We start from the raw sequence: 288,358 nt of genomic DNA, 5'->3' as shown, positions 1-288,358 counted from the left end.
TCCAGGGCCGAAGGCACGGCGGGGTACACGGACCCTAGGTCGGGGAGAAGCTTTAGGCAACCCGGCAATTCACCTGAGGAGAGCGGTGCCCTTATGGACTGTTCCCACTAGCTCCAGAATCAGGGAACTAGTGTAGCGCCCTGGAAAACAAGGTAGTTGTACATGTAGGCCCCCGCATAACACCCATCCCACGAAGGGTTAAATCAGCTGACCTGAAACCCTAGTCACCCCCTTCAGGGAAGGATGGACACACCAGTGGGCGGGACCAGGTGGATAGGGAACGCCCACCTAGGGGTCTGGAGAGCCCGGGGCGGGAAAAAAGAGTCAGATTAGTTGAAGGTGAAGTTTGGAGTGGAGGTGCCAGCTGACAGGTGCCAGGGTCGGAACCCTGACACCTTGGCTAGGTGGCAGACGGTAGCCAGAGTCTGCAGGAGATGGGAAGACGGCTGCCAGAGATCCGAGGTGGACCGGGACAGGGTTGGAGCCCGCCAGTACCGACACCGGAGAACCGACCCGGAAACCGTGTGCACACAGGGGGTACTTGGACCTTGAAGCCAGGACCGGCACCGACGGCCTAGCTAATTAACCAATTGAGGGCAGGATTTTAGGTCCTGTCCCAACCTAAGTCCCGAAAAGTAGACAACCACCCACAGAGAGGGATAGGGCCACCGCCAAGGCCCGTAGATCCCAAGGGTCAGCGTCAGACGGGCACGGCTTCCAACCAAAGGACCGGGAGTGGACTCCCGTGTTTCAAACCGGGAAGTCCTACCTACAACAAACTGAGTGCAGAGGAGAGAGACTTTCGTTATGTGCGCACGTTGCGTACAGTCACTGCAGAAATTTCTGCAGCGATCTGAAGAGCACATGTGCGCTTTAAATCGCTGCAGAAATGTCCGTAGTGAAAAAAAAAAAAAGCCGATTCCATGCGCTCTGCTTGCAGCTCCTGCCATAGACAGAGCAGGAGCTGCCGGCAAAGCGCACGGAAGAAGTGACATGTCACTTCCTAGAACGCAGCGCTTCGGCAGTAGCCGAAGCGCTGCGCTCTAAAACGCCACGTGCGCACGGCCCCTGCACAATCTCCATAGACTGTGCAGGGGACGCAGGACGCATGCCGTTACGCTGCGCTACAAAGCGCAGCGTAAGTGCATGTATTTACGCAACGTGCGCACATAGCCTTTGACTACCAACCCGGTTGTGGGATCAGATACACCCGTCTGCGGCAGCCAGCCACCATCACCTTGGTTTACCACAGGACTTGTGTGCTTTATTTGACCGTGAGTAACATCCCTGGCATGGCCGGGTGCGCCGGGCCCTGCACTCACCATCCTCAACATAGAGACACTGGGCCCCGGGACATCCATCCCTGCCCACAGAGGGGTTAACATCCAGCTGCCAGCCCAACGTCCCCGGGACCCCTGCAACGGCAGCGGTGGTGCTACATCTCACCACACACCATGGGTGGCGTCACAGACATTTTACAACCAATCCCGTATAAATACGTCCCCTTTTCATTCGACGTGTCCGCGCGAGCCATACCGTAGATCCTGATCTGAGCAGCACCGGCTGCTGGCACGGGGGCGGCACACTAGCGCAATGAGGGGGATAGGGCCTTCCACATATGCAGCCCACAAGATCCCAAGCGTGAGCCCTGAGAGCAGGTTCCCACACTTAGCCATAATGGGGAGCGGGGCCCGACAAGTTCCAAACTACTGGGCCACTTCAGTAAATCTCAACTTTGTGCCAGGAGGCAGGTCACAGTACACCAGGCAGCACTGCAAGTGATGGGACCCGGAGCTCCCCGAGAGAGGCAGAGGCACCAGAGACTTGGTTTACCCGGTTGTCAGCGTCTGCTTATTGGCTGAGTGAGTACATGAGTGGTCTCCCCGTCCTGGCACCCAGTACAACCTTCCAGAGCCCTGGGATCTACCCCTACCCCTGGAGGGGAACAACACCTGGCTGCCCCATTCCATCACTCCGGATACTCCCAATAACGGCAGCAGCAGTGCCTCAATTACCGCATACCACGGGTAGCGTCACGAACTACCATTCCCTTGTGTCAGGTTTCCGGGTTTTCCAGTCCTCTTTTGAAAGAGCTTGCCCTTGGTTAACATGGAGTTTTATGTTCTGTTGCCCTACTTCCTGTCCAGCTGCTTAAAAGGCCGCCTCTAAGCCTAGTCCAGTGCCTGAGTATACTGCTTGCTGTGTGCTCCTGCTTTGCTGCTGCTGCTGCTGCTGCTGCTGCTGCTGCTGCTGCTGCTGCTGCTGCTGCTGCTGCTGCTGCTGCTGCTGCTGCTGCTTGATTACCTTTGGATCCTCCTGAAAATCGACCGACTCTGGACCATACCCGGTTTCTTCAAACTGTGCCCGGACTCCGTCTGCCGTCTTTGGTCAGCACGTCTGCCCGGTTTCTTCCGGTTCATAACCATTCTGGACTTTCATCCCGTACGGACACTTCTGGACTTTACCGCTTGCCCCTTGTGTCCCGGCTGCGGCGCATTTAGGCCTTCCGGGGTTGATTGCCGGACAGTCCCTGTATAGGGGTTCGCTCTGGTGGTCTCCCTGGGGGAGTCCGGTGCGTGGCCCCGGGAATCCCCTTCGCTCCGTTTCGGAAAGGTATTTTCATGTGTTTGTTATACTGTGTATTTCCGTTGTGTATCTACCGTGGTTACATATCATAAACATCTTGTACCACAAACTCGTCTCTGGCTGTCATTGCCCTAACGCTATCGAAATCCTCAAAACATACAATAGTATTACACCTTGTAAATATCCCCCTTTAACTTTAGAGTGTGGCCCCTGAGCCCCCGGGTTCGGAGACCCTCGAGCCACGAACGGACATTGCTCACGGATCCGAGCGGTTCGATCCGCTGTTGGGGCGGCACACCCTACACGTCATTGGACGTAAAAAGGTCAAGACAGTGTCCTTAAAATGGCACCAAGGGGTATGAATCAAAAATGTCCTCCAATTCCACCCTGGTTTGCCTACTTTTGGGAGGCATGCATAAAACCCACTCTGCATATCCCCAAATTCCAAAAAATTGGGACAGCCTTAGCAAATTTCGGACTATGAAGTTAGCCCAAAAAAATGGGGTCTTAAAGGGGTCTCAGCCTCATCTAAATTGAATGGAGCACACATGACTGCTGCCCCCCATTAAACTAATTTGCCATCATTATTCAAGCTTTCTGCTTGCTGTCAGTGATTTGGAACATTTTTGTATATTATCAAAAGTTTAAAGCCGGCACATGAGGTGAATCATAATAGCACTGGGACTGGGTAGAAAGCTGTCTTGTAACAACACACTGTGCTGGGACTTGCAGTTCTCTCATGAATGGGAAATAGAGAAGAGTTTCTGTAGCTTTGGTAAATACATTATTTTTCTAGCTGTTTCAATGGTCTACTATACAGTGTAGGAATGTGGTAAAATGTGGTAAAACCTACAGTGCCATACAGTTGGATACTTGGATAAAATATGGTGGATACTCTAGGCCCTGTTGCATAGCACTCAGTCAGCTTACATGTTTTTGTTACCATTGTGGTAAAGAGAAAGTTAAATGCGGATTGGTTTGACTGCTGTGGTAAAATGAATGCTGAATGTTGATTGGTTTGACTGCTGTGGTAAAATGAATGCTGATTGGGTTTACTGCTGTGGTAAAATGAATGCTGATTGGTTTGACTGCTGTGGTAAAATAAAAGCTGAATTGTGATTGGTTTAGCTGCTGTGGTAACATTAATGATGATTCGTTTGACTGCTGTGGTGAAAAGAAAGCTGATTGGTTGCTATGAGTACCACACAGGCCCCTTTCTCTGAGGCAGTGCTTGTGTCACACTTGATTCAATGGCTTCTTGTGTGTTTCTCAGTACAGTCTGACTCATATATAGATAAATATGAAGCCCATTGTGCCAGGCCACTGTTAGTGTGGCTATGGCTAATGTCATTGAATGTAATGATGGGCGCAATGGTCGTTTGCTGCACAAAATGGCGGACGGTGCGTAAATGTGACCTCACGTATACCTGTACCAATAAGCAACAACAAAAAAAAACAACTCAACAGTATAATTGCCACCATAGCTTATATAGTAATGGCTAAGAAGCAGCAAGCAGAGCTAAAGGGGTCTCCACCCAAATCTAAGCCCCTAAATACCAGCTGTTAACCATTTAAATGCCGCTGTAAATGTCGTAGATGGCGACGGGCTCCCATCGACCCCCTGTGGCACGATGGTGGGGCATCAATGGGTTATCATAACAGCTAGGAACTTGCTAAATTATTAAGCCTCCGCCATCTTAGTACTTCTATGGAGCTCAGACCTCGAATTCGCAATATACTGTATTAAACTGTCTACATCCATTTAATTCAGAAAACGAAAAATCTAGCACATTCATTACCCATCTTATTAACATTTGTTTGCGCTAAAACTAAATTTATGATTGCGACTATTCACGATTTACGCATTGTGGTCGCCAACATTATGAAATCCATTCCAAGGACCATGTACTGGTCGTATCTAAGCCTAGGATGTGTGATACTGTCTGTGTAGGCAGCATACTTAATCCTACGAGTTGTAATACTGTCTGTGTAAGCAGTGTATCTAATCCTATCCAGTGTGATACTGTCCGTGTAGGCTGTGTATCTAATCCTATCAGGTGTGCTACTGTCTGTGTAGGCTGTGTATCTAATCCTACCAGGTGTGCTACTGTCTGTGTAGGCTGTGTATCTAATCCTACCAGGTGTAATACTGTCCGTGTAAGCAGTGTATCTAATCCTACCAGGTATGATACTGTCCATGTAGGCTGTGTATCTGTCGCGGGCGGGGAGGACGCCGTCGCTGCTGCGCTCTTGCTAACGCTCGGGTCCGCGGCTGCTCGGTGGCTCGAGCGGTGGGCCGGATCCGGGGACTCGAGCGGCGCTCCCCGCCCGTGAGTGAAAGGGGTGGTTGGTTTGGGGGATTTAGTCCGTGACGCCACCCACTGGTCGTGGTGAAGATGGGCACCACCGCTGCTGGTGACGGGGATCCCGGGAGCGATGGTAGGGAGCAGCAGAGATGTTGTTTTCCCCCTCCATGGGTAGGGGTCGGTGGTCCCGGAGCCCGGGGATGTGACGGGGAGGCAGGGTTGGTGAGGTGCAGGGACAGCGCGGCGCGGTGCCGGATGGCACGGATGTACTCACTCAGCAAGAAAGGTACAAAGTCCTCGGTAAACCAAACGGCTGGATGGACGGGTCCCGCAGCCAGCTGCAGTGTCTCTCCCCAGACAGGTGATGGCGGCTGTCTTTCCCTGCACCTTGATGTTCTTCTGCTGACTACTATGGATTCCCACCGGTAGTCCGCTCCCCGGTGTATGGGTACCGGAGGAGCCCGTTTGCCCGCAGACGCTGGCCCTTGGGTCTCTAGCCTTAGGCGGTAGCTGTATACCCTCACGGTGTTGGCGGTTGCCTTCAATCGGGACTTTTGCTGTTGTGAAACCCCTGGGGTTCCAGTCACATTCGGATCTGACTATTGTCTGCGGCTCCAAACCTGGTCGGGGTCCGATGGCCCTGCCTGTGTGTGCTGGCTTCACTTCGCTCCCCGGTCGGTACCGGCGGGCCGTCACCCGTCCCCGATCCTACGGTTCCGCGTTGCTCCACCACTCCTGCAGACGGCCACTACCGTCTGCCAACCTTGCTGTCCGTGCCCGGGCCACAACCCAGGCACCCAAGTGCTCACTCCTCACTCCTCAACTGTTCTCCTAAACTTTACTTGCACTGTTCCCGCCTCCAGGACTGTGAACTCCTCGGTGGGTGGAGCCAACCGCTTAGCCCCGCCCCACCTGGTGTGGACATCAGACACTGGAGAGAGGCAACAAGGGTTTTTGTTTAGCTGTTGTCCCTGTCTGATGGGGGGTGGGGTGTTTGTATGTTATCTGTGACGACCTGGCTAGGCCAGGGCGCCACATATCTAATCCTACCAGGTGTAATACTGTCCATGTAAGCAGTGTATCTAATCCTATCCAGTGTGATACTGTCCGTGTAGGCTGTGTATCTAAACCTACCAGGTGTGATACTGTCCATGTAGGCAGCGTATCTAATCCTACAAGGTGTGATACTGTCCGTGTAGGTAGTGTATCCAATCCCACCAGGTGTAATACTGTCCAGGTAGGCAGTGCATCTAATCCTACCAGGTGTGATACTGTCAGCCATCAATCCTGTGCGTTTTTGTTAAGGTTTTTTTTGCATTGTCTTTTTTTTTTCTCTTCCTTTTTTCCAAGAGCCATAACTTCTTTATACTTCCATGCCCATGAGGAATTGTTATTCACAGGACGACTTTTAGTTTTGAATGACAAAATAATGTCCTGAAATACATCCAAAACAGGTAAAAAAAAAATGCAATTAGACATTGTTTTTTTTGTGGTGGGGGTGTTTTTTACTGCATTTTTTGCTTTAAAAAATGAACTAGTAATCTGATTTACCATGTCAATCCAATTTTAGTGATACCCAACATTTAGAGTTTTTTTTAAAAACAAAATATTTTAGTGGCTTAATAAAAAAATATATACACCATATTTTTTTTACTTTTTGGAGCTGTGTGTGGGTTTATTTCTTTTCGTTTTTTTTCATGTCAAGTTGTAGTTTTTATTGCCATCCTTATGGCAAAAATTTGACATTTTAATAGCTTTATACAAGAGGAGCCGCAACCGAAAAAAGTTTTGATTTTTGTTTTTTCTTCACGCTTTTTACCTTATGGGTTTAATAATGTAATATCGGACTTTTACAGATGTAGAGATACTGAATATGCAAACAAAAATGTCACATTTTTTGATGGGGAAATAAGGGACGAATATTTTTTTTTTAGTACTTTTCACCTTATTTTTTTAGTTTGCAGCTGCTACTATATAAAATATAGCGAAGTCAGTGAAGCTCCAGAATGGTAGCGACCTGGCAAAACCAAAATTAAATTGCAGGGGGCCGCGGTGGACACCACACCAGGAATCGCGTGACTTAAAATCCGCTGTCGGACATTTAAGTGACTGTATTGCATTGAAAAGAGGGTTCAATACAACTCTATGGGGTGAAAAATGACAGAAAATCCGAAATCTCCTACTCACGATGACGTTGTACTCATGCTTGATATCATATGCAATCCCGTAGACTTACATCACGCACGATACGGCACTGCGTTCCGTAATAACTTATTATTTTCGGCCATGATACATGGACCTTGAGCAATACAAAGCTTACTACCGTATCTCACCTAGTTGCAGTATGATGTCCAGGACTCGGCCATTAGTCAAACTAACCCAAACTGCACCATTTTTTTTATGTCACACCATCAAAATAAAGTGATATATTTTTGTTTTTCTTTAAAGTGTATCTAAGCATCTCATAGCGTTATGTGTAATACACTATTCTGTGTCCCTTCCTGACTGATCGTGCGGGGTTGTCCACCTAGATCCATCAAGGTTGAACTTTTTTTTTCTTCAATGTATGTATGCATGATTAAAAACATATTCCTTTCAGAAACAGCGCCACCCCTGATCATAGATTTTGTGCGGTATTGCAGCTAAGCTCCTTTCACTTTCAGCAGCTGAGTTGCAATGCCAGATAGAACCTTTGGTCAGGAGTGGCGCTGTTTATGAAATAAAGAAGCCATGTTTTTCTAATCCATTATAACTAACACCTTTCCAATTTTTGTTGTTTGTCCCATTCCCTTCAACCAAAATTATGAAAATTGATTTGTGTTGCCAGTAATTTTTTACTTTTCTGTCCATGGAGGTGCATGAGAGCTAGAAATTTTAAAAGAGACGCCTTTTTGATCGAAAACATTAAATTCTGGTTACAACTCCATAGTGGCCATTCACAGGAACTGCAGCTCAGCTCCCAATTAAGTAAATGGAAACCTTGTACATTAGGGTACATTTAGCATACATGCTATAAAAAAAATAAAAAATGGTAAAAAAAACCACATCAAAACACACAATCGTATGTCAGCAATTTTATTTTTTGGGGGTGGGGAGCAATAATGACAGGACCACCTGCAGCCAGTCATATTTATTCTAACTTACATTGGAAGTAGGCAGAAATTATAGGGTAAATTTATGCTTGCTCCTGTTTCAGACAAGTGTAGTCATACTGTATCTAAGCTAGTCATGTGATAATGTCTCAGCAAACCACACAGCCCTATACTTCCCAGTCACTGAATACGGTAATAAACTGTGCATTGTGAGGAGTATCTAAACTTGAACACTTTCCACTAAGTGGCACTTAAAGAAAACATGCCACCAGGTGAAAAGTGTCCAAATTTGGCACTAATTTTATTCTCTCTCTCCTTCCCTGAATATTCAGGTTTTTGAATTTTTAAAATCCGCCCTATAGTTCAAGAAATATGGGCTTTTTTGGGTTAGCACTCCTTTTATGGTTGTTACTATTGGGTGTGGCCTACAGACACACCCCAGAGGATCATGTAAGCCACACCCCTTTGTGAAGGTCATACAAAGTAGTTCAAAATAAAAAGGTCCATATCTCTGGAACCATATGATAAATTAAAAAAAAATAAAATGCAGAATACTCAGAGTAACTGTGAGAAAATTATAAGACCAAAAACTGGCCACTTTAGATCTAGAGATAGGTCCCCTTTAAATGACACATTCTGATGCTACATATAAATCAACAATCTTTTTTTTTTTCTCTCTTGCTCAGTGTTGAGTTTTTTTAATTAACTACTTGCTTCTCTTTATCCACAGTGAATTAGAATATTCTTGGTGCAGTTTTTTAAAGTACGTGTCCACATGAGCCCATGACACATTGGAATGAGTCAGGCCCGGGAAGTATTCATTGTTGTGTTCGCTCATATTCCCGCAGGCCTGGAATATGATCAGGAAGGTCATTTCCTGCAATGCTGCGTTCACCCAGGATAACAAATCTGTGTAAACCAAAGTCATCAGGATTTACTGGCCTGTTGTAAATTAATGCTGCCATTCATAGCTCCTCATCCTTGTGTAATAGGTCCATAACACCGCTGATTACGAGAAATTGGTTCCCTTCGTGCCAAAACCAATTTTTTGTTTTTGCACTTTCGTTTTTATGTCCCCTTTTCCAGGGGTTTGCAATATGAGGGCTCGCTTTTTGCAGAACAAATTGTAGTTTTCAATGATACCATTCAAGTTACCATAAAATTTACTGAATAAAGTGAAAACAATATACAAGTGGGGTGAAATGTTGCTTAAAAAAACCCTCTATTCCACCATTGTATTTTTTGGGTTAGTTAACAAAAAAAATAAAAAATAAAACTTTGAGGAGCCATTTTCAAAGACCTATATTCATTTTTTTTTATTTGCATGTCTATGGAGCTACGCAATTTTTTTTGTGTGTTTAATACTATGTTGCAACAGTTGAATCATTTTTAACAGAGGTATGGCTACTGAAAAAAACAATAATTTAGTTTTTTTTCTTTTTTTATGTTTATGACACGCCCACCAGGGCCGTGGGGCACTCGGAACCGAGCCGGTTCTGTTGGGAGGTCAAGGCTGCAGGGCCTGACTCCATGACCCTGGCGATGTCGTCTAAATGAGGGATAATTACAGGGGATGAGTCGTGACGCCACCTGTGGTATTCGGCAATGTATAGCCGACACTGCTGGGTGGGACCGCTGGCCAACACTGCTGGGTGGGACCGCTGGGGCAGATGGTGATGCAGCAATGATGGTACAACTCCCCACAGGTGGAGGGGGCCCCAGGGCAACCATTATATTCTATGATGGAGGAATTAAAGGGAACCTGTCATCAGAAATTTCGCCCAAAAGCTAAAAGATTCCCCCTCTGCAGCTCCTGGGCTGCATTCTAGGAAGGTCCCTGTTATTATTGTGCCCCATGTGAGACCAAAATAAAGCCTTTATAAAGTTCTACCTTTTTGTATGCAGCTTCTGTAAATCCGTCACGGGGGCGGGCTCTCTGCCGTCCGTTATTCTGCCTCCTGGTCCTGTATGCCGCCCCCCATCGCTCCTTTCCATATCTGATGCACCGCCCACTGCTCCAGCCATCCCCGCGCATGCCCAGTGCCAGTCTCACAGGACTGAGCAGTTTGACCGCTGGTGACGTGTGCGCAGGCAAGTGATTATGGACGGGACTGTGACTGTTATCAGCAAGTACCCGGCCATAATCTCGTGAGCGCGCAAACCTAACCAGCGGTCACACTGTGCTCAGGATTTATGCTAGACTGTATGGGCTGCTTCCAGGTATGACGTCCCTTTGTCATGTGATAGTATTTCGAACACGCCCCTATCACATGACAAAGGGACGTCATACCTGGAAGCAGCCCATACAGTCTAGCATAAATCCTGAGCACAGTGTGAATGCTGGTGAGGTTTGCGCGCTCAAGAGATTATGGCCGGGTACTTGCTGATAACAGTCACAGTCCCGTCCATAATCACTTGCCTGCGCACACGTCACCAGCGGTCAAACTGCTCAGTCCTGTGAGACTGGCACTGGGCATGCGCGGGGATGGCTGGAGCAGTGGGCGGTGAATCAGATATGGAAAGGAGCGATGGGGGGCGGCATACAGGACCAGGAGGCAGAATAACGGACGGCAGAGAGCCCGCCCCCGTGACGGATTTACAGAAGCTGCATACAAAAAGGTAGCACTTTATAAAGGCTTTATTTTGGTCTCACATGGGGCACAATAATAACAGGGACCTTCCTAGAATGCAGCCCAGGAGCTGCAGAGGGGGAATCTTTTAGCTTTTGGGCGAAATTTCTGATGACAGGTTCCCTTTAATGTTGGGGTGCAGGACCGAAGATGCAGCTAATAACTGGACAACACAGGGACTGTAGTTTCCTTTACCTTTTTACTTGGTAGTGGATGGTGCAGGCCAGGGAAACTAGTTCAGATGGCAACAGAGGTCCAGGCAGCCTGGAGGCAATTGGGGATCCACCCAGCCAGGTGGGTTCAGAGGCCTTCCTTCTGCGCTGTCCTGTGTAGGTCCCTGCTGCTTAAAGCTATGCTGTGGCCCTCTTCCTGGTATTGGTACTGTTTCTCACTCGTATGGCAGGTGGCGCGAGCCTTTTACGTGTGCCGCTCTTCTGGTAGCGACTCCGGGCTCTACTATGCTGCTGTGCCCCGGTCGTTTTGTGTGGCCAGAAGACATGCAGTTTCCTGCCCTCCGGGTTCAGCTGCCGGGCCTTCAGTACCTGGACAACCAAGGACTCCGGCGTCCTGTTCCTAGCGCTCTGCTCTGGGGCGAGCTCTGTTCCTGCTCCCCAGGCTCTTTCTCCTGAGACTGTCTGCTTGATTCTGCTCTGCTCTCCTCTTCCCTGTTTCTGACCCATCCCCCCAGGCCAGAATATATAGGGAAGCTCCCCTTAAATGGGTTCTTGAGCTCCCCCTTCTGGTCTGGAGTCAGGAAAGTGTGGACTGCTGGTGCTTCCTTGCGTGGGGGATCCGCTTCTTGCTTCCAGTTATAACAATACCCCCTTTGAGGAGGGCAACGCTACTGTGGCAACCACACCACTGGGGTGCCACATTTATTTAATGGCTTGCTTTTTATATGTTTATTTTATTTAACTTGGATATATGACTTTTTTTTTACTGGTTTTTTTAGTCCTCATTTAGGGACTTGAGATTGAGTTTGTACACCTGTACTATATACTTATATACTTTGGCACTGTAGTATATATATACTGTATATATAGACTATTTATATTATTTATATACTATATAGACTATCTTGTAAATATACCACAGTCTCCTGATGGCAGTCGTACAATAGGGTTATGGGTGCCCAGGCACGATGTCATCACTTAAATGCCACTGTCAGAGATTGATAGCAGCGATCGGAGTTAACTCAGGTTTCTGCTGTTAGCAGCAGATGCCGTCTGTATAATGCAGCCAGCACCAGCCAGTTTGCAACAGGACCACATTTTCCAGATATATATGTGTTCTGGAGGTGGGATCTACATCCATTACACATTTTCGGGGGCATATCTTTTGGGTATACCATAAATGCTGAAGATGGGAATAGCCCTTTATAGTAATACCATATAAAAGATGCCACATGTGGCTTTAACACTGACCCAAATGGTCTTAATTATCATGCTATACACAACTCCAAAACAGACATCTGATCCTTCCTAACTCAATTCCAGGAATCATTACAAGCTCCGAAAGTATCATTTTAACCCGTTATCATCTTTCATTCTTAATTTAAGATACTTTTTAAAAAAAACAAACAACAAATATACACTTATTGGGGACCTCTGCTGTTCCCAACCCTGGCAAATGTTGATGAGGGCAAGACTTTGGCACAGGAAGTCTTGTTTAAAAGAGTATTTCAGGATTTTTAATTGATGGATTATTCTTACAATCTGCGAAGGTCCAACCTCTAGGACACTTCACAGTTTGTCCAGTCACATTGGTACAGCTCAGCTGGTAAGATGGATTTTCTAACTTGTAGGTCAGAGTGAGCAGCACGGAACCAAAGCGATGCAGCAGATCAGGGCTTGCTGGACTGCACATGGATCAACAAAAAGCAGTACAGCAAAGTTGGCAGAAAAGCAGCTGCATGAGCCAAGCTAAAAGCAGTAGATGCAGCTAAATCCAGCTGTGTGGATAATACAGGAACTGCAGAGATGTATATGCAATTGCTATTTTTCTAGCTAAGTGTGGGTACACACATGACCCTGGAAGTGTAGATTCCGGCCAAAATTAGGCACACACCCCTTTTCCAATTCCCCCTTATCTGCTAATAACCACTCAGACACCAATTTATCTTTGGATAATTTTGGCCATAGCAGCCATTTATTAAACAAATACATAACATGTAAAATTTTGCATTGTGGTAAGGTCCTTGAAGCTAAAACCCTGGTGATTCCCATAACCAAGCCATATAACCAAATTGCTCCCAGCCGTTACCCACACTGGCTCAGGAGCACCAAAGTGTAAGGGTTATTCCTTCATTAACCACCAAAAACACCCACGGGGGCCCCGACATACCCCGTCGGGATCCCCCAAAAATCACCAGGTGACCAACCATTCTGCCAATGAGGGGATCCATACCCGGATGGGTTCCCCGAACCAATTTAGAACCAACTTCAAGGACCCACCAAAAACCTGCCACCAGGCCACTACGACCCGATAAACTTCCATATCGCCTCCCACAAAACTTGCAGCCCATTGCGAACTCAAAGTCTTTAGGGAGGGCGGGTGGGACTCTCACTGGTGTCCCAGAGCGGGAAAAGTGCCGCTCCTCCCCCAGCTTCACCTTTTTACTATACCCTGACTTACTCCCCCTCCCCTACCCGTGACATCATGACCTCCACTCCAATCAGTGTCATGCTGGCCTCCACACATGCCCGGGGGGAGGGGGGGGTCAGTGCTCCGGCCATTCTTGACACTGGAATTGTAGATTCCGGCCAAAATTAGGCACACACCCCTTTTCCAATTCCCCCTTATCTGCTAATAACCACTCAGACACCAATTTATCTTTGGATAATTTTGGCCATAGCAGCCATTTATTAAACAAATACATAACATGTAAAATTTTGCATTGTGGTAAGGTCCTTGAAGCTAAAACCCTGGTGATTCCCATAACCAAGCCATATAACCAAATTGCTCCCAGCCGTTACCCACACTGGCTCAGGAGCACCAAAGTGTAAGGGTTATTCCTTCATTAACCACCAAAAACACCCACGGGGGCCCCGACATACCCCGTCGGGATCCCCCAAAAATCACCAGGTGACCAACCATTCTGCCAATGAGGGGATCCATACCCGGATGGGTTCCCCGAACCAATTTAGAACCAACTTCAAGGACCCACCAAAAACCTGCCACAACGAGGGCACCTTGATAACCTTCAAGTGCCTGAGACCCCCCCTCAATAGCAAAGCTCGCTCAATACCTCCCTGCAATCCAAGTGCCCACAATCAATCCGTACTGCATTCAAATGCACCCCATCCGCCTACCAAAATTCGTCATCCTCTCGCTCCAGCTCAAAAAGCCGAGCTGCGACTCCCACGTTGCAGCCCCCAAATTTTTTGATATAACCCTATTAACTTTCACCCGCACCTTATTCAGCTTCTCCACAGACCATGCTTTCCGCCCAAACCCTTCTTGGAACAATGTCCCACCACACAATTATCACGCCTGGAAAAGACACCCATAACCGCAACAAGTCATGCTTAGTATCTTTATCAAAGTCCGAGAAAGCCGCTCACCCAAATAGGTCCCTCGACGCGTAAAACCAAAATGTCAGGGGGCCTGCCCAAATGAGCATAGTTATGCACCCCCTGCCACACCGTATTCCACCCCATACCCCTGATTCCAACCCATCCGACAGGAGCCCTATCCCTCCGACAAAATTTAGCTGTCTCCTGTTCCTTCTCGTATCCGCTCTCTGTGTTCCCCAGCACACATTAGAATGGCCCAAGATCCAGACCAGGCTGGAAAAACGGGGGGGGGGGGGGTGTCTGAAAAACAAAGCACTAACAAAATTACCAAGTAGCTCCAATACCACCCCAAAGAATGACACCCCCCCCCACCATCAGAACCAGTCTTCCGATCAATTGCCCCTGAAACATTGCGAACCCACGACTTACAACGCTGAGACTTCCATCAACCAATCTGTTTAACTGTCTTAGCAGGGAGACCTCACCCAGAGGTTTCCACTGCCGTCCCAAGACGAAAAGAATGCAACGCAAACCTCGCCCACCAGACCCAATGATTTCAAACATGCCCACAAAACACTAATGAACTAATATCTGGACAAAAAGACCCGTCCTCGAGACATAACAATGGGCCATCCTGACTCGGGTGGACCTTTGCAAAGCTCAAAACGCACTGCCAATGGCACATACCTGATGCCATAACCTTCCCTAAACGAACCCGCCTGCCCCCACTTTATCCATTTTTGATTTCTGGATCCAAAATTCGATCCCCATGCTCCAAAAATAGGACGTCACTATTACCCAAGCCCCCGGGGCACGTCACCCTGGGAAATACCAATTCGCCAATACACCAAGCCCCGAAAAACCGCCAACGAAAAGCCAACCGCAACAATGATACCTTAATTCCCTACCCAAACATTCCAATAAGCTAAATCACACAGGCCGTCTACCTATGGCCCCTATGCACACCCTTCCACGCCTGAACTACCCAAAAATTTGTTCCCAATCCTGTACACCTCGCAACCAGAAACCAAATGCCAACCCTGTAATCAAATGACTCAACTTCGTGGAAGACCAACCTGTTATCGCCACTCCCCCGATTTCCCAGGAACAGTCCTAACTGGGAATCCTCATTCATCATGCCACCACCCAACCACCACTCCCAGGAACCCATGTGGCCTAATACGCCGCCCACGTGGTACCAGTCAAACTGCCTGAATCCGTGGTCTTGCTGCTTGAAGACCATGCTCCAAAGCTGCGCAGGGGACTACAAGCTGCTGCCGTCCGCCACTACCGCAAAATCCCGGAAACAATCTCACTGAAACAGGAAAGGAAATCCGCTATTAGGTCCTCTATACCTGGTACCTGAGCTGCTGTGACCCGTATTAATTTCCCAACAAATAAAAACCAACCGCCGCAACACCCGAACAACTTGGGTAAAATATGCCGAGCCGTTATTAATCACTAGCACCACCCCCATATTGTCCCAGTTGAACCGGATCTACTTATTCCACAACTGGTCACTCCCCAAATGGAGTGCGACCATCATCGGAAAAAATTTCCAATAGCGACACATTCCTTGTCAACCCCTCCGCCATCCAACTTTCTGGTCACCAATCCGCACATCACTGACCCTGAAAAAAGGCCCCGAAACCTGAGTCACCCGCAGCATCCGTAAACAATTCCAATTTGAAATTAACCACTACCTCATCCTTAAGCAACGAACCACCATTGTCCTGCTCCCCAAAAAATTCTCCCCAAACCAACAAGGCCGCTCAATGTTCCTCCGACAAACTTATGTAGGGGTGAAGAGCAAGCACTCCAGCTGTCACGCAAGCTAGCCGACGTGAAAACTCGGCCCATTGACCTTACCCGACACGCAAAATTAAGTTTCCCCCAATAGCGATTGAACCTCCTTTAATTGTAACTTCCTCACCCGGCATGCCCTTGCTACCTCAACCTTAAGCGTGGCAACCTGTCGTCAGGAAGCCGAACCTCCCAAATCACTGAGTCAATTACAATGGCCATAAACTAAATACAGGTATTTGGCCGAACAGTTCTTCCCCAGTTGCCAAAGGCACCCCAAAGCCTCTCGCTATCCATTCCATTGCTGCTAGAATTCTTGTGCCTGTGCCGAAACAGCCAATCCCACACACCGACAATTCATCCCTGTAAGGTACCAGTGATGCCAAACCAGAAACATCACGCCCCCCCCCATTCTAAAAAAGAACAAAAGGTTTCAACACATGTGCACGATACTGCACTACCCATTGGCAAGCAGGGGTCTCCAAAACAATTTCCCTTCCAAAAACAAACTAATAACGAACACAATTTTGGATGAACTGGTAAGAGCCGGACAGCTGCCTCAATATCCATCTATTGCCATCAACATACCCCTCCCACAACTCTTTACCTACTTTGTAGCCTCATCAAACGACGTATACAACACCTAACGAAGCTCAGCCAGTATACCATCATTCGCTGACCTACCCCTGGGATGAGACAAATGGTGGATTAGCCGAACTTTACCTGGCTCCTCCTTGGGCCCCCCCCCCCGAATGACGAAACCACAAAATAAGAAAAGGTAGGGGGGTGACTAACTGTGCCCCCCATTCTCCCCAACGCCACCTCCTTTCCTAACTTTCCACCTACCAGCGCCAAATGCTGATACACCGAGGGAGATTCCTGGTTGTCCCTGGAACTTCAAAAACAGGGGAAGGAATCCTGAAACCCTCCCCAAAACCCAACCTCAAACCTCAGCTTTGGCCCTAACAGGATCCCTATTTAGGTACGGCAGCATCGCAACTAAGCTCACCGGTGTCTGACCCTTGGACATCCCATGGGATGCTCCGTTACAATAGGTGCGGAGATGTCCAAACAACGACAAGTGGCACTGACTTGCCTTCCCCCTCATTAACTTACCAACACGAACTTGACTTCCAGGACCCTGTCTGTCCGTACTGACCACCGGCACCCCAGCTTCCTGACCGGCCGGGGAACCCTGCCCCGCCCTGAAATGACTGCCCATATCTGGCTGCCGCCATCACCCGCAACCACAAGCCTATATCCTTCTGATCCCATCTTATGGATGGACGGTCGCCATCCTCTGATGACACTGCTCCTCATAACGGATCCAGGTCTACCCCCCATAAATCCTATAGGCCTCACCAATCGAGCCCATATAGCAAAACCACTGAAAACTATTCTCTGGCGCCTGTCGCCAATTACTCTTGCCCAAACTGCAACGCCTTAAACCTATTAGCATAAGTCTGAGGAATCAAGCGCCATCGCCACTTCTCCACATTTTCCTTCTTGCTATCGTCTTTTCCCCCTTTGTCAAAATAAATTTTTGCCACCTCCTTACTCCTTTCAGTCTGAACTGCCACTAATGCTGGGGAAGAGACACTCCCAACTGGACTCACTAGCCGCAATGACGGACAAATTAACCCAAGCCGCCACTGGCGCCGGGGTTTTCCTGGCCCCTAATCCGGGCCCGCAACTGGCGAACGCAACTTCAATTCTGACAACTCCCCACTCAACGCATTCCCCCTAACACCCGCTGGCACCCCCAAACCGAACCCCAGCTGACCCGTCACCCCCCCTTCACTGTGTACCTAAACAGCATGAGAAGACAAACAAAACATGTAATCATACTCACCAGGCTGCACAAAGGTATAACCTCGCCAGCCGGACCACCTGTATCCTGACGTCCCTCCTGCCGATCTAGCATGACTTGGCTCCTCCCATCCGACTCTGCTCCATTGCTGTTTTAGCCGCGCGGCCCGAGGCCCCGCCGGCCGCATATCCTGGACATGACGATCAGTAGCGCCGACCAACAGGGGGAGCTGCATAGTATCCTCAGGGCTCTCCAAGCACGGCCCCCCCTGCTCCGCTCCATGTGGCCCCTCTCCCAGACAGGGCCTCTGTAGCCGCAGGCCCTGAATGCCAGGCCCGATGTAGTTCCGACCGCAGCCGCCTGGCTCCGCCCACCTCACAGGGATCCATCCGGGATACTATCGCTGCAGGGAGGAGAGGCTCAGGGCGCTCGGCCGGTACATCACCAGAGCGCCCCGCCGCACCGCTGACGTCACTCGCCGACAAGGCAGCAGCAGGCCCCGCCCCCAACTCCAGCGTAGGCCTGCCGACTGCCGCCGGGCCCAGCCGCCCGTCTGAATTCCTCCCAGGCCGGGGCCTGCCGGACCTCGCAGCTCGCGGCGTCCGGCCTGGAGGGTCCCCGGAGGGGGCTTCTGTGGCGACGCTGGGCCCTGGGAGTCAGGTCAGGTGACCGCCTCTCTGCCAGTCCAGACCTCCGGGGGCGCCGCTGTCGCAGGGGTGCCGTCCCTGCCCCCCCCCCCCCCGGACTCCCACCGAAGATCCTTGCTATCAGGCTCTGCAGCCACCTGGGGGGATGGTCCCAGCAGCAGCTCTCAGCCGCTCCAGGAGCTGATCCCCGGCGTCCATAGCAGGTACAGGGATGGGGACTCTCACTGGTGTCCCAGAGCGGGAAAAGTGCCGCTCCTCCCCCAGCTTCACCTTTTTACTATACCCTGACTTACTCCCCCTCCCCTACCCGTGACATCATGACCTCCACTCCAATCAGTGTCATGCTGGCCTCCACACATGCCCGGGGGGAGGGGGAGGTCAGTGCTCCGGCCATTCTGGAATTGCAATTATATATGGGCAAACTGGTATCTTGCTTACGGAGGTGCAGTTACACACAGGAATAGCTGAGACATGTTGAAAACTGGTATCTTGCTTACAGAGGTGCAGTTACACACAGGAATAGCTGATACATATTGAGAAACTGGTATATTGCTTACACACAGGAGTTACACACAGGAATAGAAGAGATATACAAATAAACTGGTACCTTGCCTGCAGAGGTGTGGTTACTCACAGAAATAAGACATATAAGCAATCTGGTATCTTACTTACAGGGGTGCAGTTACATACAGGAATTAGAGATTCATAGGCATACTGGTATCTTGCTTGCAAGCTGCAGTTAGACACATGAATACCAAATATATATATTGGCAAATTTGTATCTTGCTTACATAGGTGTGGTTAAACACAAGAATTCCAGAACTACAGTATATAGTCAAATCATTATCTTGCTTACCAGTTGCAGTTACACACAGGAATACCAGTGATATATAGTAAAAATTGTATCTTGCTTACAGGGATGTAGTTACACACAGGGATAGAAGCGATATACAGACAAACTGGTATCTTGCCTGCAGAGGTGTGGTCACTCACAAGAATAGCTGAGTCATATAGGCAAACTGGTATCTTGCTTATAGAGGTGAAGTTACACACAGCAGTGGCAGAGTTATGTAGCCAAAATGGTATCTTGCTTACAGGAATGTAGTTACACACAGGGATAACTGCAATATACAGAGAATATGGGGAAACTGGTATCTTGCTTACAGAGGCGCAGCTACACACAGGAATAGCAGAGACATATAGGCAAAATTGTATCTTGCTTACAGGGATGCAGATACACACAGGGATAGCAGTGATATACAGACAAACTTGTATCTTGCCTGAGGAGGTGTGGTCATTCACAAGAATAGTAGAGATGTATAGGCAAACTGATATCTTGCTTACAGAGGTGCAGTTACACATAGAAATGGCAAAGATATTTATGCAAACTGGTATTTTTCCTGCAGAAATGTGGTTACATATTGGAACATCAGAGTAGCAGATGTGGACAGCATGAGGATATTTGGGGCCTACGTAAACATTATTACTTTTCAGTCCGAGATTGTATCTGGAAAATCGGGACACTCCTGAAAAATTCAGGACTCCTTGAAGCTTTTAATATTGTGGACATCCTTGGTACTGCTGCTCAGTACTAGAGTTGAGCGCGGTTCGTGGTTCGTGGTTCTCCAGTTCGCGGCTCGAGTGATTTTGGGGCATGTTCTAGATCGAACTAGAACTCGAGCTTTTTGCAAAAGCTCGACAGTTCTAGAAACGTTCGAGAACGGTTCTAGCAGCCAAAAAACAGCTAAATCCTAGCTTGGTTTCTGCTGTAATAGTGTAAGTCACTCTGTGAATCAAACTACTATCACATTTCAGTGTATAGTGTGCGTGAACAGCGCCTTCAGATCACTGCTGTTTCTATAATGGCGATCGCCATTTTTTTTTTTTTTTTCTTGTCTTCCTTCCCTAAGCGCGCGCGTCTTGTGGGGCGGGCCAGCATGTCAGCCAATCACAGACACACACACACCTAAGTGGACTTTGAGCCAGAGAAGCAACGGCATGTGTGATAGGATCTGCATGTCACATGTCCCTGCATTATAAAACCGGACATTTTCTTCACGAACGCCATTATCTGCCTTCTGCGTCTTTGGTGTCAGACATCAGTGTCGCAGCTCCGTCCTCCTGACTCCTATAGCCGATACAGCTGTATGCGCTGCATACACAGCGTTAGACAGCTTAGGGAGAGCACATTCTAGCAGTCCTTTTAAGGGCTCAAAGCGGCAGGGTCAGAGAGCCATAAGTGACAGGTCCTGCAAACAGCAACAGCGTCTGTGTAGCCCAGGTCAGGGATTTCCTACCTGCATTTCACCATTAGGAGGGAATAGAAAGGCAGGCTTCCATTCCTCTACCCAGAGCACCACAATCCTGCCACTGTACCCTCTTGTCCTCTGCACACTCCAACTCATTCTAAGTAAGCCATTATACTAGCAAACATTCAGTGTACCTAGTGGCATCCTAAACGTGGCTATTGTACTTTGCTATAGTCCCACTAGTGCAAAGACATTAGCAGAGCACATCTGCCTGCATTGCACACTCCAAGTTTTTTAAACTAAGCAATTTTACTAGCAAACACTCAGTGTACCTAGTGGCATCCTATACGTGGCTATTGGACTTTGCTATAGTCCCACTAGTGCAAAGACATTTGCAGAGCACGTCTGCCTGCATTGCACACTACAACTTTTTTAAACTAAGCAATTTTACTAGCAAACACTCAGTGTACCTAGTGGCATCCTATACGTGGCTATTGGACTTTGCTATAGTCCCACTAGTGCAAAGACATTTGCAGAGCACGTCTGCCTGCATTGCACACTACAACTTTTTTAAACTAAGCAATTTTACTAGCAAACACTCAGTGTACCTAGTGGCATCCTATACGTGGCTATTGGACTTTGCTATAGTCCCACTAGTGCCAAGACATTTGCAGAGCGCATCTGCCTGCGTTGCACACTCCAACTAATTATAACGAAGCCATTATACTAGCAAACACTCAGTGTACCTAGTGGCATCCTATACGTGGCTATTGGACTTTGCTATAGTCCCACTAGTGCAAAGACATTAGCAGAGCACATCTGCCTGCATTGCACACTCCAAGTTTTTTAAACTAAGCAATTTTACTAGCAAACACTCAGTGTACCTAGTGGCATCCTATACGTGGCTATTGGACTTTGCTATAGTCCCACTAGTGCAAAGACATTTGCAGAGCACGTCTGCCTGCATTGCACACTACAACTTTTTTAAACTAAGCAATTTTACTAGCAAACACTCAGTGTACCTAGTGGCATCCTATACGTGGCTATTGGACTTTGCTATAGTCCCACTAGTGCCAAGACATTTGCAGAGCGCATCTGCCTGCGTTGCACACTCCAACTAATTATAACGAAGCCATTATACTAGCAAACACTCAGTGTACCTAGTGGCATCCTATACGTGGCTATTGTACTTTTGTCAATTCACAGTATTGGAACGTTATTTGCAGGACATCTGCCTGCCTTGCACACTCAAACTTTTTTAAACTCAGCCATTATACTAGCAAACACTCACTGTACCTAGTTGTATCCTAAACATGGCTATTGTACTTTTGTCAATTCACAGTATTGGAACGTTATTTGCAGGACATCTGCCTGCCTTGCACACTCAAACTTTTTTAAACTCAGCCATTATACTAGCAAACACTCACTGTACCTAGTTGTATCCTAAACGTGGCTATTGTACTTTTGTCAATTCACACTACTGCAAATCTATGTGCAGCACCTCTGCATGACAACCTCGTGCTCTGTTTTTAATAAGCTATAATGATAGCACAAAATACTGCCATTTTGTGGCATCATAGAACTGGCTGTTGTATTCCATTAGTGCCCCACTGGTGACAAGCTATTTCTAGCACCTCTACATCACACCCTCATGCACATTTTGCTACGCTAATGTTATATCAAACTCATGGAATTCATTGCTGCATTTCATAATTCGGAGGCATAGAAAGTCAGGCTTCCTTTAGCTTTTCCTTCTGTTCATAGACAGCATCTCCAAGACAAATTTCCCCTCCACGTCTAAGTGTGGAGAGGCAGCTAGTGCGCATGCGTGTGCCGATGTACCCCAGCTGCAGCATAATTACAGTGTTTCGCCTAGTGAGTATGCTCAGCCTGACTGTGCCATTCCTGACGCTAAGTTTTCATTTCGGGATACAGCGCATGCTCCCACACTAAGTGTGAAAAGCCTCTTTGCACAGGTGCTTGCATTCCGTGCCAGGTATAAGTCCTGTTTTGGGCATAGACACCATGCTAAAGCTGATAGTCTTTTTTCAGAGACTGTATTTCATGCTACTGAGCATGCTCAGGCACTTCCTGCATCAGAGACTAGGTCCGGTAATGAACTCTTTGGCCCTGGCCCTGATGTGGGGGTCCCATATAGACCACAGGGCATCAGGTGTCCTCCCAAATGGCTTGCAGAGGCCCACACCTATGACTTGTCACCGCATTATTGATGCTCAGACGATGACTGGTGAGGTGTTTGGGTCATGGCAGCCATGAGGTCATCATTGAAGTTGCGTTTCCAAATAGGACGCTAGTTATGCCACTCATGACGTGTCACTCTACTTTTGTCTCCAGGAGGTGCATTGTGGTTCACCCTGGTTTGGGGCGGACCCAGGTTATAAAAGGGGCTGGAGCCAACAAGGAGGTGCGCAGTCTTCTATTATGCTCCGAAAGAGCACACCTCCATGTGTTGAACCCATTGCGGCTTTAGGCCAGAGGTAGGCAGGGATCGGGTGGTGGATGCAGGCCACCACCACAGTTGGTAACGCAGAACGGTTAAGACCAGCTCCTGTCCTAACAGTCCTGCTTGTGCAGCCCAGTGGCATTAACAGGCCTGCTGCTGCTGATGCGCCTGCTGTCCACAGGTGTGGCCCCTACGCACACAGTCAGCGTACTCAATGGCCCCTGTGTTGTTAACAGGGAGTTCCTGGGCTGGGTGGGCATGTGGACCCTGTGACGCTAACAGGGCTCACAGTCTCCAGATCCGAATGGCGTCTAACTCGGTTCAGGCTACTATTAGTTTCATAGCCACACAGCTCTGTATCCTCCACCAAACCTTCAAGTTGCCAACCTCTCCTTTTCCAACTGGGAGCACGGTGGACACTGACTGCTGATGGGGATATATACCTTTCTCTTTCTTTTCTTATTAATTTTCGTTATATAGCGGTCACAGATTATATACCACGTTATCCAAATCTGCCAGTCCCACTGTAACAGATGTTGTTTCTTCAGCAAATGTTACAGTTGCTTAACCACCAAATCCACGGACCAAAACTTTTTTCCCCTTTCCAACACACCTGTTCCCCTTTCCAACAGCATCTGTCCTTTTTCAACTCATTTTGGGATATGACCAAAAGTGCAACTGTGCAGGGACACCGTACTCAACGCCATCTCAGCACAGCAGCCATCCCTCGGTCCCTCCGATGTGGACAAGTAAAAGACCATTTCCTCCTATCCATGACAAAGCGTTGAGATTCACTCTGTGCAGCACTGGTGTTTAGTGGACAAGTAGATCTAAGATTGCGTACCACATTCTGCAGATACTCCTGTATACGTGCGTCTATTTCTATGGCAGGAATTAGTTCGCCAAATTTTGTCTTGTACCGGGGATCTAACAGTGTGGCAACCCAGTATTCAGGATTAGTTCAAATTCATACAATCCGAGGGTCATGTAGGTAGTGCAGCAAGAAGGCGCTCATGTGTCTTGTGCATCCAGGAGGACCAAGTCCTTGGTGTGTTGGTGGCAGAGAGGTGAGAATCGTGCATCCTTCCTCTGCCCTCTCCCCCCAACCTCGCACAACCGAAATGTGAGCAAGCTCTCACTCATCTGCTGAGTCTTCCATGCCCATCGCCAGTTCGTCCTCCATTTCTTCATGGGCTCCTGCACTTTCATCAACACTTTTTGCTGATACTATGCGCCCTTGTTAATCCCTCTCCCTCACCATGACTGCCGCATAGGTGCCGCTGACCATCTGGAACTCGTAGATCTTGTTATCCCTTCCGCATATGACTCCTCCTGTACTTCCTCCCCTTCCTCTTGTCCCAACACCTGACTCCGAATAATAATTACAGTGTGCTCCATCATGTAGATGACCAGAATTGTCACGCTGAGAATGACATTGCCAGTGCTAAACATCTTCGTCGACATTTCAAAACTGTGTAGCAGGGTGCATAGGTCCTTGATCTGACACCACTCCAGCAGCGTGATCTGCACCACCTCTGGATCAAGTTATCCCAGGCTATATGTCTTACCGTATTTCAGCAGGGCTCTGCGGTGCTGCCACACACGCTGCAACATGTGCAGATTCCAATTCCTGCGTGTCGAAACATCGCATTTACGGCGTTTAACTGCCAGACCCTAAGACTTCCGGAGTGATGAAAGTTGTTGAGCTGCTGTGTGCGCACGATGGAAGTGAGCACATAGCGAGCGTGCCCACTGCACAAGGCCATGTAGGCCGTGATGGTGTTTTAAAAATTGCTGGCGAATTCGGTTCAACACGTGAGCCCTAAAAGGCACGTGTGTCACATTGCCCTGAGGATGGCCCGCAGCCAGGTTTGCATCATTGCCGCACACGGCTGTTAAGTCACCAACGGAGTCCGCTCCGTCAATTTGTACTCCGGTCGCCAGGTGACAACGTGTTCCTTTCATGAATAGTGCTGATGATGGGAGAGTAGTCGATGCCAGCGGCGCAGGTGGACGCAGGTTATGCTCACCCACTGGGCTGCATTACCTTGACAGATGCAGAATCTCTGGCTGAATGTAGCTGGTGGGTATCTCACAGATGAAATACCATCATTCAGCTACAACCAATGGGAAGACACCACACCCTTTTTTATGCCCATCCTGTCTGCAGACCACTGCCAGACATAGCTATGAACCTCTGGTTAATTTTACCCCCAGTTCAGTTTTATGATTTTGTGTGCTTGTTACCTGACTACTTTTCCTGCTTGCTGTTTATGTACCTTGTTGGCCGATACGCATTTCACCTCTGCTTGTTTTCTGATTCTTTCCTGGCCGTCCCATTCTGTTCCTGTTCCTCAATTAATGTTTTGACCCTGCCTGACTACTATTCTCTGTAATAGCGGTGTGACTCACATTTCCCATACATTTCAAAGTAAAACTTTGACCGCCTGATGGCATTGAGCTCTGCTGCCAGCATAGTAAGGAGGTGTGTGGTAGTCCTTGTGCGCAGTTGCAATGAAGGGTGGCCTGACCACACAGGGTTTGCGCCAAGGTGGAGGACCCACACGAGGTTGAAGAGGCAGAAGCAGTGTATTAACTTCTACATACAGAACAAGGATTGAAACAACTCGTGGGGACGGCAAGACTTGTACAGCAGACCCTTCTCCATCTCTCACCATAGTTTGCCAGTGCCCAGTCAGTGACATGTAATGACCCTGTCTATGCTTACTGGTCCAAGTATCTGTGTTGAAATGCACCCTGTCGCACACAGATTTTCTCAAGGAAGTGGTGATGTTGTGTGCGACATGCTGGTGTAGCGCGGGCATGCTTTTCTTGGAGAAGCAGTGGTGATTGGGCATCTGGTACTGGGGCACAGCGACAGACATAAGGTCTGTAAAATCCTGTGTGTCCACTACGCGTAAAGGCAGCATTTCGGTAGCCAACAGCTTACAGAGGGATAGAGTCAACCACTTAGCTTTGTCATGGGTCGCAGTAAGTGGCCTTTTATTTGACCACATCTGAGGGACAGAGATCTGGCTGCTGTCTGTAGACGGTGTTGAGTAGGGTGTCCCTGGAAAAATGCAGGTTTGTGAAAAAAGTGCAGGCGGACACATGATGTTGCCTTCATCTTGCCTTCAGATCTGTTCATCTTGTATCATTTTTAAAAAACACAGCAAGCAAGGGTTACTCCAAGCGGAGTCTACCTTTTTTCCCCAAATTGGGCACACAGACACCCCATCAGTGGCAGGACTTGTGCCCTAGTTGCAAACAGGATGTTTTGATTTGCATCAAGCACATTCCAAATCCACAAGCATTTTCTCTCCCCAGGATGACACAGGGGTAGTAAATTCCTTCTGGATCCATGACTTGTTCATTTTGATGAACGTCAGTCTGTCCACATTGTCACTGGACAGACGCGTGCGCTTATCTGTCAGCACACACCCAGCAGCACTGAAGACACGTTCAGAGACAACGCTGGCAGCTGGACACGACAAAATCTTCAAGGTGTAACTGGAGAGCTCTTGACATTTTTCTAGATTTGAAGCACAAAAGGAGCAAGGCTCCATTTGCAAAGTCATTGCATCGATGTTCATTTGGAGATACTCCTGTATCATCCTCTCCAGCCGTTGACTATGTGACACACTTGATGTCTCTGGTGGCCTTGCAAAGGAGGGTCTAAAAAAATTATGAAAAGATTCCATAAAATTGCTGTTACCAGCACCAGATACGGTCCTACTGGTACGGGTAGACTGTTGAAGATGACGAGGCCGTCCCATGTTTGTCAAGTTACAACTGGGAGAATCACTCCCTTCACCTGCACGGTTGTTTGGTGGAAAAGCCGAGCTAAGATCGAGTAACAGCTTCTGCTGATACTCCTGCATACGTGCGTCCCTTTCTATGGGTGGAATTATGTCACAAAATTTGGACTTGTCCCGGGGATCTAATAGTGTGGCAAGCCAGTAGTCATCATCACTTCTAATTTTGACAATACGAGGGTCATGTTGGAGGTAGTGCAACAAGAAGGCACTCATGTGTCTTGCGCAGCCATGCGGACCAAGTCCACGCTGTGTTTGTGGCATAGAGGTGCTAACCGTTCTTTCTTCCTCTGTCATCTCCCCCCAACCTCTTTCAACTTAAATTTGACCAAGGTCCCCCTCATCAGCTGAGTCTTCCATGTCCATGGACAGTTCGTCCTCCATATCTTCATGTCCTCCTGCACCTTCCTCAACATCTCGCCTGCTACCATGCGCCCTTGTTGATCCCTGTCCCCCATGGTCCCATGCCTGCCGCGTTGGTGATGATGAACGTCTGGACCTTGGTGATGTTGTTGTGTCTTGCGCATATGAATCCTCCTGTAGTTCCTCCCCTTCCTGTTGTCCCACCCCCTGACTCCGAATAGTGTTTAGCGTGTGCTCCAGCATGTAAATGACTGTAATCGTCATGCTGATAATGGCATTGTCAGCGCTAAACATATTCGTCGCCATGTCGAAACTGTGCAGAAGGGTGCATAGGTCCGTGATCTGAGATCACTCCATCAGGGTGATCTGCCCCACCTCTGCATCTCGTTGGCCCAGGCTATACGTCATGACATATTGCACCAGGGCTCTGCGGTGCTGCCACAGTCGCTGTAACATGTGGAGAGTTGAATTCCAGCGTGTCGCCACATCGCATTTCAGGCGATGAACCGGCAGGCCGAAAGACTTCTGGAGCGATGCAAGTCGCTCAGCTGCGGCGCTTGAACGGCGGAAGTGAGCACTGCAGACAGTTTCCGTGCCCTGGTCAGAAGGCCATCTAGGCCGGGATAGTGTGTTAAAAATTGCTGGACAACAAGGTTCAACACGTGAGCCATACAAGGCACGTGTGTCACCTTGCCCAGGCGAAGGGCCGCACCCAGGTTTGCAGCATTGTCGCACACGGCCTTACCAGGCTGCAGGTTGAGTGGAGACAACCATTTATTAAACTCGGACCGCAGAGCTGACCACAACTCCTCAGCTGTGTGACTCTTATTCCCAAGACATGTCAAGCTAAAGACTGCCTGATGCCGTTGCGCTCTGCTGCCAGCATAGTAATGAGGGGTGCGTGATTCCTTCTGCGCAGTGAGAACGCTGGTGGCCTGACCAGGCAGGCTTGGGGCGGAGGTGGAGGACCCAGATGAGGTGGAGGATGCAGAAGCAGTGGCGGAACTTGGACAGACAGAGGATTGACACACAAGTCGTGGGGACGGCAAGACTTGTGCAGCAGACCCTTCACCATCTATCACCATAGTTACCCAGTGCCCAGTCAGCGACATGTAACGTCCCTGTCCATGCTTACTGGTCCAAGTATCGGTGCTGAAATTCACCCGTTCACACACAGAGTTTCTCAAGGAAGCGGTGATATTGTGTGCGACATGCTGGTGTAGCGCGGGCACACCTTTCTTAGAGAAGTAGTGGCGACTAGGCATCTGGTACTGGGGCACAGCGACAGATATAAGGTCTCTAAAATCCTGTGTGTCCACTAGGCGGAAAGGCAGCATTTCTGTAGCCAACAGCTTACAGAGGGATAGAGTCAACCTCTTCGCTTTGTCATGGGTCGAAGGAAGTGGCCTTTTATTTGACCACATCTGAGGGACAGAGATCTGGCTGCTGTGTGTAGACGGTGTTGAGTAGGGTGTCCCTGGAAAAATGCAGCTTTGGGAGGAAAGTGCAGGCGGAGACATGATGTTGCCTTCATCCAAAGTTGGTGCTATCGATGTCTGAGAGAGCTGTACACACTCACTTGTTTCCCCTTCCAAACCAACTGACGACCTACCAAGCAAACTGCCTGTTGCGGTTACAGTGGTGGAAGTTGTGGGTGGAAAAACAGGTGTGACAGCTGTCCCCACAGTCCTAGAAGATGACGAGCGCGCGGATGCCCTGGAAGGGGCAGGCGGTGGATGGTTGGCTCCGCTAGGCCGCATTGCAGCACGGTGAGCTTCCCACCAGGCCATATGATATTTATTCATGTGACGATTCATGGAAGAAGTTGTCAAACTGCTGAGGTTTTGACCTCTACTAAGATAACCATGGCAAATGTTACAGATCACATAATTTGGCCGATCTTTTTTTATGTCAAAAAAGGACCAGGCTAGGCAAGGCTTAGAGGCCATGCGACCTGTTGATCCACCCCGAATAATGCTCAGAGGCAGAGTGGTGGCTGAGGATGCAGTTGTAGACGTGCTACCAGTGCTCCGACTGTGTCCAGGAAGGCGCCAGGTTACTTCGACGTCGGTTGCATCCTCCTCCACCGCCTCTATTGACCTCCTCGAGTGTCTGACTGTGGGTTGACAGTAGGTGGGATCTAGAACTTCATCATCAATTGTTGTGTTTGCACTCCCCTCCCCCTCAGACCGAGTTTCTTCTTGCCCTGACCGAATATTTAAGTTGTCATCCCAATCGGGTATCTGCGTCTCATCTTCATCAGTATGTTCCTCATTGCCTATAACCACAGTTGTTGGAAAGGCAGCATTTTGGTAGCCAACAGTTTGCATTTTATGAAAGTCAACCTCCAAGCCATGTCATGCCCTTCTAAAAGCATGTATAACACAGCGAGGGGACTCCAACCACAGTCTCCCTCGTTGCCACTCACTGGGCCACACACACCCCACTTGACTGGCATCGGTTGAGCCCCCTTTTGAAAAAGAAAAAGATGCTTTGCATGAAGCACTCTCAAAAATACGCGTGCCTTTCCCGTCCCCTGGCTGACCCCGGGGAAGAAAAGTCCTCTGAGAGCCATGACTTGTTCATCTTGGTTCTTTTAGAAACACAGCGAGGGGACTCCAACCACAGTCTCCCTCGTTGCCACTCACTGGGCCACACACACCCCACTTGACTGGCATCGGTTGAGCCCCCTTTTGAAAAAGAAAAAGATGCTTTGCATGAAGCACTCTCAAAAATACGCGTGCCTTTCCCGTCCCCTGGCTGACCCCGGGGAAGAAAAGTCCTCTGAGAGCCATGACTTGTTCATCTTGGTTCTTTTAGAAACACAGCGAGGGGACTCCAACCACAGTCTCCCTCGTTGCCACTCACTGGGCCACACACACCCCACTTGACTGGCATCGGTTGAGCCCCCTTTTGAAAAAGAAAAAGATGCTTTGCATGAAGCACTCTCAAAAATACGCGTGCCTTTCCCGTCCCCTGGCTGACCCCGGGGAAGAAAAGTCCTCTGAGAGCCATGACTTGTTCATCTTGGTTCTTTTAGAAACACAGCGAGGGGACTCCAACCACAGTCTCCCTCGTTGCCACTCACTGGGCCACACACACCCCACTTGACTGGCATCGGTTGAGCCCCCTTTTGAAAAAGAAAAAGATGCTTTGCATGAAGCACTCTCAAAAATACGCGTGCCTTTCCCGTCCCCTGGCTGACCCCGGGAAAGAAAAGTCCTCTGAGAGCCATGACTTGTTCATCTTGGTTCTTTTAGAAACACAGCGAGGGGACTCCAACCACAGTCTCCCTCGTTGCCACTCACTGGGCCACACACACCCCACTTGACTGGCATCGGTTGAGCCCCCTTTTGAAAAAGAAAAAGATGCTTTGCATGAAGCACTCTCAAAAATACGCGTGCCTTTCCCGTCCCCTGGCTGACCCCGGGGAAGAAAAGTCCTCTGAGAGCCATGACTTGTTCATCTTGGTTCTTTTAGAAACACAGCGAGGGGACTCCAACCACAGTCTCCCTCGTTGCCACTCACTGGGCCACACACACCCCACTTGACTGGCATCGGTTGAGCCCCCTTTTGAAAAAGAAAAAGATGCTTTGCATGAAGCACTCTCAAAAATACGCGTGCCTTTCCCGTCCCCTGGCTGACCCCGGGGAAGAAAAGTCCTCTGAGAGCCATGACTTGTTCATCTTGGTTCTTTTAGAAACACAGCGAGGGGACTCCAACCACAGTCTCCCTCGTTGCCACTCACTGGGCCACACACACCCCACTTGACTGGCATCGGTTGAGCCCCCTTTTGAAAAAGAAAAAGATGCTTTGCATGAAGCACTCTCAAAAATACGCGTGCCTTTCCCGTCCCCTGGCTGACCCCGGGGAAGAAAAGTCCTCTGAGAGCCATGACTTGTTCATCTTGGTTCTTTTAGAAACACAGCGAGGGGACTCCAACCACAGTCTCCCTCGTTGCCACTCACTGGGCCACACACACCCCACTTGACTGGCATCGGTTGAGCCCCCTTTTGAAAAAGAAAAAGATGCTTTGCATGAAGCACTCTCAAAAATACGCGTGCCTTTCCCGTCCCCTGGCTGACCCCGGGGAAGAAAAGTCCTCTGAGAGCCATGACTTGTTCATCTTGGTTCTTTTAGAAACACAGCGAGGGGACTCCAACCACAGTCTCCCTCGTTGCCACTCACTGGGCCACACACACCCCACTTGACTGGCATCGGTTGAGCCCCCTTTTGAAAAAGAAAAAGATGCTTTGCATGAAGCACTCTCAAAAATACGCGTGCCTTTCCCGTCCCCTGGCTGACCCCGGGGAAGAAAAGTCCTCTGAGAGCCATGTCCACATTGTCAGTGGACAGACACGTGTGCTTATCTGCCAGCAGACCCACAGCAGCACTGAAGACAGGTTCCGAGAGAACGCTGGCTGCAGGACACGACAAGATCCCCAAGACGTACGTGGCGAGCTCAGGCAATTTATCAAGATTGGAAGCCAAGAATGAGCAGGGCTCAAGTTGCACAATAATGGCATGTTTCCTTGCATATACTCATATATCTGTGTGTCCTCCTCTTTTTCCTTGTCCAGCTCTTTTGTTTTCGCATGAGTATATGTCCTTGTCACTTTCCCATGTGTTGTGAGTTGTTTGTGACCTTTTGGACACCTTTGAGGGTGTTTTCTAGGTGTTTTTCTGTGTTTGTGATTGCCTGCCATTGTTTCCTATGCAGTTCGAGTTCGGTTCGTCGAACGTTCGACGAACCGAACTCGAACGGGAGGTCCGTTCGGCGAACCAACCTCGAGCCGAACCGCGACCGGTTCGCTCATCTCTACTCAGTACACGTGGACTCTTCTTGTTTCCAATGAGTCTGGAATGTCACCTTTGGAGAAATGTTTTTTTTTTACATCTATCTGCAACTATTTTGAGCTAAAAATCATTTTAGCATTTGGACTCCAATAAAAATGTTGCACTGTTTTACTTTTACAGGCTTTTTATTTTGCTGCAGATTTAACCTTAATGTGGTCTGTGCTCATAAATCAGCTGAGAGGAACTCAGAAAAAGACACATAAGAGTAAAGAAAGCAGTAAGATGGTCAAAATGAGCTCACTGATGGATTCTCAGTTAACTCATTCTGCAACGATCAGAGGCTATAGAAGAAAAACGGTAAAATATGTTTAATCAAACAATTGTAAAAATGATTTTGAGACTAAAACACATGTTTTTTGGTAAAAAAAAGAAAAGGGAACTTGTCCTCAAAGGTGAACAACCCCTTTAAGAGAAAAAAAACTGTAAATGACTATCTGCTTTAGTGACTGTCACATTCCCTAGGCAAATTTCAATTTTTTTACCTCCCATTGTTATAAATGTATTTTCCTCTTTCGCTCGCTGACTTTACCGGTTCTGTCTCATCTGGATGTTATTAGTGTGACTAATAGTAGTAATTACAGGCACATCACCTCCTATAGCCTATAGGGAAGACCATGATATTAAAATCTCTCTGCCGACAAGTCAGCTGTCTCCGAGGTGCGTATATTAAATGTAAACTTCTTAATGATTTTTCATTTATTTTATAGACGTAATTTTTCACATGAACTTAAAAAAGGCAATGATTACAATTTTCAAGCCATTTGAGTAAAGCTGAATATATTTTAATTCCGTATAGTGAATAATCATTATTGTTAGCGAATTGGACTGATTATAAAATATAGCGATATAAAACTGCTGATATAACCTGGGCATCTCCTGTATATAATTATATATGTACAGCCGGTATAACCTGGGCATCTCCTGTATATAATTATATATGTACAGCTGGTATAACCTGGGCATCTCCTGTATATAATTATATATGTACAGCCGGTATAACCTGGGCATCTCCTGTATATAATTATATATGTACAGCCGGTATAACCTGGGCATCTCCTGTATATAATTATATATGTACAGCTGGTATAACCTGGGCATCTCCTGTATATAATTATATATGTACAGCCGTTATAACCTGGGCATCTCCTGTATATAATTATATATGTACAGCTGGTATAACCTGGGTATCTCCTGTATGTAAAATAACCTGGGCATCTCCTGTATATAATTATATATGTACAGCAGGTATAACCTGGGTCTCCTGTATATAATTATATATGTACAGCTGGTATAACCTGGGCATCTCCTGTATATAATTATATATGTACAGCTGGTATAACCTGGGCATCTCCTGTATATAATTATATATGTACAGCTGGTATAACCTGGCATCTCCTGTATATAATTATATATCTACAGCTGGTATAACCTGGGCATCTCCTGTATATAATTATATATGTACAGCCGGTATAACCTGGGCATCTCCTGTATATAATTATATATGTACAGCCGCTATAACCTGGGCATCTCCTGTATATAATTATATATCTGTACAGCTGGTATAACCTGGCCATCTCCTGTATATAATTATATATGTACAGCCGGTATAACCTGGGCATCTCCTGTATATAATTATATATGTACAGCTGGTATAACCTGGCCATCTCCTGTATATAATTATATATGTACAGCTGGTATAACCTGGGCATCTCCTGTAAATAATTATATATGTACAGCTGGTATAACTTTGGCATCTCCTGTATATAATTATATATGTACAGCTGGTATAACCTGGGCATCTCCTGTATATAATTATATATGTACAGCCGGTATAACCTGGGTATCTCCTGTATATAATTATATATGTACAGATGGTATAACCTGGGCATCTCCTGTAAATAATTATATATGTACAGCTGGTATAACTTGGGCATCTCCTGTATATAATTATATATGTACAGCTGGTATAACCTGGGCATCTCCTGTATATAATTATATATGTACAGCCGGTATAACCTGGGTATCTCCTGTATATAATTATATATGTACAGCTGGTATAACCTGGACATCTCCTGTATATAATTATATATGTACAGCCGCTATAACCTGGGCATCTCCTGTATATAATTATATATCTGTACAGCTGGTATAACCTGGGCATCTCCTGTATATAATTATATATGTACAGCTGGTATAACCTGGCCATCTCCTGTATATAATTATATATGTACAGCCGATATAACCTGGCCATCTCCTGTATATAATTATATATGTACAGCTGGTATAACCTGGGCATCTCCTGTATATAATTATATATGTACAGCTGGTATAACCTGGGTATCTCCTGTATATAATTATATGTGTACAGCTGGTATAACCTGGACATCTCCTGTATATAATTATATATGTACAGCTGGTATAACCTGGGCATCTCCTGTATATAATTATATATGTACAGCTGGTATAACCTGGACATCTCCTGTATATAATTATATATGTACAGCTGGTATAACCTGGGTATCTTCTGTATATAATTATATATGCACAGCTGGTATAACCTGGGCATCTCCTGTATATAATTATATATGTACAGCTGGTATAACCTGGGCATCTCCTGTATATAATTATACATGTACAGCTGGTATAACCTGGACATCTCCTGTATATAGTTATATATGTACAGCTGGTATAACCTGGGCATCTCCTGTATATAATTATATATGTACAGCTGGTATAACCTGGGCATCTCCTGTATATAATTATATATGTACAGCTGATATAACCTGGGCATCTCCTGTATATAATTATAATGTACAGCTGATATAACCTGGGCATCTCCTGTATATAATTATAATGTACAGCTGGTATAACCTGGGCATCTCTTGTATATAATTATATATGTACAGCTGATATAACCTGGGCATCTCCTGTATATATTTATATATGTACAGCTGGTATAACCTGGGTATCTCCTGTATATAATTATATATGTACAGCTGGTATAACCTGGGCATCTCCTGTATATAATTATATATGTACAGCCGATATAACCTGGATATCTCCTGTATATAATTATATATGTATAGCTGGTATAACCTGGGCATCTCCTGTATATAATTATATATGTACAGCTGGTATAACCTGGGCATCTCCTGTATATAATTATAATGTACAGCTGGTATAACCTGGGCATCTCTTGTATATAATTATATATGTACAGCTGATATAACCTGGGCATCTCCTGTATATATTTATATATGTACAGCTGGTATAACCTGGGCATCTCCTGTATATAATTATATATGTACAGCTGGTATAACCTGGGCATCTCCTGTATATAATTATATATGTACAGCTGATATAACCTGGGCATCTCCTGTATATATTTATGTATGTACAGCTGGTATAACCTGGGTATCTCCTGTATATAATTATATATGTACAGCTGGTATAACCTGGGCATCTCCTGTATATAATTATATATGTACAGCCGATATAACCTGGATATCTCCTGTATATAATTATATATGTATAGCTGGTATAACCTGGGCATCTCCTGTATATAATTATATATGTACAGCTGGTATAACCTGGGCATCTCCTGTATATAATTATATATGTACAGCTGATATAACCTGGGCATCTCCTGTATATAATTATAATGTACAGCTGATATAACCTGGGCATCTCCTGTATATAATTATAATGTACAGCTGGTATAACCTGGGCATCTCTTGTATATAATTATATATGTACAGCTGATATAACCTGGGCATCTCCTGTATATATTTATATATGTACAGCTGGTATAACCTGGGTATCTCCTGTATATAATTATATATGTACAGCTGGTATAACCTGGGCATCTCCTGTATATAATTATATATGTACAGCCGATATAACCTGGATATCTCCTGTATATAATTATATATGTATAGCTGGTATAACCTGGGCATCTCCTGTATATAATTATATATGTACAGCTGGTATAACCTGGGCATCTCCTGTATATAATTATAATGTACAGCTGGTATAACCTGGGCATCTCTTGTATATAATTATATATGTACAGCTGATATAACCTGGGCATCTCCTGTATATATTTATATATGTACAGCTGGTATAACCTGGGCATCTCCTGTATATAATTATATATGTACAGCTGGTATAATCTGGGCATCTCCTGTATATAATTATATATGTACAGCCGATATAACCTGGATATCTCCTGTATATAATTATATATGTATAGCTGGTATAACCTGGGCATCTCCTGTATATAATTATATATGTACAGCTGGTATAACCTGGGCATCTCCTGTATATAATTATAATGTACAGCTGGTATAACCTGGGCATCTCCTGTATATAATTATATATGTACAGCTGGTATAACCTGGGCATCTCCTGTATATATTTATATATGTACAGCCGGTATAACCTGGGTATCTCCTGTATATAATTATATATGTACAGCTGGTATAACCTGGGCATCCCCTGTATATCATTATATATGTACAGCTGGTATAACCTGGGCATCTCCTGTATATAATTATATATGTATAGCTGGTATATCCTGGGCATCTCCTGTATATAATTATATATGTACAGCTGGTATAACCTGGGCATCTCCTGTATATAATTATATATGTACAGCTGGTATAACCTGGGCATCTCCTGTATATAATTATAGATGTACAGCTGGTATAACCTGGGTATCTTCTGTATATAATTACCGTATATATGTACAGCCGGTATAACATGGGCTTCTTCCATACATAATTTTCCGGGACTTTTTAGTAAACTTGTCTTATGGCTTTGTGACCTCTCTGTGTAATGTATTAATGACCTGCGATATTATAAGACATCTCCTTCTCTCTTCCTTCCATAGCCTGAGGCCAGACTTGACAATGCTTCTTGCTGCCAGCGTCTCAGCCTGTACCCGGGGTCCAGCTTACGTGCTGTGTGGCAGCAGAGGTTTAGAGGACGTGGCAACACTGCCAACGCAGGCTGTAAATTCCCGCCGTGACGTGCTCACCCAGTCTTCTTCATTCATAACTCATCGGGGGCGAGAGGTAATTTACCCAAGAGAGCATTTAGATGGGAACATGAACAAGTAATTTACTGCACTCCTTAAAGATGGCACCAAATTACTTATTTATGGGATATTTCTGACGGATGGAATATTTAATAATTTATCCCGGGAAGTATTGAGCCAGGGTCACCAGTAAATAATTCACTTATTATAAACTACAAAAATCCTTTTGTTTTTCACTAAATTACCTTTTATACAAGCAGTTAGGATCACGGACTTGTGCCCATATTTCTTTTTTACTCTTTCCACATGTGACACTAGAAGTAAATTGATTCCATTTGTCTTAAAGGGAACTTGTCAGCTGCCCTGGCCCCAATAAACCGTCATCATCTCTCTACTCCACACCTATTTATGCATTCAAGACAGCCCCTTCTTGTGTTTGTGTGGTATCTGTATACTTTTAACCCTAGAACGCATACCTGGGGCCTCGCAGGCCTGCTAGGTTACTTGTTTTCTATTGTAGGTTTCTATGGTTGCGCGTTCTAGGGTTAATATCGAGTTTTATTCTGCGCATGCGTTTCAGGGCTAATCCAGCTTGGAAAAATTAATCCGGACTAGCCAGCATGGGCTTAATTGACATGGTTTTCACGTGCAAATCTCCCATATGTGTGCAACATTATGCATCCTTGAGCATGCTCAGTGTGTCGCCAAGCAGGGGAGCATACACCCGGTAAAACACCGTGCATCTGCGCATGCCCAAAGACAAATAATGTCATATACATGTTTGAAATTCACAAGGGGCCAACAGTTATGTCGATCTTGACATGATTTGTAAGAACAATATTAGCGCCGGCCACTTGTAGTGAACATCACAGTCAGTCTTTTACAAATCTTGCGTATGCTAGGAGGTAGGTAGAACACCGTACTCATCTGCACATGCCCATGGTGACAGAATGTCATGAGCATGCGCAAGATTTGCAAGGGACCAATGGTGATTTTGATTTTGCAAATCATACCAAGCCCCTTTGACACAATTTGCCAGAATGACATTACCGCAAGTCACCTTACAAATCTAGTGCAAGTGCAACACATCTTGCATCCCTAGACATGCGCACTGTGCCAATGAACAAGGGGGTGATAACCCGGTTTCACTGCATATTGCCAGGGAGGTAGACTATTGTGCACATCTGTGCATTCCCAGAGTTTTGCATGTTGTGTAAAGAGGAGCATAATATGATTTGCAAGATAGGCACTTGCAAATCTTGTACAGATGCTTGACATTCTGTCTCTCTGGCCATATGCAGATGCGCACAGTGTTCTACCACCTTGGTAATGGACAATAAAACCAAGTTTATGCTCCCCTGCTTCATGAGCGAACTGTGCATGCCGAGGGAGGCAGAAGATTGGGCGCATGCGCGAGATTAGCAAGGTAACGGCTGTGACGTCTCATTTACAAATCATGTCAATCAAGCATAGAGGGTTTTTCTTCCAGGATGGAAGGCTGCACTAGTCCAGGTTAGTCAACTCCGCACCAGACTAGTCCTGAGATTTTTGTATAATGCGATCACAGGATAAACCTTGATTTTACATTATATACCATAGATATCGTACAAACACAGGAATAAGGTTGTAAAAATGCAGAAATAGGGTGAAGTAGAGAGATTATACCTTCATGGACCTCCTGAGCTCTTTTACCTTCATCTTCCACTCCGCTTTGGACATCAAACAACCGCAGTGGGTGTGTTGGTAGAGCCCTTTTGCCCGCAGACGCTGGCCCGTGGGGTCTCGATGCCTTGGCGGTGGCTTTCTACCCCTATCGTTGGGCTGTCGTCTTCAGTCGGGTCTTAGGTAGGAAAATAACTAAAGTCTAGTCGTCCTCAATCAGTGGATTCGACTCGGTCCAGTGGTTTCTGGGCCTCGTACTGGGTCTGAGTACCCCTCCTGGTGCTCCGGTTTCCAATCGGTTCCCCGGTTCGGTACCGGCGGCCCACTACCCAGTCCTGGTCTTTTACGGTTACACCAGCTGTAATCCCAGCTCCTGCAGGCGGCCACTACCGTCTGCCTCCTTGCCATGGTACCAGGGCTACGACCCCGGCACCGGTCAGTGTTGACGCTGCAGACATGACACTTCAGGCCTACTGCACTTGTACTTGACTCCAAACTGACTCAACTCCACCCTTACACTGTTTCCTGTCTCAGGCTCTCCGGACTCCTAGGTGGGCGTGGCCAACTGCCTGACCCCGCCACCCTGGTGTGACCATTGAACACTGAGAGAGGTGACAAGGGTTTTGTAGGTTGGCTGCTGTCACCTTATTAAGGGGGGAGCTGTTTGTGTAAGGGCCTACCTGGCTAGTCCAGGGCGTCACATTCTCCCTTGGTTTAATGCAGACCGTCCGCGGGCTGCCCGTCCACCACCGGTTTATTTTTGTTGCATTTAACTGAAAGAAATAGATAAAACATATTTACAAGCATAATAAACTTTGTACAATTCAAGTATATTTTTAAATCTTCCCTTGCGGGAGGCACATTCTTTAACCGTTGCATTATAAAAACATTTTTATTAATAACGGGAACGGGACTGGGTCTTTCTGCTTGCCCACCCAAACAAACCTAGCCTTGATGCTGCCCCTAAGAAACGAGCAGCACCCCTTTTCCCCACTCCAGGAACGGGCCCAGGTTTTGCTTCACGGCATGGGTACAGTTTTCCACACTCGGTTGTCTCTCAGGGTCCCCACGTCCAGGGGACCCCCGGACCCGGAGGATCGACACCGGTTACAGTGGTGACGGGGCTTCGGCCCTCACTTTCCCGCAGGCCCATCTTCCAGTCTGCCTCTCTGGAGGTTGTGAAACGGGGTAGGTCGGTCCAGGAATTATTCACAAGCCAAAAAGTTTTTGGGTGGCCTGCAACTTCTCAGCCATGTTCATTTTAAAACGGGGCAAAACAAAGTCCCAACGGGGACGGGCAGTATGGTCCCAATGGGGACTTTTCAACTTGGTAGCCGGGATCCGCTACCTTTTTCAACAGTCCATTCTCAACCGTGGGGCTCCAGTACCACCTTCACATGTTGCACTGCTCTGGACCCCGGTGGTAGCTTGCTGCAGGTGATCTCTCTCCACATACATGCGGGCATGCACATCTGCTTTACACCTTTTTCTGGCAGCGATCTCCCTGCACAGCTGCTGTCACTGCTGCTCCCAATACAGAGCGCCAGCTTCCTGCTCCGAGTCAGCCTGTGTGGGGTACGTGCCCAGCCAGAGCCCCTCCATGCCGGCTACGACCGGCGCCTTCGTTAATGAGGGACCCCGCTGTGACGTGGCCTGCTCTGCCGCCTGGTAGCTACATCCCTGCCGTTCCTCAGCCGAGGCCGGGTGTCTGGGAGCGGTCAACGTGACTTGCGGTGCTAGCTTCTGGTCGAGGATCGCCTCCGTTGCGGCTGGGCGGACTGCCGGAGCCGTCATCATCTGGAGCGCGGCTTCCTCTGCGATCGCTGGTGCGTCCAAGTCGGGACGAGGTACTTTCTGGACGCAGGTGCGACGTGGGGCCGGTATAGGTGTCGGAGGGATGACGGGCTGACTACTGGCGTCTTCCGCAGGCGGATCTTTGCGGGCTGGTAGAACGGGCTCCACTGCCGATGTTGATGACAGCGGACCGAGCGGGGGAGCAGCAGCACCCGTTACGGGCGGCGAGGGAGGCAATATAGAGGGCAGGGGCAGACCGGGTCCCTCCGCCGCATCGGCCAGTCCCTCGGGGACATAGGGGCGTGGGTTGCTTACCTGCTCCTCCAAGGTTGCCTCCATTTCGCGTGCCCGTACGGCCGCAGCCGGTTCCTCTATCTTGGCCATCCACCGCTCCATCAGGGAATCAACCTGGGCCTGGATCCTTCGACACATCCTTCCGCGTTGGTGTTCAGGAACGGGTTTCGGCAGAGTCCTGGCGTCCCTGCACTTCTCAGCGTCAGCTACATGCCACAGATCTTCACCTGCTCCCCCTTGGTCTTTTCGGGGCACTCTGCTTTCTTTCTGCTCAGCTTCACTTCTTGGCTGCACCGCTCTGTTCTCAGGGGGCGGGGCTTCACTTTCACGCCTTTTTCCTTGGAGAAGACAGCTTGGGCGGGAAACTTCGCGCCACAGGACAGTGACAAGATAGCGGATTCTGAAATTTTTTAACGGCACTCCGCTGACGATAACTTCAAGGCGCACTTCCACAGGCAAGTGGATGGGTTCGATCCTGTTCGTGATGCCAGAAGAGTCGATGTGTACCGCCCCAGGGCTCGGCCGGCTGCCGAGCCGCTCGGATCCGTGCTCGTCGGTGGGTGGCTCGAGTTCCTCACGGACCCGGGGGTCACGTCGCTCTGAAAGGGTGCTGGCGCTACGTGAGGGGTAGTGTTCGGTTGGGATGTTCATGGCCGGGGCTGCGGTAGTTTGGGGAATTAAGTTTGTGACGCCACCCACGGGTTGTGGTGAATGGATGGACACCACCGCTGCCATTGACTAGGCTCCCGGGGACGGTGTTGCGCAGCTTGGTGTTGACCCCTCCGTGGGTAGGGGGAGGATGGTCCTGGGGGCCCGAGGGAGGTGCCGAGGCGAGGGAATGGAGGCGTGCTGGCGTGTCGGTGCGGTGCGCGGCCCAACGGCACTGTTGTACTCACTATTACAGACACGCTAGAGTCTCTGGTAAACCAAACAAGATGGTGGACGGTGCCCGCAGCTGGCTGCGCTTTTCCGCTTTTCAGGTTGGTGGTTTCCGCCTTTCTCCTGCACCTCACTTTTGGTAGAAATGATGACTCCTATGCCTGAGCAACGGTAGTCCTCTCCCCAGCCTTGTGTGTGCCGGTAGAGCCCGTTTGCCCGCAAACGCTCGCCCGTGGGGTCTCGATGCCTGGGCGGTGGCTTTCTACCCCTATTGTTGGGCTGTCGTCTTCAGTCGGGTCTTAGGTGGGAAAGGACCTAAAGTCCAGTCCTCAATCAGTGGATTCGACTCAGTCCAGTGGTTTCTGGGCCTCGTACTGGGTCTGAGTACCCCTCCTGGTGCTCTGGTTTTTAATCGGTTCCCCGGTTCAGTACCGGCGGCCCACTACCCGGTCCTGGTCCCTTACGGTTCCACTGTCTGTAATCCCAGCTCCTGCAGGCGGCCATCACCATCTGCCTCCTTGCCACGGTACCAAGGCTACGACCCCGGCACCTGACAGTGTTGACGCTGCAGACCTGACACTTCAGGCCTGCTGCACTTGAACTTGACTCCAAACTGACTCAACTCCACCCTCCCACTGTTTCCTGTCTCAGGCTCTCCGGACTCCTAGGTGGGCGTGGACAACCACCTGACCCCGCCCCCCTGGTGTGACCATTGAATACTGAGAGAGGTGACAAGGGTTTTGTAGGTTGGCTGCTTTCACCTTATTAAGGGGGGGAGGTGTTTGTGTAAGGGCCTACCTGTGACTACCTGGCTAGTCCAGGGCGTTACAGTTACACCTTTGTGAGTTTCCTGAGCTGCTATGGCTTCCTCTACTCCACCATACTTTTCAGGCTGCATTCAGTCTTCCCATAGGTAAATAATTTTTAGCTGTTGTGCCCCCTTAATGCGTTTCCCAAGCTGCTTTGGATTCCTCTCCTCCCCAGACACTTTTTTTAACTAGTGCACTGGCTACAAACATGTGAAACGCAATAGTTACAGTCTGTCTAAAATTTCTTTCTCTGGGAAGCTTCTCCAGGTATGATGCCCTCTTCCAAAAGTTACACCGTCATGGGCTTCCTGACTGAGCTTCTATGTCTTCTTCTGCTCCAACCAACCCCTTTTCCTCTGCTGTACACAACCATACTTCTCTGGGTTCTTCCAGTCTGCCCCTGAGAAATGGCTTTCCAGTTATGGTGCCCTCTCCTGTAGGTTACGGAGCTGTCTTGGGTTCTTTTCCTCCACTGTGCCAACAACACACAAGCTGTGTTTGCCAACCACAACGATCTAGATTGTTACGGTCTTCCCTAATTTTTTTTTCCCTGGGAAACTGTTTTCAGTTATGGCATGTGTTCTGTTGGTTTCACCTTTGTTGGCCTCCTCTCCTCTACTGACCTCTTTTTCTTCACTGCATCAACTACACACAAGTAGTGTGTGCCAATCATAGTTCTCTAAGTTCTTACAGTCTGACTCAAATCTCTTCCCCCGATAAATTTTTCCTCCACCAACCCATTTTCCATCACTGTATTAACCCCACACATGTGGAGTATCACGCTAGGTACGGAGAAGTGAAAAAGCGAGCGGCAAAAGGTAAGGGAAGGGGTGCCCTGTGTCTAGAGAATGGAGAGATGGGGACCTCTGACCAAGCCTACTCCTGGTCCCTGGGGTCCCTCACCACCCTAGATAGGTTCCGCACCTATGCGCCGAGTCGGATATCTGACCTTAGGTATCCCTTGTGCCGGACCCTAAATAGGGAACGGGTAGGATGAGCTCTTCGTGAACCCCACTACATACTAGAGACGACACACGAGAGAAAAATCAGGAACTAAGTATCCACACATGACTCAGGTAGAAGTTTAGCAAGCTTCAGCAATGATATTACAGATGAGAGCAAGCCATCTGCTTGCAACCAGAGTTGGAATGAACTGAATGATATCACCAGCACCAGTCCAGGGTAAAAGGGAGTATTTAAACACCAAGAGAATACTGGTGATCAGCAGCTGGGTGGAAGGCGAGCTCCTGCTGGGTCCAAAACGGGGGAGAGATGAAAATCCAGCAGGAAAGCTACCTATACCAATGAATACTGACAGCAGGAACAATAGAAAGTCAGGGAGCATTCTGCGCAGCCAAACGCTGTGACCTTCTATTGCCAGGAACATCATGACTGTGCATCAACCATGCCGATCTTGACTCTTTCTCCTCCCCAACTCTCTTCCCCTGGGAATCAGGCCTTTTTCTGTCTTTTACACCTTCACTTCTTGATTTCTTCTCTTTCACCAACACCTTTTCCTCCAATGTCTTTTCTACAAACAAGCGTATAGCCAACTTGGACGTTCTGGGCACTTCTGGTCACAGCTCTTTTGTGACTTCTTCTCACACTGTAAAATAGAAACTATCCCCTTCTTTTACTTCTCCTGTGGCCGTGGGTCAATGCCCCTTCCGGTAACATAATTTGCACCAGAGCTTTTTTTTTATAAATGCATTATATATTATAATTGCAGATCCACATGCAAAATAAATTTGCTGAGGTTACTCCCCGAAGCGAGGAGATATACATATTTTTTCCTTTCCATGTCACATTGTTATTTTCCTACAGAATTGCTCTGGATGTGTGATCCTCGGTGGCGTTGAGGCAGCCATGTGCTAAGAACCTTGCAGAAGGTAGAAATGACAAGACCAACAGCTGCCGGAACATTTATGCCTGGGAATCCTGCCTGCATTTTATGCATCTCATCCGCGCACATAATGCCTCTTGACTGCTTACATTAACGCCCATCTGCTTGCATGGCACAGTGCCACACAAAGTCCACTAGTGCCTGGTACGGTGGCACAAGACCCAGCGGGTACCAGCTTTCTGAGTGTGACAGCTAATGGGGATTACTACCTCAAACAGAGCTGATGAATGAGCCTCGTGTCAGTGTGTGTTTTCCCTCCGCGAGACGCGACGCTGGGCAACTGCTAGTCCTGGGGGCGCTAATCTATTACAAAATGGCAGATATATTAACTAGCTCCATGCTGCGGAGAAAAACAATTCCCCCTTCTGCGGTAAATTTACGTCAAGTGCAACAGGACTAATGAACCTCGGCAGCTGCCACATCTGGTCTAGGTCTCGGCAGCAAAAGGGTTCGGGTAATCTCAGATCCATTCACTTCGGAATTATCTTAAACCCCTTTTTATACGACACGGAAAAGCCATTTGGCAGGATCTAAACTCGGTGCCGAGGAAAAAAATTTGCATCTGAAGGAGCCGCACTGTCGACGTGGGCGGACGACAGCCTGTGTCGTAGGGTTCAGCACCGCCCATCCAGTCCGCAGCGACAGCTTCCAAAAAGTGACATGCTGCAAATTGTGAAATCTGTGAATAATTCTGGATGAAAGAAAAAGATAAAATGAAGATCATTTATCATCTGAAAGGATCGGGATAAATAGAAAATCCATACAATCCATAAAACACATCTCAATAGGAAAAATATTCGCAGTAACATTCCTCCGAAGACGGATTCTCAGATATTCCGCATTATTGAGCGGTCCCAGAAAAACATATAGGAGAAAGGAAAAATGTTATCAGTGCTATCCACAACTAAGAAGATATCAATGATCCCAGCTCCATACACTGCCTAGTGGCCATATTTGGGAACTGCAGCTAAGCTCCTATTGAAGGGTATGGCAGATGCAGTACCCCTAATGGCCACTACGCGGTGTACAGAGCTATGGTATCATGGTTGGAAGATGAGTTATTTGTGATCTTTGCTAGAAAAAAAAATAGAATTTAATGATCGCACTAAGCTCTTCGATAGGACTCATCTTTTTTTTCATAGAGGATAGATAACTGCAAGCCAAAAACTCACAGGCAACAGGACAAAATACGGGCCCACCGAATAAAGTGATGGTCCACAATGCAGCAGACAGTATATTTCCAGAATGAGAGCTAAATAATAGGCTGAAATTGTACCTAAAAAGGTAAAAACAAACATTTTTATTATTTTTTAGAATAATATGACCACAAGGTGGCACTGTTTTATTGATTTTTTTTCTGAAATCATCCTGTCAAGTTTGAAAAAAAAGGGGTTTGTCATTGTCACACAAAGTTTTGCACAAACTTTGCTGACTGTCAAGGCAGTGTTGCCCACTATTCAGATTGCAGATTCTCTGACACTCCAGCGGATGGTTTCTCTGTTGTCTGGGATCACCAGGGGCAGACTGGGGCGCCGACCTGCTGTGTGCTGATTCATAGGCAAGCTAGTAAGAGGTAATCTCTGCTGGTCTGCTTGCTCCTTTGGTCACATGTTGTGGGGTGGCCTATCACATCTGCTCCCCCTCCTATTTATGCTGTCTGAAACCTTCCACCCCTGACAGCTATAGTTTGTCTATGTTGAATCGTGAGGCATGGTGTCCCAAATTTACTGGTGAAAGTTGTGCTCATTCCTTTGTAAAGTTGTGGACTTTACACCTGTTGTTTTGTAGCTTCCTTCCTGCTCTTGTGTTTCCTCCTGAATCTCTTGTTGTCTTTACCCATGTGTGTGAATGTTGTGTCACAGTTTGGGTTTTCCCTTGTCTGTCTTTTTCTGTGGGTTTTATCACACTCCTGTCCCGTCCCTCCCTGGGAGTAAGGGGATGGGGACTCAGATCGCAACTGGTCAGGAGCAGGGCCAGGAAACTAACTCAGACCTCTCCACCATCAGCAGTATCCCTGAGGTTAGGGATAATATAGGGCCTCCTAGCTGGAGGGACAGTTTAGTAGCCCCGGATCCACAGAGACAGTTTAGTAGCCACAGTTCCACACTTATGCCATAGTCATCATGACAGCCATACAGAAACTACACATTAGGAGGTGTACCGCCCCCGTGCCAGCGGCCGAGCAGCTCGGATCTGGAACCGCGGTGGCTCGAGGGGTCTCTGGACCCGGGGGTTCGTGCGGACACTCGAGTTTGAAAAGGGAAGTATGTACAGGGGAGTTAGAAGTTCGTGATACCACCCACTGTGCGTGGTAAAATGGTGTACCACCGCTGCTGTTGGTGGGGGAGCCCGGTGGCGGTGGTATAGCAGCAAGGTGTTTTAACCCCTCTGTGGGTAGGGGGAATTGTGCTCCGGGGCCCATTGGAATGTTGCTGATTGGGGTGCCGTTTGGTAGAGGAAAAGGAGCTTTTCAGCATATGTACCGCCCTGAGAGGGGCCCGGACGCTCCGCAGCTCGGGCCGAGCCGCTCAAGGTCCGGGCTCGGATTATCGGTGGCACGAGCGCCTCCGGACCGGGGGCCTGGTCGCTCTGTTAAGGGGAGGCAGTGGGGTGGTGGTGTGGGACAAGGTTCGCAGCTGGGGGCCGCGTTGTCGTTGTACGGGTGGTGACGCCACCCACGGGTCGTGGTGAAGGGATGCACCACCGCTGCGGCTGGAGTGAAGGGGGCTCCCGAGATCGGTGTTGAAGGCGCAGCCTGGATGTCGGCCCCTCTGTGGGTAGGGGCGGTGTGTCCCGGGGCCCGGTGGGGACTGGCGACGGTGTTTTTGTCAGGGTGCAGGGTGCCGTGCTGCGGTGCAGTGTCGTGCCCGGATGGCACTGGTGTACTCACGATTAATTCACACTCAGAGTCACTGGTAAACCAAAGTTCGGGTCTGGTCGGGTCCCGCAGCCGGCTGCTTGTGTCCCTTGTGAGGCTGATGGTGGCCCCTTTCCCTTGCACCTCTTGTTTGACTGTTGGCTCCCCTGCCTGGACAGTGGTAGCCCGCTCCCCGGCGTTTTAGCTGCCGGAGGAGCCCTCGGTTGCCCGCAGGCGCTGGCCCGTCGGATGTTTGGCCCTTGGCGGTGACTCTCACCCGGTATCGGTGGGCTTTTGCCTTCTTTTGGGACTTTGGGTGAGGATGAACCCTTGAGGTCCAGACTACAATCAGTTAATTTGCCTAAACTCAGTGGCTTCTAAGCTAGGACGGGGTCTGAGTACCCGGTTTCTGGTGCTCCGGTCAACGGTTGACTCCCCGGTTCAGGGCCGGCGAGCTCCAACCCTGGCCCGATCCCTACGGTTCCGCCGGTTGCTGTACCGGTACTCCTGCAGGCGGCCACCACCGTCTGCCTGCCTGACGTTACGGGGCTCAAACCCGGGTCCCTCACTGCTTTACTCCTTCACTTCACTTCATCTAACCACTCACTGTCACTCTCTGACTAAAACTCCAACTGACTGTATTTCCTGCCTCAGGACAGTAGTCTCCTCGGTGGGCATGCCTTACTGGCCCTGAGGGAAGCATCAGGTCTCCCTTTCGGGTGACGGGTGTGTCCTCTCAAGGGATGGGGGTGTGTGTGTAATGTGGTAGGTGTTGTTACCTGTGACCCCTGGGGTCCAGGGCGTCACACATACTCACTCAGTCCAGGAATAATGAGACTGACAGCTTGTAAACCAGAATTCTGAGCACCACTGCAGCCTGGAGGGAGCACGCTGGGATCCGTGTCCTTGGTGTTGCTGTTAGCCTGTGGCCTTTTCCGTGGCACCTTCTCACTATTGGACCCTCAAGCTTGAAACTTTTCGGGTCCCGCTCACCCGTATGGCTAACGGAGTGAGCTTGTGTCGCGGGCGGAGGAGGGGACGCTGCGCTCTCCCACTGCTCGGGTCCGGCCGCTGCTGCCGCTGCTCGGTGGTGGCTCGAGCGGTGGGCCGGATTCCGGGGACTCGAGCGGCGTTCCTCGCCCGTGAGTGAAAAGGGGATTTGATTGGATGGTGGGGATTTGGTGATTGTCCGTGACGCCACCCACGGTTGTGGTGAAGTTAGTGACACCACCGCTGCTCTGGACGGGGATCCCGGGAGCGGTGACAGGGAGCAGCTTTGATGTTAGTTCTCCCCTCCGTGGGTAGGGGGGTTGGTTGTCCCGGGGCCCGATGATTGGGTAGGGATGGATGGCAGGCGGGTTACGGGGCCTGGTGAGGTGCAGGGTCGCAAGGGCAGCGCTGTGCCGCACGGCACGGTGGTACTCACTCAGCCAATGATGAGGACACAGTTCTCGGTAAAACACACGGCTGGATGGACGGTTCCCACAGACGGCTGCGGTGTTGTTTCTCCCGGCAGGTTGATGGTGACTGCCTTTCCCTGTACCTATGTACTGTAAACGGTTCCAATGGGTTCCCACCGGTAACCCGCTCCCCAGCTTGGATGGGAGCTGAAGGAGCCCCTTTTGCCCGCAGCCTCTGGCCCTGGGAACGGTAGCCTTGGCGGTGGCTGTGTTTCCCTCTCACGGTTGGACGGTTGCCTTCTGTCGGGACTTGGCTGCTGGGAAACCCAGGAGGTTCCCTTCGCTGACGGATTTGGCAAATTCACGGCGACTCCTAGCCTTGCCGGGGTCCGTGAGCCCCTGCCAGATGGTGCTGACTTCTCTTTGTGTACCGGTCCGGTATCGCCGGGCCACCGCCCGTCCACGGTCCTTACGGTAGACTCCGATAGGCCACTCCTGCAGACGGTCACCACCGTCTGCCAACCTTGCTGATCCGTCCGGGCCACACACCCGGACCAACTTCAGGCTTCTCTACTGCCACTTCACTCCTCTCACTTTCACTTGCAAACTGATCTCATCTCATCTGCCCTACTTTTCCCGCCTCCAGGACTGTGAACTCCTCGGTGGGCGGGGCCAACCGCCTGGCCCACCCCCCTGGTGTGGACATCAGCCCCTGGAGGAAGGCAACAAGGGTTTTGTCTGACATCGGTGTGCCTGACCGGGAGTGTGGGGTGTGTAGGTGTTGTTCTCTGTGGCCCCTGGCTTGTCCAGGGCGCCACACTTTCTCTCAGGGTTCATGTGTAGGATTTATTTGGGCTGTATTTGGGAAAGTCCTATCCCCTCGTTGCGCTAGTACCCCGATTTTGGAGTGGGTTGGGGCTGAATCTTGAAGTCTTCACCCCCGTCGTGTAAATTACTGGGACACGTGAAGCTACTTCCCGGCCTAGTGTCCACGTACCCCGTCGTGCCCTGGCCCCTGCCCGGTGATGGCTCAAGGCCGCTGGCTGCTCTTCTCGGCAGACCGTGCCCCTTGATGCTATCCCCTGCGACCGGGGTTCCAGCTCCTACCAGGCCCAGACCAACGTCTGCCACCTAGTAGACTCTAGGAGCCCAGCTCCTAACCTGAGACCTCTCCTCTTGAGAGTCACCACACCACTCTCTTCACTTTGTCACTTTCCCCTTAACAACCCCCCATCTGGGCAGCCCTATTCCCTTCAGGCCCCCCAATGGTGTGTCTGGTGGGTTTAGTGTAAAGTGTTTCTTGGATTTTGACTGGCTAAGCTGTTAGCAACACCAAAGGACCAGGATCCGTAACCAAGAAGGATGCGGTTACTGTGCAGAAGGGCAGATTGCACAATACCCTGTGACGTCCTGATAGGCCAGGGCGTCACATTTATATTAATTTGTATCGACAAATGTCAACATCTCCACCTAGAGGTAGAGGGGTAGTATGACATCTCAGATTGGCAGTGTTTTCAGCTGGACAGAATATAAAAAAATCATTGTGACCTCTTTTCATAACCCCGAAGTTCTCCCAAATCTTACTTTTATGAGTCTTCAGCATTAAATTTCCTTTTAGCCTGGACTATTAGAACTCCATCCCGTGACTGCCCTCTAGAGGAAGGGAAGTGATAGCGCAAGTGATCATTTTTTTTGCCCTCTTACTATTTCAATTAACCCACATGCATTATGAATCCTCACATTAAGGTGCAAGTTACATGAATGATTTATCACTCTCTATGACGTAATTGAGAAAATGTGAAATTGCCATAGACTACAATGCAGGTAGTACAGTTGTGGATTCAGATTATTTTATAATACGCTCATCCATCTAAAGTAAGACTCTGCACATGGCCTTAATTTAAAAAAATATACCGTTTTGTGTATAAAGCTAATATGCAGCGTTAAGGCCCTGTCACACACAGAGATAAATCTGCGGCAGATCTGTGGTTGCAGTGAAATTGTGGACAATCAGTGGCAGGTTTGTGACTGTGTACAAATGGAACAATATGTTTATGATTTCACTGCAACCACAGATCTGCCAAAGATTTATCTGTGTGTGTGACGGGGCCTTTATATGTCTCCATTGTACAAACAAATCCTGTGTGTATAGGTTGGTCCGCAGTGAGGATTCCTCCCACAATAGAAGTACTATAGTCATGGAATGATTACTCCACCCTTATGGGAGGTTGGTACACTAAGAAGAAAATGTATCCAGGCACCAAACTTTGATGTCTCCCATAAACAGCACACGTATATATGAGGGATTCCGGCTCTCCTGTCTCTACGTCACTCATCTTCCAAAGCCGCAGCAGCATGGAGGACATCAACAATACTGAGTAGTGTAGCTGTGAATCCAGCTCTGGGGTTAGATTAATAACTTACTAGACAGTAGTAGCGTGGATGTAATTACAGTAAATCCAGTACTGAACAGTGTAGCTGTGAATCCTACTCTGGGATGATATTAACCACTTCCTAGAAAGCAGCAGCATGGAGGGCATTAAACAACAGTACCATACAGTTTCTGTGAATCCTGCCTGTTTGTAGTTGTGTTCTGAAGCAGCAATAGTATGGAGTAAATCACACAGCAGTAATGTGTATTTTAGCTGTGAATCAAGCTCTGGGGTGATATTTAACACATACTAGAATTCCACAGCATGGAGTCAATCAAATGCAATATTGAGCAGTGAATCTGTGAATCCTACTCCGGAATGATACTAGCCACTTACTAGAAAGCAGCAGCATGATGGACATTATACAACAGTACTGTACAGTGTATTTGTGAATCTTTCCTCTTTGTAGTTCGTTTTCTGAAGCAATAACAATATGGAGTAAATCATACAGTAGTAATCTGTAGTGTGGGTGTGAATCCAGCTTCACTTACTAGAATTCAGTATCATGGAGGTAATTAAATACAGTATTGAGCAGTGTAGCTGTGAATCCTACTCTGGGATGACATTTGCCACTTACTTGAAAGCAGCACCTTGGAGGACATTAAACAACAGTACTGTACAATGTAGTTGTGAATCCAGCTCTTATGTTAAATAACCTACTTGCAAGAATGCAGCAACATGAAGGACATTATACAATAGTACTGTACAAAGTAACTGTGAATGCAGCTCTGGGGTGAAATTAACCATTAACTAGAAAGCAGCAGCATGAAGGACATTAAACAATAGTACTATACAGTTTATTTGTGAATCCTGCCTTTTTGTAGTTCATGTTCTGAAGCAGTAACAATATGAAATAAATCATACAGCAGTACAGAGTAGTGTAGCTGTAAATCTACCTCTCAGTGAGATTAATCACTTAATTAAATTCTGCAGTATGGAGCTAATTAAATATAGTACTAAACAGTGTAGCTGCGAATCCTACTCTGGGATGATATTAACCACATACTAGAAATAGGCAGCATGTAGGACATTATACAACAGCAGGGGCTTAACAACTGCAGTCGCAGAGGCTGCCACTGCGACCGGGCCCGGGGGTGCAGGGGGCTCTCTGGCCCCAGCCACTGATGCAGATGGATATGTGTCTGCGGGAATGCATCCAGCTGAAATACATCGCAGCACTGAGACCTCTCAGGTCCCTGCACTGCAATGTGCCAGCCTGCCGATTAAGGCCATGAATATTCACTGCTCCCCATGCACACAATCCTGGGCATGGTGAGCAGAGAATATGCTGACAGCTGCCGGTGCTGTAAGTGGTCGCTCATGACACTGACGTCATGCACTGTGCCGCTTATACGCTTGTCAGTTGCCGGCATGCCAGGTCACAGGAGGACGCTGGGGGAGCACAGGGTAGGTGAGTACAATTGTTTATTATCATTATTTATTTATTTTTTTTACTATGTGCGGTGGGGAGCTTTATACCAGTATGGAGGGCTATATACCAGGATGCTGGGCTATATAGCATGATGGGGGCTATATACCAGGATAAGGTGGCTATATACCAGGATGAGGTGGCTACATAACAGGATGAGATGACTATCAACCAGGATGAGGTGGCTATATACCAGGATGAGGGGGCTATATACCAGGATGAGGGGGCTATATTCAAGGATGAAGTAGCTATATACCAGGAGGAGGTGGCTATATACCAGGATGAGGTGACTATATACAGTACCAAGATGAGGTGACTATATACCAGGATGAGATAACTATATACCAGGATGAGGTGGCTATATACCAGGATGAGGTGGCTATATACCAGGATGAGGTGACTATATACCAGGATGAGGGGGGCTTTATACCAGGATGGAGGCTATATATCAGGATGGGGACATGCTTAGGACATATACCAGGATGGGGCTATATACCAGCATGGGGACATGATGGAGCCATATAAACCATGATGCAGGCAAATATACCAGGATGGGGCCATATATACCAGACTATATCCATAATGGGGTCATACACCAGGATGGGCCCATGATATGGACATATTTACCAGGATGGGGACATATTTACCAGGGAGTGGCCCAGGATGGGGGACATTAGTACAGGATGGGGAACATTACTACACAATGAAGGGACAGGGGGACAACTTGTATGTATTAATAAGATTTAGAATGGTACAATGGCCCATACATGTGACGAACATACGGGGGGCGGAGGGCCCAGGCTCAAACTCTGCATTGTGGCCCATCAGATTCTAGTTACACCACTGTACAACAGTACTGTCCAATACAGCTGTGAATTCAGCCCTAGGACGATATTAACTTCTTACTAGAAAGCAGCATGGAGGACATTAAATAACAGTACTGTACAATGCAGTTGTAAAATCAACTCTGGAGTGAGATTAACCTCTTACTAGAAAGCAGCAGCATGGAGGACATTAAACAACAGTATTGAGTAACATAGCTGTGAATCAAACTATGTGGTGAGATAAACCACTTGCAAGAATGCAGGTGCATGAAGGACATTATATAGCAGAACTGTACAATATAGCTGTAAGTACAGCTCTGGGGGAAGATACACCACTTGCAAGAATGCCTCAGCAGGATGGAGGACATTATACGGCAGTACTGTACAGTGTATCTGTGAGTCCTGCCTCTTTTTAGCTTGTGTTCAGAAGCAGCAGCAACATGGAGGACATCATCACACATCAGTACTGTGTAGTATAGCTGTGAATCCTGCCTCTTTTTAGCTTGTGTTCAGAAGCAACAGGAACATGGAGGACATCATACATCAATACTGTGTAGTGTAGCTGTGAATCCTGCCTCTTTTTAGCTTGTGTTCAGAAGCAGCAGGAACATGGAGGTCATCATACATCAATACTGTGTAGTGTAGCTGTGAATCCTGCCTCTTTTTAGCTTGTGTTCAGAAGCAGCAGCAACATGGAGGACATCATCACACATCAGTACTGTGTAGTGTAGCTGTGAATCCTGCCTCTTTTAGCTTGTGTTCACAAGCAGCAGCAACATGGAGGACATCACACATCAGTACTGTGTAGTGTAGCTGTGAACCCCAGCTCTGTATGAGATTATGTACATATTTGAAAGCAGCAGCATGGAGAACATTATACAACAGTACTGTACAGTGTAGTTGTGGATTCAGCTCTGGGGTGAACTAAACCACTTGCAAGAAAGCAGCAGCATGGAGGATATTATACAGCAGTATTGAGCAGTGTAGCTGTGAATCATGGGAACAATCAATCACTTACAATAAAGCAGAAGTACTACCTGTCTCTTTTCCTCTTTCACTTTGTTTTTCCCTTCTTTTTGGTTCCCCTTCTTCTTGGTTTTCCCTTCTTCGTGGTTTTCCTCTTCTCTAATGACGTCAATAGGCAGCTGCACTCAGGAGGCAGGGCAAAGAAAAAGTGGCATATAAGTGGAGAAAAAAAAGGATATGTTTCTTGATAGCAGAGAATTACAAGATAATGGCAAAGATGATGTTGATTTTTTTTTTCCAGGAAAATGTAATCGAGCTGCAAAGGATTCCATGTCGCTAATGTATAGGACTCACATGTGATTTTTAGGGTACGCGGTATCAGGGGCTCATGGGATATAGAAAATTAATGGGGTGTCACTCAGCTCCCTGATTAGGAAAAAGAAACAACCGCGAAACTTTATTTCTGTATGATTTGATAGGATTTCTTTCTTTGTATTCCCCTGGTGTCGTCCTCACATCTCAGGCAGTAATTCACCATTTGCCAGCGCCAGCAGAATTTCCCCGTGTTGTAATTTGTTTTTCCGAGTGGCGCTGGGGAGAGGTGGGGGGATTCTCCAGATGGGAATGGAGGGGGTCGTAGTGATAAAACCTGCAGGAGGACCATAGCTCTGACCCAACGGGGGAAACATAAACATCTTGTATACCCCACAAACCACGTCGCTTCCCCCCCATGTGACGGGCACCGCACCGTACGCTGGAGGCTTACAGAAACTCTTCATTAACAACGCATTTAGCATCGCTAGTAATAACACGAACCGTAATGAATTCACTTAGAAATCCCGCTGATGATGTCTTATGGCTTTGGAGAAGAATTCCACTTTAATCCAGCAATCTCTAATGCATCATTAACACAGCGGGGCCCGCGTCAGCCACAGCACCAGAGAAAACAGCGCAAAGAAAGTTTGAAGCCTGATTAACTCTTTCCCAAACAATTAAAAGCTGAGTGACAACACGGACGACACGTTTTTTTTTATATATATATTTTTTCTTACGCTATTTACAAGGTTAACAATTTCCCTCTTCTAAATCTGACACCCACTTACTATCAATTACAAATGTTATCGAGCGTCGTCTTTTCCTTACTTGTAAATCCAATTGTTTCTTTTAATGTTTCGCTGAGAAATAATGAGTCGTTGTGAGTCTGCCGCCATCGCCGGCTCTCATTGACTATTGATCTGGAACGCGATAACGTGTTAAGTAAAACGTCTTTTTATAAACGTCGCCATTGTGAACATAATAACAGATTGTATTTCTTCGAGCGCTGGAAAGGAAATCTCAGTGTTATATACGCCGGTTCTCTGATGTTGCAGGATAATACAAAGTGTGGTGTATTAAATATAGCACTTAAAGGGGTTGTCCATATTATGGCACTGGCTTTTATTGATAATAGTGGGTAATTTTTAAATGTTAAAGAGGACCTTTCACTTACTCCAAAAATTTAGTTAAATACCTTGCAAAAATCCCTGAGCGTCTTTGATTCTGCTACTCTTTTCAGTTTTGCGCCATTGCAGAGATATTCACATTTGTTTCTTCTGGAGCACAGTATGTGAAATCTCTGCTTGCAGGCCAACTTGGAGTTTTTTTCGGAGTCTTCCTTGGGGGAGTGTGCTATCACCCCTCCATTCCAGATGCTGCCAATCACAGTTCAGCAGTTGACCACTGCAATTGGCAACATCAACGAGGGATGTGTTGTGAATGTCATCCGAGTGGGTGCTGGTGTGGAGCTCCCTCTGGTGGCCAGGAATGGTAATAAAACGGAGTTTGAATCTGTGATTCAGACAGGTGAATGAATTAATTGGGAATCCAGGAAATCCTATTGCAGATGAGCCTAGTTTATTTAGGAGGGCATTGTGTGCCTGGCGGTCACCGGTGATAAATCTTCCTGCCTGCTTATGAAGATGGCTGGGAGTTTTTCCTTCTGTATTTCCCATTTATTTGGTGCATGAATCTACTCCAGATACGTTTACTGTTTCTGTGCTTAATTGCTGGATTTGCACTTAAGCGTGTTTCTGCAAATTCCATTTGGTTCTGTGTTTGGTTTCTTGTATGGGAGGGTCTGTCTTTCTGCTTTTGTGAGCAGGGCAGTCCCTCCAGCATGAAAGGGAGCTTGCTGGTCAGTTTTGAATTATTTGCACTTAGAATATTACTTGTTCTGTGATTTTGTTTCTTCCCATTATATCTGCAGTTCTGTTTAAAGTGTCAAACACAAGAGTACCTGATATAGTGAGGGAGAGTCAGTGTGGTCTCAGTATTTTTTATTATCAGGAGATTGGTATTTTTTGCAGGGTTTTTTGCTTCCCGCAATCAGTTATCTGTCCTGTCCTATCTAGTAAGTCATGCCTCACCTTTGCTGATCTATATTTTCTATCTGTATATTGTGATTTCTTACATCACCGTTGTTTACATGTTGGGGGCTTGCTATTCCTTTGGGGATTGCTCCGAGGCAAGTTAGGATTCCTCATTTCTATTTTTGAGGTAGCAAGTTTCTCAGGCAGTGACTAGGTGTCTAGGTGTGTTAGGAACATCCCACTGCTACTTCTAGTGTTGTCCGATAGATAGGGGATTGCGGTCAGCTCAGTTTCCAACTACTCTTGTGGTTTTGTTTTTTCCTTATTAATGGGATTTTTTGTGATCGTCCACAGTTACCAGCTCATAACAGGGATGGGTTAAAGCACACTCCCACAGAAGACTCTGAGGACACGCCTAGTAGGACTAAAAGCAGAGATTTCACATACTGCGCTTCAGAAGAAACATATGTCCTAAAAAGGAAAGGAAATCTAAAGTAGTCCCAATGGCCAGTGTTAAAATTGTAAGTTTACTTTTTTTGAATACAGATCATGATATAAAATAAAGAAATAAATCAAAAGAATACAAATAATAAAAACATAATAAAAGCAATATGTAATTTTTATGATGACACATTTCTTTTGAACCATAAGCATATCAACCAAGCCAGAGTCTTCTCAGATTTACACTCTGATTGCAACTCTATGGCCCGATTTATTATTATATTTGTACATTTTTGGTATAGTTTGTGTCACACTGTATTTAGCTCTGAACTTGAAGAGTGTCATTATTACTGGGGAACTGGCAGATTAGGATATGATGGTATATATCCCACTCGCCAGTCGGGGTCCACAGTGCTCCAGGTTACAAAGGAGCTACTGGCAACCCAAAGGTTAGGCGGCGAATATAGAGTTGGGTGGCTCTGAAATAACACTGGAGACCTGGGAACTGGTCACGTGTGTAGGGACACGTCAGACCGGATGACAACCCAGTTAGCGTTTCGGTGTACCTGTGGCGCTACACCGACAACGTGTGCAGGGAACACGTCAGGCCGGGTGGTGTCCAGGTAGCCTTGACCGGAAGACCGCCGGAAAAGCGCCCTGTCGGCCAAATGTGTACGACACGTCAGACCGAGCGGTCCCCCGATTAGCGTTTCTGGCCACCAGGGCTCTCAACTGGCCACGTGTGTACAGGACACGTCAGGCCAGGTGGTCACACCGGTAGCGTTGACTGGGAAGACGATATGAAGAGAACAGGTTCCACACACCCAGCCCAGGAACTCTCAGTTAACGCCACAGAGGTACTGGGGTATGCTGTCCGTGCACGAAGGGGGCACAACCGGACAGGTGGCGAAGCAGCCCAGTTAACTCCACTGGGCTGCACTAGCAGGACTGGACAGTAGGGCAGAAGCGCGGCGCCTGACCCTATCGTGCCCAGCCACAGATGTCTTGACGTGAATGGCACCGGACGCCTATCCCTACCTTACTGCTTCCAATGAAACTGGCTGTAGCCGCAATGGGCTCTATACATGGAGGTGTGCTAGTGATGTGTCGGTCGTGAACCATCCGACACAAAGATCCGGCTCCCTGCTGTGACTGACAGGAGCCGGATCCCCAGTGAGAGCCACTAAAATCTCTAAACGGCTCTTTTCGCCTCTGAAACCCCGCCCACCCGCGGTTAAACTCCACCTACTGAAAAATCGAAGTGGTCCCTTGTAAGTGGGCGGGATTTAACCACGGGTGGACGGGGTTTTGGCAGCGTTATTATATTCTTTAATATGTGTTCACCTGGGGTGAACACATATTTAATAAGGAGCCGAGAACGATCTGAAAGATCCGGCTCTTTTTGGTGAGCGGAGCCATGGGAACTGGATCACCAAAAAGAGCCGGACTGCCCATCACTAAGGTGTGCTCACAACAAGCATATGAGAAGACTGCACACCTCCATGTTGTCTCCAGCCCCTTTTATAACCTGGGTCCTCCCCAACCCCAGGGTGGACGACAATGACACCTCCAAGGTCCAATAGCGGAGTGCCACGTCATCAGTGACATCACCAGCGGCCTATCCGGAACCGCCACATCACTGATGACCTCATGGCAGCCACACCCCAAACACTTCACCAGTCATCGTCTGACGACCAATGGTGAGGTGCCGTGTCATAGGGGCGGGCCTCCGCGAGCCAGTCCAGAGTGGCCACATCATCAGGGTACCTGATGTGTGCCGGCCTATCAGGGCCTGCCACCTCATGGACATGCCCAGTGAGGTCCTTAACAGACCTAGCTTCTGATGCACTAAGTGCCTGAGCATGCTCAGTAGCCTGAACAACAGTCTCAGAAATCAGACTATCTGCCTGAACATGCTCAGTAGGCACAACACAGGACTTAGACACGGCACAATGTCCAAGTACCTGTGCAAAGAGGCTTTTCGCACTAAGTGTAGGAGCATGCTCAGTAGCCTGAACTGAGGACTTAGCCTCAGAAATGGCACTATCAGGCTGAGCATGCTCACTAGGCGAAACACTGGACTTAGGCTCTGGCTGGGGTAAATCGGCGCGCGCATGCGTACTAGCCGCCTCTCCACACTTAGACGTGGAGGAGGAAGCAGCCAGCTGGACGACCCGAGGCACGGATAAAAGTGGCAGCCGATGCCAACCATAGCAGGCTGCTTGCGGCTATGACGGCACCGATTCGTAACAGTCATGGCAGCATCTGACGCTGTACACACGGCAGAGTCTGACACTCAACACTATGCCTCTTTTTGTGCTTCTGAGTCACACAGACAGGCTCAGGCGTCGACTAGCTGTGTTCTCATTAGTAATCGGACTTGCAGGAGTTCATTTCTGCTAGCCTACTGGTTACCTCTTGGGTCACATGTTGTTGGAGATTTATCACAATCACTCCCCACCTTTTTAAGTAAGATGATGGAGCCTGTTTTCCCATGCCGACTTCAGCTTTTGCTAAACCGTTGTATAACAGTCCTGCTAGTGATTGTATACCTTTGTCAGTGTAGTTGTTGTGGAGTTCTCCCTTTGTCTTTTTGTTTCCTCTGTGCTTTTATTTTGCTCCTTAGCTCTTTTTGCCTTATGCCTCTATGTGTGTGTGCTGTGAGATAGAGATTTAGTTTCCCCTGTTTGTCTACTTCTATTGGCTTTATCATTCTTTCTCTTTCAGTTGTGTCTGAGCTAGTGGGTGGGGACTAACTGGTATGATGTCTCCCATACAATGCACACACAGACATGAGGGATTCCTGCTCTTCTATCTATGTAACACATGTTCAAAAGCAGCAGCTTTAATCGTATGTCTCTACCTCTTTCTCTGCTTCCCCCCCCTCTCTCTCCATAGGCTACAATAGGTGGTGCCCATGCTCCTGAACAAGGGAAATAAAACCTTCTGAGTATGTCTGTGTCTCTCTCTGCTCCTCTTTTCTCCTAATTGGAGTTCATTGGGCTGCTGTACAGTAGCTTGCTCTCTCGGTAAAATGTCTATCTTCTTGATCAAGGACTATAAAAAATCATCTCCGTTTCTGTGTCTTTCTCATCTCCTCCTTCCTCCTCCTCCTCCATAGATTTTATTAGGCAGCTGTAACCTGATGCCCCAGTAAACTGTCCATTGTCTTGATCAAGCCTCTCCTTCTTCATAGACATCATTAGGCAACTATAGTCTTGTCCCTCAGTAACGGTCAATCTTTTTGATCAAGGATTTTAAAAAACATATGCATATGTCTGTATCTCAGCTTCTCCTTCCCTAAAGTTCATTAGGCAGCTGTAACCTGATCCCTCAGTAAATTGTCCATCTTTTTGATTAAGGATTTTAAAAACCATCTGTATGTGTCTGTTCCTCTTTAAGATCTTCCTTGGTGTCCTCCTCCATAGACTTCATTAGTCAGCTGTAACCTGATCCCTCAGTAAACCGTCCATCTTCTTGATCAGTGATAATAAAAACCATTAGCATGTGTCTGTTCCTCTTTCAGATCTTCCTTCCTGTCCTCCTGCATAGACTTCATTAGGCAGCTGTAACCTGATCCCTCAGTAAACCATCCATCTTCTTGATCAATGATGATAAAAACCATTAGCATGTGTCTGTTCCTCTTTCAGATCTTCCTTCCTGTCCTCCTGCATAGACTTCATTAGGCAGCTGTAACCTGATCCCTCAGTAAACAGTCCATATTTTTGTTCAAGGATTATTAAAAACCAAAAACCATGTGCATTTGTCTGTTCCTCCTTCAGCTCCTCCTTCCTTCTTCCCCATAGACCTAATTAGGTAACCTGATCACTCAGTAAACTGCACATACCCTTGATTAAGATTTATAGAAAACATCTGCACCTCTCTTTGTTTCTCCATCGTCAATCCCGCTCCATCGACTTCAAAAAGCAGCAGTAGCCTGTTTCCTCAGTGAGTTGTTTTCACCAAGACGGATTTTAGCTGTTTTTTAAAATGAAGGAAGTGGAAGAAAGGAATAGAGAAGTGGCTCATAAGTGGAGAAAAAAAAATTAATCATATTTCTCTAATAAGATATGTTTCCTTTATTGACTTATGGAAAATGTGTAAGAAAAACAATGGTGACCATGCCACAGCTATACTCACCCATGACCACTCATCTTATTTTCAAAGTGCAGATTTTTTTATTGTTCAACCCCCCGACCCCTCAGTTTTCTTGCATTGGCCAATAAACAAGATTTTTTTCTAGGCATGAGCAATCCTGGTGATAAGATTTAGCATTTCTGCTGCTGTCTAAATGGAGCCATGCCAGGGTGGCAAGGGGTTAATATCTTTCTCTCTATTATCTTCCTCCGTATCCCCATCAACAGACGAAAAATATCATCTGATGGAGCAGACGAGGGCCATACAGGCTGCATAAGTATGAGCGATTGCAGTCAGCCCTGACAGATTACCCTGCAATATAATAGAGGCGACAGGCTCATTAGGTATTAATGCGGATGCGATGCGTTATTCCGCAGAAATTAATTGAACGCATTAGTTAATGCTTATTTATTGCAACATTATCATGCGGGATCAGTACGCCAGACCGTGGTAATTCCTCCATAACCATCATTTGTGTCACATTTCAAACAGCCCTCGTTAAATATATGCCGCCTGCAGAAAGCTTTAATCTCCTGTCATTAGAAGACAGGCAATTTGGTGGCGTTCAGGGATATGGCGCCTGTGAAGCTGACACTTTGTTATACGGAGGTGTGGGATAGGGGTCAGTGGAAATGTAAGAGGGAAAAAAAACCCCTCTTTTCATCATATTTACCCAAAATGGCTGAGATGCCAGTGATCTAAATATAGAAGGTGAGGAAATAATCATTTCGGCGCTGGGCTTCGTTTGCCCCTTCACCTCTCAATTCCTTTGTAACACGTTTGATTAAAAGGAGAACACGCCGAGCAATTATCCATCCAACGGCGGCACAGATTGGTGCTTACAGACCTTATGTTATGTGATTGTTACTACTGGTACTGATACGTTGCTCAATGCATGTGGAAAAAAACAACAAGTTTGTACATTTGAGGGAGACTTATTATGAGATATAATATTTCTTCGATAAATGTAATTATGGAAGGTGATGTACTTCCTATCGAATGATATTAGCGTTTCTTCGTTTTGGCCTAAGGGCATGTTCTCACACAGCAGAAACATGCCCTTATGGGTCATATATACAATTAAACTTGTTTTTTGGGGTTTTAGGTCTTGGTGTTTAAAAGTGACCTACTGTGAGGTCAGGTTTTGTCCCTATTTTATTCCCGCTATTCCCCCAAGCATTCCGATATTTGTTTTTTTCAAATCCGCCATATTGATCCAGAGATACGGGCTTTTTTTAGTGTTGATATATATGATCTTTGTTTCAGGATCCTCAGGGGATGTGTCTTTAGAATGCGCTGCATGATTACCCTGTCAGCCACACCTGTTGTGAATAGCATCAGAGATGGTGCTGTTCCCGAGAGTGGGCTCCCTCTGGTGGCTAGTGTTGGTACTGAGTCTGATTCTGCATCTGTCGCTCAGACAGGTACAGGAGATGATTGCTGTTCCAGGAAGCCTATGGAGTCCAGCCTGGGGGAATAAAGGAAGGCAGTTTCTGTCTAGCCTTTGCCGGTGATAATTGTTTCTGCTTCATGAGAAAATGTCCTGAATTTTGTTCTCCATGTTTGAGTCTTTTGCCTTTCCCTGTAGGTTCCGTTTTTGCATTTTTTCTGCTCCTTTTTGGATTCTCCAGGAATGATTTCTGCAGTGTTTTTTGTTCCTTTGCATCGGTTTTGTTTCCATGTCATCCTGGTCTGCAGCTATGCCTGATAAGTATTTTTGTTTTTTCCTTCTGAGATTTAATTAGTTCTCATGCACCTTTTTGTTTCTTGCATGTGAATAAGAGCTCTCCTTGCACTTTGTTTGGAAGACGATTTATTCTTAACAAGAAAGGGAGTTTTGCTCCCAGTCTGATCTGGAGTTTGTATTTTTCTATCTCATGTAGTTTTTTGTAGTAAAGATCGTTTCTATTATATTTCCATTTCTATTTAAATGTATTTGCACAAGAGTTCCTGATATAGTGGGAGGAAAGATTGTGTGATTCTTTAAAGGAATTTTTGATTATCAGGTGTTGGTATTTTTTTAGGGTTTTTACTGGCTGCAAACAGTAATCTGTCCTATCCTGTTGTATCTAGCTAGCAGGGCCTCACTTTGCTTAACCCTATACTTTCCATCTGTGTGTTATTTTTTTTCTTATATCAACGTCGTTATATGTTGGGGGCTTGTCTCTTTCCTTTGGGGCTATTCTGAGGCAAGTCAAGATTCCTCATTTCAATTTTTGAGGTTAATTAGTTCTCCGGCGGTGACGAGGCATCTACGTTGGTTAGGAACACTCCACTGCTACTTCTAGTTGTGTTTGTGCAGTTAGTGGATTGCAGCCAGCTAAGTTTCCAATTACTCTTGTGCATTATCTTCCATCATTTTTGGGGTTTTTTTGCAAGATCTTTTGCAGTCTCCTGACCATAACACACACCCCCTTAGTAGATTCCATAAAAATTAGTGCTAAATAAAAAGGCCCATATCTCTGGAACTCTACAGCGGATTTCTAAATAAACAGAACATGTAATACTCAGGGGAGCAACGGGACAAGTCATCTTTAAGAATCGTCTTTTATTTCTTGGGGACCTTTAGACCTGACTCAGAGAGTATTTCACACACACACATATATATATATATATATATACATACACTCACAGAAAGATAAACATATGTGTGTGTATATATACTGTATATACAGTATATGTAGCACCCAGGGATATGGGGTACTCGGTTCCGGGCAGTGTCTCTATTGGGAATGTCACGGTGGTGGCCGTTACCCGGTTCCGTGCCCTGGGCCCTTTTTGTAATGGGGATATTTATAGGGGAGAATATGTGTAACACCTGCCTGGATCCACAGACTCAGATGGGCTGTAAAGGGGAGGCTAGAGGGAAGCCACTCACCAAGTAGGACCCCCAGAACACTGAAACCCTTTAACCCCTATACAGGGATTTGGAGTTACACCGGGAACTGGAGATCACTACCTGTGGAAGGCTGCAGTCCGATGAGAGTAGTAGTCAGGCAGGGTCAAACCAGGAATTGCGGAACAGGGACAGAATCGGCAGGCAGTGACGTAGTCAGTAAATGTGCTGTGATAGGAGAGAAAGAGGCGCAATAGGGTCTTACCCGGTTTACAGGGTGAAAAAGGAAAAAAAGCAATGCACTCACCTGGCAGGGTTGTGCCAGTCACAACCCCTTTGCAGACGTGGATGAGCGCTTAGGTGGTTCAGCAGCGGCCCCGTTACAGAGCAAATTTTCAGCGTGAAAAAACTGGGGAAAAACTTTTTTTTTGCCGCGCTAAGAGACCACGAGCATGAATATAACAATTCTTTTCCCTGAGGAAGGAGGCAGATGAGTCTCCGAAACGCGTTGGAATGACCTAAATAAAAGAACAAATTGTTATATTCATGCTCGTGGTCTCTTAGCGCGGCAAAAAACCCGTTTTTCCCCAGTTTTTTCACGCTGAAAATTTGTAGTCAGTAAACGTAGCAGAGGTCAGATCCGGGTCGGGCAGCAAGGTACAAAAACAGTAGGCAGAAGGGTAGTCAAAACACGCAGAAGTCAACACACAGGAATCACCAAACAGAATAGGATGTAACAGGAGCCAGGAAAATCAGAACTATATCTGGCAGTAATCATGTGACAGGAGGGGAAATAAGAAGGGTGTGGTGTCTTCCCATTGGCTGTAGCTGAACGCTGGCAACTTCAGCTGGAAGACACATGCCACCCACAGTCAGCCAGCGGTACTGCAGATCCCAAGCTAACCCAGCCCAGTGGATGATCGGAGCCTGCGCCCACTGGTGCCGCTGGCATCGACTTCTCTCCCATCACCAGCACCATCCATGGCAGGAACACGGCGTCGCCTGCCGATCGGAGCAGAAGTCGCTGGAGCAGACTCCGGCGGTGACGTAACAGTACCCCCTCCCTCCACGAGGGGCCTCCGGACCCTCAAAATCCGGCTTCCCAGGAAATTGGAGGTGAAACCGTCGCACCAGACCCCTAGCATGAACATCGCTTGCAGGGACCCATGACCTCTCCTCGGGGCCGTAACCCCTCCAATGCACCAAATACTGTACCGCCCCTCTGACAATACGGGAATCAAGTATTCTCTGTACCTCATACTCCAAGTTACCTTCCACCAAAACAGGAGGAGGGTCACTGACTGGGTGAATGGTTGACACGATATAACTTGAGGAGGGACTTATGGAACACATTCGATATCTTGAAGGATGGGGGGAGTTGCAGGCGGAAAGCTGTGGGATTAATTACCTCGATTATCTCGTAAGGTCAATAAATCTCGGACCCAGCTTAGCAGAAGGGACCTTGAGTTTAATATTCTGTGTGGATAACCATACCTTGTCCCCAACTCCAAGGCTAGGGCCCTTGGAACGTCTCTTATTAGCAGAGGAGGCTTGACCAACCTTTGCCTTCTTCAGGTTCTCTTTTACCTCAGACCAGATAGCCTTTAATTTGTCCACAGTTGAGTCAGCCTCAGGAGTATCCCCCACAGCGGAAGAAAAAGAACCAAAATGTGGATGCAACCCTAAATTGCAGAAAAAGGGGTAGTCTTGATGGATTCCTAATACTGATTATTGATAGCGAACTCAGCTAGCGGCAGATATTCCACCCAGTCAGACTGACTGTCAGACACATAACACCGGAGATATTGTTCAAGGGTTTGATTGGAACGTTCGGTCTGACCATTGGTCTCTGGGTGGTAGGCAGATGAAAAAGATAGCTCTATATGGATCTTTTTACAAAACGCCCTCCAGAATTTTGAGACGAACTGTGTTCCTCGGTCAGAAACAATATTTTCCGGAACCCCGTGTAACCGCACAATATGCCTAATAAACAACTTGCTAAGAGTTTCAGAATTGGGTAATCCGGACAGAGGAACAAAATGACACTGTTTGCTGAATCTATCCACTACTACCCAGATACAAGTCTTCCCTTCTGAGGGTGGAAGGTCAGTGATGAAGTCCATGGAGAGATGTGTCCAAGGGCTTACTGGAGTAGGTAGGGACTGGAGAAATCCGGCAGGGCGGGTACGGAATGTCTTGGCTCGAGCACAAGTTTCACAAGCCAGTACATATTCCTTACAATCTTTCGCTACGGTTGGCCAGCAAAAATGCCTGGTTACTAATCGGAGGGTATTGCCGATACCAGGGTGACCTGCCAGCACAGAATTGTGGGATTCCTGGAGTACCCGTAGGCGCAATGAGGGGGCGACAAACAGTTTATGGACAGGGGTGGTTTCAGGAGCTTGGTCTTGGGTATTATGGACCTCTTCTATCAAATCTAAGGAAACCGATGACATAATAATGCATTTAGCTAGAATATGCACTGGTTCAGAGTCTTCGGACTGAGAGGGACAGAAGCTACGGGAAAGTGCATCAGCTCTGGTGTTCTTGGTACCGGGCCGGAATATTACCACAAAATCAAATCTGGAGAAGAACAATGCCCACCTAGCTTGCCTAGGATTGAGTCTCTTAGCAGATTCCAGATAAGTGAGGTCCTTATGGTCTGTGATGACTGTGACTTTATGTTTGGCGCCTTCGAGGAAGTGGCGCCATTCCTCGAAGGCCCATTTAATAGCCAACAGGTCACGATTACCAATGTCATAATTTCTCTCTGTGGGAGAAAACTTGCGGGAAAAGAAGGCACAAGGACGAAGCTGAGTGAGAGACGGAGTACCTTGTGATAGCACCGCTCCCATTCCAACCTCGGATGCATCGACTTCCACAATAAACGGACGCATAAGGTCAGGCTGAACCAGAATCTGGTCTGAGGAGAAACATCCTTTTAATTTTGAGAAGGCATGGATCGCCTCTGGCTTCCAATTAACCACATCAGCCCCCTTTTTAGTCAAATCAGTGAGGGGTTTGGCAATTTTGGAAAATCTCTAATGAATTTGCGATAATAATTAGTGAATCCAAGGAAACGCTGCAAGGCTTTCAGAGACTTGGGTTGCACCCACTCCTTAATCGGTTGAAGCTTAGAGGGATCCATGCGGAAGCCTTCTGCAGACAATATATAACCCAGGAAATTAACCTCTGCCTCAAAAAAAACACATTTCTCATATTTAGCAAATAGGGAGTTCTCCCTGAGTCTCTGGAGTACAGTGCATACATGTTGGACATGTGACGTAGCATCAGGAGAATAAATCAGGATGTCATCCAGATAGACCACCACATATTGACCACAAATATCTCTGAAAATGCCATTTACAAAGTTATGAAACACCGCCGGCGCATTACTCAATCCAAAAGGCATTACTAGGTACTCATAATGTCCCTCTGAAGTATTAAATGCAGTTTTCCACTCATCCCCTTCTCTGATACGGATAAGGTTATATGCTCCCCTAAGATCAAGCTTGGTGAACCACCGGGCTCCTATGAGCTGGTTAAACAGATCGGGGATGAGTGGCAGAGGGTACTGATTCTTTACAGTAATAGCATTCAGTTCACGGTAGTCAATACAAAGTCTGAGGCCACCATCTTTCTTATCAACAAAAAAGAATCCAGCGCCGACTGGTGACCTGGATGGTCTGATGAACCCTCTCTGCAGACTGTCTGCTATATAATCTTTCATGGCCTGATGCTCCGGACCAGAAAGATTATACATTTTACCCTTGGGGAGTCGGGAATTGGGGACCAAATCTATGGGACAGTCATAATCTCTTGTGCGGAGGTAATTTTTCAGATTCAGATACAGAAAACACATCCGCAAATTCCCTGAATGCATGAGGTATGAAGATAGGTTCAGCTCTAGTCAGGTTCACAGATAAAGACATACACGTCTCCTGACACTCAGGGCTCCATAGCACAATCTCACCCTGATGCCAGTCTATGACGGGGTTATGCTTACGCAGCCAAGGCATGCCCAATACCACTGCTGACATCAGGTTCTCAAGAACAAAAAATGACGCAGATTCTACATGCAGAGCACCAACAAGCATGGAGATCTCTGGAGTTACAAAAGTAACCACACCCTGGGTGAGAGGTGTACTATCGATAGCAGATATTCTAATAGGTGCATTTAACCTGAGCAAAGTCAAACCCAGCTCTTTTGCTACAATAGTGTCTATAAAATTAGCAGCAGAGCCACAATCAACAAAGGCCTGCAGCCATACAGATTTTCCCTGGTGAGACAATGAGACAGGTAACATTAACCTCATAGGGTCTGCAGGAAGTACCTGGGCACCTGAGCGGGTATCCTGGGGTCCGCTCAGGTGGTGCTGCTGCCTTGGAAGCGATTGCCTCTCTGATCCAGGCACTCCACCACGTGATCTGCTCCCTTGTAGTCGATGGGACTCTGGACATGCTGAGGTAGGTACTGCAGCGGGGGCTTGGACCTGAGCAGACCTGAGGTCCTGCACTTGCTGTGTCAGTCCATGTACAAGCCCAGAAAGGGTGTGCACCACAGCATGGAGAGAATCCATTATTTTTGTTTTTCTCTCCTGGCTAGATGGCCAGATATAATGTAATGCCTGCCTGGATCCACAGACTCAGATGGGCTGTAAAGGGGAGGCTAGAGGGAAGCCACTCACCAATAGGACACCCAGAACCCTGAGACCCTTTAACCCCTATACAGGGATTTGGAATTACACCGGGAACTGGAGATCACTACCTGTGGAAGGCTGCAGTCCGATGAGAGTAGTAGTCAGGCAGGGTCAAACCAGGAATTGTGGAACAGGGACAGAATCGGCAGGCAGTGACGTAGTCAGTAAACATAGCAGAGGTCAGATCCGGGTCGGGCAGCAAGGTACAAAAACAGTAGGCAGAAGGGTAGTCAAAACACGCAGAAGTCAACACACAGGAATCACCAAACAGAATAGGACGTAACAGGAGCCAGGAAAATCAGAACTATATCTGGCAGTGATCATGTGACAGGAGGGGAAATAAGAAGGGTGTGGTGTCTTCCCATTGGCTGTAGCTGAAGGCTGGCAACTTCAGCTGGAAGACACATGCCACCCACAGTCAACCAGCGGTACTGCAGATCCCAAGCTAACCCAGCCCAGTGGATGATCGGAGCCTGCGCCCACTGGTGCCGCTGGCATCGACTTCTCTCCCATCACCAGCACCATCCACGGCAGGAACACGGTGTCGCCTGCCGTTCGGAGCAGAAGTCGCTGGAGCAGACTCCGGCGGTGACGTAACAATATGATAATGTTCACATGTGACACCACTTGCGGTCTTGCGGTTAAGTGTAGGGAGCCGCCACTGCAGAATGTCTCTACTGGGGCTGGTGGTATTGGCAGCTAGAATGGTAGATCCTCCGCAAGTAGGGTTTTGCCCCAGAGGGTGTATGGTGCAGTGGGTGTCGGAAGAAGGTAGTCCACACAGGTGTTCAGTGCAACTGGTTTACTCACTTTCTGATTATGTTAACTGGTGGCCCGAGGCCGGCTGGTTTCGCCTCCAGGTTCCCTTCGTCCCAGTGCCAGTTTGGTTCTCTGGTACCTTCTTCCCCTGCACTTGTCTCTGCTAAGTGGGTCCCCGTGGTATAGAACAACTGGGGGTACCCGTTCTGTGGTTTGTCCACTTCTGTACGCCTGACGGTAGCGTGAACCCTGTGGGGTTGGAGTCTCTGATCCTGTCCCCGGTTCTGCCTTTGCTATAATGAGTCTTCGAATTCTTTAGGGTCAGCAAGGTCCTTGATGGTCCCCTTGCTGTGCAGGTATTAACAGGTCGGCTTGAATCTCTTTCCTGTCCTAGCGTCCTGTACCCGGTCAGTACGTAGTTCCAGGAGTACTCCACTGTACTCCAACGGCAACCACTTCTCCTGGGTACAAGGTCACCGTCAACCCAAGTCAGTTACTTTGCTTCCACCTTCACTCCTCAACTGTCTCACACTTTCTGACTGCTCTCCACAGTCTGCCCCTCCCACCTGGTCAACTAGTGGACTGGAGTGGCTCCACCTCTAGGCGGCCATCCATTGGTCCCACCCTAGCTAAGTACCACTGTATGGGGGATTGTTGGGGAAAACTGGGATTACCTTGGTCTTTGTTGGTACCGGCACTGGGGTTCTGGGTCCCTAAGGGGGTAGGCCCTGCATCCTTGTGGGGATGCAGAACCTTGTAGCACCCTGATGGTTTCAGGGGCGCTATATATATGTATATATATATATATATATATATATATATATATATATATATATATATATACATACAGTGCCTACAAGTAGTATTCAACCCCCTGCAGATTTAGCAGGTTTGATAAGATGCAAATAAGTTAGAGCCTGCAAACTTCAAACAGCCAACAAGTTATGTTGCTCAGTTAAATTTTAATAAATTTTCAACATAAAAGTGTGGGTCAATTATTATTCAACCCCTAGGTTTAATATTTTGTGGAATAACCCTTGTTTGCAATTACATTTAATAATCGTCTTTTATAAGACCTGATCAGGCCGGCACGGGTCTCTGGCGTTATCTTGACCCACTCCTCCATGCAGATCTTCTCCAAGTTATCTAGGTTCTTTGGGTGTCTCATGTGGACTTTAATCTTGAGCTCCTTCCACAAGTTTTCAATTGGGTTAAGGTCAGGAGACTGACTAGGCCACTGCAACACCTTGATTTTTTCCCTCTTGAACCAGGCCTTGGTTTTCTTGGCTGTGTGCTTTGGGTCGTTGTCTTGTTGGAAGATGAAATGACGACCCATCTTAAGATCCTTGATGGAGGAGCGGAGGTTCTTGGCCAAAAATCTCCAGGTAGGCCGTGCTATCCATCTTCCCATGGATGCGGACCAGATGGCCAGGCCCCTTGGCTGAGACACAGCCCCACAGCATGATGCTGCCACCACCATGCTTGACTGTAGGGATGGTATTCTTGGGGTCGTATGCAGTGCTATCCAGTCTCCAAACGTCACGTGTGTGGTTGGCACCAAAGATCTTGATCTTGGTCTCATCAGACCAGAGAACCTTGAACCAGTCTGTCTCAGAGTCCTCCAAGTGATCATGAGCAAACTGTAGACGAGCCTTGACATGACGCTTTGAAAGTAAAGGTACCTTACGGGCTCGTCTGGAACGGAGACCATTGCGGTGGAGTACATTACTTATGGTATTGACTGAAACCAATGTCCCCACTGCCATGAGATCTTCCCGGAGCTCCTTCCTTGTTGTCCTTGGGTTAGCCTTGACTCTTCGGACAAGCCTGGCCTCGGCAGGGGTGGAAACGTTCAAAGGCTGTCCAGGCCGTGGAAGGCTAACAGTAGTTCCATAAGCCTTCCACTTCCGGATGATGCTCCCAACAGTGGAGACAGGTAGGCCCAACTCCTTGGAAAGGGTTTTGTACCCCTTGCCAGCCTTGTGACCCTCCACGATCTTGTCTCTGATGGCCTTGGAATGCTCCTTTGTCTTTCCCATGTTGACCATGTATGAGTGCTGTTCACAAGTTTGGGGAGGGTCTTAATTAGTCAGAAAAGGCTGGAAAAAGAGATATTTAATCCAAACATGTGAAGCTCATTGTTCTTTGTGGCTTAAATACTTCTTAATATTTTAGGGGAACCAAACAGAATTCTTGTGGTTTGAGGGGTTGAATAATAAATGACCCTCTGAATAAACTTTTCACAATTTAAAAATAAAAAAAGAAATAACATTCTTTTTTGCTGCATTTCACACTTCCAGGCTGATCTACAGTCCAAATGTCACAATGCCAAGTTAATTCCGAATGTGTAAACCTGCTAAATCTGCAGGGGGTTGAATACTACTTGTAGGCACTGTATATATATATATATATATATATATATATATATATATATATGGATTTTTTTAAGGAGGAGGATTCTGAATTTCCAACTTTCAGTACAAGGCATAGCCATGGGTTCTGCAAAATTCTACGGTGCAGCAATGCTAGTAGCCTGTCGAGAAGGCCGAGTAGAGTAAGATGTGGATTAGCCCTATAAACGGGGTAAAATAATCTCATTAATGTCACTTTTACAAATGTCCTCCGTTTTGGGGCATTTTGTCTTTTTCTCAACTACAGGGCTCCGGCAGAAGAGGAAGAGACAGCGGCGCTGATGTGTCCTGACAGTGAGGTGACACCCTCCATCAATCAGGGCCTCATCCTGGTGACTGCTCCCTCCTGGCTCCTTTCTACTTGTAGATCCTGACGATTTCTGCCACTTGCCAAAATGGATGGGACCTCTCTGGGGGCCGGCAGGAGAGATGTCTGGGTTAATCTGTCCAGCATTCTCGCACTTCCATTCCTTGCTTGTCACTGGATATTGAGAAGTTCCCTCATACATAAGCCGGGGGGATAGATGGCTATTAAGAGCGGCCTGGTCAGCCATGCATCTGGCAGACATGAGCCCGCGCGGAGGCCCGCAGCATCTATTATATATGAAGAGGAGAAAAGGGGGGTCTAGGTATAGAGAGATATGTACAAGCTGCAACAAGCGATCAGGGGATTTATCTATTGACATTCCTACCATTTAAAGTGCGACTCAATGAGGAAAAATTAAAAAAAAAAAAAGGTCCATTCTCCGTTTTTATTTGATTAGAAATTGTAGAACTGCTCATCCTGATCTTTCTGATGCATGAATGAACTTTGGATCTAGCCCAAATGCGATCAAGTGGGGCAATCAAAGGCAAAGGCGTCTGTTCCAATGCTCATCGACCCCCATTCGTTACCATTGAGGTGCAGGGTCCTACTGAAGACCCCCATCACCTCCATCTTTAAACTACCACAAAGTCCAGCCTTGGATGGGTAATTTTTACTACATACAACAATACTACGGTATATACTAATGGAACCATCACAGGTCCAGGGAGACCAAAAGCATAAACAGAAACAGAAAGAAATGAAATAAATAAAAACAATAATAAATACTTTTGTATTCAAATATATATCCAATATATACCAAAAGTTTGGACACACCTTCTCATTCAAAGAGTTTTCTTTATTTTCATGACAAATTGTAGATTCACATTGAAGGCATCAAAACTATGAATTAACACATGTGGAATGAAATACTTAACATAAAAGTGTGAAACAACTGAAAATATGTCTTATATTCTAGGTTCTTCACAGCAGCCACATTTTGCATTGATTACTGCTTTGCACACTCTTAGCATTCTCTTGATTAGCTTCAAGAGGTAGTCACCGGAAATGGTTTTCACTTCACAGGTGTGCCCTGTCAGGTTTAATAAGTGGGATTTCTTGCCTTATAAATGGGGTTGGGACCATCAGTTGTGTTGTGCAGACGTCTGGTGGATACACAGCTGATAGTCCTACTGAATAGACTGATAGTATTCGTATTATGGCAATAAAATAGCAGCTAAGTAATAAAAAACTAGTGGCCATCAATACTTTAAGAAATGAAGGTCAGTCAGTCCAAAAAATTGGGAAAACTTTGAAAGTGTCCCCAAGTGCAGTGGCAAAAACCATCAAACGCTACAAAGAAACTGGCTCACATGAGGACCGCTCCAGGAAAGGAAGACCAAGAGTCACCTCTGCTGCGGAGGATAAGTTTATCCGAGTCACCAGCCTCAGAAATCGCAGGTTAACAGCAGCTTAAATTAGAGACCACACAGAGTTCTAGCAGCAGACACATCTCTAGAACAACTGTTATGAGGAGACTTTGTGCAGCAGGCCTTCATGGTAAAATAGCTGCTAGGAAACCACTGCTAAGGACAGGCAACAAGCAGAAGAGACTTGTTTGGGCTAAAGAACACAAGGAATGGACATTAGACCAGTGGAAATCTGTGCTTTGGTCTGATGAATCCAAATTTGAGATCTTTGGATCCAACCACCGTGTCTTTGTGCGATGCAGAAAAGGTGAATGGATGGACTCTACATGGCTGGTTCCCACCGTGAAGCATGGAGGAGGAGGTATGATGGTGTGGGCATAATTTGTTGGTGACACTGTTGGAGATTTATTCAAAATTGAAGGCATACTGAACCAGCATAGCAGCGGCGTGCTCTTCCATCCGGTTTGCATTTAGTTGGACCATCATTTATTTTTTCAAGAGGACAATGACCCCAAACACACCTCCAGGCTCTGTAAGGGCTATTTGACTAAGAAGGAGAGTGATGGGGTGCTACGCCAGATGACCTGGCCTCCACAGTCACCAGACCTGAACCCAATCGAGATGGTTTGGGGGGAGCTGGACCGCAGAGTGAAGGCAAAAGGGCCAACAAGTGCAAAGCATCTGTGGGAACTCCTTCAAGTCTGTTGGAAAACCATTTCCGGTGACTACCTCTTGAAGCTCATCAAGAGAATGCCAAGAGTGTGCAAAGCAGTAATCAAAGCAAAAGGTGGCTACTTTGAAGAACCTAGAATATAAGACATATTTTCAGTTGTTTCACACTTTTTTGTTGAGTATTTCATTCCACATGTGTTAATTCATAGTTTTGATGCCTTAAATGTGAATCTACAATTTTCAGAGTCATGAAAATAAAGAAAACTCTTTGAATGAGAAGGTGTGTCCAAACGTTTGGTCTATACTGTATATATATATATATATATATATATATATATACCATATATATATATTTGGTGGGGGAATTGTTTTTACTAAATTTAAAAAAAATGTGTATATATATATATGCACATTTTTAAAATTTATGTAAATAAAAAAAATATTGAAAAATATTATTTAAATATTTATTTATATTTACTTAAAAATATTTATTGATATTATGATCAATAATTATAATAATTCTTCTTTTTACTTTTATAAATTGTGCAAAATAATAAATAAAAAAATATATAAAAAATGTATATATAGATATATATCTATATATCTATATCTATATATATATATATATATATACACATACACACACAGTGTACAGATATATATATATATATATATATATATATATATATATATATATATATATATATATATATATATATACACATTTTCTTATTTATTTTATTTTTCTTTATTTATTTTAACTTTTTTGGTCCTTCTAGGTCTGAGATGGTTTCGGCACTTGTTCTATGTATTGCAATACTATTGTATTTACATAACAGATTAAAACAGTTTCATACTGAATGAAAAATAAAAAAAATTCAGTATCGCTGCAAAATCTAAAAATCAAAATATGAAAATATAAATTAATTAACCCGTACAGTAAACTTTAAAGTCAGAATGTCGGCTCCATACTGCGAACAGAACTGGACGGGTCCTCACTATTCTTTCTGCTGCTGCAGTAACAATTTTTTTTTCTATTACATGCTGACCCCTGCTGGAAAATAATGATATTGGAGTCTGTAATTTAGGGACTTTTACTAATACTTTGGCTTCCTCTGGTGGATAGATGTAAACCTTGCTCATATTTGCTGACTCTCCTGAAACACACAGTAAAAAGGGGTGCTCTCAAAGAGTCAGAATATTTTCTCTACAAAAAACGTGGACATCCAGATGCATGTGTAAAGGGTAGGAATGGTCTTTTTGCCCACCACTTGATTAACCACTCTCTGTTTTCTCTCATTGGGGCTCTTCAAATTAGTTTCCCTCTCCTTGGTGGTCTCCATATTAGTGCCCTTTCCCCCTTAGTGCCGCTGCCCAAGATAACCCTCACCCTCCTTCCTTTTTAGAGTTCTCGCTCCAGGCTCATCTCTGGTGCCCCTGATCCAGGTTTCCCTCTGCTTTTGCCCCATTCCAGGTATTTCCTTCTCTTGTAGGGCTCTAAAAAACGGGCATGTGGTTTGTTGGCTTTGAGATTCCTGGAAGGTTTCTTCTTGTTGCCTAAAAAGTTAGCATGTGTGGCCTAAGCTTCCAATTTTATTCTTCAAAGCCACAGCACCAACATTTGGAATGGACCCCCATACCTTGTTACATTTCTCGTTCTCTTGCCATATTTCGGGGACAGGAATTTGAGAAGTGTTTGATTGGGCTCTCTCTGATATTGGGGCAACAAGCACAAGAAATGTTCAAAACGTGTGGTACCCTCTTCCATCTCTTCCAGTAGGACAGGAGGCCTTCCTTTACTTACCAAGAATCCTCTGGACATTTGGCACAGGACAGCGGTTCTGTACATATGTATATGGAATATAACCTTGGCTGGGGTAGTTTGTAGAGATGAGCAAAAATAATCCACACTAGAATCCTCTTCTGCTTGGTCATGCTTGACATTATGCCAGGTTGACTATTCAGAAGAGATACCAGCAGGTACAATGTGTTTTGTAGGGCTCTTATCTGGTAGCCACGGGCTACCGACCTGAACCAAGATCCTGTAAATCTATGTGCTCAAGTCTAGTTTGAATGATCAGTCCAGGCGGCGGATGTGACCATAGAGTAGTTTGGCCGAGTCTTTGCTGAGCCAGCTAACGATACCAGCCTATGATGGATTCCACTCCGGCCAGACGGAGATCAATGAAGACCAGTACGAGTCGTCCCATTTGTCAAACAGTCACCGGCTCCCCAGGCGCAGGTTAGAGCAGAAAAAAATGACTCAGTGCCTAACGGTATTGGTTCCTGCGGCTCCCTGTGGACACAGAGTAAGATGTATGGGCAGAGGAGGCAGGTAGCGTAATTGACAGTGGCCATTAGGCATCATTAGGATGGAAGCTATAACCTCTTCCAAAATTCACTAATAAGGGGGAAAAAACCCTCTGTAGAACATCTCCTCCTTTACAGGAAATATATTCTCTTAATCGGACAGCGTAATAATCTCTGATCATGTGCTATATTATCCAGGCAATATGGATTTTCTCAGAACAAGACCTAGGGGAGCGCTAAACCTTTATAGGACATTATTTTATTGCTTCCTACTCCGAAAATAAATTGCTCGGTCAAAATGTACTATTTCCACCAGTTCCATGATTTTCAGCCATGTCTTTGGATCATCATTTTTGTGCTTCTCTGTAATCACTTCTATGCCTCTCAGCCACAAACCACTATCATTTCCATGCATATCAGCCATGTTCCTAATATAAAGTCTGGGTTTTTCAATGTCTCATGTCATGCCTTTTAGTCATATCCTTATTTCATTTCTATGCCTCTCAGCTATGTGTCTGTTTAATTTCAATCTTTTTTTCTATACTCCTCTTTAAGCTCTTATATCGTGATCATGTCCATGTGGTTAGAGAACCTTTCACTTGCCATAAATATGTAATTTTTACCTGGTGTTAATGTCACTGTTCTTTTGAATGCGGAGATGTTATTCTCTTCTTCCTGTGCCTTTCTATTCCTGAGATATGGCCCCCTCTTCCCAATGTATAAATGTTGTCTGGTTAACAAAGTGGGTGTGGCGCACAACAGTTCTTTGTGGGCGTATACTTGAGGAACAAGCCCACTTGGTTCACAAGTCTAGATTTCTGTAATGACTGTCTGAAACAAGAGACTCAGACTGGCTGTCATGGACAGGCTAGAGCAGTGATGGTGAACCTATGGCACGCGTGCCAGGAGGGGCATGCAGAGCCCATTCTGCTGGCACGCGTGCTGTCGCCTGATCCTGCCGCTTTGAACTGCTGGTGCGGTCGCGGTTGGAGCGGAGGGACATTTCTCCTCGCTCTGACACTCCTCCTCTCCTAGGCCGCAGGTCTGTTGCCTAGGAGATGGAGGATCGTCAGTAAGCGGTGCCGGCGTAATGACATCTTCTGGCCGCGTGGGAACTGAGGACCCAACGGCGCGCAGCGGTGGAGCGGGTGCCGGAAGGTGAGTTGTATGTTGTGTTTTGTTTTTTTTATAACTTGTGTGCGGCTGTGTCAAGGTGGGGATGGGGGGGCCAGTGCCAGCATAGGGGGGAGAACATACATGCCAGCATGGGGGGGAACATACATGCCAGCATGGGGGGGGGACGTACATGCCAGCATGGGGGGGAACATACATGCCAGCATGGGGGGGGAACATACATGCCAGCATGGGGGGGAACATACATGCCAGCATGGGGGGGAACATACATGCCAGCATGGGGGGGGAACATACATGCCAGCATGGGGGGGAACATACATGTCAGCATGGGGGGGAACATACATGCCAGCATGGGGGGAACATACATGTCAGCATGGGGGGGAACATACATGTCAGCATGGGGGGAATATACATGTCTGCATGGGGGGAACATACATGCCAGCATGGGGGGAACATACATGCCAGCATGGGGAAGCATACATGTCAGCATGGGGGGAATATACATGCCAGCATGGGGAAACATACATGCCAGCATGGGGGAAACATGCATGCCAGCATGGGGAAACATACATGTCAGCATGGGGGGGGCCCATACTTGCCAGCATGGGGAAATATACATGCCAGCATGGGGGAAACATACATGCCAGCATAGGGAAACATACATGCCAGCATAGGGAAACATACATGCCAGCATGGGGAAACATACATGCCAGCATGGGGAAACATACATGTCAGCATGGCAGGGCCCATACATGCAAGCATGGGGGGGCCCATACATGCCAGCATGGGGGAATCATGCATGCCAGCATGGGGGAAACATGTATGCCAGGATGGGGAAAACATACATGCCAGGATGGAGGAAACATGCATGCCAGGATGGAGGAAACATGCATGCCAGGATGGAGGAAACATGCATGCCAGGATGGGGAATGCCCCCTGCTGAAGAGAAAACTGCAAAGGTAAAATTAAAATCAATTATTTACATAATAGGATTGGTTGGCACTTCGGAAAAAAATTGGGTTTAGGGCTACAGTTTGGGCACTCAGGTTCACCATGACTGGGCTAGAGGAAAGCCACTCACAAAGGAGGACACCGAGAAACCTGAAACCCTTTAACCCCTATAAAGGGATTTGGAATTACTGCAGGGCCTCGGAGATCACTACCTGTGGAAGGCTTCAGTCCAGAGGAGAGTAATAGTCAGGCAGGGTCAAACCAGGAGATGAAGAACAGGGACAAAATCAGGAGACAAGGATGTATTCAGAAAACTAGGCAGAGGTCAAATCCAGATCTGGCAGCGAGGTACAAAAACGGCTGGCAGGAGAGTAGTCAGAGAACAGGCAGATGTCAAAACACAGGGATCAATATTCAGAGCAGATCGGGAACCAGAAAGCAGGAATACAAAACTATCTCTGGCAGTGACCAGCAGACAGGATGAAGAATTAGTAGGGTGTGGTGTCTTCCCATTGGTTGTAGCTGAATGGTGGTAACTTCGGCTGGAAAACACACGCCACCTACAGTCAGCCAGTGGTACTGCAGGTCCCAGGTAACCCAGATTAGTGGATGAGCGGAGCCTGCGCCCACCAGACCCACTGGCACTGACTCCTCTCCCATCACCAACACTGTCCACAGCGGGAACACGGCACCACCTGGTTGTGGAAGCAGAAGTCGCAGGAGCGGACTCTGGTGGGAACGTGACAATTTTCATATAGGGAAAAGAGGGCCATATCAGAAACGCAGAGGCGTAGGTACAAACGAAAAACATTGCCGAGTTCAGGAGAACAGTGGCATTCACACCTGATAAAAAAAGCATTTTTGACATGATTATGTCAAATGACAAGTCTTCTTTAACCCCTTCACGACCATGGACGGATATATCCGTCATGGAGCGTGTCCCGTTAAGCCCCGCCCCTGCCGCGGGCAGGCGGCAGCGGTCGGCACACATATCAGCTATTTTCAACAGCTGACGTGTGCCTGCTAGCCGCGGGTGGAATCGCTTCCACCCACGGCCATTAACCCCTTAAATCTCGCTGCCAAAGTCTGGCAGCAAGATCTAAATGCGCGTGGCCATGTTTTTTACTTACCGCCGCCCCCACCGGAAGTCACGTGCGTGATCACGTGACTTTAGGTGGTTGCCATCGTAGCACAGGGTCATGTGATGACGCCTGCAGCTATAAAGTTTCACTTTCGTTTTCCCTCGGCCGCGAGCAGAGAGAAAAAGAAAGTGACTGAATCTGCTGTTTACAGCTGTGTATCTGTGATCAGCAGATAGATAAGAGCGATCGGATTGCTGATCGCTATAGCCCCCTAGGGGGACTAGTAAAATAATAAAAAAAAAATAAAAAAAGTTTTAAAAAATAAAAAAAAAACCTAAAAGTTCAAATCACCCCCCTATCCTCCCATTAAAAAATAAAGGGTTAAAAAATAAATAAAAATACACATATTTGGTATCGTCGCGTTCAGAAATGCCCGATATATCAAAATATAAAATCAATTAATCTGATTGGTAAACGGCGCAGTGGCAAAAAAATTCCAAACGCCAAAATTACGTTTTTTGGTCGCCGCAAGTTTTACGCAAACTGCAATAACAGGCGATCAAAACGTAGCATCTGCGCAAAAATGTTACCATTAGAAACGACAGCTCGAGACGCAAAAAATAAGCCGTCACTGAGCCATAGATCCCAAAAAATGAGAACGCTGCGTGTTTTGGAAAATGGCGCAAATCGTGCGCCACTTTTATTGGACAAACTTGTGAATTTTTTTAACCCCTTAGATACAAGTAAACCTATACATGTTTGGTGTCTACAAACTCGCACCAACCTCAGGCATCATACCCACACATCAGTTTTACCATATAGTGAACACCGTGAATAAAACATCCCAAAAACTATTGTGCCATCACAATTTTTTTGCAGTTTTTCCACACTTGGAATTTTTTTGCTGTTTTCCAGTACACCATATGGTAAAACTTATGGTTTAATTTAAAAGTACAACTTGTCCCGCAAAAAACAAGCCCTCATATGGCAAGATTGACGGAAAAATTAAAAAGTCACGGCTCTCGGAAGAAGGGGAGCAAAAAACAAAAACGCAAAAATGGAAAGTGCCCCGGGGCTGAAGGGGTTAAAGGGGTTGAATCACTGGTACATGCAATATTAGATCTACTGCAAAGGTAATAATATATATTTGCAATTTGATTCACTATAAAAGCACTTGGATAAATATAATATTACAAATTATTGATACTAAATTCTGTGATGGGGTATTGATCTAGTCTGACTGATGTATGTAGTATTGGGAAGGACTTTTTCCCTAATATAAGTAAATTAGCATCTGCCTTCTTCTGACTCAACGTGCTGATGGACCTTAAACTATGAATTTACATAGTTTCAAGGGGAAAAAACGATCCAGTCAAGCGCTATGACATTCTTTCAGATATTATGGCGCCGCCAGGTCTTTAAAAAATATGGCGATGCGCATGACCTCCTAATAAGCTTTGCTGTAATTGGAGGATCACTATACAGAGATCTGGTTGTAGAAAGCTACTGTGCATGTGCATCCACCAACACTATGCTCATTAGGTGCCCATTGTTAGGCCCTTTGACAACCAGGTAGCACCATGCTATATAAGTAAGTGCCCTAAAACTACATTGGATCTTTCTTTACACCGAAGGTTCTGGCTGTGAGAACTCTTCCCTCCATGCAGCTTAATACCTTGGATGCTGCAGTCAATATTGACTTCAGCATCTAAGCAGTTAGACCAAGGAGGGAGAGGCTTCTGTCACCTTATTGGTTCCTCTTGCACTCTCGCAACCAGTTTGTGTGGTTTCAAGGGGTTGCCAAAAAACTAATGAAGGCCTTCAGATCTACAATATTTGTCCTTCTGTGGTGATCTAAATCTTGTGGAGAAAAATCCAATGAGCCTGATTCTTCCTCTGATATCTGCCATTGGGGATTGAATTCATCTGGAGAAACTTTGTTGTTGTTGTTGTTGTAGTTCCTCTCCCTGAGTCATCTCTAGATAACTTATTTGTTTACTTCCCTCTGTGTGTATTCCCTGTGTATTCTGTAGAGCTTGGTGAGGTTGCCTAAGCGCTCATACCATCGGCTCCCTACCTAGGCCTATTTCAGGGTCAGCCAGGGCCAGGAATCCTGCTTGGCGCATAGGAGGGGAACCTATCTATCTAGGGAGGTGAGGGATGCCAGGGACCAGCGGTAGGTTTGGTCAGGGGTCACCATCTCCCCCTTCCCTAGACGCAGGATTTCTCTTCCCTTTCACCGTTCGCTTGGTACTTCCACGTACCTAGCGTGACATCATCCTAGAAATTGTGGATTACCTGATATTACATTATTGTGTATGAGCACTTTTATTCTAGAATACACAACTTAGAGCATTGTGCTTAAGAGTCATCTTTCACCAGGCGGCTGAAAATTGAAAAATGCTGCTCAAAACTTTTCATAACCGCCTCCACCCTTCCTGTAGAGCGATGAGACTAGAAATTTGCATATAATATAGAAAACTAAACCTGATAGCCCCCACACATGTCTTCCTACTTTTTTGCTTTGTGCAGGCTCTGATTTAGGGTGACCTTGTTGTCCGTAACTTTCTTTCCCAAACAAAAAGTGTAGCAGTTTGTAAGACGGTTTGCTTGTATTGCTTTAATATTTGCTTTGTATATATACTCTGTAAGTGATGTATGAACACATGTTGTGCCTTCACAGGTTCTTCACCTCAATGTCAAAGGTTGCATGGACTGACGAGCTGCAGTTGTCAGTAGCACCAGTAGCTTCTCACGGCAGCTGACTGCAGATGTCAGTATCACATACTAATAAGGAATAACGTTTGGAACACCATTCTAAGTCTGAACTGGGTGCAAAAACCTATCTCCCCATAGTATCACATACTAAACATAATGTTGACATGAGAATATCCCCAAACCAATGATTATGTAACATAGTCACTTGCCGATCTAAAGCATCTCCAAATTTGACAGCATTGTTTCTAAAAAAAAAATGAGACTGTTGCTAAATCTGGCATTAGCGTAGGCTAACTTGGGCGCCAGGATGCAGTGACGTGAGTATGGTTGGTCAATTTGTGGTAGCTGGAGACCCTGTTGGGATTTATATAACCCATCAGTAGAGGCTAAAGGGCCCGTTACATGCTACGATATATCAAACGATATGTCGTCGGGGGCACGTCGTTAGTGACGCACATTCGGCATCGTTTGACACATCGTAGCATGTGACAGCTAAGAGCGACTGTGAACGAGCAAAAATACTCACCTTATCGTTGCTCGTTGACACGTCGCTCATTTTCAAAATATCAAACGTCCTTCTGCGTGCCGATTGTTCATTGTTCCCGAGGCAGCACACGTCGCTCCGTATGACACCCCGGGAACGATGAACTGCAGCTTACCTGCGTCCCGCCGGCAATGCGGAAGGAAGGAGGTGGGCGGGATGTTACGTCCCGCTCATCTCCGCCCCTCCGCTTCTATTGGGCGGCCGCTGTGTGACGTCGCTGTGACGCCGATTGTCCCTCCCCCTTCAGGAAGAGGATGTTCGCCGCCCACAGCAAGGTCGTTTGGAAGGTAAGTACGTGTGACGGGGGTTACCGACTTTGTGCGACTCGGGCAACAATTTCCCCTTGTTGCACATGCGATCGCACAATAAATCGCTGCGTGTAAAGCAGCCTTAACCAACTTGGATACAGAGGAATCCCAAAAAGTCAGTTTGCAAATAAAAAAATTCCTATTAAAAATACACTTTATCGAATATGCATTAAAATTAGATTATCACTAACATATCATTGAGTGGTCTACCCCTTGGAGTGGACAAAATTAATTATCAGTGGGTCAACCAGTAGTTGTGAGTAGGGTGAGAGCAAGCATATGCCCTGTGCTAAGGACTTGCCCAAACTTGCCGCAGAGGTCGGCACCCTCACTCACAGTTGTCTTTCCCTCCTGATCCCTAAGAACTCCCTAGATAACAGAATGATAGTGCAAAAAAGTGAAAAATACCACAACAAGGATATGTACAATACAAAGTAGAAGCTGCCACGGTTGTATGTTATGATATATATTATTTCATGCCCAAAATCTACAGATAATCATAGGTTAAGCAAAATGCATATGACAATAATAGTTATACAGGGCGTGGTTCCAAACCACTGATTATGGACAAAAAATACAAGGATGTCAACAATTGTTAGAAATATGGGTATATACCGGAATTGTGCCAAATGTAAATGTACAAATATACTAATGAAGGTTACATCCCTAAATAGTGAACACCTCACCAGATCAGCATAGGTAAACTATAGTTGGCATTAATGGAAGAGTTTAGCCGCATATACAGTACAGACCAAAAGTTTGGACACACCTTCTCATTCAAAGAGTTTTCTTTATTTTCATGACTCTGAAAATTGTAGATTCACATTGTAGGCATCAAAACTATGAATTAACACATGTGGAATGAAATACTTAACAAAAAAGTGTGAAACAACTGAAAATATGTCTTATATTTTAGGTTCTTCAAAGTAGCCACCTTTTGCTTTGATTACTGCTTTGCACACTTTTGGCATTCTCTTGATGAGCTTCAAGAGGTAGTCACCGGGAATGGTCTTCCAACAGTCATGAACGAGTTCCCAGAGATGCTTACCACTTGTTGGCCCTTTTGCCTTCACTCTGCGTTCCAGCTCACCCCAAACCATCTCGATTGGGTTCAGGTCTGGTGACTGTGGAGGCCAGGTCATCTGGCATAGCACCCCATCACTCTCCTTCTTAGTCAAATAGCCCTTACACAGCCTGGAGGTGTGTTTGGGGTCATGGTCCTGTTGAAAAATAAATGATGGTCCAACTAAATGCAAACCGGATGGAATAGCATGCCACTGCAAGATTTTGTGGTAGCCATGCTGGTTCAGGATGCCTTCAATTTTGAATAAATCCTCAACAATGTCACCAGAAAAGCACCCCCACACCATCACACCTCTTCCTCCATGATTCACAGTGGGAACCAGGCATGTAGAGTCCATCCGTTCACCTTTTCTGCGTTGCACAAAGACACGGTGGTTGGATCCAAAGATCTCAAATTTGGACTCATCAGACCAAAGCACAGATTTCCACTGGTCTAATGTCCATTCCTTGTGTTCTTTAGCCCAAACAAGTCTCTTCTGCTTGTTGCCTGTCCTTAGCAGTGGTTTCCTAGCAGCTATTTTACCATGAAGGCTTGCTGCACAAAATCTCCTCCTAACAGTTGTTCTAAAGATATGTCTGCTGTTAGAACTCTGTGTGGCCTGGTCTCTAATCTGAGCTGCTGTTAACCTACGATTTCTAAGGGTGGTGACTCGGATAAACTTATCCTCCGCAGCAGAGGTGACTCTTGGCCTTTCTTTCCTGAGGCGGTCCTCATGTCAGACAGTTTCTTTGTAGCGTTTGATGGTTTTTGCCACTGCACTTTGGTACACTTTCAAAGTTTTCCCAATTTTTCGGACTGACTGACCTGCATTTCTTAAAGTGATGATGGCCACTCGTCTTTCTTTACTTAGCTAGTATTTTCTTGCCATAATGCAAATTCTAACAGTCTATTCAGTAGGACTATCAGCTGTGTATCCACCAGACTTCTGCACAACACAACTGATGGTCCCAACCCCATTTATAAGGCAAGAAATCCCACTTAATAAACCTGACAGGGCACACCTGTGAAGTGAGAACCATTTCCGGTGACTACCTCTTGAAGCTCACCAAGAGAATGCCAAGAGTGGGCAAAGCAGTAATAAAAGCAAAAGGTGACTACTTTGAAGAACCTAGAATATAAGACATATTTTAGGTTGTTTCACACTTTTTGTTAAGTATTTCATTCCACATGTGCTAATTCATAGTTTTGATGCCTTCAATGTGAATCTACAGTTTTCAGAGTAATGAAAATAAAGAAAACTCTTTGAATGAGAATAAGGAGGTGTGTCCAAACGTTTGGTCTGTACTGTATATAGTAGGGGAGTGAATGTGACTGGCTTGCCTACAGCATCTGATCAAAGAGATTAACAAGCAGCCCAGCAGAGATTAACTCTTTCTAACCTGTCTAAAGCTGGGTTCACACTAAACGACAGCGACAACGACGTCGCTGTTACGTCACCATTTTCTGTGACGTACCGTGTTTCCCCGAAAGTAAGACAGTGTCTTACATTCTTTTTACCCCCAAAAGTGCCACTATGTCTTACTTTCGGGGTATGTCTTATATTGGAAAAAATCCCACAGCAATCGCAGCAAGTCTCCATGCAATGTACCGTATGGGGACTTGCCGCGATTGCGCCTTAAGTGTACCGCAAGTTAAGGAAACTTAACCACCAGCGGCTGCACATGAGGGCACTGAGGCTGCGTGATTTTGTATGTTGTCCATGGTCCTGATGGACCACGGACAACATTACTGCAACATTTCAACATTTCTCGGTAGCCGAGCGTTCAGCTGAGCACCCGACCGCCGGCATGTGTCAGCTCTCAGCTGAACGCTCAGCCGCCGGCATGTCAGTGCGTTCAGCTGAGCGCCAGACCGCCGGCATGTGTCAGCTCTCAGCTGAGCGCTAAGCCGCCGGCATGTCAGGGCGCTCAGCTGAGCGCCCGACCGCCGGCATGTGTCAGCTCTCAGCTGAGCGCTTTGCCGCCGGCATGTCAGGGCGCTCAGCTGAGCGCTTTGCCGCCGGCATGTCAGGGCTCTCAGCTGAGAGCTGTCACATGCCGGCGGCATGTCAGGGTGCTCAGCTGAGCGCTCGGCCGCCGGCATGTTAGGGCGCTCAGCTGAGCGCTTTGCCGCCGGCATGTCAGGGCTCTCAGCTGAGAGCTGTCACATGCCGGCGGCATGTCAGGGCACTCAGCTGAGCGCTCGGCCGCCGGCAAGTCAGGGCGCTCAGCTGAGCGCTTTGCTGCCGGCATGTCAGGGCTCTCAGCTGAGCGCTTTGCCGCCGGCATGTCAGGGCTCTCAGCTGAGAGCTGTCACATGCCGGCGGCATATCAGGGCGCTCAGCTGAGCGCTCGGCCGTCGGCAAGTCAGGGCGCTCAGCTGAGCGCTTTGCCGCCGGCATGACAGGGCTCTCAGCTGAGAGCTGTCACATGCCGCCGGCATGTCAGGGCTCTCAGCTGAGCGCTCGGCCGCCGGCATGTTAGGGCGCTCAGCTGAGCGCTTTGCCGCCGGCAAGTCAGGGCGCTCAGCTGAGAGCTGTCACATGCCGGCGGCATGTCAGGGCTCTCAGCTGAGCGCTCGGCCGCTATAACTGTACTGTAAAGAAGAAAATAAATAAATAAATAAAATTTTTACTACGTCTTACTTTCGGGGTACGTCTTACATTAGCCGACCCCCCCAAAACCCCCACTACGTCTTACTATCGAGGGTGTCTTACTATCGGGGAAACACGGTAGCAGCGACCTTGTAAGTCGCTGTTATGATCGCTGCTTAGCTGTCAAACACAGCAGCCGAAGCAGCAATCATAACGACAGTGCTGCAACATGTGCAGAGAGCAGGGAGCCGCGCACACTGAGCGCTGGCTCCCTGCTCTTCTAGCTATAGTACACATTGGGTTAATTACACGATGTGTACTGCAGCTACATGTGCAGAGAGCAGGGAGCCGGCACTGGCAGCAAGAGCGGCGGAGGCTGGTAACGAAGGTAAATATCGGGTAACCACCTTGGTTACCCGATGTTTACCTTGGTTACAGCTTACCGCAGCTGCCAGATGCCGGCTCCTGCTCCCTGCTCGCTTCATTTCGTCGCTCTCTCGCTGTCACACACAGCGAAGTGTGCGTCACAGCGGGAGAGCGACGACCAAAAAATTAAGCTGGACATTCAGCAACGAGCGGCGACCTCACAGCAGGGGCCAGGTCGTTGCTGGATGTCACACACAGCGACAGCGACGGGACGTCGCTGCAACGTCACAGAAAATGGTGACGTAGCAGCGACGTCGTTGTCGTTGTCGCTGTGTGTGACACCACCTTTAGTCTATGGGTTGACGCCCGCCATCTCCATGCCTGATCACAGACATCAGAGAAGTTAACGGGCAGAGTGTCAGAATCTGTAGCTTCCACAGATCCTGACGCAGCCATGACACTTGGCGATGCCTGTAAAAAACTCATTGTGACAAGAGCAGGACAAAGACACAATGCAAATTTGATGCTCAAAATACAACTTTGGTCTTCCTAAATGGATTACTAAACCTTCTGATTGGTTCTAGCACAATTTTGCAATCATGTATCAATTGTATTTTTGCCAAATATCCTAAAATGTTTGGGAGATTTCCGAAAAAAGGGAGACCTCCTAAAATAGCAGAAGTGTTTGCACAAACTTCCGAGTACCGCAGAAGCCACCCTGAACCTTACGGAAATCCATACTCCTAATGCTGACTAATTACATGAGATGTCTGTCAGCCGAGCGTATGTTTTGTAGATCGTTATCCCTCCTGGGATGATATACAGTATATGAATATGAAGCTTCTGAAAACAAAAGGATAGGCCATTAAAATTTCAACAGTCTGACCCTTCTTGACATAATCTCTTTGGGAACGTTTAGTGGCACCCATACATATCTAATAGTTGCCGAAATCGATGGGTTTAGCCAACTATCTTCCAATGTGTATGGGGGTCTTTACCATAGTGCCAGAATGTTTTGTCCAGAAGTTCAAATGCACATTCAGTGGTTGGAATGGGGACATTAAAAGGGAAAGTCATGTTAAAGGTTATCGATGTGCTCACCAAATTACCTTGTCTTCTTAAGGGGAATTTGTTTTTAAAAAAAATTGGCAAATGTAGTCTAGAATTGGCTTTATTTGCACCATTCTCTTGTTTACAATTTTGTACAAACCTAGTTAAAGTTTGATTAGAAGATTTCAGCAACTTGCTTTTGTTTTCTTTACGCCAGATTCTCTTTGTGAGGAAATGCGCCCAATCTTCTCTGCCATACCTAGCTGTCGGCAGAGGAGCACGCTAAGCTGAAACAGAGCTGTAGCATCTGGGACGTTACACAGCCATTACGTCAGCGGTTGAAGAAGACGCCAAGAATTCCCAGGATGATGACCAGCAGAATGTTACACTTCGTCGACTGGACCCCACATGTGTGGCATTCTGCTGTAAGAAAAAAAAAATCACAAAAACATCCGCTAAGTAAGTGGCCAAGAGTATTGCCCAGTTCGGGGAAGTACAATTTTTGTGCATGGAAACATCTCTTAATGGTTTTCTTGGGAATCACATTTTTGCTGCCCATTTACCGTGTCTAATTTTGCACCCTTCCCGATCCACTTACCGCTCACTTGTAGTTTGAAGGTTCTATGGATAGTCGGCCCATTAGTGTATATTTCAGCTTCGTAAATCCCATTGTCGTCTTCAGTCAGATTACTCAACCTTAAAGAAAAACTGGGCTGTTGGGAAGCCACCCGGTTGAGAAACCTGCTGTTGATGACTTTAAATTGTTCTGGCTTGTCAATGGCCAACATTTTCTTGTTGTGGTTCCAAAATATACTGGTTATGTCAGTATTCTTTGATATGTTGACGTGGAACAAGATGGAGCCACCAAATTTTGCTGACAGTGTAGGTCTGTCTAGGAAGACACCTGAAAACCAAATTTAGAAAGAGAGAGATTTTGATTTTCAGACAAATACTAAAATATATTAAGAACATTTAAAGATGGGTTCACATCAGGGGTTTTTTTGTGAATCAAATTTTATTCATTTGAAAAAGGCATCTCCAAATCATGAAACATTTATGTACATCTATAAACAATTACCAAGGAGAGAAACAGTACTCCCCTAGAATTTCAACAGATATTAGACAACTTCCACATAAACAGTACTAAATTTGCAGAGCTTTATACAATAACCAGATTATTAGACAAAGAAAAAACAAAAAAAAGAGAAGGGGAAGAAAAGAAGAACAGAAGGGAAAGTGTAGATAGAGAGGTAAAGGGAGAAGAAAAAAAGGGAAAGAAGTAGAGTCTCGTCCGGATGACCACCCCAATCCAAGACAACACAAGACATTCTGAAAAAGAGTTCTACTGACAAGAGGAGAGTCAAGCTATCCGACCTCTGAGTTCAGCCATTCAACCATGTCCGGGGAGGGTTCACATCAGGTTTGTCTGCAAGCTTTATCTGAATCTCTGAAAAACAAGAAATAGAAATGACCCTGTTGGTGCCACTGAATCCAGTTAGGCAACTGGAGTCCAAGACCTGAAATTTTAGACTCTATTCAAGTGTCCATCTGTTCATCCAGATATTTTAGTGTGGCGCCCTGGCCTAGCCAGGTCGTCACAGATAACACACAAACACCCCCACCCCCATTAGACAGGGACACCAGCCAAACACAAAACCCTTGTTGCCTCCCTCCAGTGTCTGATGTCCACACCAGGTGGGGCGGAGCCAAGCGGTTGGCCCCACCCACCGAGGAGTTCACAGGCCTGGAGGCGGGAAAAGTTTCAGTTTAGTCCAGGAGGTGGAAGTGTGAGGAGTAAACACTTGGGTGTCTGGGTTTGTGGCCCAGGTACTGACAGCAACTAACAACCAAAGACCTGATAGAAGGCAACCGCCCACACCGTGAGGGTATACAGCTACCGCCTAAGGCTAGAGACCCAAGGGCCAGCGCCTGCGGGCAAACGGGCTCCTCCGGCATCCATACACCGGGGAACGGACTACCGTTGGGGATCCATAGTAGTCAAACGAGAACATCAAAGTGCAGGGAAAGACAGCCGCCATCACCTGTCTGGGGAGAGACACTGCAGCCAGCTGCGGGACCCGTCCATCCAGCCGTTTGGTTTACCGAGGACTTTGTGCATCTCTTACTGAGTGAGTACACCCGTGCCATCCGGCACCGCGCCGCGCTGTCCCTGCAACCCTGCACCTCACCAACCCAGCCTCCCCGTCACATCACCGGGCCCCGGGACCACCGACCCCTACCCACGTAGGGGGAAAACAACATCCCAGCTGCTCCCTACCATCGCTCCCGGGATCCCTGTTACCAGCAGCGGTGGTGCCCATCTTCACCAGGACCCGTGGGTGGCATCATGGACTAAATCCCCCAAACCAACCACCCCTTTCACTCACGGGCAAGGAGAGCCGCTCGAGTCCCCGGATCCGTCCCACCGCTCGAGCCACCGAGCAACCACAGCAGCGCCAGACCCGAGCGTTAGCGAGAGCGCAGCAGCAGCGGCATCCTCCCCGCCCGCGACATTAGCGCCTTAGACTATGGTCTTGTGTTCAGCTGAAAAAGATGAGACTTTGAAGTAGCTCCGACTGGATCACTTCTGAAGTTTGTTTTTCAGTTATTCAGAAAGAATCTCCTAACAGAGTCATGAAGGTGGGCTGGCAAAGATGATGTGAATGCGGCCTAAGAGTAGGGTGACAAAAAAGTGTATTATTGGAGCGGAGGATCCTTAGGTTGAGAATCTAGTCATTTAAGCGCTAGACAAGTACACGACGCCTGCGCAGATTGGCTTCCAGTTTTCTCTTTTGCATGGTGAGGCACATCTCTTTACCAGAGAGCTTGACCATTAGCGACCATTAGACCATTAGAGATCATTAGGAGTGCCTGCCTGACAACGATGGGGAAAAGAGGAGGCAGTGGCTCTGTTGCAGCCAAGCTGGAATGGCAGAACAAGATGGCTACAGTGGGTGTAATAGGAGGGCACAGAATCGTTTGGTGGAATTAGAACTGGCTTGCAAGGGTTTGGTTCTAGAATTAATGCAAATCGACTCTCAGCCCTCAGCCCATTGTCATCTGTGTCTGCCAAAAGGGAATCCTGAGAGCCGCTCCTTAGCTCTGGGGATGCATGGTCCTTCTTTTGAATTGTGGTCCTGGCACAACGTTATCGTTTTGTAATGATGCTGTAGCATCAGAAGAGCTGTAACAAAAGTTGATTGAGTTGTGAGATTTGATGGTGCTGTCCCTGGAAGAGTGGTTTTCCCACACAGTACACCATGTACGCTGCCATTGCTTGTAAGAGATGATTGATGCGGGGTGCCGAGTGTCGGACCCCCACCAATCTGATATAATAGTAGTGAGAATCCCCTTTAACCCCAACCAGGAGGATTTTAAGGAAATCCTGGTTGGAAAAGACACCATCCACGTGTCCTGCTAGGTACGGGGAAGCAGGAAGCACCAAGCAAACGGCGAAAGGGAAGGGAAACCCTGTGTCTAGGGAAAGGGAAGATGGTGACCCCTGATCGAATCTACTGCTGGTCCCTGGAGTATCTCACCACCCTAGATAGTTTCCTCACCTATGTGCCGAGTAGAATACCTGACCCTAGGTATCCCTAATGTTGGATCCTAAATAGGGAACGGATGGGATGCGCTCTTCGTCAAACCCACTAAACAGTGTAAATGAGAGTAGGAATACACAGGGGGGGGGACATCAACTACTTATCTACAGCTGACACAGGTAGAAGTTCAGCAAAGCTTCAGCAACGATACTACAGAGGAGAGGAAGCCACATGCTTGCAACCAAGGCTTGAATTAATTGAAAAATATCACCTATACCAGTCCAGGGAAGGAAGCGGTATTTAACCACCAAGGGAATACTGACACTCAACAGCTGGGTGGAAGGCGAGCTCCTGCTGGGTCCAAAAGGGAGAGAGATGAATCCAGCAGCAAAGCTTCCTATACCAATGAGTTCTAACAGCAGGAACAATGAAAGGTCAGGGAGCATTCTGTGCAGCCAAACGCTGTGACCTTCTATAACCAGAAACCACATGACTGTCTGTCACCCGTGATACCATGATCATCAATGACCAGGAGTCTCAGTCAACATCTGGCTATTGATCCTGTTGGAGTCAACTTCTGCAGTGTGTACGCCACCTCTATAACTGTTGAACCTACCCTGGATGAAGGTTTGGCAGGAAGTTTTAGATACAATTTTTTCTTTTTGAATACATGGGGTCAGTGCGGCTGGTGAAATGATGTCTACCGGAGGTTCTCTCTAAATCCATCATCTGCACATTGATACTTTACAAGAAAGCCTCATCTCCATTGTGTGGATGATGGCGTAGCTCTGTTTATAAGTCCTGTCCGAGAACAATACACGTTTTCCCTGAATCTGACTTCAAAGAAGCGTTGGAATTGGTTTTTCAGCTGCAGTTTCAAAGCAAAAAAACACAAGTGCAGATTTGTCTTTGTACATGCTGAGGATTATGGCCATAGACACACATCATGGTCATTTAAAGCCAACAAAAAGAATTACGGTAGGAATCTGCATAACTCGCAGTTTCCTGATACAATAGGGTTTTTTTTGCAATGTAATTCTTATAATAGCCCTACACACCGGAAAGGAATTTGCACTACTTCCAAAAAAAAACAAAACAAAAAACTAGAAAAAAAATGGCGATGTTGACCACAGGTGCCGATACTTACCCAATGGTTGTTTATCTGGCACTGTTTCGAAAATTCAGCTTTGATTCGTTACAAAGGAAAAAAAGCATTGCAAATTTTATTTCAGATTAATTAGGGATTATTTCTAAAAAAAAAACCCCTGTGGGCTTGGTCTAGAGGAAATCACATGATGTCCCAGGTGGTTTAGAGGCTTCATGCACAAAATGATGAGATATAACTACTCGACCGTGCAGATTCTTATTTTCCATCCTCTCTGTCATAAAATTGTCATGTTTTTATAAAGGGCTAAAATAATATTCTTACCTCAAAGTTGATAATTGTGGCTTTTGATGCAGCAGACTGGCATTGAGTGCTATGAACATCATCTGCCACTTTTCTACTCATTTTATTAATTTCTAGATATTCTGTACTGTATCTCCAACATCAGAAATTCATGTCATCTGTGAATATGAATAAAGTGCCTTGATGTCCATCTTCTGCAACATTTATAAATCTGTAGAAATCCTTTGGGTAATTAAAGGATATCTGACAGCACAAAATGACTGTTCAAACCAAGCACAGGTGCTTGGTACACCCTTGAAGCAGCCAAACAATTCTTTTCTGTTTTCCACCCATCTCCAACCTTCTCTATTTTGATTGACAGCTCTGTCCTTACACTAGGGGTGAAGGTAAATGGAAAACAAGTAGGAGGAAACTGCTCGCCTATGATGCTAGTGCACTAAACTGCTTGGTTTGAACAGTCATTTTGAGCTGATAGACTAAAGGCCGCTTTACACGCTGCGATATCGGTACCGATATCGCTAGCGTGGGTACCCGCCCCCATCTGTTGTGCGACATGGGCAAATCGCTGCCCGTGCCGCACAACATCGCCCAGACCCGTCATACATACTTACCTGCCCGGCGACGTCGCTGTGACCGGCGAACTGCCTCCTTTCTAAGGGGGCGGTTCGTTCAGCGTCACAGCGACGTCACAGCTGCGTCACTGAACCGCCGCCCAATAGAAGCGGAGGGGCGTAGATGAGCGGAACGTAACATCCCGCCCACCTCCTTCCCTCCGCATAGCGGCCGGGAGGCAGGTAAGGAGAGGTTCCTCGTTCCTGCGGTGTCACGCGGAGCGATGTGTGCTGCCGCAGGAACGAGGAACAACTTCGTTACTGCTGCAGGAACGATTTTTGAGAATGGACCCCCATGTCACCAATGAGCGATTTTGTACGTTTTTGCAATGATGCAAAATCGCTCATAGGTGTCACACGCAACGGCATCGCTAATGCGGCCGGATGTGCGTCACAAATTCCGTGACCCCAACGAGTTCGCATTAGCGATGTCGCAGCGTGTAAAGCCCACTTAACTTTAACTTTCGACATTTGTCTTTGGACAATTTCTTTTTGATACATTGATCACTACGTCTGTCACCTTTGGCTCTTAAGGCTGCTTTACATGTGTCAATTTCTCGTACGATCGCATTTGCAATCGCACCCGCCCCCATCGTTTGTGCGGCACGGGTAATTTCTTGCCCGTGTCGCACAATGTTGTAACCCCCGTCACACGTACTTACCTTCCAAACGACCTCTCTGTGGGCGGCGAACATCCACTTCCTGAAGGGGGAGGGACGTTCGGCGTCACAGAGACGTCACACAGCGGCCGGCCAATAGAAGTGGAGGGGTGGAGATGAGCGGGACGTAAACATCCCACCCGCCTCTTTCCTTCCACATTGCCGGCGGGACGCAGGTAAGCTGCAGTTCATCGTTGCCGGGGTGTCACACGGAGCGATGTGTGCTGCCTCGGGAACAATGAACAACAGGACGTGCGATTTTTAGAAAATGAGCGACGTGTCAGCGATGAACGAGAAGGTGAGTATTTCTGCTCATTCATAGCTGTCACACGCTACGATATCACTAACGATGCCGGATGTGTGTCACTTACTACGTGACATCTCGTTAGATATATGGTAGCGTGTAAAGCCCGCTTTAGTTTTATTCTGTATCAGTTGAAATTGATGTACTGTGTATGCCCTGTTTGGACATGCTGGGTCTTTTTTTGTCTCCAGTAGTTGGGCTTTATTGAAGGGAATCTCAAATGACCTTGGATGTGGTTTAAGCAAGACTATTCCTATTAACCAAAATGGACACTATTAAGAGCTCCTCATCTTTCATGTCCCCTAATTTCAGCCCATAAATGAGAATCTGGATACCAGGGCTCAGTCTTCTGATGAAGCTTCCTGACACCAGGAAACCTTCAATGAGCGCTGCCCACTGGGATGTCTCAGGAGGCTTCTGGGGCTCCTAGAAGATTTGACAACTCTTCCAGGATTTTGGGACGTTTCCCCTTTTCCAAAGCTGTCCCAGAAAGGTTGGCAAGTCTGTGTTATCCTACTTTGGATGAATAAAAACCACCAAAACCTAAAATATCATCTGTCATTTCTAGGTAGTAAGGAGGCCTCTGGTAAAGAATGACTACTACTTTAGGCAGAAGTGAGACTGCGAAGATGCCATAAATGTCTATTTAACATTACCTTTCCCATTTCTACGAAATGTATGCATGATCGGCAAAAGCAAAAAGGAAAGACCAAGTGTTTTTAGAATTCATAGCTTGGAAACGTTTCCTCCCCCCAGTGGAGGTTCACCAGGGAGCCGGGACCCAAAATGGACTGGCAAAGATCCAGATAGTATGTCCAGATAGTACGAAATGATAACAACATTTGATACTATCTGGACCTTTGCCGATCCAGTTTGGTTCCCGATCTCCTGATGAACCTCAACCGGGAGGGGAAATGCATCGACGCATACTTGTAACCTTGATCTCAACATTTGTTTTTCTTGCCAATTATACACACATTTCGATTTAATCATACAAATGTTCTTATCCCCTCTTTTTGGAAATATTTAATGACTACCCCTTAAAATATTTGATTTTATTTTTACCAAGGGATTTTTTGTTTTTATTGAATCCCCCTGAGAATCATGATTTGTGTTAGTACTTAGCCCAAAGTAGACACTTAATGACTTTATCCTTATCTAGTCTTCTATTGACGTCTTAGTTGCCAAGTTTTGAAGTCAAGTGGAGGATTCAATGGTTTTTGAAGTCACATCATCTCTACTCCCCAATTGAAGAAATCTCCTGAAATTTCTCATTTCGAGAGAGGATGGCATTGATTAGATTCATTTGGGACTGGAGATTTTTTAAGTCTTCAGGAAGTCCAGTAGGTCTCTCCGTATTCCAGAAGCTCCCCAGATAACCCAGGACTGGAGAGTAGAAGTTAACAAACCGTTGCGTAAAAAAAGACATTAGTAAGAGCAAGCAAAAATTGGAGCTTACGATAGATGTTGATTTTTGCAAGAAAACCTGCTTCCACCACTAAAAATTTTAAGGAATTTTCCAGTCTCCTGTGAAAGTACCAGTCCTGCTAGTTCTCTGAAAACTAAATATCCAAGTTGTAAATTGCACTTACCCCATGCCGGTATCAGAAAAAGAAGGAGCAGCACCATCCCCTGAGTTACTCTGCAGCGATCCTCTCTCCTCTAGTGTCCTGGAAAGAAAGAAATCTTACTACTTCTGATAAAAAGCAGGAAAACCCCAAAGTTTCCTGCATGGCTGATGTCCAGATCCAACTCTCCAGGGAACAGACAAATTCACTCTGGCTTTTACAGAATGGGAAGAAACGTACACCCGACTCTACTTTATAATATTCATCCTGCAAAAGGAAGCTTTTACCATAGGACAAGGTGTTGGAAAACTTATAAATTTTGATACCTCAACCCCTCCCGTGTTCAACAAGGACCTATCACTTCTGAGAAAAACCTTCGGGTTTTATTACAGGATGCAACCCCTTCCTAAGACTTTTAATTGTGATTGTGGCCTTTGTCAGACTGTAATGTAATATGGGCACCTAGGGAATGGCGCGAAATAATGGTAAATGGAAGACATAAGAAAGGGGTTGTCCAATGCCAATTTTTTTTTTTTAAGGCATGGATGATTATAAAATCATAAAAAGAAGCAATCTCGTCTTCTAGTACAGAATGCTTCGTAGGTTTGCATTGGCTCCAAAAGTGTTGTCTGCCCTGTTCATAAGTCACAGATTGTTGCTGCCTATGATTGGCTGCAGCGGTCAGGTTAATAGATGAAATACCCAGTGATGCGCTCTTCTGGTCACCTGACCACTACAGCCAGTCACCAGTTGCAGCGGTCCCCTGACTTCTGACGTCACTTCCGGAGCTGGCACATATCTTCGGAGTGGCGGTACACTTACATCCTCATACGGAACATAGGTTTTACCTTAGATTAGGTTTCTCGCTCTTCTTCCACACTTTTTGCATCTTCTTCTTTTTGGGGCATATTTATTCATCTGCCAATTCTGCAGCGTCAACATTTGTAGTCCTGGTAAAAGGGAAGATCTGTCATGTCGGCGTATACAGACACTCAGCATGCTGCACAATACACGGGTAACAATGGGGATGGTATAAAAGAAAGGCCCTGGTGATATTGAGAGAAGAGAGGGAACACCTCCTGCAACTCACCTGAATCAGTAACCTAAGCTCCCTAATGTCCCTAAATGGATCCTTCTCTCCCTCAACATCACACGCCTAGTCCATAAACTCACCCTGGCTAGTGAGAAAGCCAGTGAGAACACTAGTCTCACCACTGCAATTATACAACACAAGGTAAGGGAACCAGACAAAGGAAAAATAATCACAAAAAGGAAAACACTCCAATACAGCTAAACAGCACAGCTGCAATTGTCATGACTCCTGAGCTTCTTCCAGAGACTAGCTCCTAAATGGTGAGCATAAGAATGAGATTATATTACCAGGTTGAGATGTAAGACTTTTTATAGAGAAGAGGAGTACTGTACATAGTACATACCGGAGGAGTACATAGGAAAGAGTCTTTAACCCCTACAGCATCAAAAGAAAGTAGATTCAGTCAAACACAAGCAGCAGACCTGCGTTTAATAAGGCATTGTGAATGACCTTCTGGTCCCAGACTTGCCAGGGGTCTCCCCAGAGTGGGACATGCTCATGACAAGATCGCTCTCCTTCAGCACATTTGTGCTGAAGATGGAATTTCTTCCATTAGCCCTTTTGGTGAGTCTTCATACTTCTATAGCCACAGATCTTTTGGCTCTCCAGTTTCACATACAGAGCATTTTACTGATTGTTCCCATATCACAGATTTAAGAAAACCTATCACCTGGAAAACTTCATGACTTTGCTGCCTCATTTTTTTTCTCTACAATAAAGGTACGTTCTCTTGTATTTAGGTTGGTGTCCCTTATTTGGAGGTTGAAGCTTTCTACTCCTATGTGTCAGTGCTTGTCGTGGTGGCTCGAAATATGTAGCAAGTATTACTCATCCCTACTTCTAGTTAGCTATTATGCAGGCACGTCTGCTGAACTCCACAACCATGTCTCCATCTGTTTTGCTTAGTATGGGTCTCTACTAGTGGAAAACGGTAACTTCTTAGGCCGGAGTCACACTTGCGAGAGACTCGCGCGAGTCTCGTATCACATCACCCGGCATGGCCACGCACTCTCCTGACAGGAGCGGATCGGCTGTATGTATTTCTATGCAGCTGAGACACTCCTGTTCGGAGAGTGTGCGGCCATGACGGGTGATGCGCTGCAAGACTCGCGCGAGTCTCTCGCAAGTGTGACTCCGGACTTATCGCGTGAGTAACACTATTGGGGTGCTGATGTGTTTATGGTGCTAACCCAACGCCGTTATGTTCCTCATTTATGTCACCTGTGCAAGAATTCAGATCCTAATGACCCCTCAAACCTCCACTTATAGATTTTGTCTCACAATATTGCAGAATGGAGCAGAGGACAATCGCTACAAAAACAGCAATACTCCCACTACCTAATTATTTTTTTCCACCAGCCAAGAAGAATATATGGGTTTGTGAGATTTTACTTTTCTTCACCTTGAATGATAGGCTGGTTGCTTCACTTCAGTGGTTTTTTAAAAAAAAGTTTCCGTTTACAGAATTTTAGCTGAGCGGTGCACTTTACAGCATTACCTCTGTGGATCTGTACGAAGCTGCGTCTGAAGCATGGCTGTGTTTCTGTTTGTGGTGTTTTGTATGTTTTTTTGCCATTTTGGTAAGTTTTGATTTTTTTTTTTACACTTCTGCTATTGTGTATGATAAGCTAAGGGTTCCCTGTGTATATGTACTTTGAGTTGGCTTTGTCCATTTGGGATTGCATGGTACCTTTTAATATTAATTGTATATTACTAGTGTTATGTCCACATTGTACATCACTGCTGTGAGATTTCTTATGGAAGGCACTAGTAGATAGACACCATATATTGGTATTATTTGTGCACTGATTTGGTTTGTCATCAATTCCCAAGCAACAAGTCTCTCTATGATATGATTACTCAGATTTTAAGCAGAATTTATACTAAAATTAGGGAACAAAAGGCAATGTTTGGCCAGGGGTCTGTCTGACAGTCTGGTTGCTAGGGATTCACTGCCTAACAACTGCATTTTTATCTATTTTCTCGAGAAATCTCAACTAATATGTCACTCGAAGATAACAAAGATCTTTGGCTGAATTACTGCTTAAATGAAAAGAGAGAAGGAAAGACTTAATGTGAGGTCTGTCCGACAGTCTGGTTGTTAGTGATTCGCAGCCTAACAACTACATTTTTAAAGGGAACCTGTCACCAGTTTTTTGCCCTATAAGCTGCGGCCACCACCACAGGGCTCTTATATACAGCATTCTAACATGCTGTATATAAGAGCCCAGGCCGCTGTGTAGAACATAAAAAACACTTTATAATACTCACCTAACCCGGTCAGTGCGGTGGATATGACTCAAATGGGCTTCTTCGTCCTCCAGTGCCGGCGCCTCCTCTTTCGGCCATCATTGTCCTCCTTCTTAAGCCTGTGTGCATGACACGTCTATGTCATACACAGTCACTGGTCCTGCGCATGCGCACTACAATACTTTGATCTGCCCTGTTCAGGACTTAAATGCCGGCGAGTGTGTATGATGTTGGACGCGTCATGCACCGCGGCTTCAGAAGATGGAGGACAAAGATGGCCGAAAGAGGAGGCCCGGGACCGGAGGACGAACACGCCCATTTGAGCCACATCCACTGCAGCGATCGGTTTAGGTGAGTATTATAAAGTGTTTTTTATGTTCTACACAGTGGCCTGGGCTCTTATATACAGCATGTTAGAATGCTGTATATAAGAGACCAGTTTATAGGGCAAAAGAAATGGTGACAGGTTCCCTTTAATTGTTTTCTCAGAAAATTCCTAGCAACAAGTCTCTTGAAGATAATTCAGATATTCAGCAGAAGTGGTACTAAAATGAGAAGAGGAAAGGGAAGGCTTGATCAGAGGTCTGTCTGACATTCTGGTTGCTAGGAATTCACAGCCTAAGAAACAACTTTTTTTATTTGGTTTGACAGCAAATCCCTAGCAACAAGTCTCTCAAAGGTCATTCAGATCTTCAGCAGAATTGCTGCCAAAATGAGAAGAGAAAAGGGAAGGCTTGGTGTCACACAAATATGTCACACGAGGCGACAAACTACAACACAAAGGATACATCAGGGACACTTTAACAATGGTGGGCCCTAGTGCTTGTGAGAAGATGGGACACCTCCTTCACTCACCTGCAGCTGTAAACTACACTCTTAGCCAGTCCCCATACAGGTTCCACACCTGTCGCCGAACAGGATACCTGAAATGCTGGTAGACCCTGTAATAGCCCTGGCTAGTGAACTGGCAGGTGAGGAACGCTAGCCCCACCGCTGCACTAATAAAACACCAAGGGAAGGAAACACAGGCAGGGGAAACTCAATAACAGACAGCTGCATTCAGCCTCCATAGCAACTTGCAGAGAGGGCTCCACTACCTCCTTCCACCTCCAGGTCAAACATCAAAATGAGAAAGAGAATAACTGGCACCCTCTACAGGGAGCAGAGGGTATATATAGGGACTGGGAGTGGTCCAAACCAGAAACAACTGGGAAGGTGATGCAATGCTTCCTGGCAAAGAATACAGACATTAACCCTCTCCTCGCCAAAGGAAAGGGAATACATTTAATCTGCAGAGTCTTAAAGCAAAGAGACTCTGACCCAGAATCTGTCACTAGTCTTTACAACAGAGAGATGAAAGTGACACTTGGCCAGAGGTCTGTCTGACAGTCTGGTTGCTAGGGATTCACTGCCTAACAACTGCATTTTTATTTGGTTTCTGACAAAATTCCAAGTAAAAAGTCTTTCTAGGGTTTACTTAGATTTTAAGCATTATTGCTACCAAAATGAAGGAAGAGACAATTAGGCTTGACCAGAGGTCTGCCTGACAGTCTGGTTGCTAGAGACAGTAAGCCTAACAACTGCACTTTTATTTGGTTTGCTAGTAAATCCCTATCCCCATGTGAGCAATGCAACGTATGGGTATCGCACATGGAAATTTGGGACCTCAGTTCTTGAAAATGGTGGGCGTCCCAATAATCCGACCCTCAGCAATCACATATTTACCACCCTTTCCATAGGTCTGAGTCTGACACTGCGCATTTTTCTTCTTATGAAGGTGGCTCCAATCTTTGTGGAAATACAAAGATGATATTGAACGGGACCCTTGGAAATTCATTGGTTCTATACAAATTAAATTCGAATCCAAATTATGCAATGCTATACCTAAAATACACAAATTACACATCAAAGAAGAAATTACTGGAACACAATTTTGATTCCTCCAAAGAAGACCACCAAAGTAATCTCAACAGTAATTACCAGTTTAAAAAAATCGATTCATCAGTCGTGATCCAGAAATTACAGAATGACGATGAGAGAGATTATGAGCTCACGGTCGAAAAGAAAGATGAATTCGAGGACGTTTGTCACATTGAGGTCAAAGTCTATGGTGAGTCTCGTCTTCCTTTTCTTATCCAATAATTAATTTTTTTTAATGTTGCCTACTTTCTTAAAAGGAAGTTGTCACTAGTATTGGGACTACTTAACCGCCAGTGTGGGGTTTACTGATTCAAATGTGCCAAAAATCAGGCGTTGGGTACTAAATTGATTTACAGTATGTCACAGAGATGACTCCAGCAGAATCATACGCATGCACAGAAAAAAGCAGGGACAGTACAACTTTCTTCATGGTGCATGCACAGTGAGGTGAGGTGTACTACTCTCTTCATCTGCAAAAGATGCATGTTATCAAATGCACATGCGCTCCTCTCCCAGGTCAAGTATGTAGATACAACTGAATTCAAGGAAAAGAGTATCAGGTGCATAGCATGTGTTCTTGATCGGCATTGGTGGCTGGGTTTAAATGATACTTATAATTTGCAAAAAAAGGTTTTTATATATTACATGTGTGGCGCCCTGGACTAGCCAGGTCGTCACAGATAACACACAAACACCCCCACCCCCACTAGACAGTAACACCAGCCAAACAAAACCCTTGTTGCCTCCCTCCAGTGTCTGATGTCCACACCAGGTGGGGCGGAGCCAAGCGGTTGGCCCCACCCACCAAGGAGTTCACAGGCCTGGAGGCGGGAAAAGTGACAGTTTAATCCAGGAGGTGGAAGTGAGAGGAGTAAACACTTGGGTGTCTGGGTTTGTGGCCCAGGCACTGACAGCAAGGTTGGCAGACGGTGGTGGCCGTCTTCAGGAGTGGTGAAGCAACGCGGAACCGTAGGACCGGGGTCGGGCGTTGGCCCGCCGGTACCGACCGGGGAGCGAAGTGAAGCCAGCACACACAGGCAGGGCCAACGGACCCCGACCAGGCTTGGAGCCGCCGACAATAGTCAAATCCGAATGTGACCGGAACCCCAGGGGTTTCCTAACAACCAAAGACCCGATAGAAGGCAACCGCCCACACCGTGAGGGTATACAGCTACCGCCTAAGGCTAGAGACCTAAGGGCCAGCGCCTGCGGGCAAACGTGCTCCTCCGGCATCCATACACCGGGGAGCGGACTACCGTTGGGGATCCATAGTAGTCAAACAAGTACATCAAGGTTCAGGGAAAGACAGCCGCCATCACCTATCCGGGAAGAGACACTGCAGCCGGCTGCGGGACCCGTCCATCCAGCCGTTTGGTTTACCGAGGACTTTGTGCATCTCTTACTGAGTGAGTACACCCATGCCATCCGGCACCGCGCCGCGCTGTCCCTGCAACCCTGCACCTCACCAACCCAGCCTCCCCGTCACATCACCGGGCCCCGGGACCACCGACCCCTACCCACGGAGGGGGAAAACAACATCTCAGCTGCTCCCTACCATCGCTCCCGGGATCCCCGTCACCAGCAGCGGTGGTGCCCATCTTCACCACGACCCGTGGGTGGCGTCACGGACTAAATTCCCCAAACCAACCACCACTTTCACTCACGGGTGAGGAGCGCCGCTCAAGTCCCCGGATCCGGCCCACCGCTCGAGCCACCAAGCAGCAGCAGCTGCAGCAGCACCGGACCCGAGCGTTAGCGAGCACGCAGCAGCGGCGGCGTCCTCCCCGCCCGCGACACATGGGCTGCAAAGTGTTGATGATCAGTGGAGGTCCGGGTCCCAGACTCCTTCCAGAGGCTCAAAACATCCATGTGAAGTGTCCACCTCTTTCAGGACTGGGGGTATACAGGCTCCTTAGAAAATCTCCAAGACCAACATATGGACCCATAGACTTGTTATGGAGCTCACTTCTGCAGAAGCCACGCACTTCAGATCAGTATTTGGAGCAATCCATGGAGATCTTGAAACGTGGACCTTTGTTGATCAGGAGCACTTTGCAACCCATATAAACTTTTTGAAAATTTTTCTAACTCCCAGTTCTAATGTTGGAAAGTACAAGCTACGTGCCATTTGGAAAATTTACGGGCACACTGTCTCTTTGGCAAAACGGATGAGACAATTACTCTGGCGCATTAGACCACATGCAGCCTGTGTGCACACAGACTAAAATTCCCCGGGTCCAAAAAACTTAAGGTTTTGTAGGGTCCAGTGATTCCCGTTAGAGCCTAAAATGGCATGAATGGATCCGACAACTTTATTCCTACTGTCTTGTTTCAAGTAACTGTAGACGTCAGATAGGGAACATTTTATAGAACATTGCAAATCCTACAAAAAATATACATATATATTTGCAGAATACTTACTATCTTAATATGTTTTTTATGGAAACAGAACAGATCTCCAGTTTGACAGTGGTTGTAACAGAGGATTCCCAGAATAACACCTGTAGGGTCATCATGAAGTGTCTGATGCAGACCGGAACGAATGTGACTTTTAGCTGGATGAGAGATGAGGAGATCCTGAGTAATGACGGTAGCACTTTAGAGATCAGCATCACCAAACAGAACGCTAACAGCACCTTCCAGTGCACTGCCAAAAATCCTGTAAGCGAGAAGTCAAGCCAATATATACTATCATCTGCCTGCAACCCAGATCACGGTAAGACCAAAAGAAAATATGTATAAGGGGAAAAGAAAGAGGAGTCCGGTAGCCTTGTACTTTAGATACCTACCTTTAAAATTGCATATTGGAGTAGGAGTTATTACAGGCGCTGTGTACAAGTCATTACAGAAACACATAGTCTCTTAGGTGTGGCAATGTTAGTGTGGCCAGTGGAGGTATTATAATATTTGTAGGAATAAATAAATATATATATATATATATATATATATATATATATATATATATATATACATTTATCACTTTTCAATTCTGGGAATCTTTGTATGTAGGGGTGATAGAAAGCAACTATGAGGAACATATACAGTATATACAATATATGTAGGGGTGTTAGAAAGTGGCTATGAGGAACATATATATGTAGGTGTGTTAGAGAGTGGCAATGAAGAACATATATATGTAGGGGTGATAGAAAGTGATAATGAGGAAGATATATATGTGGGGTTGATAAAAAGTGGCAATTAGGAAGATATATATGTAGGGGTGATAAAAAGTGTCAATGAGTAAGATATATATGTGAGGGTGATAGAAAGTGGCAGTGAGGAAGATATATGTAGGGATGATAGAAAGTGTCAATGAGGAAGATATATATGTAGGGGTGATAAAAAGTGTCAATGAGTAAGATATATATGTGAGGGTGATAGAAAGTGGCAGTGAGGAAGATATATGTAGGGGTGATAGAAAGTGGCAATGAGGAAGATATATATGTACGGGTGATAGAAAGTGGCAATGAGTAAGATATATATGTGAGGGTGATAGAAAGTGGCAGTGAGGAAGATATATGTAGGAGTGATAGAAAGTGACAATGAGGAAGATATATATGTACGGGTGATAGAAAGTGGCAATGAGTAAGATATATATGTGAGGGTGATAGAAAGTGGCAGTGAGGAAGATATATGTAGGAGTGATAGAAAGTGACAATGAGGAAGATATATATGTACGGGTGATAGAAAGTGGCAATGAGGAAGATATATATGTAGGGGTGATAGAACATGACAATGAGGAAGATATATATGTAGGGGTGATAGAAAGTGATAATGAGGAAGATATATATGTGGGGGTGATAAAAAGTGGCAATGAGGAAGATATATATGTAGGGGTGATAAAAAGTGTCAATGAGTAAGATATATATGTGAGGGTGATAGAAAGTGGCAGTGAGGAAGATATATGTAGGGATGATAGAAAGTGGCAATGAGGAAGATATATATGTAGGGGTGATAGAAAGTGGCAGTGAGGAAGATATATGTAGGAATGATAGAAAGTGGCAATGAGGAAGATATAGATGTAGGGGTGATAGAAAGTGGCAATGAGGAAGATATATGTAGGGGTGATAGAACATGACAATGAGGAAGATATATATGTAGGGGTGATAGAAAGTCGCAATGAGGAAGACATATATGTAGGGGTGATAGAAAGTGGCAATGAGGAAGATATATATGTAGGGGTGATAGAAAGTGGCAGTGAGGAAGATATATGTAGGAATGATAGAAAGTGGCAATGAGGAAGATATATATGTAGGGGTGATAGAAAGTGGCAGTGAGGAAGATATATATGTAGGGGTGATAGAAAGTGGCAATGAGGAAGATATATGTAGGGGTGATAGAAAGTGGCAATGAGGAAGATATATGTAGGGGTGATAGAAAGTGGCAATGAGGAAGATATATGTAGGGGTGATGGAAAGTGGCAATGAGGAAGATATATATGTAGGGGTGATAGAAAGTGGCAATGAGGAAGATATATATGTAGGGGAGATGGAAAGTGGCAATGAGGAAGATATATATGTAGGGGAGATGGAAAGTGGCAATGAGGAAGATATATATGTAGGGGTGATAGAAAGTGACAATGAGGAAGATATATATCTAGGGGTGATGGAAAGTGGCAATGAGGAAGATATATATGTAGGGGTGATAGAAAGTGGCAATGAGGAAGATATATATGTAGGGGAGATGGAAAGTGGCAATGAGGAAGATATATATGTAGGGGTGATAGAACATGACAATGAGGAAGATATATATCTAGGGGTGATGGAAAGTGGCAATGAGGAAGATATATATGTAGGGGTGATAGAAAGTGGCAATGAGGAAGATATATATGTAGGGGTGATAGAAAGTGGCAATGAGGAAGATATATGTAGGGGTGATAGAAAGTGGCAATGAGGAACAAACATACAGTCATGGCCAAAAGTGTTGGCATCCTTGAAATTTTGTCATGCACATGATTATTTCCTTTGTGTGTATTAGAACAACATAGAAAGAACAGTCAAAAAAGGCAAATTAGATATAATTTCACACAAAAGTCCAAAATGAAAATCACACCTGAAACCAGATAACAAGGGGATAAGTTGACTCAATCTTTGCATTGTGTATGCCACACTGAGCATGGAGACCAGAAAGAGGAGAAGAGAACTGTCTGAGGACTTGAGAACCAAAATTGTTGAAAAATATGAACAATCTCAAGGTTAGAAGCCCATCTCTAGAGATCTTGATGTTTCTTTATCCATGGTGCACAACATAATAAAGATGTTACAACCCATGGCAGTGTAGGTAATCTACTTGGTGTGGCCAGCAGAGAAACATTGATGAAAGGCTGCAACTCAGGATAGTCCGAATGGTAGATAAGCAGCCCCAATCAAGATCCAAAGAGATTCAAGCTGTCCTGCAGACTCAGAGTTTATCAGTGTCAGTGCAAACTATCAGTCCACATCTGAATGAAATGAAATGCTATGGAGGAGACCCAGGAGGATCCCACTGCCAAAACAAGAGGCATAAAAAAGCTACACTGCTATTTGGCAGTTTTCCAAAATATACGTGAGTAACGAATATCCATCTGGGAAAGTGTCTTGTGAACAGATGGGACCAATATATAGCTGTTTGGTAAAGCACATCATTCTAGTGTTTACCAAAAAAAGAAGGAGGCTACAAAGAAACGAACACAGTACCTACAGTCACACATGGCAGAGGTTCAGAGATGTTTTGAGGTTATTTTGCTGCCTCTTGCACAGGGTGCCTTGACTGTGTGCAAGACATCATTAAATCTGAAGATTACCAAAGGATTTTGGGTGGCAATGTAGTGCCCAGTGTCAGAAAGCTGGGTGTGCGTCCTAGGTCATGAGTCTTCCAGCAGGAGAATAACCCTAAACATACTTCAAGAAACACACAGAAATGTATGGAAACAAAGCGCAGGGGAGTTCTGAAGTGGCAGCAATGAGTCCGGATCTAAGTCCCATTGACACCTGTGGAGAGATTGTAAAATTGCTGTTGGACGAAGACGCCTTCAAATATGAGAGACCTGGAGCAGTTTATAAAGAAGAGTCCAAAATTACAAGTGAGAGGAAGACGAGGCTTGTGGATGGTTATAGGAAGCAATTGATTAACGGTATTTATTCCAAAGAGTGTGCAACCAAATATTAAGCTGAAGGTGCCAACAATTTTGTCCGTTGTATTTTTGGGGGTTTTATGTGATATTATATCCAATTTGACTTTTTTCTCATTTTTTTGTTTTGTTCCAACACACACAAAGGAAATAAACGTGTATAACAAAATATGTGTAATTGTAATAATTTTCTGGGAGGAATACTTAATTTTCTGAAACAATTTCAAGGGTGCAAACACTTTCGGCCATAACTGTAAATTATGTAGGAGGTGATAGAAACTAGGTATAATGACATGTAACCAAAAACCTGTGCTGGAGATGTTTGGTTGCATGCTGAGGACGTCCTGTGACTTGAGAAAGATGCCTCCATTAATGCATTTCTTTTTCTTTTCCCTTCCGTAGGTACCAGTTATTCTTCGTTATTACTTTATATTTTGGTTCCGATATTGATCAGTGTTACAGTAATTGTGGTGATAGTTTTGATAATGAAAAAATGCAAAAGGGGTAAGTGGGACATGATGGCTCTCCGCCTGCTATTTCTGTTCACTTATTGTTTAGTGAAAATGTCCAAATATCTTACTTGAAAATATGTTCTTGTTCAGAGCAAAATGTTTAACAAGTGGGTGGTTTTTTTTTATATACCTATATAATGATAGGCATGTCCTCAAAACCATTCGGTCATCTACAAAGTAGCCCACAAAGTAGACCACCAGCCCCTGAACCAGTATCAGAACAAACCAATGAAGTTACCCACACATTGTACTCCACAGTCCAGAAACCTCAGGTATGTAGACTATGCTAAAAGTTTTTGTCCCCTAGATGTCTCCAATAATCTCACATTGGTCACAGATTTAACCAAAATATGTTGAAGCAATTGGTGTTGAGCAAAAACATTTGTTTGGAATCAACGTCAGTACTCTATGGCACCCGGACCAGGACAATTTTCTTGAGCAGCACTGAAATGCTGGCATCCTTGGCACCTCTTGTTATTACTAGGCCACCAAGACGTCATGACATCCCATGAAGCCTACTGGAACGCCGACATCTCGGGCACCTCTTGTGATTACTAGGCTACCATGACATCATATGAGGTCCACACGAATATTGGCATCTTGGGCACCTCTTGTGATTACTAGACCACCATGACGTCATGACATCCCATGAGGCCTACTGGAACGCTGGCATCTCAGGCACCTTTTGCGATTACTAGGTTACCATGAAATCACATGAGGTCTACTCAAATATTGGCATCTTGGGCCCCTCTTGTGATTACTAGGCCGCCATGAAGGCATGACATGAGATGAGGCCTACTAAAATGCTGGCATTAAGGGCATCTCTTGTGATTACTAGGCCACCATGAAGTCATGACATCACATGAGGCCTACTAAAATGCCGGCATTAAGGGCATCTCTTGTGATTACTAGGCCCTAGAGATGAGCAGAATTCTTTGCGTAATCCCAACAGTCCAGGTCAGTGTTCTCATAAATGTCTAGTCATTAAGATCTCTTGTGACAATATGATGTGACTGGCAGGTCCTAGTAATCAGATGAAGCACCCAGGATGCAGACATTCAAGTGCAGACTTAGGAAGTTTGAAACCCAGCATCCTGGGCCCGTCTAATGATTCATAGGCCACTGCAACGTGATAATGTCGTGGGGACCTAGTAATTACAACCGGAATTTAGGATGCCGACATTCAAGTAGGACTCGTTAGACATCATGGCTTAATAAGGGCCTAGTAATCACTAGAGACATCCATTATGCTGGCATTTGAGTAAGCCTCATCTGTTGTCATAAGATGGGGGCCTAGTAACCACAAGAGGCATTCAAGATGCTAGCATTCGAGTGCCAGACAAGAAAGTTCAAAAGATATCATCCCAGGCCTCAAGCGGTGTGATGATGTTGTGAGGGCCTGGTAATGACAAGAGACACCCAAGATGCCAAATTACCATGCCCTTGCAACATCCTAGTCACTAGGCCTCACTCTATATAAGAGGTCATAGCTAGGGTGTAGTAGTCACAAGAGGCTTCTAGTATGTCATCAGTCGAGTAGTTCTCATGTGACGTTGCGGGGGCCTAGTAATCAGGAATGGCATCCAGCATGTCAGCCATGGAAATTCGACATCTGACATCCTGGGTGCCTTTTGTGACTACCAGGCCCTCGCAACATCATTTCTAGGCCTCACATTGTACAAGGTCATCGCTATAGTCTAGTAGTCACAAGAAATGCCCAGGAAGCCGATTTTCGACTCATTGGCTAAGGAAGTTTGTAAATATTTATTGTTATAAATTCATGTAATAAATTGTTTTACTCCACTCTAAAATATTGGAAAAAGTGACCCCCACAGTTGAGATAGGAGCTTCTTGCATCTTGTATATTTTTTGATGCTTAGAGGGGAGTTCCAGCTCTGGGATACGCGCATACATAGAACAAAAGAAGTGAGAGGTGGCTGTGCATGCGCCAAAGGAAACTGTCCTGATTTCTTAATCTCGGCTTCTCTATTTTCTCTCACATTTTTAAGATTCGACATGTATACGAAGCTGCATCCAATAGCCAGCCTTTTTCATCGGTGTATGAATTGGCCGGTCCTTGCAGAGATGATGCTCAATCACAGACTATACGCAACGAAGAGACCAGAGTGTGTAAGTAAAATACTATCTTGGTATTATATAATGGCTGCCATGTGTCAGGCAAATCCCCAATGTGACTACCAGTCCAGTACAAGCTATGCTCTGCAGACAGGAAGTCAGTCTACGACTTCCTGTAAAGTACAGGATGACATTATCATCTGTGAAAACCATTCTGATCTATCATTTATATAAAGAGGCTCTGCCCCTCTGAAAAGAGCCATCATGAGAAATGTAAGATGGCAGACAGCCCAAATATCAATGAAAACAGGTGACTTGATAAATCCTAAAATTCTTGTTGTATTTAGCCACCACTAGGGGGAGCTCACTGCATATGGAACAATACAGTTAGTATTACCTATACCAGGACTCTCACAGTTACTTCTTGTAGTGACTCTCCACTTTATATAGAGACCAATTCCAGACTCCCCCCATTAAGAAAGTGGCTGGTCTGATGGATTAACAGGAACCCCACATGCCGTGACAACTATATTTCCACTTCGGACTTATGATCTCCGTCGAGACAGCATCTTGAGTCTCTACATTACTGATTCAGTGATTGTTATTCACTTGGGGAATATTATTTTCCGTACTGTAAGAACTGACGGAGGTGGCTTCAAAGCTTAGAATCAGGAAATAAGACATCAGCCACATCCTCCGACTTTCAAAACACGTCTCCTACTACAATACAACCTGCATTATACACCGTGGAGGTGAATGGCTCCACCGGCACAAGCACTAGAAGCAATTGTCTCCATTGCTGGCAGGGGAGGAATCACCGGGCGCAGGCTGCTGCAGGATAGTTTCCATTTGTTTTCTTTGAATGTGAGTCAAATTCTGTACTCTTCATAAATTCACTAGTGATGTACACCGAGGAGCCATAACATTAAAACCACAGAGACGCAACGTGAATAATAATAATTTATAATAATAATTTTTATTTCTATAGCGCCAACATATTCCGCAGCGCTTTACAATTCAAAGGGGACATGTATGAGACAATACAAAATAACAAAATTAAGCAACCAAAAGGACTGAGGGCCCTGCTCGTAAGCTTACAGTCTATGAGGAAATATAACGTTATTCAGTGACAATGGCGTCTGTCAGGACTGGGGTATGTTATGCAGGGGGTGATCTTTCAGTTCTTGTTGGAAGCAGTAAAATAGGCAAATATAAGGATCTGACAAGGGCCAACATGTGATATTTAGATGACTGGATCACAACATCTGCAAAGCAACGCGTCTTGTGGGGTTTTCCCAGTGTACGACAGGTCTTGTGGGATGTTCCTGGTACACGGCAATTTTTATGGGGTGTTCCCGGTTTACAGCAGGTCTTGTGGGGTGTTCCCGGTATACAGCAGGTCTTGTGGGGTGTTCCCGGTATACAGCAGGTCTTGTGGGGTGTTCCCGGTATACAGCAGGTCTTGTGGGGTGTTCCCGGTATATGGCAGGTCTTGTGGGGTGTTCCTGGGATATAACAGGTCTTGCAGGGTGTTCCCGGTATGCAGCAGGTCTTGTGGGGTGTTCTCAGTATACAACAGGTCTTGTGGAGTGTTCCCGGTATACACCAGGTCTCGTGGGGACTTATTGGTATATGGCAGGTGCTGCGAAGTGTTCCCTGTGTATGGATGGCCTTTTGGGATGTTCCTTGTATACAGAAAGTCTTGTGGGATATTCCTGGTATACGGCAAGTCTTGTGGGGTGTACTTGGTATACAGAAAGTCTTTTGGGGTGTTCCTGGTATATGGCAGGTCCTGTGAGGTGTTCCCAGTGTACAGCAGGTCTTAGGGAGTGTTACTGGTATACAGCAGGCCTTGTGGAGTGTTTCAAGTATATGGCTTGAATTGTAGGGTGTTCCCAGTATACAGCAGGTCTTGTAGGGTGTTCCCGGTATAAAGCAGGTCTTTTGAGGTGTTTCCAGTATACCGCAGGTTTTGTGGGGTGTTTTCGGTATACTTCAGGTCTTGGTGGGTGTTTCTGGTATGCGGTTGATTTTGCAGGGTGTTCCTGATATGCGATAAGTCTTGTGGGGTGTTCTCGGTTTACAGTGGTTAGTACATACCAGTGAACCCGCAACAAAGTCGTGGGCCTCCAAGGTTCAGTGATGTGTTGGGAGTCAAGATGCCAGTCTGGTCAGATCATATAGAAGAGTCTGTCCCACAAACTACTGATAATTATATGGGGCTGTCTAACCGGTCAGTGTGCCCATACATGTCCACTACCAAAAGTTCCTACAATGGACACGTAATCATCAGAACTGGATCATGAAGCAAAGGAAGAAGGCGGTGTGGTTCCATGAGTGGTCCTCTGTTCTGAAGGACCTGCAATATTTTCTAGTTCTCCCAACTGCTGACCACAAGGGATCTAAGCACCTCCATCCCCCAGCAGTTTAATATTAGAGTTGCCCTTTACATCACTAGCCTCTGTTCGATAGTAATCTTTGGATGTTTTCTTTTACTATTTCAGAGAAATTAAACATCAGCAGATTCTCCAAAAAATGAGCCTAAGGACTAACGGTACTACTAAAAAAAAATCTGAGAAAATGGACACTGGGTTCTCCCTAAGAACTGATGAGTGAAGAAAAAAAAAACTTGATACTGTTCACTTTTTTATGCATTTTCTGACTTTTTATATTTAATTTATTGTGGAAGAAATAATAAAAATAATATTTACAACTATTATTTGAAGAGGGGAAAATGGAGTTCAACTTTACGTTCAGAGGAAATTATTGCTTCTAGATTATGTCCTCGGATTTGCTCAACATAATTAGACGCATTGGTAATAACTTAAGTAGTCATCTAATCACTGGGATCTGCTGACAACAGAAAGTAGACAATTCCTTGAATAGTATGGTGAGACGTTTCCTGTGCTGTATTACTATATTACTAAGCCATCCTTTATTAAGTACTAGCTTGTGATCACTTACTATGGTTTATGTTATAATTTTGCATAAAGTGTTTAAAAAATCCTATATATAAACGAGTTCCTGTGCGGTTACATGTTGTGTGTTACTCATCATGATCACAGATGTTCCTGTATGTATGAGCTTTATTGGTGGATGTAAAAGTTTCCCTTTTACTTTTTGCACTTGTGTTTTTTTATAGCTAAATAATCATATACCGTAATAATAGTATACAGTTGTACTCAAACGTTTACATACCCCGGCAGATTTGTTGCTTTCTTGGCCTTTTTTTCAGAGAATATGAATGATGATAACACAAAATCTTTTTTCCACTCATGGTTAGTGCCTGGGTGAAGCCATTTATTGTCAAACTACTGTGTTTTCTATTTTTTAAATCATAATGAAAACCAAAAACATCCAAATGATCCTGATCAGTTCACATACCCCAGTCCTTAATACCGTGGATTGCCCCTTCTAACATCAGTGGCAGCTTGAAGTCTTTTGTGGTAGTTGTCGATGAGGCTCTTTATTTTCTCAGATGGTAAAGCTGCCCATTCTTCTTGGCAAAAAGCCTCCAGTTCCTGTAAATTCCTGGGCTTTCTCGCATGAACTGCGCGCTTGAGTTCTCCCCAGAGTGGTTCAATGATATTGAGGTCAGGAGACTGAGATGGCAACTCCAGAACCTTCACTTTGTTCTGCTGTAGCCAATGACAGGTCGACTTGGCCTTGTGTTTTGGATCGTTGTCATGTTGGAATGTCCAAGTACATCTCATGAGCAGCTTCCGGGCTGATGTGTGCAAATTTGCCTCTAGTATTTGCTGATAACGTACTGCATTCATCTTTCCTTCAACTTTGCCAAGTTTGCTGTGCCTTTGTAGCTCACACATTCCATTATCAGCGAGCCACATCCATGCTTTACAGTAGGAATGGTGTTCATTTCATCATAAGCCTTGTTGACACCTCTCCAAATGTAACGTTTATGGTTGTGGCAAAAAAGTTCAATTTTGGTCTCATCACTCCAAATTACCTTGTTCCTGAAGTTTGGAGGCTTGTCTCTGTGCTGTTTGGTGTATTGTAGGTGTGTTACGGGGGGCTGTCTGATAATAAAACCTAAAGGAATGTCAGACAGTCAGGGTCCACCGTGCAAAGACTCTGCTGCAGACTATGGCAGAGGATAAGGGGTATATAAGTGTGCCACTGTAAATAATAATAGCACAAGTGCAGAGTGCAATACCTCTGTTAAACTCACAGAGGAATATAATTAGAAAATAAAGCAATTCCTCCCTTACTTAGAGGGTGTGTGGAATGGTCTCTGTTAAAGATCACAGAGACAAAAGCAGTGAGTGGGAAATGGCACCTACCTAGGTCCGTTCCTCTAGTGGTGCCAGGAGACGGACAGCAGCGTAAGCCGCACAAAGCTCCTACCTGCGTTCGCTCCACTAGTGTGCGAGGACATGAACCACTAGATATGGCACCTGCCTACGTCCGCTCTTCTAGTGGTGCAAAAGAGACGGACAGCAGCGTAAGCCGCACAAAGCTCCTACCTGCGTTCGCTCCACTAGTGTGCGAGGACACGAACCACTAGATATGGCACCTGCCTAGGTCCGCTCTTCTAGTGGTGCAAAAGAGACGGACAGCAGCATAAGCCGCACAAAGCTCCTACCTCTGTTCGCTCCCCTAGTGTGCGAGGATACGAACAACTGCCAGACGCAGTATAAGGAACGTTACCCTAGCGGCAACGTCCACCTACGAGTAGAATCACAAGGCCCAGCCGGACCATGTGCCTCAGGCACCTGCCTATGTCCGCTCCACTAAGAGGTAAGAATACGGACTGCAGCCGAAGCTGTAAGGTATAAGAACGCTACCCTGCCGGTAGCGCTCACCTAACATAGACAGAGAGATGCCTAGAGGGACGTGCACAGGGCGTCTACCATCATGTGTGTCGCCCTGGGCAAGCCAGGGGACACAGGTCACACACCACCACACCCTACATCCCAGGTAGGAACATCTAAGCTAACCAAAAATCCTTGTTGCCTTCCTCCAGAGGCTGATGATTCACACCAGGGGGTGGGCCAGGCGGTTGGCTCCGCCCACCGAGGAGATCACAGCTCTGGAGGCGGGAGAAACCAGGCAGATAAGCTAGGGGAGTGAAGGAGTAAACAGCTAAGTGAAAGTGAAGGAAGAAAAGTAGTAAAGGAGGAAAGCAAGAGTGGCGACAGAATAGAAAGAGTGTGCAAAGCCTGAAGAGTCCAGCTAAGTGCAGGGCAGGTCAGCAAGGTCAGCAACAGCGGTGACTGTCTGGAGGGGGACCGTTTGGAAGTTCCTGGAAGGACCCCGTAGGCTGTGTGCCCGGTGGTCTGGAGCAGTGTTCCGAAGGACAGTCAGCACCAGGGCAGGGGCCTCTCGGACCCCGGCAAGGCTTGGAGTCGCCGTAATTTGCCGAATCCGTCAGTGAAGGGGACGTAGATCCCCCAACAACCAAGACCCGAGTGAAGGCAACAGCCCAACCTGTACAACAGAGACACCGCCACCGCCAGGGCACCAGTTTCTGAGGGCCAGCGCCTGCGGGCAAAGAGTAGAGCTCCTCCGGCCCAGCTTGAAGCCGGGGAGCGGGTTACCGGTGGGGACCCATCGCAACCATCAAGTACACAAAGGTGCAAGGAAGAGGGACATCACCGTCACCTACTGGGAGAGCAATTGCAGCCGTCCGTGGGACCGTCTTACCAGCCGTTTGGTTTACCGTAAAAACTGTGTCAACGTCTCAGGCTGAGTGAGTACCACAGTGCCGCAAGGCACAGCGCTGCCCCCCGCGTCCCTGCGCCCACCAGGCCCTGCACCTCCCAAGCCATCACCGGGGCCCCGGGATCACCAACCCCTACCCACGGAGGGGCAACACAACACCTGGCTGCTACGCATCACCATCCCCGGGATCCCCGTATAGAGCAGCGGTGGTGAAATCACCACAACCGTGGGTGGCGTCACGGACAATAAACAATCCCCACACCCAACAACCCCCTTTCACTCACGGGCGAGGAGTGCCGCTCGAGAAACCCCCGGGATCCGGCCCACCGCTCGAGCCACCACTGAGCAGCAGCCGCCGGACCCGAGCAGAAGGGGTGAGCGTAGTGTGCTGACACCCTCCTCCCCGCCCGCGACAACTTGGCGTCACGAACAGGATCTTACCGCTCTGCCGTTTGGTAGAGGTGCGCCTTGTTACCGCCGGAGGTATCCGGCAGAAAAATTTCAGAAGCCGCCATCTTTGGCGCGAAAAGTTCCCGCTCGAGCGTCTTCTCGAGCAGTAGAGGCGCGAAGGCCAAAACCCCGCCCTGAGAGAGGAGGGGCCGGAAAGAGCTAAGGGGGACGCGATGGCGGCTGGACGCATGTAGTTGCAGCTATAAAAGCAGGGACGCCAGGACTCTGCAGACCTACTGGGTTCCTGGAAAGCACAACTGCCGAGATGTCCGCCCCACCTAGTTCTGCAGGGACTACCGAGCCGGTGTCTGGAACAGCAGCATGGTTGAGAGCCCGGGCGGCGGGAATCTGCCGTCGCTATCAGAGTCGGATCGGCGGGCTGATGGAGCAGTGGGCCGCGGAGGTGGAGGCCCTAGTTGCTGTGGCGCGAGTGTATGGAGTGGAGGCCGTGATGGAGGAGCTGGAGAATGACCCACGCCCCTGTGTCCCCGAGGGACCGGTCGCTGCGGCTGAGGGACCCGGTCTACCCCTGGCTCCTGTGTTACCTCCGTCCTGTTCGCTCGCGCGCTGCACCGCACCTGGCCCGTCGGATGTACACCCCTCTGTAACTGCGGCGGGGGCAGAAGATAGCGACTCCGGGCCTGACACCGGGCCTGTGTCAGAAGAAGAGGAGGGGGTCGTTGCTCTGCCTGGCATGGAGGCCACTTATGTTCCCCGAACCGGAGGCAACGGGTATCGGGCGGCCCTTCCACGCCGTGCTTGCTACGCACTGGAGGGGCTGGTGCCCGTGTCCTTCCACTCCAAACCGGGTGAGGAGGATGAAGACATCGAGTAGGGCAGCGGATGCCCGTAGCACCGTCCCCGTTGGGACCAACAGCTTGTTTGTTTAAAAGAGAATGATAAGTGAAATTACCGAAGAAGTTACCTGATTTTCTGTTTGATTGAACCGGCTGGAGCCGGCACCGTTGTCCCCATGGGGACAGTTTAAAAAGTTATTTTGCATGGGAACTATCCATGGACAAGCCCGTGAACTTGCAGGGCACCCACAAACGTTAAGTGGCTTGTAAATACGTTGTTTGCAGTTACCGTTTTCCGCAATGCCGCCTCCGGAGAGGCAGGTTGGAGGGAGGGCCCTCAGCAGAGCAGGCTGGGGCCCAGCCACCAAAGGAACCGGTGGCTACCCTCTGGAGGGAAGGACAGATCCCGCTCGGGTACCGTGTGCTGGACTGTGGGTCAAGGGGTGCTGCCTGGGCTTTAGGGGCAGCATCAGGGCCAGGTTACTTGGGTGGGAGAGAGCGGAAACCGTAACCGTAAACCGTTGCAACGTTAAAGAAATGTGCCTCCCGTTTGGGAAGAGTTATTAAAAATGTAAATATGTTGATTATTATGTTATCTTTTACAGAAAAATAAATCCGGTGTTGGACGGTAGCCCGCGGACGGTCTGCATTTTGCTAAGGGGGAATGTGTCGCCCTGGGCAAGCCAGGGGACACAGGTCACACACCACCACTCCCTACATCTGTCAGGGCCAGGCGGTCGGGCAGACCCAGGAGGTGGATCCACTGGGCCGAACTCTAAGATGGTGGTAAGGAGTCCGGTAGCTGAAGCACTATGGGCAGTAGAACAGTCCGTGCCAGTGAGTGTAATGAAGAAGTCCCTGGGACCACGGAGTCACAGATGGTAGTCCGGGTGACGTAGCTCAGGTTCGGAAGCCGAGGTGATGTCAGGCGGGGTCCGGAACCTTTGGAGCGAGATGACGGGTCACCGCAGGGATCCGAGATGGTACGGACTGTCAGATGGCAGACGGACAGCGTGCGGGGTTCGGGATTCAGCAGGACCGGATGGCGAGGCAGGATCAGCTCTAGAAGAGAGATACGTGAGTATGGCAAGAAGATACCAGGAGACCTGACTCCTAGCTTGGAAAACACGAAGATCAGGCCCCGCCCTCTTGGACAATACACCCCTTAATACCCTGTACCTGTTTAGCCTCATTTCCTGTTAATGGACGCTGGCCCTTTAAGAAAGGGTCAGTGACCGCGCGCGCGCCCTAATGCGCATGCGCGCAGCCCGGGTGCCAGAAGCCAGGGAAGGAGGCTGAGAAGAGGACGCAGGGGAGCCGGCCAGGGCCTGGGAAGCCGTCGGACGCCGCGATCGGAGACCAGGAGGCCTGGGGAGGACGGGCACCGGAGCCAAGGACCCGGGGAGCGTGGCAGGTGAGCCGGGGAGCGGGGCTGAGGACCCGGGGAGCGGAGCAGAAGACCCGGGGAGGGGAGCCCAGGACCCGGGGAGCGTGACAGTACCCCCCCCCCACGCCCCCCTCCCCGCAACCGGGACATGAAGGCACGGATCAGAGGAGTGCCCACGTTCTCCCTGGGCTCCCAGGACCTATCCTCAGGACCATACCCCTCCCAGTCCACCAGGAAGAACTGTCGGCCTCGAACAGTCTTCATGGCCACGATATCCCTTACCGCATAGATGTCGTCATCGGCAATAGGTGGAGGAGCCGGACTGGCAGCAGCGGAGAAGGGACCAAAGACAACCGGCTTGAGCAGGGAGACGTGGAATGAGTTGGGTATCCTCATCGTGGCCGGGAGCTGTAGCTTGTAGGAGACCTCATTGATCTTGCAGAGGACCTTAAACGGCCCGATGTAGCGAGGGCCCAGCTTGTAGGAAGGTATCTTCAATCGGATGTACTGGGAAGCAAGCCAGACCAGGTCACCAGGAGAGAAACACGGAGGGTCCAGACGCCTCTTGTCAGCGTGTTTCTTCATCCGCTGGGAAGCGCGTCCAAGGGACGCCTTGACAGAGTCCCAAATGGTAGCGAAGTCACGGGCTACAGTATCAGCCGCAGGGACATCCGAAGAAGGGGATATAGGCAATGGAACGGAGGGCTGAAGTCCGTAAACGACATGGAATGGAGATTTGGAGGACGACTCACTGATGTGGTGGTTATGTGAGAATTCAGCCCAAGGCAGAAGCGTGGACCAGTCGTCATGATGGGCGTTGACGTAGTGACGTAAGAAGGATGTCAAGATTTGATTGACCCTCTCCACTTGGCCATTAGACTGAGGATGGTATGCGGAAGAAAAGTCCAGAGTTACTCCCAGATGTTTGCAGAGCGCCCTCCAGAAGCGGGAGGTGAACTGAGTTCCTCTGTCGGACACGATGTGGGATGGAAAGCCATGCAAGCGGAAGATGTGATGGATATAGGCTTCCGCGAGTTCCTGAGCAGAGGGCAGTCCAGCCATGGGGATGAAGTGAGCCATTTTGGAGAACCGGTCCACCACGACCCATATGACTGTGTGTCCAGAGGATAATGGCAAGTCCGTAATAAAATCCATCGCTATGTGTTGCCACGGAACTGAGGGTATAGGCAGAGGCAGAAGACGGCCATAGGGCAGGTGTTTGGGCGTCTTGTTCCTGGCACAAGAGGAGCAAGCAGAGACGAAAGCAGCGACGTCCGTGCGAAGGGATGGCCACCAGTAATGGCGTACAATCGCACCCCATGTCCTCTTCTGGCCTGCATGACCGGCTGTTTTTGAGGCATGACCCCAGTGTAACACTTTTTGCCTGTCAGTCTCAGAGACATAGGTCTTTCCGGGCGGTATCTGGGCCAGGGTGACAGGGGCCACCGAAATGATCTTGCTAGGAGAGATGATGGGTTGGGTAGTCTCTTCCTCCTGCTCCATGGGCATGAAAGACCTAGACAAGGCATCAGCGCGTACGTTCTTGTCCGCGGGTCGGAAATGGAGCTGGAAGTCAAACCTGGCAAAGAATAGGGACCACCTGGCTTGCCGTGGGTTCAGTCGCTGAGCGGACCGCAGGTATTCCAGGTTCTTGTGGTCCGTGTAGATAATCACGGGGTACACTGCTCCTTCCAGGAGGTAGCGCCACTCCTCCAGAGCCAGTTTGACCGCCAATAGTTCTCGGTCACCGATGGTGTAATTACGTTCCGGCGCTGAGAAGCTCTTGGAGAAGAAACCGCACGTCACCATCTTGCCGGAGGAGGACTTCTGCATGAGCACTGCTCCGGCTCCCGAGGAGGAGGCATCCACCTCCAAGGTGAACTGGCGGTTTAACTCCGGACGGTGGAGTACAGGAGCGGAGGCAAATGCTCGCTTCAGTGAGCAAAACGCGGCGTCGGCCGCAGGTGACCAGTCCTTTGGATTAGCCTCCTTTTTGGTCAAAGCGGAGAGAGGAGCAGTCAGGGCAGAGAAGTGAGGGATAAACTGGCGGTAGTAGTTGGCGAATCCCAGGAACCGTTGGATTGCCTTCAGTCCAGAAGGGGGAGGCCAGTTGAGTATGGAGGAGACCTTCTTTGGATCCATCTGCAGTCCAGTGCCCGAGATGATGTATCCCAGGAAAGGGAGAGAAGACTGCTCAAAGACACACTTCTCATATTTGGCGTAGAGACGATTCTCTCTCAGTCTTTGTAAAACCAGCTGTACGTTCTCTCTGTGGGTCTGGAGGTCCGGAGAGAAGATAAGGATGTCATCCAGATAAACTACTACACAGATGTAGAGGAGGTCCCGGAATATGTCGTTCACCAATTCTTGGAAGACTGCTGGTGCGTTACACAGGCCGAAGGGCATCACGCAGTATTCATAATGCCCATCGCGAGTATTAAACGCGGTCTTCCATTCGTCCCCAGAGCGGATACGAACTAGGTTGTAGGCACCCCGAAGATCCAGCTTGGTGAACACACGGGCTCCTCTGAGCCGGTCGAACAATTCGGGGATGAGCGGCAGAGGGTACTTGTTTTTGACGGTGATCTGATTCAGACCCCGGTAGTCGATGCATGGGCGTAGGTCACCCTCTTTCTTCTTAACGAAGAAGAAGCCTGCTCCCGCAGGAGAGGAGGATCTCCGGATGAATCCCTTTGCCAGGCTTTCTGTGATGTAGGTGGACATGGCCCTGGTTTCGGCTGGAGACAACGGATATATCCGTCCTCGAGGCGGTGTTGTTCCTGGGAGCAGGTCGATGGCACAATCGTAGGGACGGTGTGGCGGAAGTACCTCAGACTCCTTCTTGTCAAAGACGTCTGCGAAGGACCAATAGGCCGAGGGCAGTTCCGGCAGGTTCTCTGGAACCGGAGGTCGTCGGATGGGTTGTATGGACTTCAGACACTTCTCATGACAAGCAGGACCCCATCGGGTGATTTCGCCAGTACCCCAGCTGACTGATGGTTCGTGTGTCCGCAACCAGGGAAGTCCCAGCAGGATCTGGTGGGACATGTGTGGGAGGACGTAGAGAGCGATGTTCTCGGTGTGCAGGGCACCGATACGCAGTTCGACCGGACTGGTGACCCAGGAGATGGTATCAGAGAGGGGTCTCCCATCCACAGAGGCAATCACTAGGGGCTTCTCGAGTGGAGTAACAGGCAGCTGGTACTTGTCCACCGTGGCCTGCTGGATGAAATTGCCTGCTGCTCCCGAGTCGAGGTATGCCTCAGCCGTGAAGCGCGTCTCTCCCGTTGACACTTGCACAGTCCACATAACCGGGTCTGAGAGAGTCCCAGCACCTAGGGTGGCCTCTCCTACCAACCCTAGGCTTTGGAGTTTCCCGGCCTTTCCGGACAGGAACGCAGGAGGTGTGTGTCCTCTCCGCAGTAAAAGCAGAGACCCTTGGCGAGCCGCTCTGCTCGACGTTGTTCAGACTGTCGTACTCGGTCGATCTGCATGGGCTCGTGGACGGGAATCCCAGCTGTTGATGACTGAGATACGGAGGGCTTCCGTGGAGGAGAGGAATGCCGTACCGGACGTCTCTCACGAGACAGCTCTTTGGAGCGCTCCTGAAAACGAATGTCCACTCGAGTTGCTAGGGCAATCAGGGCATCTAGGGTGGAGGGCACGTCACGACCCGCCAACTCATCTTTGATGCGACTCGAGAGTCCTTCCCAGAAGGCGGCTGTTAGGGCCTCATTATTCCACCCGAGTTCTGAAGCCAAAGTGCGGAAACGGATGGCGTATTGGCCCACCGTCAGTGTTCCTTGACGTAAGCGGAGGAGGGATGAAGCAGACGCAGAGGCGCGTCCCGGCTCGTCAAAGGTGCTGCGAAAGGCCTGCAGGAACTCTTGAAGATCCTTGGTCATAGGGTCCTCCTTCTCCCACAACGGATTCATCCACGCCAGTGCCTCGCCCTCCAGGTGAGACATGATGAAGGCGACCTTGGCTTGGTCGGAGGCAAACAGATGTGGCAGCTGCGTGAAATGGAGGGAGCATTGGTTTATAAACCCCCTGCAGGACTTGGGATCTCCGGCGTACCGGGGTGGTGAGGCCAAACGCAGTCTGGAAGCATCCGAAGAAGCAGCCACGGGAGCGGGGGATGTGGCTTGACTAGTGGCGGCTTGGGATGTCGAAGACGTGACTGCCGCTTGTAGCGTGGTCAGGCGGGTGTCCACGGAAGTCATAAAGTTCAGCATGCGGGTCTGAACTTCACGCTGGCGTTGGAGTTCCTCTTGCAAGGCTGCTAGTGCTGCAGCGGGATCCATGGCCTGATCTTACTGTCAGGGCCAGGCGGTCGGGCAGACCCAGGAGGTGGATCCACTGGGCCGAACTCTAAGATGGTGGTAAGGAGTCCGGTAGCTGAAGCACTATGGGCAGTAGAACAGTCCGTGCCAGTGAGTGTAATGAAGAAGTCCCTGGGACCACGGAGTCACAGATGGTAGTCCGGGTGACGTAGCTCAGGTTCGGAAGCCGAGGTGATGTCAGGCGGGGTCCGGAACCTTTGGAGCGAGATGACGGGTCACCGCAGGGATCCGAGATGGTACGGACTGTCAGATGGCAGACGGACAGCGTGCGGGGTTCGGGATTCAGCAGGACCGGATGGCGAGGCAGGATCAGCTCTAGAAGAGAGATACGTGAGTATGGCAAGAAGATACCAGGAGACCTGACTCCTAGCTTGGAAAACACGAAGATCAGGCCCCGCCCTCTTGGACAATACACCCCTTAATACCCTGTACCTGTTTAGCCTCATTTCCTGTTAATGGACGCTGGCCCTTTAAGAAAGGGTCAGTGACCGCGCGCGCGCCCTAATGCGCATGCGCGCAGCCCGGGTGCCAGAAGCCAGGGAAGGAGGCTGAGAAGAGGACGCAGGGGAGCCGGCCAGGGCCTGGGAAGCCGTCGGACGCCGCGATCGGAGACCAGGAGGCCTGGGGAGGACGGGCACCGGAGCCAAGGACCCGGGGAGCGTGGCAGGTGAGCCGGGGAGCGGGGCTGAGGACCCGGGGAGCGGAGCAGAAGACCCGGGGAGGGGAGCCCAGGACCCGGGGAGCGTGACAACATCCCAGGTAGGAACATCTAAGCTAACCAAAAATCCTTGTTGCCTTCCTCCAGAGGCTGATGATTCACACCAGGGGGTGGGCCAGGCGGTTGGCTCCGCCCACCGAGGAGATCACAGCTCTGGAGGCGGGAGAAACCAGGCAGATAAGCTAGGGGAGTGAAGGAGTAAACAGCTAAGTGAAAGTGAAGGAAGAAAAGTAGTAAAGGAGGAAAGCAAGAGTGGCGACAGAACAGAAAGAGTGTGCAAAGCCTGAAGAGTCCAGCTAAGTGCAGGGCAGGTCAGCAAGGTCAGCAACGGCGGTGACTGTCTGGAGGGGGACCGTTTGGAAGTTCCTGGAAGGACCCCGTAGGCTGTGTGCCCGGTGGTCTGGAGCAGTGTTCCGAAGGACAGTCAGCACCAGGGCAGGGGCCTCTCGGACCCCGGCAAGGCTTGGAGTCGCCGTAATTTGCCGAATCCGTCAGTGAAGGGGACGTAGATCCCCCAACAACCAAGACCCGAGTGAAGGCAACAGCCCAACCTGTACAACAGAGACACCGCCACCGCCAGGGCACCAGTTTCTGAGGGCCAGCGCCTGCAGGCAAAGAGTAGAGCTCCTCCGACCCAGCTTGAAGCCGGGGAGCGGGTTACCGGTGGGGACCCATCGCAACCATCAAGTACACAAAGGTGCAAGGAAGAGGGACATCACCGTCACCTACTGGGAGAGCAATTGCAGCCGTCCGTGGGACCGTCTTACCAGCCGTTTGGTTTACCGTAAAAACTGTGTCAACGTCTCAGGCTGAGTGAGTACCACAGTGCCGCAAGGCACAGCGCTGCCCCCGCGTCCCTGCGCCCACCAGGCCCTGCACCTCCCAAGCCATCACCGGGCCCCGGGATCACCAACCCCTACCCACGGAGGGGCAACACAACACCTGGCTGCTCCGCATCACCATCCCCGGGACCCCCGTATAGAGCAGCGGTGGTGAAATCACCACAACCGTGGGTGGCGTCACGGACAATAAACAATCCCCACACCCAACAACCCCCTTTCACTCACGGGCGAGGAGTGCCGCTCGAGAAACCCCCGGGATTCGGCCCACCGCTCGAGCCACCACTGAGCAGCGACCGCCGGACCCGAGCAGGAGGGGGTGAGCGTAGTGTGCTGACACCCTCCTCCCCGCCCGCGACACATGCATGAACCAAGAGGACTGAGCGCCGGGTGGCGTGCGTCAGGGTCTTATATAGACTCTGTGCCTCATCCAAGATGGAGGACACTAGAGCCAATCCGCTGCCAGAATGACAGCAATGACGTCACGCTGGCCTATCACCGAGCAAAGCGTCACAAGCACGTGACCAGCGACCAATCGGCATAGAAGGTGTCAGAGACATGTGATCACGTGTCACAAGCACATGACCAGTGGCCAATCAGCTTAGAAGGTGTCAGAGACATGTGACCTCGTGTCAGCGATGATGTCACCCGCACATGTGCAATGGCTCCAAGATAGGACTTATTCTCCAGCGCTTGCACATGTGCAGTAGCAAGAAATCCGGACATAGTCTCCAGAGCCACAGCAACCGTAACAGTACCTCCCCCTCAAGGACCCCCCTCCCGGCGACGCAGGTAATCGGCAACTAAGTCGGGAGCATGGACAGCCTCCTCAGGCTCCGAAGAGCGATGTTCCGGGCCATAGCCCTCCCAATCTATCAAGAAGAACCTGCGCCCTCTAACCATCTTAGAACCAACTATGGCTCATACCTCATAGCTGGAGCGAGAGGAATCAGAGGCAGGAGAGTGCACTTCACGAGCGTGAGGTAAAATAGCCGGCTTTAGCAGTGAAACATGGAATTTGTCATGGATCCTAAGATGGACGGGTAACTTCAATTGGTAGACTACAGGATTTACCTGTCGAAGAACCTCATAAGGACCCAGGAAGCGAGGAGCAAATTTGACAGCTCACTCTAAGTTTCACGTGTTTTGCAGAGAGCCACACAAAATCCCCTGGAGAAAAGACAGGAGCCGGGCGACGAAACCAATCGGACACCGTCTTCATACGGTCCTTAGCTGCTTGGATCGACTCTTGAGTCCGATCCCAAACCTCTCTGGCATTAGTTGCCCAGTCGGTCACAAGAGGAGAAGGTGCAGCAGCGGGAAACGGTACCGGTACCCTAGGGTGTTGCCCATTATTGAGTACGAATGGTGTCTGCCCAGTGGCCTCAGCCAGCGAATTGTTAAGGGCAAATTCTGCCCAGGGTAGGAGGGAGGACCAGTTATCGTGGTTCTCAGCAACAAAGTGTCGAAGGTATATAATCATGGCTTGATTGGTATGCTCAACCAAACCATTGGTCTCCGGATGGTATGCCGAAGAGAGATTCAACTCAATTTGCAGAAGGCTACAAAGATCTCGCCAGAAACGGGAAGCAAATTGCGGGCCTCTATCACAAATGATACGATCTGGCATCCCGTGAAGCCTAAAGACATGCTTGAGGAATAGTTTGGCTAGTACCCTGGAAGACGGGATTCTCGATAACGGTACGAGATGAACCCTCCAGGAGAAATGGTCCGTAATGACCCACACAAATCTATGTCCCTGTGAACACGGAAGATCACCCAAAAAGTCCATGCCTACCACCTCCCATGGTCTATCTGGCACTGGTAAAGGATGCAAGAGCCCAGCCGGTCTCTGCCGTAATGGACGGTTGCGAGCACACGAGTAGCAGGAACCGACATATCTCTTGACGTGGCTGGCTAAGTGTGGCCACCAATACCACCTCTCCAGTAACTCTCGTGTCCGCCTAATACCAAAATGCCCACCCACCTTTGAGGTGTGGGCCCACGACAGTATATCATTTTGTCGATCAGGTGGCACAAAGGTCTTGCCCGGTGGGATTTGGTCTAACGTCACAGGGGAGAGCGTATGAAAAACCCTGGAGGGAAGGATAATACGAGGTTCGTCAATCTCTTCCTGGGTAGAAACCATAGAGCGAGACAGAGCATCTGCCTTGTTATTCTTACTCCCAGACAGATAGTTGATGGAGAAGTGAAAGCGGGAGAAAAACAAGGACCAGCGGGCTTGGCGAGGATTCAGACGCTGAGAGGTTTGTAAGTACGTCAGATTCTTATGGTCTGTATAGACCTGGAAAGGATGGTTCGCTCCTTCCAGCAAGTGACGCCACTCCTCCAAGGCTAATCTCAGGGCGAGCAGTTCCCTATCCCCAATGGTATAGTTTCTCTCTGCCGGTGAAAAGGTTTTAGCAAAGAAGAAACACGGCCTTTTTCTACCTGCACCATTCTTTTGATACAAGACCGCACCAGCACCCACTGAAGAGGCATCAACCTCCAAGAGGAAGGGCTTATTCTCATCGGGTCTTTGAAGAACGGGAGCAGTTGAAAAGTGTCTTTTTACTGCCTCAAAAGCCTGGGATGTCTCAGTAGACCAGACTTTTGGATTAGCACCTTTCTTAGTCAAGGCCACCAAAGGGGCCACCAAAGTAGAGAAATAGGGTATGAACTGCCTGTAATAATTTATGAATCCTAAGAAGCGTTGCACCGCCTTCAAGGAATGAGGTTCGGACCATTCCAGGACAGCAGAGAGCTTCGCAGGATCCATGGCCAGACCCTCTTGTGAGATAATGTAGCCCAAAAAAGGCAAGGATGACTGCTCAAATACACATTTTTCGAGTTTAGCAAACAAAGAGTGCTCCCCATAAACGGGAAAGGACACGAACGACATCCTGACGATGAGTCTCCAGATCAGGAGAAAAAATCAGGATGTCGTCCAGATACACCACGACGGAGGATAACAGTAAATCCCTGAACACATTGTTTACGAAGTCCTGAAATACTACGGGTGCATTACATAAACCAAAAGGCATGACGAGGTATTCATAGTGACCGTCTCGGGTGTTAAAAGCGGTCTTCCATTTGTCACCCTCTCGAATTCGTACCAAGTTATACGCACCCCGCAGATCCAACTTCGTAAAAACCTGAGCTCCCCTCAGTCTGTCAAAGAGCTCCGAAATTAAAGGTAACGGGTATTTGTTCTTTATTGTGATTGCGTTGAGACCCCTGTAATCTATGCAGGGACGCAAATCACCCACTTTCTTCCGAACAAAGAAAAACCCAGCTCCCGCGGGAGAGACAGACTTACGAATGAACCCCTTCTCTAAACTCTCTCTTATATAGGTCGACATGGCCTCCGACTCAGGTATCGACAGGGGGTAAACCCTGCCCTTAGGTGGAACCGAACCTGGGATAAGGTCTATGGCACAGTCATACGGCCTATGGGGTGGAAGAACCTCAGCACCCTGTTTGGAGAACACGTCAGCGAAATCCAAATAGGGTGTAGGTATGGGAGAGAGATCAGTTGATGCAACTGCAACGACCTTAGGTGGTAAGGGAAGACATCGGGACTGACATTTCGAACCCCAACTAATAATGCTGTCGGACTCCCAGTCAATGTGAGGAGCATGAGTCCGAAGCCATGGGAGACCCAGAAGGACGTCGTCTATACCCTCAGGCAAAACAAGAAAAGAAATCTCCTCTATATGACCCTGAGGCAGGGAAAGGCGCAAGGGAACTGTCCTCAATGTAATGGAGTCAGACAACATAGTCCCATTAACAACACAGACAGGAATAGGCGCCTCTAACATGATAGAGGGAAGATTGTGTCTTTTTACAAATCCTGAGGACACAAAAGTCCCGTCAGCTCCGGAATCCACAAAAGCCATAATAGGCCATGTATTCTCAGAGAATGAGAGCTGACTTGGGATACTACACTTAGAGAGTGCAGAAGACGTCTCTAGTAACCCCCCTCTAATGGTTACTAGGCCTGGGAGTTTCCCTGACGACTAGAACACTTGTTGGCATAGTGCCCAGCCTGACAACATACGTAACATATAGGAGGACCAGACTTGCGTAGTCTGGAGGACGTATGACCTAACTCCATAGGAGTGGGAGATGTTTCAGATGCTGAGGAAGATGGTAGTGGACCCTCAACAACTGGAATAGCCTGATGCTTAGGGCGTGAGGAAGAGACCTCGAGTCTACGTTCCCTATGGCGTATGTCGATCCTCGTTGCTACTGTAATCAAGTCCTCCAGAGAAGCAGGGACCTCACGAGTAGCAAGGGCATCCTTGACATAGCCTGCCAACCCTCTCCAGAAGATAGGAATCAACACCTTCTGTGGCCAATCTAGTTCTGCCACCAGAGTTCTAAAAGCAATGGCATAAGAACTAGTGGATAACGAACCCTGAGATAGATCTAAGAGTCTCAGGGCCGCATCATGGGTAACCTGCAGACCCATGAATACCGCTTTAAGAGCATCAAGAAAGTCTTGATGTCTCAGAGTAACCACATCAGAGCGCTCCCATAAGGGAGTCGCCCATTCTAAGGCTTTGTCCTGAAGTAAGGAGATGATAAAGCCTACTCTGGACCTCTCCGTAGAGAAGCGAGAAGAGTTGACCTCTAGGTGTATCTGACACTGACTAATGAAACCACGACATGATCTGGCATCGCCAGAATATCTGTTTGGCAGAGCAAGTCGAGGATCATGTGCAGATGTCACCATGGTCTGAGGTTTATCCTCTATACTCTTGAGCCGCGACTCAAGTACTTGTATGTAACGGTGTAACTGCTGATATTCTGCCATAACTGCCAGACCCTTGGCTCAGTCCTAATGTTACGGGGGGCTGTCTGATAATAAAACCTAAAGGAATGTCAGACAGTCAGGGTCCACCGTGCAAAGACTCTGCTGCAGACTATGGCAGAGGATAAGGGGTATATAAGTGTGCCACTGTAAAAAATAATAGCACAAGTGCGGAGTGCAATACCTCTGTTAAACTCACAGAGGAATATAATTAGAAAATAAAGCAATTCCTCCCTTACTTGGAGGGTGTGTGGAATGGTCTCTGTTAAAGATCACAGAGACAAAAGCAGTGAGTGGGAAATGGCACCTACCTAGGTCCGTTCCTCTAGTGGTGCCAGGAGACGGACAGCAGCGTAAGCCGCACAAAGCTCCTACCTGCGTTCGCTCCACTAGTGTGCGAGGACACGAACCACTAGATATGGCACCTGCCTAGGTCCGCTCTTCTAGTGGTGCAAAAGAGACGGACAGCAGCGTAAGCCGCACAAAGCTCCTACCTGCGTTCGCTCCACTAGTGTGCGAGGACACGAACCACTAGATATGGCACCTGCCTAGGTCCGCTCTTCTAGTGGTGCAAAAGAGACAAACAGCAGCATAAGCCGCACAAAGCTCCTACCTCTGTTCGCTCCCCTAGTGTGCGAGGATACGAACAACTGCCAGACGCAGTATAAGGAACGTTACCCTAGCGGCAACGTCCACCTACGAGTAGAATCACAAGGCCCACCCGGACCATGTGCCTCAGGCACCTGCCTATGTCCGCTCCACTAAGAGGTAAGGATACGGACTGCAGCCGAAGCTGTAAGGTATAAGAACGCTACCCTGCCGGTAGCACTCACCTAACATAGACAGAGAGATGCCTAGAGGGACGTGCACAGGGCGTCTACCCTCATGCATGAACCAAGAGGACTGAGCTCTGGGCGGCGTGCGTCAGGGTCTTATATAGACTCTGTGCCTCATCCAAGATGGAGGACACCAGAGCCAATCCGCTGCCAGAATGACAGCAATGACGTCACGCTGGCCTATCACCGAGCAAAGAGTCACAAGCACGTGACCAGCGACCAATTGGCATAGAAGGTGTCAGAGACATGTGACCATGTGTCACAAGCACATGACCAGTGGCCAATCAGCTTAGAAGGTGTCAGAGACATGTGACCTCGTGTCAGCGATGATGTCACCCGCACATGTGCAATGGCTCCAAGATAGGACTTATTCTCCAGCGCTTGCACATGTGCAGTAGCAAGAAATCCGGACATAGTCTCCAGAGCCACAGCAACCGTAACAAGGTGAGATACTTTGTGGCATTTGCACAGTAATGGCTTTCTTCTGGCGACTCGACCATGCAGCCCATTTTTCTTCAAGTGCCTCCTTTTTGTGCATCTTGAAACATCCAAACCGATAGTTTTCAGTGAGACCTGTATTTCAGTTGATTTTATTTGTGGGTTTTTCTTTACATCTCAAACAATTTTCCTGGCAATTGTGGCCAAAATTTTGTTGGTCTACCTGATCGTGGTTTGGTTTTTACAGAGCCCTGATTTTCTATTTGTTAATTACAGTTTGAACACTGCTGACTGGCATTAACAATTCCTTGGATATCTTTTTGTATCCCTTTCCGGTTTTATACAGTTCAACTATCTTTTCCCATAGATCCTTTAACAATTCTTTTGTTTTCCCAATGACTTACAATCCAGAAACGTCAGTTGGTGGATGAAAGATACAAGAGTCTGTCTGGATCCCAGAAACTCACTCAGCTTTTATGCACACGGCAAGAGGGAGGGGAATGGAAACCCATGACTGGGGAAGGGGGAGATGGTAACTCTTGACCAAACCTTCCGCTGGCCACTGGCTCCCCTGACCACCCTAAAGAGACTTCGCACCTATGCACCGAGCAGGATACCAGGGCACAGTTTGTGTAGTCAAAGGCTGAGACCTTCTACAGCAGGACACCACAGGACTGTCTGTCAACTGTGACACATCCGTGAAACTGGGTTTGATGGATGCCAAGAGGACGTTTCCCGCATTACTGCAATGGAGGAGGGATAATACTATGGGCATATTCCTCAGGGGTTGGTGTGCCGCCCCTGCAGTGGACCGAACCGCTCGGATCCGGGTGTGGTGATTACTCATGGCTCGAGGGTCTATGGACCCTGGGGCTAGGGTCCACACTCAAATGGAAAAGGGGGGTATTTACAGGGGATTGGTGTAGTTTGTGATGCCACCTGTGCTGTACGGTAATTGGGAGTACCGCCGCTGCCATTGGGAGTACCCAGGGTGATGGAGTGGGGCAGCAAGATGACGTTACTCTCCACGGGTAGGGGTAGGTCCCGGGACTCTGGATGGTGATGCGGGGGTGCAGTGCAGGGGTCAGTCGGGTACTCACTCAGCAATGAAGCAGACGCTGACAACAGGGTAAACCAAGTCTCTGACTCCCGTTGCCCCTCGAGGGGAGCTCATCTGGGTCCCGTCCCCTACAGTGCTGCCGGTGGTCCTTTACCTGCCTCCGTGCACAGAATTTAAAAGTGTTCAGGTAGCCAATCAGCTTGGAGCTTTCCAGGACCCGCTCTCTAGTATGGGTAGCAGAGGAGCTTGCACTCAGGAGCTGACGCTTGGGATTTCAGTGGGCTGCTTTGCTTGGAAAGCCCTATCCCCCTCATTGCGCTAATGCCCCTGATCTCTGAGCTTGGTGAGAACAGTCCATAAAGGCCCTGTCCTCCGCAGGTTAATTGCCGGGTCGCCTGAAGCTTCTCCCCGACCAAGGCTCCGTGTACCCGACATGCCTTCGGTCCCAGACCGGTGATAGGACCAGGCTGCTGACTGTCCTCCTTGACGGGTTCCAGGCACCTAGCCTCAATCCCCTGCGACCGGGGGTCCGACTCCTCTAGGTCCAGACCACCGTCTGCGACCTAGTCTGCGTCTCCCCTGGGAGCTACAACTCCCAGCTTCCTCAGAGCTCCTCACAGCTCGAGGGCTACCACTCAACTGACAATGACCCGAATAGTCCATGGCATCACATTGGCCTCAACCTCTTCGATCCAGTGAAGGGAAATCTTAAGGACACTGAGGACAGTTGTGTGAACAGTTTGGGGAAGACCCTTTTCTGTTATCCAGTGCACAAGTCCATAACAACATAGTCGGGGGAGTTTGGTGGGAAGAACAGAGCCACATCCAACAACCAAACCAGAGTTTGGGAACCCTCTTACCCAACATCACTGTCTGACCTCAAAAATGGTCAGGAATTTCCACAGATCCCTCTAACATCTTGTAGCAAGCCTTCGCAGAAGAGTGGGAGCTGTTGTAACTGCAGAGAGGCAACTCCATAGATGTCGGAAGGGAGGTGAGAATATCTCCAGGTTAAGCTGAAAAAAAAATAAAAATATATCGGTTAACGGTTGATGTGGCCATTTGGGGAAGTGAGTAATGGTGAAGAGAGGAAGCGTGTTGTGCAATATATCAAGTATGAAGAATGAGAATGGGCATTATTACTGCTGCACAATGGGATATAGCTCAGATTATCACCACGCAGAAAACAATTGAAAGGTCTCATTCCGACACCTGTTTTAAATATACCGTGTTTTTTACGGATGGAATACATTCCCATTATAGTCTATGGGGAATTTCACGTCTGTGCTTCTATTTTTTTGCCATTGGCATTGGGGATCGAATCGGGAACTGAAATTCTGGCCCCGCTGAAAATTATACCGGAAAGGTTTTGATCAAGTTTCATCACTTTTTAATGTCACGGATCAAATGAGAAAAAAGAAAAGCACACAAGTATTGTTAATTTTGTTGCTATTTAACCTTTCCTTCTTTTCTTTTTTTTTTTTTTTAATAGATCGGACTTTTACAAGCCCAGCATTACAAAAAATGGGTATTAAAAAAAATAATGGGGAAAAGGGGCAGTAATTTTAACTTTTATATTTTTATTATTTCTTTAAAAAAAATCACTTTCTATTATAATTGTTATTTTTTTTTAGAGATTTTTAAAAACTTTTTCTATTTTTTTTATTTATTATCATATCCCCATTAGGGGTTTTGACATGTCCAATTTTGATCCAAGTTAAAATTGGCAATACAAGTCTATAGATCTGTGAAAATATGGACAGCACAGGGATTCGTGTACGTCTACGTAATACCTGGTGTTCATTTGTAGACCCTTGCACCCACATGATGGATAGGAACCCTTTTGCACTGTCTTAGCTTTCAATATTTCGAGAAAATTGATAAGTAATTGGAAGCTCAGAAGCTGGCCCCACTCCCGAGGGTTACATAATCTCTAGCCAGAAAAAAAAAGCTCAACATTTTGCAATTGAGTTTTTCTCCCAATGTTACCATAACTGTTATACCTTTGTTAGTTCTCCTTTATAACCCACAAAGCATTGGTGAGGAGCTACCACAGATTTCCAGGAGAAGACACTAATCTATTGTAGATGTTACACCGGAGGGTGATGGTGTAATGTTTGTGGGTTCGGTCAGTGGTTAACTGAACGTTCTGTTATGTAATCTCCCTGCTGGTTCTTGAATATCATAATGGTTCATTATAACAGTTCATATAATTGTAGCCAGGGAGGAGCTTACTCAGATATTGGACTAAAAACCAAAGAGGTAGAATCCACCATGACTGAGAAGAAGAAGGCAACAGAATGTGGTGCTGAATCTCCTAGATAGAAAGTTTGGGTTTTACATTTTATTGAACAGTGACATCACTGAACTCTGGTGACATCACAACGGCTGGAGTCTTTAACTTTGATATATCAAGTGATACCACTGAACGCTGATGACATCACAGCTACTGAAGTCTTCAACTTTGATACAACGGTGACATCACTAAACTCCAATGACATCACAGCTGCTGGAGTCTTCAACTTTGATACAAAGGTGACATCACTGAACTCTGGTGACATCACAGCTGCTGAAATTTTCAATTGTGATACAACGGTGACATCACTGATCTCCGGTGACATCACAGCTGCTGGAGTATTCAATTGTGATACAACGGTGACATCACTGATCTCCGGTGACATCACAGCTGCTGGAGTATTCAATTTTGATACAACGGTGACATCACTGAACTCCGATGACATCACAGCTGTTGGAGTCTTTAATTTTGATACAGCGGTGACATCACTGAACTCCAGTGACATCACAGCTGCTGGAGTATTCAATTGTGATACAACAGTGATATCAGAGCTGCTGGAGTCCTCACCTTTGATACATTGGTGACATCACTGAACTCTGGTGACTTCACAACTGCTGAAGTCTTTAACTTTGACATATCGGTGACATCAAAGCTGCTGAAGTTTTCAACTTTGATACACCGGTGACATCGCTGAACTCCGGTGACATCACAGCTGCTGAAGTCTTCAACTTTGATACATTGGTGACATCACTGAGCTCTGGTGACATCACAGCTTGGAGACTCTTGAGACTAGGATTATGGAGATTCAAGGTTTGGCGTTCTTGCCCTGTATTTGGGTCACATGGACATTATTGGGGCTCTGTGTTACTTATACCATGACAATTCTTGAAGGCCATGCTCCAACTTACATCCTGTATATCAGGTAAGATATAGGTCACTGTTTAGATTGAGCAACCATTGTTGAGTGATTGAATGTGGGTGGCAAACCATCTAGTCTGTATTGGGAAGTCCTTATTCTTGCGGACAATAGATGATGGGGAAAGAAAGATTAAGCATGTTGGATTTCAACATGTTTGTTCTTTTTTTACCCCATGTGTCTAGCGGTGTCTTCCTCCCATCCTTCAGTCTATTGAGGACACGTGCACTCTTAACTAAGCCGAATATTTGGGTTCTCCATTGGCCAAATGAGTCTTTGCATGACAACTATCTAAGGTGCACCCTAAGTGTCCACCACATTCATAGTCCACAATAGCTAAGTCAAGGCCCTGCTCAGTTTTCGGTAACTCATGGTGTTTTAATCATTTGACAGCTTTTTACGTTGCCTTTCAGTGAAACTGGATCCTATTTCCCAGAATCCAATGTATTTACCACTGTCTTTATGTTGTCATCCATTCTTGGTAAGTGCTTGGAGTTGGACCACTTGTCCTGGGTCCTTTGCTTCCTGTAACAGTACCACACTAACCCCATTTATCTTCAAATTTAGGGGCCGCTACCATTTTTTTCCAATACAGATTCCTGGATATTCAGTCTGCAGCCATTCAAATTCATCGTTCCCCCTCCCAGAAGCTATTACTTCTAGTGGGATTGGCCTCTTGTATTGGGACGTCCGTTGTGGCAATGTTTCAGGTGGGTGGACCCATCTAAGACCCTTCCATTGGACCCACGATTTCCTAAATTTATAGATGATATAATTCTGTCTGCCTGAAGCCACCACTAGGGGGAGCACACTTTATCTAAGCTAGCATTAAACTAAATGGGAGCTATATACATCTGTATTCAGTGAGCTCCCTCTAGTGGAGGCTGCTTTTCCAATTCTTGAAGCCCCCAAATTTGAGAGATTCAACGTTCTCTCCCCAAAAATGTCCCAAAATAGACACTCCACTGGATTTACCCATCAAAACATGGACTGTTGGCAAGATTCAATTAGTGACACCTTATCCTATGTTCCCCAGAGCTCTTCTTTAGATTGAAGGGTACTGGAAACCAACATTAAGTACAAAAATGACTCCTTAGGATATTTTTAAGAAGGTTTCATCATGAATTACCATTTTCAAATAGTATTGATCAGATGATCGCCCCAGGTCCCGATTTTGCCACTTCCAGCAAAGCTTTTTCATAGCAGTGGCCTCTAGAGGGGAAATGTGGTATTACATGGCGATCATTCCGATAAATGGCTTTTCTTATAATTAAAGGGTAGCTGGAGTCCTCCAAAGTGGAATCCGCTAATACATTGTGGCACTACCTTCTGGATCTGAGGGGTCCATAGTGGATGACACCTCAATGTGGACTAGTAATCCAGACAGATGATATATAACATTTTATATTTGAGACATCTGATATGTATATTCATGTTACAGGTAGAACATTTCCCTGTGATCCACAGGACCGGAGCTTTTATATCATTGGGATTTGGTGCTGTGTACAACGTGTGTCAATCAAAATTCCTATATCAGATGTCTCTGAGCAATCTGTACATGTGCCATATAAGAATGGCGCTATCCCTCATAATGGCCGGATCACTCATTACATGTATCCTTTGTAAAATGCAAGTGCTAAAGTTATTCTCCAGTGTTATTTCCTTTACATGTCCTTTTTTCAGTTTTTCTCTTTAAAATAACTCTTATCTACGAACTGTGTACCAGAAGACATTGTAAGAAGGTATATATTTTTAATTATTATTATTATTCTATAAATTGTCATCTATCACATGCTAACGAACAAAAAATGTAAAGTAATGTACTGATTAAGTCTACCACTAGGTGGAGCCCTACCAGAATCCTGCAGGTGACTAAAAGTATAGGCTTTGTGTTTTACTTTGTTCATACACAAGTTTCTTTTCAACAGCACAACATGAGGCCAAGCATGGTACTGCAAGTAAAAAAAAAAGGATCTTGGGCAGTCCATCTAGTATAGCAAATAATAAAGTGGGGTAACTCCGGCACACTACTATTTCCCATAAAGATCATGGAGACATAGAAAATTGAAGAAAAATCTTTTTTCTTTATTTTTGCTCGTGAAAAAGGTGAAAAGGTGAAACAGTGCTATACAAAAGTCCGCCACGACGTTTCGGCCACTTGGCCTTCCTCAGGTCGGACAAGCTTATATTAGAATTTAGTGTGGTATAGACGGGAGCATCAACTGAGATTATAATGTTGGTAATAGGTCACTCTCTTGTAAGGAGGGCGTGAAGGGTACGGTGTTCTTGTGGTCCCTGCAATATGGTGACTGGAAATTAGACGTGGGGACACCACGTACCATCAAAGGCACAGAACCTGATCATATGTCCGTGCGATCCATATGTGCCATAGGAATGCTCGGGTACTCAAGAAACCCTTTGTTCAAGGTAGGTTATTGCTCAAGTAGCAAAGTAATCAGGAATTAGAGAGCAGAATGTGGTCAAAGGAAGGAGATGATGGAATCTGTTCCAGTTAGTTGCCTATGACTCCAATGGTTAAGGAAAAGGTCCAGGAGAAATGTGGGAGTCCGGGCGAACTAGCGGCATATGTCAGAGGTGCTGGGGAGCTGTACCATGCGTCCTGTCTGTCCTGTACAGCTCCCCAGCACCTCTGACATATGCCGCTAGTTCGCCCGGACTCCCACATTTCTCCTGGACCTTTTCCTTAACCATTGGAGTCATAGGCAACTAACTGGAACAGATTCCATCATCTCCTTCCTTTGACCACATTCTGCTCTCTAATTCCTGATTACTTTGCTACTTGAGCAATAACCTACCTTGAACAAAGGGTTTCTTGAGTACCCGAGCATTCCTATGGCACATATGGATCGCACGGACATATGATCAGGTTCTGTGCCTTTGATGGTACGTGGTGTCCCCACGTCTAATTTCCAGTCACCATATTGCAGGGACCACAAGAACACCGTACCCTTCACGCCCTCCTTACAAGAGAGTGACCTATTACCAACATTATAATCTCAGTTGATGCTCCCGTCTATACCACACTAAATTCTAATATAAGCTTGTCCGACCTGAGGAAGGCCAAGTGGCCGAAACGTCGTGGCGGACTTTTGTATAGCACTGTTTCACCTTTTCACCTTTTTCACGAGCAAAAATAAAGAAAAAAGATTTTTCTTCAATTTTCTATGTCTCCATGATCTTTATGGGAAATAGTAGTGTGCCGGAGTTACCCCACTTTATTATTGACTGTTTTCTCCAGAGCACCTACGCGAGGTGAGGCGAGGTCTTTTTCACACGGCATCTAGTATAGCAGTCCCACTGGGTAACCTGTTTTAGATAATATGTTATCTAAAAATATAATTACATTTTTCCCTCTGATTCACATTTAGATCTGTGATACGTCAGCAGTGATATCTGAATGGCTCTCTGTTCTCACATTTATGCTGCATTATCTTACATACTGTAAAGATTTCCAGGTTTGTACATGAGACATGACCAGTATAGTTCATTATTTTCTATAGTATATACCTGAAGGAATACATTGTAAATAGGAGCAGTATTATAGTAGTTATATTCTTGTACATGGGAGCAGTATTATAGTAGTTATATTCTCGTACATAGGGGCAGTATTATAGTAGTTATATTCTTGTACATGGGAGCAGTATTATAGTAGTTATATTCTTGCACATAGGAGCAGTATTATAGTAGTTATATTCTTGTACAGAGGAGCAGTATTATAGTAGTTATATTCTTGTACATAGGGGCAGTATTATAGTAGTTATATTTATGTACATAGGGGCAGTATTATAGTAGTTATATTCTTGTACATAGGGGCAGTATTATAGTAGTTATATTCTTGTACATAGGGGCAGTATTATAGTAGTTATATTCTTGTACATAGGGGGTAGTATTATAGTAGTTATATTCTTGTACATAGGACCACTATTATAGTAGTTATATTCTTGTACATAGGGGCAGTATTATAATAGTTATATTCTTGTACATAGGGGCAGTATTATAATAGTTATATTCTTGTACATAGGGAGCAGTATTATAGTAGTTATATTCTTGTACATAGGAGCAGTATTATAATAGTTATATTCTTGTACATAGGGGCAGTATTATAGTAGTTATATTCTTGTACATAGGAGCAGTATTATAGTAATTATATTCTTGTACAGAGGAGCAGTATTATAGTAGTTATATTCTTGTACAGAGGAGCAGTATTATAGTAGTTATATTCTTGTACATAGGGGGCAGTATTATAGTAGTTATATTCTTGTACATAGGACCACTATTATAGTAGTTATATTCTTGTACATAAGGGGCAGTATTATAGTAGTTATAGTCTTGTACATAGGGGCAGTATTATAGTAGTTATAGTCTTGTACATAGGGTCAGTATTATAGTAGTTATAGTCTTGTACATAGGGGCAGTATTATAGTAGTTATATTCTTGTACATAGGAGCAGTATTATAGTAGTTATATTCTTGTACATAGGGGCAGTATTATAGTAGTTATATTCTTGTACATAGGGGCAGTATTATAGTAGTTATATTCTTGTACATAGGGGCAGTATTATAGTAGTTATATTCTTGTACATAGGAGCAGTATTATAGTAATTATATTCTTGTACAGAGGAGCAGTATTATAGTAGTTATATTCTTGTACAGAGGAGCAGTATTATAGTAGTTATATTCTTGTACATAGGGGGCAGTATTATAGTAGTTATATTCTTGTACATAGGACCACTATTATAGTAGTTATATTCTTGTACATAAGGGGCAGTATTATAGTAGTTATAGTCTTGTACATAGGGGCAGTATTATAGTAGTTATAGTCTTGTACATAGGGTCAGTATTATAGTAGTTATATTCTTGTACATAAGGGGCAGTATTATAGTAGTTATAGTCTTGTACATAGGGGCAGTATTATAGTAGTTATAGTCTTGTACATAGGAGCAGTATTATAGTAGTTATAGTCTTGTACATAGGGGCAGTATTATAGTAGTTATATTCTTGTACATAGGAGCAGTATTATAGTAGTTATATTCTTGTACATAGGGGCAGTATTATAGTAGTTATATTCTTGTACATAGGGGCAGTATTATAGTAGTTATATTCTTGTACATAGGGGCAGTATTATAGTAGTTATATTCTTGTACATAGGGGCAGTATTATAGTAGTTATATTCTTGTACATAGGGGGCAGTATTATAGTAGTTATATTTTTGTACATAGGGGGTAGTATTATAGTACTTGTATAATATGTATTTCTCTTTTTTGATTTAGGATCTGTGTATAAAATGGAAATGGAACAAATGTGACATTATAACCTCAAGAAATAGGATTTGCATAGAAACAAAGCTTTCAGCCTTGCAGGAAGATATATAAGTAAAACATAATATTATCTTTGGGGGTCCATCTCTCAATAAGAATGAGGGTTGAGGGAAGATATGCCCCTGTTGTCTGCCAGCACCTGCAGGACCATTGCTGAAGTGTGAAGTAGGAGGACCATCCTGTCTGTGTAATACTATCATACTAGAATATAACATGTGCATCCAGCAGGTGGCAGCATCATCCTCACAGAGACAGTGTGACAGACTTTCTTGCCTCTTTGCCGCCAATCAGAAGGTAGAACAAGAAATGGAAGATTTTTGATACAGGAATAAAAACAGGAAAAACATGGAGAAGCTACGTGAAAATGAAACACAACACTGAGGATTACTAAATCCAGGAGCCATGGAAATCAAATGCTTTATAATTACAAAATTTAATAACTGACTGGTATTATGGAAGATTTATCAAATTTAGCTAAAAAAAAGGAGCAAATCATGCGCCAAAACCAACACTTTTTTATATATATATATATATATATATATATATATATAAAGTGTTGGTTTTGGCGCATGATTTGCTCCTTTTTTATATATATATATATATATATATATATATATATATATATATAAAAAAAGTGTTGGTTTTGGCGCATGATTTGCTCCTTTTTATATATATATATATATATATATATATATAAAGTGTTGGTTTTGGCGCATGATTTGCTCCTTTTTTTAGCTAAATTTGATAAATCTTCCATATACCAGTCAGTTATTAAATTTTGTAATTAGAAAGCATTTGATTTCCATGGCTCCTGGATTTAGTAATCCTCAGCGTTGTGTTTCATTTTCACGTAGCTTCTCCATGTTTTTCCTGTATATATATATCTCAGCCCCTTTTAATCCTTGAGATAAATATTCTAAAGACAAAAAATATAATAAAAATGTCAAACTTGCTATTTTTTTGGTCGCCTAATAAATTACACAAAAAAATATATAGATATATATCTATCTGTATATATATATATATATCTATATATAAATAACTACTGATATATATATATATATATATATATATATATTTATGTGCTATACAGTATATATGCATACTGTATTCAGATATGTTATATTTTATTTTTATTAAAAAAAGATGCCATAATCGCTAAAAAAACCCAATATATATATATATATATATATATATATATATATATATATATAATATATATATATATATATATATAGATATATATATATATATAGATATATATATACGGTATATATATATATATATATATATATACGTATATATATATATATATATATATATATATATATATATATATATATATATATATATATATATACATATATATATATACAGTGCCTTGCAAATAGAGGGGGAGCCAGCACTGCCTGAGGATGGCATGCAAAAAGTTATGCAAAAGCCTGACTTTGGTTTGCATATTCCTTCTGTTTCTATCTACATATATATATACAATTTGGTGTCTGTTCAGACACAGCTACCACGCCCTTTCCACAGGCATTGTTATTTGAGCACCATATGCTTGGGCCTGTTCCGCCTTCATTCATGGCTGCTGGGTGGGCACTGTGAGGGCTAGTTCTGACATTGTCCCAGTATGTGCGGCACTCAGCTGCAACTGCTGGTTCGTGGACTGCCTTTATTCGCATTTTAGCCTGTCTTTGCAGGGAGCAGTTCTGACATGTATCAGATATATGTGTGCTTCAATATTATTATTATTATTATTATTATTTATTTATTTATAGAGCACCATTGCTTCCATGGTGCTGTACATGAGAAGGGGGTTACATACAGAATACATATATAAGTTACAGTACACAGACTAGTACAGAGGGAAGAGGGCCCTGCCCTTGTGGGCTTACATTCTATAGGATTTTGGGGAGGAGACAGTAGGTGGGGTGTAGGTTGGGCGGCAGCTCCGCATGGTGGTGGGGCGGCAGCTTCGCACGGTGGTGGGGCAGCAGCTATGCTGGTGATGGTGAAGCAGTGAGGTGATTGAAGGTTATAGGCATTTCTGAACAGATGAGTTTTCAAGTTCTGTTTGAAGTTTGCAAATGTAGTAGATAGTCTGACATGTTGAGGCAGCGAGTTCCAGAAGACTGGGGATGCTCGGGAGAAGTCTTTGAGTCGGTTGCGTGAGGAGCGAATGATAGAGGAGGAGAGAAGGAGATCTTGGGACGATCAGAGATTGCGTTTTGGAGTGTAGCGAGAGATTAGTTCAGAGATATACGGAGGAGACAGATTATGGACGGCTTTGTAGGTCAGTGTTAGTAGTTTGAATTGGATACGGTGGAAGATTGGGAGCCAATGGAGGGATTTGCAGAGAGGAGAAGCGGGGTGGTATTGAGGAGAGGTAGGTCATTCGGGCAGCAGAATTAAGGATGGACTGGAGAGGAGCGAGCGTGTGAGCAGGGAGACCACAGATGAGGATGTTGCAGTAGTCGAGGCGGGAGATTATGAGGGCATGCACTAGCATTTTTGTAGATTGGGAATTGAGGAAAGGACGGATTCTGGAAATATTTTTGAGTTGAAAACGGCAGGAGGTGGTCAGGGATTGGATGTGTGGTATGAAGGACAAGGCAGAGTCAAAGGTCACTCCAAGGCACCGAACTTTGTGTGCTGGGGAGAGCGTGATGTTATTTATTGTAATAGATAGATCAGGTAGAGAGTGTTGGTGAGACGGAGGAAAGATGGTCAGTTCAGTTTTGGCCACATTGAGCTTTAGGAAGCGAGAGGAAAAAAAGGAAGATATAGCTGATAGGCACTCTGGTATTCTGGACAGCAGAGAAGTGACATCTGGACCAGAGAGGTAGATCTGAGTGTCATCGGCATGTAGGTGGTATTGGAAGCCGTGGGACTTTATGAGTTGTCCCAGGCCAAATGTATAGATGGAAAAGAGTAAGGGTCCCAGGACAGAGCCTTGAAGGACACCAACAGAGTGAGGACGGGATGAAGAGGTTGTGTGGGAGAGAGGGATCTGTAGTAGCAGGGAGTGGTCGACAGTGTCAAAGGCTGAGGACAGGTCTAGAAGCAGGAGTATAGAGAAGTGGTTGTTAGCTTTGGCAGTAAGTAAGTCATTCGTGATTTTAGTCAGGGCAGTTTCAGTAGAATGATGTGGACGGAAGCCGGACTGTAGGTTGTCAAAGAGAGAGTTAGAGGAGAGGTGGGAGGAAAGTTCAGCATGGACATGCTGTTCCAGGAGTTTTGAGGCGAATGGGAGTAGTGATGTGACGCCCTGGACAAGCCAGGGGTCACAGGCAATGACATCACCACACCCTACACCCCGGTTAGGTACATCAAAGCTAGACCAGAAATCCTTGTTGCCTTCCCCAGGGGCTGATGTCCACACCAGGGGGTGGAGCCAGGCGGTTGGTCTCCACCCACCAAGGAGTTCACAGTCCTGGAGGAGGGAAAACACAGGCAGTTAGGGAGAGAGGCAGAGCTTGAGTGCAGAGGAGTTAGTAGGAGTCGAATGGTAGAGGAGCAAGTGTGAGGAGAAAAGTGACAGCAACAGAGCCTGAAGTTGGTCCGGGTGTGTGCCCCGGAAGGAGACAGCAAGGTTAGCAGACGGCGGTGACCGTCTGCAGGAGTGGCCTATCGGAGGTGCCGTGAGGACCGTGGACGGGTGGTGACCCGGCGGTACCGGACCGGTACAAAAGGAGAAGCCAGCACCATTGGCAGGGGCCTTTCGGATCCCGGCAAGGCTAGGAGTCGCCGTAAATTTGCCAAATCCGTCAGTGAAGGGGACCTCCGGGTTTCCAAACAACTAAGTCCCGATTGAAAGCAACAGTCCAACCGTATGAGAGAGACACCGCCACCGCCAAGGCACCAGTTTCTCAGGGCCAGCGCCTGCGGGCAAAGAGGGGCTCCTCCGGCCCATATCCAAGTCGGGGAGCGGGTTACCGGTGGGAACCCATCGCTACCAACATTACACTAGGTGCAGGGAAAGAGACAGTCACCGTTAACTACTGGGGAAAAGCAACAGCAGCCGTCCGTGGGAACCGACTTTCCAGCCGTGTGTTTTACCGAGAACTGTGTCACCGTCTCAGGCTGAGTGAGTACCACCGTGCCGTGAGGCACAGCGCTGCCCCCCCGCGACCCTGCACCTCACCAGGCCCCGCACCTGGCCTGCCATCCCTCATCCTCCACCCCATCACTGGGCCCCAGGACAACCAACCCCCTACCCACGGAGGGGAGAACTAACAACTCTGCTGCTCCCTGTCACCGCTCCCGGGATCCCCATACAGAGCAGCGGTGGTGTTACCAAAAATCACCACAACCGTGGGTGGTGTCACGGACAATAAATCCCCAAAACCAAACCCCTTTTCACTCACGGGCGAGGAGCGCCGCTCGAGTCCCCGGGATCCGGCCCATCGCTCGAGCCACCGAGCAGCAGCGGCCGCAGCAGCAGCGGCGGCCGGACCCGAGCAGTGGGAGAGCGCAGCGTCCCCTCCTCCGCCCGCGACAACTTGGCGTCACGAACAGGATCTTACCGCTCTGCCGTTGGGTAGAGGTGCGCCTTGTTACCGCCGGAGGTGTCCGGCCAGAAAATTTCAGAAGCCGGCATCTTTGGCGCGAAAAGTTCCCGCTCAAGCGTCTCCTCGAGTAGTGGAGGCGCGAAGGCCAAAACCCCGCCCCGATAGAGGAGGAGCCGGAAAGAGGCTACGGGGGACGAAATGGCGGCTGGCCGCATGTAGCCGCGGCTATAAAGGCAGGGACGCCAGGACTTTGCAGCCATCTTGTTCCTGGGAGAGGCCGCCACCAAGATGTTTATGCCATCCCATAGCACCGTAGCCCCCACGCCTGGAACCGCGGCGTGGGTGGAGATCCGGACCGCGCAGCTCTACCAGAGGCTGCAGGTCAAGATGCAGCTCCTCATGGAGGAGTGGGAGACCGACATGGCGGAGGTCATAGCGGCCGTGCGGAGATGCGAGGAGGAAGCTGTGGAAGGGAGGGTGAGTGACCCACGCCCCAATGCCCTTGAAGGGCCGGTCATCGCGGCTGCGGGACCCGGTCTAAGCCCTCTCACCCTGCTACCTTCCTCGCCACCCGTCCCGGAAGCCGTGACCCCGCCACTAGGCCCGCTGCCACCCCCACCGGTAGCGATACCCCACATGCCCGCCCCGGCGGGCCGACCAGTAGCCGGAGCCTGTAGCCGACCGGAGGTGCTGCCGTGGAAAGCCCCGAAGCCCGAACCGGAGGCGTCCCCCAAGAAATCCCCTGAGCCGGAGCCGGTGGACCGCTCCGTAAAGAAGGCCCAGCAGCGGAAAGCCCCTGTGCCCGTCCCCCACACCTCGGCTGAGGTTGCGCCGGGTTGTCGCTGCAAGGCGGCGTCCAAGGCCAAGTCACCGCAGGACCTGCCGCCCAGATCGCCAGTAGTGGGCAGTATTCAAAAGGTCTCGCAGGGCCCGACCCGTGCGCCGGAGCTCGCAGCAGCGCCATATTGGGAGAGGGAGCCAGTACCGCTGGGCCCGGAAATCGAGGAGAGGGAAAGAAAGAAGGCCGCGATGGTGGCCCGTACAATCCGGAAGAAGTAGAGCCTGAGGCAAGCGACCTTCCGTGTCCGGGGCCCGCTGTATGAGGGGCAGGTGAGGCGGTTTGATGTCCGCCGGGGCTATGGATTCATGTATGAACCGGGCCTGGAGGCCGAAGTGTTCATAGCCCGACGGGATGTGAATGCCCACCTCCCAGAGGAGCACCCAGGCTGCAACCTGATGCCAGGGGACCTGGTGCAATACACCCGGCACTGTGGGGAGAGGGGGTGGTTTGCGCTGGATGCAAAGCTAAGGGGCAGCCAGGAGGCCCGTGTGAGTGCCGCGCCCCTCCCCCAAAGTGATGCCGAGGACTCTGAGTAGGGCAGCAGAGCACCGTTGTCACCGTGTCCGTTGGGACCATCTACGTGTGTTTTAAAGTTTTAAAAGTTTTTGAAGAATGAAAATGAGTGATCAACCGAAGTTCACCTGATTGTCTACTACTGCTGATTGAACCGGTCGTTGCCGGCACTGTTGTCCCCGTGGGGACCGTTTAAAGTTGCGTAAGGGACTCCTTACGGACAAGCCCGTGAACTTGCAGGGCAACCACAAACTTGTGGGATGTAAATAAAAATGTTGTTGCAGCTTCCACCGTTGCCACCTCCGGAGAGGCAGATTGGAGGGAGGGCCCGCAGTGGAGTAGGCTGGGGCCCAGCCACCACCGGAACCGGTGGCTACCCTCTGGGGGTTCCAGGGGATCCCCATGGACGTGGGTCCCCTGGAAAGGACAGATCCCGCTCGGGTAACTTGGTGCAGGACTAGGGTCAAGGGGTGCTGCCTGTTTTTCTTAGGGGCAGCATCAGGGCCAGGTTACTTGGGTGGGAGAGAGAGGAAGCCGTAACCATTTGAAACTGTTACTGTAACGTTTAAGAAACGTGCCTCCCGTTGTGGGATGAAGTTAGTATAATTGTATGTGTTACCGTTTTCTTATCTTTCTACAGAAAAATAAAACCGGTGTTGGACGGGCAGCCCGCGGACGGTCTGCATTTTGCTAAGGGGGAATGTGACGCCCTGGACAAGCCAGGGGTCACAGGCAATGACATCACCACACCCTACACCCCGGTTAGGTACATCAAAGCTAGACCAGAAATCCTTGTTGCCTTCCCCAGGGGCTGATGTCCACACCAGGGGGTGGAGCCAGGCGGTTGGTCTCCACCCACCAAGGAGTTCACAGTCCTGGAGGAGGGAAAACACAGGCAGTTAGGGAGAGAGTTCAGCTCAGGCAGAGCTTGAGTGCAGAGGAGTTAGTAGGAATCGAATGGTAGAGGAGCAAGTGTGAGGAGAAAAGTGACAGCAACAGAGCCTGAAGTTGGTCCGGGTGTGTGCCCCGGACGGAGACAGCAAGGTTAGCAGACGGCGGTGACCGTCTGCAGGAGTGGCCTATCGGAGGTGCCGTGAGGACCGTGGATGGGTGGTGACCCGGCGGTACCGGACCGGTACACAAGGAGAAGCCAGCACCATTGGCAGGGGCCTTTCGGATCCTGGCAAGGCTAGGAGTCGCCGTAAATTTGCCAAATCCGTCAGTGAAGGGGACCTCCGGGTTTCCAAACAACTAAGTCCCGATTGAAGGCAACAGTCCAACCGTATGAGAGAGACACCGCCACCGCCAAGGCACCAGTTTCTCAGAGCCAGCGCCTGCGGGCAAAGAGGGGCTCCTCCGGCCCATATCCAAGTCGGCGAGCGGGTTACCGGTGGGATCCCATCGCTACCAACATTACACTAGGTGCAGGGAAAGAGACAGTCACCGTTAACTACTGGGGAAAAGCAACAGCAGCCGTCCGTGGGAACCGTCTTTCCAGCCGTGTGTTTTACCGAGAACTGTGTCACCGTCTCAGGCTGAGTGAGTACCACCGTGCCGTGAGGCACAGCGCTGCCCCCCGGCGACGATGCACCTCACCAGGCCCCACACCTAGCCTGCCATCCCTCATCCTCAACCCCATCACTGGGCCCCAGGACAACCAACCCCCTACCCACGGAGGGGAGAACTAACAACTCTGCTGCTCCCTGTCACCGCTCCCGGGATCCCCATACAGAGCAGCGGTGGTGTTACCAAAAATCACCACAACCGTGGGTGGCGTCACGGACAATAAATCCCCAAAACCAAACCCCTTTTCACTCACGGGCGAGGAGCGCCGCTCGAGTCCCCGGGATCCGGCCCATCGCTCGAGCCACCGAGCAGCAGCAGCCACAGCAGTAGCGGCGGCCGGACCCGAGCAGTGGGAGAGCGCAGCGTCCCCTCCTCCGCCCGCGACAGTGATATGGGGCGATAGCTGGCAGCAGAGGTTGGGTCAAGGGAAGGTTTCTTTAGGATGGGTGGGTTCAATATGGTTCTGCTTTTAATTTAATTAGTTAGCCATATGGCACATAAAAAATATAAATATAGAGTTAGGACCCCCCTATAGAGATTTGCCTTGACGTTGGCAGGGGCGGCTCAAATTATTGATCAATCATTTGCTAAAAATCTCAACTTGCATTATAGTACAGTTGGAATAATTGTGAATTTACACTAAATTTTTTTTTTTTGCATGCCATTTTCAGGCGGTGCTGGCTCCCCCTCTTTGAAGTGTCTTGCGAATGTATTCGACCCCCATGAATTTTTCAACCTTTTCCCACATTTCAGGCTTCAAACATAAAGATAAAAATGTTAATGTTCTGGTGAAGAATCAACAACAAGTGGGACACAATTGTGAAGTTGAATGATATTTATTGCTTATTTTAAACTTTTTAAAAAAATAAATAACTGAAAATTGGGGCGTGCAATATTATTCATCCCCTTTAAGTTAATACTTTGTAGCGCCACCTTTTGCTGCGATTACAGCACAAGTCGCTTGGGGTATGTCTCTATCAGTTTTGCACATCGAGAGATTGAAATTCTTGCCCATTCTTCCTGTGTAAACAGTTGGAGCTGAGTGAGGTTGGATGGAGAGCGTTTGCGAGCAGCAGTTTTCAGCTCTTTCCACAGATTCTCGATTGGATTCAGGTCTGGACTGTGACTTGGCCATTCTAACACCTGGATATGTTTATTTGTGAACCATTCCATTGTAGATTTTTCTTTATGTTTGGGATCATTGTCTTGTTGAAAGACAAATCTCCGTCCCAGTCTCAGGTCTTTTGCAGACTCCAACGGATTTTCTTCAAGAATGGTCCTGTATTTGGCTCTATCCATCTTCCCATCAATTTTAACCATCTTCCCTGTCCCTGCTGAAGAAAAGTAGGCCCAAACCATGATGATGCTACCACTATGTTTGACAGTGGGAATGGTGTGTTCAGGGTGATGAGCTGTATTGCTTTTACGCCAAACATATCGTTTGGCATTGTGACCAAATAGTTTGATTTTGTTTTCATCTGACCAGAGCACCTTCCTCCACATGTTTGGTGTCTCTCAGGTGGCTTGTGGCAACCGTTAACCCCTTAACGACCCATGACGTACTAGATACGTCATGGATCGTGTTCCGGTAAGCCCCGCCCCCTGCCGCCGGCGGGCGGCGGCGATCGGCGCACATATCAGCTGTTATCAACAGCTGATATGTGTGCCTGCTAGCCGCGGGTGGAATCGCTTCCACCCGCGGCCATTAACCCCTTACATTTCGCTGCCAAAGTCTTGGCAGCGATATGTATATGGGCGCCGCCATGACAGTGACTTACCCCGCCCCCGCCGGAAGTCACGTGACATGATCACGTGACTTTCGGCGGTTGCCATGGTAGCACAGGGTCATGTGATGACGCCTGTGGCTAACATGAGTCACTTCCTCTCAATGCCGGAATACAGCCGGCATTGAAAGTGAAGCAGCAAATCTGCAGTTCTCAGCTCTGTAGCTGAGATCTGCAGATTGTGCAAAGCGATCGGATTGCTGATCGCAATAGTCCCCTAGGGGGACTAGTAAAATAAAAAAAAAAAGTAAAAAAAAAAGTTTTAAAAAAAATAAAAAAACCTAAAAGTTCAAATCACCCCCCTTTCACCCCATTGAAAATTAAAGGGTTAAAAAAAATAAAAAATACACACATATTTGGTATCGCCGCGTTCAGAAATGCCCGATCTATCAAAATATAAAATCAATGAATCTGATCAGTAAACGGCGTAGCGGCAAAAAAATTCCAAACGCCAAAATTACGTTTTTTGGTCGCCGCAAATTTTGCGCAAAATGCAATAACAGGCGATCAAAACGTAGCATCTGCGCAAAAATGGTACCGTTAAGAACGTCAGGTCAAGACGCAAAAAATAAGCCATCACTGAGCCTCAGATCCTGAAAAATGAGAACGCTACGGGTTTTGGAAAATGGCGCAAAACGTGCGCCACGTTTTTCGGACAAGCTTGTGAATTTTTTTTAACCCCTTAGATACAAGTAAACCTATACATGTTTGGTGTCTATAAACTCGCACCGACCTGAGGCATCACACCCACACATCAGTTTTACCATATAGTGAACACGGTGAATAAAATATCCCAAAAACTATTGTACAATCCCAATTTTTTTGCAATTTTTCCGCACTTGGAATTTTTTTGCCATTTTCCAGTACACTATATGGTAAAACTTATGGTTTCATTTAAAAGTACAACTCGTCCCGCAAAAAACAAGCCCTCATATGGCAAGATTGATGGAAAAATAAAAAAGTTACGCCTCTCGGAAGAAGGGGAGCAAAAAACAAAAACGCAAAAACGGAAAGTGCCCGGGGGCTGAAGGGGTTAAACAACACTTTTTATGGATATCTTTGAGAAATGGCTTTCTTCTTGCCATTCTTCCATAAAGGCCAGATTTGTGCAGTGTACGACTGATTGTTGTCCTATGGACAGACTCTCCCACCTCAGCTGTAGATCTCTGCAGCTCATCCAGAGGGATCATGGGCCTCTTGGCTGCATCTCTGATCAGGCTTCTCCTTGTTTGAGATGACATTTTTGAGGGTCGGCCGGGTCTTGGTAGATTTGCAGTGGTATGATACTCCTTCCATTTCAATATGATCGCTTGCACAGTGCTTATTGGGATGTTTAAAGTTGTGGAAATCTTTTTGTAACCAAATCCGGCTTTAAACGTCTCTACAACAGTATCACGGACCTGCCTGTTGTGTTCCTTGGTCTTCATGATGCTCTCTGCGCTTTACACAGAACACTGAGACTATCACAGAGCAGATTACACACAGGGGATTATATTTATCATCATCAGTCATTTAGGACAACATTGCATCATTCAGAGATCCTCAATGAACCTCTGGAGTGAGTTTACTGCACTGAAAGTAAAGGGGATGAATAATATTGCACGCCCCAATTTTCAGTTTATTATTTTTTATAAAAGTTTAAATAAGCAATAAATTTCATTCAACTTCACAATTGTGTCCCACTTGTTGTTGATTCTTCACCAGAACATTAATTTTTTTTTATCTTCATGTTTGAAGCCTGAAATGTGGGAAAAGGTTGAAAAATTCAAGGGGGCCGAATACTTTCGCAAGGCGCTATATAAATAGATATACGTTTTCTGTATGACACTGTGGTTACAAGGCCACCTGTTCTTCTCGTTCTTTAAAGAAGTGCAGCTTCCCCAAATAGCAGTAAAAATAATGTAGTTGTGACCCTTCCCGTTTCTCTGAATCCCAGTTGATGTAGTGTAAACCTCACCACATTTAATTAGATGGGGACCTAATGCAGTGCCCAGTACATGAAGCCGTTTTTACCAGCAAATTTTTTCAGGGGTTTTTTTAGGCTTTTTTTGTTGTGTATATTTCTTTTATCAACAAGAGTTAAATCTCCAACTCATACAGAATACTAATAACCGCAGCAAAGAATGGCCGAGGTCATCTTCATCATCTGTAAGTATCATCATCACCTTCTAATGACAAGCAGACCCTTCACCGATCATATAAGCTGAAAGATCTCTGCACATAACATCATGGTCTTCTGCTCTGTTAATAATCGTTTTATACAGGTTAATCGTTTTTTGTGCTTTTTTAATGTTTTTTGTGTGTTTTAATCTGTTTTTGCATTACAAATTAAATATAATATTTTTTTCCCATTTTTTTTGCATATGTTTTGATTATTTGAATTGCTTTCTTTGCTGCTTTTTTTCAGGCCATTTGGCTTTTTCCCTCTTGAAGCGATTGGTTTTCATATGAGACAATTTTATATATATATATATATATATATATATTAATATTTATGTTTGTGTATGTGGGGAAAAAAAGTGTTTAGTTAGCCCCCAATTGTGCAAGTTCTCCCACTGATAAGGATGGTAGACCTGTAATTGACATCATAGGTGACCACAACTATAGAGACAAAATGAGAAAACAAATCCAGAAAATCACCGCGTCTGATTTGGCAAAATTTTATAAATTATTGTGGAAAATAAGTATTTGGTCAATAACAAAATTTCATCTTAATATTTTGTTATATATCCTTTGTTGGCAATGACAGAGGTGAAACGTTTTCTCTAAGTCTTAACAAGGTTGGCACTGTTGATGTATGTTGGCCCATTCCTCTGTGCAGATCTCCTCTACAGCAGTGATGTTTTGGGCCTGTCTGAGATCTGGAGACTGGATTGGCCACTCCAGGACATTCATATGCTTTTTACAAAGCTACTCCTTCATTGCCTGGCGGTGTGCTTGGGATCATTATCATGCTGAAAGACCCAGCCACGTTTCATCTTCAATGCCCTTGCTGATGGAAGGAGGTTTGCACTCAAAATCTCACGATACATGGCCCCATTCATTCTTTCATGTGCACGGATCAGTTGTCCTGTTCACTTTACAGAGAAACAGCCCCAAAGTATGATGATGCCACCTCCATGCTTCACAGTAGGTATGGTGTTCTTTGCATGCAACTCAGCACTCTGTCTCCTCCAAACATGACTAGTTGTGTTTCTACCAAACAGTTCTACTTTGGTTTCATCAGACCATATGACATTCTCCCAATACTCTTCTGGATAATCCACATGCTCTCTAGCAAACTTTAGACGGGCCCGGACATGTACTGGCTATAGCAGGGGGACACGTATTGCTCTGCAGGATCTGAGTCCCTGATGGTGTAGTGTGTTACTGATAGTAGCCTTTGTTACGGTGGTCCTAGCTCTATGCAGGTCATTTACTAGATCCCTCCCGTGTAGTTCTGGGATTTTTGCTCACCGTTCTTGTGATCATTTTGACAGCATGAGGTGAGATCTTGCGTGGAGCCTCAGATCGAGGGAGATTATCATATAGATTGGTCTAGTATGTCTTCCTTTTTCTTATTATTGCTCCCACAGTTGATTTCATTACACCAAGCTGCTTGCCTATTGCAGATTCAGTCTTCCCAGCCTGGTGCAGGGCTACAATTTTATTTCTGGTGTCCTTCGACAGCTCTTTGGTCTTCACCATAGTGGAGTTTGGAGAGTGACTGTTTGAGGTTGTGGACAGGTGTCTTTTATACTGATAACAAGTTTAAACAGGTGCCATTACTACAGGTAATGAGTGGAGGACAGAGGTAATGAGTGGAGGACAGAGGAGCCTCTTAAAAGAAGTTACAGGTCTGTGGGAGCCAGAAATCTTGCATGTTTTTAGGTGACTAAATACTTATTTTCCACCATAATTTGCAAATAAAATCTTGCAAAATCAGACGCTGTGATTTTCTGGATTTTTTTTCTCATTTTATCTCTCATAGTTGTGGTCTATCTATAATATCAATTCTAGGCCGACCTCATCTTTTCAAGTGGGAGAACTTGCACAGCTGGTGGCTGACTAAATACTTATTCTCCCCCACTGTATATAAGTAAAAAAAAAAAAAATAATATATATACACAATGAGGAAAATAAATATGTGATATGTTGCCGATTTTGCAAGTTTTCCCACTTACAAAGACCTTGAAATGCTTAATGCTTCTTGCGGAGCCCCTCTTTAGTTGCCCTGGCTCTGTGTTTCATGTCATTGGCATGCTGGAAGGTCCAACGAAGACCCATCTTCAATGCTCTTACTGAGTGAAGGAAGTTGTTGGCCAGAATCTTCTGATACATGACCCCATCCATCCTCCATTCAATACAGTGCAGTTGTCCTGTCCCCTTTGCAGAAAAGCACCCCCACGGTATGATGTTTTCACCCCCATGCTTCACTTCTGGAATGGTGTTCTTGAGGTTGTACTTATCCTTTTTCTTCCTCCAAACATGGCGAGTAGAGTTGATTCTTAAAAGTTTTATTTTGGTCTCATCTGACCACATGGCCTTCTCCCATACCTCCTCTGGATCATCCAGATGGTCATTGGTGAATTTCAACCAGACCAGGACATGTGCTGCTGACATAAGGAGAGGGACATTGTATGCCCTGGATGATTTTAATCATTGATGGCATAGTGTGTTACTAACAGTGATCTTTCAGACTGTGGTCCCAGTTCTATTCAGTTCATTGACCAGGTCCTCTGGCGTCATTCTGGGCCGATTCCTGACATTTCTCAGAATCATCCTTACTCCTGAGGTGAGATTTTGCATGGAGCCCCAGACAAGTAAGATTGACAGTCAACTTCTGTTTCTTCCATTTTCTAATTGTGCCAACAGTTGTTGTCTTCTCACCAAGCTGCTTGCCTATTGTCCTGTAGCCCATCCCAGCCTTGTGCAGGTCTACAATGTTGTTCCTGGTGTCCTTAGACAGCTCTTTGGTCTTGGCCATGGTGGAGAGGTTGGAGTGTGATTGAGTGTGTGGACAGGAGTCTTTTATACAGGTAACAAGTTCAAACAGGTGGAATTAATAAAGAGGTAATGAGTGCAGAGTTGGACCTTCTTAAAGAAAAAATAACAGGTCTGTGAGAGACAGAATTCGTGCTGGTTGGTAGGTGATAAAATACTTATTTCTTGCAATAAAATGCAAATTATTTATTTGAAAATCATACAATGACATTTTTCTGGATTTTGGGAGAATTCTGTCACAGTTGAAGTTGCCTATGTTAAGAATTACAGGCCTCTTCATTCTTTGTAGGTGGGACAACTGGCAAAATCGGCAGAGTATCATATACTTATTTTCTCCACTGTATATATAAAAAATATAATATATATGTACTAAAATGCAATAAAAAAATGATCAAAACATTATTTGTACCTCAAAATGTTCCTCGGAGAAGCCATTAAGAGAGTTTTTTTGGGACAAGAGGTGGACCTAGTCTAGCTTTTCAGAACAGAGCGTGGTTTACATTTGACAAATGATTTTGCTGTTTTCTGAGATTCCTTGGAGGCTGGAGCCATTGAACAGCCTGTCCTCCTAGTGCATTGGTCTATATGACTAAGGGGCACTTTGCACGCTGCGATGCTGAGTGCGATAGTCCCCGCCCCCGTCGCAGCAGCGATATGTGGTGATAGCTGGCGTAGCGAAAATTATCGCTACGCCAGCTTCACACACACACTCACCTGCCGTGCGACGTCCCTGTGGCCGGCGACCCGCCTCCTTGTTAAGGGGGGGTCGTGCGGCGTCACTGCGACGTCACACGGCAGGCGGCCAATCGGAAAGGAGGGGCGGAGATGAGCAGGATGTAAACATCCCGCCCACCTCCTTCCTTCCGCATAACCTACGGAAGCCGCGGTGACGCCGGTAGGAGATGTTCCTCGCTCCTGAGGCTTCACACACAGCGATGTGTGCTGCCGCAGGAGCGAGGAACAACATCGGACCGTCGCGTCAGCGTAATTATGGATTACGCCGACGCTGCACCGATGATACGATTACGACGCTTTTGCGCTCGTTAATCGTATCATCTAGGCTTTACACACTGCGATGTCGCATGCGATGCCGGAAGGGCGTCATTTTCAATTTGACCCCACTGACATCGCACCTGCGATGTCGCAGTGTGCAAAGTGCCCCTAAGACAGGCGGAGGGATAGGTGTAACTTGGTTTCAGCAGGCTGGAACAGGAGGCCCCCAGTGTTGCTATTCCGGGTGACAGCGATGTCAGGGGGATTAGGGCAAATTATTATCCTCCTCTTTGAGGGGTAAGCAAACAAGTATGTACTACACTTTCTCAGATAGCTCTGGTGTCTGTTACGGGGGGACTGGCAGGTCAGAACAAGGTGGTAAAATATCCTAATCGCCAGTCGGGGCCCACCATGCTCCAGATGACAAAGGAGCTGCTGGCAACCCGAAGGTTAGGCAGAGAATACAGAGCTGGATGGCTCTGAAATAACCCAGGAAATCAGGGAACCGGTCACGTGTGTAGGGACACGTCAGACCAGACGACAACCTAGTTAACGTTTTGGTGTACCTGGCGCTACTCCGACCACGTGTGCAGGGAACACGTCAGAACGGGTGGTGACCAGGTACCGTTGACCGGCAGGCCGCCGCAAAAGAGCCCTGTCGGCCATGTGTGTAGGACACGTGAGACCGAGCGGTCCTCCGATTAGCGTTTCTGGTCACCTCTCGACTGGCCATGTGTGTTAAGGACACGTCAGGCCAGGTGGTCACACCAGTAGCGTTGACTGGGAAGCCGAAGAGGATCACAGGGTTCACACACCCAGCCCAGGAACTCCCTGTTAACAACACAGGGGTCCTGGGGTACGCTGTCCGTGCGCGTAGGGGGCACAACCGGAGAGGTAGCGCAGCAGCCGCAGCCCAGTTAACGCCACTAGGCTGCTACAGCAAGACTGGAACGGCAGGAGGGAAGCACAGTGCCCGACCCTGATGTGCTGAGCCACGAATCTTGGCATTACAGGCACCGTTCGCCTAACCTTACCTACCGCTTCCAAAGGCTTATGCCGCAATGGGCTCTATACATGGACGTGTGCTCAGAACAAGCATATGAGAAGACTGCGCACCCCCATGTCGTCTCCAGCCCCTTTTATAACATGGGTCCGCCTCAAACCCAGGGTGGACCACAATGGCACCTCTAGGGTCCAATAGCGGAGTGCCATGTCATCAGCGACATCACCAGCGGCCTATCCGAAACCGCCACGTCACTGATGACCTCATGGCTGCCACGCCCCAAACACCTCACCAGCCATTGTCTGACGACCAATGGTGAGGTGCCGTGTCATAGGGGCGGGCCTCCGCGAGCCAGTCCGGAGTGGCCACATCATCAGGACATCAGATGTGTCGGCCTATCAGAGCCTGCTACCTCACGGACATGCCCAGTGAGGTCCTTACCGGACCTAGCCTCTGATGCACTAAGTGCCTGAGCATGCTCAGTAGCCTGAACAACAGTCTCAGAAATCAGACTATCAGCCTGAGCATGCTCAATAGGCACTACCCAGGACTTGCAAAGAGGCTTTTTGCACTAAGTGTGGGAGCATGCTCAGTAGCCTGAACCGAGGACTTAACCTCAGAAATGGCACTATCAGGCTGAACATGCTCACTAGGCGAAATACTGGACTTTGGCTCTGGCTGGGGTAAATCGTCGCGCGTATGCGCACTAGCCGCCTCTCTGCACTTAGATGTGGAAGCAGCCAGCTGGACGACCCGAGGCACGGCCAAAAATAGCAGCCGGCGCCTGTGCGCAACAGGAACTGCAGCAGGCTGCTGGCGGCTATGGCGGCGCCGATTCGTAACAGTGTCTCAGCTATTTTGTGGGTTTGCTGCTCCATCATGTCCTTCACACTAGCTCTGCACACTAGCTCAGCAGACAATGTGTGCAGTTTTTATACCCTTTACTCCTCCCACATTAACTACCCAGTGTATGAATCCTATGGTACATCCTTCTTAAATCTGCACAAAGTGAGGTATGGGCCTCACAGCTCAGCCTACACCTATATCAAGCTGCACACTGGATCAGACCCATGGTTATAATCCCAACTAAGGGACATATAGGCTTCACACCATGGTCCATGGCTTTCTCTGCATTGAGAAAGGTTTGGACCACACACCACAATCCATACCTAAAAAATGTATAAACTTATCACCCCGACCCATAGCTTCATCTGCACCAAGTAAAGTGTAGGCCTCACACTCAGGCCCATGGCTACATCTGCACCAAGTAAGGTGTGGTCTTCACACCGCAGCCAATGGCTATATCTCTACTGAGAAAGGTATAGGCCTCATACCCTTGCTCGTGACTACAATCAGGCTTGAGTAATACATAGGAGTTAGGCGTCGGTTTATGGCTACAGTAAAGGGGGCTTTACATGCTACGATATTCCAAGCAATTGCTAGCGATATCGAGCGCGATAGCACCCGCCCCCGTCGTGCATGCGATATTGTGTGATCGCTTCCGCAGCGAACATTATTGCTACGGCAGCGTCACACGCACTTACCTGGTCGTCGTCGTCGCTGTATCTGCTGAACAATCCCTCCCTCAAGGGGGAGGGACGTTGAGTGTCATAGCCACGTCACCACGATGTCACTAAGCAGCCGGACAATCAAAGCGAAGGAGCGGAGATGAGCGGGACGTAACATCCCGCCCACCTTCTTCCTTCCGCATTGCCGGTGGACGCAGGTAAGGAGATGTTCGTCGCTCCTGCGGTGTCACACACAGCGATGTGTGCTGCCGCAGGAGCGACGAACAACATCGATAATAAACCATTAACGATTTTTTGTTTTAGGACGACCTCTCCATGGTGAACGATTTTCACCACTTTTGAGGTCGGTTAAGGTCACTGGTAAGTGTCACACGCTGCGATATCGTTAATGACGCCAGATGTGCGTCACAAACAACGTGACCCCGACGATAATTCATTAACGAAATTGTAGCGTGTAAAGCCCCCTTAAGGCCGAAGATGGAAATAGACCCCATAACCATGCTTACATCTACACCAAACGAAATATTGGCCTCATCATCGCAGCCCATGGCTACATCTGCACCAAGAAAGGTGTAGGCCTCAAAGTCCAGACAATGGCTACATCTGCACCAAGTTAGGTATAGTCCTCAAAACCCAGACAATGGCTACATCTGCACGAAGTAAGGTGTAGGCCTCAAAGTCCAGATAATGGCTACATCTGTGAAAAGTAAGGTATAGATCTCACACCGTAGCCTATGGCTACATCTACACCAAGTAAGGTGTAGGCCTCAAAGTCCAAACAATGGCTATATTTGCAGCAAGTAAGGTGCAGGTATCAAAGCCCGAAAAATAGTTATATCTGCACAAAGTAAGGTGCAGACCACAAAGTCCAGACAATGGTTACATCTGTGCCAAGTAAGGTATAGGTCACACACTGCAGCCCATGGCTACATCTACACCAAGTATGGTGTAGGCCTCAAAGCTTGGCCTATGGCTTAATCTGCACCAAGTAAGATCTAGGCCTCACACCCCAGCCCATGGCTCCATCTGCATCAAATAAAGGATGAGCTTCACACCGTGGCTTATGGCTACATCTGCACCAAGTGAGATGTAGGCCTCAAGGCCTGGATAATGGCTACATCTGTACCAAGTAAGGAATTGACTTCACACTGCAGCCCATGGCTACATCTGTACTGAGTAAGGTATAGGCCTCACATCCTGGCCAATGGCTACAATCGGGCCTAAGTAAGGTGTAGGCCTCACCCGTCGGTTTATGGCTACCATAAAGCCTGAGTAGGATATAGACCTCATAATCCGGCAAATGCCTACATCTACACCTTGTAGAAGATGATATCCAGGTGGCACTCAAATTGATGCACAGTCAAGGGAAAGCACACCCAAGTAACAAATATATAATGAGACCGACACTCCAAGACTTGCAGTAATTTTTAGAATTTAATCCATGAAAGCACGATAGAAACAAAAAGAACGCGTTTCGGCTGGACCTTTAGCCTTTGTCAATACATCTGACTGCTCATACAAAAAACACATATATAGCCCGAAGCTACTACTTCAGTGGTTGAACCACCCAACTCATTAAAATATTTCTATCCATAGTTTTTCTGTATAAATCTGTTGAAATTGTGTTCTTAATGTCCTGAATGATTAAGACATCCAAAAATGTAATCTGCACTGAAGAAACATGTAAAGTAAAATTAAGTTCATCCCAAATGTCACAAATTTCCTGCACAAAAGTTTCAAGGGCTCGAATGTCGCACCTCCACATGCAAAACACGTCATCTATAAATCTCCTCCAAAATAAACAATGATTTTTAAAAAAAATCGCTACAATAAATGAAATGCTCCTCAAATCATGACATATAAGCGTTTGAGTATGGAGGTGCGACCTTCGAGCCCATCGCAGTCCCACGGCGCTGGCTGTAATAAGTGTCCTGAAAAAGAAAATAATTTTCCTCTAATATTAAAGTTAACAGATCCACAAAAAAAGTTTTTGTAATTCAGTGTAGATGGAAGACTGTAAAAGCCATTTGATAGCCCGAATACCTTTAGTATGTACAATAGATGTATATAAATGACATACATCCAATGTGACAAATAAGTCATCAGCCCCAATAAAGATATTTTTAATTTCATTAAAAAATTGTGTAGTATTTAGTAAAAAAGCTGGAGTGGATTTAATCAAAGGACAAAAGATTTTTTCTACAAAAAATTGCAGGAGCCGACAAGATTGAATTAGTCAGAGCCACTATGGGTCTACCCAGTGGTTTTTCTAAGGACTTTTGCACCTTTGGTAATATACAGTGCCTACAAGTAGTATTCAACCCCCTGCAGATTTAGCAGGTTTACACATTCGGAATTAACTTGGCATTGTGACATTTGGACAGTAGATCAGCCTGGAAGTGTGAAATGCACTGCAGCAAAAAAGAATGTTATTTCTTTTTTTTTTTAAATTGTGAAACGTTTATTCAGAGGGTCATTTATTATTCAACCCCTCAAACCACCAGAATTCTGTTTGGTTCCCCTAAAGTATTAAGAAGTATTTCAGGCACAAAGAACAATGAGCTTCACATGTTTGGATTAATTATCTCTTTTTCCAGCCTTTTCTGACTAATTAAGACCCTCCCCAAACTTGTGAACAGCACTCATACTTGGTCAACATGGGAAAGACAAAGGAGCATTCCAAGGCCATCAGAGACAAGATCGTGGAGGGTCACAAGGCTGGCAAGGGGTACAAAACCCTTTCCAAGGAGTTGGGCCTACCTGTCTCCACTGTTGGGACCATCATCCGGAAGTGGAAGGCTTATGGAACTACTGTTAGCCTTCCACGGCCTGGACAGCCTTTGAAAGTTTCCACCCGTGCCGAGGCCAGGCTTGTCCGAAGAGTCAAGGCTAACCCAAGGACAACAAGGAAGGAGCTCCGGGAAGATCTCATGGCACTGGGGACATTGGTTTCAGTCAATACCATAAGTAACGTACTCCACCGCAATGGTCTCCGTTCCAGACGAGCCCGTAAGGTACCTTTACTTTCAAAGCGTCATGTCAAGGCTCGTCTACAGTTTGCTCATGATCACTTGGAGGACTCTGAGACAGACTGGTTCAAGGTTCTCTGGTCTGATGAGACCAAGATCGAGATCTTTGGTGCCAACCACACACGTGACGTTTGGAGACTGGATGGCACTGCATACGACCCCAAGAATACCATCCCTACAGTCAAGCATGGTGGTGGCAGCATCATGCTGTGGGGTTGTTTCTCAGCCAAGGGGCCTGGCCATCTGGTCCGCATCCATGGGAAGATGGATAGCACGGCCTACCTGGAGATTTTGGCCAAGAACCTCCGCTCCTCCATCAAGGATCTTAAGATGGGTCGTCATTTCATCTTCCAACAAGACAACGACCCAAAGCACACAGCCTGGTTCAAGAGGGAAAAAATCAAGGTGTTGCAGTGGCCTAGTCAGTCTCCTGACCTTAACCCAATTGAAAACTTGTGGAAGGAGCTCAAGATTAAAGTCCACATGAGACACCCAAAGAACCTAGATAACTTGGAGAAGATCTGCATGGAGGAGTGGGCCAAGATAACTCCAGAGACCTGTGCCGGCCTGATCAGGTCTTATAAAAGACGATTATTAGCTGTAATTGCAAACAAGGGTTATTCCACAAAATATTAAACCTAGGGGTTGAATAATAATTGACCCACACTTTTATGTTGAAAATTTATTAAAATTTAACTGAGCAACATAACTTGTGCATCTGTTAATAAATCCTGCTCTTGTTTGAAGTTTGAAGGCTCTAACTTATTTGCATCTTATCAAACCTGCTAAATCTGCAGGGGGTTGAATACTACTTGTAGGCACTGTATATATATATGACATGTGACTCAGAGAACGTCATAGGCTATGTTTTGACTGGAAAATTTAACCCCGCGCTTTACAGTTACTCTCCAAAAAACCTGCATCCATTAAACTGAATGGAGCTGCGACCTACAGGTTATTAATAAGAGCTGTGATTGGTTGCTATAGGAATAAAATAAATTGTTAGTATAAGAAACTTATGTGTGAGGTAATAAGATGTCTGTGGGGAGATAGATAGAGAGAGACAGAAAGAGACAGAAACAGACAGGGAAAGAAACAGACAGACATAGGCACAAACAGAGTAAGAGGCAGACAGACAGAGACAGACAGACAGAGAAAGAGACAGAGAGACAGACAGGGAAAGAGACAGACAGGGAAAAAGACAGGGAGAGAGACAGAGACAGGGAAAAAGACAAAAACAGGTGAAGAGTCAGAGACAAGGCAAAATACAGGGAAAGAGACAGAGACAAGAAAAGAGACAGGGAAAGAAACAGAGACAGAAAAAGAAAGAGACAGACGGGGAAAGAAATAGACGGGGAAAGAGACAGACAGAGAAAGAGACAGACGGGGAATGAGACAGACCTGGAATGAGACAGACCTGGAATGAGACAGACCTGGAATGAGACAGATGGGGAAAGAGACTGACAGACAGACAGACACAGAAAGAGAGACATACAGAGACACTGATATAGTGACAGACAGGGAGATAGACATAGACAGAGAGATATACACAGTCAGACAGAGAGATTGACACAGACAGACATGGATAGAGACACTAGAGGTGGGGAAACAAAAGGCGCAATAGGGTCTTACCCGGTATAACATGGGGTAATAAGAAAGAAGTAGGTACACTCACCTGATGGGGTTGTGCCAGTCACAACTCCTTGAAGCGCATGTGAGTGTCCGCGTGGTTCAAGCAGCGGCCCCGTGAAAACGTGGTAAAAATATATATGCAAAGAGAAAACGGGTATATGCCGCGCTTAAGAACCACTGAGGCAGAACTGATATAAAAATTTCTTTTTTATTACAGAATTCCAACGCGTTTCAGAGACAAGGACTGTCTCCTTCTTCAGACGGTCCTTGTCTCTGAAACGCGTTGGAATGCTGCTGTAATAAAAAAGAAATTTTTATATCAGTTCTGCCTCAGTGGTTCTTAAGCGCGGCATATACCCGTTTCTCTTTGCATATATATGGATAGAGACAGACAGACAGAGACAGACAGGGAAAGAGACAGACACACAGAGACAGAAAGAGACAGAGACAGACAGACAGACAGAGACAGACACATAGAGACATTGGAGACACACAGAGACAGACAGCAACATACAGACAGGCAGAGACAGACAGAGACTGGGAGAGAGACAGAAAGACAGTTACTATCCCGGGAAACGCCGGGTACTATAGCTAATATATTCTATTGTCCACTGTGATGATCCTACCAACTCTAAACAAACATAATTTTTTCTTGATTAATTATGAATGGAATTTTTCCTTGTAAATTTCTATAAATATATCTAAAATAATTATATTTAATTATAATATACTGTATAGAAATATTTTAAAACTTTTTGGATCTGTTCAATTTAATATGTAAATGAGTTGGGTGGTTCAACCACTGAAGTAGTAGCTTCTGGCTATATACGTGTTTTTTGTATGACCAGTCAGATGTATTGACAAAGGCTAAAGGTCTAGCCGAAACGCGTTCTTTTTGTTTGTATCGTGTCTTCATGGATTAAATTGTAAAGATTATTACATCTACACCTAGCAAGCTCTTGGCCTCCCACCCCAGCATATGGTGTCATCTACATCTAGTACGGTACAGATTTTGCTCCCCAAGTTCGTGACTTCATGTGCATGAGGTGGAAGACGTTGCTAGACACAGGCTTGGAAAAATGTACAACCCCTCTAACAAATGAAAGGGATGGATAGAAATATCAATAAAATCTGTAAACAATGTTGGATTTATTATGAGCAGAAAACTTATTGAAAACACATATGGTTGATCAATATGTGATTGATTTCACACATTCACAAGTGCAGTTTCACTTCTCGTGCTGTTTTTCAGTGAGTATCTGTAGCACCCAGGGATATGAGGTACTCTGTCTCGGGCAGTGTCTCTATGGGGAATGTCACGATGGTGGCCATTACCCGGTTCCGTGCCCTGGGCCCTTTTTGTAATGGGGATATTTACAGGGGATTGGTGAATAAAGTTTATACGTGACGCCACTTGCGGTGTTGCGGCTAAGTGTAGGGAGCCGTGGCTGCAGAATGACTCTACTGGGGCTAATGGTATTAGCAGCTAGTATGGTAGTCCCTCCGCAAGTAGGGTATTACCCCAGAGGGTGTATGGTGCAGTGGGCGTTGGAAGAAGGAGTCCAGACAGGTGTTCAGTGCAACTGGTTTACTCACTTTAGATGTTAACTGGTTACCTGAGGCCGGCTGGTTTTGCCTCCAGGTCCAGGGCCGGATTAAGGTTGGTGGGGGCCCCTGGGCAGAAAATCTGGTGGGGGCCCCATAACGTTAACATTTTTAGCCGTAACAGTAGAGCACGAACTGTAGCATTTAGATATAAATCCACTGAGCATGGATCGTATCCTGTTCTGCCACATTCAGATTTACACTTATACACAGAAAATAAAGTTACTCACATTTTTTTATTGATCCCAATGTTAAGACAGCCAAGTAATAGTAAAAATAAAGGGAAAGTTCTCACTGGCAGCAATGGTTGCTGAAAATCACAATGTGCTCTCTATTGTATTGTCTCCGGAGTAGTACATAGCAGCTGGTGTCTGTACACGGTATGCCATACACTGTATCAGAGGTGGATCTAGGTTTTCCTGTCCATGGAGTAGGAGTTCAGTTTGGCGCCCCCTTCTATACATGGCTTATGCGGTTTGAGTAGTTGTCATGTGACTGCTCATATGCCATTTTCACACGTGCCGATGAGCTGCTCTTCCTAATTCTCTCGATGTTCAGTGAAATACTACAGCCCATAAAGAGAAGCAGGAAGAGAAGCTAATTGTGACTCAAAGTATTAAAATGACCTGCAAGTGGTCATGTGACCACTTCTAAAATTAGCAAGCAGAGCTGAATCCTTACATTGAGTATATTACAGGTTGTTGGATTGGGCATGCTACGGGGCTTACTTTTATTATTAAAGGGGTTGTCCAGCTCGACAAGGAAAATTTGTAGTTATATGACTACAGACTTCAGAATTCTCACAGCTTGCGGACTGCACACTGTCATGATTTTCCCGTGCCATGAGCAAGTAGTCATGGGACTGCAAGTATGCGATTTGCTTACTTCCGGCCACATTCAAATTAGACGTCTGCAGCCTCACTCAATAGTTACATGCCCTCAAGCTCTCACTGCTGGCATCGGAGAGTCCTGACAGTGTGCAGTGTGCACACTGAGGATTCAGAAGTCTGCAGTCACACAGAAACTATCATCACAAACCTGGACAACCCCTTTAATGCTACTAACATAATGTAGAAACCCTTGCGGTCATGTAATTTTACAAATCATGGCTTGCTACATGTGTACAGGATCAGAATCAGTAAAATGTACATAAATACACTGTGTGCAGAATTATTAGACAAATGACTATTTTGCTCACATGATACCTTTTATACATGTCGTCCTACTCCAAGCTGTATAGGCTGAGAGCCAACTACCAATTAAGTAAATCAGGTGATGTGCATCTCTGTAATGAGGAGGGGTGCGGTGTAATGACATCAACACCCTATATAAGGGGTGCTTAATTATTAGGCAACTTCTTTTTCCTTTGGCAGAATGGGTCAAAAGAGAGATTTGACGGGCTCTGAAAAGTCCAAAATTGTGAGATGTCTTGCAGAGGGATGCAGCAGTCTTGAAATTGCCAAACTTTTGAAGCGTGATCACCGAACAATCAAGCGTTTCATGGCAAATAGCCAACAGGGTCGCAAGAAGTGTGTTGGGCAAAAAAGGCGCAAAATAACTGCCCATGAATTGAGGAAAATCAAGAGTGAAGCTGCCAAGATGCCATTTGCCACCAGTTTGGCCATATTTCAGAGCTGCAACATTACTAGAGTATCAAAAAGCACAAGGTGTGCCATACTCAGGGACATGGCCAAGGTAAGGAAGGATGAAAAACCACCACCTCTGACCAAGAAACATAAGATAAAACCTCAAGACTGGGCCAAGAAATATCTGAAGACTGATGTTTCAAAGGTTTTATGGACTGATGAAATGAGAGTGACTCTTGATGGGCCAGATGGATGGGCCAGAGGCTGGATCAGTAAAGGGCAGAGAGCTCCACTCCGACTCAGACGCCAGCAAGGTGGAGGTGGGCACTGGTATGGGCTGGATCATCAAAGATGAACTTGTGGGACCTTTTCTGGTTGAGGATGGAGTGAAGCTCAACTCCCAGACCTACTGCCAGTTTCTGGAAGACAACTTCTTCAAGCAGTGGTACAGGAAGAAGTCGGTATCGTTCAAGAAAAACATGATTTTCATGCAGGACAATGCTCCATCACATTAATCCAACTACTCCACAGCGTGGCTGGCCAGTAAAGGTCTAAAAGATGAAAAAATAATGACATGGCCCCCTTGTTCACCTGATCTGAACCCCATAGAGAACCTGTGGTCCCTCATAAAATGTGAGATCTACAGGGAGGGAAAACAGTCCACCTCTGGGAGCAGTGTCTGGAGGCTGCGGTGGCTGCTGCACGCAATGTGGATCGTAAACAGATCAAGCACTGACAGAATCTATGGATGGTCGGCTGCTGAGTGTCATCAGAAAGAAAGGGGGCGATATTGGGCACTCATTTTTTGGGGTTTTGTTTTTGCATGTCAGAAATGTTTATTTCTAAATTTTGTGCAGTTATATTGGTTTACCTGGTGAAAATAAACAAGTGAGATGGGAATAGATTTGGTTTTTATTAAGTTGCCTAATAATTCTGCACAGTAATAGTTACCTGCACAAACAGATATCCTCCTAAGATAGCCAAATCTAAAAAAAAACCCACTCCAACTGCCAAAAATATTAAGATTTGATATTTATGAGTCTTTTGGGCTAATTGAGAACATAGTTGTTGATCAATAATAAAAAAAATCCTCTAAAATACAAAATGCCTAATAATTCTGCACACGGTGTACAGCACCAGAACCAAAAGCAATACCAAAATACATCACTAGCACCCTCATCACTAAACGAATATATCACCAGAACCACCAATACATGACTACAGTACCAAATTTACTACAACAATATATTGTAATGTTACATCCCCATATACATTTGTATCACATGAATTAACAACTCCCAGTATGTCCTTAACAATTGTGGGAAAATGCTAGGAATTGTCAGTATTTATCAGACTTTGGACCATACAGGAACCACAGTCCTGATGAGAAGCTTTGAGTATCACACACATACATTCAGGTACCTTGTAGGTGACATCTTCTCTGATCGGAGTCATCTTATTCTTTCTTCTCCATCTTGTCCAGACGTCATGATGACTATTCACATCCACAGCTCCTCTCTGCAGACCTCCCGGGCCTTCCGCAGCACATCTCGACATTATGCCCTTAAAATAAATAGCAGAATGATTATAATGCTCCTAAATATAAATATATGACCTTCGCTGTGTGCCTGAATAAATAATTGCCCCTCACTGTGCTCCCTGCACAAAATGACCCACACAATGTCATTCTTATGGTACATGGCCTCTTCTTTCAGTACTGTGCCCCCTCTTCACACCGTCCTCTACATTGTGTACCCACTATACTTCCAAATGTCTATACTGTGCCCCCTCCTCACACTCCCCCTCCTGAGCTGTGCCCTCACAATGTCCCCCATGCTATCCCCTCTCTATACTGCCCTCACCCTCAGTACCAAAATCACTGAAAGTGCAACTCAATCTCACATTCCCCCTCTTCAGCATACTGTGCCCTCCATACTGTGCCCTCACACTGGCCACCATGCTGCCCCTTCTCTATACTGCCTACCTCCTTCACTATACAGTCACTATACCGCACCTCAGTCTCACATTCCCCCTCCTCAGCATACTGTGTCCTGACACTGGCCACCATGCTGCCCCTTCTCTATACTGCTTATGTTCCCCACTACCCAGGCTCTATACTATGCCCCTCACACTTTTCTCCACCAATACTCTCCACTTACAATTTTCTCCCACCATACTGCTGCCTCACACTTTTTAATGGTGCCCCCCTGATTGCTGTGCAGGGGAACATATGCCGCATGCCCCCTAAAGGTACGCCCCTGTACAGTGTACAGGAGAATACATGACTGGTACACAATATACTGTGATACAGACACCAGATGTTATAGAATATACACATTATTATATACCATCTGATGTGTGTACACAGTGTATCACACTACTCTCTCTGTACGCTGGATGTGCTATACCATGTGCACAGATATACAATGCCCTGCACTGATCACACATGGGCCTACAGGACAGGATGTAACATATTCTATATGTAATATGGGCCATATAGTGTAATGTGTGCTGCAGGCTCAGATGTGATCAGTGCAGGATTCTGTGTAGTGATGTCTCTGCTGGAGATCAGTGTGAGTTATTGCAGGGGAGGGATGAGGCCGATGACCCAGCACTGACAGCCCGACCTGATCTGCTGCAGGTCACACTCCTGCAATATCTCACACTGATAGCAGAGTGGCCGCTGACACTATGGAACCGGTCTGGTGTTATCAGCGGCGTCTGCTCCCTCCTCACTGCAGTCTCCTGCCCGGCCGGCACCATGATTAATGACCTCATACTTACCGGGATCCACTGACACCTCCGGTCCTCCCACAAGCTCCTCTACGGCAGGAAGAAACAGCAGCGCGGTGACGTCATCCTGGCAGACGCAGCCCACACAGCGTGCAGTGGGCGTGTCTGCAGTAGTGATGACCGGGATTGAAATACCTTAAAGGTACAGTGCAGTCTTGAACCACTGCGACATTAATAAAATGGCGGACACACAGATGGTGGTGGGGGCCCCCTCAGAGGCTCTTGTGGTGGGGGCCCCTGGGCTGAAGCCCCGCCTGCCCCGCCTATAATCCGGCCCTGTCCAGGTCCCCATCGTTCCAGTGCTAGTCTGCTTCTCTGGTACATTCCTCCCCTTCACCTATCTCTGGTAAGTGGGTCCCTGTGGTATGGAACACTGGGGGTCCCCGGTCTGTGGTTTGTCCTCTTCTGACGGTAGCGTGAACCCTGTGGGGATGGAGTCTCTGATCCTGTTCCCGGTTCTCCCTTTGCTACTGAGTCTTCGGATTCTTTAGGGTCAGCGAGGTCCTTAATGGTCCCCTTTGCTGTGCAGGTGTTAACAGGTCGGCTTGAAGCTCTTTCCTGTCCTAGGGTCCTGTACCCCATCGGTGCGTAGTTCCGGGAGTACTCCACCATACTCCACCGGCAACCACCTCTCCTGGGTACCAGGTCACTGTTAACCAGGATGTTGCTCAGTCACACCTTTTCACCTTCACTGTCACTTCTAGACTTAGACTGACTACTGACTTCCTGTGTTCCCGACTACTCTCCAATGTTTGCACCTCCCACCTGGTCAACTAGTGGACTGGAGTGGCTCCACCTCTAGGTGGCCATCCATTCTCCAACCCTACCTAAGTAACATTATATGGGGGATTGTTGGGGAAAACTGGGATTCCCTAGGTTTTTGGTGTTACCGGCACTGGTGTTCTCGGTCCCTAAGGGGGTAGGCCCTGCATCCTGGTGGAGAGACAGAACCTTGTAGCACTCTGAGGGCTTCAGGGGCGCTACATATCTATTATTTCCTTTTTTTCCCTCACAAATACCACACTACGTGTTATTTATGGGATCACCACATACAGACTCTTCATGTGCAAATAACATTATTTTTCTGTTCTTGTGTTACAGCCATGTTTACAGGATTAACCGGTGAGTAAAAATTCCCTCGGCTTGGGAAAATATGCATGAAAAATTTACAAAAAATGTTGACCAAACTTTCTGCTTTAGTTGTCTGTAACAAAAAGCACTTTTGCAATTTACTCCTTACTAAAAATTTCAGCCGTTCATGAGATATTGACACTTGTCTTTTGTTTACAACTTGTTGCCATGGAGACCGACCACTGCAGCTAGTCAACAGAACATGCCCAGAGCTTACAAGCTCATTTCTATTAAGCGTGCAGCTGTATTTTGAAGTTGGCCAGCATTGCTGGTGCGAGCTATTACCTCCTAATCCCGACCTCATTCCCCACAGTGTATAGAAGCCACACAGCAGCAGTAGTCGGTCTCCTAGGCAACAAGATGTAAACAAAATAAAAGTGTTAATATCTCAGCAAGGGATGAAAATTTTGACAAGCCATAAATTGCAAAAGTGTTTGTTATTATGAGCTCTGTCTGACAATATCCATCTTTGAAGATGGGAAATAAACAGTTTAAGGCCGGTTTCAGACGTCTGTGTTTCAGGTACGTGTGACATCCATTTTTAACACGGATGCCACACGTACCCATGTTATTCTCTGGAGTTACTCACACGTCCGTGTTTTCACATAGACCGTGTGACCCCTCCTGGCCCCGCACGTACACACAGAGACGTGTCCGTTTTTTCTCCAGCAGCACGGGTGTCACACTGCCCGCACACTGATGTGATCCGTGTGACATCAGTGTGACACGTTCCAAAGAAAACATGTGTCTTTGAAATAAAAAGATTTTCTATATTTATCTGTATCCGGCGCTAGGATCTTCGGCGCTGCTGTCTCCTGCCTCTGACCCCTGCTAGTTATGGTCATTGAATATTCACTGCACCTCGGACCTGGAAGCCGGTGCATCGCCAGGAAAAGCATCGCCGGGAACAGCATCGCCGGGGACAGCATCGCCGGTGACAGGTGAGTATCCAGCAGTGTGTGTGCAGTGACGTCCAGGAGGTCATCAGAGTTCCCAATGAACCCGTGAAGTCACCGTTGTGACACCTGCTGTAGCAGGGTGTGTTATCAGGAGGTCATCAGAGTTCATTGGGAACTCCAATGACCTCATGCACGTCACTGCACACACACTACTGGATACTCACCTGTCCCCGGCGATGGTGTTCCCGGCGATGCTGTCCCCGGTGATGCTCCTGCTTCCAGGTCCGAGGTGCAGTGAATATTCAATGAGCAAAATGAGCAGGGGTCAGAAGCAGGAGACAGCAGCGCTGAAGATCCCAGCGCTGGATACAGGTGAATATAGAATTTTTTTTTATTGCAAAGACACGTTTTCTTCGGTACGTGTCACACTGATGTCGCACGTGTCACACACGTATGACCATATGTCGCGGGCGGAGGAGGGGACGCTGCGCTCTCCCACTGCTTGGGTCCGGCTGCCGCTGCTGCTGCGGCCTGCTGCTGCTCGGTGGCTCGAGCGATGGGCCGGATCCCGGGGACTCGAGCGGCACTCCTCGCCCATGAGTGAAAGGGGTTTGGTTGTTGGGATAGTTTATTGTCCGTGACGCCACCCACGGTTGTGGTGATTGAGTGGACACCACCGTTGCTCTGTCTGGGGAGCCCGGGAGTGATGGTATGGAGCAGCCAGTTGTTGATTTGCCCCTCCGTGGGTAGGGGGGTTTGGTGGTCCCGGGGCCCGGTGATGGGGTTGAGATGGTGGACAGGCGGGTATGGGGCCTGTGGAGGTGCAGGGGCACAGGGGCAGCGCTGTGCCGCACGGCACGGAGATACTCACTCAGCCAAAGGATGATGACAAAGTTCTCGGTAAACAAACGGCTGGTTGGACGGGTCCCTCGGACGGCTACGGTGCTGATGTTCCCTGCAGTAAGCGGTGACGGTCTCTTCCCTGCACCTAAGTACGGTTCTTTGGTAGCGATGGATTCCCACCGGTAACCCGCTCCCCGACCTGGATATGAGCCGGAGGAGCCCCCTCTTGCCCGCAGGCGCTGGCCCTGGGAAACTGGTGCCTTGGCGGTGGCGGTGTCTCCCCTTAACGGTCGGACTGTTGCCTTCAATCGGGACTTGGTTGTTGGGAGACCCAGTGGTCCCCTTCACTGACGGATTTGGCAAATTCTGGCGACTCCTAGCCTTGCCGGGATCCGAAAGGCCCCTGCCCTGGTGCTGACTGTTCTTTGTATACCGCTCCGGTACCGCCGGGTCACCACCCGTCCACGGTCCTTTCGGCAACCTCCGAGCAATCTCTCCTGCAGACGGTCACCGCCGTCTGCCAACCTTGCTGTCTCAGTCCGGGGCACACACCCGGACTAACTTCAGGCTTCTTGCTGTCACTTTTCTCTGTCACTTCTCCCTTCTCTCACTACAACTCCACTGTTTACTCCTCCACTTCCTTAGCTTAACAGCCTGGTTTTCCCGCCTCCAGGGCTGTGAACTCCTCGTTGGGCGGAGCCAACCACCTGGCCCACCCCCTGGTGTGGACATCAGCCCCTGGAGGAAGGCAACAAGGATTTATGTTTTGACCTAGGTGTTCCTGCAGGGAATGTGGGGTGCGTGTGGTGTTATGACCTGTGACCCCTGGCTTGCCCAGGGCGTCACACATACCCATGCATGTGGCTTGTACCTGATTAAACACGGATGTCTGAAACCGGCCTAAATGTGTTTTCCTTGCCCAATTCTTTAGTTTTTTGGATTTTTTTTATAGACATAGAGAGGGTTCTAGGAATAGTATAAATGACGCTGCATACATAACATGCGTGAATACTCATTTTCCGGTGATATTTCCAGAAGCTGTGGTCAGACCTGTGGTGACCTTCACTCCAATCTGGACCAAGATCTTACCCGGAGAGTCTGTCACAATGACCTGTGAGGTGGACGGAGCTGTGCAGGGAAACACAACATACACCTGGCACAAGAATAATGATTGGATCCATGAAGGAAAGACTTTTACCATCCAGTCTGCTCAGTCCAGACATGCTGGGAACTACCAGTGCGGGACCAGTAAGGATAACATTAGTGAGGCTGTAATGCTCTATATTGTAATGGGTGAGTCAATGTAAAACTTGATTTTGACAGATCATTAGCTATTATCAGATATATCATACAGGGATGACATTTTTTACCTTTTACCTCAGGCCCTGTCATCCTGCAAACACCGCCCTTTATATATGAAGGAGATGACCTGACACTGAGATGTCACACCGGCTCTAAGGATTCACAGGGGCCAACAGTGTTTTATATGGATAACGAAAAAATACCGTCATTTGCCAATGACTCTGAAATCCTACTTAGAGGCCATAGAACCATGTCGGTTGTATACAAGTGTGCAAGACAAGTACTCGTAGCTACTGAAAATAGTATACACAGCGATAAGATTGATATCAGCCCTGAAGGTAAAGCATGATGAATCCATATCACACCGGGAACATATCCTATTAGTTCCAAGTTTCTATGTATTTCTAATTCATTTCCGAAATATTGATGACCCATCCTTGGAATAAATAATGAATATCAGATTATGGGGGTCCAATGCCCGCTATCTCAAATGATTAGCTGAATAAGAGCATAAGAGATACGCCTTGATGCTGACTGCTGGGCTCACATAAAACTGGCCTTTTTTATGTAGTAAAGATTAGCTGAATAAATTTGCTTCAGCCCCTTTAACTGATTGATGATAGTGGTGGTGGCATCAATCTTATTTTTAAGACTTAAATCGGTTGTCCAGCACTGTAACATTGATTGCCTTCCCTTAGGATAGGTCACCAGTGTCTTATTGGAAGGGGTGAAACACACTTGGCACCCCCACAGATCAGCTGTTGTTGTTGGTTGCTGAGCTCCACAGCTAAGTGTCACAACCCCACTAATCAGACATTGATGACCTATCCTAAGGGTAGGCTATCAATGTTACAGTCCCAGACAACCCCATTAAGTCTTAAAAAATAAGATTGATGCCAGCACCACTATCATCAATCAGTTAAAGGGGCTTCAGTAAATTTATTCAGCTAATCGTTACCACATAAAAAAGGCCAGTTTTATGTGAGCCCAGCAGTCAGCATCAAGGCGTATTTGTTATGCTGGATCCCTACCTCAATGCCTCTACCTGAGCTGAACAGCCCACAATTTTATGGGCAGGCAGAAAACTGGTGGGAAGGAGTGATCAGTAAGAAGGCATGACCCTATAATCTGAAATGAGAAAAGTGATGGCACTCCTGTTACAGTTGTACTGTCTGATAGAATAATAGAGGAAGGTAGGCTTCTATCAGCAGACAGGGTCCACCGTGCAGTGGTGTTAATGCTGCAGCTGGTGGCCGCAAGCCAAACTAAGAGTCAACAAGAAACCAACTAAACTATGATACGTCCACGTTAACGGTCACACGGATGTAGACAAAAGTAGAACCTAAGGCTCTGTTACAGAATAAACTAAAGTGTGCAGCACACGTGTTAACAGTCACACGGCTGCTGTATGGTAATAATACCTGAAGCTCTGTTACCGCTACCGTTACAGAGTCAGGTCATGCACCACTAGCCTCTGTTACCTCACAAAGGACAATGTATAGCATACACAGTATGGATAAGGATAAGTTACGCGAGCACTAACCGTACTCCACTAACTGCGGATTCAGGATATGCTCAGGTAGAGTTCAGGGGTGAGCACATAGGGTCCCTAACTCCCAGGCCGACTTGCCTCAAGGTACACCTAGCTAATCGCTGGTACCTGCGCGGCTGGAGATGACTGACTACGGAGCACTAGCACAGAGGACTGACCCTAGAACGGTCTCTGATAAGACCACGCCATCTGACCCTGAGCCTGCGTCCTGACCCTCAATCAGTCCGGTTGGACCTCGCCTATCCCTAAGCATAGAGTGTGCGTGCACTCAGCTCCACACACACCTCCATGCGGTCTCCAGGGCTACTTATCACCTACGCTCCACCCCAAACAAGGAATGACCGCATCCAGCCAGAACCTTGACCAATGAGCGGCGGCCACGTGGCAGCGCGTCAGCAGTGAAGTCACCCGCGACCAATAGGATGGCATCGAGACAGCGGAGACGCCACCTGCGACTATTAGAAAGACAGCGCGTCAGCGGTGACGTCATCCACGACCAATCAGGTGCCGCCATGTGGTACACATGTGCAGATGGAAGTAAACACAACGCTGGAATCCCGCGCATGTGCAGTAGCGCTTTTTTCATAGTTAGGCTCAGAACGCCAAAAAATCTGAGTCACAACATGAGAATCCGAAGACCGCCTAGAATGCTTTCGGGCACGAGAAGAAATAGCCCCAGGGGACGACCAGGGTGCCACCGCACCTCGGTTTGTGACAACTTGCTAACAGACAAATGTGAACAGGTGCAAAACTGAACATGAAATATCATCTAACAAATATACAGCTGCACTCTGAGATGCTAAGGTATGCAAACATTCAATATCAGAATTAAGACATGCATTACTGCTTAGGAAATATATATAAATATTGTGACACTTAGCATTTAAAATTTCTTTTCTTTTTAGCCCATAAAATTGTAGGCTGTTCAGTCGTAGAGTCATTTAGGTAGAGACCCAACATAAGAGATAGGCTTGACACTGCCTGCTAGGCTCACATAAAACTGGCCTTTTTAATGTGCTGTCTCAATTGTTACATTTATTTCCTTAACAGTAATGCATTTCTTAATTCCTATATTCAATGTTTGCATACATTAGCATCTCAGATTGCAGCTGTATATCTGTAACAGTACATTTCATGATCAGTTTGCACCTGTTCACATTTGTCTGTTAGGAAGTGCTATGAGTTTTCTCATTTTAGATTAGAGGGTCATGCCTTTTGATTGATCACTCTTTCCCACCAGCTTAAAGTGGTTTTTAATTTCCTATTAGCAAGTTCCTGGCAGCCCATAAAATTGTAGGCTGTTCAGCATGGCTTGCGTCAGGTAGGCCTAAGCCACACGGCGAGAAAAACGGTGCGAGTAGAGTGCGATAAAAAATCGCATTCCACTCGGACCAATTCTAGCCTGTGTTTCAGCGCACATGAGCAATTATTTTCTCAGCCCTACTCGGACCGAGAAAACAATCACAGCATGCTGCGACTGTAATGTGAGACTCTTCTCTCGCACCCATTCAAGTGAATGGGGCGAGAGAAAAATCGCACTGCACTTGCGGTACACCGGTGTACCGCATGTGCAGAGCAAGAATCGCAATAGCCGGCTACGGAGGAGGGAGGGAGATAAATCCCTCCCTCCCCTCCTGAGTGCCGGCCCGCCCCTCGCAGCTGAGGTCTGCTCGCACGAACGGACCTCAGTAGCAAGGACACTCGCATGACACTCGGCTCTGCTGTACTGCCAGTGTGAGCCGAGTGTCATGCAAGGGGATCGCAGTAATCCCCGTGTGGCCCCAGCCTTAGGTAGAGATTCAGTATAAGAGATACTCCTTGACGCTGGCTGTTGGGCTCACATAAAACTGGCCTTTTTATGTGCTAAGTGTTTCAATCTTTATATTTATTTCCTTAGCAGTAATGCATGTCTTAATTTCTCTATTCAATGTTTGCATTTCTCAGTGTCTCAGAGTGCAGGTGTATATTTGTTAGAATATATTTCATGATGAGTATGCACCTGTTCACATTTGTCTGTTAGTAGATAAGCTAGAAAAGAGAAGCGCTGATAGGGTTTTACCAGATTAAACACATGGTTAGCGAATCACACACTATGAAGAAAAAGACTTGGATCGCACATCCCAAAAATACAATGATCTAAAGCCGCTAGGCAAAAAATTAAATAGAACATGAGGTTCTTTTGTTACCATTCTGATCAGATTGTATTAAGCCCACTGCTACGTCACGGCAAACCTCTTGAGTGGGTCCCTAACCTAAACCTTATAGTGCGGCACCGTGCACCAACCACTGCTGCAGCGACAAAGCACCAGCAGGGCGGGCGACCTGGTGCCTCACAGCACCCATGCTGCAAGGCAAAGCCCCCAATGCTCCAGGTCGCAGTGCCCCGCTGACACAACACCACCACAACAGCAGCCACCACACAGCACCAGCACACAGTGAGAGGAGCTGTGCACTCACCTCCCACTGGCTCCCATATGTGGACTGGGAGCAAAAAAAGGCTGACCCCTCTTGCAGTCTCCTGCTGATTAAACTCACCTGTGCCAAATGGGGAGAGTGCAGATCCAAGCAAAAAGTGTGTGACATGGTTAGCAAATGGTAAATGCACTCACCGATTGAGGTTGTGAGAGGTCACAACCACCACAGATAGCATAAGATAATGGCGGCTGCTGCTGCCCCACGTGTTTCAGACTTCAAAGTGGAGAGGGAGAAGGGGTTAAACCCGTGCAATCCGCCAGTTATACAGAAGGAGATGTTGATAAATTAAACAATCTTTTATTCCATGGGTCTACGCGTTTCAAGGTCTAATGGTCCAGTCACACTAAGCAACTTACCAGCGATCCCAACAACGATAGGGATCGCTGGTAAGTTGCTAGGAGGTTGCTGGTGAGATGTCACACTGCAACGCTCCAGCGATCCCACCAGCAACCTGACCTGGCAGGGATCGCTGGAGCGTGGCTACACAAGTTGCTGGTGAGCTCACCAGCAACCAGTGACCAGCCCCCAGCACCACGTGGAAGATGCTGCGCTTGGTAACTAAGGTAAATATCGGGTAACCAACCCGATATTTACCTTGGTTACCACTGCACGGAGCTACACGAGCAGGGAGCAGCGCACACTGAGCGCTGGCTCCCTGCTCTCCTAGTTACAGCACACATCGGGTTAATTAACCCGATGTGTGCTGCAGCTACATGTGCACAGAGCAGGGAGCAGCGCACACTGCTTAGCGCTGGCTCCCTGCTCTCCTAGTTACAGCACACATCAGGTTAATTTCCCGATGTATGCTGTAGCTACATGTGCACAGAGCAGGGAGCAGCGCACAATGCATAGCGCTGGCTCCCTGCTCTACTAGTTACAGCACACATGGGGTTAATTACCCGATGTGTGCTGCAGCTAAATGTGCACAGAGCAGGAGCCGGCAGCACAGGCAGTGAGAGCGGCGGAGGCTGGTATCAAAGGTAAATATCGGGTAACCAAGGACAGGGCTTCTTGGTTACCCGATGTTTACATTGGTTACCAGCCTCTGCAGAAGCCGGCTCCTGCTGCCTGCACATTTAGTTGTTGCTGTCTCGCTGTCACACACAGCGATCTGTGCTTCACAGCGGGACAGCAACAACTAAAAAATGGCCCAGGACATTCAGCAACAACCAACGACCTCACAGCAGGGGCCAGGTTGTTGCTGGATGTCACACACAGCAACATCGCTAGCAACGTCACAAAAGTTGTTCGTTAGCAGCGATGTTGCTAGCGATGTTGCTTAGTGTGACGGGGCCTTAAGACCTCTTCTTCAGGACCAGGTTGATTTACTGGTCCTGAAGAAGAGGTCTTAGACCTTGAAACGTGTAGACCCATGGAATAAAAGATTGTTTAATTTATCAACATCTCCTTCTGTATTACTGGCGGATTGCGCGGGTTTAACCCCTTCTCCCTCTCCACTTTGAAGTCACATTTGTCTGTTAGGAAGTGCTGTTAGTTTTCTCATTCTTTCCTAAGGATAGGCCATCAATGTTATAGTCTAGCCATGTCTACAGTTCCTCACCTTGTACTGAGCTAATTTGCTGACTTATTTCTATTTCATTTCCAATCTTCAAGTGTAAAATGTACAGTCCTGCACAACACATTGGATTCATTACTCCAATTTAGAAGTTTCTGGGATTAAATTTATGGCCACTGGGGATAAGAGAGGCACAGTTTGTGATTTCCCAATAAAAATCTCTGAATATTGCCGGAGTGTTTGTTTATTTTATACCCTTCATGAATATATACAGGTGCAAGTCATTGTTGTGATGTTTTTTTCAGCAGCTATTGTGCCAGTCATTGTGACCTTCTCTCCAAACTGGAAAAAGATCTTCACAGGAGAGTCTATAACCATGACCTGCCAGGGAACCCATCATGGACAATATAGCTGGTATAAAGATGGAAAATTAATTATGGTAACTGATCAGAAATCGAAGAAAATTCATGCTGCCCAAAAAAACGACAGCGGGAGATACAGGTGCTCAATCGGATCTAGTTTTAGTCCTGAGGTCCGCTTGGATGTCAGCGTTGGTGAGTTCACCGGGGTAGTTAGCCTCTATCATAGTGATATAATGTGTTGTATGTCTGATCAAAGTTCAATTTCAGCTTAAAAGGTGCAACCTTAACAGACTATGCTTAAGAAAAAAAATGAATGCCCACTATAGACCTCTATTTGACTCCAGCATGACATAGATGCCATGAGGCATTCTGAAGGATATTCACCAATATAGCGAGGATAACGTTTTGGTTTACCCAACTTGGAGGTACCAATATCCCCTAAACTGCCCATTCTACCTCGTCTCAGAGATGTTTTTTTGGAATAGATCTTTGGAAGCAAGGAAAACTCTCTGTCATGTTCCGACAATTAATCCATGGCTATAGGACTCTTTTGTCTTGGGTCATTGTCCTTCTGCCATAGGATGAAAAGTTGCCAGGAAGAGATGAATGACCACCACCCTTATGATTATCTAACGTTATCAGAGGAGTCAAGCTGTGCCATGAAAACATTCTTCCTCGCCATTAGGACACCAACATTCATCCATGAAACTCGGTCTCCTGACCCGAGAGCAACATCCTCAATGGTATCGTTGTGGGAGACCAGTGGACAATTCACACCTTGTGGTCTGTGTTTGGACAGGGCTTCACAGTCATCAGTAGGAGCCCTTAATCCACCACCAGCCTGAACTGGTGACACCCAACAAGAAGGGTTCATCGGTTCCTGTTGCTTGTGACAAATTATGACACTGTCATGATGTGACTGCAGGCTGGCGTGGGACAAGGGGCTGGAATGCTGTCCCTCACACTAGGGGACCCTAGGCTATTACTAATCTCAGGGTTACCCCTAAGGGTAGCCTGAGTCCCTTGCCTGGTTATTCTCCTGACCAAATCTAATTTGCCACCCCTCCCCAGTGAATTAAGGGGCAGGAGTGTGATGGCAACACAGATTAAGACAGATAGGAGAAAACCAAAACTCACAGACTGCAAACTCACAGAAACAAATAGTAAGAAACTAAGGAGAAAATCAAGAGCAGGAAGGCAGCACCAATACAACAACCGCTCACAGTAATAATGCACAACAATCACCAGTCTGGATCACACCTCACCACACCAGTATAGGTAAACTATACTACTACGGTACTACTACTACTACTACTAATACTAATTGATCAAACCACTCTTGATATTTTCTCCATGCCAATACAGGAGAAAGCTCCTCACATTTTTAAGATACCGTCTCACTGCTGACCAAGCTTTGTTCGTAGGCGCTTCCATTTTTTAATTTTCCTTTTTGATGTGGATATGAATGACGGAAAACTGATCATTTGTCTTTTTGAGTTAGTATTATCCCCCAGAACAATAGATGCTTTCCTGTTTAGTCTTTTGCGCAGCATAAAGTCATGTTTGTGTTTTATAAACAGGAAATGATGTCAGCGAGTGCTTTCCAGTTTGTTTTTACTGTGTTACAGGCCCGGTCATCCTGCAGGCTCCTCTCTATGTGTATCATCAGCACACAACATATCTGCAATGTCACAGCCGGACGGAGCTTTCTATACAATGGACAAAATTCTATAAAGATGGCAATTGTCTACAGGATTCAGTGGATGGAAAATTGTTTCTCAATCAACCATTTGTACCTGCATCATACAAGTGTGAGAAGAAAATACATGGGTATTACGTATCTTACATGGATTCAGCGTCTGTTCCCATCAGAGGTAAATCTTCTTACTTACGTGTAGCATCAAAATATAATTACCAGGGCAGGAATCTCCATATTATCTTGGTTGCTTCCTATGCAGAGCGCAGCAGTTGAGATAAGCTTGACATCAGATGTTGATCTCTGTCTAGTGTTCTTGAGACTTCTCGAGTGCGAACTGCGGAGACATGAGTGCAAAATATGGGCTACGAGAATGGTTTGTGAGTTCTGTCTATGCAATGACTGAGATGTGAAGCTTTCCGAATAAGCTTTGTCATCTTGGTTGCTTCCTATGCAGAGCGCAGCAGTTGAGATAACCTTGATGTCAGGTGCTGAGCTCTCTCTATACAATGACTGAGATGTGAAGCTTTCCAAATAAGCTTTGTCATCTTGGTTGCTTCCTATGCAGTGCGCAGCAGTTGAGATAACCTTGATTTCAGCTGCTGAGCTCTGTCTAGGGAATGACTGATATGTGAGTCTTTCTGAATAAGCTTTGTCATCTTGGTTGCTTCCTATGCAGAGCGCAGCCGTTGAGACAACCTTGATGTTAGCTGCTGAGCTCAGTCTAGGGAATGACTGAGATGTGAAGCTTTCCAAATAAGCTTTGTCATCTTGGTTGCTTCCTATGCAGAGCGCAGCAGTTGAGATAACCTTGATTTCAGCTGCTGAGCTCTGTCTAGGGAATGACTGATATGTGAAGCTTTCCAAATAAGCTTTGTCATCTTGGTTGCTTCCTATGCAGAGCGCAGCAGTTGAGATAACCTTGATTTCAGCTGCTGAGCTCTGTCTAGGGAATGACTGATATGTGAAGCTTTCTGAATAAGCTTTGTCATCTTGGTTGCTTTCTATGCAGAGCGCAGCAGCGGGTGACAAATTCATCTCAGCTTCTGTGCTCTGCATAAAAAGTGTAATGAACAAAGACAGTGTTAAATTATGTGCAGTGCAATGCTGTTTTCATTCATTATTAAGAGCTGATTCCAATGAAACCCAGATTGGACTTAGACATAGGCGCTAAGATGGCAAAGGTCTTCAGAAGATAACACATTTCCTACCCTGAGACCAATGTTAGCTAAATGGCATCGAACAATGGTAGCTGTGATCATCACTGACAGAGGCCGGCGCAGACTGTATAACACAGCTGGCATCTACCATGTTCTCTCAGCTCCAAATACCTCCACCCGACCTGTGCCGAAAATATACATCACTGGTTCAGATTGTAAGTTATTTCCTATCCATAGAATAGTGGATAAAGTATAGATCACTGGAGGTCCTACCCCATTGATTCCGAGAAGGAATGGAGTGGAGGGGAAGCTTGAGGAGCTCCACTTTCCAAACATCGCTGTCTTTGAGCTCCAGTTTATGGGATTGTCAGATATTTTGGCACATGTCAATTTCACCTTTTCCAAAAAGTCTCTTTAGTACCAATTTTTGTCCTCTTTTCTCCTATTAATTACCATCTTCGCCAACAGAGCTGTTCTCCAGTCCAAACATTAACGTGACCCAGCCAGTAATTACAGAAGGTGGTGGTATGACCCTGACTTGTGCCACGAGGCTCAGTCCACGTAGGCCGAATATAAAACTGCAGTTTGCGTTCTACAGAGATGGGCCGGACGTCCAAGGATTTGGCCCGTCTGATCAGTATGACGTTTTAGCTGTTCGGCTGGAGGAGTCTGGGAATTATTCCTGTGCAGCGAAAACTTTAGATGGCAGAGTTTGGAAAAAAAGTCAAGTTCTAAATGTCCAGATTATCGGTGAGTACAGAAACATAGAGACAAGGTTGGGCTGAATCGTACCATTTGTTTTCTTGTATCCAAACTATAATACTCCCAACTGCAGTGAATATAAAATACTGCAACAGTACGTACCGTATTATATTATACATGTGTCAACTATGTAATAATGAGATACTGTGCCGTTCTTATAGCGAGGGAGAGACCTGGACTCAACAAATACTTGTATCCATCAGTCATCGTGGTCCTCCTAATTATATCAGCTATTCTGGTCTTCAGACACAGGCGTCAGATAAGCAAATTATTCCCTAAAAGGCTCCAAACCAGAGATCCACAACCAGGTAATCCCGATTTATGTATGACACTAAATGGTCTAAGAAAATGGTTTTCACAAAACAGATTACATTTTTAAACACAGCACCTGAGAACAAAAATATAACTACTATAATACTGCCCCTATGTGCAAGAATATAACTACTATAATACTGCCCCCTATGTGCAAGAATATAACTACTATAATACTGCTCCTATGTACAAGAATATAACTACTATAATACTGCCCCTATGTACAAGAATATAACTACTATAATACTGCTCCTATGTACAAGAATATAACTACTATAATACTGCCCCCTATGTACAAGAATATAACTACTATAATACTGCCCCTATGTACAAGAATATAACTACTATAATACTGCCCCATATGTACAAGAATATAACTACTATAATACTGCCCCTATGTACAAGAATATAACTACTATAATACTGCTCCTATGTACAAGAATATAACTACTATAATACTGCCCCTATGTACAAGAATATAACTACTATAATACTGCCCCTATGTACAAGAATATAACTACTATAATACTGCCCCCTATGTACAAGACTATAACTACTAGCATACTGCCCCTATGTACAAGAATATAACTACTATAATACTGCCCCCTATGTGCAAGAATATAACTACTATAATACTGCTCCTATGTACAAGAATATAACTACTATAATACTGCCCCTATGTACAAGAATATAACTACTATAATACTGCTCCTATGTACAAGAATATAACTACTATAATACTGCCCCCTATGTACAAGAATATAACTACTATAATACTGCCCCTATGTACAAGAATATAACTACTATAATACTGCCCCATATGTACAAGAATATAACTACTATAATACTGCCCCTATGTACAAGAATATAACTACTATAATACTGTCCCTATGTACAAGAATATAACTACTATAATACTGCCCCTATGTACAAGAATATAACTACTATAATACTGCCCCTATGTACAAGAATATAACTACTATAATACTGCCCCCTATGTACAAGAATATAACTACTATAATACTGCTCCCTATGTACAATAATATAACTACTATAATACTGCCCCCTATGTACAAGAATATAACTACTATAATACTGTCCCTATGTACAAGAATATAACTACTATAATACTGTCCCTATGTACAAGAATATAACTACTATAATACTGTCCCTATGTACAAGAATATAACTACTATAATACTGCCCCTATGTGCAAGAATATAACTACTATAATACTGCCCCCTATGTGCAAGAATATAACTACTATAATACTGCTCCTATGTACAAGAATATAACTACTATAATACTGCCCCTATGTACAAGAATATAACTACTATAATACTGCTCCTATGTACAAGAATATAACTACTATAATACTGCCCCCTATGTACAAGAATATAACTACTATAATACTGCCCCTATGTACAAGAATATAACTACTATAATACTGCTCCTATGTACAAGAATATAACTACTGTAATACTGCCCCCTATGTACAAGAATATAACTACTATAATACTGCCCCTATGTACAAGAATATAACTACTATAATACTGCCCCTATGTACAAGAATATAACTACTATAATACTGCCCCCTATGTACAAGAATATAACTACTATAATACTGCCCCTATGTACAAGAATATAACTACTATAAGGCTATGTCCGCACTAGAAATGTGAAGTTTCTCAAGAAAATTTCTTGAGAAACTTCTGCCAGTGAAAGATTTCCGGACCTGCGGAAAAAATCCGCACCAAATCCGCATGCGGTTTTGCCGCGGATTTACTGCAGGTTTGTCCCTGCAATAAATAATAAAGATAATCGATAGACAGATAATGGATAGAGGGAAAGATGGATAGATGAATAGATGAATAGATAGATAGATAGAGGGATAGATGGATAGATGGATAGATAGATGGATAGATAGATAGATAGATAGATGAGAAAAACCTATATAATGTTCCACCTCCCTGCATTTTCTAAGCTGGCACCCTTTAGTGACTTTCATGTGGCACTAAAGGGTGCTTAGCCTTGTATTTAGCCATAAAATAAATAAATAATTAAAAAAAAACGACGTGAGGTCCCCCCATTTTTTGTAGCCAGCTAGGGTAAAGCAGACGGCTGCAGCCTGCAGACCACCGCTGGCAGCTTCACCTTGGCTGATAATCCAAAACAGTGGGCACCCCACGCTGTTATTTTAAATTATATAAATAATTTAAAACAAAAAACGTGCGGTCCCTCCCATATTGGATCACCAGCCAAGGTAAAGCGGACAGCTGGGGTCTGATATTCTCAGACTAGGGAGGTCCACTGTTATTGGACACTCCCCAGCCTAAAAATAGCAGGCCGCAGCCGCCCCAGAAGTGGCGCATCCATTAGACGTGCCAATCCTGGCGCTTTGCCCCAGCTCATCCCGCGCCCTGGTGCGTTGGCAAACGGGGTAATATATGGGGTTGATGCCAGATGTGTAATGTCACCTGGCATCAAGCCCTGGGGTTGGTGAGGTCAGGCGTCTATCAGATACCCGACATCACCAACCCAGTCAGTAATAATTAAAAAATAGACAACAAAAAAAGTTTTATTTGAAAAAACACTCCCCAAAACATTCCCTCTTTAACCAATTTATTGAAAAGAGCACAATCAATTCCACGTCCGGCGTAATCCAAAAAGGGGGGGGGGCACGGCGATCCATACCATAGTCGCTGTCCCAGTCAATGAAGAACAGAATGTTCCCCATTGGCTGGGAGAGCAATGCAGTGACCTGAGCTAACATCAATAGGTCAGCTCAGGTCACTGCAGGGGATGACGAGCGCTGCCATCAGGAGCATAGATGAGATCATTACCTTCTGTGATCATCTCATGTACTGCTGACGTCAGCGCTGTCACTGACTTCTATGCCCGCCGCGTTGTCAGAAGTATCGCGAGAGCCCGTGACGTCACCGCTAGTGACAGTCTCGGGCCGCTCGCGAGACGGGCATAGACAGCAGTGACCGCGGTGACGTCAGGAGGCAGGAGATCGTCACAGTAGGTAATGATCTCACATCCTGACAGCAGCGATCGTCATCCCCGCGGCTCCCAGCAATGCAGGATGTCAGTGTCTGCCTGCGCTGCCGCGTGACAGGCTGCTGACACTGCGGGCAGACACTGACACGCTGCAGTGCAGGCAGCCGCGAGGCCGGAGCAGGACACAGACTGCACGGGCACCTGGAGGTCGCACGGAAGTGCTTCTGTGCGGCGTCCAGGGAGTGTGACGTGTGTTTACTCTGCTCCGCCTCCTCTTCCTGGCATAATGACATCGCTTCCTGCAAAACCGCAGGCAGCGATGAGCATTCCCGCAGGTAATTCGCGGCTATTCCGGTGGTATACCGCACATCATTGCTACCTGCGGAATACCCCCGGAATACCGCAGATACCTGCGGAAATTAATGGACATGCACATTTTCTCAAGAAAGTTTCTCGAGAAAATTTTCTCAAGAAATTTTCTTGAGAAAAATCCGCACATTGCGCACAACTATTTTTTTTTCTCATTGAATTTCATGGGAAATGTCTGCACAAAGATTGCAGACATTTCTCAAGAAATTTCCGGGGCAAATCCGCGGGTAAATCCGCAGGTAAAAAGCTCTAGTGCTCACATAGCCTTATACTGCTCCCCATGTACAAGAATATAACTACTATAATACTGCTCCTATGAACAAGAATATATCTACTATAATACTGCTCCTATGTATAAGAATATAACTACTATAATACTGCCCTTATGTACAAGAATATATCTACTATAATACTGCTCCTATGTGTAAGAATATAACTTCTATAATACTGCCCCTATGTACAAGAATATATCTACTATAATACTGCCCCTACGTACAAGAATATAACTACTATAATACTGCTCCCTATGTACAAGAATATAACTACTATAATACTGCCCCTATAAACAAGAATATAACTACTATAATACTGCTCCCTATGTACAAGAATATAACTACTATAATACTGCTCCCTATGTACAAGAATATAACTACTATAATACTGCTCCTATGAACAAGAATATATCTACTATAATACTGCTCCTATGTATAAGAATATAACTACTATAATACTGCTCCCTATGTACAAGAATATATCTACTATAATACTGCCCCTATGTACAAGAATATAACTACTATAATACTGCTCCCTATGTACAAGAATATAACTACTATAATACTGCTCCCTATGTACAAGACTATAACTACTATAATACTGCTCCTATGAACAAGAATATATCTACTATAATACTGCCCCTATGTACAAGAATATAACTACTATAATACTGCTCCCTATGTACAAGAATATAACTACTATAATACTGCTCCCTATGTACAAGAATATAACTACTATAATACTGCTCCTATGAACAAGAATATATCTACTATAATACTGCTCCTATGTATAAGAATATAACTACTATAATACTGCCCCTATGTACAAGAATATATCTACTATAATACTGCCCCTATGTACAAGAATATAACTACTATAATACTGCTCCCTATGTACAAGAATATAACTACAATACTGCTCCTATGAACAAGAATATATCTACTATAATACTGCCCCTATGTACAAGAATATAACTACTATAATACTGCTCCCTATGTACAAGAATATAACTACTATAATACTGCTCCCTATGTACAAGAATATAACTACTATAATACTGCTCCTATGAACAAGAATATATCTACTATAATACTGCTCCTATGTACAAGAATATAACTACTATAATACTGCCCCTATGTACAAGAATATAACTACTATAATACTGCTCCCTATGTACAAGAATATAACTACTATAATACTGCTCCTATGTACAAGAATATAACTACTATAATACTGCCCCTATGTACAAGAATATAACTACTATAATACTGCCCCTATGTACAAGAATATAACTACTATAATACTGCCCCTTATGTACAAGAATATAACTACTATAATACTGCTCCTATGAACAAGAATATAACTACTATAATACTGCCCCTTATGTACAAGAATATAACTACTATAATACTGCTCCTATGAACAAGAATACATCTACTATAATACTGCTCCCTATGTACAAGAATATAACTACTATAATACTGCTCCTATGTACAAGAATATTTTGCTGATATTCCAGTATTTCACTTTTTATCTCAGTCCATAGCTCGGAAATAAAGTGTACTGGAGAATATAAGAACAATAGTTCTAATGAAGCAAGGCGGATCCAGAATGGTGAGTAATAAGAGAAAGGTTTTGTCACCAGTCACTAAGGCAATGATTACTAAATCGCATCTACGGTAATTCTGTCAGACCTGGAATAATCACTTGCACATGAGGACACTACTTTAGTTCCAGGAAGAGAAGCCTATAGAAGTCATTATATGGCGACTGATTGAAAAATATGTCAAGTTTGGCGGATGTAATACATGCAACTCCTTTATCTCCTCTATTAGATGTTACCGGTGATGATGACATTTGTTATGCCACTCTTAACTTATCTCTAAAAGGTTAGTTATGAATTTGCTTTATTAAACCCATGGTATAATTGTTGCTCGATATTCATCAGCCCCATAGACAATGAATGGAGAGGCGCATGCGCAGCCTCTGCGCCCCATCAAACGGGCATCACGGGATACATTATCGTGATCGAATGGGGCCCCATGGGTGGGCATTAAATAACTTATTACTGCTAGGATTGGAGATAAATGTGCTACTACTGGACCCCATGACGTGGCAGAGGACCACCATATACCATAACAGTACCCATATACATGATATATCCACTTGTGTCATACGCTACATTTATATTTTCAGGTTCGCCACCTAAAGTCACAGAAACTGTGAGTATTGCCTAAGAACTAATCTTAAAGAGGTTGTCCCACCTGAGGAAGCTATTAATGTACATCATAGGTGATAATTTGCCGATTGTGGAGGGTCCCATCATTCCTGAATACTAGGTTCTAAAAGACGCAATGGGCGTGCATGCGCACCACGGTTCTGTTCTGTGTGTATGGGACCATCAGCAATAGCCAATAATTGTACTGTCATTTCCAGCTGTCCCGTAGACAATGAATGGATCCATGGTGCGCATGCGCAGTCATCGCTTCTTTCAGATGGAGTGCTTTAGAGCGCTGTTCTTTTGAATTAGGCCAGAGTCACACGTGAGAGTGCCTCGCATGTTAATCGCGCGAGTCTCTCATTGCATCACCCGGCATGGCCGCACACTCACCGGACAGGAGCGTCTCAGCTGCAAAGAGATACATGCAACTGACCCGCTCCTGTCAGGAGAGTGTGCGGCCGTGCTGCGTGATGCAATGAGAGACTCGCGTGAGTTCCGCACGAGGCACTCGCAAGTGTGACTCCGGCCTTATGTGAACTCCAACGATTAGAAAGTCTTGTGAATAGGTAATAACCATTCCCAAGACACAGGGCTCTGAAGAATACGCATGCCACCATGGCTCCATTGGCTATGTGACTATTGTAGATGGCCAATGAATTTTAGTCAGGCAGCTCCTTCGACAATAATAGAGACATGCTGCGCATGCATAGTCAATATTCCATCCAAGTGCGGCAATTCAGAGCCCTGTTCTCAGTAATAATTGAACCTTTTTCAAATTATTCCTTATCTAAAGGATTTGCTGACTGTTGAAGATCACACCATTCTCATGTATAGGGCTTTAAAGCGCTCCATTTGAAAGTAAAGATACCCGCGCATGCGCACGGACATTTCATTCCCTGTTTATGGGACATATGGAAATAACAGTGTAATTCTTCACTATATTAGATAGAAAGATTGTACTCTGCAGTTTTCAGATGTCCAATAGATAATGAATGGAGTAAGCATGCGCAGCTGTCGATAGTTTCACATGGGGTTCTCAGAGCCCTGTTCTTGGGTTAGAATCCTATGCAAATTATCTATATGACTTGTTGACGACTTCTTGAGTATAGGGCTTTTAAATGCTCTATTTAAGCAATGATAACCACGCATGCGCACAGGCGCTTCTTTCAATGTTTATGCGACATCTGAAAAGAGTACATTTCTTCGCTATCTCAGACAGCCAAGAAATGTACTATGCAATTTTCAGATGTCTCATAGATAACGATCAGTGCGAGCGTGCATGCGCAGCCATCATTACTTTCCAATGGGGAATTTCAGAGCCTTGTTGTCAGGAATAGTGGGATCCTCTGCTAGTTATTCCTTATCCATATGACTTGTTGAAGGTTACACTATTCTCCAGTCTAGGGCTTTAAAGTGCTTAATTTAAAAGTAACGATGCGCATGTGCACTGGTGCTACATTCACTGTCTATAGGACATATAGCGAAAAATTATGCTGTGCTATTTCTATATCAGGCAGCCAAGAACTGCATTCTGCAATTTCCAGATATCTCATATGCAACGAATGGAGTGGGCGTGCGCATGCGCAGCTATGATTACTTCCAAATGGGGCACATCAGACTCCTTTTCTTGAAAATGGCGAAACCTTTGTTGATCAGCAAATCATGTGGATAAGGAAAAACTTGTTGAGTTGGCACATGCGCAGACTTGACTCCATTCCATGGTCTATGGCACATCTGAACACAGGAACTGTACTCTGATATCCCCCCACCCCGTCACATGGACAAAGAATAAAACGGCCATTGCTTCATTCAAATGGGACGTTGGCTCTTAATAATGATGGGACTTTACAGAGATCAGAAAGTCATGTGGATTGGGAAAAACTTGCTAAGGCTTGAATGACGCAATGGAGGCGCATACGCATGCCCTCTCCATTCATTGTCTATGGTACTGCCAGAGACAAGAAGCGAACCTTTGTGCGCATGCACCACCAACACTCGGAATTGGCGGGACCCTTGGTGGTCACAAAGTTACGTAGATAGGTAAACAACCTATATCACCATTATATGGGAAGGACACCATCATTTAGATACTAGTATTGTAGGTTTTGACCCCCCTAACACAGTAGATACGGGTCCATCAGTCAATATTATATATTATGTCTGTCCCAGTCTTCGCAGGTTCTCTACTCTGCAGTCAAAATGAAGCACGGCAATTCCTGATGATCTGCAGACACGGATGACCCCACGCCCCTGCCGCATACACCACCAGCAAGAGTGCGGCCTCATTAACACAGAATAGCTGCGCAATAGCTGCACTACCAAATGTAAACATTTCTAATAAATAAAAGACACCAAAAAGACTTTTTTGGGATTTTATTGTGACTTCTTCTGTTTTAGGATGACTTTTTGAAAATCCAGGGGATAAAATCCACACCGTATAACACGCTCCCCCCTGCACTTGTGACCTTGGTGCTTGTTTCCTGCACGTAAATCCCCAATAATAGGGGATGAACTATAATGTTTGAGTCCTCTGTGAGCCCTGGCCGTAGTCCAAGCCCATCAATACCAGAAGGAATCCCTTTGTCGTCTGTTCTCTACGATGCCCATGGCTTCCATGATTTCCTCCTGAAATGTTTTCAAGGATGGGACGTAGGTTCTCTCCAAAGCGTCATCTGCAGAGGTGTCCTTAGGGCCGTCTAATACAAAAGGGAGAAGCCAGGAATAAGATACCGGAGGGCACGCTACACTACTAAAGAGGTTCTCTGGCATCACTTCTATATCCAGAAGTGCTGGCCAAGATGTCTGCACACTTTCTGGCAGGCACCTGCCAACATATCATCAGCGTTTCTCACCTCCCAACGTGTGAGAGGCGGCGGACAGCCCCTTTATTACTGCTGACCCTTAGTGACGTGCCCAGTATCTAGGACCAGCGGTGGCCATACTGAACAACAGTATCTAGACAAGCAGTGGTTATACTGAACAACAGTATCTAGACAAGCAGTGGTTATAGTGAATACCAGCATCTAGACCAGTGATGGTCATACTAAACAGCAGTATCTAAACCATCTTTGGCCATAATGAATACCAGTATCTAGAGCAGCGGTGGCCAAAATGAATACCAGCATCTAGAGCAGCAGTGGCCATGCCGATCATCGTCTATGCCAGTGGTGATCATGCGGATCATCAGTACCTAAGGCCAGTGGTGGCCATGCTGAGCACCAGTAGTATATAGACTAGCAGTGGCCATGCTGAGCACCAACAGTATATAGACTAGCAGTGGCCATACTGAGCACCAACAGTATATAGACTAGCAGTGGCCATGCTGAGCACCAGCAGTATATAGACTAGCAGTGGCCATGCTGAGCACCAGCAGTATATAGACTAGCAGTGGCCATGCTGAGCACCAGCAGTATATAGACTAGCAGTGGCCATGCTGAGCACCAGCAGTATATAGACTAGCAGTGGCCATACTGAGCACCAGCAGTATATAGACTAGCAGTGGCCATACTGAGCACCAGCAGTATATAGACTAGCAGTGGCCATACTGAGCACCAGCAGTATATAGACTAGCAGTGGCCATACTGAGCACCAGCAGTATATAGACTAGCAGTGGCCATACTGAGCACCAGCAGTATATAGACTAGCAGTGGCCATACTGAGCACCAGCAGTATATAGACTAGCAGTGGCCATACTGAGCACCAGCAGTATATAGACTAGCAGTGGCCATACTGAGCACCAGCAGTATATAGACTAGCAGTGGCCATACTGAGTACCAACATCTAAACCAGAGGTGGCCATACTGAGCACCAGCATCTAGACCAGAGGTGGCCATACTGAGCACCAGCATCTAGACCAGAGGTGGCCATACTGAGCACCAGCATCTAGACCAGAGGTAGCCATACTGAGCACCAGCATCTAGACCAGAGGTGGCCATACTGAGCACCAGCATCTAGACCAGAGGTAGCCATACTGAGCACCAGCATCTAGACCAGAGGTAGCCATACTGAGCACCAGCATCTAGACCAGAGGTAGCCATACTGAGCACCAGCATCTAGACCAGAGGTGGCCATACTGAGCACCAGCATCTAGACCAGAGGTAGCCATTCTGACCATCAATATCTAGATTTGTGGTGACCACATATAATATGCAGGAGATTCCAACAGGGATCCTCACCCTTCCACTGCTCAGGGATGATGCCGTCTCGTCGCTGGAAGACAGGCTTAGGAATGATCCGTCCGGTTCGTAGCGACACTCTCACCCGATCGCCCTCCTCTGTGTATCGCCATTCCACCGATGTTGGCTGCCTGGAAAAAAAAAAAAAAAGAGAAGATTCATCAGATCACGGTCACATGAGTTGTAGGTATTTAAGATAGAGACGAGCAGCTCACCTGTCTGTCGGGTCAACGAGGGCCACATGATTAAGCAGCAGAGGGGCTTCACTGGAGACATAGGTCCCTTTGAACGCACCAGATTTCCCTACATAGCGATAATGCTAAAACATTAAAGAAGGTGCAAGGTGAGAGCGATGTCAATAAGAGGCTACACTTTAGTGTATATGCTCAGGAGCTGAGAGTGCGAACTGCATATACAGAGCGGGCTCAGGAGCTGAGAGTGCTAACTGCATATACAGAGCGGGCTCAGGAGCTGAGAGTGCGAACTGCATATAGAGAGCTGGCTCAGGAGCTGTGTTACGGGGGGCTGTCTGATAATAACCGAAAGGAGTATCAGACAGTCAGGGTCCACCGTGCAAAGACTCTGCTGCAGACTATGGCAGAGTGCAATACCTCTGTTAACTCACAGAAGGATATAATAAGTAAGTAAAGCAATTCCTCCCTTACTTGGAGGGTGTGTGGAATGATCTCTGTTAATAATCACAGAGACAAAGGCAATGTGTGCGAAATGGCACCTACCTAGGTCCGCTCTTCTAGTGGTGCAAAAGAGACGAACAGCAGCGTAAGCCGCACAAAGCTTCTACCTGCGTTCGCTCCACTAGTGTGCGAGGACACGAACCACTAGATATGGCACCTGCCTAGGTCCGCTCTTCTAGTGGTGCAAAAGAGACGAACAGCAGCGTAAGCCGCACAAAGCTCCTACCTCTGTTCGCTCCCCTAGTGTGCGAGGATACGAACAACTGCCAGACGCAGTATAAGGAACGTTACCCTAGCGGCAACATCCACCTACGAGTAGAATCACAAGGCCCAGCCAGACCATGTGCCTCAGGCACCTGCCTATGTCCGCTCCCCTAAGAGGTAAGGATACGGACAGCAGCCGAAGCTGTAAGGTATAAGAACGCTACCCTGCCGGTAGCGCTCACCTAGCATAGACAGAGGAATGCCTAGAGGAACGCGCACAGAGCGTCTACTCATATGCATGAACCAAGAGGACTGAGCACCATGCGGCATGCATCAGGGTCTTATATAGATTCTGTGCCTCATCCAAGATGGAGGACACCAGAGCCAATCCGCTGCCAGAACGACAGGAGTGACGTCATGCTGGCCTATCACCGAGCAAGACGTCACAAGCACATGACCAGCGACCAATCCGCATAGAAGGTGTCAGAGACATGTGACCTCGTGTCAGCGATGATGTCACCCGCACATGTGCAATGGCTCCAAGATTGGACTTAGTCTCCGGCGCTCGCACATGTGCAGTAGCAAGAAATCTGGACATAGTCTCCAGTGCTCGCAGCAACCGTAACAAGCTGAGAGTGCGAACTGCATATACAGAGCTGGCTCAGGAGCTGAGAGTGCGTACTGCACATACCGAGCGAGCTCAGGAGCTGAGAGTGCGTACTGCATATATACAGAGCGAGCTCAGGAGCTGAGAGTGCGTACTGCATATAAAGAGCGGGCTCAGGAGCTGAGAGTGCGAACTGCATATACAGAGCGAGCTGAGGAGCCGAGCGTGCGTACTGAATATACAAAGCAAGCTCAGGAGCTGAGAGTGCGTACTACATATACGGAGCGGACTCGGGAGCTAAGAGTGCAAACCGCACATAAGGAGTGGGCTTGGGAGCTGAGCGTGCAAACTCTATAAAGGTACATTTCCACCTCTCACCGTGTTCAAATTCTCCACCACCACCCAGTTCCGCGCTCTTATAACTTGCGTCACCTTCCCCTGTTTTCCTGCGTCTCTACCAGCGAGAACTTCAACCTAGAAAGGAAAGAGGATAAATCATGACACAAAACTTGACACGAAACGCCCCCCCCCCCCAGCCACCCAAAAAAAACAAACAAAAATAAAACAACAAATATGTAAGCATCACTACGAACCCTCTTGGCTCATGTGGACCTAATTGTACATCCGCAACGGAGCCTGCATATGCCGAGCTATGATCGCTGTTGTCAATCACTGACCGCAGCTGTGACCTGCACCTACTTACTGTGTCGCCCCGGAAATACGCCCACTCATCGTTCCTGATGGGCTCCACAAATATTTTCGATCTCCTCTTTCCGGGAGGATTTTTCTTCTGTGCGGCTATTGTAGACGGCCGGCTGGTGCCAAAGCGGTAATCGTGGGGCAACTTTATTACCTTGGAGGGCGCAGCGAGGAGCGCAGTGAGACGCATTTCTGGAAGAAAACAACAGAGACCCACAAGTTTGGTGATTTCACAGTAAAGAGGTTCTCAGAATTTATATGGCTACGAGGTCCAAGGGGCGGCCTCCACCCCATGCTACGAGGTCCAAGGGGCGGCCTCCACCCCATGCTACGAGGTCCAAGGGGCGGCCTCCACCCCATGCTACGAGGTCCAAGGGGCGGCCTCTACCCCATGCTACGAGGTCCAACGGGCGGCCTCTACCCCATGCTACGAGGTCCAACGGGCGGCCTCTACCCCATGCTACGAGGTCTACTGGGCGGGTTCAACCCCAGGTATAAGGTTTAATAGGTGGGCTCTAACCCCAGCTATAAATTACAATAGGTGGGCTTTACCCTACATCCCCGCTACGAGGTTCAATAGGTGGCCATACCTCCTAGCTACAAGGACAATGGTATTTGTAGAACGACAGCTCATTGGGGGGCGCCACTGTGCACAACATTAAAAATAAGACAGGGGAAGGGAATAAAGCAATTCACTGTGATCAGTGAGGGTCCCACAGGTGAGACCCTCAGTAACGGGACCCTAGTGATGGACTAATGACGATCAGACCAGGCAGTGCACATGTGCAGTGACCTTCACCACACTGCCTCCATGCCATACACATCTCACCTCCTTCCCCCCACGTGTCCCGGAGAACCTCTGACCCCTCAAACCGCACGGAACCGAGCTCCCCGGCCGCTCATCTGCCGCCTCCCTCCACACAACGTACGACTCTGCAAATCCTGCAATTTTGACCCAGGAAACAGCTTGTGCGACGCCGACAGTTCCGCAAAGCATCATGGGAGTCGTAGTTTTTACACACGCCGGTGCGTCTTTTTTTTTTTTTAAATAAACTTTATTCACAAAACTGTAAAGCTAACACTAAACGCCTATAGAAGAATGGCGGGAAATATGTCGTCTATAGAGACACAGAAAGATCGTGTATCCCACACACCTGCAGCTTTAGCGCTTCAGACAGACTATTAGGGATGTGGCCAGTTGCCATTTTTACATTATTCTCCTCCCATCTCCTAAAAGCTCTGACTTTCTAATGTTTCCTCATCATGAGGGCTTGTTATTTTGTAGGACGAGTTGTAGTTTAGAATTACACCATTAATTTCACAGTAAAAATGGCTGAAAAAAATGGAAAAAAAAAATGTTGTGCAGTGACAATAAACACAATTCCATATTTTATTATTTTTAACAATATTCGGGGTGCGGTGAAAATAAACACAATTCAATAAGTCATGTGGTAAAAACTACAAACAACCTGAAACTTATAGACAAAAATTTGCTGTATTTATTTTTTTTTTTTTTACCTAACCAGTAATGTTATTATTTATTTTCCATGGGTCTTTGGCGCTTTTTGTTGTGTGGTGAGCTGAGGTTCTTATTGATACCAATCGGGTGACCATGATGATTTTTCTATTTTTAGGGGGAGGTTCAGAGACTAGAAAATAGCAATTCTGGAGTCTAATTTTTTTTTAACCAAAATAATTTTCCAAACTGGGCTATAATGGGAGAAGATAAAAAAAAAATAAGATGGCGAATAAAAGAATAGTTATATATATATATATATATATATATATATATATATATATATATTGCTCAAAAAAATAAAGGGAACACTAAAATACCATTTTTATTGTTTAAGTGTTCCCTTTATTATTTTGTGAAGTATATGTGGCGCCCTGGGCAAGCCAGGACGTCACAAACACTACACCAACACACCCCACACTCCCGGTCAGGCACACCAAAGTCAGACAAAAACCCTTGTTGCCTTCCTCCAGGGGCTGATGTCCACACCAGGGGGTGGGCCAGGCGGTTGATCCCGCCCACCGAGGAGTTGACAGTCCTGGAGGCGGGAAAAGCAGACAGTGCAGTTTAGGAGAGGTAGAGTTTGGAAGTGAAAGTGGAAGGAGGGAAGTAGCAGTTGAGCAGACTGAAGTTGGTCCGGGTGTGTGGCCCGGACGGATCAGCAAGGTTGGCAGACGGTGGTGAGCGGCTGCAGGAGAGGCCTATTGGATATAGCCGTAAGGACCGTGGACGGGCTGTGGCCCGGCGGTACCGGACCGGTACACAAAGAGAAGCCAGCACCATCCGGCAGGGGCTTACGGACCCCGACAAGGCTAGGAGTCGCCGTGAATTTGTCAAATCCGTTAGCGAAGGGAACCTCCTGGGTTTCCCAGCAGCCAAGTCCCGACAGAAGGCAACCGTCCAACCGAGAGAGGGAAACACAGTCACCGCCAAGGCTAAAGTTCCCAGGGCCAGAGCCTGCGGGCAAAAGGGGCTCCTTCAGCACCCATCCAAGCTGGGGAGCGGGTTACCGGTGGGAACCCATTGGAACCGTACACACTTCTCAGGTGCAGGGAAAGGCAGTCACCATCAACCTGCCGGGAGGAGAAACACCGCAGCCGTCTGTGGGACCCATCCATCCAGCCGTTTGTTTTACCGGAGACTCTGTGTACATCATTGGCTGAGTGAGTACCACCGTGCCGTGCGGCACAGCGCTGCCCCTACGACCCTGCACCTCGCCAGGCCCCGTAACCCGCCTGCCATCCATCCCTACCCCATCACCGGGTCCCGGGACAACCAACCCCCTACCCACGGAGGGGAGAACTAACATCCAGGCTGCTGCCTGTCATCGCTCCCGGGATCCCCGTCTAGAGCAGCGGTGGTGTCACCAATCTCACCACAACCGTGGGTGGTGTCACGGACAATCTCAAATCCCCACAATCAATCCCCACCCTTTTCACTCACGGGCGAGAAGCGCCGCTCGAGTCCCCGGGATCCGGCCCACCGCTCGAGCCACCACCGAGCAGCAGCCGCAGCGGCCGGACCCGAGCAGTGGGAGAGCGCAGCGTCCCCTCCTCCGCCCGCGACAACTTGGCGTCACAAACAGGATCTTACCGCTCTGCCGTCTGGTAGAGGTGCGCCTTGTGACCGCCCGAAAAATTTGAGAAGCCGCCATTTTGGGCGCGAAAAATTCCCGCTCAAGCGTCTCCTCGAGCAGTGGAGGCGCGAAGGCCAAAACCCCGCCCCTGTAGAGGAGGAGCCGGAAAGAGACTAAGGGGGACTGATGGCTTCTGGCCGCATGTAGCGCGCGGTTATAAAAGCAGGGACGCCAGAACCCTGCGGCCATCTTGTTGCTGGTTCCTGGAAGAGGCCGCCAAAGCCATGTTCATGCCGCCCCGCAGCACCGTAGCCCCCGCGCCTGGAACCGCGGCGTGGGTGGAGATCCGGACCGCTCAGCTCCAACAACGGCTGCAGGTCAAAATGCAACTCCTCCTAGAGGAGTGGGAGGCCGACATGGCGGAGGTTGTGGCGACCATGTGGAGACGCGAGGAAGAGGGAGTTTCGGAAGGGAGGGTGAGTGACCCACGCCCCTGTGCCCCTAGTGGGTCAGTCATCGCGGCCGAGGGACCCGGTCCACACCCGCTCGCCCAGCTACCTCCCCCGCTACCCGTATTGGCCGCCGCGCCCCCCGCCACTAGGCCCGCTACCACCGCAACCGGTAGCGGTACCCCGCACGTCCGCCCAGGCAGACCGGCCTGCAGCCGGAGCCCGCGACCGATCGGAACTGCTTCCATGGAAGATGCCGAAGCCTGAACCGGAGGCATCTGCGGAGACTTCCCCCGAGCCGGAGCCGACAAGCCGCTCCGTGCAGGAGGCCCGGCGGAAGAGGACCCCTTTGCCCATCCCCCACACTTTAGCTGAGGTTGTGCCGGGTTGCCGCTGCAAGGCAGCACCCCAGGCCAAGTCACCGCGGGACCTTCCGCCCAGATCGCCAGTGGTGGGCAGTGTCCAGAAGGTCTCGCGGGGCCCCACCCGTGCGCCGGAGCTCGCAGTAGCCCTGTATTGGGACAGGGAGCCGACACCGCTGGGCCCGGAGATCGCGGAAAGGGAGAGAAAGAAGGCAGAGTTGGTGGCCTGCACGATCCGGGAAAAAGAGAGCCTGAGACAAGCGACCTTCCGTGTCCGGGGCCCCCTGTATGAAGGGCAGGTGAGGCGGTTTGATGTCCGCCGGGGCTATGGCTTTATTTACGAGCCGGGCCTGGAGGCCGAAGTGTTTATAGCCCGGCGGGATGTGAATGCCCACCTGCCTGAGGAGCATCCCGGCCGCAACCTGATGCTGGGAGACCTGGTGCAGTACACCCGGCACTGCGGAAAGAGGGGGTGGTTTGCGTTGGATGCAAAGCTGAGGGGCAGCCAAGGGGCCCGAGTGTTCACCGCGCCCCCTCCCCCGACCGACGCCGAGGAGTCTGAGTGATGGCAGCGGAGTCCCGTTGCAATTTGTCCCCGTTGGGACCACCAAAGTACCGTTTACAAGTTTTGAAAATGATAAGTAAATAATTACCGAGAAGTTACCTGATTGAAACCTGATTAGAACCGGTCGTTGTCGGCAACTGGTCCCCATTGGGACCCCTTACAAACCAATGCGTAGAAACTGCTACGGACAAGCCCGAGAACTGGCAGGGCAACCACGAACTTGTGGTCTGTAAATAAAAATGTTGGCTTTACCGTAACCGCCTCCGGAGAGGCTCATTTGGAGGATGGGCCTGGAGGGAAGTGATGGCCCAGGCCCGCCACTACCGCAACCGGTGGCGATCCTCCGGGGGTTTCAGGGGTTCCCCATGGACGTGGGTCCCCTGAAAAGGACAGAACCTGCTCGGGTAACTTGTGCTGGACTGGGGTCAAGGGGTGCTGCCCATTTGTCACAAACACTACACCAACACACCCCACACTCCCGGTCAGGCACACCAAAGTCAGACAAAAACCCTTGTTGCCTTCCTCCAGGGGCTGATGTCCACACCAGGGGGTGGGCCAGGCGGTTGGTCCCGCCGACCGAGGAGTTCACAGTCCTGGAGGCGGGAAAAGCAGTGCAGTTTAGGAGAGGTAGAGTTTGGAAGTGAAAGTGGAAGGAGGGAAGTAGCAGTTGAGCAGACTGAAGTTGGTCCGGGTGTGTGGCCCGGACGGATCAGCAAGGTTGGCAGATGGTGGTGACCGTCTGCAGGAGAGGTCTATTGGAGATAGCCGTAAGGACCGTGGACGGGCGGTGGCCCGGCAGTACCGGACCGGTACGCAAAGAGAAGCCATCACCATCCGGCAGGGGCTTACGGACCCCGACAAGGCTAGGAGTCGCCGTGAATTTGTCAAATCCGTTAGCGAAGGGAACCTCCTGGGTTTCCCAGCAGCCAAGTCCCGACAGAAGGCAACCGTCCAACCGAGAGAGGGAAACACAGTCACCGCCAAGGCTAAAGTTCCCAGGGCCAGAGCCTGCGGGCAAAAGGGGCTCCTTCAGCACCCATCCAAGCTGGGGAGCGGGTTACCGGTGGGAACCCATTGGAACCGTACACACTACTCAGGTGCAGGGAAAGGCAGTCACCATCAACCTGCCGGGAGGAGAAACACCGCAGCCGTCTGTGGGACCCGTCCATCCAGCTGTTTGTTTTACCGAAGACTCTGTGTACATCATTGGCTGAGTGAGTACCACCGTGCCGTGCGGCACAGCGCTGCCCCCGCGACCCTGCACCTCGCCAGGCCCCGTAACCCGCCTGCCATCCATCCCTACCCCATCACCGGGTCCCGGGACAACCAACCCCCTACCCACGGAGGGGAGAACTAACATCCAGGCTGCTGCCTGTCATCGCTCCCGGGATCCCCGTCTAGAGCAGCGGTGGTGTCACCAATCTCACCACAACCGTGGGTGGTGTCACGGACAATCTCAAATCCCCACAATCAATCCCCACCCTTTTCACTCACGGGCGAGAAGCGCCGCTCGAGTCCCCGGGATCCGGCCCACCGCTCGAGCCACCACCGAGCAGCAGCCGCAGTGGCCGGACCCGAGCAGTGGGAGAGCGCAGCGTCCCCTCCTCCGCCCGCGACATATATATATATATATATACATATATCATATATGCGCACACGCTATTATATATATTTAATATATAAAGCTGAGTGTATGTATGTATGTTTGTGTGTGTGTATGTGTGTGTGTGTATGTGTGTATGTATGTCCGCTAAAGGAATTCTCACCTTTGCATTTACAATCACGAAATTTTGCACAAACGCCTCATGTGACCCAGGGAACGTCATAGACTATGTTTTGATGGGAAAATTTAACCCCGCGCTTTACAGTTACTCTCAAAAAAACCTGCCTCCATTAAAGTGAATGGAGCTGCGAGCTACAGGTTATTAATAGCAGCTGTGATTGGTTGCTATAGGAACGAAAGGCATTCATAGTGTAAGAAGCTTATGTGTGAGGTAATATGTCAGTGGGGAGACGGATAGAGAGAGACAGACAAGCAGATGGGGAGAGACAGACATACAGAGACAAACAGACAGAGACTGGGAGAGAGAGACAGACACAGAGATAGAGAGACAGAGATAGAGAGAGACTGATACAGAGATATAGACACAGACAGACAGAGAGACAGACAGGAAGAGAGACAGACACAGACAGGGAGAGAGACCGAGAGACAGTTACTATCCTGGGCAACACTGGGTGCTTATATATATACCCCTATTAATGTTAACCTTTTTTCTTTATAACAATTTGTGTTTTTGCAACAGCTATTTCAGTTTCATATATCTAATAACTGATGGACTCATTAATATTTCTGGATTGAAATGAGGTTTATTGTACTAACAGAAAATGTGCAATCCGCATTTAAACAAAATTTGACTGGTGCAAAAGTATGGGCACCCTTATCAATTTCTTGATTTGAACACTCCTAACTACTTTTTACTGACTTACTGAAGCACTAAATTGGTTTTGTAACCTCATTGAGCTTTGAACTTCATAGGCAGGTGTATCCAATCATGAGAAAAGGTATTTAAGGTGGCCACTTGCAAGTTGTTCTCCTATTTGAATCTCCTATGAAGAGTGGCATCATGGGCTCCTCAAAACAACTCTCAAATGATCTGAAAACAAAGATTATTCAACATAGTTGTTCGGAGGAAGGTACAAAAAGTTGTCTCAGAGATTTAAACTGTCAGTTTCCACTGTGAGGAACATAGTAAGGAAATGGAAGAACACAGGTACAGTTCTTGTTAAGCCCAGAAGTGGCAGGCCAAGAAAAATATCAGAAAGGCAGAGAAGAGGAATGGTGAGAACAGTCAAGGACAATCCACAGACCACCTCCAAAGACCTGCAGCATCATCTTGCTGCAGATGGTGTCAATGTGCATCGGTCAACAATACAGCGCACGTTGCACAAGGAGAAGCTGTATGGGAGAGTGATGCGAAAGAAGCCGTTTCTGCAAGCACGCCACAAACAGAGTCGCCTGAGGTATGCAAAAGCACATTGGGACAAGCCAGTTACATTTTGGACGAAATTCCTGTGGACTGATGAAACAAAGATTGAGTTGTTTGGTCATACAGAAAGGCGTTATGCATGGAGGCAAAAAAACACGGCATTCCAAGAAAAGCACTTGCTACCCACAGTAAAATTTGGTGGAGGTTCCATCATGCTTTGGGGCTGTGTGGCCAATGCCGGCACCGGGAATCTTGTTAAGGTTGAGGGTCGCATGGATTCAACTCAGTATCAGAAGATTCTTGACAATAATCTGCAAGAATCAGTGACGAAGTTGAAGTTGCGCAGGGGATGGATATTTCAGCAAGACAATCATCCAAAACACCGCTCCAAATCTACTCAGGCATTCATGCAGAGGAACAATTACAATGTTCTGGAATGGCCATCCCAGTCCCCAGACCTGAATATCATTGAAAATCTGTGGGATGATGTGAAGCGGCTGTCCATGCTCGGCGACCATCAAACTGAACTGGAATTGTTTTGTAAACAGGAATGTTCAAATATACCTTCATCCAGGGTCCAAGAACTCATTAATAGCTACAGGAAGCGACTAGAGGCTGTGATTTTTGCCAAAGTAGGATCTACAAAATATTAATGTGACTTTTATGTTGAGGTGCCCATACTTTTGCACTGGTCAAATTTTGTTTAAATGCGGATTGCACATTTTCTGTTAGTACAATAAACCTCATTTCAATCCAGAAATATTACTGAGTCCATCAGTTATTAGATATATGAAACTGAAATAGCTGTTGCAAAAACCCAAATTGTTATAAAGAAAAAAGGTTAAAATTAATAGGGGTGCACAAACTTTTTCATATGACTGTACTAGGCCACCGCTCCAGAATGGATATTCTTGGCCATACTCAAAAAACAAGTACCGTATATGCTCTGGCCAGTGTTAGTGTACTCAGCTCCATTGTGACATCACTGCCATAATGGAACGCAGAATCCAAGGAGCATTAAGAAGCCAGCAAGTGGTCAGTGATCTGGAAGATGCAGACAGAAGAACTACACGATGAGCACAAGAGACGCGACATGGAGGTGTCACCCATCCCGGCCGAAGAAAATAACCACATCCAGAAAGAGGCGCCTGAAAAAGTTCATCCTCCCAGGAGGCGCTATTCTCTCAGAAGGAGAGTGCTCGCTCACCGATGCGGAGCCAGCACCACAGGTTATTACAGCTGATATCACATTATTCTTCACCGAGATCACCACTAGTGATGGAGACTTATAGGTCAGGCCATGATCTCCTGCAGAATAAAGTGGTGTCTCTAGTGCCGCCTAGTGGAGGTAGCTGTCGACTAAGACAATGCTGAGCTTTTTAAGGAGCCTTGTTAAGTCTTCTGGATTCCACTAGATGGCAATAGAGCATTTTGTTTTACAACTCCTTGGGCATTTTGGGATGTGTAGTTTTGCAACCATTGATGCATTCTGGGAACTGTAGTTTTGCAACCATTGATGCATTCTGGGAACTGTAGTTTTGCAAACACTGAGGTATTCTGGGAGCTAAAATGGTAAAACTGCTGAGGATTTCCAGGAGCTATAGTTTTGCAACCATTGAGGCATTCTGGGAGCAAAAATGGTAAAAAGGCCTAAGGTTTCTGGAAGCTGTAGTTTTGCAACCAATGAAGCATTCTGGAAGTTGTAGTGTTCAAATCTCTGAGGCGTGCTAGCAGCTGTAGTTTTGCACCTGCTGAGGCAATCTGGGACCTGAAGTTGTAGAAAAGCCATGGATTTCTGGAAACTGTAGTTTTGCAGCATCTGGAGCATGGTGGGGGCTGTACTTTTGCAGCACCTGGAGCATGGTGGGGGCTGTACTTTTGCACCACCTGGAGCATGGTGGGGGCTGTAGTTTTGCAGCATCTGGAGCATGGTGGGGGGGCTGTAGTTTTGCAGCATCTGGAGCATGGTGGGGGGGTTGTAGTTTTGCAGCATCTGGAGCATGGTGGGGGGGTTGTAGTTTTGCAGCATCTGGAGCATGGTGGGGGGAATAGTTTTGCAGCATCTGGAGCATGGTGGGGGGGCTGTAGTTTTGCAGAATCTGGAGCATGGTGGGGGGCTGTAGTTTTGCAGAATCTGGAGCATGGTGGGGGGGCTGTAGTTTTGCAGCATCTGGAGCATGGTGGGGGGGGCTGTAGTTTTGCAGCATCTGGAGCATGGTGGGGGGGCTGTAGTTTTGCAGCATCTGGAGCATGGTGGGGGCTGTAGTTTTGCAGCATCTGGAGCATGGTGGGGGCTGTACGTTTGCAGCATCTGGAGCATGGTGGGAGCTGTACGTTTGCAGCATCTGGAGCATGGTGGGGGGCTGTACTTTTGCAGCATCTGGAGCATGGTGGGGGGCTGTACTTTTGCAGCATCTGGAGCATGGTGGGGGGCTGTACTTTTGCAGCATCTGGAGCATGGTGGGGGCTGTACTTTTGCAGCATCTGGAGCATGGTGGGGGCTGTACGTTTGCAGCATCTGGAGTATGGTGGGGGCTGTACTTTTGCAGCATCTGGAGCATGGTGGGGGGCTATACTTTTGCAGCATCTGGAGCATGGTGGGGGGCTGTACTTTTGCAGCATCTGGAGCATGGTGGGGGGCTGTACTTTTGCAGCATCTGGAGCATGGTGGGGGGCTGTAGTTTTGGACCTGCTGAGGTTTTCTGGGCACAGAAGTCTTTGAACCACCATGTATTTCTGGGAACTAATTTTTGCTCTAACCCGGGAATTTTGTAAGTGAAAGTTCCAGAAAACTTCTGTACTGCTTTAGGTCAACAACTCATGATGTGCGAGCACTATCGACCTCACATGCTGAAAACTCATAACGAGCTGTTAGGATATGCACGACTTAAGCACTCAAATATAATGGACGGCAACGGGTAGCGAAAGTGTTCACAGAAACTGAGAAAATGCTCAGGTTCTCCATTGATTTCCATTATACTCGGATACTCAGGTCACACCAATCCTAGAATCAAACTCCTCGTTACAAATATCAAACACCCGAGGATGATAGTAGCAGAAAGCCTGCACCGTAATTATATGCTCACCATCCGATTGTCTTATCTATTTCAGGAGGCCGGCTCTGTTATTACCATTGTCACAGACATCTCTAGGAAGACCCATAATGGCTGCCCACTGCCACCGCTTTACCAATCGCAGGCTATGGATATACTATAACAGCAGTCCACAGGAGTACCACGCTTGCTGCAGGCACAAACTACAATTATCTTTTCCCAATACACCAATAAAGTGACATGTGCTACCACGGCCCGGTCTCTTGGTTCATTAGGCAGAGAAATGGGGTGGAGTGAGGAACATCAAACATTTTACCAAAACTTTTTTCCTGGGAATCCAATAGTAGTTAACCAGGTATTGTAGGTAAAACCCTGGACTTGAAACCTGGCTTCAATGTCACCACAAAACATTGAAGAGTATGCAAGAATCAACTTGAACCAGAACCATGGCAGAAAGATTTAAGACGTGTAGTCAACAGTAAAAACTAAGCCCATGCCAACATCTTCAGAGAAAATCTTCTCTAATACAACCTAAATTGATTAAATAATCCTTAACATTACATAACAAACATTGCCATGATGATAGGAACTTTATTATAAGACATGTTTCAGGGTGTTTCCCTCTACTCAGTGCAATGCATGAGATCTGATTTGGTTAAGTTAAAGGGAACCTGTCAGCAAAAATTTCACCCAAAACCTGAAAGCTTCCCCCTCTGCAGCTCCTGGGCTGCATTCTAGAAAGGTCCCTGTTATTATTGTGCCCCATGTGAGACCAAAATATAGACTTTATAAAGTGGTACCTTTTTGTATGCAGATTCTGTAAATGTGACAGGGGGCGGGCTTTCTGCCATCCGCTATTCTGCCCCCTGGTCCTGTATGCCGCCCCCATCGCTCCTTTCCATAGCTGATGCACCGCCCACTGCTCCAGCCATCCCCGCGCATGCCCAGTGCCAGTCTCACAGGACTGAGCAGTGTGACCGCTGGTGACGTGTGCGCAGACAAGTGATTATGGGCGGGGTTGTGATTGTTATCAGCAAGTACTCGCCCATAATCTCGTGAGCGCGCAATCCTCTCCAGCGGTCATAGTGCTCAGGGTAGTGCTAGACTGTATGGGCTGCTTCCAGGGATGACGTCCCTTTTGTCACGTGATAGTATTTTGAACACGCCCCTATCACGTGACAAAAGGGACGTCATCCCTGGAAGCAGCACATACAGTCTAGCATCTACACTGGAGCACAGTGTGACCGCTGGAGAGGTTTGTGCGCTCACGAGATTATGGGCGGGTAGTTGCTGATAACAATCACAGCCCCGCCCATAATCACTTGCCTGCGCACACGTCACCAGCAGTCACACTGCTCAGTCCCGTGAGACTGGCACTGGGCATGCGCGGGGATGGCTGGAGCAGTGGGCGGTGCATCAGCTATGGAAAGGAGCGATGGGGTGGCATACAGGACCAGGGGGCAGAATAACGGATGGCAGAGAGCCTGCCCCAGTGTCACATTTACAGAATCTGAATACAAAAAGGTAACAATTTATAAAGTATTTTGGTCTCACATGGGGCACAATAACAGGGACCTTTCTAGAATGCAGCCCAGGAGCTGCAGAGGGGGAATCTTTTAGGTTTTGGGCAAAATGTCTGCTGACAGGTTCTCTTTAAAGGCCTCTTCCTTTGGTTCCAAGGATGAACATTTCTCCATACAGGGAATACCAAGCCTGTGTAAGAGGCTTCTCAAACCACCAAATTAGATTTCCTGCTTTGCACTGAGGAGGGGCAACACCCTGAAAACACGTGTCCGCAAATTGAGTTTCAGGTTTGGCTTCTTAACCCAAGTGATATGGTAAGGTACATTAAAGGGCCAATATTGCCTTTTAGGATTGCACATTTTCTTCTCTGAGGAGACCATTTGTATATGTTCACAGAAAAACATTGCTTACTATGTCATGCTACTTTCACACATCAGTTTTTGGCATCAGACATGATCTGGTGAAAAAAACGAATCAGTTGCATCAGTTTTTTTTTAATCAGTTCCTTCAGTTAGACGCATCTGTTAATACTGAGCATGCTCAGTTCAAAAAACAGATCCGGCAGCCATATCAGCTTTTGCCGCATTATGTCATATCCGATGTCCATAGGCTTCCATTATAAAACACGCCACCGTCTCCGGTACAATACGGTTTTTTGCCGGAGACAAAATTCCCCTCCGCATTACATCCGGCCAAGCGAAATCCGGATGGAACGCAAGGCCATCGGGCACAATACAGCTCTAATACAAGTCTATGGAAGGGGAGGGGGGGGGGGGGGGACACAGATCTGGCGACAATAGACGCCAGATCCAATTTTTCAGATTACCAGATTGTGCCTGATGGCAAAAAACTGGTGTGAAAGCAGCCATAGTCTCACACCAACAAAGCATAAACTCCATGTCATCAGGACAACTCAACGCTAAGGACAAGTGAGAATGGATGTGGGGAAATGGGTAGTGGATGAGTTAAGGTGGGGAATCTGTCCTGGATGAGTCAAAATGGAAGTGGGGGTGGGATGAATCTGTCCTTTATGGGTCAGGGGTGGTTGAATTGGTCCTTGACTAGTTGAAAAACTGGGGGGCAAGGGAAGGGGGGGGGGGGGGGTCACACCTACATAGGTCTAGTCTAGAGGAAGGTGGTGGGAAAAGCGTCTGTCAAGGATGTGTAAGAGGTGGGGAATCAGTCCTGCATGGGACAAGATCAAGGTGGGGAAAATGGTCCCCCAGATGGGACAACATGGAGGTTTGGGGGTTGAATGTCCTGAATGGGTCAGGGGGCGGTGAAATTGGTTATGAATGAGTTGGAAGAGTGGAGAATCTGACCCACATATATGAAGATGGGAGTGGGAGAGGAGTCTGTACTGGATGGGTCAATTAGTCCTACATGGGACAAGATTGAGGTGGGGGATATTGGTCCTGGATGGGAATTCTGTACTGAATGGGTCAGAGGTGGGGAATCAGTCCTGCATGAGTAAAGCCTGAGCTGGGGACATTGTATGGGTCAGAATTGCAGGGCGGGGGAATCTGTCAGAGGATTTAGTTCTCCATGGATTGAAGTGGTGGTGGGGGGGGGGGGTTAAGGGAAATCAGATTAAAAGGGAAAGTCTGGGTAAATCTGGAGAGCCAGGGTAGTCTGGAGAAAGCAGTTTGCTGAGGCCCTTTAAGTTTGCTAAATCCATTGAGTGAGGTAGTTTTAATCAGTTTAACAAATGGAGGGTATAGATTGTCATGAAGGGACTGGTCTTGGATGAATATTCTATAGGTCCCTCTACCTTTAGGCCATGTGAAGAAAAAAAAATCTGCATAATGTCAATTCTTATAGCATGTTTTGCTTGTAGTTTCAGCCTTTTCATCCATTGACTACATTACAAAAAATATAATTAAAAAAAAAAAACACACCCAAACATTTCTGGTGTTCTTCTGCCGGAAGGTGCGCACATAGTCTAAGTGTCACAAGAATTCCACACAAGTAATGACCATGAAAGATTTGTCTTTTATTATTTTAATAATAATCTGTTTGTCCAAAAGATGTGCAGTCTACAGAACTATACCAAAAGCTAAAATCGCAACAATCGCTTTCATCACAACCGCAAAACCAAGGAAATAAAAAATAAGGGGAAATCGTTCTCTGCATATGGTACAAATGATTATACATCACATAGCAAGATGAGCAGGGACTGGGCGCTGACGTGGGCGAGAGAGGGAGAGGGGAAGATAGAAAACTACCTATATAAAAAGAGCTACAAACCAATCTTCGGGTACATGGTTATTTGGAGGTTTTTTTTGCAGATTTTTAATTTTATTAAAAACATTAGCTACAAAATTAAAACTTTTAATTCCATGATTGGAGTCAGGTCATCTGCAACCCTGAGGCTGGGCGATGATGGATGCTGCTGATACGGGAGGGGGAAGGCGCCCCCCCAGCCACCGGGAGGGGGAAGGCGCCCCCCCCAGCCACCGGGAGGGGGAAGGCGCCCCCCCAGCCACCGGGAGGGGGAAGGCGCCCCCCCAGCCACCGGGAGGGGGAAGGCGCCCCCCCAGCCACCGGGAGGGGGAAGGCGCCCCCCCAGCCACCGGGAGGGGGAAGGCGCCCCCCCAGCCACCGGGAGGGGGAAGGCGCCCCCCCAGCCACCGGGAGGGGGAAGGCGCCCCCCCAGCCACCGGGAGGGGGAAGGCGCCCCCCCAGCCACCGGGAGGGGGAAGGCGCCCCCCCAGCCACCGGGAGGGGGAAGGCGCCCCCCCAGCCACCGGGAGGGGGAAGGCGCCCCCCCAGCCACCGGGAGGGGGAAGGCGCCCCCCCAGCCACCGGGAGGGGGAAGGCGCCCCCCCAGCCACCGGGAGGGGGAAGGCGCCCCCCCAGCCACCGGGAGGGGGAAGGCGCCCCCCCAGCCACCGGGAGGGGGAAGGCGCCCCCCCAGCCACCGGGAGGGGGAAGGCGCCCCCCCAGCCACCGGGAGGGGGAAGGCGCCCCCCCAGCCACCGGGAGGGGGAAGGCGCCCCCCCAGCCACCGGGAGGGGGAAGGCGCCCCCCCAGCCACCGGGAGGGGGAAGGCGCCCCCCCAGCCACCGGGAGGGGGAAGGCGCCCCCCCAGCCACCGGGAGGGGGAAGGCGCCCCCCCAGCCACCGGGAGGGGGAAGGCGCCCCCCCAGCCACCGGGAGGGGGAAGGCGCCCCCCCCAGCCACCGGGAGGGGGAAGGCGCCCCCCCAGCCACCGGGAGGGGGAAGGCGCCCCCCCAGCCACCGGGAGGGGGAAGGCGCCCCCCCAGCCACCGGGAGGGGGAAGGCGCCCCCCCAGCCACCGGGAGGGGGAAGGCGCCCCCCCAGCCACCGGGAGGGGGAAGGCGCCCCCCCAGCCACCGGGAGGGGGAAGGCGCCCCCCCAGCCACCGGGAGGGGGAAGGCGCCCCCCCAGCCACCGGGAGGGGGAAGGCGCCCCCCCAGCCACCGGGAGGGGGAAGGCGCCCCCCAGCCACCGACCAAATTTTTAACCCATAAAGTCATTATTGTTGTAAGACTGGAGGGTAAGAACCTATATGTCAAAGAAAATGCACAGGCAGCAGTATTGAGGGAAATCTGGTGGCAGGTGGTCGCCTCACATAGGAGGAGCTTCACTGGATAGTTGAACATGTGGCTTAATAAACCTCTAGTCCTGGAGATCTGCTTGCAATAGACCAGAACATTATGGAGCAGCCAGAGAGGTAATAAGGCCTCAGTGGTACAAGGCTACCAGTCACATTGACCACTACTGGTGTGAAGTATGAGCTACAGGGGAAGGGCATGATCTACATTTAGTGTTTACTATGTTACAGCCAGACTCCTTTATATACTATTAATACACAATGCATACTCATGATGCTAAACAATGGAATTTTAGTTTGTTTCTCAGCTTTTCTGGAGCTGGAAATGTTAGATTTATACATGAAGCTGCTCTAAAATGCACAAAAAAGCAGAAATAGAAAAGATCCAGTTTTAATAAAATACATTATAAGCTTTTATTATACTCTATGTGCTGGGGATAGCAAGAGTGGGAAAAAGCCAAGAAGCATCCTCTATAGAGATTACTGACCTGTGGCTGCTGCAAAATAACTCCAGAGGCATTGTGGGACTTGTAGTTTTTTTTTTTTACAGTTTAATTGGAAAATAAAGTGGGTGGGTTGTAAAATAGTGGTATGGTCCACCCTGTATATAAAATATATCTGTAGATGATTTGTCAGAGGTACTTTACAAGGCCAACGCTGAGGGGGCGAGATGTTCGGTGCAGTCAGGGAAAGAGTCTCAAGGTGAAAAAACCCCATCGTGGTGATAGATGGAAGGTGTATGCATCCCCTACAGCCAACTGGAAGGATAACATTAAAGTGGTGGTCTCAGATCACAATGCAAACAGCCCATTTCTGGGGACATTGTGACAATTTTGACCCTCTCCACTGAGCGGACACCCTAATTAGCATTGTGAACCCCATTATCTTGCAATATGGGAGGATCAGACCGGCCTGAACGCTTCAAGTAAATATCATGACATTGTGAAATTTTCCCTCCCTGATGTGAAATTTTGCAACATCCAGAAAAGTTAAGGGTTAAAAAAAAAATAAATCACAGCACAATACAATAAAAAAACATGATAACTTTAAAAAAGGGAAAGCCGAGCGAACACAACCAAGAGGACGCATCTGCTGCCATAGATCTGACGACACGACCAACAATGGCGGCCTGAGATCACTACCCCCCACCCTTAGCTGGCTTAACAGTTCACCCTCCCATTTTTTTCTTGAGGATTAAAAGCAACATTTTCTTGGTCAGGTTGCAGAAGGATGCTGAAGATGTTTATTTCCCATTTTTAATATATTTTTTTTCTTAAAGCCCCCACTATATAGGAAAAAGTCGTCAGGATTCTGCCCAGTCAGGAAAGGGAAACTTATTTTAGCTGAAATACAAAAAAAAATATATGAATTAAGACATCCATCCATGTAAGTAATTATAAAGAGTCACTACATACTAGACTTATATAATCGCCTGCAGCGGTCACAGTTATAGGTTGAAAAAAAGACCTAGGTTTATTTAGTTTAACCTTCCTCCAGCAATTATGCATTTTGTAATTTCAGTGTTGTGTGTACTGAGGAAATCCTCCAGCCCTGATATAAAAGCTGTTATAGTATCTGCCATTACTACCTCTTGTGGTCGGCATTCCACAGTCTGACTGCTCTAACAGTAAAGAACCCTTTCCTTTTTAGCTGTCGGAATCACAGAAGGCCTCCATTCCTTGTAATAATCTAGTTAGCCGCCTTTCAACTAATTCTAACCTCTGAAAGTGCTTTAAAATGTGGAGCCTGAGACTGGATCCCATATTCCAGATGTGGCCTTACTAGTGTTTTACAGAGGTAACAATACATTTTTATACTGGGATCTAATCTTTTTATACACTCTAAAATCTTGTTTTCTTTAGGAGCTGCTGCCTGACATTGAGTGCTGAGGCTCAGCTTATTAGTAACCGCACTGCAACCATAAGGCTGGACTCAGACTAGCGTATGGCATCTGATGCAACATGCTAATGACCCCCGGCTCAGGCTCTGCTGCGAGCGTGAGCCGAGTGTCACAGGTGTGAAGCTGAGGGCGGGCGCTGCGGAGGGAGGGGTTAATCCCCCCCCCCATCTCCTCCATTGTCGGCCTGTGCATATACCGCACTGCACTGGGATAACATCCGAGTGCAGTCCGATGTATCTCTTGCACTAGTCACTTAAATGTGTGCGAGTGATACGGCTCTAGCAGAAAATTGCAGCATGTTGCTGCTTTTCTGGCATCCAGAATCTGGAGAGAAAAGCTGACCAACAGCTCGCCCTCGTTGCCCAACATAGGTTTGAGTGCAATGTCTGATTTTCACGCTCGTGTGAGCGTACCCTAAGGGGGAGGATAGGAGCTGACTGGTAATGTCTCACCTTGTCTCTTTGTTACTGGTTTCTTCTATGACTGATTTCTCTTCTGCCTTTTCCTCCACCTTTAGATCGTCCTTCGCGGCAGGTTCGCTGTTGTCATCTTTTCTCGCCTCCGGCGCCCGCTTGGCCTCTTTCTTCGCAGGTTCCTTGTTATCAGACTTATCGTCTTCCTGCTCTTCCTCTGCCTTCGATCTTTTGGGAGAGCTCTGAGAGGGGAAGGGGGGTAATTAAATTAAGTGTCAAGACTTGAACAAATCTCACAATATACGTCAGATTGAGTTTAACTCCTAACGAACCTCTGCAGCGTCCTCCGCTTTCCTCTTGGCAGAGGTCTTCTCTCCTTTCTCCTTAGACTGCTCATCAATCACCAGCTTGCCCTCTTCATCGCTGCTGCCATCATTGCCTTTCTTCTCTCCGTCCCCTTCGGGCTTTTCTTCCTCTTCGTCGTCTTCGTCCTCATCCTCGGCAGCGTCAGCTTCTGACCTTTTCTTTGGTGTCGCCTAATACAAAGACAGGAGAATGTAAGATCTGGTGCTGCCCTCCTGTGGAGAATTACTGCATTGCAGCTGGCCTTCCCAAAAAACAAGTAAAATGTAATCAGAGCACATTTCTGCAGGTATATACATCAGATATATAGCATTACAGCTATCGTAAAGACTTCAGTTGCCCCTTTATTTTATTGCTTTTTATTCAGTTGCCGCTTTATTAGTCATCCACGATTGGCAGTGAACCCCCTTAGATGCCACATTCAATACTAACTGCTGCATCCAAGCAGTTAGTCTGCACTAAACAGAAAATAGTCTCAAATCCCCCCCAAAAAAGGATCTTTACCTTCTCTCCATCCTTATCAGCACCACGACCAGCTCCTTTTGACCCTCTCTTCCGGGAAGGCTGCGGAAAAGTCAGAATGAACGTAGGTATTAATGCTGGATAAAAACACAACCTAGATGATGCGATTGCCTAGAGAATGGACACTGACCTGATACCCTGAAGCTTGTACGGTGGGATTATTCTCGATTTCCCACAGTCCGTCGCTAAATGCTTTCCTCTTATTGGCTTTCCCAAACTTCTCCTTGGTCTCTTCGTACGGGAAGATGTCTTTAGGACCCAGGTGGGCTCTTTGAGATTGAATACACCATTAATATGCAAGTCACTTTTTTTCTTGCAATCATTGCTGATTTCCCCCAAACCAGATACTCACGTCTCATGGGTGCCAAAAAAGAAGACTTTGTATTTATTCGCCGACTTTGCTGCGGGTTCTGGGACTTCGTCAACCTGCAAGGAAATGAAGAAACCGTAAGGACTAAAAGTGCAAGGCCTGACCATCCCGTTACAAGAAATGGCACAAAGGCCGGCAGAACACAAAGCCGATTGTGTGAGGCTCGTGGGCGCCTGTCGCTGAGGCAAAATGTGCCACTAACCACCCACAGAGCTACATATTAATAAGCAGGGAAGAGCCGGCCTGCTGCAGGCCGTAGTGGGCAGTCACGGCTCAGTCACCAGTGCCGACACGTTGCTGGGTGTTAATACGCCAGCTGCAGTGGTAATCCTGCTGCACAGAGGGGGGAGAGCACATTTATAGATCCAAGCTTAGGTTATAGTGCAACAGCAAGGCCATCGGCAGCCACGAGCATCCACTTTCTATACCCTCCCCCTACCCTAGAGAGACACACACACACACACACACACACACACCTAGGTCCTGCAGGGCATCATGATGAGGTTTGGGTCAACGTGATTGTCACTGATTAATTCAGGAGTGACCAGTCCTGGGCGATGCCAGCGAGCAGTCACAGCAATTCAGACATGAAAGCAAATGCCACATTACCACCGGGCTGTAATTATGTGGGTAGACCTGAGCTGGGAGTACACCGAGCAGAAATAGTCACGTCACACCCCAGCCTGCACTGTATCATTAAAGTCATTGTTAATATAGGCCAATGATCAGCTGAATGACGGCTCATCCCCGATTATTGCCCATGTAAACATGACCAGTAAGTAGTGTCAGAAATATACGTCGACAGCACATTACCTCAAATAGAACACGTGGCCAACAATGCAAAAAGTATGAGGGGAGGGCTAGCCGAGCCAGCCCAGGAGGGGGGGGCGGGGAGAGACTGAGGGGAGGGCTAGCCGAGCCAGCCCAGGAGGGGGGGCGGGGGGAGACTGAGGGGAGGGCTAGCCGAGCCAGCCCAGGAGGGGGGGGCGGGGGGGAGACTGAGGGGAGGGCTAGCCGAGCCAGCCCAGGAGGGGGGGCAGGGGGAGACTGAGGGGAGGGCTAGCCGAGCCAGCCCAGGAGGGGGGGGGCGGGGAGAGACTGAGGGGAGGGCTAGCCGAGCCAGCCCAGGAGGGGGGGGGGCGGGGGGAGATTGAGGGGAGGGCTAGCCGAGCCAGCCCAGGAGGGGGGGGGCGGGGGGAGACTGAGGGGAGGGCTAGCCGAGCCAGCCCAGGAGGGGGGGCAGGGGGAGACTGAGGGGAGGGCTAGCCGAGCCAGCCCAGGAGGGGGGGGGGGGGCGGGGAGAGACTGAGGGGAGGGCTAGCCGAGCCAGCCCAGGAGGGGGGGCAGGGGGAGACTGAGGGGAGGGCTAGCCGAGCCAGCCCAGGAGGGGGGGGGGCGGGGAGAGACTGAGGGGAGGGCTAGCCGAGCCAGCCCAGGAGGGGGGGCAGGGGGAGACTGAGGGGAGGGCTAGCCGAGCCAGCCCAGGAGAAAAAGGTCGGGGGGGAGGAGACTGAGGGGAGGGCTAGCCGAGCAAGCCCAGGAGAGGGGGCGGGGGGACTGAGGGGAGGGCTAGCCAAGCCAGCCCAGGAGAGTGGGTGGGGTGAGGGGAGGGGGACTGAGGGGAGGGCTAGCCGAGCCAGCCCAGGAAGGTAAAAAGGAGAGGACGGCTAGCCGAGCCAGCCTAAAAAAGTGAAAAAGGGGAGTTGAGGGCTAAAAGCACTGGGAAAATGGAAAGAAAAATAAAAAAAGGGAAAGAGGGTGCAAGTCTAGCGGAGCCAGCCCAGAAAGGGAAGGGGGGGGGGGGGGGTAAACAAAAAAAATAAAAAAGGAGGGCAGGCTAAGCCAGCACAGGAGGGGGAAATAAAATCAGAACATGTTGTTTACAAACAGAATTCCTGAGGCCTGTAATGTGGGTTCTGCACAAAAACACTGGTATGAATTGTGCACATGGAAACTGATAGCTCATGCCATCTCCAGGGTAAACATGGCAAGTGCCACAAAATCTACAGAACCAATAGTATTCATAGGTAGTCACCATGAGGGCACTACCATCTATGCTTGCAAGTTTCTTGTACATTGCCTTCAGTATGTAGCTTATAATAATGCAACCTCATCTGGTAATATGGGACGCTCGGGTGCGTGCCAACCCCTTCAGCTGCTCGCTGTTCTTAGCTACCTGGCAAGCTGTGCCCAATAGAAGCAGCAGCGATGCAAACAGCCCTTGTGCCTACACTTTACGTGAAGAGACAACCGGATGATGTCCACGAGACAAATGGAGATCAAAGCTCAAACACTGCAGTAAGGCCAGTGCAGGGGACTGATATTGGGTTACAACCTCCCACAACCATCTGTAAACGCCGATCTTGAGGTGCGGCTTTTGTGCCAAGTTCCCAAAAAATGGTCGCATAAATGCTCCTTCTCAATATGCACTAATAATGGAGGGGAGAAGACTGAAGACAACCCGGCGCTGAGTGCGAGCAGCTACATAATTTATCTTCTTGCCGTGGCACGTTTTACTCTACAAAGCCAAGATTAAGTATGTGCACAGCAGAACTCAGAGGTTCAGCCCGCTTTTTCAGGGGCGGACACACATTAGCCCGAGGCCCTTGGTTAACAGTTTGCAATCACCCAGTACTCTTGGATCCTTTAGAGTGGTTCCTTAGTCTGCAAAGTCTAATCCATAGGTTGGGTGATCGTTCAATCATCGCTTGCACCCCATTGACCCATTGATCCTGTTAAGGTTGCTTTCACACATCCGGTTTTTGCTGTGCGGCACAATCCAGCTCTTTGCAGAAAAAAAAACAATCTTTTTTGCCGCTGGTGGCGTTTTTTCCGTATAGACTTTCATTAGTGCCAGATTGTGCCGCATGGCCTTTAGTTCGGTCTGGTTTTTGCCGGATGCAGCATATTTAGCCAATGCGGTGGCCGAATGGAACGTTACCTGGCACGTTTTTTTGTCCGGCAAAAAAAACTGCATCACGCCGCATCCGGCCGATGCAGCACTTTTTCCAATGCATGCCTATGGACGCCAGATGCGGCAAAAACCACATCCGGCTGCCACATGCGGTTTTTTGCACTGCGTATGCTCAGTAGCATGCTGCAACCGGCAAAAACCGGACAGGCCGTATGTAAAAACTTATGCAAAGGATTAGTTTTTTTTGCCGCATCCGTTGCATAGGTTTTAGAGCCGGATTTAGCCGCACTGCTAAAACCGGATGTGTGAAAGCAGCCTTACAGGGATCTGAAAGGAGTGGAGGTTGAGCATTAACAATACCTGTCCTACAAGGTATCTGTGCAGTCACCACAGAGAAGGACTAACTTGTTACTGAGTACTAAGTTCTAGAAAATAAAAAAGCCAAGCAATAAAAACCACATGCAGGAAAGGAGTCACTAACTGCTGCCCGTGATGCAATGGTTACAAGTCTCTGACTATAGGGCACCTGTAGGCTTCCCGTCCGCCCCTGCTGCACTGGTACTTCTAGAGTCAGACGCATTACATAGTCCCGGCATTACTACAGGATAAGATGTGTGCTCTCCCAGAGTTTGGGCCTGCAGCCAATACATGACAGACCCACAGATAAGAGTGAATGGCGGCCAGCGGCAGATAATCCGGGATGACTGCGCTCAATACACGTTATTCTGACACGCTGCACATACACCATAGGGCGCTGTCAGCCTGGCTGCACATCACAGGGGGCACAGCCACACTGTCCATTCCCGGGAATCCTGTAAAGTCTCCACATACAAAAACGCATAACCCCGCCGGGAAGACCGGCTGTAGCAGGATTAGAGGAGAGGACCAAGCAGCTGAGGTACTGATGACCTGACCCGTAGTCTGCCGTACACCAACATGGCCACCTCCGCTCAGATCCTCGGCCCTCAGATCTCATAATCTTGCGATCATTGGGAAGAACAAACCACAGGGGTCCGAGCAGAAGAAAAAGGAGGAACAGGAGAGTCAAAAGCTGAGAGGAAAGCCAAGGATGAAGCAGTAAGAAGAAGCTCAGACCCTGGATGGCAGCTCTGCTCCCTCCAAGCGCGATATCTGATCATCACTGGGCCAAGCCAGAAGAGGGCTCCTCCGCGTCAGGACTGAGCTGAGAGAACAGGCATTACTGGAGACTTAGGCTCTGTGCGCACTAGTGCGTTTTACCCGCGGATTTACCCGCGGAAATTTCTTGAGAAATGTCTGCAATCTTTGCGCAGACATTTCCCAGCAAATTCTATGAGAAAAAAAAATAGCTGTGCGCACTGTGCGGATTTTTCTCAAGAAATTTCCTTGAGAAGAATTTCGAGAAAATTTGAGAAAATGAGCATGTCAATTCTTTTCCGCAGGTACCCTGCGGATTTCGGCAGTACAGCCTGCAAAATCGGCTGGAAAATCGCGGCAAATCCGCATGCAGATTTGGTGCGGACTTTTTCCGGAGGTCCGGAAATCTTTCACTCCTAGAAGTTTCTCAAGAAATTGAGAAAATTCACATTTCTAGTGCGCACAGCCTTAAAGTTGGCAGACCACAATCTAGAATAATTTGAACCCTAGGCTGCTTTCACACATCCGGTTTTTGCTGTGCGGCACAATACGGCGCTTTGCAGAAAACACAAGTTATTCCAGTCTGTTGCGGTTTTTCTGCATAGACTTGCATTAGCGCCATGTGCCGCATGGCCTTGCATTGCGTCCTTTTTTGCCGCATGCGGCATATTTAGCCCGTGCGGCGGCCGGATGGAACGCTGCCTGGCACTTTGTGTGGCGAAAAACCACATCGTGCCGGATCCGGCCCAATTTACAATGCAAGCCTATGGACGCCGGATGCGTTTTTTTTGCACTGCGTATGCTCAGTATCAAGCATCCGACAAAAAATGGACGGGCCGCATGGAAAAACTTATGCAACAGATCTTTTTTTCCGCCGCATTCGTTTGAGCGTTCCGTTCCGTTGATCCGTTCCGCATAGGTTTGAGCTGGATTGTGCCACACTGCTAAAACCGGATGTGTGAAAGCAGCCTATTTGGGTACAGGCATAATAGATATCAGTGCATAAGACTGACATCTGCTTAAGTGTCATCACCTATAGCGCTGGCAGAAGGTTGATCAAGGGTAAGTTTGAGAACAGACAATGCTGGCAGGACGATGAGTCACAGCACGTCCCATCCCAAAGCCTATAGTAATGGCAGAATGGATATCACAACACAAATAACAGTGCCTGTATAGCCGGCAGACAAAGCATGTGCTAGCATCACAGCACTGGCAGAAAGGATTAATCACAACAGCATATTGCAGTATCTATAGTACTGGCTGAGAACTAAAATCTTAACAGCATGTTCAAGAACCTACAGTGCAGGCAGAGTGGAGATGAATCACATTGGCACAAAACATGGCAAGGCACATACCAGAACCTCGAGTGCTGGCTCAATGCTGATTAATTCCCAACAAAAATGTTAAAGAACCTATGGTGCTGGCAGAAAACCAAGAAATTCCAATGGCATGTTCCAGAACCTACAGTGCTGGCAGAAAGAAGATAATCACAAAGCCACATTACAGAAACCACATACCAGAACCTCAAGTGCTGGCTGAAAGCTGATTAATCCCAAACACAAGTATAAGAACCTATGGTGCTGGCAGAAAGTTGATTAATCCACAGCATTTTCCAGAACCTTAAGCCCAACAGAAAGCTAAGAAATTCCAACAGCACATTGCAGAACATACAGGGCTGGCAGAATGCAGATAATCAATTGCACATTATAGAAAGCTACATACCACAATTTCTAGTGCTGGCAGAAAGCTGATAAATCACAGCCTGTTCCAATTTACCTCTACCAGGCAACTTTGTAAAGTCATGGACAACCCCTTTAAAAATGAAATGGTCACATGGCAACAGAGGGGTATGGCCCGCCCTCTCTGGCAGTGGATTATTACTATCAATCCCCCCCAAGAACACAGTATGTGAATGTAGGCATGATGCACCTGCACCTGTGAACCTGACATTGCTGGCACGTGCACCAGTGCATGCTGGGATACTCGTTTCCAGCACCAGATAAGCACCGCAGTCCAATATATGGAGCAGGTGGAGATATTTAGGGCAGAGTACACTTGGCTGAGAGCTGGGTAAATAGGCGGCCCTGTGAACAGTGGATTACCCAGCATGCACCGCACTACAGATGACCTGCAACCCTTGAATGCACGCTGATCGCCACAATCCGCCCCTTCCAGATCACAAAATAAATGGGAAAATTGTAAAAATCCAACAGTGCAATAATATCCCCACAACCACAAGGCGGTCACTACACAGCCCCGAACCCTCTGCTCCCGCAACAATATCACCACAACCAGAAGGCGGTCACTACACAGCCCCGAATCCTCTGCTCCCGCAACAATATCACCACAACCAGAAGGAGGTCACTACACAGCCCCGAATCCTCTGCTCCCGCAACAATATCACCACAACCAGAAGGAGGTCACTACACAGCCCCGAACCCTCTGCTCCCGCAACAATATCACCACAACCAGAAGGCGGTCACTACACAGCCCCGAACCCTCTGCTCCCGCAACAATATCACCACAACCAGAAGGAGGTCACTACACAGCCCCGAACCCTCTGCTCCCGCAACAATATCACCACAACCACAAGGCGGTCACTACACAGCCCCGAACCCTCTGCTCCCGCAACAATATCACCACAACCACAAGGCGGTCACTACACAGCCCCGAACCCTCTGTTCCCGCAACAATATCACCACAACCAGAAGGCGGTCACTACACAGCCCCGAACCCTCTGCTCCCGCAACAATATCACCACAACCACAAGGCGGTCACTACACAGCCCCGAATCCTCTGCTCCCGCAACAATATCACCACAACCACAAGGCGGTCACTACACAGCCCCGAATCCTCTGCTCCCGCAACAATATCACCACAACCAGAAGGCGGTCACTACACAGCCCCGAACCCTCTGCTCCCGCAACAATATCACCACAACCAGAAGGAGGTCACTACACAGCCCCGAACCCTCTGCTCCCGCAACAATATCACCACAACCAGAAGGCGGTCACTACACAGCCCCGAACCCTCTGCTCCCGCAACAATATCACCACAACCAGAAGGCGGTCACTACACAGCCCCGAACCCTCTGCTCCCGCAACAATATCACCACAACCAGAAGGAGGTCACTACACAGCCCCGAACCCTCTGCTCCCGCAACAATATCACCACAACCAGAAGGAGGTCACTACACAGCCCCGAACCCTCTGCTCCCGCAACAATATCACCACAACCAGAAGGAGGTCACTACACAGCCCCGAACCCTCTGCTCCCGCAACAATATCACCACAACCAGAAGGCGGTCACTACACAGCCCCGAACCCTCTGCTCCCACAACAATATCACCACAACCAGAAGGCGGTCACTACACAGCCCCGAACCCTCTGCTCCCGCAACAATATCACCACAACCACAAGGCGGTCACTACACAGCCCCGAACCCTCTGCTCCCGCAACAATATCACCACAACCACAAGGCGGTCACTACACAGCCCCGAACCCTCTGCTCCCGCAACAATATCACCACAACCAGAAGGCGGTCACTACACAGCCCCGAATCCTCTGCTCCCGCAACAATATCACCACAACCAGAAGGCGGTCACTACACAGCCCCGAACCCTCTGCTCCCGCAACAATATCACCACAACCAGAAGGCGGTCACTACACAGCCCCGAACCCTCTGCTCCCGCAACAATATCACCACAACCACAAGGCAGTCACTACACAGCCCCGAATCCTCTGCTCCCGCAACAATATCACCACAACCAGAAGGCGGTCACTACACAGCCCCGAACCCTCTGCTCCCGCAACAATATCACCACAACCACAAGGCGGTCACTACACAGCCCCGAACCCTCTGCTCCCGCAACAATATCACCACAACCAGAAGGCGGTCACTACACAGCCCCGAATCCTCTGCTCCCGCAACAATATCACCACAACCAGAAGGCGGTCACTACACAGCCCCGAACCCTCTGCTCCTGCCAGATCTGAGCAGCCACACCCCCATCATAGAGTATGGACCCTACACAAGACACCACAAACTGAGGCATCACATCCCTACACTGGGTCATATCAGGGGGAACCCCCACACAGATTAGTATACACAGCACACTATGGCTCTACACAGGTGTACACACTGATAGACATACACCAGCTATATACTGTTATACACTCTGTACACAGGATACAGATATATAAAGAAAATATATATTACACATACACAGCTGTGTGCAGTTTACACACAGGAGCACACTAATACACATACTACAGCTATACAAGGCCTATACACTACAGCAGTATATATACATGCACGCACATTTCACAGTATAGCGTTAAACATAGCAGTATATACACATTACACACTATAGCAGTATATACACATGCATCTATAGTATACACATTCTTAGTACACACTATAGTAGTATACATGCACATTACACATAGCGGTATACACGCACGCCATGGCAATATGCATGTGTATACAGCTACAGCGTGCACTGTGCGTCCATGTGTATACTGATTGCATGCACAACATAGCGGCATACACCGGCGCACTACATAGCGGCATACACCGGCGCACTACATCGCGGCATACGCAGGCACACACAGGCACACATACTATAGCGGTATACACAGGCACACATACTATAGCGGTATACACATGCACACATACTATAGCGGTATACACATGCACACATACTATAGCGGTATACACATGCACACATACTATAGCGGTATACACATGCACACATACTATAGCGGTATACACATGCACACATACTATAGCGGTACACATGCACGCATTACACTAGCTGTACACACATGCACGCATTACACTAGCTGTACACACATGCACGCATTACACTAGCTGTACACACATGCACGCATTACACTAGCTGTACACACATGCACGCATTACACTAGCTGTACACACATGCACGCATTACACTAGCTGTACACACATGCACGCATTACACTAGCTGTACACACATGCACGCATTACACCAGCTGTACACACATGCACGCATTACACCAGCTGTACACACATGCACGCATTACACCAGCTGTACACACATGCACGCATTACACCAGCTGTACACACATGCACGCATTACACCAGCTGTACACACATGCACGCATTACACCAGCTGTACACACATGCACGCATTACACTAGCTGTACACACATGCACGCATTACACTAGCTGTACACACATGCACGCATTACACTAGCTGTACACACATGCACGCATTACACTAGCTGTGCACACATGCACGCATTACACTAGCTGTATACACACGCACACATTACACTAGCTGTATACACATGCACGTTTTACACTAGCTGTATACACACATGCACGCATTACACTAGCTGTACACACATGCACGCATTACACTAGCTGTACACACATGCACGCATTACACTAGCTGTACACACATGCACGCATTACACTAGCTGTACACATGCACGCATTACACTAGCTGTATACACATGCACGCATTACACTAGCTGTATACACATGCACGCATTACACTAGCTGTACACACATGCACGCATTACACTAGCTGTACACACATGCACGCATTACACTAGCTGTACACACATGCACGCATTACACTAGCTGTACACACATGCACGCATTACACCAGCTGTACACACATGCACGCATTACACTAGCTGTACACACATGCACGCATTACACTAGCTGTACACACATGCACGCATTACACTAGCTGTACACATGCACGCATTACACTAGCTGTACACACATGCACGCATTACACTAGCTGTACACACATGCACGCATTACACTAGCTGTGCACACATGCACACATTACACTAGCTGTATACACACGCACGCATTACACTAGCTGTACACACATGCACGCATTACACTAGCTGTACACACATGCACGCATTACACTAGCTGTACACACATGCACGCATTACACTAGCTGTATACACATGCACGCATTACACTAGCTGTATACACATGCACGCATTACACTAGCTGTACACACATGCACGCATTACACTAGCTGTACACACATGCACGCATTACACTAGCTGTACACACATGCACGCATTACACTAGCTGTACACACATGCACGCATTACACTAGCTGTACACACATGCACGCATTACACTAGCTGTATACACATGCACGCATTACACTAGCTGTACACACGCACACATTACACTAGCTGTACACACGCACACATTACACTAGCTGTATACACATGCACGCATTACACTAGCTGTATACACACGCACGCATTACACTAGCTGTACACACATGCACGCATTACACTAGCTGTACACACGCACACATTACACTAGCTGTATACACACGCACGCATTACACTAGCTGTATACACACGCACGCATTACACTAGCTGTATACACACGCACGCATTACACTAGCTGTATACACATGCACGCATTACACTAGCTGTATACACACGCACGCATTACACTAGCTGTATACACACGCACGCATTACACTAGCTGTGCACACATGCACGCATTACACTAGCTGTACACACATGCACGCATTACACTAGCTGTACACACATGCACGCATTACACTAGCTGTACACACATGCACGCATTACACTAGCTGTACACACATGCACGCATTACACTAGCTGTACACACACGCACGCATTACACTAGCTGTATACACACGCACGCATTACACTAGCTGTATACACACGCACGCATTACACTAGCTGTACACACATGCACGCATTACACTAGCTGTATACACATGCACGCATTACACTAGCTGTATACACATGCACACATTACACTAGCTGTATACACATGCACACATTACACTAGCTGTATACACACGCACACATTACACTAGCTGTATACACACGCACGCATTACACTAGCTGTATACACACGCACGCACTATAGCAGTATATTCACGTGCAGACTAGTTAAGCAGTATACAGCCACGCACACATTACACTAGCTGTATACACATGCACACATTACACTAGCTGTATACACATGCACGCATTACACTAGCTGTATACACATGCACGCACATACTATAGCAGTATATTCACGTGCAGACTAGTTAAGCAGTATACAGCCACGCATACATTACATACACCGTGCACACGAGCTATGTGCCGTACACATTACAGCTACACAGCGCACACACGTGCACACACACGGGTCACACACACGTGTACACGCAGTCGGCGCCCGTCCTCCCCCGTCTCACCCGGGCCGGCCAGTGCGGGTAGCCCTTCATCTTGGCGAAGACCAGGTCCCCGCACTTGTACTCCCTCTGTCTGCTGGAGCGGGACATGGCGGGGGATTAGGCCTCGGCGGAGTCACAGGAAAGAGCGGGAAAGGCGGGAGACACCCAGGGGTGAGGCTGCGCGGTGCTGGGGGCGGCTGCGGCCTGGTGCTGTGCTGGGCGGGCGGGAGTCGGTGTCCGGCGCTGATGGGTCGCTGCCCATCCAGTTGTTTGTGTTTGAATCTCCTCTCTGGCGATGATTTGCTCCCGCCTCCTCCGCTCTCCTCCCCTCTCTCGCCTCCTCCCGTCTGTAAAAATCGACTCCTCACGTCTGCCCCTTTTAAATACTCCAGGCCTGGCCGCCTAAACCCCGCCCATCCCTGACGTACGGCGCAGGGAGGCAGGCAGAGCGCCGAGAGCATGGATTGTCGCCATGGAAACAGAAAGGCGGGAAATCATCTCCTAAACTGGCGCTTTTCTATCATGTGCTCACTGACAGGACACATACCAGCTCCGCTCTCACTGAAAAAGCATTGCTGGTGCTTGTAGTTCACCCAATAACTCTCATGAGGGTATTTTTTTGTCGAGAGTTGAAGTTAAAAAGTATGAAAAGCTAAATAGTAATGAAAAAAAAAACCTACGTAGATTTTTGAGGCTTTTTTTCAAACCACTGAGGTGTTTTTGTTATTTTTAAACCAAAAATATGCTTTAAATTTAAATAAAAATTAGCAAATAATAAATCTTAAATAAAGAATCCTAAATAAAGAAAATAATTAAATCCTAAATAAAGAAAATCCTAAATAGAGAAATTAACCTAAAAAATTCCACAAACTTCAGGTCCAAAAAAGACACAAACTAATGATAAAAACACACAAAAATAACTCAAAACAGACCATAAAAAATACAAGGAAAAAATGACTGTATTTTTCCTGAATATATGAAACAGAAGCGATGAATTCAGACATTTTTTTAAAAAAAAGTTGAGTTTTTTCGGAGCTTTTTCTGATATATGTTTCGGCTAGTCTTCTGACTCTAATCAGGAGCCAATGTTATAAGGGTGCGTTTTGTTTCTTTCGTCACATTTTTTGCAGGTATCCACAGCACATGGTGGAATAACAATCTCTGAGTATTGCATTTTTTAATGTTATTTTCCCTCTTAGTTGACTTGATTTTGGTGCTAATGTGAAGCTGCATTTTTTAATTATACATTTTTAATAGTTTTTCAACAATGTTTTTTCTTTTTTACATTTATTTTTTTTCAGGCTCCAGGGTAAAGACATTACAGGAATTGTCCGACATAAACGCCCAAAAATTTTTTAAGCTAATCTGTGCTGTTGTCATATAAAACACTCCTACGTTGTTTTTTTTTTGTTTTCTAACTTTTGTTCCTTTTGAATTATCACTTTATTCTCTGCAGCTCAACCAAACATGATATCTTCCTGTGCCAAACCTCACAGTCAGAGCTGGCCCCGCCGGCCTCACTGTCCGGCCCCGCCGGCCTCACTGTCCGGCCCCGCCGGCCTCACTGTCCGGCCCCGCCGGCCTCACTGTCCGGCCCCGCCGGCCTCACTGTCCGGCCCCGCCGGCCTCACTGTCCGGCCCCGCCCTCTGCACACTCATTGGTTGTCAGTATTCTGCCCCAGCACTGACCTTTCATCGCTCCAGCAAAGATGGGCACATTACTACATTATATGTGCGGTGGATGTGAGGTGATTGTGCTGCACAGATGAGATATCACTGCTCCGTATCATTGGTAGTACAGAGCAGTGATCCTGCTTCTGTCATCCGTGCAGCACAATCACCTCACATCCACTGCACATTTAATATTGTAATGTGCCCATCCCTGTCCCCATACTATAGTAATCTGCCCATCCCTGTCCCCATACTATAGTAATCTGCCCATCCCTGTCCCCATACTATAGTAATCTGCCCATCCCTGTCCCCATACTATAGTAATCTGCCCATCCCTGTCCCCATACCATAGTAATCTGCCCATCCCTGTCCCCATACTATAGCAATCTGCCCATCCCTGTCCCCATACTATAGCAATCTGCCCATCCCTGTCCCCATACTATAGTAATGGGCTCATCCCTGTCCCCATACTATAGTAATGTGCCCATCCTTGTCCCCATACTATAGTAATGTGCCAATCCCTGTCCCCATACTATAGTAATGTTCCCATCCCTTTCCCCATACTATAGTAATATGCCCATCGTTGTTCCCATACTATAATAATCTGCCCATCCCTGTCCCCATACTATAGTAATGTGCCCATCCCTGTCCCCATACTATAGTAATGTGCCCACCCCTGTGTGACGGGGTATGCGGCAGAGCAGTGAGGGACGCCAAGGCCAAGGAACAATCCAAAGGGCTTTATTGGAACCACAAAGATAAAGCACCAAACATAAATATAAATGCTTAAAGTCTGCAAGGAGTCCACAACAAAACAAAAGATCCAGGGGCGCCTCCTGGTATTCCAACGCCAGGGAAAATATGGCAATGGTCCTTATATGAGTTCCTTGAGTCCAACAGGGTGAACAACAAAACACAATCCCACGTGGCCACTGATCTCCAATCTGTGACAGTCCATACACAGGCTCTAGGATCCAGCCTCAGCTATAGATCCTAGTCCTTCTCCAGCCGAGATCCAACTCACTGACCTAACATGGGTCTCATTGTTCTTCTCTCCTGGGATCAGCCCCTAAGGTCGGCCCAACTCCGCCTGGACATTTGATGACATTTGATACATGAATGGACTTTAGACTCCTGGCTCTGTTCTGTTTACCAAGTTGTGGATTGGAGAAGTCTGATGCTGTGGAGAACAAACAATCCCCCACCAGTAGTATATACAGGACAGTCAAGGAGAGACAGACTATTACACTATGAGCACAGGCGAGGGAGGGACACACTGTTACACCCTGTCCCCATACTATAGTAATGTGCCCATCCCTGTCCCCATAGTATAGTAATGTGTCCATCCCTGTGCCCATCCCTGTCCCCATACAGTAGTAATGTTCCCATCCCTGTCCCCATACTATAGTAATGTGCCCATCCCTGTCCCCATAGTATAGTAATGTATCCATCCCTGTCCCCATACTATAGTAATGTGCCCATCTCTGTCCCCATACTATAGTAATGTGCCCACCCCTGTCCCCATACTATAGTAATGTATCCATCCCTGTCCCCATACTATAGTAATGTGCCCATCTCTGTCCCCATACTATAGTAATGTGCCCATCCCTGTCCCCATACTATAGTAATGTGCCCATCTCTGTCCCCATACTATAGTAATGTTCCCAACCCTGTCCCCATAATATAGTAATGTGCCCATCCTTGTCCCCATACTATAGTAATGTAGTAATGTGCCCATACCTGTCCCCATACTGTAGTAATTTGCCCATCCCTGTCCCATACTATAGTAATATGCCCATACCTGTCCCCATACTGTAGTAATTTGCCCATCCTTGTCCCCATACTATAGTAATGTGCCCATACCTGTCCCCATACTGTAGTAATTTGCCCATCCCTGTCCCATACTATAGTAATGTCTCCTTTCCTTGTGCCCATCCCGTAGTAATGTCCCCTTGGGCTCCTCTTGTAGTAATGTCCCCTTGGGCTCCTCTTCTTGTAGTAATGTCCCCTTGGGCTTCTCTTCTTGTAGTAATGTCCCCTTGGGCTCCTCTTCTTGTAGCAATGCTCTGTCCTCTAGAATTGCCCCATATTGTGAGCCCCAGTGGGGACAGTGTTGCCAATGTATGTAAAGTGCTATGGAATTAATAGCGCTATATAAATGAATAAATTATTATTATTATAATATTCTGTCAGTCTTCACACACACAAAAAAAACAAACACAAATCCTTCTCACCTGTCCTGGTTCCCTTGGTGCCCTGTGTCCTGCATCTTGCGGTTGCAGCCCCCTCCTTGCTGATCGCGGCCTGTGCAGAGGGCTGTGCAGTCAGCGCTTTATAGCAGAGGACTGATATCCTGGCGCTGTGCAGGGTTGCGCTCTCTATGCAGCTTCTCCAGTGATCTGCTGCTAGACTATGATTGGCCGGCGGCTGATGTAGCTGTATACAGAGTTCGGCTCTACAGAGCACATGGGAATCTGTCATCTGATATAAAGCGCTGACTGCTCAGCCTCCTGCAGAGGCCGCGATCAGCAAGAGCACTGCACGCCACAAGCAGCATCAGGGGCCGCAGCTGACAGCGCTTTATATCAGATGACAGATTCCAGGGCACTCTGCATAGCCGAGCTCTGTATACAGCTACTGCAATGATCTGCTGCTGGCCTCTGATTGGCCGGCGGCTGATCATAGCTATATACAGTGCTCCCATCTGCGCAGCACCAGTGAAACAGTCATCTGATATACAGCGCTGACTGCACGGGCCCCTGCACAGGCAGCATTCAGCAAGGGGGCCATTAGCCTGTGCGCCGCCAGCAGCATCGGGGGCTGCATGTGTCGCGGGCGGAGGAGGGGACGCTGCGCTCTCCCACTGCTCAGGTCCGGCCGCCGCTGCTGCTACGGCTGCTGCTGCTCGGTGGTGGCTCAGGCGGTGGGCCGGATCCCGGGGACTCGAGCGGCGCTCCTCGCCCGTGAGTGAAAAGGGGATTTTGCTTATGGGGGTTTTGATTATTGTCCGTGACGCCACCCATGGTTGTGGTGATTTTGGTGACACCACCGCTGCTCTGGACGGGGATCCCGAAAGCGGTGACAGGGAGCAGCTTTGTTGTTATTTCTCCCCTCCGTGGGTAGGGGGTTGGTTGTCCCGGGGCCCGGTGATGGGGTAAGGATGAATGGCAGGCGGGTTACGGGGCCTGGTGAGGTGCAGGGTCGCGGGGGCAGCGCTGTGCCGCACGGCACAGTGGTACTCACTCAGCCAATGATGAGGACACAGTTCTCGGTAAAACACACGGCTGGATGGACGGGTCTCACTGACGGCTGCGGTGGTTTCTGCTCCCGGCAGGTTGGTGGTGACTGCCTTTCCCTGCACCTAGATACGGTAGATGGTTCCAATGGGTTCCCACCGGTAAGTAACCCACTCCCCGGCTTGAATATGGGCCGGAGGAGCCCCTTTTGCCCGCAGGCGCTGGCCCTGAGAAACGGTTGCCTTGGCGGTGGCAGTGTCTCTCTTACTTGGTTGGACTGTTGCCTTCTTCGGGACTTGGCTGTTTGGAAACCCAGGAGGTTCCCTTCACTAACGAATTCGGCAAATCCACGGCGACTCCTAGCCTTGCCGGGGTCCGTAAGCCCCTGCCAGATGGTGCTGGCTTCTCTTTGTGTACCGGTCCGGTACCGCCGGGCCACCGCCGTCCACGGTCGTTACGGTAGACTCCAATCGGCCACTCCTGCAGACGGTCACCACCGTCTGCCAACCTTACTGATCTGTCCGGGCCACACACCCGGACCAACTTCAGGCTGCTTAGCTGTCACTTTTCTCCTCTCTCACTACTTTCCCTCCTTCCACTTTCACTACCAAGACTGGTCTGCCTGGTTTTCCCGCCTCCAGGACTGTGAACTCCTCGGTGGGCGGGGCCAAACGCCTGGCCCACCCCCTGGTGTGATCATCAGCCCCTGGAGGAAGGCAACAAGGGTTTTGTGTTTTGACTTCGGTGTGCCTGCTGGGAGTGTGGGGTGTTGTTCTCTGTGGCCCCTGGCTTGTCCAGGGCGCCACACATGCAGCGTACAGGCAGCAAGACCCCTGCATTATGGGATGTGAGGGAGGGTACAGGGAAGGGGGGCGGGGACGCCACGCACTGTACCTGCCCAGCAGGTAGGCTACATGATGTCTCCTGTGATGCCCACCTACAAGGCGGGCATAAGCTCTTGCACTTGTCGTCGTTATATCGCAGGAAGTAGCAAAATCATGGCAGGAGCGGTCACAAGACCTCTCTGAGCCAGGGGAGAGGGGCTGACAGCAGGGCAGGTAAGTAGTCCCTATCTACTTACCTGCCCCAAATGTAGCCCAATAGTGTAATGACAAGAAATAGGCAAAATAACCTGGAAAACACCTTTAAATATTTTAAGAGATGGGATGAACACAAGTTCAAGTCCCCTAATGGCGCTAATAAAAAAAAAAAAAAAAAAGTTTTTTAAAACTATTAAAAAATATATAAAGAAAAAAAGCAGAAACTGAAAAAAATGCAGTTAAAATATTGAAAAAAGTATAAAAAGGTTTTTAAAAATATAATAAATATAGTAGAAAGTGGGAAAAATGCTGTTAAAACATTTTAAAAGTATAAATAGTTTTAAAAAATATAATAAATAAAGTAGAAAGTGGGGAAAAATGCTTCTAAAATAAAACAAAATGAAAAGTTTTAAAAAATAAATCAAATATAGTAAAAAATGAAAAAAAAAGCTTTTCAAATACGAAAAAAATAAAAATATTACGTTTTTAAAAAAGTATGAAAAGTTGAAAAAAACGTTTTTAAAATATGACAAAAAATATATAAAAAGTTTGTAAAAATGTAACAAATATAGTAGAAAGTGAAAAAAATGCTTTTAAATATGAAAAGTTGAAAAAAAGTTTTTAAAATATGACAAAAAATATATAAAAAGTTTGTAAAAATGTAACAAATATAGTAGAAAGTGGAAAAATGCTTTTATGGTAAATATTAAAATAAATTTAAAATATATAATTTTTTTTAATAATATTAGAAATATAACAAAAATGGTAGAAAGTGAAAAAAAATCCAATAAATTAAAAATATAAAAAGTAAAAAAAATGCAATAGATAAAAAATTGCATCAATAAAAAACAATACAGTACAAAGAGAGTAGCTAATTTCAGTCAATGAAAAACATTTTTTTATGGGATGCAGAAAATGGCGACACAAAGTTTGTTTTTTATGAACTTCAAAAAAAAAGTTTCTAGTTAAAAAATAAAAATGTTAACACCATAATTGTACTGATTTAGTTCAAAGTAACTTTTATCACAGAATGTACTCCACAAAAACCAAACACATGCACATGTTTTTTTTCTTCCCTCCCAATATCACCACACTTTTTTTTTCCTTGTTTCTAAGTAAAATGACCTCAACTCTTACCGGTTCCCTGAGAAAAGCTGTCCTACAGCCGTGTAGATGCAAAAATAATATCAAAATTGGAAGAAGTGGAGGGAAAAAAAAGGAAAATTGATGAGGGCAGGGGAACGCAGGCCAATTCACTGAGTTTTTCTTGAGTTGTTTTCTGACTTTTTTTTGTAATTTCCTGAACATTTTTTTTCTGGCTTTCCCACGGTTTTTGACATGTTTTTTTTTTACTGGTAAAATGCTCCAAAAGATGGAGAGATTCATGAATGTGAACCATCTGACTCCAGAACGCTTCCTCATCAAGATCAGTGTGAACAACATCGGTCTTGAAACATCGGTCTTGAAACATCGGTCTTGAAACATCGGTCTTGATACATCGGTCTTGATACATCGGTCTTGATACATCGGTCTTGATACATCGGCCCATTGTGTGCACAGACCCCTAAAGTGTTTTTTTTTCCCTAAACTGTCTAATTGCTTTTCACCCCTTCTTGACATATGACATACATTTATGTTACATGCTGCCTCCCTGTCGTTGATGTGGGCTGGCTCGCACACTGAGCCTGTGTCTTTCCTGGAAGATGACAGCTGTGATATTTGGCCATCATGTGCTTCTAACAGCCACGTGCTGAATGGAGCCTGTGTCTATTAGGCCCCCTTCACACATCTGTGTCTCCGGTATGTCTGTTTTCACACGTACCGGAGACACGGGCATGTGTAAACCCATTAAAATCAATGGGTTTGTGCACACGTGCGTGTTTTCCCATGGACCGTGTGTCCCCTGAAGTACCCTGAAGAAGTCACCACACGAAACATGTGTTGGGACCATCCCTGTGTGTGCCTGCATGCCCCTCCACGCTAATTTGGTAAGCTCTATACTGGTCCCTGTTTTTGTGCTGTGTTGATTGTGTACCTCTCTTAGCTGGTACGCTGATTTTTGCAGCTGTCGCCCCTTCAGGTTTGCACTATGATGTATTATTAACCCCTTTTCCAGCACTGACCATACCAGTTAGCTACACTTAACTATTTTTGGTATGATTTTGCATGCAGCCACATATGGGGAACCAATCACCCTCTATGTCTTTGTAACCTACCTTTATATTTATTATATTATTCATGCCTTGTACTACACTATTGTCTGATTAATAAAGAATATATGTTTTATCTGCACACTAGTGCCTATGACTATCTTTCGTTTCTGATTATGAGGTATGTGGTTATTTTGGCAAAATGAAAGACTTCCAATCCCCCTGTATATATTTATGTCCTCAGAAGCCTTTTACTGCTGCTAAGATCCAGCTGTACTGTTCCACGTTTTTCATTTATGTTATATGCCGCCTCCCTGTCGTTGATGCGGGCTGGCTCGCACACCGAGCCTGTGTATTTCCTGGAAGATGACAGCTGTGATATTTGGCCATCATCTGCTTCTAACAGCCACATGCTGAATGGAGCCTGTGTCTATTAGGCCCCCTTCACACATCTGTGTCTCCGGTATGTCTGTTTTCACACGTACCGAAGACACGGGCACACGTAGACCCATTAAAATCAATGGGTTTGTGCACACATGCGTGTTTTCCCATGGAGCGTGTGTCCGTGTGGAGCATACGTGTGTCCCACACAATGACATGTCCGTTTTTCTGCAGCAGCACGGTAGTCGCATGGACCGCATAGACCGCACAATGATGTGATCCGTGTGACATCAGTGTGACACGCACTGGAGAAAAAAACTACATCAGTGAAATAAAATGGTTTTCTATGCTCACCTGTCTCCACCGCTGATGTCTCCAGCACTGCTGTCACTTGCTTCCGACCCCAGCTCATTGCATATTCAATGCACCGAGGACCGGAAGCAGCAGAAGTGCCAGACACAGCAGCACCATGGACAGGTAAGTATAGAAATTTATGCTGTCCGTGTGCTATGCAGATGTCACACGGATAGCACGCTGATAGCACATGCTGACCACACACACACGCACACACACATACGCACCTACACCACGGACCATGCAAATCGTGTGTGTTTTGCACAGACGTGTCAATGAGGCTTTAACCTGTAAGGGTACATTCTATGGCCCATCGGCAATGGATTGCCATGATGCCTGGGAATCTGCTGAAACCACCCGTGCCTGTTATGACAGTACCCCTGTGCCTGTACTTGACTTTCATAGGAGACTGGGAATATTCACTATACACCACAGTACTATAGTATCGCTGTATATGGCCCAAGTAATCGGATCATCACAGGTTCAAGAAACAAATATAGTAGAAAATGACAAAAAAAGTTTAAAAAAATATGAAATAGATAAAATTAAATAAATAAAAAAAATAAATCGTAAAAGTTGAAATCACCCCCTTTTGTCCCATTGAAAATAAAACAGTAATAATATAAAATACATAGTTGATATCACCACGATCAGAAACGCCCGATCTATCAAAAAAATCAATCAGTTCATCTGATCAGTACACGGCGTAGCAAGAAAAAAATTCCAGATGCCAAAGTTATGTTTTTTTGGTTGCCACAACATTGCATTAAAACGCAATAACAGGTGATCAAAATGTCGCATCTATCCTAAAAAGGTATAATGAAAAACACCAGCTTAAGATGCAAAAAATAAGCCGTTACTGAGCCCCAGATCCCGAAAAATTAGAACACTATGGGTCTTGGAAAAAGCGACAAAAGCACTATTCTTTTTATTGATTTTTTTTTTTTAAATTTTGAATTTTTTTCATCACTTAGATAAAATTAAACTAGACATGTTTGGTATCTACAAACTCATACCAATCTGAGGCATCACACTGACGTGTCAGTTTTACCATGTAGTGAACATGGTAAATAAGGCTACTTTCACACATCCGTTTTTTGCCATCAGGCACAATCCGGCGAATTGCGTATAAAACGGATCCAGCGCCGGATCTGTTTTTTTCCCCATAGTCTTGTATTAGCGCTGGACTGTGCCGCATGGCCTTGCGTTTGATCCGGCATGCACTGGATCCGGCAAAAGTTCTCTGTGCGGCAGCCAGACAGGACGCACCATGTACGGCCTCTTTCACACATCACTTTTTGCCATCATTGCGCAATCCGGCGATTTTTGGAAAAAACGGATCCGGCATCGGATCCTTTTTTTCCTCATAGTGTTGTTTTTGAACCAGATTGCTCTGCATGGCCATGTGTTTCATCCGCCGTGCGTCGGATCCAGCTAAATTTATCGGTGCGGCCGCCAAAACACAATGCAACATTTTTTGTGACCGTCAAAAAAACAGACGGCAACGGATCCGGCGCTGTCCGTTTTTTTACAATAGAAGCCTATGGGCACCGGATCCATCGTCATCCATTAAAAACGGAATCAGGTAACTGATCCGTTTTTTGTTTCTGGGCATGCCCAGAAAATATGTAAATTCACTTCTGGAAAGAAAAAAAAAACTCTCTCTCGCCGGAAGGGGAAAAATGAGACTGATCCGCTTATTTGCCGGATCCGTCACATCAGTTTTGTCAAGTCGCATCAGGCACAAACCGGATTGTGCCTAAAGAAAAAAAAAATGATGTGTGAAAATGTAAAGTTTTTTGGTGTATGGCAAAAAAAACGGACGCTGACGGATAGGGCGCCGTCCGCCGTGTTGTATAATGGAAGTCTATGGGCGCCGGATCCGTCGTAATGCGGCAAAAAAAACAATTCAGTGACGGATTGCGTTTTTTTAAACTGAGCATGCTCAGTATCACAATGGATCCGTCAAAAAACAGACGAAACGGATGAAAAAAACTGATGCCCCAGATCCGTTTTTTCGACTGATCCATCGCATTAGTTTTTATGCCCGATTGTGCCTGATGCCAAAAAACTGATGTGTGAAACTAGGATATATTTTTTTTAATACATATTTATCTTCACCATGTGGTTTGTTCATGGTTCTTTAAAAAGTCAACACCCACCTATCAAGTTTATTACCACCCCATATAAAAAGGGGTGTGGTGCAAAAATTCAGTCCTTTAGTGACCACACCTGGGTGAAGGAGGGTTATGCTTCTGGCTGAATAGAAGTTTGGGGCTTGGTAGAGCGGAATAATAAGGTGATACATTAGATAAACTTGGGCATGGGTTTGGATATTTGCTAGATCTTTGTGCTGTCTGGATTTTGTCTGCTGTTACTCGTATTTAAAGCCCACACTCCAATGTTTTATCTTATTTATTGCAATGCTGGAATTTTACCTTTTATCTGCCCCTAGTCGTGGTCATTACCTTTGACTTCTGATCAGTCAAAAGTTGCACTTGAAAGGTGCACGGAACTAAAAGCTGTCCGGTAAGAATATTGGAGTTAAGGAAATAACTATACTAAGGAACAAAAATGCTGTTGTGCTTTAAGTAAGTTATCATTTTATTATTACATTTTGGCGCTGTGATGGGAGAGAAAAAGGCGCAATAGGGTCTTACCCGGTTTACAGGGTGGAAAAGGAAAAGAACAATGCACTCACCTGGCAGGGTTGTGCCAGTCACAACCCCTTTGCAGACGTAGCTGAGCGCTTAGGTGGTTCAGCAGCGGCCCCGTTACAGAGCAAATTTTCAGCGTAAAAAAACTGGGGAAAAATGTTTTTTTTTTTTTGCCGCGCTAAGAGCCCACGAGCATGAATATAACGGTGTGTGTTATGTATTTCATTTCTTTTTTTGTGGTTTATTCAAATTAATCACTTCTTCCCCACTTACCTGCCTTGTTACCTCCACATAAAAAATGGTTAGGGTGCACACCTAAAGTTAGGACAATCATGGCTGCCAGAGGAAATGCTGTGCTGGAGGGTGGATAGAAGTGTGGGGTCACTAATTGGTTATCATTTTTTTCCCCTGTGGTAGTTCAATAGATTGACTATTGATTTTATATTGATTTTAATGAAATATGTATTTAGTTTAGTACCATGCATAATCTTTTTTAAAAATCTATTCTTTACACTTGAAAACGCTGCGTTTTGACTATCTGCTGGACCCCTGTGTGGGCTAGTGATGGGCCACTTACATCTGTAAATAGCTCACGGGGATAAATGGTCAAGTGTAGATAGATGGGGTTTCACCTGGGGCCAGCTCTTGGGTCAGCAGAGCAAAGTGATCCACATCACCAAAATGCACTGTATATCAACTTATTTTCCTTTTTTTTTTTTTTAACCTTAGTTCTTAATAACAAAAACATATAATAAATAATCATATACAATACATTATGATTATTTTAAACTACAAAATTACAGATAATGTATTTCCTCGAATCCCAATCCCCCTCTCGACTCAACTTATTTTCTTGACTTCCATAGTGTCCCAAGCATAACAGTATTTCTTAGCAGGCTTCAGCTTGATGTTGATCCCTTGTGACTTGATGAATAAATGCTTGGTAGGAAGATGGATCTTTGTGCAGCCTAGGTAGGTCCACCAGGGCCTTCTCCACTTTTTTTCTTTCTAGTTTCAAGCTGATCTTCGCCTTGTCCTTCTATTCTGACCATGTTGTCCTTCTCCAGTGATTGTTCTCAATGTTCTATACTCCTGCTACAATAACTGACCATGTTCAGCAAAATTAGTGCTCATTTTCTTGTGTCCTTGTAGTTTCAGGTCCATGCCTGCCCCATTATTTGGTGCTCTTGGGTTCAGTGTTCCCTCCCTAATGAATGAATTTGGTCATCTATCTTGGCAGATATTGAAAACAATGAATGTCGGTATGGGACCAATTCAAGAGGCAGATCCTGACTCGCCAGGAAAGTGGCTTCATAGGATAAAGTATTACGACCAGCTGCAGTTAGTCCTTCCCAGTAGGGACTGGTGTGTAAAGCATCTGTGTTCACATTCATGCATTGCTTAACTCATATGTTCATTCTTTTGCAGATAGACCCAAAATCGTGGACAACAAATTGTTAAAAGCTCCACTCTGCAGGGGAATAGCCAGGGCAGCAACACCTACAGTATAACTTCACACTAGGTTATCTGCCATTAGTGATGAGTGAGCACTCCAATGTTTGGGTGCTCAGTACGTGAAACCAGGAGTTTAATGTTTGGATGGGCTTGACTTGCATACTGAGTACATTAGAAGTCAATGGGGGACTTGACTTTTTTGGAAAAATGCTTGTTGTCTAGTGATTTCCATTATACTCAGTAAATGAGTTGAGCTTGTCCGAGCATCAAACTGATGAGTACAGAGCACCTGAGCATGGTATTTCTCACTGATCACTATCTGCCATAAGTGTGGAAACCTAACATTGTTTAAATCGTGAATGGGTCATTTCAGACTTTCATGCATCCACAAATGAGGCTTAGAATTAAACTTGGCCATAACCACCTACCTGTCCCTATAACTGAAGTAGACTTATTGCACTTCCTAACACAGGTGGGAACAGGTGGTAACTGAGCATATATTGAGTTTCTCTGAAATGCTAAGATCTGTTAACCATGAATGTAGGAATATGACCATGCCTTACTGCTAAGAAAATGCATATAAAAATAGATACTTGGCATATACAAAAATCCAGTGTTATGTGAGCCCAACTGCCAACGTCAAGGCGTATCTCTTTAGTCTGTCTACACATTCTGCTGATGTTAGCGCTGATAGTCCACAATTTGCAGTGTTTTTCATTGCTTATGAGCTGTCATCTCTACTTTGCTGTCCCAGAACTTACTGGGCACCTGGGGTAGTTGCATATAACACCAGGCAATCCTGGTCGGGGTGCTCTTAACTCTTTTTTTTTTTTTTTTTTTTAGCAGTGATGGATTGAGGCTTCTGCTTTTAAACACTGAGGGCATTTAAAGGGAACCTGTCACCGGATATTTATAATACTCACGTAATGGTCGGTGCAGAACAGACTGGTCGGATGAGTGTCTCCGGGTCCACGCCTCCTTTGGCCTTCTTCTGAAGCTAGTGTGGATGACTCATTCGAAGTCATCTACACTAGCCGACATTAAGGTCCCGCGCAAGCGCGCTAGATTACTTTGATCTGCCGGCGCAGGACCTCAATGTTGGCTTGTGTATGACGTAGAATGTGTCATCATTAGCTTCAGAAGGAGGACAAAGATAGCCAAAAGAGGAGGCGTGGACAGGGAGAACGGAGACGCCCATCCGGCCAGTCTCCTCCGCACTGTTAGGTGAGTATTATAAACATCCGGTGACAGGTTCCTTTCAACAGGGAATTAAAGGGTAACTGTTTAGACTGTCACTTATTTTGCGTTTTTTTTTTTTGTTGCTATCCATTTTAGTCTGGAAAAGTTTACAATATATCCATATGCCCATGGCTGCATTTGACCACTTGCAGACTATCAACCCTTTTTTGTGAAGTAATGCACCAAGTGACTGTTCCAGATCATGAGGTAATTGTTTTAGTTGACTGACTTATTTTGTATGACTTTTCTTTTTTCTTTGCAGAATCTTGGCCATGAAGGAGAGTTGAGTATTTCCTCACATGCTCATTTGTGTGGCAAAGTCTACAATATCTCAAATGGTCCTGAGTATGTCCTATGTGATCTGGCAGTATTTGCAGCTGGTGGATACCTTATTTCAACCCAAGGGATTTGGTTACAGGCAGGGCCGTATTTACCATTAGGCACCCGTGGTCCGGTGCCTAGGGCGGCAGATTGTGAGGGGCGGCACCTTCTGGCAGCAAAAAAAAAAAAAAAAAAAAATTATTTTTTTTTTTTTTTTTTTTTTTACATTTTTTTTTTTTTTGTGGCCGCCGAGCACAGGGAGATGATTGACCCCGGAACTGCCGGCGCCTGCACTTCCGGGGTCACAGGCGCGCGCCAATCAGCTCCTTCCTCTGTGCTGCGTCCACTGCTGTGTGGACGTCACATGCAGAGCTCACAGCAGGACGCCGCGGAGGACGCCGTGATGGAAGCCGGTGTCAGAAGAGGATACTCACGTGAGCCAGGAAGATGGCGGCGGGCACTGGAGCAGGTAAGTGGATTCATAAGGAGCGTGGGAGTGTCTCTAATGCAGACCAGAGATCTGCGCATGCGGGGGGGGAGGCGGCAAAGGCAGATACTGGAGGGAGGCAGAGGCTGAGACTGGGGGGAGGCTGGAGGGAGGCAGAGGCTGAGACTGGGGGGAGGCTGGAGGGAGGCAGAGGCTGAGACTGGGGGGAGGCTGGAGGGAGGCAGAGGCTGAGACTGGAGGGAGGCAGTGGCTGAGACTGGGGGGAGGCTGGAGGGAGGCAGAGGCTGAGACTGGAGAGAGGCAGAGGCTGAGACTGGGGGGAGGCTGGAGGGAGGCAGAGGCTGAGACTGGAGGGAGGCAGAGGCTGAGACTGTGGGGAGGCTGGAGGGAGGCAGAGGCTGAGACTGGGGGAGGCTGGAGGGAGGCAGAGGCAGAGACTGGGGGGGGGGCTGGAGGGAGGCAGAGGCAGAGACTGGGGGGAGGCTGGAGGGAGGCAGAGGCTGAGACTGGGGGAGGCTGGAGAGAGGCAGAGGCTGAGACTGGGGGGAGGCTGGAGGGAGGCAGAAGCAGAGACTGGGGGGAGGCTGGAGGGAGGCAGAGTCAGAGACTGGGGGCAGGCTGGAGGGAGGCAGAGGCAGAGACTGGGGGGAGGCTGGAGGGAGGCAGAGGCTGAGACTGGAGGGAGGCTGAGACTGGGGGGAGGCTGGAGGGAGACTGAGGATGAGACTTAGGGGAGGCTGGAGGGAGGCTGAGGCTGAGACTGGAGGGAGGCTGAGGCTGAGACTGGGGGGAGGCTGGAGGGAGGCAGAGACTGGGGGGAGGCTGGAGGGAGGCAGAGACTGGGGGGAGGCTGGAGGGAGGCAGAGACTGGGGGGAGGCTGGAGGGAGGCTGAGGCTGAGACTGGAGGGAGGCAGAGGCTGCGACTGGAGAGAGGCAGAGGCTGAGACTGGGGGGAGGCTGGAGGGAGGCAGAGGCTGAGACTGGAGAGAGGCAGAGGCTGAGACTGGGGGGAGGTTGGAGGGAGGCAGAGGCTGAGACTGGAGGGAGGCAGAGGCTGAGACTGTGGGGAGGCTGGAGGGAGGCAGAGGCAGAGACTGGGGGAGGCTGGAGGGAGGCAGAGGCAGAGACTGGGGGGAGGCTGGAGGGAGGCAGAGGCAGAGACTGGGAAGAGGCTGGAGGGAGGCAGAGGCTGAGACTGGGGGGAGGCTGGAGAGAGGCAGAGGCTGAGACTGGGGGAGGCTGGAGGGAGGCAGAGGCAGAGACTGGGGGGAGGCTGGAGGGAGGCAGAGGCAGAGACTGGGGGGAGGCTGGAGGGAGGCAGAGGCAGAGACTGGGGGGAGGCTGGAGGGAGGCAGAGGCAGAGACTGGGGGGAGGCTGGAGGGAGGCAGAGGCAGAGACTGGGGGGAGGCTGGAGGGAGGCAGAGGCAGAGACTGGGGGGAGGCTGGAGGGAGGCAGAGGCAGAGACTGGGGGGAGGCTGGAGGGAGGCAGAGGCTGAGACTGGGGGGAGGTTGGAGGGAGGCAGAGGCTGAGACTGGAGGGAGGCAGAGGCTGAGACTGTGGGGAGGCTGGAGGGAGGCAGAGGCTGAGACTGGGGGAGGCTGGAGGGAGGCAGAGGCAGAGACTGGGGGGAGGCTGGAGGGAGGCAGAGGCAGAGACTGGGGGGAGGCTGGAGGGAGGCAGAGGCTGAGACTGGGGGGAGGCTGGAGAGAGGCAGAGGCTGAGACTGGGGGGAGGCTGGAGGGAGGCAGAGGCAGAGACTGGGGGGAGGCTGGAGGGAGGCAGAGGCAGAGACTGGGGGAGGCTGGAGGGAGGCAGAGGCAGAGACTGGGGGGAGGCTGGAGGGAGGCAGAGGAAGAGACTGGGGGGAGGCTGGAGGGAGGCAGAGGCTGAGACTGGGGGGAGGCTGGAGGGAGGCAGAGGCAGAGACTGGAGGGAGGCAGAGGCAGAGACTGGAGGGAGGCAGAGGCAGAGACTGGAGGGAGGCAGAGGCTGAGACTGGAGGGAGGCAGAGGCTGAGACTGGAGGGAGGCAGAGGCTGAGACTGGGGGGAGGCTGGAGGGAGGCAGAGGCTGAGACTGGAGAGAGGCAGAGGCTGAGACTGGGGGGAGGTTGGAGGGAGGCAGAACCTGAGACTGGAGGGAGGCAGAGGCTGAGACTGTGGGGAGGCTGGAGGGAGGCAGAGGCTGAGACTGGAGAGAGGCAGAGGCTGAGACTGGGGGGAGGCTGGAGGGAGGCAGAGGCTGAGACTGGAGAGAGGCAGAGGCTGAGACTGTGGGGAGGCTGGAGGGAGGCAGAGGCTGAGACTGGGGGAGGCTGGAGGGAGGCAGAGGCAGAGACTGGGGGGAGGCTGGAGGGAGGCAGAGGCAGAGACTGGGAAGAGGATGGAGGGAGGCAGAGGCTGAGACTGGGGGGAGGCTGGAGAGAGGCAGAGGCTGAGACTGGGGGAGGCTGGAGGGAGGCAGAGGCAGAGACTGGGGGGAGGCTGGAGGGAGGCAGAGGCAGAGACTGGGGGGAGGCTGGAGGGAGGCAGAGGCAGAGACTGGGGGGAGGCTGGAGGGAGGCAGAGGCAGAGACTGGGGGGAGGCTGGAGGGAGGCAGAGGCAGAGACTGGGGGGAGGCTGGAGGGAGGCAGAGGCTGAGACTGGGGGGAGGCTGGAGAGAGGCAGAGGCTGAGACTGGGGGAGGCTGGGGGGAGGCAGAGGCAGAGACTGGGGGGAGGCTGGAGGGAGGCAGAGGCAGAGACTGGGGGGAGGCTGGAGGGAGGCAGAGGCAGAGACTGGGGGGAGGCTGGAGGGAGGCAGAGGCAGAGACTGGGGGGAGGCTGGAGGGAGGCAGAGGCAGAGACTGGGGGGAGGCTGGAGGGAGGCAGAGGCAGAGACTGGGGGGAGGCTGGAGGGAGGCAGAGGCTGAGACTGGGGGGAGGTTGGAGGGAGGCAGAGGCTGAGACTGGAGGGAGGCAGAGGCTGAGACTGTGGGGAGGCTGGAGGGAGGCAGAGGCTGAGACTGTGGGGAGGCTGGAGGGAGGCAGAGGCAGAGACTGGGGGGAGGCTGGAGGGAGGCAGAGGCAGAGACTGGGGGGAGGCTGGAGGGAGGCAGAGGCTGAGACTGGGGGGAGGCTGGAGAGAGGCAGAGGCTGAGACTGGGGGGAGGCTGGAGGGAGGCAGAGGCAGAGACTGGGGGGAGGCTGGAGGGAGGCAGAGGCAGAGACTGGGGGAGGCTGGAGGGAGGCAGAGGCAGAGACTGGGGGGAGGCTGGAGGGAGGCAGAGGAAGAGACTGGGGGGAGGCTGGAGGGAGGCAGAGGCTGAGACTGGGGGGAGGCTGGAGGGAGGCAGAGGCAGAGACTGGAGGGAGGCAGAGGCAGAGACTGGAGGGAGGCAGAGGCTGAGACTGGAGGGAGGCAGAGGCTGAGACTGGAGGGAGGCAGAGGCTGAGACTGGAGGGAGGCAGAGGCTGAGACTGGGGGGAGGCTGGAGGGAGGCAGAGGCTGAGACTGGAGAGAGGCAGAGGCTGAGACTGGGGGGAGGTTGGAGGGAGGCAGAACCTGAGACTGGAGGGAGGCAGAGGCTGAGACTGTGGGGAGGCTGGAGGGAGGCAGAGGCTGAGACTGGAGAGAGGCAGAGGCTGAGACTGGGGGGAGGCTGGAGGGAGGCAGAGGCTGAGACTGGAGAGAGGCAGAGGCTGAGACTGTGGGGAGGCTGGAGGGAGGCAGAGGCTGAGACTGGGGGAGGCTGGAGGGAGGCAGAGGCAGAGACTGGGGGGAGGCTGGAGGGAGGCAGAGGCAGAGACTGGGAAGAGGATGGAGGGAGGCAGAGGCTGAGACTGGGGGGAGGCTGGAGAGAGGCAGAGGCTGAGACTGGGGGAGGCTGGAGGGAGGCAGAGGCAGAGACTGGGGGGAGGCTGGAGGGAGGCAGAGGCAGAGACTGGGGGGAGGCTGGAGGGAGGCAGAGGCAGAGACTGGGGGGAGGCTGGAGGGAGGCAGAGGCAGAGACTGGGGGAGGCTGGAGGGAGGCAGAGGCAGAGACTGGGGGGAGGCTGGAGGGAGGCAGAGGCTGAGACTGGGGGGAGGCTGGAGGGAGGCAGAGGCTGAGACTGGGGGGAGGCTGGAGGGAGGCAGAGGCTGAGACTGGGGGGAGGCTGGAGGGAGACTGAGGCAGAGACTGGGGGGAGGCTGGAGGGAGGCAGAGGCAGAGACTGGGGGGAGGCTGGAGGGAGGCAGAGGCTGAGACTGGGGGGAGGCTGGAGAGAGGCAGAGGCTGAGACTGGGGGGAAGCTGGAGGGAGGCAGAGGCAGAGACTGGGGGGAGGCTGGAGGGAGGCAGAGGCAGAGACTGGGGGGGAGGCTGGAGGGAGGCAGAGGCAGAGACTGGGGGGAGGCTGGAGGGAGGCAGAGTCAGAGACTGGGGGCAGGCTGGAGGGAGGCAGAGGCAGAGACTGGGGGGAGGCTGGAGGGAGGCAGAGGCTGAGACTGGAGGGAGGCTGAGACTGGGGGAGGCTGGAGGGAGACTGAGGCTGAGACTGGGGGGAGGCTGGAGGGAGGCTGAGGCTGAGACTGAAGGGAGGCTGAGGCTGAGACTGGGGGGAGGCTGGAGGGAGGCTGAGGCTGAGACTGAAGGGAGGCTGAGGCTGAGACTGGGGGGAGGCTGGAGGGAGGCAGAGACTGGGGGGAGGCTGGAGGGAGGCAGAGGCAGAGACTGGGGGGAGGCTGGAGGGAGGCTGAGGCTGAGACTGGAGGGAGGCTGAGGCTGAGACTGGAGGGAGGCTGGAGGGAGGCTGAGGCGGAGACTGGGGCAGGCTGAGGCTGGGGGGAGGCAAAGGCTGAGACTGGGGAAGAGAGGCTGATGCTGAGGGAAGATAGAGGCTGATGCTGGGGGAGAGAGGCTGATGCTGGGGGAGTGGGAGAGAGGGGCTAATGCTAGAGACAGAGGACAAGGGATGAGGGATAGTGCAATGACAAAATCGATTGGGTGGGGGGAGTGTAAGGACTCAGAATAAGAGGGGGCAGCATTGGGAGCTCATTGTGAAGAAGGGGCAGCATGTGTGGGATCAGTATGGAGTGGAGCAATGTAGGGGAGTCAATATCAAGAGTGGGGTAGTGTGTGTGGGGGGGGTCTCAGCATAAGCGTTAGTGTGGTGGTCTTAGCATGAGTGGGGCAACATGAAGGTCTCATTATGGAAAAGAGGAAGGCAGCATTAGGAGCTCATGGAGAGGGACAGCATGCATGGGACATTGTGAGAAGGGGGCAGCATGCATGGGACACTGAGGAGGGGGCAGCATGCATGAGACATTGTGAGAAGGGGGCAGCATGCATGGGACACTGAGGAGGGAGCAGCATGCATGGGACATTGTGAGGAAGGAGCAGCATGCATGGGACATTGTGAGGAGGGAGCATCAAGCATGAGACATTGTGCGGAGGGAGCAGCATTCATGGGACATTGTGAGGAGGGAGCAGCATGCATGGGACATTGTGAGGAGGGAGCAGCATGCATGGGACATTGTGAGGCGGGAGCAGCATACATGAGACATTGTGAGGAGGGGGCAGCATGCATGAGACATTGTGAGGAGGGAGCAGCATTCATGGGACATTGTGAGGAGGGAGCAGCATGCATGGGACATTGTGAGGAGGGGCAGCATGCATGGGACATTGTGAGGAGGGAGCAGCATGCATGGGACATTGTGAAGAGGGGGCAGCATGCATGGGACATTGTGAGGAGAGAGCAGCATGCATGGGACATTGTGAGGAGGGGGCAGCATGCATGGGACATTGTGAGGAGGGGGCAGCATGCATGGGACATTGTGAGGAGGGGGCAGCATGCATAAGACATTGTGAGGAGGGGGCAGCATGCAAGGGACATTGTGAGGAGGGGGCAGCATGCAAGGGACATTGTGAGGAGGGAGCAGCATGCATGGGACATTGTGAGGAGGGGGCAGCATGCATGGGACATTGTGAGGAGGGGGCAGCATGCAAGGGACATTGTGAGGAGGGGGCAGCATTCATGGGACATTGTGAGGAGGGGGCAGCATGCATGGGACATTGTGAGGAGGGGGCAGCAAGCATGGGACATTGTGAGGAGGGAGCAGCATGCATGGGACATTGTGACGAGGGAGCAGCATGCATGGGACATTGTGAGGAGGGGGCAGCATGCATGGGACATTGTGAGGAGGGGGCAGCATGCATGGGACATTGTGAGGAGGGGGCAGCATGCATGGGACATTGTGAGGAGGGGGCAGCATGCATGGGATATTGTGAGGAGGGGGCAGCATGCATGGGACATTGTCCTCACATCATGCTGCTCCCTCCTCACAATGTACAGATCATATTTCATAATCGAGGAAGGTGTGGTGGATATACAGTAGTTTATAAGGGAGGGCAGTGTGGTGTTTATTAGGGGCAGTGTCACAGTCACAGTATATAAGTGGGGACGGTGTGGTGGGAATATTTTATACTCATGCTATGTTTTGATGTGTCTGTGGTGATTCCCATTGGGGGGGGGGGTTCGTTTCTTATTGATACTTTTTAAAGTGTGCTACAGAGTAGATCTGCCTTAAACAGATGTCGTGTGCGAAAACTCAGTTTTACGTTGTCACTAAGGGGCGCGACCACTTAAAGTGCCTAGGGCAGCACGAAGGCAAAATACAGCCCTGGTTACAGGTGACAAGCTTTTAATCCTTGGCCAATATCTTCAACTGTAAAGGCTGTTGACAGTCGGCACATGTGTGAATCAGCCACCATAAGAAGTACATATTTATAATTCTCCATAGTCCTGATGCTACTTACAAGTTTGTAGGTCAAGTTGGAGGTTTTGGCAGTACTAGACTCCACTCCTCGCATCAGAATTCGCCAATACCTTGTGACTCTTCCTGTTTCTGGGTTCCACACAGCCAGTCTCATGGCAAGAGATGGGGTCCCACTTTTGCTTAACTTGGTGCATCCATACTCAAGTAGGCAGGCTCAGACTGGCCCATCGGTCAATTGGTGGATCATCTGGTAGGCACTTTCTGCATTAGTAGATCACTTAACACCCATCAGAATCAGTAGTTGGCACAATACACTTTTTCACTATGTAAAAATAAAGGAACCGTTTCATCGTTCCTTTAACAAACTGCCCTATAAAACATAGGCAAAATGGAGACTGTTCTATTTGCATGTGTGACGCCCTGGGCAACCCAAAGGTCACAGGTCATAACACCACCACACCCTACCTACCCCGGATAGGTACACCAAAGCTACACAAAAATCCTTGTTGCCTTCCTCCAGGGGCTTATGTCCACACCAGGGGGTGGGCCAGGCGGTTGGCTCTACCCACCAAGGAGTTCACAGCCCTGGAGGCGGGAAAACCAGACAGTTCAGCTAGGGAAGTGAAGGAGTAAACAGTGAAGTGGTAGAGAAGCAAGAGAGGAAGGAGAAGGACAGTGAGAGTAGTGACAGAGAAAGTGACAGTTGAGAAAGCCTGAAGTTGGTCCGGGTGTGTGCCCTGGACTGAGACAGCAAGGTCAGCAGACGGCGGTGACTGTCTGCAGGAGAGACTACTTGGAGGTTGCCGAAAGGACCGTGGACGGGTGGTGGCCCGGCGGTACCGGAGCGGTATACGAAGAGAAGCCAGCACCAGGGCAGGGGCCTTTCGGATCCCGGCAAGGCTAGGAGTCGCCGTGAATTTGCCAAATCCGTCAGTGAAGGGGACCTCTGGGTCTCCCAACAACAAAGTCCTGATTGAAGGCAACAGTCCAACCGATAGAGAGACACCGCCACCGCCAAGGCACCAGTTTCTCAGGGCCAGTGCCTGCGGGCAAAGAGGGGCTCCTCCGGCACTTATCCAAGCCGGGGAGTGGGTTACCGGTGGGAGCCAATCGCTACCAACATACTTAGGTGCAGGAAAAGGGACAGTCACCGTCAACTACCGGGGAAAAGCAACAGCAGCCGTCCGTGGGAACAGTCTTTCCAGCCGTGTGTTTTACCGAGAACTGTCACCGTCTCAGGCTGAGTACCACAGTGCCGTGAGGCACAGCGCTGCCCCTGCGACCCTGCACCCCACCAAGCCCTGCACCGGCCCCGCCATCCCTCATCCTCCAATTCATCACTGGGCCCCGGGACTACCACCCCCTACCCACGGAGGGGAGAACTAACAACTTTGCTGCTCCCTGTCACCACTCCCGGGATCCCCATACAGAGCAGCGGTGGTGTCTATACAATCACCACAACCGTGGGTGGCGTCACGGACAATAAACTATCCCCAAAAACCAAACCCCTTTTCACTCACGGGCGATGAGCGCCGCTCGAGTCCCCGGGATCCGGTCCATCGCTCGACCCACCGTGCACCAGCAGGCCGCAGCGGCAGCCGGACCCGAGCAGTGGGAGAGCGCAGCGTCCCCTCCTCCGCCCGCGACACATGTAGTTGATAGTGGGCCCCCAGAGTAAGTTACTGCTGGGGCCTAGTCTTACACTGCATATTAAGGATTAATGCCTGGAAAAAGCATTTTCCCAATGCTGCAGCCAGGAATGCAGCTTTATGATTCTTAACTGTAAGGCCTTGTGCGCACACTGCGTTTTTTACCCGCGTTTTTTATTTTTGCTGCAGAAATTCTTAAGAAAATGGTTGTAACCTTTCTGCAGACATTCCCCAGCAACACCTATGGAAGAAAAAAATAGCTGTGTGCACACTGCATTTATTTTTTTCTCAAGAACATTCTTTCTGCAGAATTTCTTGAGAAAAAGAATGAGCATGTCACTACTTTCCTTAAGGTACCTGCATTTTTTTCCCTCCCCCTATGACTGCACCACGAGAGAGGATCCGCCCATCCTGGACAGAAAACCTTCAGGTTAAAAAGGGGCGGTCCTTTCGCCGCCTCAGTTTGGTTTCCTGTCCTGGACGGATAACTCAGGATGTGGCCCTGGAGAGCCGTGGAGCTTCAAGCAAGCCTTACCCGCTCCCGACGGGCGGTTCTGGTAGCGGCACGGGTCCTGCCTCGCTCAGTTCGGTTTCCTGGAGGCGCCATGGCGGACCCCCGGGGGTTGCGTCCATGAGCGGGCGCAGTGCGGCAGGTAAGTACTGCAGCCTGCCGGTCCTTCCAGGGCGGTGGGGCTGCTCGCGGCCACGTGTGCTGCATGCCGCCGCCATCTTTGGGGCGTATTTTGAGTGCGGGTGATGCGCATGTGCGACAGCCGCAACTGACATGAAATGGGTCCGGAGGCGCACGGTGGGGAAGTGCTCCAGCGCTCAGTTTAAAACTGAGCTCTGAGCGGTGGAACATGCTCCAGTTCTCCCTGCCTGATGGAGGTGTTTGTTCGGACATGGCAAACGTCCTTAGGTTCAGCAATATGGACAAGGATGGGCACCGTGAGGAGGACTGACACTCTGTGCGTGAGTCCTCTTCCCCTCCTGCTGGCAAGAAAGTGGTGAAACCACCGGAGCGTCGCAGGAGCGACTCTGGCTCAGATGCCAGCTTGTCTAGCAATCGTGGCACCCGGGCCACTAAACATACCCGAGAAACATATGACGGCAAAGGCGCCTCCAGAGGGAAGACTATGATGAAAGCTCCTTCCCCAGAACTGGTACCGACCCTTCATCTCCTAGTGGGTGAGTGATCTTCGGGCATGTGTACCTGTTGTTCATTGTTTTCCTGGTGTTGTCTCCCCTCCGTCCCTGTCATGCATAGGTTAAAAAGCCACGGAAGTGTACTACCAAATCGAATAACAGGGAATGCGCCCTCTGTAACCGGGAACTGACTCCGTCCTGCCTCCCACCTTGGGACCTTAACCTGGTTTTGGCGGCAATGACGGATCTTCCGTTCGAGCCCCTTGACTCCATCCCTGTAAAATGTCTTTCCCTTAAGACTGTCCTCCTGGTAGCCCTGACCTTGGCTCGTAGGATTAGCGACATTCAGGCCCTTTCTATTGACCCTCTTTACACTCAAATACTGGACGATAGGGTAGTGTTGCCCCCTGACCCTGCGTACCTCCCCAAGGTAGTTTCTCGGTTTCCTACGTCCCAGGAGATTGTGTTGCCATCCTTTTGCACTAACCCGATGTGTGCAGAGGAAAGGCGTTGGCATTGTTTAGATGTACGTCGTTGTCTCATCCAGTATCTTCTTGTCACCAGTTCATGGAGGAAGGACAAGTCTGTCTCTTTCCAGGGGCCTAAAAAGGGGTTAAGAGTTTCAAATCCACGCTGGCCAGATGGATTAGGGACGCCATTGCATTAGCTTACACGGCTAGGGGTGCTGCCGTTCTGGTGGGTCTGAAGGCACATTCTACGTGGGCTGTAGAATCTTCTTGGGCAGAACGGGCGGATGTTTCCATTGCTCAAATTTGTAAAGCTGCCACATGGTCATCACCCTCGACCTTTTATAAGCATTATAGGCTGGATCTTTCCTTCTCCGACCTCACCTTTGGGAGGTGGGTTCTACAGGCTGTGGTCAATCCCTGATTTTTCCTTTTGCTGTAATTCTCTCGTGGTGCAATCATAGGGTGAGGGAAAAATACGTAATTACTTACCGGTAATGTTTTTTTCCGGTAATGTTTTTTTCCGAACCCATGACGGCACCCTTATATTCCCACCCTGCACTGGGGATTGTTGGTTGGTTCACCTTCCTTTCTTCCTTTTTCCACAATTTTTCTGGTGGTGGCCTTATACTAACCTGTTGTTTTTTGTCAGAGGTCCTCTCATGCTCTGTAATCAAACTGAGGCGGCGAGAGGACTGCCCCTTTTTAACCTGAAGGTTTCCTGTCCTGGATGGGCGCATCCTCTCTCGTGGTGCCGTCATGGGTTTGGAAAACACATTACCGGTAAGTAATTACGTATTTTTGCCATAGATAATGGTAAATAAAATGCAGGGACCAACCGGCAGAAAAAATGCATCAAAAATGCACAAACGCGGTAAAAACGCATGCGTTTTTCAGTGCGTTATTGGTGTATTTTTTTGAATGCAAGTGAACTAATCTTTCAGACTGTCAAAAAATTTCTTGAGAAAAAGCCTTTTCTAGTGCGCACAGGGCCTAAGGTCTTCACCAGTGCTACACAGTTAAACGCAACCATTGTCTTGGTCATCATAGCTGCCTTGGTCATCAACCTAGGTTTGTGGTGAGGAAGCGAAAACACAAGGTGGCTGTGATGGTCGTCTTTTCTATTAGTGTCGTGCCCAGGGAAGGGGGTACTCTATTCCGTGCGGTTGCAAATGGGGATGTCACTCTGGTGGCCATTGCCCGCTCCCGTGCCCTGGGGCTCTTGTAAATGAGTGTATTTACAGGGGAGATAAGAGTTAATGTCATGTGACGCCACCTGCGGGTTGCGGTTAAGGATGGAAAACCGCCGCTGTTGAATGTGGGTACTCCCAGAGCTGGTTGCAGCAATGGTGTTAGGCCCTCCGCAGGTAGGGCTGTGCCTGGGAGACGTAACGGGGGTAATAACAGACCACACCAGGTTGTCTTTAACAGTCTCTACTCACTTTGACCCAGGAGTTGCTGGTTCAGGTCCCAGGAGTATCAGTGCCAATGTAGTGACCCAGGTTGCTCTGTCCCTGGCACACTGTTGGTTGGGTCCCTGGAGCGTTTGGGGCTGGACTGTCCCTTTTTAAGGTACTTTCCTGCACTTTCCTTTTCCCCTAGTAGTATGGGGAGTTTTTTCCCTCCATGGAGTTAAAGTTGAAGTCTGGGAAGAGATCAGTCTTCTGACTTGTGTCCCTCACTGCAGAGTATTTGGGGCACCTCAGCAAGAAGTGGGTCTTACCCACCATGGCCTCCTGGGGGCACTGTTGGCACTATCTGCTCTCTTGGGGCTTGTAGTGTCAGTGCTGCCTAGATGCCATGAGTAGGCCTGACACACTTTCCTCTTCAATGAGCGACCAACACTTGTCTATCCTCCGGTAAGGTGCTGTCGTTCCTCTAGTAAACATGATGATCCTCACACTTAGGGTGGTGGCAGAGTAGTACTGAATCTAAAGTGTGGAAGTGTTGAGTAGGGGGACTAGAAGTAATTGGAAACTGTGGGTGGGGGGCATGGGGAGGGGGCTGATTTCTAGTAGTTTATACTTTCCATATTTCCTCTCGGTTCTGACTCAGTTTTTCTGTTGGTGTCTTAACATTCCCACTCTTGGTTGAAACTGTGTATCATTGATATTTTGGTATGCCTTACTGGTCTTGCCCTTCAGAGTTTTTTCCAATTTCTATACATTTGCTTTGGAAAAAAATAGTTTTTTGCTCAAATGTTTTTAGTCTTACAAATGTTTTGATAGCTTTATGGTTTTTGCTTAGTGTTCAATTTTTAGGGTCTCTTCTCTTAACCATGGTTATGGGGTCTCTACTCCCTCTTGGCATTCTGGCTTAAGTAATAGCCCCTGTGTCCATAATTACTCAGGCTTTCTTCCGTGTCGAGTGATATAACGAACGTTTTTTTGAATGATCTGCACAGATTCGTTAGCCAAATTGAATTACGAACCTACTTGTTGTCGAGACAGTTTGCATAGCTTGATGCTAATATTTGCTTTAAAAAAATTAATGTTCGCTTCCAGTCTTCTCCTGGCCTTGTATTCACTGTAATGGTTGACCTCCATTTTTTAACACATGTAATCTGATTCTTATAGGCCCTTTTCAGTGATGTCCATGTGCACAGTCTGATTTTGGAATGTGTTAATGGACAGTTGATTTGTCATGCAAGTCAATGAATCAAGGCTCGTTTTGTTTACAACTTTCCAAAAACTGTTAACTGTTTGACGTTACCCCCCATAATCATTCAGGTTTCCCATGAGTTTGGTCTTGGCATCTTGCACGTTATTTTTCTTTTCATCATAGAATAATTAAACATCCTCATCCTTGGCATCCGGTGCTCAGAATAGTGACATGGATTGGTGCGCCTTGTTGTATCACGATAACTATCACTGACGGTGTTTAACTTCGACAGTGGCTGCTAATTTTCAGTTGAGAATAAGGGAGACTGTTCTTTGTTCTACAGTTTCATTGCCAGGACACTGCCTAATGTTTGGCTGAAAATATCTAGGTTGAATGCAACTCTGGAGTTTAGTTTGTGTTTTTCTGTTACACCCTTTACCAATCAGGTTACTTGTATATTTTGAGGGTTTCTGAACATGGCGATACATGTTTTTGTTTCCTGTTTGTTTGTTTTTTAACTAGAACCCCTTAGGCTACATGCGCACGCTGCTTCATTTTCGTGTTCACATACTGCAGCCAAAACTGCACCTTGTCAGAGAGAGCCTGGAAATGTCACAAAAAATGTAGGTGCTTTTTTTGGTGCGTTTTTGCTGCTTTTTTGGTGCGTTTTTGGCTGCGGTTTTGTCAACAATTGTTTCATGTATTTTTCAGTTCAAACAAGCCCATAAAGCTTGTTGAATTGAAAAAAAAAAATATTAGAAATAAATAAAAAAAAAAGCGTGCGGTCCCCCCCAATTTTAATGCCAGCCAGATAAAGCCATACGGCTGAAGGCTGGTATTCTCAGGATGGGGAGCTCCACGTTATGGGGAGCCCTCCAGCCTAACTATCAGTCAGCAGCCGCCCAGAATGGCCGCATCCATTAGATGCGGCTGTTCTGGGACAGTACCTGGCTCTTCCCGATTTTGCCCTGGTGCATTGGCAAATCGGGGTAATAAGGAGTTATTGGCAGCCCATAGCTGCCACTAAATCCTAGATTAATCATGTCAGGCGTCTCCCCGAGATACCTTCCATGATTAATCTGTAAATTACAGTAAATAAACACAACGAAAAATCCTTTATTAGAAATAAAAAACACTAACAAATTCCCTCATTACCAATTTATTAACCCCAACAAAGCCCTCCATGTTCGGCGTAATCCAGGATAGTCCAGCGTCGCTTCCAGCTCTGCTGCATGGAGGTGACCAGAGAAGCAGCAGACACCGCCGCTCCGGTCAGCTCCACGCAGCAACTGAAGACAGCCAAGCGATCAGTTGAGCTGTCACAGAGGTTACCTGCGGCCACCACTGAATCCAGTGGTGGCCGCGAGTAACCTCAGTGACAGCTCAGCTGATCGCGCTACTGCGTGGAGCTGACAGGAGCGTGGAGGACGGGATTATCAGCGATGGCAGCGAGAGGGGTCAATCATCTCCCCTATGCGTGCATACTGGGGACAGCGGTACTTCGGGGAACACGTGGAGGACGGGACTATCAGCGGCGGCAGCGAGAGGGGGATGGACATTGGCAGCAGAAAACTTTAATTTTTCCCTCTCGCTACCGCTGCTGATAGTCCCGTCCTCCACATCTCCCCTGTGCGTGCACGCTGGGGACAGCGATACTTCGGGGAATACGTGGAGGACGGGACTATCAGCGGCAGCGAGAGGAAAAAATCAATGTTTTCAGCTGCCAATCTCCATCCCCCTCTCGCTGCCGCCGCTGATAGTCCCGTCCTCCACATCATCTCCCCTGTGCGTGCATGCTGGGGACAGTGGTACTTCAGGGAACACGTGGAGGACGGGACTATCAGCGACGGCGGCGAGAGGGGGATGGACATTAACAGCTGAAAACATTGATTTTTCCCTCTCGCTGCTGCCGCTGCTGATAGTCTCCGTCCTCCACATCATCTCCCCTGGGGACAGCGGTACTTCGGGGAACACATGGAGGACGGGACGGGACAGGACCACTTGCCTGACCTCACTTCCTGACAAATCACCTGCGTTTTTGGTACTAAAAACGCAGGTAAAATGCACCACTTTTGATTAGCATGCATTTCTCCTGCGTTTTTGATGCCCTCATTGATTTCAATGGGTGACAAATGACAAAAACGCAGGAAGAATGAACATGCTGCATTTTTTTTGTCACAAACTTTAAAAAAAACGCTGACAAACTGCAGTGTGCGCATGACAAATCTGACTTCTCATAGACTTTGCTGGGAAGTCAGATGTCAGAAAGTTCTGCTGACAAAACTGCAGCCAAAAACGCAGCAAAAAAGCAGGAAAAAAAGCAGCGTGCGCATGTAGCCTAAGGAGACTTGCAGCTGCGATCTTTTGATTGTGCTGTACAGAGCAATGCAGCAACCCCTGCCGACGCATATTAAATTCCGCTGTCAGATACTGACAGTGGGTTGTAAATGGTGCATCAAGGCAAGTGACACAACATACCAGTACGTCATACGTCGTGAAAGGGTTAAATTGTACAAACTTTCGAAGACTGAGATTTTCCGTTAAGGGGTGTGAAGTGTTGGGGACAGCAGGGCTTTCTGGAGGTCACTATAGAGGTGTCAACATCAGGTGGCTGAGGTATTTATGGATTTGAACCTGTAATCTAATGAGAAAGTGCCTTCATATTGCTATAAGTTGTCCTCAGTTCCTTGTACCACGATGATGCCATTGTTGTACAGCTTGATGGTAGGGGAGTTGACCTTTGTCATCTTAGTTTTTAATTCTGAGAAAAATGACATCCTGACTCGGGTTAACGGTGACCTGGTTCCCAGGAGAAGCGGTTGCTGGTGGAGCACTCCCGGAACTACGCACAGACTGGGTACTAGACGCTAGGACAGGAAAGAGCTTCAAGCCGACCTGTTAATACCTGCACAGCGAGGGGACCATCAAGGACCTTGCTGACCTTAAAGAATCCGAAGACTCAGTAGCAAAGGGAGAACCGAGAACAGGACCAGAGACTTAAAGGGAACCTGTCAGCAGAAATTTCGCCCAAAACCTAAAGATTCCACCTCTGCAGCTCCTGGGCTGCATTCTAGAAAGGTCCCTATTGTGCCCCATGTGAGACCAAAATAAAGACTTTATAAAGTGGTACCTTTTTGTATTCAGATACTGTAAATGTGACACGGGGGCGGGCTTTCTGGCGTCCGTTATTCTGCCCCCTGGTCCTGTATGCCGCCCCATCGCTCCTTTCCATAGCTGATGCACCGCCCACTGCTCTAGCCATCCCCGCGCATGCCCAGTGCCAGTCTCACGGGACTGAGCAGTGTGACCGCTGGTGACGTGTGCGCAGACAAGTGATTATGGGCGGGACTGTGATTATCAGCAAGTACCCGCCCATAATCTCGTGAGCGCGCAAACCTCACCAGCGGTCACACTGTGCTCAGTGTAGATGCTACTGTATGGGCTGCTTCCAGGGATGACGTCCCTTCTGTCACGTGATAGGGGCGTGTTCAAAATACTATCACGTGACAAAAAGGGACGTCATCCCTGGAAGCAGCCCATACAGTCTAGCATCTACACTGAGCAGTGTGACCGCTGGTGAGGTTTGCGCGCTCAGGAGATTATGGGCGGGTACTTGCTGATAACAATCACAGCCCCGCTTTATCACTTGCCTGCGCACACATCACCAGCGGTCACACTGCTCAGTCCCGTGAGACTGGCACTGGGCATGCGCGGGGATGGCTGGAGCAGTGGGCGGTGCATCAGCTATGGAAAGGAGCGATGGGGCGGCATACAGGACCAGGGGGCAGAATAACGGACGGCAGAGAGCCCGCCCCCGTGTCACATTTACAGTATCTGAATACAAAAAGGTACCACTTTATAAAGTCTTTATTTTGGTCTCAGATGGGGCACAATAATAGGGACCTTTCTAGAATGCAGCCCAGGAGCTGCAGAGGGGGAATCTTTAAGGTTTTGGGCGAAATTTCTGCTGACAGGTTCCCTTTTAAACCCCACAGGATTCATGCTACAGTCAGGCGGACAGAAGTGGACAAACCACAGACCGGGGACCCCCAGTGTTCTATACCACGGGGACCCACTTACCAGACTGGTGCAGGGGAAGAAGGTACCAGAGAACCAGAATGGCACTGGGAAGAAGGGGACCTGGAGGCAAAACCAGGCGGCCTTGGGCAACCGTTAACATCTTCAGCAGTGAGTAAACAAGTTGCATTTAACACTTGTGTGGACTCCCTTCTTCTGACGCCCACTGCACCATACACCCTCTTGGGCTAAACCCTACTTGCGGAGGGTCTACCATTCTAGTTGCCAATACCCCCAGCCCCAGTAGAGACATTCTGAAGCGGCGGCGGCTCATTACACGCAAGTGGTGTCAGAAGTGAACATTATTTTATTCTCCCCTGTAAATATCCACTTTACAAAAAGGGCCCAGGGCACGGAGCCAGGTAACTGCCACCACTGTGACATTCCTAATAGAGACACTAAGGACCAAGTACCCCATATCCCATGGTGCTACACATATACTCCAAGTAAATCTGGTGAAAACGTACCTCTCAGCTATACAGAGTTGTAGTACGGTGTTACCCTATTGTATTATTTTTTTTATTTTGCTCTTTAGTATTTTACTTCGTATCAGCCCTTATTGATACTGATAGGATATATATTTAGGGTGATGTGCCAGGCCATGGATTGGTCTAAAGAAAAATAAATTTGTTTTTCTTGTCTTCCTCTTTGGATGTAGTCAGTAAAGATGGTTTTGGATGAGCTCTTGTCTTGTTTCATGGCCCTCTTTGCTCGATTGCTCTTCCCAAGAATGTGATCTTCAGGGCGTCTGATCCCTGCGGTCCTGTGTCCCCAGCTCTGTGCAGTAGTAATTTACTGTTTGTCTTGTTAAAAATTAAATTTTCCATTTTCGTAGTGATCCTACTAAACTCTATATACTTTAGAAATTAAATTTAAAGTGTTAAAGTGCTGCCCCAGTGTCAGCAGCCGGACTGCTCGGGTCCAAATCTGTGGTGGCTCGAGAGGTCTCCAGACCGGGGGGTCTTGTGGCCACTTAAATGAAGGGGGTATTTACAGGGGATCATGTTTGGAGTTTGTGACGCCACCCGTGGTGTGTGGTAATGTGTAGTACCCGGGAGCGGTGGAGTGGGGCAGCCAGGTGTTAGAACCCTCCATGGGTCGGGGGAATGCCCCAGGACTCGGTGATGGTGTTTGGGGAGTGCCGTGGGGAGTGAAGGGGCTACTTGCGTACTCACTCAGTCCAAAAAGCTGTCACCGACAACTGGATAAACCAAAGTTCTAAACACCGCTGCCGCTGAGGGGAGCTAGTTTGGGTCCCGTCCCCGATGGTGCTGCCTGGTGATCTGTGACCTTCCTCCTGGCACTTAGCTTCTTGATTGGTCCCGGTAGTATAGAACTAGTCGGGTCCTGCTCCCCATTCTGGCTAAGTGTGGGAGCTTGCTCTCAGGGTTCACGCTTGGGATTTCCTGAACAGTTTTAGTAGAAAGTCCTATCCCCCTTGTTGCGCTAGTACCCAGATTTTGTAGCGGGTGGAGAGCGGATCTTGAAGGCTCCGTCCTCGTCTGGTAAATTCAGGTTGCCTGAAGCTACTCCCGGACCTAAGGTCCACGTACCCAGTCGTGCCCTGGTCCCAGCCCCGTGATGGTACAAGACTGCCAGCTGTCCTCCTCGATAGTTCCGTGCCCCTTGTCACGATCCCCTGCGACCGGGGGTCCAGCTCCTACTAGGCCCAGACCACTGTCTACCTAGTTACTTCCAAGGAGCCAGGCTTCTGACCTCCTCTCTCCTTCACTTCCAACTTGAACTGGCTTACTCCTGACACTCCTGACCTCCCCTTAACCAACCCCCCCAAGTGGGCGACCCTATTCCACTCAGGCCGTCCACTGGTGTCTGGTGGGTGTGGTGTAGTGTACCTAGTATTTTATTTAGCTGTTGTAGGCAGCACCATATAGTTTAGGACCCTAAACCAAGGAGGTGGATATTGCACGGAGGGCAGATTATACAATACCCTGTGACAACCTGATAGTCCATGGGCATCACATATATATTTATAATTATATTTTCTTAGTCCAGCTCAGTCCTGCTTGCTTCAGTTTTCTAGGTTATATCTAAGGCTAGGTTCACATGCGGCATCTTAAGTACATCTACATGCACCAAAAAACACAATGTTTTTGACTCGTTTTTACCGCATTTTGCCTAATGCTTTTAGGAGGGCTCAAAAACATGGTTACGGTTTGCTCATAACAAGGTCTAAAGTGATTAAACCTCAAGCGCTGCTGTTCAGCAATGCTTACTCCTAGGATAACCATGTTCATAAATACAAAGAGTAAGCTCACTTGTTCTAGATTAGGTGATCTGACCAAAAAAATACAAACAGTCTTTGGCACACAAATTATGGAAAGGGTTAATTTGTGTGAACAAGTGTTTGGGCTTAAGCCTTTATGAAGGTACATCGGAGTTAAGTGGCTATGTGCATATGAGGGAGGGAAGCGAACAGGTCGCACTGTGGGATCTTTAGGAAAAGAGGTCCTGCCATGGTGGTGTCAGCACTAATGTAATGTTAAAAACCCACACAGCGGATAGCAGTGGGTTTTCCATGGTCGCACAGGCATCCGGTATCTAGCTTGTATATATATCGGTTCATTAAGGGTTAATTTGATGGTTTCATAATATGGAGTAATCTACCTGGTAACACGGACAGCTGGAATAAACTGGTTTTGTCCAGCTGTTGCGCGCTTGGGTTTTCTAGGTCCTGATTGGCTGAATGTAAAAAGTGCGGGAATTTGAATTATATTGAAGGCAGTGTCCGTGGGTCAGCTGTGCAGTTCCAGCTGACTGAAGCAAGAAGCATGGAAGAAATGCTGCAGGAGCTGGTGCGGAGAGCGGGGGAAGAAGGCGGAGCAGACTGGCTGCGGGCGTGCCTCTCTACTGCGGCACCATTACCCGAGCCTGAAGTGAATGAAACAGCGGCGATGGATGAAGTGAGCGAAGAAGAGGAGGTCGCGCCGCGTATGGATTCGGCTACTAGCAAGAACCTGCGGAAGAAAAGAAGCCGTCGGGATGTTTACTCACCTCCGCCGCTGCCAGCGAGGAAGGCGACAAGCAGGAAGACGTCTGGGAAGCGGCGAGATCAGGACAACGCATCGCGTGAACAGTGTCGTCATGGAAAAGAGACGGTCGGCGTGTCAACAGGAAGTGCGACGTCATCAAGCAACGCGGACCGGAAGAAGATGGCGGCGACCAGCGAACGCGGCCGCTGCAGAGACCGGAGTGTCGCGCCGCTGCCCATGCAAAAGAGCCTTTCTGGGGCAGCGGCGGCGCTCAGGGTCTGGGCAGGCAGTGCGCCTGCAACAGCGGTGAGCGACAGCCGGTCGGTCACAGGGCGGCAGCAGATCGTGGAGGAAGAACCGGTGATCATGGACGCGGCCCCCAGTGTGAATAGGGGTGAAGAGGTCCGTGGCTTGCCGATAGATGGAAAGGGTAAGAACACCCATACAATGTCTGTGTCAAATACGAGTTTTGATGCTATTGAGTTTAGGGAATTAGTGAATGAAGCTGTATTTCATGTATTGCAGAATAGGGTTTGTACTAAAAAAGCATCTGAGGTGTCTGCCTTACGTAAGGACAGACCCTCGGGTGTAGCGGACACTTGTTTTAAGGAGACACTTACTTGTGAAATCTCTCCTTTAGGTTTCCATTTGAGTGTCTCCTTGAAAGAAAAAATCTGGAACAGGGAGTTCATTGATTTGTTCTCCCTGTTGCCTTGTACTAGAGAACAGCAGCATAAATCAGATAAAAGAGATGAGAAACAGGATTTGGAGGGTAGGAAGGTGTACAAATCTTTTAATAATTGGGTGCAAGCGTTTGCCATTTATGCTGCTGTTCTAGGTGAAAAACGTCCGGAGCTGTGCAGCGGACTTTTCCAGCACTTAGATATAATATTGGAGGCATACCGTAACTTTGGCGGTTTGGCCTGGTTAAATTATGATGAATCTTTTCGTCAAAAAATAGCGATTCATCATAGTTTAACATGGGGTGTAAAGGATGTTGGGCTTTGGCTCAATCTAATGCTTCCACAAAGGAATGTTGGATTGAGACAAACATCTAATCAGACAATTAGGAAGGGAGTGTGTTTTGCCTTTAACAAATCCGCTTGTCGCTGGTTAAACAATTGTCGTTTTCGGCACGAGTGTTCGTTTTGTGGCGGAGCACACTCCATGTCAAAATGTTTTAAGAAGCAATCCCAATCTACACAGCAGGTGCATAACACAAAAGAACACATTTCTAAAAGCAGTGACGTCAGTGAAGTGGGAAAACATGCTGCCATGGTTAGAAATGTTTCCAGACAGGGAGAAGCGTAATGTTGTTTTGAATGGTTTTAAGTCAGGTTTTCCGGTGCCAAGGTTTAATGGGGTTGGTTGTTTAATGTTTGAAAATTTGCGTTCAGTTAATGAGAATAGGGACATAGTGAGGGATAAAATTGCAAAGGAGGTTGAAGCCGGTAGAGTAGCAGGGCCCTTTGAAGGGCCACCATTTGTCAATTTTAGAGTGTCTCCATTGGGCTTGGTGCCAAAGAAGGAATTGGGTACGTTTCGGCTTATCCATCATCTTTCTTACCCAAGTGGTTTTTCTTTAAATGACGAGGTAGATTCATCGGTGGCCTCAGTGAAATATGCGTCATTTGATATGGCGGTTGATTTAGTGAGGAGGTTTGGTAGGGATGCTCTGCTGGCAAAATCAGATATTAAATCGGCATTTAGGTTGTTACCTGTGGATCCTGATGGTTTTAGTTCTTTAGGTTTTTCTTTTGATGGTTATTTTTATTTTGATCGTTGTCTCCCTATGGGTTTCTCCCTGTCGTGTTATTATTTTGAGGCTTTTTCGTCTTTCCTGCAATGGGTGGTTGAGTTTGAGTTACCTATAGGGGGAATTGTTCATTATCTTGATGATTTTTTATTTGTGGGTAAGGCTGGTTCGACGTGTTAAGAGCTGCTTTTTAAATTTATGGCAATGAGTGGTCTCTTTGGTATCCCGTTAGCAGAAGAAAAAACAGTCTTTCCTTGTACTAGTTTAGAATTTTTGGGTATTTTGATTGATTCTACAAAAATGGAATGCAGTTTACCAATAGAGAAGATTGTGAAATTAAAAGAGCGGGTGTTGGAGCTGCTTGGAAAGGAAAAAGTGACATTGAAAACGTTGCAGTCTCTGCTAGGATTGTTGAATTTTAGTTTGAGAATCATTCCAATGGGAAGAGTTTTTTCCAGGAGCTTGTATGATGCAACAAAAGGGGTTAAATCTAATAGGTGTCATATTATAGTGACGAAGCATATGAAAGATGATTTAGTTGTTTGGTTGGAATTTTTGGAGAATTTCAATGGGATTAATTGTTGGCAGGATGAATTTCAGTCGTCGGATGCGTTATCTTTATTTTCTGACGCAGCCGGCGGTGTTGGTTATGGAGTATTGTTGGGTAATCATTGGTCAGCGGAGTTGTGGCACGAGTCTTGGGTTCGACAAGGTGTTACCAAGAATATTTTAGTATTGGAATTATTTCCAGTTTTAGTGGCTCTAGTGCTTTGGGGTAGTGTTCTAGCAAACAAGAGGATATTGTTGTTTTCAGATAATCAGGGTGTTGTATTTAGTGTTAATACATTGGGGTCCAAGTGTCGGTGGACTGTCAGGATTTTAAGACAGATAGTGTTATGCTGTCTTAAATTCAATATTTGGATGAAAGCGAAGTATATTGAGGGTAAGTCTAATGTCATGGCTGACTCTCTTTCTCGCCAGCAGTGGGAGGAGTTTCATCGGGTGTGCCCAGAGGCAGATCAAGACAATACAGCCTGCCCACCGCATCTTTGGCAGGTTTTATGGGACTGATTCCAGTGGTTATTCAAAATTCAGTGGCGCATAGTACATGGAAGGGGTATGCATCGGCATGGGTTAAATGGACAAAATTTTGTACTCTGAACAATATTAATCCGTATGTGACTAATTCTGTGTCAGCATTGCAATTTGTTAATGAACTGCTTGAGGGTGGTGTCACTTATGCTTCATTGGCAAAATTGATAGCGGGTATTTCCTTTTTTCTGAAGCTTAGTGGCAGTAAGCCTTTGAGTGGTTTGTTCTCAATTGTGCAAGTGATGAAAGGGCTGAAAAGATTGAATTTTCAGCCGGATACAAGACGACCTATATCCATTGATTTATTATATCGGTTATGTGAGGTCTTGAACTTTGTATGTAAGAATGAGTTTGAGACTTGTTTGTTTCAGACAGCATTCATTTTAATGTTTTTTGCTGCATTACGAGTGGGTGAATTACTTAGTGCTAGCAAAAGTCGTCCTTCAGGGCTGAGAGTTGAGGACGTGGCTTTAGTTAACACTCAGTTGTTAATTAATATTAGAAGATCTAAAACGGATCAGATGGGGAAAGGGTCGTTAATAAAGTTGAATCCTTTGCTTTACACATCTATTTGCCCGATTGTTAATCTTAAAAAGTGGCTTCAGGTACGGCCTGTTGGTAAGGGGCCTTTGTTAGTACATATTGGAGGTGACCCTGCTACAATATTTCAATTCAATAGCGTATTGAAGAAATGTTTATGGAAGCTGAACATGGGTAAGTGTAATATTTCATCACACTCATTCAGAATAGGTGCAGCTACAATGGCTGCAGGGTTTGGTCTCAGTGAGGATAGTATTAAAGCTATAGGGCGGTGGCAGTCTAAAAGATTTAAGTTATATGTCAGGCCTAATTTACTAACTTAATTGATCCTCATTTTTTTAGGCCCAATAATTGTCTGGATATTGGGACATTCTTACGTTCATTGGGCACAGAAGAGAGCGAGTCAGCGGCAATATACGGAGAATTTGTCGTTTGATTTGGACTTTATTCAGGTTATGTGGTTTGGTTATAGAGGCATGGTTTGGTCACAGTTAATGGGAAAAATAAGGAAGTTGTTATTGTATTATCCTTCCCCTGATGTGATCATTATTCATCTTGGTGGGAATGATATAGGTAAAGTAAATACTGTAAATTTGTTATGGGAAATGCATAGAGACCTTGTAGCCCTAAAAAATTATTTTCCCAATACTTGTCTAGTTTTTTCAGAAATAATCCCGCGTTTAGCTTGGAAATTGGGTGGAGTGCAATTTATGGATAAAATTCGAAAGAGGGTGAATAGAGATTTAGAGAAGTTTTTCAAATTGTTAGGTGGCTTTACATATAGACACCTAGATCTTGAAGGTTTTACGCCGGGATTATTTAGACATGATTGGGTTCATTTGTCGGATATAGGAATGGACATTTTTAATCTGGGACTCCAATCAATGGTAGAAAAATGGCTGTGTGGTTTTGTGGGGGGGGCCACGCCTGTGTAGTCGTGTCCTGGTGGGAAAAATCACCCAGTTTTTGCTGGGTGGATTTGGTGTTTTTATTAAATAGATATATGGTTCATAAAAATGTTATTAATTCAGTTAAAAGGTGGAATTTTGAATATTTAATTTTCTATGTTTCTGGTTGTTTTAATTCTTACGAAACTCTTAATAAAACATCACGGCCATTTTTCACCATTATTGACTTTGCTGTTTTTATTTACTATTGTAGTGTTAAAAAAAATTGTTTAAAAGAACAGAGAGTCCTCAGTGGTTGATACCTTTTAATGGCTAACTGAAAAGATGGTAATAATTGCAAGCTTTCGAGACTACTCAGGTCTCTTCATCAGGCATGGTATAACACAAAATCTGAAGAGTCACGTATTTATACACAACAGGACTTAGAATAGTGCAGTAAAAAAAAAAAAAAAAAAAGAACAAGTTATATGAAACAGAACTATCTCTATGGCAGGGGGACAAGCTGTTCTAGCCATAAATACTGCTGCAGTTCAGTGTGAAAGTTTTATTGTCCTTTGATAAGGGTCTGGTCCGGGCTGTGACACGCTCGGATGGTCAGAGGAGCACATCTTTTAACTGATGTAAAAAGACATGAATCCATGAGACACATTCATTCCTGCTCTGAATGTGTCAAAGGTCATCATAAGTTTGTACTCCCATAGTCTCCTGTCTCTCTGGGACTTGAAGTTTCCTTTCAATACCAGCAATTTCATGTCCATGATGCTGTGGTCTGGGTTACAAAAATGTTTGGCCACAGGTAGATCCATCCTTTCATTATATTAAGGTATGCCTTGTGCTACCATGCCATAGACAATATTTCCGCATGACTGGTGACGTCTCATCCTGTGAGTGCCTCGGCTGGCAGGGTGCATGGTGCGCTTGTGACGGTTGAGATTTTTCTTGGTAGCATGGTCATGTGCAGTATGTCCAGGAGAGGGAGCAGTGAGCTTTAACGATGAAAATGGGATAAAGTAGAGGTGAAAAGGGATAAGATACTGGATGAGATCTGAGAAGAATTTGATTTAGTAGTTACTGAGAAATGTTAGATCTCTGCGAAAAGGAAGATTAAATGCCTCTTATTACTATAAGATATAACATCAGTCTTGTGTAGATACAATTAAAACACCAGAATACGGTACTTAGTTTCACATTCCCTGTTTAAACCATAGGGTTCTATTTTGCAAATCTGTATCAATACAAGGGGCTGCTAAGTCTTTGGCTTTGTGATCTTTTTTTGTTTCTATGGTAACAAATGTTACATCACATGAAAGCCTTGTCTAATATATGTATTGGGGGGTGTTACTGCTATGGACAATAAGAAACACGCTGCCACTTTAAGAGACAGGAACCTCCCTGTGTCTGGGGGTAATGGAATGTTCTGATCCCCCTGCAGAAAAGTGTGCTAATGGACAGCCCGAGTGTAAGGAGAGAAGTGAGTTTCTGTTTTCCTGTTGGATGCATGTGAAGGAACACACAGCCGGTGTGTCTCGGAGGATTGGAGTTTTCTTCTGAATCAAGAGAGAGACTTGCAGATAACAGGGAACAAGCGAGGAATCTGAAGCAAGAAGATTTTGATCTCCTTAACCCGGCCCAGGAGAAGTGCGCACCTTCAGATGAGACTGTTGTTGGGGGGCCCCCGGGACTGGATCCACGTCCCCAGCATCACTGTGAGTTGAATATTGTGCACATTCTAGGGGCTAAAGTAGGCTTCAGTAGGTAGAACACGGCATCCGTGTGGCCCGTTTAGCAGAGGTCAGAGAGGTTACGTGCAGAGTAGCATTGTACCTGACTGTTTTTTGTGTTTCTTGAACCTGTAATAGCTGGAGCACCGTGCTATTGAGCGGACCAGCTAGAGAATACAAAAGTGTTGTTAAATCGCGTTTTGCCACTGTATACCCCGTGCCTGAACCTGCCTTCTCCACATCTTTCCCCACCTGTTAATAAATACACCCTTGCCGCTCGCACCTCGTCTTGTGTACTGTAACCTATTCTGCACTGCGGTAGTCCTCTCGGCCATCGCTTCATATGTTCAAAATTTTGTTTGTTGCTTATGGCAACTGTGTTCTATGCACGCGGGAAAACAAAATGGCGGAGTCTAATGCGATATTCATAGCAACGGAGAGCAGAGGAGGGATAAAATTCTTGTTTCTGCAAGGAAAGTCCATGAAGGATATTCATGGTGATATCTCAGACATTGGGGGTTCAATGCCCTTCATATTCCAGTTTAGAAATGGGTTGCCAAATTTAAAACGGGCCACTTAAGCACCAATGATGAGGAACGTCCCGGACGACTGAGTGGTTGTTTTTTCAGAGATCATCCATGCTGTGCACAACCTCATTGGAGAATCCATGAATTTTTAGCTAAAGCAATAGCAGACATCATGGGGATTTCCGGTGAATGTTTGTCATTATCCATGAACATTTGAACATAAAGAAGTGATCTGCAAAGTGGGTCCCCAAATGTTTGACAACAGATCAGAGAAGCATGCAAGTGAAAACTTCCTGGTCTATTTGTCAGCGTTTCTAGACTGATGAGAATTTCCTGGATCGACCGGTCACTATGGATGAGACCTGGATTTATTTGTATGACCCTGAAAACAAGGATCAGTCAAGAGTGGAGTCACAGTGGTTCTCATCCAAAGTTCAGGGTGCAAAAATCAGCCCCTAAGGTGACGGTGTCTATGTTCTGGTTTAAGGCGGACGTGCTGCTAGTGGACTACCTTCAAAAGGGTTCCACCATCAATGCAAGGTATTACATTGAACTTTTGACCAATTGAAGGCAGTCCTGAAGGCCAAAAGGCACGACAAGAAGGCCAAAGGAATCTTGTTCCTGCAAGACGACGCCTCTGCTCACACTGCACAAGCAATCACAGCAAAATTGGCCGAGCTGGGCTTCCAGCTGGTTGACCACCCACCTTATTCACCAGATCTAGCTCCCTCCGACTATCATCTGTTTCCAAACCTGAAGAAACACCTCAAGGGTACCAAATTTCACACCATTTCTGATGCCATGCCTGCTACGGATTCCTGGTTTGAGGCACAATGGAAATCGTTCTTTTTGCTAGGCTTACAGGACTTGGAATACCAATGCAAGATGTTGACATCAGAGGAGAGTATGTGGAATAAATGTAAAGTTTTATCATCCTATCTATTTTTTTGGGTAAAGCCAGAGTTATCAGCAGTGCCTCGCAATATTCACATTCCAGAAGTTTCTTGATTCTTTTGCCACCTTGTCTAGCTAGAACATGCTCCATAATCTGGAATTTTGAGACTGAGTGTCCCTTTGATATAAAATGTAGAAACAGTTGCTTGAATATGGGTGAGAAAAGAACTTGCCCTTGGTGACATATGAACAGTCTGTACAGCTCAAACATTGAAGGAGCCTTTTCGTAGGGTAGGTAAGGTACTTATTGAGCTTGGGTATCTTAGAACCAATGTCAGCCTGGGGTGTAATTTAATGGGGTGTAATAGCAAGAACAGTACACAAGGTGGCAGCACAATACAGCAGGAGAAAGGTTAATTGGACCATATAATGGCAATATACGAGGGGCGATCCAAGAGTAATGATGATCAATAATAAGCACACTGAATATATTAAAAAAAAATATTTTTCTACATAGTCTCCTAACAAGCGTATACATTTAGTCCATCTCTTTCTAAACTTAAAATTCCCTTATAAAAAAATTCTTGATCTTGACCCTCAAAAAAAAATCCCCAACAGCGGTTATCACGTCGCTATTGTCAAATTACTTGCCTCGGAGGTGTTCCTTGAGGTGAGGAAAAAGAAAAGTCACTGGGGGCTAGATCTGGTGAATAGGGGGGTGTTCCACCAGTTCAAAGCTTGCTTCTTGAATGGTTGCCATGGCAACTGCAGTTTTGTGAGCCGGCGCGTGGTGAAACAGCACTCCAGCCCGCAGTTTGCCGCACCTTTTCTCCTTGATAGCCTCCTGCAATCTTCTTATTTGTTCTGCGTAGTAGGAGCCCGTAATAGTGACTCCAGTCTCCAAATAGTCCACCATAATAATTCCTTCCGCGTCCCAAAAAACGGACGCCATAACCTTCCCTGCTGAGCTTGACACTTTGAATTTCTTCGGCGACGGCTCGTTTCCATGTCATCAATTGTTGTTTTTAGTTTCGGGATCAAAGTGGTGCATCCAGGTCTCGTCCATGGTCAAAAAACGTGACAAAAAATTCTCCTTGTCTGCTTGGAACTTTTCGAGATTTTCTATTGAAATGTCAACTCGTTTCTTCTTTTGCTCGTCGGTTAACATTTTTGGCACCCAACGCGCGGAGACCTTTCTCATATGCAATTCTTTTTGCAAGGATTCTTTGAATACTGTCATATGACATCGCTGTGACCTCAGCTACATGCCTGATAGTCACTCTTCAATCTGCCATTACAACTTTAACTTTTTTCACGTTTTCTTCATTGAGGGACGTGGATGGGCGTCCTTCGCGATGTTAATCTTCCGTCGATGTTCTTCCCAGCTCAAATTCCTTGGCCTAGCGTGCAACTGTGAAATATGGAGGAGAAGAGTCCCCCAATGTTTCCACCAAGTCGCTGTGTATATCTTTGGTAGTCATTTTTTTCAAGCAGAGGTATTTGATGACAGCTCTGAGCTAGTTTTTTTTCCATTTTGATCACTCCTCGGCAGTTCATATTCAAATGAATGTAGCTCCTGGGAATCATGGCCTATTAAAGTGATTTTTTTTTCCCTGGACTAGTGGGTGCCTAAGAAGGAAACATTTTATTTTAATTTCTGTGTGCAATAGAAATAACAGATTATCATTACTTTTGGATCGCCCCTCGTATAACCATAGACTTATGTAAGTTGATGCAAAACCCTCAATGTCCCAAAACAATGTGGCCAAAGCATAAGCTAACTGCTAAGGTACAAGGAGGATGGAAGCAGTGGTGCATAATATACAATTGAAGTGGTTGAGCTACCCTATGGACATCTCTTCCTGCTGTAATGGTGCCAGGTCCCGACGCATGTTTTGGCAAAGCAGTCATCAGGGGTCATCTACTGTATTACCTGTCTGTCTTGGTGAGGATTGTGAATGCAGAATCTTCTCTAGGTAACCGCTCATAAAGAACTTTAGTAATCTGTTAATGAGCTGTGATCTGTGGATCGATATCAATTGCTAGTATGAGTCTTCATGTAGGCAAAAATGGAGATTGCAGACCTAAGTGTTGTAATGAAACTGCACCTTGCAGCCCCACTCTGTCAAGTACGTCAAAGCCATGCAGTATGGTCTTGGAATATTCACCTTCGTGTGATTTGCACCCCCAGGGGTATGAAGATCTGCTTGCTGCAGTTTTATGCTGACACTGTCTGCACAGGGTGGCATGGGTAGGGAGAATGAGTGAGCCCAGCTACCTACATCTGTTAGCAGGATATTTGAGCCAGCAACCAGCCATGTAGCATGTAATATTGAACAGAGATCATGGACATGGGGATCTGTGGATCGAGGTAAGAGCAACCGTAGATTAAATTAAATATTTTTAATTGCCTTTAAGGGCATACTGGATAAAAAAAATTATGCAGAAATGCAAATGGGGTAGCACAAAAAGGTATTCGTAAACACATTTACCAGTTTCCTTAGATACTAGGCCTTGGGGCTGGCAGACACATGGAGGCAATATGGAGCCAGAAGATTCCTTGCTTACTCCCCACATGTAACATAACTTCCTGGCAGAAGAACACGTTTCTAAAATGCCCACTTTGGTTTAGTTAGCCACATACCTCTAACCCTGTTTACCTTTGACAGGGCAGTTTCAAGGAGAATTATGAAATGGCAGCTTTGTATGTGTATGGGGACATTATGGAAAGAGGCAGCGTGGGGGTATATTAAGGGGAGAGGCAGTGTAGGAGGTATTTTGGACAAGGGCAGTGTGGGGGGATATTTTGTGAAGGAAGCACAGCAATTTATTCAGGGGCATAGCATGGGAGATATTTATATTCATTGGGCTGTATAATACTTTTATTTGTAAAGGTGCTGGGTGGGGATGTGCTGCTGAAGAATAAGGATGGAGGTCTTCAGAGACGAGCGGTGGGCACGAAACCTCATCATGGCGTCTGTACTGTGTGGAGACAAAAGGATGGGATGGACTCAGATGTCTCTGTGAAGCCCCACAGGTGTTGTGTCGGTGTCGGTGCATTACCTTCAGGGACTCCACTCAGCTGGATCTCCGTCACTGGTAGGAAATCTTCTGTTTTGATCGTGACGCCACTCTCAGTATTGCGGCCAGTAGGGACCGCCACTGCAGGTTGAGGGTCGCCTGGGGCTGATGGTGTGTGCAATTAGTTGGAATAGCCTCCTGAGAGTGAGGCAAGCCCAGGGCCCGGTGTAGGTTTGTAGTACCACAAGTCGCAGAATGACCACACAGGCAGGATGTCTTTCAGGGTTTTTACTCACTTCAGGTGGCAGGGTGAGTAGCCCGGGCGTAGCTGAGATGAACCAGGTGGGAACCAGGTATCCTTCAGGCTGACTTTATGAGGGTGACTACTGACTCGCCTTCCTTAGCCCTTGGTGGTTTGGGGTGACCCCGACTTTGAGTCCCTATGGGGGTCACCCAGGGAAGATGCTGCAGCCTCTCTCCCCTTCGTTCGCCGTATGCTTGTTCCCCGGACCAGGCCACTCCAGCCTCTTGCCTCCTATGACCTATGGGCCCTCACTGCGGTTACGTGGCTGCGGCTTTTGTGGTGATGTGGTGTGGGCTTTGAGAGCCCCACACCGGCAGGTTTAGCAGAAGAAAGCTGGATCTATCTTCGCTTCGGGATCTGCCGCCCGGTTGGGCCTGGTGCTCTCTAGCAGTCTCCTTACTTCCCACTCCGTGCACTCCCTAGCTGAAGCTGGCTTTCAGGCAGCACTCCTAGTTGACCGTTCTCCCCCGTCTGTAGCCACTGCGCGGGCGCTGTTAGACAGCAACAGCCCCACAGGTCTGCTCCTCTCTGAGCCCTATGGAGTTCTGCTCTAACTGACTCACTGCTCCTCCTCTCCTGTTCTTGCCTACGCCACCTAGCAACCTGACTCTCTTACCACACCCCTTGAGAGGAGATGGAGGCTTTTGGCCCCCTCCACTATTCCAGTGAAGGTCAAGGCTTTTCCCCCTCCTGGGATCCCCAGGGGTCCTCTCATGGGTACATGTGGGAGACCTGATCACTATGCGCCTGTGTTCCACACCCCGGTCAGCCTTCTGGATTACCTGTGTTGTACTGTCCCCAGCATGGGTGCAGTACTCAGTGGTGCCTGACCAGGTCAGGGGCGCCACATTCCCCCTTAGTTATCACCAGCACGTCCTCGGGCTGCAAGACAACATTTTAAAATGCATAAAACATTAAAACATGTAAAACATTTTTAAAACCACCATGTATCAGACATCACCACCCTCCACCCACAAGTCCGTTAACCCACCCAAAACCCTCTCAGGAGGCAGGTCACCGGTCCTTTTGGTAACCAGATCTGGGCCATCTACTTCCCCAGACCTTTCCTCCAATCTTCCTCTCCCGTTGGCCGCGACTTCAGCCACTTCTGGCAGGATGCAGAGGCGGCCTTCATGGGCTGGTGGTTTCAGGGTATACCTGGCCTGGTGGATCCGCGCCGTCAGCCTCTTCTGGCAGGATGCAGAGGCGGCCTCCACAGTTGGTGCTGACCAGGTACCCTCTTTGTGGTGGTGAGCCAAGGCCCCATAAACAGGCGTGCTCTCTGGTCGCAGGTGAGCCAAGGCCCTTTTCTACGGACGGGCCCCCCTGGTTGCAGACGAGCCAAGCCCCTAAACAGGCTGGCCCTGGTGGTGGTGCCACTGGTGTAACTATTTACACTGCGAGAGTTTGTGGCTATAGCAAGTTCATAGCCTTAAGGTTTATGGTTTTCTCACAATAGTTTTTGTGGGCGCATTTCTTAAACGTTGCAAACAAAACTTGTCAAAACTTCAACTGGTAACTTGCTGTATTTCTTTACTTCTCTCTACTCTACTCCTTCGTTTCACCAGGGCGTGGGCATGTAGGGCACCGGCACCTGTGACTTTCTTGCTCTCCGTCGTCGTCCGTGGTTGTTTCATCTGTAGGATCTTTGTCTGTGGTTGTTTCATCTGTAGGTTCTTTATCTTTCCTTTCTTGGTCTTCATCTGTTTCCTTTTCTGCATCTGTTTCTTTATCTCTGTCTTGTCTTTCTTGTCTTTCTTGTCTTTCTTGTCTTTCTTGTCTTTCTTGTCTTTCTTGTCTGGGACATGGTGCTACGTCTAAGGCATAGTAGCCCCTTTCTCCTTGATGCAAGGTGAACTGTACTAAGTCCCCAATTTTCAAATTTCTGCCTGAATGTCCTCTGGGCAGGTGGGCTTGAACATCTCTCCGATTCACAAATATGCCCTCTTTTATTCCTCTTGCTACAATAAAGCCGTATCCGCTTTTCAAATTGAAGTCCTCTACTACTCCTCTGTAAAGGGGTCCTCTAGCCTGGGCTTTGGACCTTCTTAGGCACCTTTTCTCCTGCAGGTCTCTGGCTGTGACCTCTCTCTGCTCTGGAGACTGTGGTGTTGGAGGATACTTTGTTCTGCTACGCCTTGTCTTGCGGGCTGGGTTCATGCCTGCAGGCTCCCAGGTGAGGTCTTGGGGCTGATCTTCGTCAGCAGACGGTGTCAGGTCTTCCTCATCCCAGCGGGAGTATGGCAGCATTTCCGGCTCTGAATACACATCTGCTGCGGGTGGCACTGGAGTCGGAGTCAACCCTTCTGCTTCCTGGCCTCCTCTCCCCCTTAGTTCTTCTTGGCACTCCGGCTGTGGCAGTGCTGGGGATGGATGCTCTTCAGCCGGCCCAGGTGGGGGACTCTTTGGTGTAGCTGCTGCAGGAGTTAGCAGGAGACTCTTTGGGGTATGCGGAGGGGGTATGTACTGGCTCACCAACCATTGTGGAAATTTGGCCTCCATGTCAGCCCTCATCTGCCAATATGCAGGGTCTTCACCCACCGTGGGCTGCCTATCAGGGACCTCTGTGGACCGGGGAGCGGTGTCTGCTCTGGCCTTACAGGCCGGGGTAAATGATGAGGTAGTCTTTTCTTGGCGGGCCGCGCCCTGTATGGCGGCGGCCTGGTCTTGGCGGGCCGCGCCCTGTATGGCGGCGGCCTGGTCTTGGCGGGCCGCGCCCTGTTTGGCGGCGGCCTGGTCTTGGCGGGCCGCGCCCTGTATGGCGGCGGCCTGGATCGGCGTCGCTGTCGCGATGGAATCGGTGCAGGCTGGGCTGGGCGTCACTGCAGGGACCGGGTCTTGGTGGGCCGAGCAGGGCATCGCTGCGGCGGCCGGGGCTTGACGGGCCGAGCAGGGCATCGCTGCGGCGGCCTGGGCTTGGCGGGCCGCACCTGGCGTGGCTGCGGCCTGGCTCAGCGTCGCCGCGCCGGGCGCCTCTTCAGGGACCGCGGGCGTGGCAGCAGGGGTCGGGGCATCCGGGCCGGCAGGGGTAATACTGGACTCACCCATCGGTGGCAGCATCGGGGTCTGAGTCGTCGCCGTCCGGTCTGGCACTCGTCGTGCGGTTCCCCTCTCATAGGCCTGAACCGCGGCAGCCATCTCCAGAAGTTCCATGCGTTCTTCCCTGATCTGCTCCACGACCCGAGTCTCCAGCCGGTCGCAGAACTGGGCCAGCTCCCGATACCACCAGGCAGCGGAGCCCGGTTCTGGGTTTCTGCGGTCAGACGCCATTTCTTCTGCGCCCTCTTCTGCACGACTCTCCAGCTGTGGACTCGCCGTTGCCTCTAATAGCAAGCTGTTCAGTTTCTGCTCTGCCTCTTTCAGCAGCTCCTCTCCCAGCAGCAGGCTTCTGGCTCCCTTTCTGTCCCGACGTCCCTGGACGCTTCCGCTCTCATAGCTGGCAAGGTCAGAACTCTGCAGGGGATCTCTGGGTAGCCACACCTCTTCGTGGGCGGTAACTTCTTCCAGCGCGGGCTGCTGTTGTTTTTTTCAGCGCGCTTTTCATGGTGGCAATATGGCGGCGCTTCCAATTTTTCAAGCGGACCGCCCAGGCACATGGTCACCTGTCTGAACAGGTCTAGTCCTTATCCTGTTCGTGACGCCAGATGTGAAGCCCCACAGGTGTTGTGTCGGTGTCGGTGCATTACCTTCAGGGACTCCACTCAGCTGGATCTCCGTCACTGGTAGGAAATCTTCTGTTTTGATCGTGACGCCACTCTCAGTATTGCGGCCAGTAGGGACCGCCACTGCAGGTTGAGGGTCGCCTGGGGCTGATGGTGTGTGCAATTAGTTGGAATAGCCTCCTGAGAGTGAGGCAAGCCCAGGGCCCGGTGTAGGTTTGTAGTACCACAAGTCGCAGAATGACCACACAGGCAGGATGTCTTTCAGGGTTTTTACTTACTTCAGGTGGCAGGGTGAGTAGCCCGGGCGTAGCTGAGATGAACCAGGTGGGAACCAGGTATCCTTCAGGCTGACTTTATGAGGGTGACTACTGACTCGCCTTCCTTAGCCCTTGGTGGTTTGGGGTGACCCCGACTTTGAGTCCCTATGGGGGTCACCCAGGGAAGATGCTGCAGCCTCTCTCCCCTTCGTTCGCCGTATGCTTGTTCCCCGGACCAGGCCACTCCAGCCTCTTGCCTCCTATGACCTATGGGCCCTCACTGCGGTTACGTGGCTGCGGCTTTTGTGGTGATGTGGTGTGGGCTTTGAGAGCCCCACACCGGCAGGTTTAGCAGAAGAAAGCTGGATCTATCTTCGCTTCGGGATCTGCCGCCCGGTTGGGCCTGGTGCTCTCTAGCAGTCTCCTTACTTCCCACTCCGTGCACTCCCTAGCTGAAGCTGGCTTTCAGGCAGCACTCCTAGTTGACCGTTCTCCCCCGTCTGTAGCCACTGCGCGGGCGCTGTTAGACAGCAACAGCCCCACAGGTCTGCTCCTCTCTGAGCCCTATGGAGTTCTGCTCTAACTGACTCACTGCTCCTCCTCTCCTGTTCTTGCCTACGCCACCTAGCAACCTGACTCTCTTACCACACCCCTTGAGAGGAGATGGAGGCTTTTGGCCCCCTCCACTATTCCAGTGAAGGTCAAGGCTTTTCCCCCTCCTGGGTACATGTGAGACCTGATCACTATGCGCCTGTGTTCCACACCCCGGTCAGCCTTCTGGATTACCTGTGTTGTACTGTCCCCAGCATGGGTGCAGTACTCAGTGGTGCCTGACCAGGTCAGGGGCGCCACATCTCCTATAAAGGTACCTGGATGTAAATGATTATTTGTGATATTGCCTGCGTCTTATCAGTATTGTGGTTCCTGTATGGTCTGGAGTCTAACTCCCAGCATCTCCTCACCATTAAGGACAAGCTGGGAGTTGTAGATTCTGGGCATCTTCCGAGCCTTCCCATTGATCTGCATTGTAAAGTACAGAAAGTTTTCAGAGTGGAAAACACCAGAATGGAGCGGCCACTTCTTTTATCACTTGGTGCTTTTAGAAACCTGTAGTGGGTAAAACATGCTCAAAATGCTGATCCTGTGCTCAGCGAGGAGAGGCAGATGGTCATTCCAGGATTTTTCATAGTTTCCATGGCAGGATCTGCCAACCAAAAATGTCATTGCACCTTCCCTAAGTGGTATGTGTCCAAAATTATCACCAGTGACAACAGCTTCCCTGATCACCTCTCTGTAGAATAGGTCATCAATATTAGTTCAGGGGGATCTGATTTTCTATCCCTGCTCATCAGCTATGTGACTGCAGCATTATGTGGAGAGCAGCATCCTCTTTATTATCTGCGAGACCCAGCTCTGTAGAAAAATAGCGGCTTAACAGGTTTTGCTACTAAGAGCAATAAATAGGCCAGAGCTGTAAGGCTATGTGCGCACGTTGTTTTTTTCCGGGGAAACAGTGCATTTTGAACTGCAGCGTTTTCAGTGCCAAATTTAATGTGTTCAGCTTCCCCAGCAAAGTCTGAGAACGCCGAAAAATCAATGCACACGTTGCGTTTGTAAACGCAGCGTTTTGGATGCCCAAAATCGCTGCAGAAAAAAAGCAGCATTTCAATTCTTTTGTGCGTTGTAGCTGCGTTCTCCACCCATTGAAATCAATGATGTGGGTCAAAACGCAACCAAAATGCACTTGGACTGCATTTTTCTTGCGTTTCACATGCTTTTTTGACAAACAAAACGCAGATCTTTTCAGTCTGTCAATGTCGGTCAATCTCTGGATGTCAGTAAATCTCCCTCGGTCGGTCGATCTTTCTCTGTCAGTTGGTCGCGCTGTCTGTGTCTCTCTTGATCTGTCGGTCGGTCTCTGTCACTGTCGGTCAGTCTCTCCCCCTCTCTCATACTAACCGATCCCCAATCACCGGCGCCTCGCTGCACGACTGTCACACTGCTCCGGCAGCTTCTCCTGATTTGAAAATGTCAGACACCCATTATATATGTGTCCTGGAGCACAGAAATGTTTGGCCTCACTGAAAACTGTGGCCAAACATTTGTGCTCCAGGACACAACATAAACCACATGAAAGTTGTCATATTAAAAGGCTACTTCAGATCACAGAGCCATCGCAGGGTCTGGGAATACAAATTCATCACAATGTTTAAAGCTGTGGACACAGGACTCAATCTCACAGAAGAATTTGACTCATTATAAAATCCAAGAGGTCAGCTCCAGAGACTACAAGGGCACCAGGCCTCTGATCCTACATGGATATTGGGACAATAAAACTCACCACTAATCAAAGCTAATTAAGGATTTACTTTCCAAGCTCTGTGTTTATTTAAATGTCCTTTTTACTATGCATTGCTCTGCTCTGTGTGAATATTTGTTTCTTCAGATATTTTGTCATACTATGCCTGAGGAAGAGACCTGAGATGTCTCGAAAGCTTGCTTTATAACATCCTATTTTATTTTTTTTAGTTGGCCATTAAAAGGTACCACAACTACAAAATTTTAATTCAGTTTCTCACTGAGAGCTATCAATCATTTTTCAACTGGCTAACACTGTACCAAAATCTTTTTCTTTTAACGAACAATCTACAAGTGCACAAAGATATTACACATTCACCACGCGAAAAGTGGCCTGTGCACCCCCAAATGATAGGGCTGAATTGTAGTCCCAGTCCGGCCCTGATGCTAACTGACTTTACAGCTTCCCAATTGTAGGAGTACATACTAGTGTGTTGGCCAGAGGCCTGGCCTGTAAAGGTGTGGAGCAGAAACAAAGCTTCCTTGGTCAATGTCTGCCCATTGCACACGGTCTTTTTTTTTTTTTTTTTTGTTTCATGTTTTTTTTTTTTTGTTCAGCGAAATAGTTCACTTAATCAAATCTCTCCTCAGGAAAAATGGCTCTGCAGAAAAATGTCAATTTGCATTTTGACCATTTATTTTCATGTGGGCTGCACTGCAACAAGAACTGACTGCTGTTTGTAAACATATTTCATTTATTTCCCCTTAATTCCAGACCCAGCATCTGTCACAAAGCTGAGCATGAACCTTCTTTTACTTGTGGGGTTGGTGTTGGGATGCTGAACGAGGTCCTGAAGGATGACTAAAACATCACAAAGTGATTTTTTACAAAGACTGTCACAAACCCATCCAAGCTGTCCACTACAAGGAGCCGTCTCAGACCCAGAGGGTGTAGGGTGAATGGGGGAAGAAAATACAAACGTCCCCTCCGCTGTCCAGGACAGTAGAGAAGTAGCCATTTCCGATGGAGTTTGAGGAAAACGGGTTTATGTAAAGGCAAAGGAGCAATTTTGTGTATTGCCAATTCTCATTTTGCTTTCTTTTGACTTCGTTAATGTTTTTATGCTTCTACAATCTAAATATTTGCACGTCTCAAATTGATGTAAATACTTATGACCCAAAAATGACTAGTTTTCTAAGGTTGATACAAATGTCCCAAATAAAGCAAAGTAAGTCTGTATCAACGTGTCTTTCATTTCTTGCACTCCAGCTTGCTGCATCGTATAGGAAACTGGCAGATGGAGAGGCCTGAGCCTCAACCCAAATTTGTTCTCCTGCTGTGGGGTTTCCCTCCACAATGTCTCCCATTCACATGTGAAAAGACAAAGGGTACTTTCACACTTGCGTATTTTTCCTTCCCTCACAATCCGCCCTTTTGGAAAACAGCGGAATCCGTTAACGCAGCATGTAATGTTTTTTGAGCAGCGGAATCCTCTATTTTTCACTGCGCATGCTCATCTATTTTTTTTTTTTTTAATCACAAACTTTTTGTCTCTCGGTGGCCGAATGTTCGGCTAAGTGCCCGGCCGCCGGCATGTGAGAGCTCTCAGCTGAGCGCCCGGCCGCCGGCATGTGAGAGCTCTCAGCTGAGCGCCCGGCCGCCGGCATGTGAGAGCTCTCAGCTGAGCGCCCGGCCGCCGGCATGTGAGAGCTCTCAGCTGAGCGCCCGGCCGCCGGCATGTGAGAGCTCTCAGCTGAGCGCCCGGCCGCCGGCATGTGAGCTCTCAGCTGAGCGCCCGGCTGCCGGCATGTGAGAGCTCTCAGCTGAGCGCCCGGCCGCCGGCATGTGAGAGCTCTCAGCTGAGCGCCCGGCCGCCGGCATGTGAGAGCTCTCAGCTGAGCGCCCGGCCGCCGGCATGTGAGAGCTCTCAGCTGAGCGCCCGGCCGCCGGCATGTGAGAGCTCTCAGCTGAGCGCCCGGCCGCCAGCATGTGAGAGCTCTCAGCTGAGCGCCCGGCCGCCGGCATGAGAGAGCTCTCAGCTGAGCGCCCGGCCGCCGGCATGTGAGAGCTCTCAGCTGAGCGCCCGGCCGCCGGCATGTGAGAGCTCTCAGCTGAGCGCCCGGCCGCCGGCATGTGAGAGCTCTCAGCTGAGCGCCTGGCCGCCGGGTGATCAGCTAATTGTTCAAAAGTCTGCTGCCGGTAAAACTGTAAAGGAGAAAAAAATAAATAAATAAAAAAAAACTTTCCGTTTTGTACGATCCGTTGCATCCGTTGTGCCATTATATGCAACGCATCCGTTGCATCCGTCACACAACGCAATGCAACGGATGCTGTTCAACGCAAGTGTGAAACTAGCCTAAGACCCTTGAATTTGTTCCCTGCACAATAGGTGGTGTCCTATGTGGTGTCCACCATCTTGGGCCTAGCAATCTACAAAAAAAATGTGAACATGGTCATTAAAGGTGTGGTCTAGTACTTAAAATCTCCTTTCTAAATATCTTTACACACTAACCATTTTTGTAATTTGCCTTATTACACAATAGCCTACACTTAGCTCTATCCTGTTAATTCCCAAACATGCTTCCCCCCCCCCTACCTATGCTGTGACTGTCAAACATGGTGTCACAAAAGGCTATGGCTGGACAAGCTTCCAAGATGACTATTGCCCCTTTAACAGAATGTCACATAATTGGGAGCTGCACTACAGTTAGTACAGTTTGTTTTGTCACCTTTTGGTAACCTTCTGGAAGGTCTCCGAAACGGCCGTCGGGTTGCTGTCTGCTTCCCCACCACTCCTTGTTGAATTCTCTAACATTCATTCAGGTGACTATTCTCACTGGTATTCCTACTTTTGTTTCATGTACTAGCAATTAGCATTCTGTTTACAGCTAATCCTTATATTGTGCTACACCTTGCAGATGGCTATACTAGCCACACAAAGTAATCTTTAGTCATCTTGAATACCAATTGTTAGAGGTGATAACACATCAATTGCTTCACCCCTTGTCTGTTATATTTTATTAATGAGTTGTATTGCAACCGTTACTATATGCATATTATCGCCACAAACTTGGGGTGGTAATAGCATGTTTTGGTTTGGTGGGTTTGCAGCCTTTCACCACTTGTTTTATTGTATCCCTATTATCATATCACTTTTTCTATTCCAAAAAATAAAAACTTCTAGAACTCAGGACTGATCGCATTTTCCTTTGTTTTGTTTTCTACTTATGGGTGATCGTCTGTCTAACTATGTCTAGACATTCGTGCATATCGGAATATAATGTATCTACATTAACTACGCATTTTTCACTATATTAAACTTTGTTCACCAATTACAAACAAATAATATTAATAGTAATACAAACTGTAGGAGAGGTGACTGCAGCGCCAGCCCTGTCTGCAGTCTTTGTAAAACAAAACATCTTGGAGCTAAAAGCAGTGTGACACTAGTGCCTGCACAGCTGGCAGCACTGCCCTCAAGCAATCCGACATTAGAGGGTGGTGATAGAAGCTGTGAGTAACAAAAGCGCCACCCCCTGACTGAGTAGGGTGGTGATAGAAGCTGTAGGGCTGCTCTGGTGTCACTTATTGCTTATATCATGCCCTCCCCTCCACCTGATCATGTCTTGTTTTATTTCAAAGTTGTGAAGACAGAAGCTGAGTGCCAGCTTTACTCCAACAGCTATTACCATGGATCCAGGATGTCTTCAGAGGGTGGCAATACAAGAAACTAGTAACTGCAATGCATCCCCTTGATGACCTTCTGTTCCAGGAGGTTAGATGTCGAAGGGAAGTGAGTGCAGCCCCAGCCTCCTGTGACATGACATTTGAAACTGTCAAAAATTCAAAGGAGGCAAGCCATTTTTAGGGGTTAGGATAGGGAGATGTGTTAAGTAATGTGCAAGAAGGCTAATTACAAGTAGTTGGGGCTTAAGGTTTGATACTTACAAAAATTTTAGGTATTGGACCAGCCCTTTAGATGGAATCTGTCAACAGGATATTGTTAAAGAATTTGAGCATTATGTAGGAGCAGAGACCAAGATTCCAGTGATGTCATTTACTGGGATGCTTGGTGTAGTTTTTAGTCTATCAGTAGGCGTTTCACTAGCGGCCTAGTAAACCTGCTCCCAATTGGTCCAGCAACACCCTTACCACTGATTAGCTGCTTTCTGCTTTGGTACAGTACACAGAATCAAATCAGTGCTGTGGGAGGAATTATACAGAGCTCAGCATGCCAAGGACTAGTAAATAGACTGCAGATAAAACTGCACCCAGTAATGCAAGTTGCACATTGGCGAAATCTGGGTCTTTGCCCCTACATCATGCTGCTCTGAAGGAATCTGTCACCAGGTTCTTCTACCTTAATGACTGTCATGGGTTGTCCCTTGCTTTGTGTTTGCACGACTACCCTGCACATCAGCTGAACTGATAGGCAGTTATCTGCCTCTAACAGCTGAGGATGGATTGGGTGCTCAGCTGATGATCCCTGTCTGTAGTAATCATGATTATTTTTTTGCTATACAGATCAGTGCTGATGCACTGCTGTGTACAGCACAAGAGATCAGTTAACTGAAGGGGCTAAAGTTAAAAAATGAAAACTAAAACAAGTGTATTCACACTTATTGAAAATGAAACCAGAAATTTAGTATTGCTGTGTTAATAAATGTCTGATCTATCAAAATAAAATTGATCAATTTAAAGCATGAGGTTTCAGAAAAGAAATCAAACCGCTAAGCTATCAAAACACAGCATATGTGTAATATACCTAAAAATGGCAATTCAGACAATGCGTGAATGTGCACACCAGGCTAATAACGTGTGCTCTGGAAAGGATGAACTGCAGCTGCTTGTATAAGGCTACTTTCACACTTGCGTTCAGCGCGGTCCGTTAACGCACTGCGCTATTCTCCATGGACTTGTATGGACGATGCACTGTAACGCAAGTGTCAGCGTTGCATCCGATGGACGACGCAGCGTCGTTATTTTCACGCTGTGCCGGGCAGATGGAACGCTGCATGTAACGTTCTTTTGAGCAGCGAAACCTTTATTTTTCACTGCGCATGCTCATTTTTTTTTTTTTATCACAAACTTTATTTTATTTCTCGGTGGCCGAACGTTCAGCTGAGCGCTTGGCCGCCGGCATGTCAGGGCACTAAGCTGAGCGCTCGGCCGCCGGCATGTCAGGGCACTAAGCTGAGCGCTCGGCCGCCGGCATGTCAGGGCACTCAGCTGAGCGCTCGGCCGCCGGCATGTCAGGGCACTAAGCTGAACGCTCGGCCGCCGGCATGTCAGGGCACTAAGCTGAGTGCTCGGCCGCCGGCATGTCAGGGCACTCAGCTGAGCGCTCGGCCGCCGGCATGTCAGGGCACTCAGCTGAGCGCTCGGCCGCCGGCATGTCAGGGCACTAAGCTGAGCGCTCGGCCGCCGGCATGTCAGGGCACTAAGCTGAGCGCTTGGCCGCCGGCATGTCAGGGCACTAAGCTGAGCGCTCGGCCGCCGGCATGTCAGGGCACTCAGCTGAGCGCTCGGCCGCCGGCATGTCAGGGCACTCAGCTGAGCGCTCGGCCGCCGGCATGTCAGGGCACTCAGCTGAGCGCTCGGCCGCCGGCATGTCAGGGCACTCAGCTGAGCGCTCGGCCGCCGGCATGTCAGGGCACTCAGCTGAGCGCTCGGCCGCCGGCATGTCAGGGCACTCAGCTGAGCGCTCGGCCGCCGGCATGTCAGGGCACTCAGCTGAGCGCTCGGCCGCCGGCATGTCAGGGCACTCAGCTGAGCGCTCGGCCGCCGGCATGTCAGGGCAGTCAGCTGAGCGCTCGGCCACCGGCATGTCAGGGCAGTCAGCTGAGCGCTCGGCCGCCGGCATGTCAGGGCACTCAGCTGAGCGCTCGGCCGCCGGCTATTAAGAGCGATCAGCTGATCGTTCACAATAGTCAGCTGCCGGTACTGTAAAGAAGAAAAAATAAATAACGCTTTCCGTTATTTTGTACGATCCGTAGGATTGCGTTGTGCCACTATATGCAACGCATCCGTTGCATCCATCACACAACGCAATGCAACGGATCCCGTCCAACGCAAGTGTGAAACTAGCCTAACTTATTCATTGAGGTGAGAGGAGCCTCACTGCTGAGAAGTCTATCTGCCTTGTGAACAGCTGCTATTTTCTGATGTATATGTTGCAAGATGACAAAACATCTAAAGTTGATACATTAGCCAGATCAGTACAGAGCTCCCCTCTTTGTGTGACACCCCACTGATGTTGATCTTGAGCCATAACTTGATGGCTCAATTCTCTGTAGGAAGATCGATCTCGTGCAGTCTACAACAGGTCCACCAGGGTCTCCTCTACTGTTATCTGGATCATAAAAAGCCATCGGGTTGCTAAGCTTTCACTTCGTCTTGTTCTTTTTCTTTGTGTGATGTATCAAAAGTAGGCAAGTTGTAGCTTGGTGATCCTTTCTTTGAGTGGCCTGTCTGGCTTGAGTTGCTCCAAAATTGATGTTTGTTCTTCTTGCTATCCATGGTATTGATAACCCCCTTCCCAGGATCACATTTCGAAGATTTATTTTTTTCTAGCTTGTTTCATCACTATACAGTTTTTCATATCCATGTTACTACAAAAAAGCACCAGACTATGTGCAAGCAGTGTCTTCTTCACCAATGAAATGTTTCTCTACTTAAGAACCTTGTCCAGTGGATGGATATAGAGGGATACTACAGTTCTGAATTATTGTAAGGCTCTAGAGATGAGTGAATATTTTTGAGTTCATTGAATTCTATAAGAATATGCATTTATCAAAATGTGTTTTTTTTATTTTTTTTATTTGCATCCAAAGTGGCCATTTTTCAGAACCATAAAAAGTATCAATCCTTATACTCACCTTTCCTGCTTTTTACTACTATTAGGCTATGTGCCCACGCTGCGGAAAATGCGTGGATTTTGCTGCGGATTTCTCGCGGAAAAGCCGCAGATTTTCCAGAAATCTGCAGAACAGCTACTCCCTGGCCATTTCTATGGCTTTTGGGAAATGCCACGCTGCGGATTTTTCCGCAGCGGAAATCGTGCGGAAAAATCTGCAGCATGTCAATTATTGCGGATTTTCGTGCGGATTTTGCCTATTCAATTGAATTAAAAAAAAATCGCAAAATCCGCAACAAAATCTGCGTCAAATCCGCACCTATGAAAAGGTGCGGATTTCGGGGGAAAGCTGCGGATTTTGATGCAGAAAAATCCGCAGATACAGAGTCCCATGGGCACATAGCCTTACTCATCTGGTTCTTCTTAGATCGGCAGTGATGAAATCCCTAGTGATGAGTGAGGACAACAATGTTTGGGTGCTAGTAACGAGCAGGGTTGATGCTTGGACAGGCTTGACTCATGTATCTAGTATAAAGGAAATCAATGGGGAACTTGAGCATCTTTCCTGAAAGTCTTCCCCAATAACTTCCATTATACTTGGTTCACGAGTTAAGCTTATCTGTGCGTCTCCCCTGCTCGTTAAGCGAGCACTACCATGCTTGAGTACTCTTATCACTAATCCCTAGCATTTGTGTCGTGGATAGGGGCTGGGCCGCTGCAGGGGCTGCTCAGATTCGGGTTACTGTGGCTTGAGTGGTAGCAGGACCCAGACTCATACAGCCGTCTGTCCACACAACTGTAGGAAGGGGGTAATTTACAGGGGAATAGTTTGTCAGTGATGTTACCTGTGGGTTGTGGTGAGAGTTGGTAGCATTGCTGCTGCCTGGTGATGGGACGCCTGGGCCTGATGGAGTGGGGCAGTAGGATTGTATACTCTCCAAGGGTAGGGGAGGTGTAGTCCCGGGGCCCAGGTGAACGGGAGTTCATGGCTGCTGAGAGTGTCATGCAGGGTTGGACCGGGGATCAATATGTGTACTCAGTTCCAAAGAATTGCACACAGTCTAGTGGTAAACCAAATTGCCAGTGACCGGTTGCCTCTGGCGGGTGTATTTTGGTCCCACACCCTGGTGTAGCAAGCAGGGGTCCCTTCCTCCTGCACTCAATGTTTGTGTCTTCAATGGCATGATTCTGCTTGAAACGGGGGGAAGTCCACTCCCAATTCTGTGTGTTTGGGAGCTGTGGCCTGTGAAATTCGATCCTTGGGATCTCTGTGGGTTCTGGTGGACACCCTATCCCCCGTGTTGGGCTTCCGTTTTGCTCTCTGGGCTTACTGTGGAATAAGGCCTGAAACCTTGTCCCTGGCTGGTCAATTGACAAGGGGCTTCAAACCTTCCCGCCCTAGGGTCCAGGCACCCTGACTGTGCATGGCCTCTGGACTGGATTCTTGCTATCGGCACCGGCGGGTTACAACACTGCCCCGGTTCACTTCAGGTTGCCCGTGACTGGATCTCTGTCGCCTGTGGTTCTGCTTTCTGTCTGCCAGCTAGTCCGGTAGTCCAGGAGCCCCAATCCCTTACTCTCCTCCACTTCAACTGTCTCAGCTCAACTCTCTACTTCCAGTCTTGTTCCCTCCCAGAACGCTTCAGGACCCCTAGGTGAGTGCTCCTATCCGCCTGGTCACGCCCTCTGGTGTGACCCTATTGTCATGGGGGGTGACTAGGCTTTACTGGCTGGTGTTGTGTGCCTGGGTGTGGGTTTTGTGCTGGTATGCCAAAGACGATGGAGTCTTGTACCTGAGAGATTTGTACAACCTCTACCACTACCTGATTTTGCCAGAGCCTCACACTTGCCCGCTCAACTGACTATTTCTAGTTCTCTAGGCCTGTAATAAATGTGGTTTATGATACTGGAAAGTATGGCGCTGCCTTTCTTCAGCCTCCCTGGGTCACACTACACACACTCGTAACGTTTACAATGCAAGTCTATGGGGCAAAGTGGAGAAGAACGGCGCCAGATCCTGGAAAAGATGGTGGGAAGTATATATACAGATATAACAGGAAAAAAAAAACTTTACGGTTAGGCATCTAACTAAATCGCACCCGGTTGATTGGAGGAAATGGGTGTAAAAAGTTCTGAAAGACGTCTGGCGTATCAGGCGGGGGCCGTTGACAAGTTTTCCTGACAAAAAGTGTCTACACAGCCAGTTTAGTGGGAAAATGACCCCTATGTGCACACAGAGGCTTTTGGAGAGGATATTTTAAAAATTCTCCTCGTAAAATACAAAATTATAAATGTTTCTCCTCAGAAAAACCGAAAACAGCCGCCTAAAGGTCAAAATAATAAAAAAAAGGCAGTTTGTAAGACAAAAATACACGGTAGAAGGCCACAAAAAAGCTCTGTGGCGGAAAAAAATCTGCATATTTTATGGTAAATATGATATATGGTGTGAACAAAACTCTAGAAAAACTTTGGTACGTGCGTATGTGTTCGTTATTTGAATGTTAATCTTTATTAGTCAGTTGTTCACTGACAGTTCGCAAAGGCTGCCGGGATTTGTAGTGCACGCTTTTACGTCAGACGCCGCGGCTCCCATGATGCCTTTCCCCTTTATATGCTGCTTGTTTTGCCGCGATGGCTCCTGGGAGTTGTAGTCGCGGCCGGCGCCATCCTGCTCGGGGGCCTGTGAGCGGTGTAGTCGGGATTTGGCGGCCGGGGACGTGGCGTCGTTAGGCCGGGAGCACTGAGGCCTCCCTTCCCCACGCAGCCATGTCGCTAGTGAACTACGCCAGCAGTGAGGAGAGCGAGTCGGAGTCAGAGATGGCGCCGGAGTCTTCCGGGGGGCTCCTCTCCAGCCTGCCCACCCCGAGGAAGGACGTCTCTACTGCTGGACAGGCCGAAGCCTCGGGTTTTCCTGCGGCGTACACCCGGCAGTCTCCGGGAGAGCAGGAGCAGCACAGCCCGGGATTCTACGGAATGTACGGCCTCGGTTACCCGCCCGGCTATGGCCCTCCACCCCCGTACGGAGCCCCGGGGTATGGCGGCTTCTCCAGCCTCGGATATGGCCCCACTCCCGCTAACTTTCCTCCCCCTGGTATGACCCTGCCACCCCCACCGGGTGCACATGGTATGCCCCCTCCCCCTCAAGGTGGACATGGTATGCTCCTTCCTCCACCTCACAGTGGACCAGGAATGAACCTTCCGCCTCCGCAGGGGGGTCCCGGAATGAACCTTCCGCCTCTGCAGGGGGGACCTGGAATGAACCTTCCGCCTCCGCAAGGGGGACCTGGAATGAACCTTCCGCCTCCGCAAGGGGGACCTGGAATGAACCTTCCGCCGCCTCAGGGGGGACCTGGAATGAACCTTCCGCCGCCTCAGGGGGGACCTGGAATGAACCTTCCGCCGCCTCAGGGGGGACCTGGAATGAACCTTCCGCCTCTGCAAGGGGGACCTGGAATGAACCTTCCGCCTATGCAGGGGGGTACCGGAATGAGCCTTCCGCCTCCCCAGGGGGGTCCCGGAATGAACCTTCCGCAGGGGGGTCCCGGAATGAACCTTCCGCAGGGGGGTCCCGGAATGAACCTTCCGCAGGGGGGTCCCGGAATGAACCTTCCGCAGGGGGGTCCCGGAATGAACCTTCCGCCTCCGCAGGGGGGTCCCGGAATGAACCTTCCGCCTCCGCAGGTGGGTCCTGGAATGAACCTTCCACCTCAGCAGGGGGTTCCTGGAATGAACCATCCTCCACAGGGGGGTCCTGTAATGAACCTTCTGCCTCCTCAGGGAGGTCCCGGCATGAACCATCTGCCTCCACAAGGGGGTCCCGGAATAAACCATCCACCTTCGCAGGGGAATCCTGGATTGAACCTTCCACCTCCACAGGGGGGTCCCAACATGAATCTGCCCCCACCTCAGGCAGGATCTGGACTACGCTTACACTCTCCCCAGAACACACACGGCCTGAATCTGCCTCCCCCACAGAGTAGCTCTGGCCTAAACTTGCCCCCACCTCACGGCGGTCTTGGTATGCCCCTCCCTCCTCCACACCCACAGTCTGGTAATGGACTCTCCCTACCTCCGCCAATGACGCTCCTGTCGCCGCAGGTTAGTGGGGGGCTGACTCTGCCGCCACCGATCGGTAATCAAGGACTAAACATTCCCCCTCCTCAGCCGTTACCTCCACCCAAAGCCCACGGCCAAGGTGGGAACCTTCCAGAAAATGAAAACTCAAAGCCCAAGAAGCGATCGGAGCCCGTGAAGATCAGCGTCCCTCAGCTGCACGCGGGCGATGTGA

General features: G+C 47.6%; 7 protein-coding genes across 14 annotated transcripts in view; 4 read left to right on the top strand and 3 right to left on the bottom strand.

The window, feature by feature from the left end:
* Positions 1–87,834: 87,834 nt before the first annotated feature.
* LOC142257710 (T-lymphocyte surface antigen Ly-9-like) lies at positions 87,835–181,028 on the bottom strand. 7 transcript variants are annotated; one of them, XM_075329849.1, is made up of 6 exons: positions 180,916–181,028; positions 132,860–133,015; positions 96,698–96,775; positions 89,956–90,028; positions 89,180–89,485; positions 87,835–89,004 (listed from the first exon to the last, which is right to left on the bottom strand). In XM_075329849.1, the coding sequence occupies exons 4-6, from the start codon at positions 89,969–89,971 to the stop codon at positions 88,913–88,915; spliced, it is 414 nt and encodes a 137-aa protein (XP_075185964.1). In that variant the 5' UTR covers positions 89,972–90,028; positions 96,698–96,775; positions 132,860–133,015; positions 180,916–181,028; the 3' UTR covers positions 87,835–88,912. The 7 variants fall into 7 exon arrangements, with proteins under 7 accessions (XP_075185964.1, XP_075185961.1, XP_075185960.1 ...); XM_075329846.1 differs by lacking the exon at positions 89,956–90,028 and having other exon boundaries at positions 180,893–181,028; XM_075329845.1 differs by lacking the exon at positions 89,956–90,028.
* LOC142257462 (signaling lymphocytic activation molecule-like) lies at positions 99,272–113,722 on the top strand. The gene is made up of 7 exons (XM_075329585.1): positions 99,272–99,346; positions 101,794–102,126; positions 104,386–104,652; positions 108,448–108,549; positions 108,702–108,829; positions 110,567–110,687; positions 113,138–113,722. Coding segments are annotated over exons 1-7 (1,002 nt in total). The 5' UTR covers positions 99,272–99,297; the 3' UTR covers positions 113,140–113,722.
* Positions 134,905–140,895, top strand: LOC142257908 (DNA damage-regulated autophagy modulator protein 1-like). The gene is made up of 7 exons (XM_075330189.1): positions 134,905–135,217; positions 135,625–135,692; positions 135,779–135,921; positions 136,653–136,824; positions 136,895–136,953; positions 138,601–138,687; positions 140,502–140,895. The coding sequence occupies exons 1-7, from the start codon at positions 135,093–135,095 to the stop codon at positions 140,601–140,603; spliced, it is 756 nt and encodes a 251-aa protein (XP_075186304.1). The 5' UTR covers positions 134,905–135,092; the 3' UTR covers positions 140,604–140,895.
* On the top strand, positions 151,891–191,139 carry LOC142257606 (high affinity immunoglobulin gamma Fc receptor I-like). Its single transcript, XM_075329743.1, has 12 exons — positions 151,891–151,915; positions 170,022–170,042; positions 172,829–173,086; positions 173,176–173,433; positions 178,944–179,192; positions 180,629–180,874; positions 182,325–182,606; positions 182,780–182,926; positions 188,115–188,189; positions 188,411–188,464; positions 188,772–188,797; positions 190,966–191,139. Exons 1-12 carry the CDS (start codon positions 151,891–151,893, stop codon positions 191,014–191,016), a joined length of 1,692 nt encoding a protein of 563 aa, XP_075185858.1. The 3' UTR covers positions 191,017–191,139.
* A 15-nt stretch (positions 191,140–191,154) lies between these two features.
* On the bottom strand, positions 191,155–196,156 carry MRPL24 (mitochondrial ribosomal protein L24). Its single transcript, XM_075329843.1, has 6 exons — positions 196,006–196,156; positions 195,181–195,368; positions 194,856–194,951; positions 193,187–193,290; positions 192,972–193,102; positions 191,155–191,492 (listed from the first exon to the last, which is right to left on the bottom strand). The coding sequence occupies exons 2-6, from the start codon at positions 195,364–195,366 to the stop codon at positions 191,356–191,358; spliced, it is 654 nt and encodes a 217-aa protein (XP_075185958.1). The 5' UTR covers positions 195,367–195,368; positions 196,006–196,156; the 3' UTR covers positions 191,155–191,355.
* A 13,024-nt stretch (positions 196,157–209,180) lies between these two features.
* On the bottom strand, positions 209,181–225,979 carry HDGF (heparin binding growth factor). Its single transcript, XM_075331106.1, has 7 exons — positions 225,633–225,979; positions 214,336–214,409; positions 214,114–214,252; positions 213,966–214,025; positions 213,431–213,634; positions 213,138–213,340; positions 209,181–212,128 (listed from the first exon to the last, which is right to left on the bottom strand). Exons 1-7 carry the CDS (start codon positions 225,717–225,719, stop codon positions 212,125–212,127), a joined length of 771 nt encoding a protein of 256 aa, XP_075187221.1. The 5' UTR covers positions 225,720–225,979; the 3' UTR covers positions 209,181–212,124.
* Positions 225,980–286,669: 60,690 nt separating this feature from the next.
* Positions 286,670–288,358, top strand: part of PRCC (proline rich mitotic checkpoint control factor) — an 11,373-nt gene continuing 9,684 nt past the window's right edge. The window contains exon 1 of one of the 2 annotated variants that reach the window (XM_075330300.1): positions 286,670–288,354. In XM_075330300.1, the coding sequence (XP_075186415.1) occupies positions 286,837–288,354 (1,518 nt within the window). In that variant the 5' untranslated portion in view covers positions 286,670–286,836. The remainder of the gene's footprint in view (positions 288,355–288,358) is intronic. The other variant, XM_075330299.1, reaches the window with a different exon arrangement.

This window comes from Anomaloglossus baeobatrachus, chromosome 12 (genome assembly GCF_048569485.1).
Source record: "Anomaloglossus baeobatrachus isolate aAnoBae1 chromosome 12, aAnoBae1.hap1, whole genome shotgun sequence".
Classification (NCBI taxonomy): Eukaryota; Metazoa; Chordata; class Amphibia; order Anura; family Aromobatidae; genus Anomaloglossus; species Anomaloglossus baeobatrachus.
This window is presented reverse-complemented; position numbering and strand designations above follow the sequence as displayed.

Coding starts and splice junctions, on each gene's coding strand:
- HDGF (XM_075331106.1), bottom strand. CDS start 225,719: ATGTCCCGCTCCAGCAGACAGAGGGAGTACAAGTGCGGGGACCTGGTC. Junction 214,026..214,113: donor TACAAGCTTCAGGGTATCAG/GTCAGTGTCCAT, acceptor ACTTTTCCGCAG/CCTTCCCGGAAGAGAGGGTC. Junction 213,635..213,965: donor CTGATAAGGATGGAGAGAAG/GTAAAGATCCTT, acceptor TCTTTGTATTAG/GCGACACCAAAGAAAAGGTC.
- LOC142257710 (XM_075329846.1), bottom strand. CDS start 96,734: ATGGTGCTGCTCCTTCTTTTTCTGATACCGGCATGGG. Junction 89,486..96,697: donor TTTTCTGATACCGGCATGGG/GTAAGTGCAATT, acceptor TTTGGTTTTCAG/GTGTCTTCCTAGACAGACCT. Junction 89,005..89,179: donor CTTCAAACTACAAGTGAGCG/GTAAGTGGATCG, acceptor TTTTTCTTACAG/CAGAATGCCACACATGTGGG.
- LOC142257462 (XM_075329585.1), top strand. CDS start 99,298: ATGGCTGTGTTTCTGTTTGTGGTGTTTTGTATGTTTTTTTGCCATTTT. Junction 102,127..104,385: donor CATTGAGGTCAAAGTCTATG/GTGAGTCTCGTC, acceptor TTATGGAAACAG/AACAGATCTCCAGTTTGACA. Junction 104,653..108,447: donor TGCCTGCAACCCAGATCACG/GTAAGACCAAAA, acceptor TCCCTTCCGTAG/GTACCAGTTATTCTTCGTTA.
- MRPL24 (XM_075329843.1), bottom strand. CDS start 195,366: ATGCGTCTCACTGCGCTCCTCGCTGCGCCCTCCAAGGTAATAAAGTTG. Junction 193,291..194,855: donor TGGTGGAGAATTTGAACACG/GTGAGAGGTGGA, acceptor TTAATGTTTTAG/CATTATCGCTATGTAGGGAA. Junction 191,493..192,971: donor CATCCCTGAGCAGTGGAAGG/GTGAGGATCCCT, acceptor CTTTTGTATTAG/ACGGCCCTAAGGACACCTCT.
- LOC142257606 (XM_075329743.1), top strand. CDS start 151,891: ATGGCCGAGGTCATCTTCATCATCT. Junction 170,043..172,828: donor CATGTTTACAGGATTAACCG/GTGAGTAAAAAT, acceptor TGATATTTCCAG/AAGCTGTGGTCAGACCTGTG. Junction 179,193..180,628: donor CCGCTTGGATGTCAGCGTTG/GTGAGTTCACCG, acceptor ACTGTGTTACAG/GCCCGGTCATCCTGCAGGCT.
- LOC142257908 (XM_075330189.1), top strand. CDS start 135,093: ATGGAGATTCAAGGTTTGGCGTTCTTGCCCTGTATTTGGGTCACATGG. Junction 135,218..135,624: donor ACTTACATCCTGTATATCAG/GTAAGATATAGG, acceptor GTTGCCTTTCAG/TGAAACTGGATCCTATTTCC. Junction 135,693..135,778: donor TATGTTGTCATCCATTCTTG/GTAAGTGCTTGG, acceptor CTTCAAATTTAG/GGGCCGCTACCATTTTTTTC.